Source organism: Lissotriton helveticus, chromosome 9 (genome assembly GCF_964261635.1).
Source record: "Lissotriton helveticus chromosome 9, aLisHel1.1, whole genome shotgun sequence".
Lineage (NCBI taxonomy): Eukaryota > Metazoa > Chordata > Amphibia > Caudata > Salamandridae > Lissotriton > Lissotriton helveticus.
Genome location: NC_136070.1, coordinates 529556367 through 529844724, shown reverse-complemented (window position 1 = coordinate 529844724; position 288358 = coordinate 529556367). Strand labels below are relative to the sequence as shown.

Below are 288358 nucleotides of genomic sequence, written 5' to 3'. Positions count from 1 at the left end.
TCACTGTCCTCAGCCTCCGAAGTTGCACTTGATGCCGGATGCCCTGCTGCAGTACTTGTTGTGGGTGGATTAGCGGGCTTTTAAATTTAATCAGCAGCCATCCATTTTCCAACTTACTCGCTGCCGCAGCTATCCAAGTTTTGTAGAGGGCAACATCCATCTCTGAAAAAGGAATTAATGTCTTCAGTGCCAATTTTGTTTGTGGTTCCAGAATTTTGGCAGAAATGTAATGTTCTTGTGACAAAATCTTATTTTGCACCCTTGTATTGTCAGCCAAGCGACGGGCTAAGCTCTCAATTTCAGCATTTTGTCATACATCGTTAAAGACTGATGAGCAATTATGACCCTGCCTTGGTCCAGCATTTAGCATTGCTCTTTCTAGTAGTGAAATAACAGGGTGGCTCTAGGAGGACCACCAACAGGACCAGCAAATCCTAACTCGGTGTGTCCCTCTTCTGGCCAGACTCGCTCTTGAGCCCTTACCTCGTACAGAAAAAATTACTTATTGGTGAATGAGGACTAGGAAAAAAAAGGTATAACAGGGTGTGATGGAGCTTGTGTGGACATGGTCTTTTTGAGATCACCTAGTTTGATCTGTTTGTATTCAGCCATCAGGATCCTTTGTTCAAGGCGCTGGAAGATAATCTTTAGGTAGGGACCACAGAGAGAATGTGCTAAGCAGATTTGGCAATGCGAGAAGCATCTGGTTTAAGAATAGGAAATATTGAAGGAAAAGAAGAGGATAGGACTCTTGGTTGGATATGACATGACAATTGCTGATGTTGGTTTGATTTATATTAATACTCTCTGCAGATACATTTTGTATTAAATTAAGAGGGTTGATGGAATGAGATTTTAGATGCAGAGAATATTTGATTCCGGCCATTATCTTACAAAGTTCTTCATTTTTGAGGAACATATTTAAACCTATGGAAAGCAATTGTTCTTTTTTGTTGGGGGGGCAAATAAATGAACTTTCTTCAATCTTTGTAATCAGCTTTTAAAGAAGAGACAATGGGTACTGGCACAACCACATTCTTTCTTTTTGCATGCAGTGTCCAGGAGGTGAGAGTACATCAACGCCAAAGATGGAGGTACAGTTCCAAGTATTGTCTGTTTGCTGGTGGCTAAATGTTACAGCTATAATGATCCTCACTGTGAAACTGTCCTGTGTACAAAATGCAAAACATTTTTATTTCATCACTGCTGCTCCATGCTGTATATTGTTGTGTATAAAATATGAATACCCTAAACAGAAAAGAGAGTGAATATCAAACGGTGCTTGTCCTTCTCTCATAAAAACATATTGTAAAAAAGAACACGTTGGGAATCATTTCATTCAGTCTGAATCAAGAGTACATTCAATATTCACTCTAGGAGAAAAATCAGTAGGTTTTTAACCCTTTCGGGGCTGATGGCGAGCTCAGCTTGTCATAAGCGTAACGTGCCGTGCGCTGATGACGAGCTGAGCTCGTCATGTAACGCGGTAATTTGAAAAACGCAGCGCGCAGCGGGAAAACCGCTAGCGCACATGCGGTTAAAAAGAATCCTCACCCACCAACATAGTTGGTGGCATGCTTCATCATTAGATTTCCCCTAGGGTGCCTAGTGCATCCTAGATGTGCTACGATACTTGATTACACGAGGAAAATGAATGCTCACAGTTTGGACTGGTTTTCAAATGGAGAAGCTCACACCAGAAATTTACACATGACCTCTGTAAATAAATGTGGTTAGAAGTTATTTGATCCAGAGATGTGAATCACTATTGATCACATAAACATTTGGCATATTCCCCAAAGACGCCCTCAATTTTAAACAAGTGATGAGGAACTGAGGGCCTTATGTATCAAACGGTAGCAGCCTTTCTGTGCCTATGGGCATTGGGTTGATACATAAAGGCCTACCTGAATGATTAGTTAGAGAAGAATAGTTGGTAAATACACAATGTGTTATTACTTTGCTCTTAGAGAATCTAGACTCATCTTTCCAGAGACAGATTTTTACCAAAGTAAGTCTAAGGCCCACCTTTCTCACAATGTGGTAAGATAGCCAAACTCACACGTTAAAATTACACATGATAATATAGGTATTAAATAATAACATACACAATTCTGCCTCATCTAAAGGTTGAAGACTGTAAAAACCAGGCCGGGAAATTGTTTTAAGATTTATTGATTAGCTACGTCATAGGGCTAAAGAGAAACAGTATTACTTCACAATTGGGGTTTCAGATATTAAATGAAACTTTATTATAAAGCCTCAAAAAATCTATGAAAGTCGGCAAGCTTTGAGGATTAGGTATGAGCTCAGCTTGGATGGTACAAAGGCAATAGAGAAATTACAAGGAGGTGACTAGAGACCAGGGGCGGCCGGTGCAGGAAAATGCTGTGAGGCAGGTGGGGTAGGGTTGGGGAGGGAGTCGACAGACGATGGAACAGGTCAAATTAAATAAATAAATAAAACCTACTCTGTCGTCTGTTGGCTTCCCCGCCACCCTGTCCCCCGCCCTACCGCAATTACTTGCAACGGCCGTGACTGCTAGGGACAAATAAAGGTCCAGCATACACGCCCCGAATCAGGCCATTCAGTTAGAAAGGTATGCATTTCCTGACAGGAGAAGAGAACGTCAGCAGAACCATGAAGCATCATATCGGTGGATCTGATCCCTCAAGAGCAAGGCCCCTCACACACCAAAGGGGTGTCATGCATCATCAATGGGCAGCTCCCCATTGGGCCAGCGCTGCAATGTCCAACGGGCCCCTGGTGGGGACTCTTCGGTGGAGTTCTTTTGTTTTTGCCGATGTGAAGAGTGAGGTGCAGTGTGAGTGTGATAATGTGAGTAGACTGGTATAAATATGAGGTAAAAAATATCTAAGGGGTACCCAAAGCTATTTTAATATATGGGTCCCCTTCTTATCATTACAAATAATGGCTGGCTACCCCATCCACACCAGAACCTCTTAGAGCCCGCTGGGATCACTGGCTTGGTCCTCTAAAGGAAGAAGACTGGAGAGATGCACTGATGAGCCCTAGTACACTCACTATATCAGCCAGGCTCTGCCTCATTCAGATCTACTACCTTCATTGCCCATATCTTACCCCGGTGCAGCTCCACAAATCAGATTTCTTCCCAACCCCACAATGTCCACACTGTAAGGCAGAACCATCCAATTTCTACCGTATGGTTTGGTCCTGGGCCATCCTTTCTAAATATTGGGCGGCTATTGTGTCAGATCTGAGTCGCATCTTGGGGTGGGAGGTCCCACTCAATCCGCTTGCCCTTCTCCTGGGGATGATGGAGGGACTGGATGGCTCCCGGGCTGACAAACTATTTCTAGGAACAGCCATTATGATATCCGAAAGAGACATTGCAGCGGCCTGGAAAGATTCAACACCTCCCTCTATGGCAAAATGGTGCAGGGGTGTAGATATGTGCGCTTTCCAAGAAAAAACTGTATATGAAGCAAGAGGGTGCCTAGCTAAACATGAGCGTGCATGGGACAAATGGATGGGACTGTTGTATTGAGTGTCCGCACCACAGGTGGGCTCATACTTTAAATGAACAGATGGGGAAAACCACTTGTAAATGTATTGAAATTTCTAATATGTCAACGTGGTGCTATGTTTACTTTGTTGTTTAAAATGTCAATAAAATTGATTATAAAAAAATACAATAATGGCTGGCAAGGAGTGGGTACAATGGTCCAAAAGAGCACTCTAGGTAATATTAAAAGAAGGTTGACATGTTTCTTACCTATTTACATTAATTGTGATCATGGCAATTCATCAGGTGCAAGATCCTAATCTACTCGTTGTTGGGTCGATACAGGGTTTATGATATATAGACAGTACCCAACAGCAATATTACTAGTACGTAGAATACCTTTAGGGTTAAAAAATTACCTGGAAAGGTAAAGTGGATCAAAAAACTACATTCAGTGGTATGCTGTGCAGATGAACAGGTGTGGAAGTCCTCTCCACCCTAATGGTGCAGGTGTGGATAGACCTAACGTAAAAATTACCTTAAAAATAAGTGCACACACGGACAGACAGACATATAATACACAACAAAACCCCAGATATGCAGTTAAGGGACAGTGAAAAATGCAAATGCCTGTGTCCCTAACATAAAGGCTTACCATGTCAGGGGAAGTTCTTATCCCCAACAATAAGTGGCAGAGAACGCTCACTGGTGTTAAGTAACCTAAGGGAAAACAATCGTAAGCTTTATATACGTACGAGTAGGTCAGTTGGAATGCCAGGAGTGTTGATCTAAAGGAGTAAATAGTCAAGGTATGTCCAGCGCGTGATTAGTGTGTGACCTACCCTGATCTCTGCCATCACTGAGGTGACTGGTGTGCCGAGCGGGCAGCCTTTAAAAAGCCCAACGTATGTGACACACGTGGGAACTGGTACAGCCAATTACTGGCCACTGGAACATCACGGGAGCGTACGTCCAGGAGCGGATGCCATCTTAGATGTAGCGTGCAGCTGATGGGGGGTGGGCGAGTCTCTCCACGTAATAGACACGGACTCATGTCATGATTCCCTCTGGTTAGTTAACACTAGTGAGCGTTCTTCTCTCCCACTTATTTTTGGGGTTAAGTACTTTCCCTGACATGGTAAGCCTCATTGTTTGGGACATAGGCATTTGCCTTTTTCTTTGTCCCCGAACTGCGTATCTGGGCTTTTTTTTGTGTCTGTCTGTTGGTGTGTGCACTTCTTTTTAGGTAATTTTGACGTTAGGTCAATCCACACCTGCACTATTACGGTGGAGAAGACCTCAACATGCACCTGTCCATCCACACACCATGTAATTGAACATATTTTTGTTGATCCACATTGCCTTATTTTCTCTTTCGAGGTTGTTTATTAACCTATAAGTTATACTACATACTCGTGTGATTGTTGTTGGGTACAGTTTGTGTATCATGCACCCTTTATCGACCCAACCATGGAGCAGATTAGGATCTTGGTCCTGAGGAATTGCCATGTTTACTTTGACAGTAATAGGCAGGAAACATGTCAACCTTCTTTTAAGTATCACCTTTTGTGCTTATTCGGACCAATGTATCCACTCGTAAAAATTGCTTTGGTTATCCCTTAGTCATTTTTAACCTCACATTTACACCAGTCTACTCACATCACACCCACACTGCGCCTCATTCTTCACATCGGCAAAAACAAAAAACTCCGGCAAAGAGCGCCCCGGAGTCAGTTGGTGATTGTAGCGCCGGCCCAACGAGGAGCTGATCGATGGGGTGTGTGAGGGCCCTTGCTTCTGAGGAATCAGATCCAGTGATCCAGTGATCAGTGATTTGATGCCTCAGGCTTCTCCCGACCTCCTCTTCTCCTATCAAGAACTGCATAGCTTTTTGACTCCCGAAGGCACTAGAGTCTGTTTTTTTATTATGGGATGGTCATTACAGCCATAAAAGTAACGGAGTTTATCCTAATGATGTACAGGACCCCAGAGCACTTAAAATATATATATATAAAACCTTGTGCACAAAAGGGGATTTTTAGTGTGAGTACAATCAAGAAGCTTTTCAGCCAATGTCTGGTAAATAAATATTCATATTTAAGTGCCTTGCATAAGTGAACCACCTTACGTCCTTTTTAAATGAATCTTTAAGGAAAATGAGGAAAAGGAAGCCATATAAACATCCATATTGCCAAGCTGCAAACACAACACTTCCCATAAAAAAAGAAGGAGATCCAAGTGGTCCCACAATGCTCGGGATTAGCGGCTGACATCTTCGTTTATTGGATGGCAGAGTCAGGAATACTGTCACATAGGAGCCTATCTCAATACTGTCAAGGATGGGAATGTCTGTGGTGTAGTAAGAGCGCAGTGGGTCCTTAAGCAAGCCAGGATATTGCCCATCCCATCCCTGATTTGGTAGTAAAAAGTAACTATAGGTTTGGTGCAGTGGGCGCTTCATACTCACAGGGGCCGGTGCCACTGCTGCTGTTGCACTATTGATAGCTACAAACCTAGGGAGGGTATTTCTGACTGATTAAAATTCAGATGATGGAGAACAAGGTCTAGAAGTAACTTTTTCTTCTCCATTACGGGATCTTCATTAATAGATGTAATCCTGAATAGCACAACACGCTAATTTCCCCCAAAAAGTATCCCAAAGCTTGCACATATATAGTGGAATCCTGGTACCTGATTTGTGCACAATCCATACCGTAGAAGCTTCATACCAGGAACTGCCATAAAATAAAGCCATCTATATATATATATAGCACCAAGGGGAGTCTAATTATTCACATAACCGAGGCCCAACGTTCCAAGGAATTCTGCATATTATTCCTGGGACACAGTTTCTGACCTGTACAAAGGGACTTTGAAGATAAAGTTCCCTGTCTTACAGTTTCATCTAAAATGCAATATGAACGACAGCACTTCAATCCAGGTATAGTTACACTTCGTTAACACCAGGATGCATGTACTGTAAAGTACTGTGCAGTAACCATCTCTTGCAGACCTCTCAGTGGTCTACTGATTTCTCTACTCCTGCTTAGCAAAGAATTCACTTTACGTACTTCTGTAAGTTTTGCTGTTGCCCTTAAACTTAATGAAAAAGAGAGCCTTTGGTTTCCTGGCATAGCATAAAAAAGGGATAAATATGCAGATGCGGCAGGCACTTTCCCGGCTCCCAAGAAGCTGTATCTTAGAAAAGTTCCTTTATTGACTGAGCGCAGATATAGAAGCTTATGTTCTTGCCAGTGAAGAGATGAAAACTGAAGTGTGGGCACAGACACTCAGTAGAGCAACACAGATGGGAAATGTGATCCCCATTTGGGACAAAAGTTATCATATTAAATAACCACAAAGTTCCTAAACAACGTAAACAAGGTTGGGAGCACACTAGGGGCAGTATAACCCATTTGATTGGTGATATTTCATGTCCTTGGTAGCTAGTAGGGCAAACACATATATATATACCCTCATATAAAAACAGGAATGTGGAGGTAGTTAATTGTGATCAGAATGTTTGTGCAAATGTGTTATGTTGCATTGTGTTGTGATGGTGATGTGTTTGTTGCTTTTCTGCTGTTGTTGTGCTGTGCTGTATTATTGCCACATCATGTTGTTGTGTTGTACTATTGTTGTGTTGATCTCTTTGGACTTTTTTAGAAATGTGCTTTGTTTTGTTTTATTTGTGTTGCTATGTTGCTTTGTGTTATTTTATTGTGTATTTTCTTTTTGATATTTCTGAGATATCAATACATGCTGTTATATTTACAAACAAAAGCAACTGTCTGCTTTAATGTTCAGTTGAACAACAAACATTTTATCACTGTCTAAGGTGGAACAATATTGCTGCTTCAGCTCTTCAACTATGCAAGGCACCGGTTCTGCTCATAAATGAGGCATAGGCCAGTCTGAAATTATCACTTCCAGTGCTCACTTTATGTGATACCAGCCCCCACCTTGTGCTGTTCCAGAGGCTACATCTGGAGAGGATAGAGATAGAATAAAAATAGGTCAATGACCATAAACTAAATGGAGGTGAAACCACACGTCCACTTGGGTGAAAGCCTATATCATAAGCAGGTATCCCAGAGCACATTATATGGGTGAAAGTGACTCATGACATACATGGCCATTTCCACACAAGATTATCCACACAAAGATAAATCAATTTGGGCATATGGTAGGACACTACTCCCTTGCTTGAGCAGCCCTTGGGTAACATATAAACACCTAGATTCATGAAAGGAAAATCGGCTCGCAAAGGGCCAGATTCTCAGAATCTGGCCCTTTGCGAGCGCAATTTTTGCATTTGGGATTCATCATCCCAAATGCAAAAATCGCTATTACAGAATTCGCATTTTAGCGAGGAATTGCATTTAAGGAATCTCTATTTGAGATTCCTTAAATGCAATTCATTAACCAATTTTAAGTTGCTAATTCGCAATCTTTGGCCGCTATTTACCACGAAGTCAGACTTCGTGGTAAATAGCGAAAAAAATAGAAAAAAGCACTTTAGTGCATTATTCTCTGTTGCATGTTACACACACACATGTCCTTTGGACATGTGTGTGCGCAACACCTGTGTAATGTTGCATTTCAGGGGTGTTACAGGGTGTCCTTTGGACACCCCTGGCACCCTTGAAATCGCATCCTTATTTGCGATTAGCAAATTGCTAATCGCAAATAAGGAATAACTCCCCATGCATTCCTATGGGCCTGTGTAGGCCCATAGGAATGCATGGGGAGTTATTCCTTATTTGCGATTAGCAATTTGCTAATCGCAAATAAGGAACATGTAGGAATCGCAATATTTTTTGCAATTCCTACATGAATCCCGTTTTGCAAGTCCTTAATAGCGATTCCTTATGAATCGCTATTAAAGACTCGCAAAACGGGTCTTTGATGAATCTAGCTGCTAGTTCCTTATTTGGACCCTCATTAAGAGTACCCCATAACAATCCCCATTATTACTCTCCCTGGTTTACCTTTTACAGGGGTCCCTGTAAATTTGTGAATGGGTGAAATGGCAAGGATTAAACATTGTTTTCAGAATAACACGGGGGGTCACATTTAACACCCTAATTCCTGAATGTTTTTTTACACACCAATCAGGGCTCCCTTTTTAATGTCAAAGTGCTAGCTGGTCTTTGCTTTTACATCCACTTCACATTTATTTCCATAAAAAGTTATATATACACTCCACTCCCCATCTTTTTAGAAGTTAGTGTGAGGCTTGCGGCCAATGCTTCAAGCGGGTTATTTTCCAATGTTTGCCATGATTGGCTACAAGCACCTGTATCCTAATATTAAAAACATAAATGTACTCCAGGTGAAGAGACCATGTTGGGTCTGGGGCCACCTACCGGTCTGACCACATGAGATGTCTCAATATTGAGACATCTCATTTGACCTTGCAACTTAAAACCTAGAAATAGATTTTGATGAAGGATGGCGATTCCAAGGTTTCCCTGTGACTGGCATGTGATCCCCTTTTGCCTTTTCCTTCTGCCGGTCCTTCATAACCCCCTGTCATATCTATGCAAGTACTAGACATCTGCTCTATGAACAGATAAAGTAACTTCCATAGAGGGAATCCAAGTTCTAAGTGTGTCACTCTGCAGATGTTTTGCGTTTTATACTGTATTTGTTTTCTCAGCCACGCCCCTGGTCTACACACACATGTCATTAGGATAATTTTTCTGTGTACCTTGAACTTAGGTTACATAGAGTAAGCTGATAACACTGTATCTTGCTTTCAAAGGACATGTGAAGAGTGTTAACCTTCAAAACCTGAGTTTCGATGATGGTTTAAGAGATTTATTGATGCAGGAAATCTTTTCATTACAGCATACGTACGTTGACTTTTGTCTTTATATGTTTTCCAGGCGTAAGTCCAGGAACTCAATAGGACCCGAGCCCGTGAACAAACGTACTTGTTCTTGTGACTTTTTTTTAAATAATAAACACAATTTGTTTGTTCATATCATGTTGCATATATTGATAAAAATTGAAGGGAAATAAGAAATTATACCTAGCGGAAGTAAAAGGGCATGTACTGCAGATAAGGACCCTTATGTTCAGAGGTAGGATAGTCCACTGAGCATAAGAGATATGTGAAAACCTTACAAAGAGGACAGAGTTGATATCTGAATGCACTCATTAAAGCACTATAGCCAGCTGAGGAGGGCTGTACCAGCCACTAAAGGCCTGCTCCAGCATTAAAGACCTTAGCCGAAGGAGAGGAAGGGTCTAAAAAAAGAGAGCAGGACATTAATGGCCATGTAGCCCACTACAACAGGCTATACAGCTATTGGAACATTCAGCCCCATGAGAACAGAATGTCCTACATTAAAGCAAATGTCTCCTGGAAGACAGATGAGGTAGAAACCCCCTACAGCTCTGAAGCCTCTGTTTCACGGCTCTTCCTGTGAATGTTCAACATTTACCACAGCGCGCAAAGCCACGGCCGCTATATGTTGAACATGCACAGCAACACCTGTTAAGGAAGGTTGAAGTCAGTTCCTGATTGTCTCTGGGCTCAGGAAAACTGCTTTCCTCATTCAGCCAACCCAGGGAGACCCAGGAGATGATCAAGATGATTCCCTCCCACCTCCCAATGCTCTTGTGACACTGTGAGCTACGAGAAGAGGGGGTAGGGAAGATTCCTATGTGCCCTGGTCCACAGCCTCTCTCTTTCTGCTGCCCAATCTACTTATCCTGGAGAGTCAGGGTAAAGAGAGAGCCAATAGTGGTGGATAAGGAAATTGTAATGTTTTGAAAGCACTGGGTCCATACTAGAGTTTATAGGTTACTGTTGTTCCATTGTCTTCAATAGAGCTCTCAATATTCTAATGTTCTAATATTGGAAATATGATGAGAGAGTTATATTACACTATGAGAAAAGAGAAGGAGCTTCACATGTGTTTTTCAGGTTTCCTTTGGAATGTAGGCCCCCCATTCTGAGTAAAGGGACATAAAAATACCAGGCTGACACATAATAATTACTCCAGGTATCTCCACTCTAATTACTGGTCATTCTGAATTTTCTGGTATGGATTGGGGAATATCATGGAAGACCCTAATATTAAATTAGATTCCCGACTCAGCATACATTTTCTTCCTTCTTCCCACAGGAGGCAAAGGTGTGCAAAAAGGTATTTGTGTTTCCTGGTTGTGTTCCTGCACCCAGAAAAACATATTGTCAGAAGGTGCAATATCTTCCATAGAGATGATAATATGTCAACTTAGAACGAGGGCCATAAGGGTGTTGTGAAACAGAACAGAAGTTAAATGATCGACGTTCTGCAAATTAGTTACCAGTTTCAATGTTATGGCAATATAAGTAGGCTCAATCAACTATTCAAGGTGCACCTTAAAAGGGACATTCTTCTATAAATACATCCACACACCGCACCCTCACATGCCATTGTGTAGACCTTGCTGCTTTGATGGATTGAAGGTTCTGTGCATCGCATGGTTCTATGACAGACACTCTTATGAACCCGGCACCAATATCAGGAGATTCTAAAACCTGCCAAATCCTCTGTAAACTTTTACTACTGATGTGTACTGCTGGCCAGCCCGCCATTAATGGCATGTTGATGCCTGCTTTAAATTGGCTTTAGCAGAATTGTGTCCTGTCTGACCTTACCAGTGGATGGTAGTTTTACTGCTTCACAGTCATTGATCTTGGCTGTGCTAGGTTTCTGTTGGATCTGATCTCTCGGCAGGATCACCCTAAACATTTTGCCTTCACCGCTCCAGTTTTGCTGAACCAGTTTATTAAGTTGAGCCTCGGTAGTGCACAAGCTCTGTCTGCAAGACTAGTTCCCTCCCCGGTGAATACACTAATAAAACATTTTTGGTGGCCATCACACTGTTGTAGCGTGTGATGGCCACTCCTCCCTCCTCCCCCCTGGACATTGCAGCCTTAGTGTTTTTTGGCGATTTCACTGAGAGAACATTTTTGTTGGCCATCACACTGTTACAGCTGTGATGGCCCCTCCTCCCATCTGGGGATTGCAGACTTGGTGTTCTGTTGGTTGTCCATAGTTGGAGTTGAAAACAAAGCAAGCAACAACAAAAAATCAGCCCTCGAACCTCCTTCTACTTGAGGGCTCGAGAGAGCCCTCTCAGGTGCCTCCGTGCTTGCTGCCGCCTGTAACCTAAAGTCCGCCTGTTATCAGAACAAGGGAAGTGCTCAGTTGGGGACTGGGTACTAAATTTAATGATCTTTGTTTTTGCCTGCTCCGCATTGCCCTTCTTAACAGTAGGCAAACAAACTGCCATACCAACTGAGGCCCTTCCCAATAATGTGGCATGGAAAGGGGTGCCTGAGGTGAAACATGTGACATCTCTAAGCCTGTGCTCATTGGGGTTGGGTCAGCAGAGATGTCCCCCTTCACTCTGAACAGTAAGCTTAGCATAACCCAGAATTTTAATAATGGGCGGCTGCAGGAACTTAATAGTAACGACAGAGTTTTAATATGAAACATTTGCCAGCATCTAATATGATTAATTATCCCTCTCAATCTGTCTCTGTCATTCTCTGGTGTTTGTAAATGTCGCTCAGTATCTCTACAATCCATATGTGCCACTCGCCTATGACTATTGCTGAACAGTACTCTTCCTATTTATCTTACAGTCAGTACTGCTGAGTAGCAGTCTGTCTATCTACTCTCTTTCTGTCTGCATCCTTCCATCTGCCTGCTCACTCATCCGCCAACCGATCCCGCTCATCCACTCATCAAACAATTTATCCACCCACCTTTCATCTCCATCCTTATATGCACCAAAATTTGCTGCCAATTTCTATTTGCATGTGCCATAGAGTGGTAATTCCTCATTCTTGGTCCTCTTGACACTGCTGCTAGCTGCTTCCCTGGTCCCAGTGATTAGTCCTGTAGACAGTGCTGCTAACTAATCTCTGGTCCTGTCGGTAATTCCTTATTATACGTCCTCTAGACAGTGCTGCATCTGCTTCTCAGGTCCCAGGGGTAATTCCTCATCCTAAATCCACTACACAGTGTTACTAGCTGCTACTCATTGAGTAAATTTGCGTACACTACACAAATACTATATTTTCATTGAACAACACGCTGGCTAAACACCTATAAGGTCCCGTAGGCGAGACCTATTGGCTATGCTTGTGTTGTCTTTGGGACTCTATGCACTTTACTATGGCTAACCAGTGATAATGAACTTGTGCTCACCTTTAAACGTGATGCAATTGGCTTACACCTAATTGGTATATTTAATTTACTTGTAAGTTGCCTGTAAAGTGGTGGTTCATGTGCCCAGGACTTGTGAGACTTTTGTAGTTCACTCTGACAAGGATTGTGGTTGTTGCTTGAGTAGGGTTTCATCCACCTCCCTCAGGGCCAGATGTAGGTAGGCAAATACCGGTCGGTAACGGCCGAAATTCGGTAATTTTGGCCGTTACCGACCGGTATTTGGAAAATGAGATGTAGGGCCACCTAAAATACAGATTCGGTAATTTTACAGATTCTGTAAAATTACCGAATCTGTATTATGAGATGTAGGTAGCACTGTAATCAGTGCTACAGGGCTTTAAGAATTCGTTATTTACCACCAACTAGAAGTTGATGGTAAATAATAAAAATCCTTGAAAAAGCATTTTTTTTGCTTTTCAAACGTTGCCATGTTGCAGACCTTAGGGCATGTATGTCTGCAACATGTGCACCCATACACGATTGAGGGGTGCAACAGGGTGTCAAAGTGACACCCTGCCACCCTTCAATGTTTCCCCCATTTACCGAATCGGTATTTACCGATTCGGTAATTGACATTCATTCCTATGGGCCTGGAGGCCCATAGGAATAAATGGCAATTACCGAATCGGTAAATACCGATTCGGTAATTACCGAATCTTACCGATTCGGTAATTTAAAAAGAGAAATTACCTACATCCCATTTACCTACTCTTAAATACCGAATCGGTATGATTCGGTATTTAGGAGTAGGTAAATTGAGATTACCTACATCGGGCCCTCATGTCCTAATTTCTCTCAGCTGTCATACCTTCTGTCTGAACAGTACCTCGTTTGAAAGAAATAAATGTTAGCATTTATGTTTTTGTGGAAGGAGAGGGTGGAGCTAAGGATGCTTTTAGGACACTACTCTTGACACTGCTTGGCTTCTCTGTGTGCTTGGAGCATGACACGGTGCACAGAACGGATGTTAGCCATTGCAAAACTGAGACTTGCATCCCCGGCTTGCCTTCCTACTCTGCTATAATTTGCACCCGCTCACTCAAATAGCATCTGAGCTGCCTTGGATTTCGTTGTCCCTCAGGGGGCCTAGAATAGTTTGACAAGTCCAGTGGTCACAGCAACTGTTGTGCAGGATGCTGACGTGCACTGGGAATAGGCTATTTGAATTGTTTGCTGAAAACATCCGCTTGGTGTGTTGAGGCTGCCAGGACAGCACTGGTGCGGCTTGCTCCTGGCAAAGTGTGTTAGCCCTCACCCCCCTAAAAGACAATAGTGAGTTGTTTTTCGTGTTTCTACCCCACAAGCTTACTGATTAGAGCATTATTAGTGCCACAATGTGAACTGAATGAATGAGGGAGCAGCACTAGATTGCACGGTCTTAAGTGGTGCAGGAAAGAGCAAGGCAAGAGCTGGTTCAAGTGGAGTAGGAAAGAGTAAGTCCCTCAAAGTCCTGTTTTTTTTTTTTTACTGTTTAGTTGTTTGGTTGCTTGCTATTTGGATTTAATGGAATTTATGGATGTTATGGCACCAAACCGGTGACTGAAAGTGGTAGTAAGGTCAAGCCTGGTCCCGAAGTGTTCACTTATTTGCACCACCTGACAGTTCTTAGAATGCCAATTTATTTATTTATTTCATTTATTTATTGAGTTTTATTTAGCGCTGGGTAGGCCCAGAGGTATCAGAGCACTTTACATCAGGAAGAAACATTGTTTCAGAACATGGATGCAAAGTTACATCAGTTACTGGAGCTTAGTTACAGGAATTACATGAGTACAAAAGCATAGCATAAACATGAGGAAAGGGAGAGAAGAATAGGGGAGAGAGGGAAGGGATAGAGGAGGTAGAGGAGAATAATGGGGGGAAGTGGAGGGGGAGGATATAGGAGACACAACGGGGAGACGAGGAAAAACAGTGTCTGACGTCCGGCTGGGTAGGTGACGGCCGAGGGGTGAACCAGAGCCAAACTCCTCTATAGCGGCGTGGGAAAGCTCCACTGGTCATTGTCTAAAGGTTCTCGGGCACCACAGTACATACAGAAAGGTTATAGTTTCCGTCTAGAGGGGCACAGTCCAAAATGTTCCATCGAGCGCGCCGGTCACGGTGTACGGTGCTGTGCTCCCAGCGGTAATGGGGTAAAAACCCAGGCCTCCGCTGTGTGAGACTCCCTTGTACCTGCGGACTCTCTCAGAGGGGTCTCTGAGACTCCAGGGCATAAATGCTGGATCCCTCCCCAACAAGGGGAGAAGGAGTGCTTTGGAAAGGGGCCCACTCATGGTGGCCATTATTAGAAAATTGGTGTGTCAGATGTTCCCAGAGGCAGCCATTTCGACCTAATTTTGTTTCAATAGATTGGACTAGCTGGTTCGGCCATTTTGAGTCTTAGTGAGGCCCTCTTTTGTTTCTGCTCTAGGGGTGTTGGTAGAAAGTCCTTTATTTGTTCCTGCTTCAGGGGTGCAGACATCTTTCTATTTCGCTTCAATAGATCGGACTAGCTGGCTCGGCCATTTTGATTCCTAGTAGAAAGCAGGAGCAAAAACAGGAAAAATGGCAGGGCAATAGAAGGCTCGAGCGCAGCAAAACCCTGATGTGCATGGGCATCTAAATTGTAATTACCATGTAATTCTCAACTGCCTAGTCGTTGGCAGACATGGTTCACAAATTGCCACCAAAATTTTCCTGCGCTCTTGACTCAGGAGGCAACTGACCCAGCCTCCAACCGAGACCGGAGCCAAAAGCAGGGGGAAATGGAGGAACTGGCAGGGGAAAACAGTCATGACATTGCCGCTGACTGCGGGACCCGCAGGGGAACATGGGCGGGGCAGCGCCTTAGTCCCACCCGGCTAGCGAGCAAACTATCGGCGCCCCTCCCTGTGTCCCCTCTCACGAACCAAAGGGGAGGGCTCACCTGAGAAGGAGGGGCGCCCCCCCTTGGTACTTAACGCGGCAGCGTCATAGCTCGGCCTCTCTCTTCCCTTTCAGATTCTCCCGCGGCTCTGCGGTTCCGTGCTCGGGTCGCATCGTCGGATCGTGGTAACACGCAAGGTATGTGCACCAACTTGCCTCCCCCCGGCCTCGTCCCTGGGTATGACCAGGTTGTGCGGGGCCCAGTGGTATCGGCCACGGGGGGGTTAGTGGTAGCGGGCCACGAGCGGCTAGGTAGACAATCGGGGGGGTGGGGGGAGCAGCTCCCAGTGCCGCATGGGCCATGCCGCACCTTTTAGATTCCAGCGCGAAGGGAGCAGCTCCCAGTGCCGCATGGGCCATGCCGCTCCTTTTATATTCCAGCGCGAAAGGATCAGGTTAGTGCCGCTCGGGTCATGCCGCACCTTCAATGCAAGCGCGAAGGGCGCGGAGCCTGTATGGCAAGAACATTAGGTGGGAGAATCTAGGTTTATGGAGCCGGAACTTGATGTAAAGGTCATGCTTGCCGGTCCCAGTGCGATTGGGACTGCGTGATCATTTTAAACGAATTAGGAAGGGAGGGGATGTGGTCTTGCGGTTAGCGCGGCTGCCTTTGATGCTGTGAAACCAGGTTCAAGCCTTTCTATTGAGCCATGAACTTTGGTATTCAATAAATAGATGTTTACGGTATCGCGGTTACGTTGGCGAGGTTAGATTAGCGAGGGGACTGGGATGGCGCCTTAATTTACTCGGACTGGCCTTTTAAAGGAGCGATGTAATTGTTTTGTTAGCGTGGTTCGGTTATCTAGGGACTGGGTTGGCGCCATAATTCGACCGCCATTACCAGTCCTTTGTGGGCGGTCATTCAACTAACGAGGGACCGGGTTAGTGCCATATTCCGGCCGCAGTTACCGGTCCTTGTCTTGTGATGAGCGAACTATTTATTGAGTACTGAATTGGTCAAGTTAGTGAAATAATCTGACTCAGTAATTTTAGACTGGGTTGGCGCCATAATTCGGCCGCCATTACCAGTCCTTCGTGGGCGGTCATTCGACTACCGAGGGACCGGGTTGGCGCCATAATCCGGCCGCCATTATCGGTCCTTTGTCTTGTAATGAGCAATAAAATTCCTTGGTAGTGGGGCCATGAGAAAATGTCGGTTCAAAATTGCACCAAAAGGTGATGCAGCTTCTGATGTCCTAAATGCAGCTTCTGATGTCCTAAATGCTTGTCCCAGTACCGATTTCGGGGAAATTCTAGCACCGTGTCTCTGCCTGTGTACGATAACCTTCAGCTGGGTCACGAGTAAATGGACTGTTCCGGCAACGGATAACGTCACTGCCTTCTCTCGTCAAAAGTTCGGTTCTTACACGGTACATGTTATGTTAGTGTTGTAAGCTCAGCACGCTGTGCGCCCCTTCACTTTCGTGCAGGGACAATCACGACCGCTTGTTTGTTTAGATCCCATACTGCTTGCCTCTCTTGAATACCAGACCCCCTTCTTCCTCACGTTTTCGAACTTTGGGTGTGGGCAACCAGTGCCAGAATACCATACAAAGTGAGCCCTGGCATATATGTGCACTCCCTCGTCCCAGGGGTTCTCCAGTACTCAGCAAGGCCGCGGCAGGCCCCTCAGGTGAAGCGACGCGAAGGTCCACCCGGAAGCGAAAGCACACACGCAAAGAATTCCCGGCCGAGCCAGCGCGAAAGGAACGCCCGTCGACGCCACTTCCCCCCGCGGCGAGGCCCGTTGAATTACCTGTGACACCTGCCGTGGTGCATGAATCGGCCACAGGTCTAACAGACTTGGCCCAAATGGGTAAGGCCATGGACGAAATGATGGGACTAATGGCACTGTTTCAAAAACGTTTAGATGATGTGGCGGCGGCGCAGAAAGGGATGGCCCTCCCACCCGCGCCTACAATTTCTGATCCTGTGGCACAAGTGTGGTCTCAGCAGGGAACTACTGCGGGGTCACACGGTCCGGGGACTACAGTAGCTAGCTTGCAGGTTCCCGCAGTTGCGTTGCCAGCACCAGCTGCGCCCCCGGTCACCTTCGCCACCCCTCAGAATGTCGGTCAGGTGCCCGCCACAGGGTCGGCGTGCGCCCCGGAGAGTACAGTGGGGGGCGCTGCAACAAGTACGACCGGCGGCACGGGTGGTGCAGCGGGATTAGCACGACTTGGCTCGGGGGGGGGGGCGCCCCGGCGCACATGGAGGCGGTACAACCAGCCGCTGTGGGGCCGGGCAAGCCAAGCGTTACACAAGCCCCGCCGACATCCAGTCGTTGCTCCCTAGCGCGGCAGGTACCACAGGCTGCCAAGGAAGGGATATGGAGGAGGGAGTATATTGATATTTTGACGCTGTTGATGCATGACAACGCAGGTGCAGACACTAGGAAGATGGGTGGGAAAGATGATGAGAAAAAAGTTAGGTACCAGCGTTGGCCAGTGAAGACAATAGAAAATTGGACTGAGGCTTTTAACATCTTAGCGGCAGTAATAGTGCAGAAGGACCCGGGGCAGAGCGCAGCATTGATGGAATATGCCAACACCATCCAGCAGGGAGCAAGGGAATCCGGGGGGATGGGTTGGTTCGGGTATGACCAGGATTTTAGGAAGACAATGGCTAGCTGCCCTGAACTAGGATGGGACCATAAGGATATCCAGCTCTGGATCAAACACATGTGTAGGACAGGTAGTGGGCAGAGGGACACACCGTACAAAGCGCAGGGTGAGTTGGACACTAAAAAGTGGGAGCAGTTCCCGAGGCGTTCCTTCCAGCAGCCCTTTCGAGGGGGTCGGGGGAGGGGCCAAGGGTCCGGACCGAGACGTTTCAACTCTGGAACGTGCAGAATGTTCAATGGGGGAACATGCACCTGGGGTAGAGCTTGTAAGTTTGCCCACAATTGTAGCAAATGTGGTGCCCAGCATGCAGCAATCACTTGTACCAACGGCCAGAACCCCCCCCCCCTCCCCAGCGCAGGGAACGGACGGAGCATGACAGTAGGGCATTGGGTGGCAAGGGCACCTCTCCCATAGTGTTGCAGAATTTTCTTCCTTTAATCAGATTGTACCCGCATTTGAAGGAGCAAGCTTTACTGGCTGAGGGTTTTGTGGATGGCTTCAGGATACCTTACAAAGGGCCACTGGGTTGCAGGGACGCTTTGAACCTCAAATCAGCTAGGGACCTACCTCAGGTTGTTAGCGAGAAGATTAAGAAGGAAGTTGATCTAGGGAGGGTGGCGGGACCATTTCCTTCCCCCCCCCCTGGAAATTTTTTTAGTTTCACCACTGGGAGTTGTGCCAAAAAAGCAGCCCGGGGCATACCGCTTGATTCATCACCTATCTTACCCGGAGGGCAACTCGGTCAACCACTGGCAGGAGGAGGGGGCGTGTTCTGTGTCCTATTGTTCACTGGACATGGCCTTAGACATGGTTAGGAGAATGGGCATGGGGGCGTGGCTGGCCAAGGCTGACATAGAATCGGCGTTCCACCTCCTGCCTGTCCATCCAGCTAGTCAACACTTGTTAGGCTTCAAGTGGGAGGGCGAATTCTTTTTTGATCGCTGCATGCCAATGGGTTGTGCCGTTTCGTGTGCCTATTTCGAAGCGTTCGGCTCCTTTCTCCAGTGGGTCCTCACCAGTAAGCATGGCATATCCCAAGTTACACACTATCTGGATGACTTCCTATTCTTTGGCAGGGAGGGTTCTCAGGAGTGCACAGAAGCCTTGCGGTCCTTTGAAGTAATGGCAGGTCATCTGGGTTTTCCCCTGGCTCCGGGCAAAACAGAGGGGCCGGCTCAAATACTCACTTTCCTGGGCATCGAACTGGATACCATCAAAGGGGAATCTAGGCTCCCACCTGACAAGATTAGCGATTTGAGGCATGACATTAGGTCACTGATCGGCAGGAGCAAGGCAACATTGGAGGAGGTGCAGAGCCTTCTGCGCAAGTTGAACTTTGCAGCACGAGTTATACCAGCAGGCAAGGTGTTTTCTTGCAGGCTGGCAAAGGCTACGGCTAACATTGGAAAAAAGCATCACCTAGTGCGCCTGGGTCCTGGGTTGAGAGCAGACCTGCAGATCTGGGATGAATTTTTGACGAACTTTAATGGCACCGTGATCTGGAGGGCACCTTGGGAGAGCAGCCAGGAACTTTGCTTGTTTTCAGATGCATCTGGTAGGGAAGGTTTCGGGTGATCTTTGGTGAAGAGTGGTGTGCCATGCGATGGCCAAACGCCTGGCGCAAGAAAGGGGTCACCGCAAACATAATAGTACTGGAACTCTTCCCCATAGTGGTGGCATTACACTTATGGCCGGGTGGACTGGGCGACAAGAAAGTAGTCTTTTGGTCGGATAACATGGCCGTGGTCCAGGCCATCAACGGGATGTCAGCCAACTGCCCTCTGGTTTTGGGGCTGCTCAGGGAATTAGTCAGGGCAGGTTTGAGGAGTAACATTGAGTTCAGGGCAAGGCATATCAAAGGTGTGAAGAATGTGGCTGCTGACGTCCTCTCTCGCTTTCAGTGGCTCCGATTCCGAGAGGCCTGGCCGCAGGCGAGGGAGGCGATGACACCATTCCCGGCGCCACTCTGGCGGCTCCTTCAGTGGGGGAGCGTTTGAAGATGATGGGACAACGTTCATTGGCACAGGCCACCCGGAGAAGATATGCAGCCCAGCTGACCACTTTCCGGGCAGTAATACTGTCGCTGGGAGCTTCCGCCTTAAGTCCCGTAGAACAGGTTGAGATTTTTGTGGTGTGGGCCAAGGAGATGGGAAAGGCGCATTCATGGGTGTACGGACACCTGGCAGCGTTCAAACATGACACCAAGCTTAGCAGAGCCGAAGATCCCACGGGTGCATTCAGGATTAGGGCAGCGCTCAAGGGGTGGGCCCGGGAGGAGGTCAGGTCCTCCGACAAGACGGTGGGAATTGAATTTCCCGCACTGCAGCGCTTGATGCACATTTTGCCAATGGTGACCAATTCAGCATTCGAAGCACAGCTTTTTTCAACAGCCTTCTGCTTGGTGTTCTTTGGCGCCTTTAGAGCAAGCGAGTTAGTGGCCAAATTCAAGTCAGATAGATCTGGGAGAGCTCTGGATATGATTGATGTTTGTGCGAGGGATTCCCTGGCACTGAGGGTTCGGAAATCTAAGACGGACCAGGCCGGGAGGGGAGTAACAATAATATTGCAGGCGTTGGAGGACCCCAGATATTGCCCGGTTGCCACGGTTAGGGAATACTTGAAGATCAGGCCACTGTTGGGAGGGCACTTCCTCATTCATGCTGATGGCACACCACTAACTAAGTTCCAGCTTGAGCGCGTGATGGGTGCAGCCTTGGCAAAGGCGGGTTTGTCTGGGGCGGGTCAAAAATTCTCCAGCCACTCATTCAGGATTGGGCAGCTACAGCTGCATTCAGGGCCGGATTGGGTGAGGAAGGAGTCAAAAGGGTAGGAAGGTGGTCATCCTCTTGCTACCAGCGCTACATCCGCCCTTAAGTGTGCTCGGGCACTATGCGGTACAAAGTGACTAGTAATCTGTAACATGTTTAATCGAATTCTGTGCTTTTGAGGTGATCGGGTAGCTGTAGGTATGTGTCACCACGTCTTTGAGTGAAATTTGCAGTGTGCACTAATAAACAAAGTGTTAACGTGACGGTGTCTAGTCCTCTCCCTCTTTTTAGTTGTTTGAACATTGTCTTGTTTCTTTACAGCCGACTGTTGCGTGTGGGTGATGGGCCATTCTTATGTTCCCAGGCTGGAACAATGGGCTGCATCCAAGAAATGGAACTTGACTTTCGCAAGGACACAAATTCTGTGGTTGGGTGTTCCTGGGATGAAATGGGGTCACCTGAATTACAAGCTTGAACAATGCTTGGCGGTTCGGGGCGGGCCTCCCAACATCCTCATTATTCACTTGGGAGGGAATGATCTGGTCACGTTGGGGAGGAGGGCCTTGATGCAGGCCATGCAGAAGGATGTGGCAGCGGTAACCAACAGGTTGGGGGCCACCGAGCTATTTTGGTCAGAAATTGTTCCTCGAAAATGTGGAGGGGCGCAAGATCAATGGTTGCAATAGAGCAGTCCCGCAGAAGGGTCAACAGGTCCATGCAGAAGTTCATGGCAAAGAGGGGCCTGGGGTTCATTAGACATGCACTCATACAAGATAGAACCGAAGGGTATTACGAGAATGACGGGGTGCACTTGTCTGGGTTGGGTATGGATGTTTTCCTCCTAGACATACAAGAGGCTCTGACAGCAGCAGGTTGTAAGTAGCATGATGGATGGGGGGCTCTGTCATCGACGGGGGCCTCCTCCAGAGCTGTGGCGGAATACAGGGCGATCTGGAAGCAGACGGACAGTAAGGGTACCTCTGCGGCAGAAGGGTACAGTAAGGGTACCTCTGCCTGGCACAGTAAGGGTGCCTGAGCCAAGGACCAGGAGCCGAAAGAGGTTCCGGGAAACCACGTTGGTGCCCCGTTAGTCCTTCGGGCGGTCGGGGGGCCTCAACCAACCGGGGGTGTGCCACACCGCTCAGCCCTGACAGGGTGGGCGGGAGTTTAATGGAATGGTAATGTGCTGCACCGTCAGAGCATCGAATCGCCGTGCAAAATGGCTCCTTAGGCATGCGGGACAGCGAGGGGCTGCCTGCTTTGGATCGCCCGTAAGATGACCCACCATAACGTCATACCTGTGTTGTATGAAATAAACCTGCACAAGTTCTTTCCCACAGATATGTCTCCTGAGTTTCCTTTGATGTGGGAAGTGTAAGTGTGTGTTTGTACAAGCGGGGGGAGCGCGTGGCGGTGTGGGCACTATGCCGCTGACCGTGGGACCCGCAGGGGAACATGGGCAGGGCAGCGCCTTAGTCCCACCCGGCTAGCGAGCAACCTATCGGCGCCCCTCCCTGCGTCCCCTCTCACGAACCAAAGGGGAGGGCTCACCTGGGGAGGAGGGGCGTCCCCCTTGGTACTTAACGTGGCAGCGTCATAGCTTGGCCTCTCTCTTCCCTTGCGGATTCTCCCGCGGCTCTACTCTGTTCCCACCCTGATCCCTGACCCAGCAGCTAGAACGGCGGAGCGAAGTTTTGAATGTTGTAATGGTCTGGTTTTGTGTTGCAGGCGGAGTTACAGGGCGATCTGGAAGCAGACGGACAGTAAGGGTACCTCTGCGGCAGAAGGGTACAGTAAGGGTACCTCTGCCTGGCACAGTAAGGGTGCCTGAGCCAAGGACCAGGAGCCGAAAGAGGTTCCGGGAAACTGCATCGGCGCCCCGTTAGTCCTTCGGGCGGTCGGGGGGCCTGAACCGACCGGGGGTGTGCCACACCGCTCCGCCCTGACAGGGGGGGCGGGACTTTAACGAAATGGTAATGTGCTGCACCGTCAGAGCATCGACTCGCCGTGCAAAATGGCTCCTTAGGCATGCGGGACAGCGAGGGGCTGCCTGCTTTGGATCGCCCGTAAGATGACCCACCATAACGTCGTACCTGTGTTGTATGAAATAAACCTGCAACAGTTCTTTCCCACAGATATGTCTCCTGCGTTTCCTTTGGTGTGGGAAGTGTAAGTGTGTGTTTGTACAAGCGGGGGGAGTGCGTGGCGGTGTGGGCACTATGAGCTCTGCACTTCGCAGCTCTCACCAGCGAGGAGCATTCCACCCTGCCTCGATGTCAGCAAGTGGACTCCAGACTGCCTCTCCGTGATAGAAGAACAGTTTGCGTGCTGACTCGCATTTTGACGCGCCATCACGATTGACAATAGTGCACAAGCGGCGACACCGGGTGCCAGACCGCTCCAAATCAAACTGCGGTCAACATCCCTGTGTGTCGTTGCACAACTGAAGCCGTGAACTCTTCTCTAGCCTCAGCACTGCGTCATGTAATGTAGGTTCAACCGACCCTCTGGAAATCTCCGTGTGGCGTCCTCTTCATGGGGCTCTCCCCAGTGCGCTACAGGGCTGTCTGGAAGCGCGGTGATCAGCAAAGCGTCAGGGCAGCTCGTACTCACCGCAGCTGGATCAAAACTCTCGAGTGCCTCCCTGTCCAGCCTCGACGGTGTCTCGGTAGCAGGCAAGAGGTGAGTTGAGCTCTCCCCAATCCTCTCAGATGTGCAGTTTCATTCAGGTGGGGCTCTTAGCAGTGGCCGGTAGTTGGTAGTGAGAGGGTCCGGGTCCGATGTATGGGACTGAAGGCTAGATGGGGATTTATGTTCGTAGAGCTATCCTCAGCCACGGAGCGCCCTCCTCGGGCTCCTCACTGTCCGGCGGCCATCTTGCTTTTTTGTTTTACAATCATTGTAAGTCTGGCTTGTTAGGCGTACCCTAGGCAGTGGGCCAAGCACTAGCAGTGCACGGAAGACTGGCTTAGGAGTCTGTGCAGTTTGTGCCGAGGGGGCAGTCCTGTCTTTCCACTATTGACAGGAGAATTGTATGTTTGTTCATCATTGTTTATTGAAGCTTACTTAATTGGACTTCAGGCAATCTATTCAACTGGGCCTCAACAGGGCCCAGTGGAGGCCTAGATAGGAGGCTCAGAGGAACCCTAGAGAGTCACAGAAGACATGGTTACTTGGCTCTTAGTTTGTTCATGAAGACCTTACCGCAATTTGTTGGTCATTGCTGGTGGAATTTCTCTTGTAGCTGAAAAACTTAGATCACAGAAAGTAATCTCTGCCAGATAAAAAACAAAATCAAACCCACTAAGGAACACATTTAATCATATTGGAGCATAAAGGGCCTCTCTACTATCCCTGCCTACTTTTTTAATAATCTTGAGATGATATTCCAGCAGGCGAGGATAAGTTCACCCATCAGTGAACTCACAACCTAGCAGATCACCCTTATGGCAGGAGTTATGTCCCCGAGGGAGCTCCAAGAAACTTATCACAAGAACTCCTGTAAGTCGCCTGAGCTGGACTATACGTTGCCGGATATTATTTCAATTAAATCACCTCTCGACATCATACAATTAATGATTCATTGTCTCTTGTACAATTAATGATTCATCATCTCTTGTAGCCCAGACCCCCTAAATTAAGGAAATCCTATGTTTCTATGTCAAAGCTCTCCAAGTATTCTCTCAACCTCTGCTTCAAGTATGGTGTAGTCCACTGCTCTGAACATGAACACTTCATTTCATCTTCCTGGGGAATATGTTCAGTTCTTTGAATCACTTCACTTTCTTTTTTAAGTTTAAAATGCTTTATTAAAAAAGTAAAACAATGTAAAACAACAGTACAGAATCGATGTAAGCAGGAAACAATAATAACAGAAAATATGATAAAAAACAATATTAATAAAAGTATCCTTATGAAATAAAACTATACTTAATACAAGTGCATTTAAAGAGTATTTTTGATAAGGATAGAGGAGAAAGAAAGGAAGAAAAAAGAAGAAAAGGAAAGGAAAAATAAAGGAAAAGGGAGGAAAGAAAGAAGATGAGAAAACTATATAATATGAAGTAACAATCCATCATAATAAATAACAGAAAAAAACAGTTAAGGTAACTTCCTAGATAAAAAATGTGTCAAGGGTAACCACAATAAGTCTCTTTTAATCAACAAGGAAGTGGAGGTAGCATAAGCTCTGTCCATTCTGTGATGGTGACAAAGTAAGTTCCACCATGCTAGAAAGGAAATTTTCGATGATCACTTCACTTTCTTAAGCAAATACTTTCTTCGGTCTTGAATTTGGTTGAAAAAAAACAGCACTTAATCCCGACCACATGCTTGATATTTTGACTATGATTCTTAAAGAGCTGCCCATAAAGGCTGAAGCAGGAAAAGGGATCAGTCACGGTCGGCATAACTCATGGGTGGGGGGGGGGGGGGCTGTTGGCCTGTGGGAAGTGGGGTTGGTTTAATTTTACATTTTAAAAAAAAGGTTAACTTACCTTTGCCGGCCCTGCAGGGTCCCGCTTCGTCTCTGCTGCTCTGCTTCTCTGCTCCACACAGGAAGCAGGCAGCCTCACTCCCCTCTCCTAAGCCAATCACAACGCTGCAATGGCAGCGTTGTGATTGGTTGGGACACCGACTATGGGGAGGCGATTTTCTCCTTGAAGGCTGCATGCAGCCTATATGGAGTAAAGGAAGAATGTGTATGCTTGGTTTGGTCGGCCCTGGGCCGACCAAACAGTCAGCGCCCTCAGAGTGGGAAAGCAACTCCACCCCCACCCTAGAGCAGGACCGTCCACCCCCAACACAACCCTTCTGCTCTCTTACAGTGCGAAAAGCAGAAACATAAAATGGTATTTATAATACCATTTTATGTTTCTGCTTCTTGCACTGCAAGACAGCAGTGGGGTGACGCTCCTCTGCCCACATGGAGGATCTGCCCATGCTTTGAACCATGGTGCAAGTGTGCCTGCATTAGCACTAGGCAGCACATTGTGCGCCAGCACTGGGGAAAGAACAGGATTGCATCATATTGTATTCAATAATGCGTGTTCATGCCCTTTCCCTGTAATGAAGTGCAGCACAGCGCAACCAGGTGACTTGCTGTGCTGTGTTGCCTAACAGTTCAAGATTTGTATGCCTAGAGTGTTTTGCTGCACTGCGCTGCATGACAGTTTGACCCATATGGTCTCTTGGTGTCACTTTTCCCTATAGTTCTTGCTGCTCCTCCGCCACAGCATTGTCATGTCCTTCCACTCTCGCTACCAACTCTGTTTGGATGAGCGATGCCACCCGCTCCTCCAGTGGTCTAACTCCTCCTGGACATCAGGTCCTCCTCCAGTCCTCATGGTTGCCTTAAAGTTCCTGCCCAGTTTTTCTTTGGTCCTGCGTTTGTAGTCGTGCCACTTCTTCTTGCACTCCAGAACTGTTCTTTTTGTTTGGGCGACTCTGTTTTTTTTAAACTTGTTTTTATTGCGTTTTTCAAGAAATTATACAAAGAAAAAAAGAAAATACACCGTTATCATACTGTGGATCACCCGAACCACTCATTTGCAGATGGCAGATAATGACACAAACCTTTGACCACACAAAGCATTGATAGTTCAGTGATCATTAATCATGAAACAACAATACAGGCTCATGTAGCAGAAATATCTTGGCATTGCCGATCCATAGGACCGGATGGCTAATCCAACAATTACAGCATCCTTTGATACATTTCAGTCAGTGAGTTGCGGATGTGATAACAGATTGGAGCAGAGTGACTGTCAGACATTTTTACGGCGGGAGGCAGGTGGAAGTAGGGACGCACATACATCGCTAGTCGTATCACAGTACATCATATCCCTGAGCCATGCCCCAACTTGAGGCGTTGCAGTGCCAGCCCAGTTCAGGGACACCTGTTTTTTAGCCAGTACTAGCACAATTGCAGTGAAGCGTCTTATTCCCCTGCTCAACAGGAACATATACCCCGGCAGGGACAACAAGGGTGTGTGCAGGAGCTCAACATCAACCATTTGTTCAAGATGCCCAAACACCACCTCCCAATAGGTCAGCAACGCAGGGCAATTTCATACCAAATGAATGAAATCGGCATGCGCCTTTGCACATCTCTGCCAGCAACCCAGCTTCATACAGTCCATCTTTGCAAGCAGCACAGGGGTGACATAGATTCTATGTAGGTATTTAAGGTGCAGGAGTTTGTGTTTATAATTATTAGACACTAAGCATGTCTGTTCATAACAGTAGGCCAACACTCTTCTCAGTCATAGGCTGCGCTAGGTCTCTCTCCCATGCTGCGCGTGCTCCACTACCCATCATTGGTCGGAGCGCCTACGCCTGTTGGTATAATCTGAAAACTAAATGCACGCCATCAGGCGCGGTAATATTTGTTGTTAGTAGGGAGAGGTCTCTAGGTTCCTCTGTTTCAGGGTGCAGCGCAGCGATCAGTCCCATTCGAGTTCTATGCACAAGAAAACAGTCCAGCGAGCCCTGCTGGGGAGACAGTCACTAGCGAGGAGGACGCCCGGGGGAGGACCTGCATTACCCTGTTGCCGTGAGGGGAACGGCTGTGGACATAATTTCGCCAGCATACCGACCGCCGCGAGGGCAAGGGAACTACATCCCCCAGGAGCCCCGGCGGTCGGGTGACGTCAGCGGAGCGGCCGGAGCCGAGGGTAAAAGCCAGCAGAGCCGAGCGCTGCTTGCGAGCCCTGCTGGGGAGACAGTCACTAGCGAGGAGGACGCCCGGGGGAGGACCTGCATTACCCTGTTGCCGTGAGGGGAACGGCTGTGGACCTAATTTCGCCAGCATACCGACCGCCGCGAGGGCAAGGGAACTACATCCCCCAGGAGCTCCGGCGGTCGGGTGACGTCAGCGGAGCGGCCGGAGCCGAGGGTAAAAGCCAGCAGAGCCGAGCGCTGCTTGCGAGCCCTGCTGGGGAGGCAGTCACTAGCGAGGAGGACGCCCGGGGGAGGACCTGCATTACCCTGTTGCCGTGAGGGGAACGGCTGTGGACATAATTTCGCCAGCATACCGACCGCCGCGAGGGCAAGGGAACTACATCCCCTAGGAGCCCCGGCGGTCGGGTGACGTCAGCGGAGCGGCCGGAGCCGAGGGTAAAAGCCAGCAGAACCTCTCGCATCGCGAGTCGCGCGCGGGAGCGCCCGGGCGAAGCCCGGGCAAAGGGTGGGCCCTCTTTGGCCCTCTGTGGACCGAGTAGGACGGGACGGGCCACCCCCCTTGTAACTTCTGCAAAAGGAGGTAAAGTGTACACACTTTATTTTAACTTCTGTTTGCAACCTCACCATTTTTATTGTGATCATGCCTTGTAAGGGGAGAACAAGCCCTGCTGCGCAGGGGTGTCATGTGGTGAAAATGCACCAAACGCTTATCACAAACTCCCGGCCTACTGTGCATGTTACAGACATAATCTGTCCCTGTTACTCCCCATCTAGTACGCTATCTCCTCCACTAAACTCCCCAAGAATGCATAACCTGTCCCCGTGGGATGAGCTAAACAGACTTTGCAAAACAAAATATGTCAGTGTGGACTCACCCTTCTTCGCCAAAGGCACCCGCACTACAAACACTAAAGGCAGTTTACAGGAAACCCCCTCATTATTGAACAAAGCCAACACACAAGCCTCTGTACTTTCATGGTTACTACCCGTCAATAGAGAGCATGATGAGGACAATGCCGAAAGGACTCAATCCAAATCTCATACACCAACTGTTACCCCTGTGTCGTCTGTTCATAATCTCCCTACCACCATGGAGACTGAAGTCAAACTGGACGATTCAATATCTTATTCCCAGATCTCTCTTCTGACTCAGATCGAACAACTTGTTAAAACCATCATTTCCCCACTAACAGAAAAAATCAACGCTATAGGGGAAAGGCTCTCGGGTCTCGAGAACAAAATCACGGCTATCCTGAATCCCATCGATAATCCCGTAACTTCGAACCGACCCCAGCCAACCACCACTTTCCCAACAGCTAAGCTACCTGCCATCCTCAAATGCAAGCAAGTCACCCCACAATCCCCTATAACTCCAGGTTTAACTACTTTCAAAACTCCTTTCAAACCAGTTATATCTAGGCCCTCAGAGGCCAAGACAGTACGCAATGCACCATACATACACCTCCCGCCACAAGCCGCGCCATATGTGTCCGTCCTCACAGGAGTACCACCACTTGCGTTGGGAAAAGCTGGAAGTCACCTGGACCTAATGAACAAAGTTATATTCTGGATGGGAAGAAATAGACCCCTACCATCGGACAAAGACGGCGGAATTCTGAGTGTGAGAAGGGTGGGTTGGTTGGGCCCGCTACCAAAAAACATTTCAGGGGACCTGGTACTGGTTAGATTTAGGAATCGGAACATCGCACCATATTTAAGATCTTGTCCAGCCCAAGAAGGGGATGGCCCAATACAGACTTGGGACCTACATGATTTCTATCCCTGTATGCGAAATATCCCCCGGTTAGGAACAACAATAGACTACCACTACCAGCTGGGTGGGGAAGTCCAGGTACCCAGTGGTATTAGTTTCTCTGTTGCCAACAGATTTGATTCATTGCATAATTGTCGTAACTTTTGAGCTCACTCATCTTAAAGGACAAACCCGTGAATTTTTATTCAAGATAGGGATAAACCCCTTGAAAAATATGTCTTACCACCGAATCCTGAAGTTGGGGTTATGTCTTTTTTTAACGTGAAGTTATGTTATTGTTGAATGTATATATTTATTTTTTAATTACTGTCATTTTTGTATGCTTTTATGATTTTAAAAAAACAAAATCGAATAAAGCTTCTATTCATTCATTCATTCAGTCCAGCATGTTTACATCCCGATCCGCTGTCAAGTCTGCCAATGTACGTAATTGACCGTCCTGAACATGCCACCCATGTTTTGTAGTTAACAGCAGATAAGTGCCCACTGCGTCAGTGTTTCAGTTGTTGGTGCCAGCCAGGGATTATTGAGAATCAGCAAATGTGGTGAATACAAGCGCTCAGGCCCCAGGTACCTGCGCAACAACCCCCATGCCCAACCTGTGGATTGTAAGGTATGTATCTCAGCTGGCGTTCTATTAAGCCAGAGCGGAAGAATAGTGGAAAGAGGGTAAGGGCGGGCCTGCATTTGCTCAGGGCTCAGGAACTGTAGGCGTGCGTCCAGATGGTACCAAATGTAAGCATAATTTGCCTGTGCCACTGGGCAGTACAGCTAGAAGTCAGGTACACCCCCCCCCCCTCTGGAAGGGTTGAATGAGGGTTTTCCAGCCCACCCGTGCCTGCCCCCCTGCACTAATCAGCCGGGTCAGCATCCTTCTAAGGGCTTTAAAAAAGGTAACTATGAGTGGGATAGGTATATTCAGAAATAGGTATAAAAACCTGGGCAGCACAACCATCTTAATGATCGCGATGCTTCCCGCTATCGATAAAGGCAGTGTAATCGAGCGATCTATGTGTCCTAAAAGACGATCAAAGGCCGGACCATAATTTAGCCGTACTACCTCTGCGGCTGTGCAATGCATAATTACCCCAAGGTATTTGGGGGGATCGTCAAACCAGGTCAGCAGGAACTCCAGCGTGAATGGTGCAGTGGCATCTGTCAGAGGAAATATTTCTGACTTTTTCCAATTAATGACCAGGCCAGAAAAGACACTAAAACTCACCACCGCTCTAATAATAGGAGGAAGATTTGAAGCCGGCTCACGGACGAACAAAAGGATGTCGTCCCTATATAATGATGCAAGTAAAGGACCTTGATGTAATCCTATTCCCCACTGCAGGTGCCGCTCCTGCATATGCCGCACCAGTAGGTACATTGCGATGATAAAGAAGAGCAGGGTCGAGAGTGGGCATCCTTTCCAGGTGCCCCTTGACATGAATCTATTAGATAATACCCCATTTATACGTAGCTGTGAGACTGGACTAGTATATAGAAGGCAGTAATGACCGAAAATTTTGAGGGAAGCCTAGTTTGTTTAGCGCTGCATGCAAGAAGTCCCACTCTAGGGAATCGAATGCTTTTTCAGCATCTAATAATATCGCTGCGGCAGTAAGCGCAGGGTTGATCTGATTGATGACTGCAAAGAGCATACGTAAATTTACAGAGGTGGACCTGTTCGGCATAAATTCCTATTGAAAGGGGGATATAATCTACCCAATTATAAGCAAACTATGTGTGGCTGTACTTTAGCTAATATTTTATAATCCTGGTTTAGGAGCGACAGTGGCCTATAAGAGGCACAATAATCAGTCGACTTGTCAGGTTTAAGGAGCAAAGGTACTCTCACCACACACATAGTAGGGTGGAGTTCTCCGGATTCTAGCGCTTCTGCGTAAACCTCCAATAATTGTGGGACAAGTTGCTCCTTGTAAGTTTTATAAAACATGCCAGTGAGACCGTCTGTGCCGAGGGCCCGTGAGCCATCCAGGCTTTCTATGGCTTCGATAATCTCATCTGCACCAATAGGCGCAGTAAGGAACTCTTGTTGCCCCCTCTCTATCCACACCATTGCTATTTCATTTAGAAAGGTGGCAAGCACGTTGTGTAGAGGGGAGTGTAATAGGACAAGAAGTTCGATTGAATGCCAGCACTATCGGTGATCAATCAATCAATCAATCACAAACATTTATAGAGCGCACTCCTCACCCGCGAGGGTCTCAAGGCGCTGGGAGGGGGGGGGCGCTGCTGCTCGAAGAGCCAGGTCTTGAGGTGCTTCCTGAAGGCGAGATGGTCCTGGGTCAGTCGTAGGTGGGTGGGTGGGTGATGTGTGTACCATTTGCAGCCTGAAGCTGCGTAATATATGTAGCCTGGTGCTTGGGAGGGAGTAACTTGCCAAGGTGCGTTCCAGCCTCTCTCCCTCCTCGTATAACCGGGCGCAAGCATACCTCCCCAAGTAAGCCATTTCCTGCTGCGCAAGCTCCTGGAATTCTCTCAGTAGTTTAGCGCGGTGATGCAGTGGAAAAGGGCTCACACCGGTCTGCGTCCAGACATCCAAGTCTCAGAGTTCCCGCTCAGTAGCATCAAGCTCTCTGCGAATCGTGCCGTCAGGGGGTAACATACCATTGGTCTATACGGGACCAACTACCATGTGGTGCTAAGTAAAATGAATATCCCTGTGCAGCAGTGAAGCGGTGCTGCCAGGTATGCGCCAGGAGATGTGCGTGTATTAGTGTCTATAGCTACCTCGCGGAACAAGGTTTAGTGTTGTGTCCAGTGCCAATGGTGTCTGACCCGGGTTGTAGCATAAGGTTGAAGTCACCACCAAATATTATAGAGTCAATTGGAATGCCCGTAATGTGTGTTGAAATGCTAGAGAAGAAGCCCCGGGCATCTACGTTAGGGGCGTAAACATTTTTTAATAGCAGGCTCTGTGCACCTATAGATCCCGCCACCAGCAGATAGCGGTCCTACAGGTCCTTGATCACAGTCTGAGTCGTGAAAGGGAGCGATTTGCGAATCAGTATACAGACTCCCTGGGAGTAAGTTCTATACCCAGCAAAAAACGGTTGTCACCCTAGTTAGCTGCAAATCGATTGTCTGATTTTGAGGCGTAGTGTGTCTCCTGCAGCAATGCAACATGTATCTTGTGCCTAGCTAGATATGCAAGCACCTGCCATCCCTTGCGCGGGTATGACAGCCCGCTAACATTCTCCGGGTCGCCCCCCACCTCCACTACAGCAGGCAAGATATTATGCAGTCCGCTGTGGCATTGTGGTCATGCTTGGATAGCCGGCCAATATAGTTTCCCACGGCTTGTGAACAAAAAAATAAACCATATATATTCAACCGGAACTCCCACCCTCCCACCCCCCACCCACATCGGATATCCACCCAACCTATATCCAGTGAATCCCAACACATTTTAACTTAATAAAAGGTAGAAAAACAAGGAAATAGCCCCACACCAAGTGCGAGTAGTAGGAGTTCTAGGGGGGACAGCAACGCCTGAGCATACCACACACTATGATAACAGTGCTACATCATTTGTATATAGCTAAATTGATAAAATAACTATATATTGAGTGTTCCTGAGTTTGCGCCAAGGCTGGTGTTCTCTGAGGATATGGAGAGCGCCCCATTCCAGGAGAGTCAGCCCTGCCCGATTTGCGACATTTGCAGAATCTGCTGCCTCCGTGGGTGTGTCAAAAATGATAGTTTTACCGTTGAGTTGAACTCGTAGGTGTGCCGGGTACAAAATGGCATAGCCGACGTTCTCGTTCCTCAAGGTTCACTTCATATCTTGAAACTTGCGCCGGCCTCCTGCACCATGGGCGTGAAGTCTGTGTAGAGTGATAAGGTAATTCCCTGATATTGCAGATTTTCCATCTCCAAGACCTCAATGCAACATCTATGTCATGGTATTTCAACAATCGCGCAATGACGAGCCGGGGGGCACACCAGGAGCAGATCTGGGAGCCAGGGACCGGTGAGCCCGCTTCAACACATATGTAGTTGAAAAACTCTCTCTGCCAAAGAGATCTGATAACACCCGCTTCACATAAGCCTCCATGGGGCCGGTGTTGGTGGACTCCAAGATACCCACAATAAGCAAGTTATTGCAGCGCGATCATGCTTCAAGGTCCTCCGCCTTTGCGTCTGTTGTTTTCAGAAGGCCTTCAACGTGGTTTAGGCGCTTAGCCATTGCGGCCTGTGTGTCGTCGGTATCAGAAATGCGCTTCTCGGGGGCGTGGCTTGGCAGCCAAGATGGCGGACATGTGCTAGGCAAGCTCCATCCAGCCTGATCATATATAATGCAATTATCCTTCCCTCCGATCCTCCTTGAGACTGTCAGAGTCAGAGTCAGAGTCAAAAACACTTTATTCGATTAAATTAAAATCACACAAGTATGCTATACATTCATAGTTGATTATTGGAGTATATAAAATTTTTTATATATATAACTTAAAAACAAGACACATTATATACAAAACCAGATTTCATATTTACAAATTTCATATTTACAAGAATTATAAAAAAAAAAAAAATATTTGTCCTCATACTGCACTGTCTGTGGTTTACTACAGAGTTTCATTGCACTTGTACGGTTTGTAATATGGAGTATGTTCGATGATCTATTTACAATGATATTTACAAACCTATAATACAATCATTTACAGTGCTACCCCAACTGGGCGTACAGTTTTTAACAAAGGCTAGGACAATTAATCAGTAACTTCACTCTATTTCGACGAGACCTGATGGACATAGTGAGAAAATTTGCTACCCCATACATGATTAGGGGTGTTTCCATTAATTGTAAAAACAGAAAGGCCGGTTTCACTTGGGTAAACTTATGATCATTCAATATGGGCTTAATATATTTCTCTCTTGGAATTCTAAAAAAAGGACAAAAAAAGAGGAAATGAAGAGAATCCTGGTCTGAGAAATCGTCACACTTACAGGGGGCGTTCTCATGTGGTTTACACCATTTACTGTATTCACCCAACAGGAAGTGAGACTGATCAAAGCGAAATTTAGTGAGGAGCCACCGGTGGAAAGGTTTGTTTACTACCGCCAAGTATGGTTCGATAGCTAAAGATGTTATTGTCAAAAAATGTGACCTCACGGTTGGCTTCATAATCTCGCGAGTTTCTCTATCAGCTTCTCTTTTCTTTATATATTCCAGTTTTACCCAACTAATGTCCTCTTTTTGTAGGCCTTCAGGGTTGGTATATAAATCAGGGCGGCCCAGATATTGTGCTATTTTCTTAATATGTGAAAGCCACTCAATCTCAGCCACACGATCCCGCCCCATACAGTCTTTAATGATCGTGTGGTTCAATATTAAATTGGGATTAAGCCAAGTTTTAATCCATGCCCCTAGTGGTGCAAGGGACAACATATCTTCAATGTAACCCATCCCTAATTCCATATGGACTGAGTGAGCAGGTGTGGATTTTGATAAGCCCAGAACAGTTCGCAGAAATATGTTCTCTGCCCTTTGGATTTGGGTTGTGTTCTTATATCCCCAAATGGAGGCTCCATATCTTGCTATTGCTATGGTTTTAGCTTTGTATATGGATAATATAGCCTCTGGTGGTTTGCCGCCAAGACGTTTGGCGAACCCCAATATAGCAGCAGAAGATCTTTTTACTGCTGCGGTCTTGTTCTGGATTTGTGGTGCCCATGTCCCTTTTGCATCGAACACCACGCCTAGATATGTAAAGGTTTTAACCTTACTAAGTGCGGCACCATTACAGGTCAGGGTTCTGGTATTACTTTTAGAATTACCCACAGCCATGACATGCGACTTTCCTGCGTTAATCACTAAATCCAGGTCTTGCATAAAAGCCCCAAAGGTGTTAAGTAGATGTTGAAGACCCCTCGGGGTCCTTGACATCAGCACCGTGTCGTCGGCATATAAAAGTACCGGCGTCACGGCACCACCCATGCAGGGCACATCTGCAGAGGCAGTTTTTAGCGACTCACCAAGGGAGTTAATATAAAGGGAGAAGAGCATAGGCGCCAAGATGCACCCTTGGCGCACTCCCCTTCCCGATTTGAAAAAAGAGGTGCAGTTCCCTTCTTGGGTCATACGGATGGTTGCCTTTAAATCACTGTGGAGTCGTGCTAAAAAATCCACAAGTGCCCGATCCAGTCCCATTTCTAGGAGTATTGTCCACAGCTTTGACCTATTAACTAGATCAAAAGCTGTGGACAAGTCCATAAAGGCCAAGTACATCATTCCCCTTGAAGCTACAGTGTATTTGCTCAGTATAAGGTGCAAATTGAGGCATTGATCTTCTGTACCTCTGGCAGATCTAAACCCATACTGTGCATCACACAAGATGTTTTTGTCGGTAGTCCAGGCTGAGATTCTCTCTAGTATTATTTTACCCAGGATTTTAAATGAGGAATCTAGCAGGGATATGGGTCTGTAGCATCTAGGGTCCCCCCTTTGACCCTTCTTGAATATGGGGATGATGACAGCCTGTGACCAGGTAGTTGGAGGTCTTCTTTTGTCTATACCAACTACATTAAAGACATTTGTAAGAACAACTGACCACATTGCTGAGTTTATTTTGTACATATCAGCGGGTACGCCATCTGGCCCGGGGGCCTTCTGTGATGACATGCCCTCGATAGCACTCTGTACCTCTTTAATAGTAAAACTTAGAAGGGGGGCTTGAGTGTCGATCGGTGTTAGATTAGAGGGTCCAAAATCGATGTTACTGCCATAGATTTTTTGGAAATGGTCCAGCCAATCCTTCTCAGGGATATTTAGCTCCAGTGGCGCATTTTCTTTCCCATTGAACAAAGGTGTGTTAACAATGGTCCAGAACTTTGCGCTGTCCCTCAGGGTAGCTTTTTCATACAGATTATCCCACGCCTGTTTCTTGATTTCCTTTTTCCTAGCTAGGATATCCTGATTGTATTGTTTTCTAAGCCTCGCCACCTCCACTCTATCACGGGGTACCTTTTTCAGTGCTTTATGAAGCGCACGATGTGATTTGGAGCATGCATTATTGAACCACCCCTCAGCCTTTCTCTCTCTATTAGTGGGTTTACATTTTAAGTCATCTGCCACCTGACGACAAATGGTTTCAAAGGACCCAATGATATTCCCTTTGAATCTCAATGGGTCTCTACAAACATTAATATCGCTACCCACTTTCTCGTTAAGGGAGTAAAAGAACTCTTCAGGTATAACTTTGCTCCATTTCACCCGTCTCCCTTGGTCCTTTACGGTGATATCAACAGCGATATCTACTTCTGGGTTTTTATTAAACATTGATAAAATATTATCCTCCATATTCAACACAACCGGGTTGTGATCACTATGTGCGGTATGTATAGCATTGTAAAAAGTAACATTCTGCAACATAACTGGTGAAATAAATATATAATCAATAATACTGTTGCAATCCCTGGCTCTGTAGGTTGGGACCCTTTCTTTACTATCAAAAAACTCTGGTTCGTACAGTTCGTTTTCAAGAAGCAAATCTTCTAGGGTCGACCCTTTAACAGAATGTTCAAAATGTGGGAGTTGGAACATGTCTAGATTCACATTATCTATGAAATGACAGTTTTGTTGACAGAGATGTACATTAAAATCTCCTAACAAAATAAAATATATCGGCGCGGTTTGACTCTCTTTAAAATTACACAGAAAATTATTCAAAGAATTGAGGTTTCCGATATCACTAGTGCCTTGGGTAGCGTTATAGAAGTTAATGTAGACGCATTTGGAGTAATTAGTCAATGTGACTTCCAAGGCTAGAATGTTTTGGGATCGAGTGTTTATTACATTCACAGTTCCATTCATTTTAACTGACATTAAAAATTGTAAACCTCCTTTGTTTCGACCAGAATTTGATGGTTGTGCAGCAAGAAAGTAGGATGTATACCCATCTATCCAAAAATCGCAATCCATATCCCATGTCTCCTGCAACGCTATCACATCAAACTTTTTCAATATATTCAACCAGTTTATATCTTCCCTTTTAGAGCGGAGTCCTGCAATATTCCAACTCATTATGTTAACTATAGAACTCCTTGCATTGCTATCATTAGTTGTAGACAATGGGTCAGTAACACAGTCAACAGGAACTAGTCAATCAGTTTCCTCCAAATTTGATAATGCTGAAAACATATTTGATAGCTCCAAACCATTACTTAATTCACGACCCTGGTTTACATGGGATTTAGGTGACATACCAATTGTTTGTGTTGCCCAAGAGCTAATACGATGAGTTTTGGTTGGGGGAACAATACGACTTGCCCTTTCAGGGAGCTTTTTTGGGAGTACAGGTGGGGGGTAGAAGAAACCTAAGGGTACTGCTCTTATTCTACCCTCTCTAATCTCAGTTGCATCCCAAAATAGGCGGGATGCCTCATGGGGTCGGTTAAAGTTAACAATTAGGCAATCCCCAGAGAATTTCTTCTTTGTATATCCCACCCAATCCACACGCCTGCCTGTTTGGATGTATTCAGAAATATTGTTAGGGCCAGTACAGTTAGCATTGCACCATGTTTTTATATTGTCCAGTACTGAGTCATTTGACTCGGTTTCCCCAGGTTTTAAGACTGGAATGTTCACCAAGATTGCGACAAAAGGTGTTGCTTCTGGTGGAAGGTGAACTGGTGGCCTCGGACGAGGTCTTCTAGACCCTGCTGTGATAAGCCCCTCTTGGTTAGAGGTCAGGGGCAGTATCTGTAGAGGGCAGGGTTTGGGTGCGGAGTGCAGTTTTGTGCTAATTTTGCTGTCCCCTTGCCCCATTCCATGACCAATTAACCCTTGTAATGGTGCAGGTGGAAACTGAGGGTTGACTAGTACGATATTTCCCTGCTCCATAGGGGATTGGGATTGGGATTGCCTCTGTGGGTTAGTAGGGGAGTGTGGGGTAATGTTGGGTGGTGGGCACCGATGATCTTTCTCGAAAGAAGTTACAAATTTATTAATCCTGTCACATTTCTTTAAAATATCGGAAACACATTCCCTTAAAGTATCAATAATATCTGTGGAGATTTGTATAAGTACCCCTTCAAGTTTGTCAACCAGGACCTTCTCCACCATCTCCTTGATTGATGATTCTAGGGCACTCAATGGGGTGTTTTGTTGCTTACATCGCTGTGCACCATGTGTCCATTGTTTGTTAATGAGCTTGCTACTTTGGGGTTCAGGCTCAGGTTCCTGGGTGCAGTCAAGTGAAGAGTGTACAATTTGGCAATCAGTCACTTCTCCCTCCGCACCTTCTTGTACCAGTATATTATCTATGTCTGCGTCTGGTGACCTAGTAATGGGTGCTTTTTCAATCACAATTACCGGATTCAAGGGAATTGGGTGTCTAGACAAATTTGGCAAAATTTGACTATCCGATGATATGGGATCCAAGCTAAGTTCGCGCTCTTTGTCTGCTATTTCCTGGTTCAGCTTACCGACAGCTGTGGTCAGGAACGACATAATGTTAGATGATGCAGGGGTTTTTCGCGCCATTTTAGCCTTGATTGTACCCCCATTAACAGAAGTTTTTAGTTTACGCTTACCCATTGTCCGGTGTGCAAATCAAAGGGGGGATGCCCGACTGATACTTCTCACCGCGCCCGGAGGCGCCACAAAAGCACCGAGAGCCTCCCGTCGGTGCTTTCGTGGCGCCTTGAGACTGTCAATTGGGTCCCTGGTCGGGCGCAACCGAGGGCTGTGTGCTGTGCCCGTTTGGTCCGAATTCCCGCGAGAGGAGCCGTGGAGGTGGCGATCTGGGCAGCGGCCTGGGTGACATGGCGCTGCGGGTAGTGGCAGAGCTCTATTGTAGGGCCTGGTGCGGGCCGGTCAGCGGCACTGTCGGGCCGCGGGAGGGTGTGACACTGTGTGATCAGCGGTCTCATTAGGCCACTTGGGTGCTGCGCGTGGGGCTCTTGACTGCCCCGAGAAGGAGACTGGGCCTGGGCTACACTTGTTCCCTGGAGGTGCCGTGCCATCGCTTCCGTGGCTATTTCGGTTTGCACGAGGTTGTGGTGCGAGGCCAAGAGAAACTGCTGTAGCTGGTGCTGGTGCCAGGCGGTTGCCCTGCACTTCGGTGCACTTACGGCCATGATATCGAGCGCCCTGAGGTACTGAGGTGTCCAGTCGGATCTTGCTTTTTGCGCCAGAGGCGGGTGGCCTACATCCGGTAGTGGAGCAGTACTGTGGTGAGACGGCCCTCCACCCTGGGGGTTGGTCTTTGATGTGGGTGTCCGGACATCGGCCGGCACTGGGGCACCCCCTCCACAGGACGTCTACCCCTTGAATCAGGGGGGATACCGCGGTCGGCAGCCAGGTCGGGTCGCATGGTGCCTGGGGTTGTAGTCCCGGGGCCTCCCCTTTTGCCCTGCACCGCCTTGTATCTGTGGTCTCAGTGCCCCACCTACGAGTGCAGAGAGAAGATGTGATCTGCCTTTTGTACCTGTGTCTCCTAGGGATTGCGGCTGGGCAGGTTGGTGCCGAGCGGCCTGCACAGCGGAGCGCCTGGTGGACACGATGACGAAAGATAGGACGGGCGGTGGTTCCTCCAAACAGGGCATGCTCGATAATTTTTCAGACCCTGGACCCGCTGCTGTGTTGTGGCGGGAGGGGCACAGGGGACTGGACTGGATGTGCCCGATAATGCTGCGCTAATGGCCACTATTACGCAGTCCAGGGACGTCCTCAATGCTAAAATTGGAGCAGTCGGCTCTGATGTTAGGCTCCTTCGTCAGGACCTGCGGAATGCTGTCGCCCGCCTTATGGAAACCGAGACGGGGGTTTCTGGGGTGGAAGATGAGGTGGCCAGCCTGCGGCAGCGAGTGGCCACTCTGGAAACAACTCAGCGGGGCCTAGCGACACGTGTGGAAGACGCAGAAGGTCGGGCCCGGTGAAATAACCTACGCTTCGTTGGCTTTCCGGAGAGATGTGAGGGGGGAGACATGGAACAGTTCCTTACAACATGGCTGGAAAGCTGGCTTCCCCCAGAGTCTCTGTCTCACTGTTTTGTGATAGAGCATGCTCACAGGGCCCTCATGCAAAAACCCCCGCCAGTAGCCTGCCCGATGCCGGTCATTGCACAGCTGTTGAATTACAGTGATCGGGATGTTATGCTCAAGGAAGCCAGGCCAAAGAACCTTTGCTTTTTAACAAAGCACTCATACTGATCATTATTGGATTATATGAAACTGGTCCAACAGGGACGACAGTCTTTCATAGCGGCCAAGGTTCGGCTTCGAGAACTCAAGCTTCCCTATTCCCTGCTGTACCCGGCCCGCCTACGAGTGGTATACCGGAGGAGGTGTTTCTATGGACTGATGAGACAGTATGACTGCGTCCTCATACACCACCTCAGCGGGAGACAGACTCCTCGTCCAGTGAGGCAACTCATAAGCACACCCATCAGAAGCCTAAGGAGCGTAGGCGCTCCAGATCTCACCATCAATCCCGCTCCTGCAGTTCATCCTCCCAGACCGGATCGGCCTCCTGGCAGCCGGCGCCTGGCTCCTGATTGCTGGTGGTGTTTACAGTCCTTGGTGACTTAGACATTTCTGTCTAGATAAGAGGGGACTCTGTTGGTTTCCCAGCAAAGAGGGTGCCTGCCTATTTCGGGCTGTGTTTTGGGAATCCATTGGCTGCGGTGTGCCGGGACTCCCTGTTGGAGTCTGCGGGCAACACCGGCCATGACACATGCTTCATTGCTGTTGAAGTATAGGGTGGGGGGTTTTATGGGTTGTTCTTGGGTTTGTTTTGTTTTGGTCCACAATGCGCGCTGTACTGTCGTACTGTTAGACCTCTATGCTCGCACTGCACATTATCCTCTGCACCCGCCCTGTTCATCAGGGATCTCCATGGCCAATTCACCTAGTGATGCCAGGCTCTCTTCTGAGTCCCTCAGGGTGGTAAGCTGGAACATCAGGGGAGCCCTTGATAAAATTAAGCGTGGGGCTATTCTCCATTATGCCAAATGGGTCCTCGCAGATATACTCATGCTACAGGAAACTCATCTCATCGGGTCTAAGGCTCTCTGTTGCCAGCATTATGGCTACGCCCAGGTTTTCCATTCCGGGTTTGTGCGGGGGTCGCAAGACTGATTCATCGACGAGTCCTCTATACACACATTAAGACATGGACGGACACCCAGGGGCGCTATTTGTTTCTGCAAGGCACAATCAGGGAGGAACTGGTGGTGTTGGGTTGCGTGTATGCTCCTCCTCCGCTATCCTGGGGTCTGGCTGAGCAGCTTATGTCACTGTGGGCAGACAGGCCAGACTGCCTGTCTGTGATAGGGGGGGACTGGAATGTGGTTTTGGATGTGGCCTGGACCGCTGGTGGCCTGGGGAGGGAGAGGTGGCTGGTTAGGCCAGAAAACTGTCCTCGTTAGTGTCTGGACTTGACTGGGTGGACCCATGGCGCAGGTTGCACCGACAGGACCGGGGATATACATACCTATCCGCAGTCCATAATTCTTTCTCTCGACTCAATTACTGGTTTGTTCCTCGGGCAGTGGTTGCTCAGTGGAGGAGGCGGATATACTGCCGAGGGGTCTTTCGGATCACTCGCCGATAATCCTTAAGATGCGGATGGGTTGGGCAAAAAGGCTGTTCCGATGTCATTTATCGATGTGGAACCTCCAAAAGGCAGAGTATCGGGAGGGCCTGGAGGGGGCGCTGGATCAATACTTGTCACTTAATGTGGGGTTGGTGGCCGAGCATGTCTGGGAGGCAATAAAGCCCACTCTGCGGGCTTGGATATCTCCTTCTGTGCAGCTGCTCCTAGGACTCGGAGGGAGGTCCTGCTCCAGGCAGAAGCGAATATCGCGTATCTTGAGCTCTGTAGCTGAGGCGTGGGAGGTAGCCAAACACAGCTAGCAGAATTATGCAGCACTGCTTATGTATGAGGCCCGCCTCGCCTGGTTGGCAATGCGCAGTAGGATCTATCAGTGTGGGGGGGTGGGGGACAAAACTAGTAAGTTGCTTCACAGGCTCTGTCAGGGGTTGTTCCATTCCCAGCCTCTCCCTAGGCTAGTGGGCCCAGCTGGATGGCCTCTTACAGACTCCTTGCGTATTGCTGAGAGTTTCTCTACCTACTACGTGGAGCTCTATGCCCCTAAGGATTGTCTCAGTGAGGATGAGATAGGTCGGTTCCTGGACGACCTCCTGCCTCGGGCACTGTCAGATGAGACGAGCGCGGAGCTGGATCTCCCGCTCACAGAGGAGGAACTAGGTGCAGCTCTGGGTGCCCTCAACTTGGGTAAGGCTCTAGGGCCCAATGGGTTCCCCTGTGAGTTTTTTAAGGCTTTTTTTCTGCAGTTAGGGCCCCATTATCATAGGGTCATGGAGGAGTCCTGACAGCGGGGTAGTCTCACTCGGGATTGGAGACATGCGGAGGTAGTGGTCTTTCATAAACCGGGCAGATCTCCGGATCAGCATGCATCGTATCGTCCCATTTCACTTTTGAACACAGAAGCTAAAATCTTGGCCAACCGCTTACGGGCACATATTACAACCTTGGTTCACCCTGACAGTCCGGGTTCATGGCCCAGAGGGCGACCAAATACAATATTCGCCGGGCGCAGGTGGCCATTGCAGCCGTCAGTGGGCGTAGCGATCGGGCAGCGCTCCTATTGGCCAATATGGACAGGGCATTTGATTTCCTCAGCTGGGTGTATCTCTTCACTCTACTGTATAGATTGAATCTGGGACCGCGATTTTTGTCCTATCTGTCCCTATTATACACTGATCTTACCGCATCGGTCCCCCTATCTGTTCGCGTTGGCGGTTGAACCTCTGGCTGCCTGGGTTCGCATGGACGCGCTGGTGGCGGGGTTTGAGTGGGAGCACAGATTGTCCGATCGAATTGCACTCTACGCAGATGATGTATTATTCTTTCTCACGAAGGTCGACCGGACTGGCCCGTGGTTGCTACCTATTATGCAGATATTTGGGGAATCGGCTGGACTATATTTGAATCCGAGCAAATCTTTGCTTTGGCTCTTGGGGAACGTGCCGGTTTGTGTTGTTACGGATGGTATGAAATATCTTGGTGTCTTTCTGTCAGAGTCCCTTACGGTGGCGTGGGAGAGGAATTTGGCTCCGGTCTGGGACCGCTTACGGGAGGATATGAAAATATGGCCTCGTATGTAGTTGTCTATATATGGACGGTCGGCCATCTTCAAGATGGTAGCGCTCCCCCACATGCTCTATCAACTCCAGAGTCACCCCTACCTGGTCTCCCCCAGATGGTTCCGGCAGGTCAATGCAGCGCTGGGTCAATTTCTATGGTGGGAGGTACGGTGAGGGTCGCACTGCGTACGTGCTTCCTATCTACGTACCATGGAGGCCTGGCGACCTCAGACGTATTGTCCTATTATATGGCTTCACACCTGCTTGTCCTGAATGAATGGTGGTATGGGGGCAGGAATGATCCGGCCTATGCAGTGGAGAGGCGCCTTATGGGGGACTTCTCCCTCCATACTGTTCTATAACCCGCACCAACGCGTCGAGCCCTGCTGCCAGCGACTAGGGTGTTTTTTTTTTTATTCGGTGACAGGCCCTGCGGCGTATGGGGTGTTGCAGCATGCTAACCAGGGAAACCCCCTTGTGGAATAATGGCCGCCTGCCACAGCTAGCGACCCTATCGGCGTTTAGTGGGTGGGACAATATCGGAATATCTACCTTGGGGGATGTGATGAGGAGGCTCACGCAGAAGTCTTTTCAGGACCTACAAAAAGAATTTCAAATGCCTAGATCCCAGTTTTGCAGGTACCTTCAGTTTTGTTATGCCCTCTCCCCTAGTTTAGTGGGCCTGGAGTCGCTGCCGGAGTTCAGCCCGGTGGAAGGAAAGGTATTTATGGGGGACCTACAGGACCACAAAATATCTAAGATAAATCAGTCCCTGGTTACTCACTGCTCCCCCACGCTGCAGAAGCTCAGGGATCCCTGGGAGGGGGAGGTTGGATCACTGGATGAGGAGGACTGGACAGAGGCCCTAGCCTCGCGCTGGGGGGGCAGCAATTGCGGTGCACCTCCGTCTCATCCAATTTAAATATCTGCACTAGGTTTACTTTACGCGGGTCCAGTTGAGGAGGGCAGGTCTGGAGGCCTCCCCGTTATGCCTTTGCTGTGAAAGGGACGAGGGGACCCTGATGCATACAATATGGCACTGTCAGTCTTTGGCCCGGTTCTGGAGGGGAGTGGTCTCCTGCCTCTCTGAGGAGTTGGGCTGGGATCTGTCACTGTCACTGAAGCTGATGCTACTGCATATTATGGAGGGGATCGGGGCAATGAACGACACCTGATGCTGTTGGGGTTTACCTTGGCAAAGAGGGATATAGCTTAGGCATGGAAGGCTCCGATGCCACCTTTGGTGTCAGTCTGGAAAAGGAGCTTGCACTTTTTCATGGGCATGGAACTTCCGATCTTTATGGCGAGGGGCTGCCCTAAAAAAAAAATTACAATTTGGAAGCGGTGGGCGGATTATCGGGGTCTGCTGCTGGAGCCGATCGATGCAGTGGGGCCCCTCGATCCAGTCTAATGTCATTAAAAGTGTGTGTGATGGGCTTACAATCGTTATTTGTACAGGTCAATGGGGTAGGGTCACGACTAGGTCGTGGCAGGGGGGCAGTTAGTGCTACTGGGGGGGAGGCTGTTTGGGGGGGTTTCTTGGAGGTACATTTTCATTTGTATTACCCTTTCCTCATCCTTGTACTTTTATTGTAAAAAAAAAGAAAATCAAAGTAAGGATGTTGTGTATTGATTATGCAGATGTCTCTGGGGTTCAGAGCCCTGCTCTATATGTGTCTTATGATTAATAAAATGAGTTAAAAAAAAGCACTTCTCTGTAGCCTCAATGGGGGCCTCATGTTGCTCCAGGCGTCCATGCATGCACTCCAACCGTGCGAACAGCTCATCAAAGCGTGCATCTATGGCCTTAAATCCAGCACGCAGCTCAGACATAATGGCGACGGCTCCCTCTGCCACTACACCAACAGCTCCCGGGGGATCAGCACTGCCAGGGGGATCATCATTGCTTGAGCACTGAGCATGTGGCCGTACCCTGGTGCAGGACGTGTGTGTGTATCTTCTGATTTTAATAGCACTTTGCACTTTGACTATTTTAATTCCTTACCTCAAGACCTAAGCCTCTGCGCCGTACGCATCCCGCTCCGACCCCGTTCCACCACAGCCTAGAGCTGTTGTTGTGGAGGGCGGACCGGGAAGAGAGCGAGACACACCCCCTGACGCAGCCGCCCTACATTAGGCTCTGAGCTTCGTGCCGCGCTTCAGATTGCTTGAGCGCTGAGCGTGTGGCCGTACCCTGGTGCAGGACGTGTGTGTGTATCTTCTGATTTTAATAGCACTTTGCACTTTGACTATTTTAATTCCTTACCTCTAGACCTAAGCCTCTGCGCCGTACGCCTCCCGCTCCGACCCCGTTCCACCACAGCCTAGAGCTGTTTGTTGTGGAGGGAGGACCGGGGAGAGAGCGAGACACACCCCCTGATGCAGCCGCCCTACATTAGGCTCTGAGCTTCGCGCCGCGCTTCAGATTGCTTGAGCGCTGAGCGTGTGGCCGTACCCTGGTGCAGGACGTGTGTGTGTATCTTCTGATTTTAATAGCACTTTGCACTTTGACTATTTTAATTCCTTACCTCTAGACCTAAGCCTCTGCGCCATACGCCTCCCGCTCCGACCCCGTTCCACCACAGCCTAGAGCAGTTTGTTGTGGAGGGAGGACCGGGGAGAGAGCGAGACACACCCCCTGACCCCTCCCCTTCGGTGTACTTATGCAGCCCTTGCCCAGACCGCGCAGTGGGAGCGCCGCAGGCACGCCGAAGACGCGTCGAAGACTCGCCAAAGAGAAGCCTGTCTGCGCCCGTCTGCGGCCGGACGGGGCCAGGGGCCATATTCCCTGTACCCCGGGCTCCTGAAAGGAGGAGTTATGGCGCTAGCGAGCTTAAGGCATTGAGGGTTGACCCCCCCATTTCATGTGTTCACTCTTGGCATCCGGACGAGCTTCAATCTACCTGTCCTACGTGCGGCTTTCAACCTAAGCCTTCCCCCGTTAACACCAACTCCATGGATAGATATAACATGCTCCTTCTAAATTGTAGATCCCTCGTGAAGCATGCCTTAGAAATCTGTCTCCTCATTCAGGATCTTGATTTAGATGTCGTTTTTCTTACCGAAACGTGGCTCACTGACGAGTGAGAACCAGATCTGGTTCGAGCCATACCACAGGGATATCAAGTGACCTATGAAAATCGCAAGATAGGGAAGGGGGGATAGGCCATTATTTTTAGAGATTCCTACCAATGTCGGATCTCCCATCCTCTTATCCCGAGTTGTGAAAGCTTATCATTTGTACTAGATCTTTCTCCCACCCATTCCTTTTCTGGAATTCTTGCCTATCGCCCACCGGGAACGGCGACAGCTTTTATAGAAAATCTTCCCCCATTAGTCGCTAGTCTAGCGACTACGCCATCGAATTTCACCTTACTGGGGGATTTTAACATCCATCTGGATGATTCCTCTAGTTCACATGCTTTACATCTTATTGCCAGCTTAGCAGCGCTACAACTTATTCAGCGAGTTGATAGCCCTACCCATTCAAAGGGACATCTTCTTGACCCGATTTTCAGCAATTGCTTGGGCCTAGAAGTCTGTCCACCTATACCCGTCCCGTGGTCTGATCATTACTTCATTCCTTTCACTTGGACAATTTCCAACTCCCTCCCTCAGTATCAACCAACCCTCTCCCTTCGGAGGAACTGGTCCAAACTCCCTGTGACTGAATGGCAATCCATTTTGGATCAGACCAGACCCCCCAGCAACCCTGACCCTAAGGTGGCAAATAGGGACTTTAACAGGTGGATCACTAGCTCTCTCGACTCGGTTCTCCCTTTGGGGAAGATGGAGGCAAAGCGGGCATTTAAAACCGCCCCCTGGTACACCCCTGAACTGCGCGAATCTAAAAATAAGTGCAGACGTCTAGAAAGAAAGTGGAGAATGGATTTCTCTTTGAGCAGTAAGGCCGTCTATAGAGACTCGTTCAGGGCCTATAAAAGAGAAATCAAAACTGCTCAATCAACTTTCTTTGCGGAAGAAATTACCCTAGCAGCCTCCAAACCTAAAGAAATTTATAGGATTGCAAAGACTCTCCTAAAACGGCGAGAACCACCTCCCAATCCCCAAGATGCACAAATTTGGTGTAATAACCTAGCTAACTACTTTCTAGAAAAAATTCAATTGATATACTCTTCCTTTAAAATAAACTGTTCTTCTCCCCAGACAGAGACCTCTTCTGTCCCAGAGACCCATCCAATCCATTCCCTGCAGTTCTTTCCTCTGATGCCCCTCGCCACACTTGATCGCATAGCTTCACAGATAAAATCAGGGTTGCCTAATGATCCGGTACCATCACGAACCATAGAGCTGGCACGCAGTAACATTCTTCCAACTGTATTGAATCTACCCAATTCCTCTATAACCTCAGGCTCAGTCCCCCCACTCTGGAAACGAGCGATGGTCAAGGGTCTTCTAAAAAAACCTAACCTTGACCAAGCCGATCCTAAGAACTATCGGCCAATATCGCTCCTCCCCTGGGTGAGCAAAGTACTCGAAAAATATGTTAATACCATATTAATGGAGTACTTTGAGGCAAGCCAGCTGCTCGACCAGTCACAGACAGGTTTCCGGCCCAAACACGGAACCGAGACAGCATTATTGGCAGTGACGGAGGAGGCACGGATGATCTTGGACGGGGGGGCTCAGCAGCCATAATCCTCCTGGACCTAAGTGCCGCTTTCGACACTGTCAATCACAACACCTTACTTCTACGACTTTCGAAAATGGGGATAGCGGGCAAAGCCAAGTCCTGGATAAAATCTTTTCTCTCTGACCGCTCTTTTCAAGTATTCGAAGGCGATACCATCTCACCGAGTAAACCACTTGTGTGCGGCGTACCCCAGGGCTCGTCGTTAAGCCCTACGCTGTTTAACGTTTATATGGAGCCACTAGCAGGGGTAGTTCGTCCGTTCGGGGTTCGAATTATCACGTATGCGGACGACACCCAGCTGGTGGTGTCCCTCAGCCAACTGGAATCCAATCCCGGAAATCTGACAACCTGTCTAGAGGAGGTTTCCAGTTGGATGACACGGTCACATCTAAAATTAAACAGCGATAAAACCGAGCTAATGCTCTTGGGCAATCCTTCCCCTCTGGCCCTTAACCTGCTCTGGCCCCCTCTACTAGGCTCTCCCCCTGTACCTAAAGACAAAATTAAGAGTTTGGGCATTTGGCTCGATAAATCTCTTAATTTCAATGCCCAAGCCTCTAAATTGTCAGCAATCTGTTTCGGACTGCTTAGGTTATTACGGAAGATCTTCCCTGTGCTACCTTTTGAGGCTAGGAAGATAATGATACAGGGACTTATCCTTTCTAGATTAGACTTTGGAAATGCACTATATTTGGGTGTTCCACAGTCTACTCTGAATATGTTGCAGATCGTGCAGAACTGTGCAGCTCGCACACTGCTTCAAATTCCCCGCCGTACTTCGATCAAAGTAGGAATGAAGAGTCTTCACTGGCTACCAGTCAGACGAAGAATCGAATTTAAGTCCCTTTGCAACATCCACCGAGCACTCCGGGGAACGGGTCCATCTATCAATCATTCCCTGGCGACTCCATACCTCCCTGCAAGGCAACTCAGATCATCAACGCAGTTCCTGTTGATGGTGCCTAAGATTAAAAAGTCTAGATGTGGAGGCCGTGCCTTTTCGTACAATGCACCTAGGCTATGGAACTCCCTGCCCCTCTATCTACGCACGGAATCGAATCTATCGATTTTCCGTAAGCACTTAAAGACCCTGCTCTTCGCACAACCTGATTAGGAAGTCGGTTTATCCTTATAGCTCATGATATCTGCTTAGCGCGCTTTATAAATCGTCTTTCCATTCCATTCCATCATGCGGCACTTCATCTCCACCCTCCCACCTTGGGATCTTGGAGGCCTCGAAGGTTAGCAGCCTCTGTTTAGGGTCACCCGAGCCATGTAGACCAGTTGTACACTGCGACGAGGTGGCGCTACAGATCCTCTCACCCAGTCAATAGTGTGAGGCGCACTGCACAGGGAAGGAAGACAACTACAGCCAAGCCCCCCACTGATCAAGATTCGGGGTACGAGCAAGCTGTAGATTTCGACATCACCTCTCCGCTTTGCAGCTCCGTGCATAAGCTTATCTGCTCCTCTTAAGTATTCTGCTGCGTTCTGCATTTTGATCTGCCATTGAAGGAAAGCATGGGAGCTCACACGCACAAACAGCTCCCGAGGTGACTCTTCTGATATTCATTGTTCAACCCAATGATGGCAGATAGGTGTTCTCGGTCACCAATCATGCGGGACACTTCTCTCCCCTCCCGTGCACAGTTAAACTACAGGGAAGGGGGGAGGCCTTGCATCCCAGCGCTGAACTCACGCCACCTCCCGGGTCAGGATCGGAGGAGTGCTGGTTCCTCATGGCTGCATTGGCGGAGGTCGAGGCTCCCTAGGCTAGATTGATTCCTGATGCCAATCTCGGTGATCGCGGCCCCGCCCTCAAGCTCGCCCGTGACCCATGACGTTATGGGGCCAGCATCAGGCCGCAACCACGAGGCACTCCCACTGCTTCGGTGCACTCTCACTGCCCCCGCAGTTCTACCCGCTCGCCTGCAGGTCTCAGGCCACTGACGCTTCTCTTGGGGTCATAGCTCTTCACGTTGATGCGCCTTTATGCAGCGTTAGCAGCGTGGTTGCTCGGGGACTTCTCTGTCGTGGCCCGGTCTTGGTGCTCGACCGGGCCACGCGCCCTTGTTTGGGCGACACTGTTAATCTTATCCACTAAGTTTTGCAAAATGGCTTCCTTCTTTCCCAATGGCAATTTTGAGGTGACAAAGATGAGGTGTTCATTCTTTATCATCTCACTGATTAGTATCTTAATCTCCTCCTTAGTGAAATTTGTCTTACTCTTTCCCAGGGCTGCCGTAGGGTCATCTTGGTTTGGGTTGTGGTCCTCCTGGTTTGTAGTTGCTCCCTCCATTTTTTTCTGTAGTGAAGTTCTGTGGTTTGAGATACATTGCTTTTCAAGAATGCCACCATGCAACGCACGCCTGAGTGACGCAATGCTGATTTGCGGCATGTAAAAGTGCTTTACGACACATAAATCAGCTTTGCGTCACATACGGAGTACTTGCGTTGCAGCACCTTGCGCCATTCCCGATACCGGTGTGTCAGAATTTGTGACATATCTTTGAGCCTTGCACCATACTATAAATATGGCGCCCCCATGGGGCATATATCTGCCTCAACGAATCGCAGCATTTTCTGACACAATACACAATTCAGAACTCATAAACCTGCCCCTAAATGTCAGCACATATATTTGGTATTACACATTAAAGCACAAAGCTGATGATTAGAGCAAAGCAATAGTGAGAAGTTAAGTGTTGTATATTTATTTACTTGATTTGAAAACTTGTATTTGGCGCAAACAAGACCCTTGCGGGTATTAGAACATTTTAGATATGATAGGGAAGGCGTATAGAACCCATAGGGTCATAAACATGATCATGATAAGACAACAACCCAGAAGAGGAAGTTGACCCTGTTGACAGATAGGTCAACAGACAATAACAGGTCAAGCAAGTAATGATAATAATTACAAAAACTAGCACAGTACAGGTTAAGGCAACACCTCAGATGAGGGTGGAGACATCAAATTGTCAATGCATATAGATCAAAAAAGGCTATAACCTAACAATCAAGCAGTAATCATGATGTCATAATTTAGAACCAAACCAGATCAGGCTACACCCCATATAGGAGCAGTGTGACCATAATGTAGAGACAGGTAGCATGGGCCAGATAGCAGTAATCCTGAGTGTAGATAACGAGTCAAAAAATGCTAAGCGAGAGGAGTTCTTAGGGTCTAGGACCAAAATCTGGTCATGAATAGAAGTTTAACTTCTTTCTTGAAAGAAGTAGGTGAGAAGTTCAGTCTTATTTCAGGGAGGAAGAAGTTCCAAATTCTCGGGGTGATGCCAGAGAAGTCTTGCCGTAGCTTTTCTTTTTGGAGATTATCTGTAGTTTAAGCAATACAGTGCTGGCTCTTTTAGAGGGTCTGGAGCATCCCTTGCAGCAGCATCAAGGAAAGCCCTTGAGAGGCCTGTTTCGGATCTGGACAAGCCACTGAGTGTGACCCTTCCATAGTCCAAGCTGGATGTTGGTTGAACTTAGAATGTCTGCTAGTGGCTCCATGACTAAATTTAGGAGCGTAGGTGAGAGTAAGAAACCCTGTTGGATCCCTAGTGTGAGCTGATCGGTCTTGGAGACTGAATGAGAAAGAAGCAGAATTTACTGTGTTTTAGAACCATTCCTGAAAAGGGATGTGGGAGAGGGTACTTAAGGGATTCCAAAATGTTAATGGAGAGTATATTTACAAGAAAAGTTAAAGGAATTTGCATGAGTATGAATCTCTAAGAAATGGTGGCATATGTAATAATATTGACCTTACAGATGCATACAAATCAATTATGCACTAAAATCCATTGGGATAATGTAAGAAACGTTGTTACATATGGAGGAGCAAATACTGCTTGCCTAGTCTAGTCTAGGTTGAAACAAACTATTTGTATTATAGATTTATAAGACTTTTTATTTTCTTACAGGTCACCACAGTCTGATGCCAGAATTGTGTCCATCGAGAATAATATTGGGAATGACTCGATCCTTCAATTGAAAGATCCATCATCAAGGATCTGCAAGACTGCAGTTTAGTGTATATATCATAGATTATATTTATTTTATATATTTTAACTGAAAATTCTGAATAAACGTAATTGATTGACAGTGATTGACAGTGCCTCACCATATAATAATCCTATAATCCTATTTGTCCATAAGTAACATTAATTTATTTTTTAAAGTTTCGTAAGGTTGTGTTTGTTTAAAATCCTAATGTAATGGACAAGTTTGGTTCCTATTTTCAACCTACCTTAAAATGGACTATAAAGTGAGCCAACCCTTGCCACAAATTAAACAGGTAAGTTAATTAATTTATTCAGTAGTTTTGTAAAGCACCAACATGGCATCTTTTACGCACTTGAGAGTCTGCGTGTGCTCATCATGTAGTTCATCAGCAGGTGGACGGGTCTGGTGAAGCTCATTGGCTCAGAAATTTGTTGCATCTGGTCACAACAAAATATGATTTATTTGTTATTGCTGTACTTTCTTTAGTCAATATGCATTGTGAAAGCAGGAACAGTTTCTTACCTGTAACTCTAGTTCTATCATAGGGGTATTTCCATGATAAGTCATAAGTACTTGAATAGTCCCGCCCATGTGCAGGAACCCTGGAGCACTTCCTCTAGATATATCTTCTTAAGTGGATATTCTTTGCCTTTCTTCAGGAAGGTCTGTAAAGAAACTTAAGAAATAGAGAGACAAATAATGCAGCCTAAGTACATAAGCTACACTGGCGAAAGTCTGCATCAGGAAGTGTAAAAGGGCCCAGTACATTGCATTTTCTTTTTACAACCAGATTTTATTAGGTTTTTAAAACAACATTGACATACATGAATAGTATTCTCGTCAGATCCTGTACATATTACTAAACATACCTGCTCCCTGGCGTGCTCTACTTAACGTCCCCTGTAACAAAACTGTCTCCCCCACCCCCAGGGCCCAGTAATTTACATTTGAGAAGAATATGAGATGTTTTAGACACAGAATGAATCTCTGCCACAAAACCCTTTTTTATGATAGAGATGAATGAGAGTAGGACAAAGTGGCCCAATAGGTTGCCATTATATGTCTTACCCCAAAGAATACAAATCTTCTCTCTCCCTATGTATTGCTTTCTTTTGCTCTCTCTCTCTCTTTCCTTCCATTCAACACTGTCAATGATGTAAACATAGGTGAACTATAACCTACAGCACTGCATACACAGGAGTGTTTGATTCGTACGTCAAATAGGTTTTTGTGCCGATTAGTATAAGTCACTGTGGCATAGTGGTTAAGGTCTCTGACTCTTCCACCAAAGGTTATGCTTTCAAATACAGGATGTGAAATAGTTATGGTTTCCGAGGTAACATTTTAGGCAATGGTACTTTGTCTGATAAACATTGGAAAATAATTTTCCTTCTTTGAATATCTCTCTTTACAAGTATGTCTTAACCCAAAGAATAGAAATCTTCTCTCTCCCACTGTATTGCTTTCTTTTTCTCTCTCTTTCCTTTCATTCAACACTATCAATGATGTCAACATAGGTGAACTCTAACCTACAGCACTGCTTGATTTGAATGTCATATATGCGTTTTTGTACATGTTACTTATGAGTCATTGTGTCCTAGTGCTTGAGAAATCAAATACCAGTAGTTGTAAAGCACACAGCTACCTCCGAAGTGCCATCCCGGCGTTGGGGGCACTCGGGAAGATTAAGCAAGCTATTGCCCAGAGTCACATGGTCCTGGGCTAACCTGCCACCGGCAATCGAACCATGAACCCCATAGTCCAGAGTCAGGCACCCTGGCCGCTGCACCACACCTCTTCCACAAGGGCTGTGCCGCTCGCTCCAAACGATATGTGTTCAGATCCTGCTGTTTCAATGGTTGTGGTTTCTGAGGTAAAATCATAGACAACGGCACGTTGTCTGATAAACTTTGGAGAATATTTTTCCTTGTTTGAATATCTATCTTCACAAGTATGTCTTACACCAAAGAGTACAAACCTTCTCTCTCACTATGTATTGCTTTCTTTTTCTCTTTCTCTCCCTCTTTCCTTCCACTCCATACTGTCAATGATGTCAAAATAGGTGATCTCTAACATACAGCACTAAATACACTAGTGTGTTGGATTTGTCATATACACGTTTTCGTGAAGAATACTTATGAGTCACTGTGGCCTAGTGGTTAAGGTCTCTGACTCTTTCGCCAAAGGTTATGTGTTCAAATTCTGGTGTTTCAATGCTTGTAATTTCTGAGGTAAAATTATAGGCAGTTATACATTCTCTGATAAATGTTAAGAAACATTTTTCATTCCTCCTTGTTTGAATGTCTCTCTTTACAAGTATGTCTTACCACAAAGAATACAAATCTTCTCTCTCCCTATGTATTCCTTTATTTGCTTTATTTTTCTCTCTCTCTTTCCTACTATTACGCACTGTCAATGCTGTCAACATAAGTGAACTCTAACCTACAGCACCGTATACACTTGAGTGTCTGATTTGAATGTTATATATACGTTTTCGTGCAGATGACTTATGGGTCACTGTGTCCTAGTGGGTAGGATCTCTGACGCTTACTCCAAAGCTTATGCTTTCAAATCATGGTATTTGGTATGGTCGTGGTTTCTGAGGTAAAATTATAGGCAATGGTACTTTGTCTGATAAATGTTGGAAAATATTTTTCATTTCTCCTTGTTTAAATATCTCTCTTCACAGGTATGTCTTACTCCAAAGAATACAAATCTTCTCTCTCCCTCAGTTTGGCTTTCTTTTTCTCTCTCCATCTTTCTTTCCATTAAACCATGTCAATGATGTCAATGTAGGAAAGTAGTATCTGCTTCTTATGGTTACCCCCACTTTTTGCTGATGTCACACTGTTTTTGGCCTGACTGGGATCCTGATACCTAGAACCCCAATCTATCTGCTTTCTCCTGTAAATTGTTATGCATGTACTTTAGGTACACTACAGATTGGATTCTGGGTACCCTTATCAGTCCCTGGTAAATGGTACACCATGTACCCAGGGCATAGGTAACACAAAGGCCTCCCATGGGCTGAAGCATGTATTATGCCACCCCTGAGACGTCATCCAAATTGACACAACCAGCCTGCTACAGCAGACTGTGTAAGCTGGTGCTTGCACCACTTACTTAAGATATAGTTTCACTATATATGTTTAAATCACTACACTTAAATACCTATCAGTCAACCCTATTGCAGGCCTTAACCATTCTGAAGGCAGGGTGATGGGTTTTATGTGATAGGGTGCCCCTGCATGAGCAGAGCCCCTCTGCAGCCTTTGGAGACCATTCTACGGGGTTGTCTGTGATGCAGCCAGACATATATGTTTAAGTGCATTATAACCTCGCAGTAAATGCTAACTTTAAAACGGCTGCTAAGAAACATGTTGTGTTTGGTGTCAAACACCTTGGAGTCATACCTCCACGCCAGTATAAGTCCACCCTTCCAAAGGGACATATCCTGTATATCCTGCACAAGCTTTCTCGACCTGGGCAGCACAAAATGGATACTTCCAGCCACAGACACAATTCTGGTCTCCTGCTGCTGAGCCAAGCTTGTCCAGAGGAAGGCATGACAATAGGCATCCTGTCAAAGGGAGGTGTAACCACCTTTAATTTAATTTAAAGGAGTTTGTAGAGCGCCTGGTGACGCCTCCCGGCGTGTCCCCGCGCTGTGGAGAGAGTGTGAGATAGTGTAGAGGAACCAATCACAAGGTAAAGAGGCAGGTTTTCAACTTCTTCCTAAACATAATTTCATTATTCTCCATCCTAATATCCAAAGGAAGAAGGTTCCACTTCCTAGCAGCTAAAGTACGGAATGATCTGCCTCCCATTCTAGCTTTTTTGGGGCATGTAGTTCTGAGCAGACCCATTCCTTTAGATCTAAGCGACCTGCTAGGTTCATAAACAGATGCCAAGTCCGACATATAAGCCGGTGCTCTGTTATGAATTATTTTATGGCACCATAGCATAGCTTTGAAATCAATCCTCTTCCTGATTGGTAGCCAGTGGAGGGCTTCCAGAGAGGGGCGTGATGGAGCTCTGCGGGGAAGCCTTAAGACCAGGCGAGCTGCCGAATTTTGTAGAACCTGTAGCTTTTTGATGTTTTTCTCAGTTGACCCCATGAGCAGCACGTTTCCGTAATCAATACGGGACGTTATCAGTGCTTGCGTCATGGTACGCCTAGAATTGATGGGTAACAGGTCAAGGGTTCGGGTCAGAGTTTTCATCACCCCAAAGCATTTGCCTACAGTTTTTCTTATGTGGCTATCAAAGGACAGTTTATTGTCCACCCACACTCCCAAATTCTTCGCCTCTTGAGAGGGGGAGGGCAGAGGACCAAGGCAGCTGGGCCACCACTCAGTAGTCCATTTGACCTCATTGCCACCAATAATGAGGACCTCCGTCTTTGTCCCATTGAGTTTTAGACAATGGTCATTCATCCATGTGGCAAGTTTGGTCATGCAGGCATTGAAGTTGTCAGCTTCCTTAGAGGGGGCTTGGGTCAGAGATATCAGAAGTTGCGTGTCGTCGGCGTAGGAGACAAGCTCCACGCCGAACGACTGCACTACCTCTGCCAAAGGGGCCATGTATAGATTAAACAGGGTGGGACTCAGGGCAGAGCCCTGAGGAACCCCCTGCTCAAGCATCACCCTATCAGAGAGAGAAGTCCCCCTTTGGACTTGAAAGCTCCTGTTGAGCAAGAAAGCTTTCAGCCATCCCAGTGCCTTATTGGTGACTCCCGCTTTATTTAGACACTGTAGCAAGATGGAGTGTGCTACAGTGTCAAAAGCGGCACTGAGATCAAGCATGATGAGGGCCATTGTCTTTCCCTCATCTGCTCCCTCCCGTAGGGTTTCTGTGGCCCTCAGAAGAGCTGTCTCCGTAGAGAAACCAGATCTGAAACCCGACTGAGATTTATGGAAAGCATTGTGGGTCTCCAGATGTTCCATCAGTTGACTGTTAGCAATTTTCTCTGCTAACTTGGCCACATAAGGTAGCAGGGATATAGGTCGTAAATTATCCATTATGTCCACACTGATGTTGGGTTTTTTCTTAATGGGTAGCACTATTGCCTGTTTCCATTCCTCCGGGAGACAAGAGGTTGAAAAGGAGGTTTGAAGTATGTGCCTCAGATGAGGTTCCAATACTGAGAAGGCTTCCGCTAAAATTTTTGGTGGTGCCGGGTCCCGGGGCGATCCTGATTTGATTTTATTACACATTTTGGACAGAATCTCATAGGGGGGAACTACAAAAGACTTAAGGCACACAGGAGTAATTACAGTTTTATCGTTTTCAGTAAAGTCCGTGGCCGGGGCTCCCTGTTTAGAAAAACTCGTGTAAATTTTACTAATTTTGCCAGCAAAATACTGAGCAATCTTATTACACGATTCCACAGAATCATTTTGGGTGGGGGATGACATCTCCACTATGGATATCTCTTTGTATATTTGAAACAGTTCCCTTGAGGAATTGCCTGCTTCCGTGATGCGAGTGTGATAATGCTCGGCTTTGGCCAGGCGAACTGATTTGTAATATTCTTTCTGTGCTATTTTATATTGTATTTTAGCATCTGCACAGAAGTTATGGCGCCAGGCTCTCTCAAGTTTCTTGCAAGCCGTTTTCAAGGTCTGTAGTTCTTGGCTGAACCATGGGGCAGTTTTCTGAGGCCTCCTAACATTGGACATGGTGCGGCTAGGGGCTGTAATGTCCAGGGCCTTAGTGACGATATTGTTTAGATTTTCATTAGCTACCTCACAGTCAGCTCCTTTGGGAGGACCTTCGTCTAGAACAATTTGAATGAAGGACTCTAAAGTAAAATTCTTCCATTTCCTGCGTTTATATCTCAGGGATTGATGACGAAAGAACTCCGCTTTGTCAAGTTGAATTGAAATGGGAATAATGTAATGATCCGACCAGGGTATAGGTATAGGATCAGAGGTATATACTCCTAGCCAATTTCCAAAGACGGGGTCTAACAAATGTCCTAGTTGGTGTGACGGATCTTTATTTTTTAGGTCAAGTTGAACCGATTGCAGTTCCATTCGAATATCATCCGCATCTTTATCTAAAGGATCTTCGAAATGGGCATTAAGATCTCCTAGAACTAACAATTTAGATTTCCTTAGTGCTAGATGGGTGACCGCCTCCATTAGGGTGGATGTGAAGTCATATAGTCTACCCGGTGGTCGATATATCAAGATACCAGATATCGAGTGATTGGGACCAGTGTTGATTGTAAAGGTGCCAGCTTCACTATGATCAACCTGTGTGTGTGCAAGGGAGCAGACGAGAGGATCTCTAGTAACAATGGCAATGCCACCTCCTCTACCGTCCTTTCTATCTAGCCTAGATATGGAATATCCGTTAGGCAAGGCCTGGATAATGTCCGGATCTGAATGTTCATCAAGCCAGGTTTCCGTTAAGAAGAGGATGTTAAGATTCTGGTCTTCAAGCAAGTGATAGATTTCCAGAGCATGTTTGCGAAGAGATCTGCAATTCAGTAATGCTGCTTTGATGGTAGGCCCAGTGCTAATATCTGGGACTTGAGGGAGGGGATCAAAGCGGCACCTCCAGCATTTTGTGAGTGACTGGGCTAGCATGGTGTGCTTGCAAATGGCAGGCGTGTCGGGTTGTAGTGCCAGTAATGTATGTCTGTCATACCTTATGGATGTTTGTGTCAGGCTACCAGGGTCTGTGGCCCCGCGCCCCGTCCGGCCGCGGACGGGCGCAGACGGGCTGGACTTTGGCTCGACTTCGGCGCGCTTCCGGCGCGCCCGCTGCACGCGTCCGCTGCGCGGTCGCTGTCCTAAGCACATTTATACTGAAAGGGAGGGGTCGCTAGAGCGCAGACCTCAGCTCCCAGAGCCCGGATGTACAAGGCTCCTTCTCGCCCTCCGCATCAATCGTCCATGATTGGACGCGGCGGACCGGGGCGGGAGAGGGAGAGTAACTAAGCAGGAAAGTAAATATACAGTGATTCACCCGCACTGCGCGTTTTAAAAGTAATAGCCTAATCGCTACTTAAAAACATTCGCTGTTACAACAGCGCGCACAGTGTGTCCCACAAAACTGCAATTATTAGCGCAAAGTGAAGGGGGCTGCCTCTGCCACCGGCAACACACTACTCCACAGCGAGCGCGGTATCACAGCTGTTTTAAATACCCTCGTTACCTTCAGCGTCGCTAGAGCGCTGACCTCAGCTCCCAGAGCCCGGATGTACAAGGCTCCTCCTCGCCCTCCGCATCAATCGTCCATGATTGGACGCGGCGGACCGGGGCGGGAGAGGGAGAGTAACTAAGCAGGAAAGTAAATATACAGTGATTCACCCGCACTGAGCGTTTTAAAAGTAATAGCCTAATCGCTACTTAAAAACATTCGCTGTTACAACAGCGCGCACAGTGTGTCCCACAAAACTGCAATTATTAGCGCAAAGTGAAGGGGGCTGCCTCTGCCACCGGCAACACACTACTCCACAGCGAGCGCGGTATCACAGCTGTTTTAAATACCCTCGTTACCTTCAGCGTCGCTAGAGCGCTGACCTCAGCTCCCAGAGCCCGGATGTACAAGGCTCCTCCTCGCCCTCCGCATCAATCGTCCATGATTGGACGCGGCGGACCGGGGCGGGAGAGGGAGAGTAACTAAGCAGGAAAGTAAATATACAGTGATTCACCCGCACTGAGCGTTTTAAAAGTAATAGCCTAATCGCTACTTAAAAACATTCGCTGTTACAACAGCGCGCACAGTGTGTCCCACAAAACTGCAATTATTAGCGCAAAGTGAAGGGGGCTGCCTCTGCCACCGGCAACACACTACTCCACCTACCTTCCAGACAGGATTTAGTGTATTGGGGCTGTGTGGGTGCACGGGAGCACATTTGGTGTACCTGTGCATAGTCCAGCTCAAACCAGTTCTGGGAGCCAATTGCTCCTGCTCTGGCGTGAAACTAGACAAAGGACCTGGGTGTAGCCATCCCTCTGTCCTGCCCCTCCCCTTAGAGGGTCCACAGAATCATTGAAACCCCTTCCCATGGGTATAAAGTGGGTTACCTGACTACAGGGCTTTAGATTTTACCTGGACAAGATTCTGCTAAGAAGAAACCAAGTACTTCGACTGCCTGCATGACGCTGGATGACTGAAGAATCTCCCTTGGAGTAAAGGAGTTACTCCCCCACTTGGATTCCACTGGACATTCTTTGCCCTCCTGTCAGGAGGACTTCTTTGCAGCTCCCCATTGAAAACGATGAAGATTTCTGACACCACTTGACCCCTATGCACCCGGCTCCTCTGGGATAGGTAACACTGGTACTTCGGAACTCACTAGTGGGTTGGCTTTAGAACCTCCTAAGTTCCAAAGGGTTTGCTAAAAGTCCTCTTAGAAGTGTCCTTAACTTGTACATTTCGAACTGCAACTTTCCCTTAGAGTTATACGGAGCACAGGTCTGTGTTCCTCACTGTACCCATCCTCCGTGGGTTCCCTGGGGCACTCCTCTGGGTGGTTCCTTGGAGTCCCAGTAAATCTACGTGCACTAGGCACTGTGTCTAGTTAAGTTGTTGTTGTTATACCATTTTTTAGTTTATGGTTCTATCTCCCCCTGGAGCCCGCTGTGTATTTTGCTATTTACAAATGTTCTATTGATTTAGTATTGTGTGCTTTGTGCCCTTGTCTCTACTAGAGATTAGTAGAGAGTGTTATATTAATAAATAAATTTTTTATATAAACACTGTGTGGTTTTCCTTTCATTTAATCATTTAGGAGGTGATCTTCTAGTAAAACAAGCTGCTTTACATTCCTTCAAGATAAAGCCTGAAGGCTGCGCTCCATAGCTACCACTAGGACAGCTTTCAATAAGGTTATCTTTGACCTGAGACATCATAAGGGTTGTGTGGCCTGGTACAAGGTGCCCACTTAAATTAGTGGACAGCATATACCAACCCACCTTCTCACAGTCAACATAGGTGAACTCTAACCTGCTGCAGTGCATGCACTGGAGTGTTTCATTCAAATGTCATATATAAGTTTTTGTGCTGGCTATGTGTGAGTAACCGTGGCCAAGTGGTTAAGGTCTCTGACTCTTACTCCAAAAGTTATATGTTCAAATCCTGGTGTTTCAAAGATTGTGGTTTCTGAGGTAAAATTATAGGCAATTGTACTTTCTCTGATAAATGTTGGGAAATACTTTTCATTTTTCCTTGCTTGAATATCTCTCTTTACAAATATGTCTTACCCCAAAGTATACAAATCTTCTCTCTCCCTATATATTGTTTTATTCTTCTCTTTCCCTTCCCTCTTTCTGTCCATTCCATACTGTCAATGATGTCAACATAGGTGAACTCTAACCTACAGCACTGCCAGCCTAACCACTACGAGGAGGGTTTGGGGGGTTATCCCCCAAGAAAATCTGGGCAAAAATGCTGCATTCTACAACACATATTTAATTACACATTCAATTGTATTAGCTTTTAAAGCATAGTAAATGGTGACCTTACAATTAACCAAGACAGGACAATATTTGTTGGGGCCTTTCAATGATTCCTTCACTCTCACCTTTCAATAGTGCCCCACATCTGTCTATAGCCCCTCTATCACATGTATTTAATTTATTTTATATCACCTCTCATACTAGTGTAAACTGTTGGATCACTTTACATCACACACAAATACAGAGACAATGAATGTGGAAATCAGTGTATAGAAAATGTTACATAAGACAGAGGGGACTACAAGGTGTATGATTCATGTAATCGATACAGGCAGGCATTTTTTAAGAGTGGTTGGTCTGGAGAAGCACAAACTCAAGATTCAGTATGTAACACAGTGGTTGGGGTGTGCTTTACTAATAAGAATGTAATTCTACCCAAACAAGCCCTTTTCAGCAACATGAGGATAATGAAAGACTCTGGAAAACAAATAACTTGCGAACCTGTACCATGTAAATTGCATGCAGCTCTTTGATGACACTTCATGGCTCACTGTGCTAGATAAAGATTGTAACTTATGAACTGCATAGTAACTAAAGGGTTTCCGTGACAAAAGTAGTAACCCACTAAGCTATGCACATAAAACAGGTATACGTCCTTTGCATCAGGCATATTAACCCTCTGTGCTACCTTAGATGAGTTAAAACTGCCTCTAGACAAAAATTAAATCTCTCTCCAGCAGGTACATTAATCACCAGAGTTATTGTGACACTTGTATTGTTGCCTGAAAACAACTGGACATACAAGGAACTCTACAGCGGATGCTTTCAAAACTGCTGCACTGCTACAAAAACGGCTCCCAGTAACAAACCTGCCCTCCACCATTACAGCCTCCCAGGGAAACGCTGGATTATCAGTACAACCATTCCTGTCATACAGGAGATGGTATCTGATAAACAATGAATGTGCATCAGAAGTGCCCTGCTATCACATCAGGCTCTAAGCACAAACAGTAATGTAATTATAAAGTAAAAGCAAAAATGTTGGGACTGAAGGGAACTAGCTTGAGTATGTGCTATTTGAGAGAGAGCAAAATGCCATCACTCAAAGTGAAGTTAACCAGTGGTGTAAGTAGGCTGACCCACTGCCCCATGCTTTATGTTGTAGTGGGCGGAAGCAAAATTCGAAGGACACAACAACAGACCAATTGATGTGATGGAGCAAGGACTCGTATAAAAGAGACTTGCTCGTAAGCAATCCTCTCATAGAAACCTGTGGATGAAGTATTAACAATGTATTTGATACTAATATGCACCACATATAATACATCTCTAGATAGGGAAAGCTTGCATATGTGTTTCACTAACAAGTAACCCGAGTGTGATTAAAGATGGCTACTAACGCGCAAAACTGTATTGCGCATGTGTGAACTGCATCTATGCAAAATTATGTCTTTACGCTTCTGCGCAATAGCATCTAAAATGGCTGCTTGGAAACTCACATGCTAAGCATCTGCTTTGCTGAAACTAAAATGAGTTATATAGTAAATGCTAATGCTTGAAGAGTCTTTATAAGTAAATGCGATTAGAATAGAGATAGGTGGTATACAGTGAAATCATTTTATTTTTAAATGAACACTTTTTCTTTTGACTTCTCTATTAGTTTGTATTTGTGTCTCTGAACGATGCTAAAGCCCGCCACTCAGGTGGTTTCTCCCGCATGCGCAAAGATGACACGTGCGAGACAGTAACGACAAGTGTTGAAACTCGTCCAAGGACAGTCTCAGTACATATCCTGGGAACCAGCTGAACATCCTGACGATTCAATGAACAACTGTGAAATGTATACAATGTTGTTGATAAAATGTGTAAATACGGGTGGGAAATAAAGCATGGGAGAACAAATTAATGGGCAGGAACTTAAAACAATGAACTAAAGAAAATAATAAAAAACTTAGCATGGTGTGGTGATCATCCCCTTAGCTTGTCCAATCAGAAATGGGAGTTTCATAAAGTTGAAACATTTAGGGGTGGTACATGCAATTTAGAAAAGTATAATTGGGGTAGTTAGTTGGATTAGTTGCCGTCAATTGCAGCCAGAATGCTGAGATTCCGAGATGCTGTCCGAATGCTGATTGAATACCCGAAGAGCAGACTTAGAATTTCAGAGCAAAATAGAAATTAGAAGAAGATCATGGAAGAATCGAGGAGGTAATAGAATTAGGAGAAGATCGCGGAAGAATCGAGGAGGAAGTTAGTGTCAGAGAGGGGTGAGACGCAGGTGTTGAATCCAGAAGAGGTCATTTATCCTGTCCTGAAGTCCTTGTCACCTGAACTTTCAAAGTGGCCCATTAATTGTTGGCCAGAGGGGTCTGATTTCACACCATCCTAGGTAAATATAATCTGTGTTTGTGCCAATGTACTTCTCTCGCTCTCTCTATCTTCTCCTTTCCTGAGGCACATGTCTGTGTGAAATCTCATTTAAGAAATACTAAAATTGATGATAATGATCTTACTTCTTCGGATAAGCAGGAGTTGACACTTTCATTTGTTTTGCTGATATGATTAATTAGATAAACATTTTAAAACATTCCTGAATCTGTTAATATTTAATAAATAATAGGGTAAATTAATTTAGGTCATATCATCAATCACTATTCAACTAAAATAGATCCATTGTTTAAAGAGAGGGATTCGGATCAGTAATAGGATAGAGAATAGATAAGCAACTGAATATACAATTTAAGCCCTTATCAAAATTGACCCCTAGCGGTTTTGACTAGCCTATATGAGTGAATGTGTTTATGATCCCAGATGAATATATGGTATTAGATTTTCGCAGGTTGTTAACCCGCTGGATCAGATGAAGAGAGGTGGCTGAAACCCCTGTATATAAAATATAAGTATATCAAACATATTTTAGTAAAATCATAAGGTCTTGGCTACCGCCAGGTCTCAAAAGAAAGTGCAGTCCTCAAGCAAAAAAATCTTTCAGCCAGACTACTCACAAAATCTAAATCCTGCCAAAACAAAATTTCTTCCAAGAGCTTTTTTTGTTAAAATCTAGGCTGATGCCAGATTGCTCCCGCTAAACTGAAGGTGACTGCGATTAACTAATTTAGAAACAGCAGTAAAGACTTCCTCGCAGAAACACTGTGCTTACAAACGATCTCTCCACCGCGCCTGCTCAGAGTGTGAAATACTAATCACAATAACATGCGTACAAATGTTCACCAGAGCGCCTGCTCACAACAGGGAAATTGATCACAACAATATGCATGCTGTTTCTATTAATATGTAGACTTATATATATGTAGTTGTTCATAGCGCGAAAACGGCCCTTTGGCCTTTGTTTTTTCGTTCCATTCGCCCGCAGCTTTTTTATTCTTCGATTCCAGAATATGTTTCCCCAAAACGATGTCTTGGAAACGAACAAACGTGTGGCTCTTGTTAAGCCACAGGGAGAGTAGTGTTCTTTTTAACATGGTGTTCAATGGAATATTCGAGGTTTGCACGAATACATTGAACGTACCCCAGCACTGAGTGTGAGCAGCCTGGGGGCGCGTGCGAGTGCGCTCGTCATCAGGGGGCATAGTTAGAATCCTAATGGTATCAGAACGCGATTGGCTAATCAAACTGACCAGTGTTGTTCATGTGCGCGCGCTCCGTGATGTGTCTCAGTCTGTATTCCTATTGCGCGTTAAAAAAGATGCTTTGACACACCGCGCACATGTTGGAGGAAGCTGCTTGCATCCATAATAGTCAGCATTATTGTACATCTTCTTGTGCAGAACCTGAACTTTCGTGGAGAAGGCATCTTTGTATAGAAATGTCCGTGAAAGATTCAGAAGAGGTAAGTCAATCTCATGTGAAGCATCAACGAGTTGAACTATGGGCGATGGCTGTACAATCCATCCCCAACCGATATTGCATTCACTAATTTGTTTTCATAAATATTAGTGAAAGATCAGACGTTTTCGTCTGTTCATGTGCGGTGGTTTCCCATTCATGGACTGTTTGCATTGTCTTCTGCCTGTGACACTTTGCGTGCCCATGTTCTCCCTGAGCAGATGCGTTTTAACTGTGCGATTGTTAATTCTGCACGTTACACTATCTTGCACCGTGTGTTAACCGAGAGGTGGGAAAACAGATTGTCGGGGACTGGGCTAGCATGACGTTCAAGTACTTGATTTATATAACATGGAGCTTATCTGGTGAGAACATGTCACAAAGAACGAGCCTCATATCCTTGGTTTTCTTATCTTTTCTTGTAGTGTTTTTATATTTTTTTACTAACCAGAGAGATGAGTGACACATGAATCACACAAACTAACATGTTCATAGTTTTACTGTTAGAGGCTCACTCATCTCTGTGAAAAAAGTCAATGTGGTATTAACCTGTTTAATTCATCAGTAAAGGTATCTTCGTATGAACAAAGCACTGTTGCGCCTTTAATTTGACTAGTGTCAATCATACTCTTCAAATGTAGGAGAATAACCTAATGTGGTGCACATTCTTCTATAATGATTTTCAACTAATGAGAAAGTTAAATCCCTGGTCAAACTTATATTAATGTTTACATTTGGTTAAACAGCGACTGGTAGTGTTACACGTATGTGTCAGGGGAGTTTTCTGGGGCCTGTGGAACTCTGGGGCAACAAAGCAATCCTTGTACAAAATGTGTCTATTGTCCCTGAAAGCAGAGAAACCAACTCGACTCTAAGCTCATTGAATTTCAAATTATTTTCTCATTGAGCATTGGCTTTCAGGGAATAGTAAGGACGAATAGTTAAGGGAAGAGGTGACCTGAGGTGGAGAATGGAAACAATATCCAGGATCAGGTCAAATTTAGGCATAAAGATGATTATATTTAAGAGAATAGTCAAGGACTAGCCCTTCTGCAAGTAATATTCGGTATAGTGCTTTATAGTGATGAAACCCCACTTCAGCCAGGCAGTGGGTGGACATTAGTACCATGAAGGACAGAGCTTTAGGTAAAAGACCTTATTGCTAATTCCTCGAGTAGTTAAATCAGGGAACCTTCAGTTCTGTTATGATCAGGGTAAGGGAAACCTACACAACACAAATGTAAATGAAAACATCAAAGAAAGTGATAAGTACATGGTTTCACAGAGCAACTTTTTTTCCATACCCTCCAGGGAGTACTGAAATCCTTAACATCAGCAAGATGGACCCTGAAGACAGAGAGGAGCAAACAAAAAACACAGCCTATAATATTCCAAATTTTCAGGGGTCCACATTATGGGGGAAGATACTTACCATTGCAGCAGTTAGAGAATAGTCCCATGAGGGGGAAGTAGAACCGGATTTTGAAGGTCATCTTGAGAGGTGATATGTCTTCTGAGATTGCACTACATAGCCAGGAGTCAGACGGAAGTTTTATAAAAATGTAGCAGTCTCCTTAATATTGACGTGATCATAGTAGCAGTACTACTCTCTCTTATCTACTATATTGAATTTCACGTGTGTCCCCTGTTTATCCATGATAATCCTTGATTGACTCGGTGATGCTTAACCTTTTTATTAAAAATACGTCCAACCCTCACCCCATCACATGGCATTCCTCTTTATTGGGGTTGCTCCTGTGTGGAAATAGATTCACTAGCAAGTTTCAGTAGTGCACTAAAGGTGTCAGGCTATTGCAATAAGGTTGACAGAAGATACTCAGATACCTTTAGTGCACCACTGATACTTGCTGGTTGATGCCTATTTCCACAAAAGAGCAAAGCCAGCGATGAAGCATGCCACAAGATGAGGGTAAGGATGTGACATATTTTCAATTAATGTTTCGCATCACCTCTTTTATATTTTCTGAGCTACTGTGTCTCTGTTGGGCAAGCCATTGATCTGCATTTGAATGACAGTCTTGAGGTGGAGTTGGTAAGAGCTATCACTGAAGAGAAGTCAGAGGAAAAACAGTCTTCCAAGTGGAGTAGGATGAGGTACTAAGATTCAAAGGAGTCTTCCTGAAGACTTCCTGGAGTTAGTAGGCATATTTACTTAAGTATAGCCATATTCATTTTTCAAAAAGAAGATCCTTGCTTGGCTATTATATTTAGTGTTTGCCGTTCTGCATTTTAACCTTTTTAGTCTTCAGAAAATACCGACTTCAGAATCAGAGGAAAGATAAAACACAGAGAATCCTAGGGAACAGGCCTTGAAAAATCATAAAAGTGTTACCAGACCTGCAGGCTTAGTTACTTGAATAATCTGCTCGACCTAACTGTAATGCGTTTGACCAATAATCTGGTCTCAGATATTATTTCATCGTCACCTTTTTTTTAGTCAAATATGCGAGCACCTTCAAATATGTGAGTTCAGCATGTCTGCTGTACAAAAACTATTCTTATTTAATAGACTACAATTTTGCTTCATGTATATTACAAATCTAGCCCACATAAAGGGTACACCTGACCCTCACTTGCCTCTTGGTTCATCAGTAGCATTGTCATCAGGGCAGGGGCAGGAATGTTTCGTCAGGTTTAAAAACGTTCTCTTTTCTTAGAGACTGCCCTCCACACGTTCAACTCGTAAGCCAATTAAGTAAACTTTTCCAATGTTCTAGAGCAGCGTTTCCCAAAGTGTGGTCCGCGGACCCCCAGGGGTCCGTGACACATTCCCAGGGGGTCCGCAGGACTTGAGTGCCTAACGTCGGTATAAAAACGAAACGCTCATGAGGTGTGAATGTACTTGCCGCCTGGGCGGCAAGACTGCAATACAATCTGGCCCCCAGGCGCACAGCACATGAGAGGTGTGAATGTTGCTGGCGCCTGGGGCCTGGGCGGCAAGACTGCAGTGAAATCATGCCAATCACAGTTCAGCTATAGGTGCAAGCTGAAGGGTGATTGCCCTTAAATTGTGTTCTTTACTTCTGCCCATCACCTGACGTCGAGCTCGCACAGCAGTGCGTGCGTTTCCTGTTATGTTTGTGACCAGGCCCAGGGCATTTTGCTATCTGCCCCCATGTGTCCTGAAAGCAGCTGCGTGGCGAGATTGAAGAGCATTGAAGGCTGGAACTGCATGTAATTATTTAATTTGTCTGTGCGGGTTTGAGTGTGTATATTTAAAAACAGTCCAAAATCTGTGATGCATCCACTTAGGACTACAGCATACAAGATGAGTAAATATATTTGTAAATACGTGCGCTTGTCACAACTGCCCTGAAGTTAAAATGATTCACTGATTTTAATCTTTTCCTTTCGCTGACTGCAAAAGCTTCTTAAACCATACCCATTAGTGACTGTATATTTCAAGGTACAATCTCATTTACTGATGACCCTTCCCCTTTACGTCTTGTCTTTTCATCTGCTGCACACTTGACTATAAATTAATATAACGAAGGCCTACGATTTCATGGCTTCAGGATTGATGCACTGTAGCAGTTTCCACAGACAACCACTTTCTTCACATTCAGGCCTTGCTCAGTTTGATCCAGCTGAGAGTCAGAGGTTAAGAATAGCACTTTTGTAAATGTTGTGGTGGGGACTTCCCTGTGGCCTAATTTTATTTTAATTTTAAAAGTGTTATATAGCGCTAGCTTTACCTGTAGGTATCAGAGCGCTTCACATACCTTCTCTCTCCCTTTAAAAAGTGCAACAGTCAGTAATAGGACTGAGAGCAACCTGTGGAACAAGATGCTCACACCACACGTGGGAAAGCGTGACATCTCCCAAGTGTCCCCGGTGTTAATGAGTTAATGATCATTATTGCACATTTACACGTGGGTTTATCATGAAGAAAATACACGAGCGCGGTGAGAAGCATCAAGTCTACATTGAGAGCTCATTATAGCAAGCGCTCTAAAGCCAGCAGACACCTGTTTGTAAATCTGCCCCTTAATGTTTAGCCTGCACAATAAGGCCCATATTTATGAAGTATCTGAGTGTTCCTTGGGTCACGCAAGGGCAATGCAAAGGTTTCATTAAAATTTGCAAAGCCACACAAGGCCTGATTTGCGTGGACATGCGTGGCTTTGTAAAGATATGTGATGCAAGATAGCTGCTTGCTCTTCGTTATGTTACATTTCCATACATGCTATTTTCTATGCATCCACCAAGAGATTTTGGAGTATTTCCAGATTTACAAAGGTTTGTAAACCTGGGGATGGACCAAAATGCTGCAACAAGGAGGGATATCTCTATTTCTCCTCGTTATTTCTCAAATGCTTCTAAGGATTGTGTTGTGCAGGAAGCAAAGGTGGCTACTCCATCTCGGCAGAGGAGCGTCGCCCCCTCCCTGGTGCGGGCACAGCAAAAGTGAAATATAAAATGGTAATAAAGTGGCTATATTACTTTTTTATTTTCTGCTCTGCTAGCTGCCTCAGTACCACACCTCCCCACCCGCAAACCAAAACCCCTTTCCACGCTGCTCGCTGTCCGATACCGCTCTCATGAGGCGGTTCTCCAGCCGCTGTTCCGTGGCCCCTTCAAGGTACATTCACAAACCTCATGCCCCGCTTACCTGGGAGCGTGCATGCGACCCATGATGGTGGCGGGAGTAATACCTCTTACTCACCGAACCCAAACTGGCCAGATGAATCCAAGTCATAACAGCAGAGCACCCCATATCAACAATCTGCAAAACGTTGGTGCTGTTCAGAAAATGGAAACACACAGCTGCGTCGTAATGCAAAACAGTGCCCTTGTACTGCACTCAGCGGAATGTAATAGGGGCAGAGGAGTCTCCCGTGTGATGCCCAGATATCAACTGGCCATAGATGCCAAGGTTTCAAATTGCTAATGTGTGACATTTTCATAATTTCGCTGTAATTAGGAGTGACATTCAACAACTATGAGCACAGTTCTGTCTCTCTATCTGCGGGTTTCCCTACAGGCCAGTCTGACACACGCAGCATAACAATAATTTAAAAGACGCAAAGGCGCTTCTGAACTACTGCCATTCACACTCTCATTCGGGAGCCCAATATGAAATCACTGCCACCCATTTTTTTAAAACAAATACATTGGCAGTCAGTTTATATGAATGAAGTTGCGGATTATCTTGCCCAAAGAGCACTGAAGAGAGTGCAAAACCAATGTGTCGATGGTCAGATCTTCGCATTACCAAATTAATACACACTGTACACACTTGGCTGGTTGCAGCACTCACTTGCGAGTCCCCCCGAGCCACTGCAATGGTACACTTCTGATGCGTGATACTAGGCTGCTGTTCCTGGCCTTGAGCAGGGGGGCAGGGGAAGCATGGATCTTCGGAAGGTTTGGGACTCCCTTGCCCAGAAGGGCTTTAGGGGCTTGTGTTACGCCCGTGATGGGGACTGAGTATGGGTCATGTTAGTAGGTTGTTGCTACATATGAATATGTGCAATATTGTGCAATATTGTCGTTCGTAGACAAAGATTTCTACGGTCAGGATTTTCAAAAATAGTCAAATATTGCAATTAGAAGAACCTACATTTTATTTCTAAGGAAGGTCTCATTGACAAATTGTGAACTTTGTGTTTTCCAATACAGTTTGTGGAAAAATGGTACAGAGAGAGTTTGTGTTTATTATAATCGTCTTTAAGCACATGAGCACAAGGAACATAAAGAAGCTGCGACAATGAAAGAATCGCCATTTCTCATACTACGCATCCAAGACCCGGGTCGCAAATGTGTAATTTGAAATTTCCCATATTTGTACCACGGTCTTTTATTTGTCAGTAAGCGCTCTCTCGCCTCCGTTAGCCTCGTGCTTCTCCATTTATTTTTGGGTTCACAGAAATTGATTCCATAACCTGTTGTGAAATAGACTTGTCATTTATATCCCAAACATAAGAAAAATGGATCGCTGGCTTAACCTTAAGCGGAAAGCCACTGAAGAAATCAATGATGGGCCATCCTGGTCAAAACAAAGTGATTTAAGTGAAAAGAAAAGGAAGTGTCGCAGATACGATGGTGAATATTTACTAATGGGTTTCACATGTTCAGGTTGCATATGGCCATGTTTGAACTGGGGTGGCTTGGTGAGCAAAATAACGATGGATTAAACCCAGATCTGTGACTGGGGGTGAATGTTTTGCCATTGTGCAACATTCCGTCCATCATCTTGTTTGTTTTGCTGTTCACTCTATGTGGGAAGGGTATGCCCAAACGTGGGTCCCATGCTCACTGCGCCACTGGAGTCAAGCTATCCTGGCTGAAGACGGCTGATAGCCAGAAACCGGTCCTAGGATGCTTGATTCCGGTCCAGGAAAGACATGGCTTGGCAGTTCGGGCTGGACTGTTCCCATGAGGCACAGGGTCAAGATTGATTTGCATATGGTCATGTTTGAACTGGGGTGGCTTGGTGAGCAAAATAACGATGGATTAAACCCAGATCTGTGACTGGGGGTGAATGTTTTGCCATAGTGCAACATTCCATCCATCATCTTGTTTGTTTTGCAGGTTCAGAACATGAACTGCAACCACAATGCGTGCTATGTTATGAAATGTTGTCAAATGAGGCCATGAAACCTTCTAAATTACGAAGACACTTGGAAACTAAGCATAAAGAACATGCAACTAAATCCATAGAATTCTTCAAGAATAAAGAGCAAGAGCTCCTAAAAAGTAGAAACATAATCAAGAAAACTGCAACAGGATCTGTTAATGAAAAGGCTCTGAAAGCTTCATATGAAGTGTCCAGGCTCATAGCAAAAGCTGGAAAACCTCATACAATTGCTGAAGAACTAATAAAGATGGCTGTCTCGTGGTAGAGTTTTGTCTCAGCTTTTTAAATTAAGAGATGAAATCAGAGTTTTCTGCACTGAACTGGAATCTCCATTTCCACTTCATGAGCGTTTACATGACTATACTTGGCTAGCTATGCTGGCATATATGGCAGACATCTTCACCCATTTAAATGCACTCAATTTGAGTATGCAAGGAGTAGGTATCACAATTTTTAATGTTGAAGACAAGATTGAGGCAATGATAAAAAAGTTAGACTTATGGACTCGTCGCTTATCACAAATACATTTTGATTATTTTCAGAACCTGAAGACTTGGAATCTGCTGATGACGAATTATCGAACAAAGTCTTAGAACTTTTCATCCAGCATATCCAAGATATGCGGTGTAGTTTTCGCCAGTACTTTCCACTTCCCGATGAAAGCAAAAACTGGATTAAAGATCCTTTTAATGTAGATATTGACAATTTAATGGGGCTGACCCCATCTGAAAAAAACGGTTTGATTGAAATCTCTACAGATAGTGCACTTAAACTTCAATTCAAGGAAAAGTCTCTGAGTCTGACAAATTTTTGGCTGCATGTACGAACAGATTACCCTGAATTATCGTACAAGGCCACTTAAGGTTTTACTTCCTTTCCCCACCACATATTTATGTGAGAAGGCTTTCTCAAATCTTATGTACCTTAAAAATAAGTGCAGAAATCGCTTGCAAAATGTTGAAGCTGACCTAAGGATTCAACTTTCTGAAATAAAACCAAACATTGAAAAGTTTGTAGCTGAGATGCAGCAGCATCCTTCCCATTAAAATGTTTTGATTTTTGCATATTTTTCAATCTAAAATAATAAAAGCTTTAGTAATGCAAATATTTCTTTGGTGTGTACTTGTTTGTGTATTTTTTACAAATTACTGTTTTACATTTTTTTTATTGAAATTGTACAAATTGCTTGGGGGTCCCCGGCCTCCAGTAGTGATTCAGTGGGGGTCCTCAGGAGTCAAAAGTTTGGGAACCACTGTTCTAGAGTATTTACTAGAGCCACATCTCTCCTGTGCGTCCGTTGTCACTCGAGGACAGACTCACAAGACCATTTACAATGACTGAATGTAACCAGTGCATGCCCATTCATCGCGCACCTGTTACTCATGGAAGCATCCTATATAGCATTTACTGTGGCTGCCTGTACTAGTTAGCCCATGGGGAGTTCCAAAAGAGCACGTCTGTGACTTCCCTGCTGTATTGCAAGCCTGTGGGTTACTCCTCCTCACTCACCAAAGCTGCTTGCCTCCATACCATGACCTTGTGTCAGTCTGCTGTCCCCCATGGATGGACCCAACAGAGCTTTGCCTTGGTTGCTGCAACCTGTGTACTGAAGTGGGTAGCACCTCTTTTGTTCCTGGATAATATCTTAAGAAAATGTACTATGGCTTTAATTACATGGTGGCTTATATATGGAGCATACCTGCAGGGTTTTCGACTGCTTTTGCCAAGGGGAGTGTACAAAGAATCTACAATGACTACTTGTGCCCTTTGTACGATTATTGCCACTGTGTGAACTCCATGGAGAACTGCTAAATTAATAAATTAATGTAAAATGCAAAACAAAAAAAGAAATGAAAACTTTCTCTTTGATAGATATATTACTAGCACATGATGTGGTAGTGCACAGTCATTTGTAGATGTCCCATTTCCATTGAAATGGTCACAAACTTTCCCACTGACATGCAATTTTACTATACAAACGATAATGTGAAAATTGAGTTCAAGCAAATATTTTGCATTTGTATATCACCAAGTAAAGTGTTCTGATTTGTTTTAACCCATTGTGTGCTTCGGACGGCCCCCGGCTGTCCGACGCCACGGTGGGCATGTGCTGACGACGGCCGGGGGGGGGCACCCGAATCCCGCTCACGCAATAAACCCCCGCACAGCGTGAAAATTCACGCAGCGCGGAAGGGTTTAATTCTATTAAAATATTTATTTCCATCACACATCAGAACTAAAACAAAGTGGTTTCCCATCTAGTGAAATATTTTGAAATCTTTGTACAGTTCATTTACAAGCTATTTAAATGTGTGTTAGAAAACCACTGACATCCTATTGCCTTTCGTTTCACACAGCTTGATTGTCAGACAGTTCACTTTACTTTTCTTTCTCTAACTGCAAAGTTAGAGGATTTTGTAATGTGATCTCCAAAATAAAACAGGGAACAATTTGTAAGAAGAACCCACAGCAAACGGAACAAGATTTAACGCCCTCTTTATTGCTCTCTCACTTTCTGAATTAAAATACCTCTTCTTTGTCAGATGCAGTCTCTCGCAAGACAGAGCCAGTAGTCCCTAAAAAATAGATCGCCCTGATAACAACTGACTTCAGAATCAAGCATGCAAATTGAGAAGTCTGGAAAAATAAGGAATGAGTGGAGCATTGCATGAGGACACAAAAGAGTCTAGCATTTGGGGCTCCAATCTCCTTCAGATTGTGGCAAAGACATTGAGAGATCGGAATGAACTTAGGAAAGAGGTATCCTTATGCCCCCAATGGTTGACATATGCTTTGCCGATATGGGTGTCTGTTTGGATCAATAGGGACTCAATATTCAAGGCAGGGGGAAGCATGAATGGCAATGAGGATTGCTGACTGTGCAGATATGATGAGCTTGTGGCATCCACTAACCAGGGATAATGAGGAACCAAAATCCTACCTCATTAGGTCTCGTCTAGACAGCGTATGCTCTGTTGCCGAAAAGACATGTTGTGTTTACTCTGTGGGCTTCAGCCCACCCAAAGGCTTCCCATTTCTCACTCCATCATCTGTCCCATATTCTTTCTCACCATTTTCCCTGGCATGCATGGTCATGCCTCTTCTTGTGTTTAGCCCTCCCCCCCAGAGCATGGACCAAGTACTTGTAAACATCCACTGCTCCCGTTTTTATGAACATTTTAGGACCTACTTTTTTCTTTCTTTTTCAGCATACTAAACTATACTTGTGCTTTTACCAGCTCCCGCCCTCAGCCCCGTGCACAGATCACCCCCTCCCCGGTCACTGCTTTCCCCTTCATTGCTGCATTCTGTTTCCTCCACCTCCTCCCTCCCATCCCTGCTTGCTCACTTGCTCCTCGCGGTGCTTGCCTCGGCCACAAATCACCCCCTGCCCAAGCTGGTCACTGCTTTAAACCCCACTGTAGTTTGTTTTGTTCTAGTGAGTGGCGGTGTTCTGCCTTTTAATGTCCTGTTAGTGTATTGCTGACGTGCTGATTGAAGCATGTGCACAGGGCTGCGATTACTTGGCACACGTGTATTGTCTGTTTATTTTCTGCGCCTGTGGGTACTAAGTGTGTGTTTGTTTATACCATGTATGGTTGTTCAACAATAGTGTTTATAGCTGGAAAATCAGACCTCAAGTGAATCAGGTATGCTTTATCACAAGGCATGTCAGAGTTTCTAAAGTACCTGTGTCTTCTGCTGTAATTGCATAGCCACCTTTCTCCTGTTTGTGTCTATCCTTGTTACTTCTAATTTTATAGGGTGGGACTCCTCCCTCTGGGACACTTTCTTTCATTTTCCACATTCACTGGTGAAGTGTTTCCGTGCGCCATTGTTGCTTAATTTGAATTCTCTTCAGAGGAGTCAGGCTGAGTCTTGATGTCATCAAGGTCTGCCTGCCCCTCAGTGTTCATGGCAAAAGTAGTTATTTTAATGTTTTTGCCGATGCAATGTATTTCCTCATGTTCACTACTGTAAACAAGCCTAACACTGTGATTCTTTCCGGGTTTTTATGTGCAGTTTTATATAGCGCCCAAACCATCTTGAAACCGCTTTACGTTAGCCCCAGTTCCTTTACACAGGGACACATTAATTTTTGTAGGCACAGAAAAATTAAGTGATTTGCCCAGAATCAAGGATAGTAAGCCGATGCTGAAACTCAAATCTGGTTTCACAGCTACAGAGTTGGCAGCTGAGGCGTTTACACCACATCGTCTCCCTAGCCTTGGCCTCCGTTCCACATTTTGTGATTACGGCCAAATCATTTAATCTCCCAGTGTCAGCCTGCATTTGCTGTTGCCCTTCCATCTCCCGCCCGTCGCTGCTTGCCCCTCTTAACTCAGTTGCACCGATCCTCTCCTCCCGACTCTGCTTTTCACCTTGTGTTGTGCAGTTTTATATAGCGCCAACATCACCCAAAGGTATTGGAGTGCTGTAGATAAGCACCAGCTACTAACTTTTTTGTACAGTTGTATATAGCGCCAACATCATCCAATGGTATTGGAGTGCTTTACAGTAGCACCAGTTACTTATTTTTTGTGCACTTTTATATAGCGCCAACACAACCTGAGGGTATTGGAGCACTTTACATTAGCACCCGTTACTTTACACAAGAACACATTCATTTTTGTAGGCACGGCGAAATTAAGTGATATGTCCAAAATGAAGGATGTTAAGCTAAGCCAAAACTCGAACGTGGTTTACCAGCCCCATATTCGGCAGCTCTGGACCTTACACCACTTCCTCTCCCGAAAGAATGCCATATCATCTCCCTTACCTTGGCATCAGTTCCACATTTTGTGATTACAGATAAATCACTTAATCTCCCTGTTTCTGAACACAACAAGCATTGGCAAAGGTAGTGGATTTCGCCTGTATGAAATCTATTGTATATAGGTCTCGTCTCGAAGAGACATGTTGTCTTCTATCTGGGGACCTACAGGCCACCCATCTCCTACCATTGGTACACTTCAGTGTCACTCTAATTTTCCTTGTGCCATTCGTCATTGCATGTGGGCGTCATGCTCTCTTCTCGTGTTTGGCCCTCCCATAGCTTATGGAACTAGTACATGTCTCCCTACACTGCTCATGATTTGCGCAGCTAGTGTCTCTTTGTTTTCAAGCACTCCATAGGAGTACTTGTGTTTTCAGGCTGTCTCCCTTAGACACATACACACAAACCACTAAAATGCATCCATGTGTACATAAACAAATGGATTTTAAAAAAAAGTTGTTAAAACATGAACAGCACTTGTTTATATTAACTTTTTTGTACAATCCAATGGTATTGGAGCATTCGCCCCGTCCTCCGTCTTGCCATAGCATGAACACGAGCCACAGCTATTGGAACACTTTAAGTGCTCACCAGTTACATTCCACAGTGACTCATTAATTTTTGGCGCTGATCGTGCTTCAATTAAGGTATTTGGTTTTACCTCTTCATTGTTGCTTCCTCCCCCCTTCACCTGTCACTGCTTGTCCATCTCCTCATCCCTTCCTGCTTGACCCTTCACCCCACTACCTCCCTCGTCACTGTTGTTTTAAATTTTGTTTTTGTTTTGTACGATTTGATCGTATTGGTGCGCTCGTTCCATCCTTCACCTTGCCATAGTCTCCTTTGTTCACGTACACACATACAACTAAAATGCATGTGCATGTTCATAAACTAAAACAATTCTTAAACACTTGTTGGAACACAAACAGAACTTGTTTATTTTTTTGCACAATCCAATAATATTAGAGTGCTTGCTTCTTCCTCCGTCTTGCCATAGAACAAACATGAAACAATGGTATTGGAGCGGTTTAAGTGCTCACCAGTTACATTTCACAATGAAACTTTAATTTTTGTCTCTGATCCTACTTCAATTAAGGTATTTTTTTACCCCTTCCTTGCTGCTTCCTCCCACCCTCTACCATCATTGCTTGCCTATCTCTCTATTCCCTCCTGCTTCCCTGCTTGACCCGTACCCCCACCACCTCTGTCGTTGCTGCTGCTTTTATTTGTATTTTTTCTGCAGGATCTGATGGTGTTGGAGCTCTTGTTCCATCCTCAATCTTTCCATACTGCTAACACCAGCCGATGCTATTGGAACACTTTAAGTGTTCACCAGTTACATTACACAATGACACATTCATTTGTCGTATGCAGGGGGAAGCGTAAGTGATCTGCCCAGAGTCACAAACGGTTCAGCGATCCCAAGATTCGAACCTGGTTCAAATGTCAGCAGTTCTGGCTGTCACACTACATCCTCATTTCATTTCAAAGCCCCTCAACTGTTTCTCACAATCCATTCCACATTTGTTCAGCAAGACCCCGTCAACACCGAACAAGCATTGGCAAAGCCAATAGTTCTCAGTAATGCCCAAGCTATTGGCCTTGTCAATGTGAATGTCTTTTACCCCTGTTGTCTAGCACATATGCTGTTTAACATGGCTGAAAGTCACTGAAAAAAAGTGCTATGATGCGGCCAGCCCAGGCCATGACATAGCAATTTTTCGTGTTGGGAGGGGCAGACAATAAACTCAAAATGGGGGGGTGAAGGGACTCAGCGTCGGCTCAACATCCTGTGGTCCTGAGCTTTCAGTTGCTTTCAGCTATGCTGACCAGGAGATGTGCTGCTCGATAACATGGTTAAAAGACATTGACATTGGCAAGACCAATAGCTCAGGCATTGCTGAGACCTTTTGGCTTTGCCAATGCTTGTTTTTCATGCTGGCATCTATTGGCATCATTATGGGTGTAGAGGTATTAAGATATACATGCAGGTATAAGTTTCTCCCTGCTTTTCACTAGTCCAGTTCATGAAAGACAGATGAAATCATGAGGATCATCTGTTCATAGACCAATAAGCCTGACTGGTACTTGCAGAGGACACTTCAGACCAGGCTCTGAAGCCACTGCCCTCTTCAAGCTGTTTTTTGTTTTTAACCCCTTCCATGTGCTGCAAATTCCGCCACGGCGCAGGGAGGGGCTAGGGGGTGGGCTTGGCGCTTCAGTCTCATGTTATGTTATGTTATGTTATTTGAATTTGTAGAGCGCACAGCTACTCGGAAGTGTCCCGGCGCTTACTTCAAAAAGGAGAAAATGCACACTTATTCAATTAAAATGTTTCAATTTTTAATGTTTTCTTGAACAACAGTGGATCTTGGATGGCCCGCACGGCCAAGGGCAGCGTATTCCAGGACAAACTTGCTTTGCGCACAAAGGAATTTCCCTCCAGTCGCTGGCGCTTAAACTTCGGAGTCTGCATCAGCAGCTGAGCAGAAGAGCGCAACTGTCTCCCTGGTATATAGAAAGCGAATCTCTTCTGCAAATAGATAGGGCCTGAACCATAAAGGGCCCACTGAGCAATTGACAACATTTTAAATTTCAGGCGAGGTTCAACAGGAAGCCAGTGTAACGAACGTAAATGAGTCCGAACACTGTGCCTAGATGACAACCCCACAAGAAGTCTGGCCTCCGAGTTTTGTACCACTTGCAATTTCTTCACAAGGATGGCTCCACGCCATCATGAGTCACGGGCGGCGTGTGCTCATGACAGCGTGGTGCCGTCATGACCCCGCCCGCTCATTAATTCGCCGGCACAGGCGGGGAATTACTGCCACGTGGGTGGAGCGGAAGCGGCATGACGGTTCCACGCCGTCATGAGCACACGCCTACCATGACTCATGACGGCGTTGAGCTGTCATGAGCACCCAAGGGGTTAATACTTCAGTTTTTGCTTTCTTGTTTTTTAGAACAAACAAACAGTCCAACCAATATAGAACTACAAGGCAGCACATCTCAATAATGTTGAACAACAATGGCATACATCGTGGCATCTGTGCCCACTCAGCAATATACAATAGTAAGTTACGAAGAAAAAGTTTCAACCTCCAACAATTATAGAACGTGAAAGCTGCGGTCCTCAGATCTTGTGATGTTTGCAGGTGGATCCTCTCCATTTGTAGATTTCTTTTTCTGTGCTCTCCAACATCTGGCTACGTCCCTTTTGGCTACCAGATATCCGATTTCTGCCAGCAATCTTTTATATCTAGTACTACCTCCGCTATCCATTATCCCCACTAAGGCCACTCTCTGATCCAACCCCTTTGTGGTCTGTGCGAGGCGTGCAAGTTGATTGTGAATTGCATTCTAGTAAGTGGTTATGACTGGGTTGGCCATCAGCACTGCGCCTCAACCCCCTCCATTTTCCAGAACTGGTGTGGGCTGTAGTATGTGCGGTGGAAGTAATTATACTGTTTGAATCTAAGAGTAGCCAGGATAGTCAATAGCCACAAGGCCTTCTTATGTTCCCACCAATCATCATCCAGTTCCCCAACATTGTCTACCCACCTCCGACATGGTGTGTGTAGGGGTTCAGGGGCATCGAGCTGCAGGGATGTGTAGAGACACAAAATGCCTTTGTTGCCCAGTGGCCCATTATTAGCTTAGCCTTCAGGCTACTGTAATCTGGGACTGCTCCTAAGCTTCCCTGTGGGCCTCCAGGGCATGTTGTACATGCAGATGCTTAAAGAACTGAGAGCCCAAATTGAGCCCTAAGGTGATTAAAAGCTTCCCATACAATCTTAGCACACACACAATCAGCAAAGAAGACAATAATGATTTGTGGTTATTTCTCCATTAATTTACCAATTTTAAGTCTCGACTAGACATCTTGTATATACTTTGTAGTCTTCAGCCTGTACATAGGCTTCCTTTAGCTGTCTCCATTGTTGCTCTACTGTTCTTTCTCCCCATTTTTCCATTGCATGCATTTCTCATGCCTCGTCCTGTCTTTATGTATGAGAGCAATGGAGTAACCTAGTATCCCTCTGAACCTGGGCATATATATCATCGAAAACAAATGATTCTGTCAGGTAAGAACATTTCTTTACAAATCAGAACATTTGTAATGTCAACCAATCTTTGTAATATCAACAAATCGTTGATACACAAGGAACACAAGAAACAACTTCTGACAATATCACCCACCGTTTTTTTACCTTTTCTTTTCATCAAAAATAGTGAAAATAGTCAAAATTGCATGTAAGGGATGTCTAATTATTCAAACTGCGAAACAACGCATGTGACATCAATATACAGTGAATTAAGTGCCCAAGTGAAGGAGAGTGACTGGGTGTATATACATATTGAGTGAAGAGATTTTACAGGGAAAACAGAATGAATTATGTAGGTCCAAACTATATATATTACACAAGGTTGCTTAATCATTTGAGGACTATGAGACCTAAGAAACATTGGACAAAAAAGCTGTTGACGTTTCGACCCTAACAAATGCAACAATAAGGATTGTCATAGCAGGTCTTCTTCAGGACAGGGGGTGAGAGGAGACAGCCTGGAGGAGAACATTTTTTGTTTTACAAATTGTGTTCCATGTGGCGCTGAATATAAGAGAGTCGGCCAATTGAGCCGATTCATCCACCGATCCATGAATGTTAATGAATTCAGATGGCCAGAGTTTCAAAACGTCATTCTATTCATAAGGACGTGGTTTCAATACATTGTTCTATTCAGGAGTACGCAGATCCTTAAAATAAGGTGGAAAAGAGTGGGAGCAGGTCGTGTTATTCTAACCTCAATCAGGTTCAGACATAATTGTAACAGCAAATACATTTTTAATCATACCTGGAAAGGGAGATTTCCAGATGATGGAGTAGAAGGAGAACGCCGTGGTCGTCAGTAACCTGAAGTTAAACAATTAACCTTAAATGAGCACAACACTCACATTCGCACTGGTGAGAAAATTGTGTCGCTTGCAATGGAGACATACCTTGATAGGCAGGGTATCGTCCCAGAATGTTGTCTTGGAACTGGTTGTGAAAATCACTAGAAGCTGCTAATGTGGAGCGTCAATCATGGTGGAAACATCTCCAGGAACACAGTCAATTTCTGTGAATAAATTGAAGCCATCAATTATATGGCAATTCGGAGGAGTAAAAAATGATGTGTGATATTGTCAGAAATTGTTTCTTGTGTTCCTTGTGTATCAAAGATTTGTTGATATTACAAAGATTGGTAGACATTATAAATGTTCTGATTTGTAAAGAAATGTACTTACCCGACAGAACCAATTGTTTTCTACGATCTTCCTGTGTTTAGCCATTCCCGAGAGCATGGACTAATTACACTATCCCTCCACTGCTTCCAATTAGGATCTGTTTCAGGAACTACTTTTTTGTTTGTTAAAGAACACTTAACATGAGCACTCGTGTTTTCCCTCGCTCCTCCAAGCTCCTCTGTAAACAGGCCTGTAAATCTTGTTTTTATCTCGTCACATTTGCTGTGCATCCACAGACTGAAGTCAAATGGCAGGCGCTGTTTTCTGAGGGTTCCTGTTTAGCTATTTTACACATGATTGGGGTATGTTAACACTCAGGTCCGGCATCAGTATAAAATACTTGTATTTCTGCGTGCTCGTGAATGACTTTCAAAACATGTGGCTAAATCACAGTTCTATCACGTCAATTTAAAGACTATTTTGGTGCATGTTTACAAACAAAATCAAGTGATGCAAAGCCTTTGTTAAGCACATGGTGTAAAAGTAATTCACACCCATTCTACTCATGATTGGTGTATGTCAACACTCAGCTCCAGCATTGGCATAATACACTTGTAATTCTAAGTGCCTGAGATTAGTTTCAAAATACGTGCTAAATCTCACTTCAAATTAAACACTTTATTTGTGTGCGTGTCTTCAGACAGAATCAAGCGATGCAAAGTCTTTGTTTAGTTGCATGTTGTAAAAGTAATTCACACACATTCATAATTAAATGTAATGTTGCACTGACAAATAAAAGTTAAATACTTTCAACATACTGTGTTCCTTATTTGTTTTGTTTTCCCAGTGCAACATGAGTTTAAAATCTGAATGCATCTGATTTAATTGTAAAACATATGCTTAAACGAAGACTTTTAATAGTTTCTGTAAACAGACTCGTAAATCTTTTTCTTATCTTGTCACATTTGCTGTGCACTCTAATACCAAAGATAAATGCCTGATGCCGTCTTCCAAGGCCGCCTGTTTAGCTATTTTACACATATTGGTGTACGTCCACACTCAGGTCTGGCTTTGGCACTATATACATGTAATTCTGAATGCCCGTAATTGACTTTCAAAACACGTGGCTAAATCACGCTTCTATCACTTCAATTTAAATATTCGATTTGGGTGTGTGTCTACAAGCAAAATCAAGCGAATCAAAGCCTTTGTTTAAGTGCATGTTGTAAAAGTAATTCACATGCATTCATAATTAAGTATAATGTTGCACCGGGAAATGTAAGTTAAATACTTTCAAAATACTGCGATTATTTTTTATTTTGATTTGCCATTGCAACATTACTTTTAATTCTGAGTGCATCTGATTTAATTGCAAAACATACACCTAAATAAAGGCTTTTAATTGCATAATTTTCTTTTTAAATACACACCTAAATAAACTCTTTCTATTATAGTGATAAAAGCGCAATTTAAGTGTGTGCTTTGGACGCAATCACTATTAAAAATGTTTCAACAGCAAATCCGAGTACAAATAAACACAATGGTTTGCCAGTGCAACATTACTTTTAAATCTGATTTACTTACTAAATAGTCGCTTAAAAAGGCTTTACAGCTGTTTCAGGTTTCAGGTTTCAGACATGCACTCACATAAAGCCACTATGAAATACACAGTAAAAAGACATCTCTCCTTGACGTATTATTTTATCATGCCTGTGAGCCTGATTTTCAATTGTCATAGCCATCAAATTAAAGGCTGACCTTCGCATGGAAACAACAGTGACTATGTTATATTTACCAACAAACATTTTCTTTATATACCCTTTATTAATTTCTTTCATTTGATGGAACAAGATTTATATAGTGGAAACAAACATACTCAGTAGGAACATATACATTGTTCCATGCATGTAGGGAGAAAGCAATAACAAACAAGCCTTGGCATAGCCACTAGGTCTCACCTTTGAGACCTTATAAATGTTTAGCCAGATTTATTGGCTTTGCCAATGTCTTTAACAGTGGATTGTATTCTGGACATCCACAAAGTGGGCAATAACCATTTTACCCATAGCCTGTGGTAAAAACTTAAATGTGCCAAATGCCTCTGATCAACCCTCGGTTAGTTTGCACAGGAATAATTTTATTTGACGGGATAAATGGTGGCTGACCCTTCCTTCAACTGATGAACAATGGATTATAGTGGAAAAAGACTTTCTTGTTAAAGCAACATGTGCTGGAAAACTGGTGTTTCCTAATGCGATCTATAGGGTACCAGGTTGGTAACCTACCGACTGCAAAAAAGAAGATCCAGTAGGGAGAAAGGTACACAAGCAGTGAGCAGGCTTAGATGTAGGGAAAGGGCGGCACATGTAGTTTGAAAGGCATACAAGACTATGCACGGAAAAAAATGCCAGAGACAGAGGGACGGGGAGGGAATTGTTAGAGTGAGCTCAGTCAATGTACAGAAAGGGAAAATAGGGAGGTGGAAGAGATGCATGCAGCAGAATAAATCCTATTTTGTGGGGGGTGTTGGATGGGGATTTTGGAGGTCGCGGGGTGAGCCTTTGCAATAATTTTGTTTTTGTCAATTGAAAACCTAATAAAATGTATTCAACCTAAACATCAGCATTTTGGAACGAAAAAGAAAGCATATTTAGTAGGTGTGTTTCTTGGGTAAAAATAAAACATATTTTTAAAAGTCAGCATGCGAGGTTGAGAAAAGGGCTCAGCACAAGCGTTTTAAATGGGATGCCATCCAACGAGAAGCTGAAGACATCACAAGTGCTCCAGCGCTTTAACTGACTTTAGCCTTTGGATCCTTTTAGAGTAGCTTGTACCTTGGAAACCTAGCAGTTATGAAAACACTTCCAACATAGGATCATAAATCACTATATAAATGTTGAAATAAAAATATAACAACCTAACCAGTTAGGGAGTTTAAATTACTACAAACATGGGTAAGAAGTGTGGGCGTAACTAACGTTTTCTGTACCTTGCTCATCACCCGGTCAAAGCCGGTCAAAGCCGGAAGATCAACACATGGTATTGATTGCCTGTTGCAAGGCATTGGAGCTCAATGTGCCGCTCATGGTCTCCAGCTGATCCTCAATACCACTTGCTGAAAGGCTTGTGCAAAGACTAGTAAGGTTATAAATCGTCTTTGAGAAGGGTTATGTTACAAGACTGCAACCTAAGCCTCACCAACGCTTAGTCCTAACGCACACCGAGCCCCCATCTTGAAGTGGTGATACTTTCTATTCATTACGATAGAAACCGATGCGGTCATTAACATTTGCTAAGAAAAACAAATCTGCATTTAAAACTGCACAATTTTAGAAACAGCAAACACCAAAAGGGTGTACTGGTACTGGTTTCCTTTTAAAAAAAAAGACAAGTAGATTTCAGAAGCATCCTGTCCCTTTAACAAGTAAATAATTTTAAAAATTCCATACCCCTTTCAGAAGCACTTGCTTGAAGATCCCTAAGCTCAGAACCTCCACTGTCAGTCAATTCTTCTCTGGTGCAGCTATATCAGCCTGGAAGTTGTTTTCTACTAAACTCCCGAAGCCAGCCCCTTTTTGGTCATCAGGAAACAACTGAAAGCTCACCTGATCAAACAGTTCATCTCTTCTTGACTATAATTCTTATTAAAATCTAATGTATTCTTTCTGAACTGTTACTGACCTCTTGTTTCATCTGTTATGCATCCTCCAAGTTCTAGTACCCCAAAATAAAACCATGCTTTCCAACTGATATATCCCATTGCTTCACTGTCACATTCTATACATCTATACCTCAACTGTTCTGATGATGCTATATAAATGTTTGAATACATTAATAAACGGCAAGGAATCGGACTGCTGTTGCTCAGCTGGGATTGAAAAGGGTCTGAGGATCTAACTACAATGACCTATTTAGACTAAGAATAAAAGACTATAATATTTGTTGTTTCAGGTGCCCCAAATATTGTATGGCGTTGTAGTGAAAAAGGAGCCGGAACCTGCAGAAGAACATCAGCTTTACGAACATTCTAGATTTTCTGTGGCACAGGGTAAATATGTTATTTCTTGACTTTAGATTTTTATTACATGTTGTAATACCCATTACTGCACTAAAGGACAAAACAAAAATTAGATACTTTTTAGAACATACAAGTTCCTTCTTCATGCATAAGCAAATGCACCAACAGAACCTAAATAGATATCTTAATTTTTAGATTGTTTGCATTGATTTAGTTTTTGGTGTTAAAATCTTACGTTTGAGCCTGAGCACTAAATACAATTTGTAATGAGAGCAGAGCTGTAAATTCTGTTTGATTAAACACTTTTACTAGATGGTGGAGTACCGAGGCAAATTTTGAACCTACTGAAGGTATATGAGACTAAGGTACTTCCAACTCTTCTGAATGCAGTTGAATGTTTGACAAATTACTTTTTGTAAATCAAATTGAAATGTCGCTCTAACAAGACTGACAACACTACAGATTTCCTGTGTAAGTATTCTACCTAGAAGCTGGTCTATTAAGTGTCTAGAATTGGGCTCACTGGGCAATTGCCAGCATGTGCCACTGGCCAACAACCTTCTCCTTAAGAGATTATGTTAGACATGAACTTTCAACTGGCTCAGTGGATCTGTTTACATACACATTTTGTATTGGCAGGGCTGAATATCACCTATTTAAATATGATTAATTGGAGTGCGTTCTCACAATCTATCTATCTGACTTTGTACATTGTATACATCTTAAATTGTGCAAAATAATAGTTGAATCTGCATGATTGAAAAGAAAACAGTAGTATTTCCCTCTTTGCAAGGACAACCTTTGCAATGTTTTTTCTTGATGTTTAGAAAGTGGAGATCTGCCACTGAAGTGTTTCACAGATGGATGGAAGGAGAAGCAACCATACTGATGTATGTGTTCTCTCTATTACTGTAAAATGCAAGTCACAAGTCATACTTTGTATGTCTGTATCATGTTACAAAATGCATGATTACAGTTTTAAAGAACAGGTTTCTCCATAACAAAGTCAGGATTGCATAATAAGCTTTGGACTTTATGGCTCTGCCAACTTTCACTGAGGGTTACTGCATTTTTAAATTATTTTGAATGTTATATTAATTATTTTTATCCTCTGGACTATTGTTGATGACTAATGTAGTATTTGTTGACCTTCAGTGGAGGTCTTGAGCAAGTAATAAACATATTATTATTACTAAACTATGCTTCTGGTAAGCTTAATGCAAAATAAGTGATATATGTGTCCATTGGACAATTTAGCCTCCCTCTCATGACCTTGTTACAGCTTCATGCATAGGTATATTCATAGCTGCTGCAATTGGAATTGCCTGTCATCCTTCACATATAGTTTTACATCTTTTGTGGTCTTCTATAGGGAATGGAAGTTAATTTTGCCTTGTTGTCATTGACAGGGAAGTTCTTTCTGCAGTCCTTTAGGAATGACGAGACACTTGGTGCTGGTGCCATCGGGCAGAGAAGTACAGTGTCCTGATTTTTAAAACACTGCACTGTTTAAAGCCCATCCACTTAACTCAGAACTTCTTGAGCTTCAGTACATGAGCTGCAGATAGAAGAGCTAGGAAAAAAGAATGATAGTTGCCTGAATGGTGAAGTCTGTAGCTCTTGCACTAACTCAGAGAATGTATATGTTAAATGTATGCACTTCAGACTGAGCAATGTTTTAAAAACAAAATACACTTACAGCAGCTGAAGGAGACTTTCACACACTGGATGTTAGGAGGGCAGTTATTTATTAGTGTGGTAATTCAAGGCACATTAAACAAGCACATCATTTGTTTGTATCCTGTGCTGTGCACCTTAATGGTAAAGAAGTAACAAAGGGAACAATTGCTTTTTGGAATGTACATACTATTGAATTTTGTTGTCCAACTGCAGCCATCTTTGTAAATGATACCAAGGCCAGATTTCACTGAGGGGAAAAAAGGTGCTCCATTGATTTATATAGGTAATGTACCACTGATTGATATTCTTGCCGCACAAAAGGGTCTTCTCTATGTACTTTTAGAAGACATTACTATTTAGATATTAAATCATGAAGGAGACTGAAGAGTTTGAAACTCTTCTGAACCAGTTGTCGTCTTGTTTCACACCCTCCTTCTGTATAATTGATTAACAGTGTGTGAATCCTCTATAAGCTAGCCCTACAAAAGAAACCTATAACTTACCTGTAACAATAAGTTTAGTGCTTCAGGCTCATCTTGATTCATGTGTGGCTCTCTTGCCTTTACAGTGAAAGGAAGTTTTGCAAAAACAGGAACATATTTGCAGTTGCACATGCCATAGAGTACATCCACCATACATAACCTAATTGGCGAACATTTCTGAAGATGATGGTCACAAACTGTGGTATTGTGGGCCTGCAGTCAATATTATCATGTATCACACAGACTCCTATAGTCAAGGACCAAAAACAAGATCCTTTTTTTGAGGATCTTTCTGAATCCAACCACTAAATGGTGATATAATGAATATTATGACGTGGACACGCCAGATAATTAATTTGAAGAGCTGAGTCAGAATGGAGATAGGGTTTTTTTCTGGCTTTAAGGGCAGAGCCAGAAAATAAATCATCATGAAAATCCTTTAAAAATAATTATTTGCTTTTCCTGATGTATCGGATCCCACAATCTGCACAGGTCCCTCTAAGCGGAGCCTCCTCCAATGGGAAAACCAACAACTTGCTCATAAAACTCTCCCCCTTAAGACCCCTAGCTTTATTAAGAGGTAAGGCAGTGTTAATCTCCACTGCACAAACAACAGTTCAATTATTTGAGATGTAGGGTTCTTTGTATGACGTGCAACTGCCAACAGTTTCCAAAATTCCCAAACAACAGTTTAGATAAATTAATGCACCAGTGTTGGAATCCTTTTTGCATCCCACCAGTTACCAAGTCACAGATTACAATTGCAATAGCATAATCCATAAGGTTTATGCATTTTTCTTTAGCTATTTCTGTGTAATCTTTTTTTTTCCTGGTGACACAGTAAAATAGTTTATGTGGGTGGTACTGCATCTATAGCCTACAGGTAAGTTGTTAGACCTTGCCGTTTCTGCAGGGTCACCCCAAATATTTATCTTTACCTGCCTTCCTTTGCTAAATCAGTTTTTGTTGTTTTTTTTTGGACACTGCTCCTTTTACCTGCTAGCCAGTGTAAAGTGTGTGTTCTCTTTCCAAAAAACATGTACAATTGGCATAAACCTGAGTGGCACATTTAATAAGTCCCTAGTAAATGGCACTGCAAAGCCTGTAAACCAAATGCTCCACAGCATCCACAATAACTCCAGAAGTACTAAGTTATAACTAACAAACTGATTTATTCTGGGAGTTCAAGCAGAACCTGCCATACAGGGAAATGAGTATTGGAAAGAAAATATTGATGAGAAAAGTATTTGGGGAACCAAATATTGGCAAGTTCAAGGTAAAGAAGCCATATTCGGAAATGCATTATACCACACGAAATTATATTTCCAAATGAAACCATCATGCAGAATACCTGAGATTTCGAACCATGAAGGACCTTAAAAACACCTTTACACCAAAGGTCATTTCAACACTATTTGCTAATTGCCAATCACAAATAAACATTTCTGTCTCTGAAATAAATTATATGATCTAGAATGGAATTTACAATTCCTCCCAATTCCTGCCTGAAGATTTAGCCATATGGCCCTATGATTCCAATACAGGCATGCATCATTTACTTTTCAGCACCTATGGCCCTAAAGCCAATTGCCCTGGTCCATAATACACACGCATACCTGTAGTCGTTACTATATATAGTGTGGGTAAGCTGTGTCAACATTAGTTATCACATTCCAGTCTTCGGCTTTTGTCTCTAGCCAAGGAAATATGGCTCTGCAAGTGAAACCTGCCTTTTGATGCGTGAACTGTACAATTGAACTGTACAGCTGAAAAGAATCGGCCCCAGTGACCTTGATAAACACATATGGCGACATAAGCCTGATACTAATTCCCTAATATGTATGTTTCAAGGTCAGACAGTAAATGCATAAATTAAACATATAGCTTGAATTGATGTTCTTTTGTCGTACTGGCTCATACTGGTTATGTCATGTACTATCATACCCATGATGTTTGGAACAAAGTGGAAGTCCACAATGAAGGGTAAAGGTCAGTGGTCATTCCTATAAGAACCCCATGGAATGAATACCAATTTAGAGAGGTCTTCACAACAGGTTTTCACAAGAGGTCCTGTGAGACTACCGTACTGCTGCAGCTTCCATCCCTATGCTGAGAGCTGATACTGAGCCAGTGCTGAGAGAAGAGGTGAGCCCAGCTGGTCTGTGTTTTCCTTTTAAGGGAACTTTTTCTCCTGGCCGAAGTCTGATGACCACAGCTTTCCCCCTAAGGTAGGACCTGGGTAGCCCAGGGCAGGGTAAATTATAATTAAAAGGTTGGACATGTACTTTTAGTTTGTACATGTTGGAAAGGCGATCCCAGGGGAGACAGAAGATGTCTGACTGTCCACCCCGAGACCCACCTCTCTTTATGGAATAGGCCGAGCGCCGTAGGGAGGCCTCCTTGGCGAGGCTCCTCTCCTACAATCGTAACAGCTGAGCAATCACACTACCACAGACGGACACCACACAAAGGAATATTCTCAAGAATCTTTATGTAAGAAATGAAGGCACGTTCTCGTAAGGTGATCACACAGGGATCGAGGGATCCGTAAAGTCTTGGTTTCGGGAAAAGGGGGTAGCGGGACAGTCTTGGTACCAACTGGTGCGCAGAAGGTTCGAGGGGTCAGGCCGTGACAGCGTCGGCAGGGCCTCGATATTGTTCAGCGTTGATCCGGCCGCGACAGCGTCAGCAGGGCCTCGAAGGTGGTTCAGCTCGGTCAGGCCGTGACAGCGTCAGCAGGGCCTCGATATTGTTCAGCGTTGATCAGGCCGCGACAGCGTCAGCAGGGCCTCGAAGGTGGTTCAGCTCGGTCAGGCCGCGACAGCGTCAGCAGGGCCTCGAAGGTGGTTCAGCTCGGTCAGGCCGCGACAGCGTCAGCAGGGCCTCGGAGGTGGTTCAGCTTGGTTAGGCCGCGTCAGCATCAGCAGGGCCTCGAAGGTGGGTCAGCTTGATTAGGCCGCGTCAGCGTCAGCAGGGCCTCGAAGGTGGTTCAGCTTGATTAGGCCGCGACAGCGTCAGCAGGGCCTCGAAGGTGGTTCAGCTTGATTAGGCCGCGACAGCGTCAGCAGGGCCTCGAAGGTTCCAGGTGCATGAGTTCGGATCGGGATCAGCCGCGACAAGGTCAGCAGGGCTTCGACTCCAAGATACAACTGGAGTCCCAATCCAGGGCTGGCCCAGATATAGGACTGGAGTCCTTTGATGTCCGGACCCTCGTGGCTGGGGGTCAGAGGGGCCGGGATGAAGGTGTCCAGACACCCAGCAGGGGGGTGGAGCCAGCGCCCAGGGAGGCTGGAGGGCGATCGATACCAGGCGTCCGGGGACGGCTGGAGGGCCATCGAAACTCCCCTCCTCCGGGATCCCCCAAGTGGCCACTCTACCACCCGGGAGGATCTTGGTGCCTCGATGTCGGGGCTTCGCTGGGGCCGGGGCCAGGGGTGGCTGCGGCCACGTGCTCGGGACGTGATGGGCCCAAGATGGAGTCGGGCCGGAAAGGGTGGCCTGGCATGGTCGCCAGACCGGCAGAGTTGGCGAGCAGGGTCCGCCGGGGTCCCAGGGTGGAGAGCCGTGGGTTGCCAGGGGGGCTGCTCTCGTCAATGGTTCGTGTTCAGAGGGGTCGACAGCGGGTCGATGGAGGGCCGATGTCGTCCCGGGCCCGCCATGCGGGAGGGGTAGGACCACGCCATGAGGCCAGGTCCAACACACGTCCCCTCCAGTTGAAGGCGGGGGGAGTCACCCATCTTCCTGGGGACTCTCCTCGTCGAGGCGGAAGAAGCGGGACAGGCCATCAGCGTTGGCGTGGTCGTTGCCAGGGCGATGCTCCACAGTGAAGTCCATCCCTTGCAGGGAGATGGACCATCGTAGCAGCTTTGGGTTTTCGCTACGCATCTGCATCAGCCACTGCAGGGGCCGGTGGTCAGTCTGGACCCAGAAGTGGGTGCCGAAGAGGTAGGGCCTGAGTTTCTTGAGGGCCCATACGACGGCAAAGGCCTCTCTCTCGATGGTGCTCCATCGCTGCTCTCTGGCCAGCAGCCGCCGGCTGATGAAGACCACAGGATGGTCAATTCCCTCGGAGTCAATTTGAGATAGGACCGCCCCGATGCCGTGCTCCGAGGCGTCGGTCTGGACTACGAACTCCCGGCTGTAGTCAGGGGCTTGGAGCACAGGGGCGGTACACATGGCTGTTTTCAAAGTCTCGAAGGCCACCTGACACTCGGGTGTCCATTGTACCTTCTGTGGCCGGTTCTTCGAGGTCAGCTCAGTGAGTGGTCCCACAATGCTCCCATAGTTCTTTATGAAGCGCCGATAATATCCCGTGGGCCCCAGAAAGGCTTGGACGGCGGTCTGGGTGACCGGGGGCTCCCATGCCCGGATGGCGTCAATCTTGGGTCCGAGGGGAGCCACGTGGCCGCTCCCCACTTGGTGTCCCAGGTAGGTCACGGACCCTTGACCTATCTGGCACTTGCTGGCTTTCACCGTTAGTCCGGCCCGTCGGAGGGCCGTCAGGACCTCCCAGAGGTGTTTCAGGTGCTCGGCCCAGTGGAGGCTGTACACTGCAATGTCGTCTAGATAGGCGGCACTGAACTCTTCTAGCCCCGCCAGCACTTTGTTCACCAGTCTTTGGAAGGTCGCCGGGGCGTTTTTCATACCGAAGGGCATCACCTTGAAATGGAGGTGGCCATCGGGGGTTGAGAAGGCCGATCGCTCCTGGGCGCCAGGGGTGAGGCCGATCTGCCAGTACCCGGCTGTGAGGTCGAAGGTGCTGAGGTACTTGGCGGCTCCCAGGCGGTCGATTAGTTCATCGGCCCGGGAAATGGGATGTGCGTCGGTTCTGGTGACGGCATTCAATCCCCGGTAGTCGACACAAAACCTGAGTTCCGGAGGGGTACCAGGTGCGGCGGCTTTGGGGACCAGGACGACTGGGCTGGCCCAGGGACTGTCGGAGGGTTCGACCACCCCCAGGGCCAGCATCTTGGTAACTTCTGTCTGGATGCAGGCCCGAACTCGGTCGGGAACTCGGTAGGCCCGGTGTCGCACTGGCTGGCTGTCCCCGGTGTCGACATCGTGGACACACCACTGGGTAACCCCGGGGGTGAGTGAGAACAGGTCCGTAAACTGCCCCAACAGCTCTTGGCAGTCCCGGCGCTGTGCGGGGGTCAGGTCGGAGGAGAGGGAGATTCCCTCGACTGAGCCGTCTTTCTCAGAGCACTTTAGGAGGTCGGGCAGGGGCTCGGAGTCGTCTTCGGCCCCATCATCTGTAGCTAGCAGCAGGCTCAGTTCCGTGCGGGCAAAATGAGGCTTGAGCCGGTTGGTGTTGAGAACCCGGAGGGGGTTTCGGGGTGACTCCATGTCCACTAGATAGGTGACGGGGCTCTTGCGCTCGATCACTTTGAAGGGCCCTGACCATTTGTCCTGGAGGGCACACGGTTCGACCGGGGACATGACCCAGACCTGCTGGCCCGGCTCGAACTCGATGGATGAAGAGTTCTGGTCATACCAGCGTTTCATTTCCTCCTGGCTGGCCTCAAGGTTGGCCTCGGCAAGGGCCCGGAACTTCCGCGTCTGGCTTCGGAGGGTCAGGAGGTACCGGTAGACATCCGGTGGTGCGTCTTGGACTATAGTCTCCCAGCCTTCTTTGACCAGGCTGAGGGGACCTCGGACAGGGTGCCCGTACAAGAGTTCGAAGGGGCTGAAACCCAGGGATTTCTGTGGTACCTCCCGATAGGCGAACAGGAGGCAGGGCAGCAGGACGTCCCATTTGCGGCGGAGGGGCCCTTCTAAGCCTTGGATCATCCCCTTGAGTGTTCGGTTAAACCGCTCCACAAGTCCATTCCCTTAGGGGTGATACGGGGTGGTGAACTTATACGTGACCCCGCACTGTTGCCACAGGGACCGCATATACTTTGATATAAAGTTGGTGCCCCGATCACTCACGACTTCTCGGGGGAACCCCACTCTGGAGAAGATCCACATCAGCGCTCGGCCCACCACGGGAGCCGTTATGGTTCGGAGGGGGATGGCTTCGGGATAGCGGGTGGCATGGTCCACCAGGACGAGGATGAAGCGATGCCCTTGCGAGGTTCGGGGGTCCAGGGGCCCCACGATGTCGATCCCCACTCGCTCGAAGGGGGTGGTCACTACTGGAAAAGGTTGGAGCGGGGCCTTCACCTTCCCCCCGCTCTTTCCGCTGGCTTGGCATGTCGGGCAGGTGCGGCAGTGGTTGTGCACATCGTTGTGCATTTTCGGCCAGTAGAAATGGGTCACCAGGCGGCTGTACGTTTTGTCCTGCCCCAGGTGCCCGGCGAGGGGCACATCGTGTGCCAGGTTCAAGAGGAAGTCTCTGAATCGCAGGGGGACCACCAACACTCGGCTGGCCCCCAGCTCGGCGATTTTCTGTTCGCTGTACAGGAGGCAGTGGTCCCAGTAGACCCAGTGGGGCCCCGAGGTGTCCCCGGCAGCTTGGGTTGCTGCTTGCTGCCGGGTCCCCTCGAGGGAGGGGCAGGCCTTCTGCTCCTGCCGGAATTGTTCTCGGTGGGACCACCTTCCTGGCGCCATTGGGCTAGTTCGGGGATGCCGCTGAGTTCGGCGCTGCTTTCTTGGTCGGACTCCGATGGCTCGGGCTCAGGACCGGATCCTTCGTTGATTGCTGGCGGTGGTGGCGCGGGCCACTCTGGCTCTTCAGTCGGGGCGACCTCGGTCGTCGCCGGGGCCCGGGCAGCCATAGATCGGGTCGTCGCGCAGACCCACTCGGGTAGTCCCATCATTCCTAGATGTTCTCTCCGCTCGACTTGGGCCCAGGGAGAGCTCTCGAGGTCGTTTCCGAGGAGGCAGTCCATGGGGGCGTCGTCCCGGACGGTCACCTTGAGGGTGCCCGACACCCCCCCTCCATTTGAAGGGGATTCGGGCCATCTGACACAGGGTCTCGGAGTTGTCGGCGGCCCTCACGGGGCATCGCATGTTTGGTATGATCTGTTCGGGGGTCACCAAGTGGCAGCGGACGGCCGTCACACTGGCTCCCGTGTCCCGGAGGGCTTCGGTCCGTCGTTCATTGATGTGGACCCACTGACGGTATTTTTGAGTGTTGCTCGGTAGCGGGGCCTGGGGGACCATGTCTCTTCCGCCCAGGCAGGCTAGGGCCATGGCGGCCGGCTCCCACTCGGTCTGATCCTCATTGCAGACCTCTTCGTCTTCTTCTCCACCTTCCCCCAGGGCTGCAGCCGCGAACTGGCGGGTCGGAGGCCCGGTGGTGCCGGGACGCTGGTTCATGGGGCAGAGGGGGTCACTGGCATAGTGACCGGGCCGCTGGCACCTGTGGCAAGTAATGTTCGGGCGGCGCCCTGGCCGTGCTGGAGGGGGCCCTCTTCTGGTCAGGGATGGCGAAGTGGTATTCTGGGGGGACCCCCGAGGCGGACTCCGGCCCGGGGCCGACGGGGAGTCTCAGCTCCTGTTCTGGCCTCCTCCGCCGCCACGCTGGCGGGGGTGCCCCTGGCCGTTCCGCCCCGTTTCTCCTATCGGGGTCCGGGGGACGCGGGTGCTCACCCATCGATCGGCCTCGACGGCCAGTTTCCGGGGCTCGGTCAGCTTGCTGTCGAGTAGATGCTGCCTGAGCTCGACAAAACAGTTGTTTGAGAGGTGTTCCCAAATGATGATGTCGAACAGCTGTTCGTAGGTGGACACCTTGCTGCCCTTGATCCATCCTTCCAGGGCCCGGCTATAAAAGTTTACGTATTCCACCCACGTGGTACCGGGGATCTTTTTGCAGTCTCTGAACCTCTGTCGGTACATCTCGTGGGTGAGGCCATACCGGGTGAGCAGGGCGTCCTTCATGTGATCATAGGAGGACATCACGTCCTCGGCCAGCTCCAGCAGGGTGTCTCTTCCTTCGCTGACAAACCTCCCCCATAAGCCGGCACCCCAATCTTTCCGTGGGATGCGGTGCGCGGACATGGCAACTTCATACGCCTTGAACCATTGCTGGATATCGTCATTCTTGTAGTATTCCTTGACGATATCCTTGGGGATGTGGACCTTCGGGTCGGCAGGCGGTGTGGGGTCCCGGGTTACCGCGGCGCCAGCCTCTTCGATCTTGGCTTTGATTTCTAGTTCTTTGAGGCCACGCTCGTGCTCGTACATGAGTTTTTTTCCATCCAATTCGCTTTGCCTCCGCCTCTCTTCTAGATCTCCTTGTAATCGTAGTTGCTCAATGGCCATTTTTTTTCCGCCCAATTGGAGTTCTCCATCCAGCCGGAGTCGGGTGAGCTCTAGTTCATGGAGCCGATTTCTCTCTCGCTCCCGGGCGTCTTCGTGGGAGAGGCCCGGTTCTCTGTTGGCGGTTCTTTCTTCCACTGGTGCTATGACTGTACTCGGGGGAGCTTCTAGGACAATGTCATCGTTAGCTTGGGGTGGAGTCACTCCGGTCTCCACCCACGTTCGCAGCGCTTCTTTAAAATCTTCTTTGGTGCTTAGTCCGGTGGTAGCGATACCCAGGGCTTTGCAAAATTGTTTGAGTTCTTTATGGGTGTACTCCTCTAATAGTTCTTTCTGGAATTCTGTGGTCGTTCCGGCTTCCTTAGTAGTCATCGTGGATGTGGGTCTCTGTTAGTAGTGGCGGGTTACTCGCTGTACGATTTGCGCGGGCTCGGATCCCGTCGCTTGCCACCAATGTTGGAAAGGCGATCCCAGGGGAGACAGAAGATGTCTGACTGTCCACCCCGAGACCCAACTCTCTTTATGGAATAGGCCGAGCGCCGTAGGGAGGCCTCCTTGGCGAGGCTCCTCTCCTACAATCGTAACAGCTGAGCAATCACACTACCACAGACGGACACCACACGAAGGAATATTCTCAAGAATCTTTATGTAAGAAATGAAGGCACGTTCTCGTAAGGTGATCACACAGGGATCGAGGGATCCGTAAAGTCTTGGTTTCGGGAAAAGGGGGTAGCGGGACAGTCTTGGTACCAACTGGTACGCAGAAGGTTCGAGGGGTCAGGCCGTGACAGCGTCAGCAGGGCCTCGATATTGTTCAGCGTTGATCCGGCCGCGACAGCGTCAGCAGGGCCTCGAAGGTGGTTCAGCTCGGTCAGGCCGCGACAGCGTCAGCAGGGCCTCGATATTGTTTAGCGTTGATCAGGCCGCGACAGCGTCAGCAGGGCCTCGAAGGTGGTTCAGCTCGGTCAGGCCGCGACAGCGTCAGCAGGGCCTCGAAGGTGTTTCAGCTCGGTCAGGCCGCGACAGCGTCAGCAGGGCCTCGAAGGTGGTTCAGCTTGGTTAGGCCGCGACAGCGTCAGCAGGGCCTCGAAGGTGGGTCAGCTTGATTAGGCCGCGACAGCGTCAGCAGGGCCTCGAAGGTGGTTCAGCTTGATTAGGCCGCGACAGCGTCAGCAGGGCCTCGAAGGTGGTTCAGCTTGATTAGGCCGCGACAGCGTCAGCAGGGCCTCGAAGGTTCCAGGTGCATGAGTTCGGATCGGGATCAGCCGCGACAAGGTCAGCAGGGCTTCGACTCCAAGATACAACTGGAGTCCCAATCCAGGGCTGGCCCAGATATAGGACTGGAGTCCTTTGATGTCCGGACCCTCGCGCCTGGGGGTCAAAGGGGCCGGGATGAAGGTGTCCAGGCACCCAGCAGGGGGGTGGAGCCAGCGCCCAGGGAGGCTGGAGGGCGATCGATACCAGGCGTCCGGGGGCGGCTGGAGGGCCATCGAAACTCCCCTCCTCCGGGATCCGCCAAGTGGCCACTCTACCACCCGGGAGGATCTTGGTGCCTCGATGTCGGGGCTTCGCTGGGGCCGGGGCCAGGGGTGGCTGCGGCCACGTGCTCAGGACGTGATGGGCCCAAGATGGAGTCGGGCCGGAAAGGGTGGCCTGGCATGGTCGCCAGACCGGCAGAGTTGGCGAGCAGGGTCCGCCGGGGTCCCGGGGGGGAGAGCCGTGGGTTGCCAGGGGGGCTGCTCTCGTCGATGGTTCGTGTTCAGGGGGGTCGACAGCGGGTCGATGGAGGGCCGATGTCGTCCAGGGGCCGCCATGCGGGAGGGGTAGGACCACGCCATGAGGCCGGGTCCAACAGTACATGTCCTGGTAGTGAAAAACTCCTAAATGTATTTGTCAGTACTGTGAGGCCTACCCGTTCCATAGGTAACATTTGGTTTCCTTATTACATGTAATAAGTGCTAACATTTGATTGGGGACAGATAGGCATTTCATGTTTGTCATCTGTGAAATTATAATAAAAAATCCTCTTTAATATTAGAGTCAGATTGTAAATCATAATTTTGAAAATGACACACTTTTATAAAGTTGCAATTTTCCTGCCCTTAGTCTTTTGGTGCCTGCAGCCTGTCTTAGGTCATATGACTGGGTGTACCTGGCAGTTGGACTTTGAGAATTCATCCCAGACAGTCACACCATAAAGGGATTAATTGTGCCTGAATAGGCCATCTGCTGGCAGGAAGGGGGCGGAGCTGGGCACAGCCCACTTGCAACTGAATAGGCTTGCCCTGCCTTCACACAAAGGACTTGTCACCACTGGATTGTTCCTGGAGGCAACTGGGGGCCAGGGTAAGGGAGTCAGGAAATCCCAAGCACTTCAAAGAGGAAGCTCTTGAACGTTCTCCCAACTTCAAAGAAGGCATCAGGTGTAAAAATCGGGCATTCAGATCCACACTTCAGTTCAATTTCTGGACCTCCAGATGGACTCTCAGAGGATTGCCTGCTGCTGTGTCCTGCTGTGTACTCCACAAGACTGCTTTACTGCACCTGAAAGGACTGCTTTGCTGTTTTGAGCCTGCCTTGGACCCTCAGAGGCCAGCCCTGCTTCTTTACCAGAACCCTGGATTACCAGAGTGATTTCTAGGGCTAGTTTGCTGGCCTCCTGTGTCACTTAGGCACTGGACCCTTAGTGTGGCCTTAGTTGAGCTATCCTGAAGTGTTTTGGCTCTTTGCAAAAGCAAACAGGCCAGTTTGTGCCAAGCCCCGCACCCTGCGCCACCTGCCAATTCGTAGTTCTAGCAACTGACTCTTCACGATAAAGCATCAACAGCTCGGGGTGACCACCAATTCGAACCACCAGCAATGACCGTCCGCTACACTGACAGGATCTTCATGCTCCAGCGACAACCGTCCACAACGACTGGTCGCTCTTCGTGCTACTTTGACAGCCATCTGCGATGCTCCTCCTGCTTTTGCGGCGCCTTCCACCATAAACAGGACTCTTTGAGCTGGACTGTGAAGGTAACTCTTTCAGCTTGACTAACCTGGTCCCTGTATCCAGCCACGTTCCATCGCGGTCAGTCTGAACTTGTGAGTTTCACCCGGACTCACATGGCCAGATAGCCGCAAGTGGGACTTAGTGCATTTTGGCAGTATTTTCACTTAAATCATAAAAAAATCAGAACTCCAGTTCCACTGATTTTTGTCATTTTGGGGTCAAATGCAGTTTTTAATTTAGCGTATGTTTCTAAGTTGGTGTAGAAATGTTATTGTGTCGTGTTCTCACTTTATTACTATTTGTGTGCTGCGTAAATCATTTACACATTACCCCTAAGTTTAGCCTGACTGCTTTATGTGCCTAGCTACCCAGGGTTAAGCACAGGTTAATTTAGTGACTTTTTGTGGTTCTCCCGGCCAGGGATTGTGGCTGTTACTTGACCAGGTTTCACACCCCAGTCAAACTACAACCCAATTTCTCACATGCTTTTTTACGTTTATTCTGCGTGGTTATTACTCATGTACTAAGCAACAGGATGCGACTATTAAAATAAACACTTTTAAATGTATAGTGTTGTCTCTTTGTGCAGTATGTCTGTGTGATGTGTTCTAAAGAACACAATTGGGTTTGAATTAACACTGGGTCCTGGACCCCTTTATGGGACTGTTAGTAACCCTGAGAGCATGGAAGCATGGACATCACACCGACAAGTGTATTAAATGGGGTTGTTCGGGGAACCTGAACTTTCATGTTTAAGCGTTGATGCACTGAACTAACTTCGGATAACCTTAGGTTGGAAAGCCAAACCTTGTAGAACTTGGCCAGAGGCATATTTCACAAAACTCTCTCAATCTCTCTCTCTCTCTCTCTCTCTCTCTCTCTCTCTCTCTCTCTCTCTCTCTCTCTCTCTCTCTCTCTCTCTCTCTCTCTGATAGAATTAATTGTCTCTGGTGCCACCTGTCCACTTTATCATTGCCTAAATTAAACACATAATAGGTCCTATCTTTCTGTCCTGAGAAAGGCCTGAATATTGTGTGGTGTCTAGAAGCATTAACTGCATGGAGGCAACATTAAACAAATACCTGAATTAGATTTAGATTTAGATTTAGTTTATTGTACAGTTAATAAAAACTCACAATTTTTAAAAACATACAGTTCTAAAAAACAATCAGTGGCAAGAATATTTCACTTAAAATAGCGGGTGGATTCCCCTTATTAGTTAATAAAAGCACAATTTGGTTTAGTACTGTCCTTAAGGGCGGCTGGATGCTAGCAGTTTTTTTGTTTTAGCTAGTGCTTCCGGTAGACCCTTCGGCTGTTTCTTTTAGTCTTTTGGCCACAATGTCAATAAATCTCGTTATTCTGCAATTTAACTGAGTTTCTCCGGGATTAAAGCAGAGCATCACAGCCTGTCTACAGCTTGTTATTCCCTTCTGATTCCATAGGGGCCGAAGCAGGGAGCGTCTTATGTCCAAGAGAGTTTTGCAGATGCAGATAATGTGCGTCAGGTCCTCTTTTCCAGAGCAGCAAAGTCTGCAGCTATTTGCTGCGTTTTCTCTTTTCCAGGGTGCTAAGTGAGGCCTTATGGGTATATTGCCAAGGCGCATATTGAGGAACTTATTTTTTATTGTATGAGTAAGGCCCGTCGTTAAGTACTGTTGTGGTTTAAGAGCTGTGTAGCCTTCCAACACCACCCATCCATGTGCTCTCTTGGCAAGAGTTGCTTTGTCCTCAATGGATGAGACCATCTTGGTGACTTTCAATACCGTTTTTTTGAAAGTCTTGGGGTCAGTTGCTGACTCCCATAAGTTTGTTAGTCCTAGGGTCTCCAGTGATTCCATTAGATAGTTCCTTGCTGGTGAATTATCTCTAATGGACAGTTCGGTCCAGAGGTGGGCGTTTAAGGATCCATGCTCAGCGTCTCTGATTTTCCGCCAGCTTTTAATATAAGCGCCTCTTCTCTCCACCGTTTGTTTCTGCAACCCGAATTCAAGACGAATTTGAGCGAGCGATGCATCGGTAGGCAGGTGGAATATTGCCCTGTAGACTCGACTGATGATATTGTCTAGTGTCGTTGCATCTTTGCCACACATGGGTTCGCTGCCATAGGTGAGCATTGGATGTAATCGAGCTCTTATTACCTGTAGTAGAGGGCCCAATGTCCGGTCGGGAAGAGCTTTCTGCAGCGACTTTATTGACAAGTGGAATGTCGTGCCCTTTCGTCGGATGGCCTCTAGTTGTTGTTTGAATGAGCCGTTGCGATCTAGTATGACACCCAGGTACTTGTAGGAGGTTACCTGCTCTAGCTTCTGTCCGTTCAGTAGCCATGTGAAGTTCCGTTTTCTGTGGTGATTTATTGTCATAATTTTAGTTTTATTTAGGTTGATTGTCAATTAATTTTTGGGGGAAAACGTATTGGTTTTGTCCAGCAGGTGTTGGAGGCCGATAGGGGACCGGCTAATAAGGACTAAATCATCTGCGTAGAGGAGATTTGACAGTGTGGTATTGCCCAGCCGTGGTGCAGGAGATTGAACTACCCGTAGCTCACCGGGGAGGTCTGCGAGGAAGAGGTTAAACAGCGTTGGGGCTAAGACGCAGCCTTGTTTTAATCCTTTGCTGGTCCCGATTTCCCGTGAGAGGTGCGTGCCAGGTCCCAGTTTTATCCTGACCCAGGTGTTACTGTGTAGCAGTATTAGCTGCTGTAGAAGTGGGCCTGGAATTCTCCAATCGCTCAGTTTCTGCCGGAGTTTGCAGCGGTCTACATGATCGAATGCAGCGCTGTAGTCGATAAAACACAGGAACAGAGAGGTCTTAGTGACTTTTACCGCGTCTGCCAGGAGAGTTAGCGCCATGATGTTTGTCGTGGTGCCCTGGCCACTACGAAATCCGGTTTGGGTTGCTGGGATGATATTCTTAGCGGTTGCCCAGGATGTCAGGTCTTCCAAAATGAGGCCCGCGTAATACTTTGCCTCGGTGTCGATCAAAGCTATGAGCCGATAGCTGCTTGGGTCGTTCCTGGGGCCCTTTTTATAAATCGGGCTTATTATCGAGCCTCTCCAGGATGTTGGTGTTGTTGTTAATTCCCTTATTTTATAAAAGACCGGTGACAAAATCTTGCTCCAGTAATCAGCGTCTTTTTTATATAGTATTGGCGGGATCCCATTTGGGCCAGGGGCCCCGTCTGGTTTGCCTTTTAAGATTTTTTTCCTTATCCTATCTGCTGTTTCTAGATGTATATTGTCCTCTGTATTTGCTGTTGAGTTGGTGGTTAATTCTGAGTCTATGCCCGCAGTTGGATTGTTGAGCAAGGAAGATTTCCCTTTCTTAGCTAAGGTCTCTTCGTTGTTGGGTGTACTGAAATTGTTGAGATTCTGGACAGCGTCGTCCGGCCAGTCTCCCCCTCTAGAACTGGCCGTTATTGGGTCGGCTGTATTGAAAGGTGCAGATAGGTATTTGGCCCAGTCAGGTTCAGATATGTTGGAGTCGATTCCCTTATGGCCTGGCTGTTGAAGGGAACGGATTATTTTCCAGAAGCTGGAGCTATTCTTCTGTTTTGAGCTGTGGACGATTTCTATCCATTGTTCTTAGCTTTGTTGTCTTTTCCTTTCCCAGGTCATCTTTTTTAGTTGTCTTTTTAGGATACGAAGCTCCTTTTGAGGGCTGTCATTTTTTGGTTCTTTTCGGAGCTTTTTCAAGGTCTTTTTTATATCGCGTTTTATATTTTTTATCTCAGGTGTTGTGCCTTTTCCATGTGAAGACCAAGTGGTGTTCCCTTTTTGGGTTTTCAGCTCAGTGGCATGTTTAGCTCCCAGTTCTGTTGTGAAGTATGCCCAGGCATCTAGCGGATTTGTGTTTAAGCAGGATGCCTGGTGCATGATTATTTTGGCACTAGTTGATAATTCCTCGATCTCTGTGGTCTTGCACCTTATTCGTTTGTAATTGGCAGTGTGTTCTGTGCCTATGTATCGTTTTTCCGTGGCTTTGTTCTCGCAGGACACACCTAGTTTGACTTCTAGGGGTAGATGATCGCTTGATGCGCTTTCTCCAATCTTGAATGAGCTGATTTTTCCATACAATGAGAGTGTCATTAACATGTAATCAAGATGTGAGGTCGTGCTCGTAGAGAAGTGTGTTGGAGGTGGTGGGGTGTCATCTTTAAAACGTCCGTTTAGTACTCTGAGGTTTAGCTGCTCGAGATCTCTCAATAGCTCAATTGAGGTTTTTGTATGTTTATTGGGAAACGGGTTTGTTTGGCTTGGAATGGCCCAGGCTGTGTCCATTTCCTTGGTCATGTCGTCTGATGGTTTTACTTCGAAGAGATGAAGGTTAAAGTCTCCTGCCACAAGTATGTTTTCCATTTCCCTTTCCTCCATGAGTCTTGTCAGTTCTTTGACGAGTTCCCTAGACCCCGAGTGTCTGTGCTTCGGGTGTAAATATATGTTGATGATGTACAGCTGTTGGGTTGCCTGGTTGTTTGTAATTGTTGCTGATAGCGCCTGTATTGCGTTTGGAGGTGTTAGGCTTACTTTTATCGTTTCCGTTGCCCCGATTGTTGATATCGAGGCAAATATCGCCAGGCCGCCAGAACTGTGACCATATTGAGAGCCTCTTGTTGCCGGGAGCATTTGGGTTGTGAAGCCTTGTAGTGGGATGTCGTTTGTTTCCCACGTTTCCTGAAGGAGGATCAGATCAAAAGATTTTAAATAATTTGAAATTTCAGGGTCCTCCAGTTTGTCTAAGAGGCCGTTGATGTTCCAAATACCTGAATTAATAAAAGCAATACTTTGTATAACTTAAATTAAAGCATGTACTGATTTCTGTTATCAAGCCTCCTACAGTGAGATTTCAAAGCACACCAAAAGAAATAGAGTTCATTTCTTAATAATGTGTTAATGGCCTTAAAAAAGGTGAAATATGTTGATATGATCTAATGCATTGATGAAGTGCCTATAAGTTTCTTGAAATTTCACTGGGGTGCACTGAATCCCTGAACTGTGCCATATGGATTTTCTTAAAAGCACAAGCATTGAAAACATAGTTTCAAAACTCAAGGAAAGATGTAAACAAAAAGGCTTATTTGGGTCTGTTGAATGATGTGCAGTAATACTTAAAGTATATAGATATATACAAATAACTTTTCAAAGGAAAATGCTGTCGTTTGTAAAGACTTACCCAAACAGCTCTTTAAACAATTCCATTCTTTTGTCTCTATTAATTACACCATTGTCCCACTGCTCATACTCCTTTTTGCTCATGGCGGGTCCCTTGCCTTACATACATTTACCATCCCTGGTTGCCACCAAGGAGCGGTACTTCTGAGCACGTTGTTGATCGTGTATAGGCACCGCCTTTGCATGGATATGGGGGAGCGAGGGTATAAGTCCAATGAGGAAAATAGCAGTTATTAGGATACTGTATTTAGGCTTGGGGCTCACCTTGATACTATTTCCACATTTTGCCTGACTAATTTGTTCCATGTTTTCTTTACTATTTACCTTTGCTGGATTGTTTACTGCAGCTAACTATTGAAAATGTTAATGTGCAAAGTTCAGGTTTCTCCTTACTTGCAGGTGCCATACCAGATCCCATCCTCTGCTATCCATTCACTTACTTCATAAACTGATTATACAGGTGTGTAACCCTCGCCTACAACCATCCACACCCCAGAGTTGTGAGCTCTGCACAGTCCACTGGCAGCTCTTTACAACTCTCACTTTTGCTCTATTTGATCAGTGACCTCCTCTACTCAACAATCTAGTCGTATGTAGAAAGGATGGTGAGCAGGAATCTCCTGATTACCCCATAGCTCAGCCAGGGATTGCCAAGCACCTACTCCAATCTTCTCTACTGTGTTACTGCAGAAAACACTCCCCTGCACGTTTAGAAAGACTTCTTTTAATCCCAGGGATGTAGTACACCTCACTCCTGTCTCCATTCCAGTACACAGTTAATATTTCACAGCAATGCAGTTGACAGTTTTGCATCTTTCTTTAAGTGTTGATTTCTTGACCCTACGTTGTTTACTGTGATTGCACTCTCATGCATGGTACATTCCCTTTCAGGCTGTCCGGTTATTACATCTGTATTTTCACTGAGAATAAAGCAGGAGAATGAAGACTGTCTAGAAAAGAAGACCGAACCTGAGAGAAAAGTTTCAGGTGAGTTTGTCATATGTGACTGGTTGTTATTAGGAGCAGATGAGGGGGTGAGCGCTCAGCAGCTGGGGAGATTCTGTTTAATTGTTTATAGATCTATGGCATGAACTATGGGGATTCTGCAAAAATACTGGCTTTAGGAGGACTCCAGGGCTACATCAGGTTTCTAAATACCTTTGGAACGTGTGAAAGTCTGAGACAGAAGCGGTACCCTGTATCATCTATTTGAATTTGTAACTTGTTTTCCATTAATCAGATCCAGCCCTCTCTAGAGAACCTCTAGAACTTGATGAAAAAGTTACACAAGGTACCGCTTTATACAATTCACCTCTGCCTCAAAGTACACCCTCATACAGTTCAGATTAATTAGCACAGTGTGTGATAAGGTCAATACCCAGTTTTGAAAGAGTTTCAATCAGTGCTTTAAATGGGGAAAAATAAGTGCAGGTACTCATTAAAATAGAGGTGTGGCAAGGGGGCGGGGATAGGGGCGGGGCTAAGGCCTAAATATATTCATACATGACTTCAGTACCAGTTGCAGCACATATTAAAACACACGAGAAATGCTTTTATGTAAAAAAAAAACCAGATTAACTCATTACACAAAATTAAAGTCATGATGACACTTTCACCTGAATGGTCGCTGCGCACCTGATTGACAGTGCAGGGTCTGTCTAGAGCCCCCATCCTGTTAATCACAGCGTGACATAAGCCCTGTCAACCCCCTGCAGTTTGGGGCTTTTCAAATGGGTGCTGCCGGAATCTTTACCAGCAACTCTGCAAATGGGTACTTCAGCCGAGTTAATTACAAGCACCTCGGAAGCAGAGCGGTCTCTGCCCTGGACTGGAGGAGAAAAGTAACCTGCGCCTGCCATGGATCAGGGTACCGGTACTCTCCCTGGCTACAGAGAAGTGCCGGTACTGACGGCAAAAAAAATCGGAAGTGCCGGTACTCAGTACCAGTGAGTACCGGCCCATTTAATGCACTGGTTTCAATCCATCTTTTTTTGGTGACTTTACTTTTTTTTTGTGTTTAAAGAGCTTTATTGAATCACATTAGAGAGATACATAGTAGTCGTAGTTAAGTAATGGAATACAAAGTATAACCAGCATTAAGAACAAATAGGAAAGCTATTTATATTTTATAACAACAATACGGGCAAGAAAATAAAAGAGAATAAAGGGAATAGGGAGGGATGGGGAGGGGCATACTCTTAATAAATTAAGAATGTGTTATATTGCATAATATTAAATGATTATAAAAACATGCTTATACTAATTAGAACAACGAACCAACAAGAATTAGTAAGAAAAGAACAGAGAAATTAAAACAATTATGGAGGTTTGAAATGTTCCGCACAAATGCAATAACTTTTTATATTCTTATCTAAATATGTTGTAACTGGTGACTTTACTTTTGTTACCTCCAGGCTGTCTAATTTGAACTTGCTAACAACCAAGCTGTCTGGTTTCTTGGGTGGGTGTTTAAGGCATATTAATTCTTATTGTGTAGTTAGATAGTAGTTCTTTGTCAACTGATTCAGTCAAAAACAAGTATCTGGATTTTTCTGCAGTTCTGAGTCTGGCAAATGTCTGGATTCTAATTGGTGATTCTGTTTGATGTTCATAAGGGACAGATGAAGCCTCTCAAGACCTGGCTTCATGCTCTATAGACAGAGTGGTTGTGGACGGTCGCTACAGCGCCTTGATGCCTTCGGGTAAATGTTGTACTCTAGAAATCTAAAATCAAATCAAATTGAAATCAAGTCAAATTGCTTGCTGTGTAAACAAGGATTCCAAAAGTTCAGAGCGTTTCCTGCATATTAATATTAATGAAAAATATGTGTTAATTCTGAAGCTGCTAAAAAACTATAATTAGATGTACCTCTGCTGCTAGCTCTTAAATAGCACAAAATACTTTTTTCTTCCTCCAGCAAACAGGTGGGCAGTAGCTGCAGAAAACTGCCTACTACTTGCAAGTTACAACATATATCTGCTCCGGACGCTTGAAATGGTGAGCCCCACATGTATCAAATTTGGAAATAGCGATGACCTAATTGCGAATTTCTATGGATCGCTATTAGGTAATCACTATTCCCAATGTCTGAAACTCTGAGTTTCATATAGTAATTCCTAGTGGGTCACAAATCAACCAACCTCATGAATATTAATGGGGTAGGTCGCAATTTGTGACCCATTGGGAATCGCTAAAATCACTGGGATGGTGGCCTGTTGGAATCAGCAGATCACCATGCTCTTGATTGCTTTTAAATAAAGCAAGCAGTTTCTTTAAGTGCAGCAGGCACTGGTCCGTGGGACCATTGCCTGCTCTCAAACAACATTTTCACCATCATTTCCAAAGGGAAAGGGGTCCCTTGAAGTTGGTGGTAAAATGTGAATGTTTTGCAACCACATGCACCGTCACAAAACATTCATACATACTGCTGGGATTCGGCATTTGAAGGGATGCCCTAAACACGCAACTTCCAAATACCGAATCACAAACCCATTTTGCGATTTGGTAACAGGTTACAGAATCGCAAAACAGGTTTTGATACATGGGAAAAGCCTTTTTTGCTTTCGCAAATGGGCGAATTCTGCGAATCGCAAAATTGCTTGATTCATGTGGGCCTGAGTCTCTAATTCCCGGAAACACTCATCTGTAGGAAGTGCATGCTCCTCTGGCTTCTTCTCTCTGGGATTGGAGTCGCTAATCTGCAGGATACACTTATAATGTCTACGCTGTCACATTAACCAATTGAGCTGTCTTGATAGCAGCTGGCTCAAAACACAGGAGAGGAAGACAAATGTCTAAACGAGCCCTACTCATGTTTCGGAGGTTTCAATTTATTGGAGAATGGGCTATTTCCTGTACACCAATGCTACAGAGAAAATTTAGGGCTAGGATAGAGTTAACTACTTGTATGACATTTACTAGACAGCCATGAAATGTCCCCCTTTATTTTATCCATAGTATAAATGGCGACTTAGTCAAGCATACCTCTTACGTGACAGGCATTCCCTCTCTAATAGTCACCCTTCCTTTGGAGGTTCTGGTCTGAGATTAAACATCTTCTTTGTAATACTAACCACTTTTGTTTTACAATACTTACTGCAGAAGGATGATTGCCCATTAAATCCTTGTTTAGCTCTCCTCTTCAGCATCATCCCCAATGCTCCCTTACAGATATACCTTCATGTTCACTGCTGCTCTTTCTCGCTTTGAAGTTAAGATCTGTAGTAAGGAATTAAAAATAAATTATTGCCATGTACCTGCACTTCATTTGAAAATTCAAGGTCTCTGGGGATTTATTTTTATGTTACCCCAATCTTTTCTGGTGGTCAAAATGGTTAACCAAGACCAGTAAATCAGCAAATATTTGGAGAAGGACATGTGTGTTTACTAGGAACTCAACAAAATCAACCGTGGGTAGACATAGAAACACCTATAAATAGGCTTTCCTGTTTTCAGTTTCTATTTTAGGTAAATTCTGGTGGGGTTTTTTCAGTTTTTTCAATACCTTAAAAAACAGTGGTTTTCATTGGTTACACATTTTGGCGCCATTAAAAACAACAGAAACAGTGTTTTTCCGGTGTTTATGGAATTTTAATTTAATTTTAAATATTGCTTACTTTCTGCACTGATAGTGCATGTGTATAGGTGGCGTGTGCACAGGGTATATGAGGACCAAATACATTTTTACTGCACCAGAATGGACTACAAAGTCAATAGCATTCGTCATTAACTCTGAAGATTGTAAAGATGCTTTCAGCATACTATCTAGCAAATGACAAGGATCCCTCACATGGAAGCACTTTAGCTCAGGTATCGATTTTGACAGGCCATCATACAACGCTTTTATATACGTAGCTGAATTACTGCAAATACAAACAATATCGCTCCAATCTTTATTGAGCTTAGTAGGAACTTTTTTCAGCAGCATTGCAAGTGATACTGTGTTCCATGTTTACCAAACGCCTGGTGTCATGGTGAAACACTATCTCATATGCTTGGTGACAACATTCTTTTCACATATACCTGTCACTACATCTTGCATTGAATGTTAAAGACTGGAGTGTTTGGTAATTCACTTACAATCAATACTGACTCACTAGAAAAAGGGGGCTAATGTATCAAAGGATTTCACCCATTCTCTGTCTGTGGGTAAATGTGATGCTACATATTAGGAAAGATTCTTATGAAACCAGCCATTTTATCTATCAGTGAAATCAAATGTAGCCAAATGTTCAAATATGATTTTGATATTTCCCGATTCTCTACAGTTTATAAAATAACTAAATAAGACCTAAAACATGCTTCTAAACACTGCATCTTTAGACCAAAGACCCCAAAACTGAAAAAAGCAGACAGAATAAGAGACAATGTTTTAGTGACATCCCTAGACAACAAAACTCAGGCAAAATAATGCTAGCCCAGTCTTTCTTTTTTTTTTTTAATTTCTTTTTATTAAAGTGAAAAACATGTAAACATAAAAGAAAAAACAGCACAAGGCAGTACATTCATAAATGTGTCACATCAATGCGAGGATAAGGACATACAAATGCAATACAGATGGCAGAAGCACGGGAGAGGCAGGGGAGAGGAAGTCTGGAACAGGAGAAATGCTTAAATGATTGCGGAGGAAACATCAGGTTGGGAGGGAAGCAGTTCAGTCTCTAAATCCGCGTGGGGGGGAGCACATATCTAGCCCAGTCTTTCTTGATGCTACCTTGTATAGCAAAGTTACATTGGATTGGCCCCTTCAGGAAGAAATACAAATGTCTTTCACTCATCTTTTACTTTCTTTGAATGGCATTTACTTTGTGGTTGCAAAGGTGTTTTTTCAGTGTTTATATGTTTACCCCGGTGATGGCTATTTTCCTTTTGGTGGGGTTTTATCAGTTATAATAGGTTTAAACCTAAAACTAGATAGCCTACCTATATAATATCTACACATGTCCCTTGTTTTACAGATTTACTCAGTACGGCAAACGGTCTACCTGGGGTGGGAGACAGAGATAGAAACTAGTTACCTGAAAACTGCATTGGTCTTTGTGTAACATATTATGTAGTCTAATGCTTTTTTGTCCAAAGGTTTCTCATATGTGTTAGTTAATGTGTGTAAAATATTTTGTAGTCTAAAGCTTTTTTGTGCAAAGTTTTCACTAATGTGTTAATGTTATTTTCTTTAAAGCCACTTATGTTCCAGTTATTACATCGGTGTTGCCCCTAAATCTAAAGATAAATCAAGAAACACGTTTGCAGAAGGAGACAGAGCCTTTGAGAAAAAGCACAGGTAAGAACATGGAGGACATTTTTCCCCAGGCATACTTATTACAGCTCTAGGTCCGAATGTCTGCTAACCACTGTGTGAAGGTGGAGAATGAACAAATTACATTCTACCCATCTCTCTCTGCAATTCGATCCAGTAGCTCCATCAAGGGGGATTCTGGTGACATAAACCACGGGGACGAAGATGGCATTATGCACCATATTACACATTACGTACTGAGTATCTTTTATATCACTGTTTCTTTTGGAGTAGTTTTCTAACTTGAAAGTGCTGTTCTATCAAACTGGAAAATGTTTATCGAAAATAGCGTTTGGTTATTTCTAAGGTGTGAGAAAGTGCCCTCTTTTATGCATGGTATGCCCCCACTTTTTGCTGAATTGCTGATGGTCTTTTACTGAGTGCGACCTGGCCTCCTGCTAATCAGGTACCTAGGGCCTATGATCCTTCCCTAAAATTGCATTGAAGCCTAAACCCAATTGGAATCTCTGGCCACATGTCAGCCCCTGGTAAATAGTACCCAGGGCACTGTCACCAGAGAAGGCCTCTAAGGGCTGCAGCACTTATTGTGCCACCCTTGGAGGTCCTGTACCCTGACACACACACACTGCCTTTGCAGGCTGCGTGTCTTGGTGCAGAACAAAGTGAAGAGTCGAATGGCACACATCTCTGTGTGCCATGCCTACAAATCACTGCCCTGGCATAGACCAGTAACCCCTCTGGCAGGGTGCACTATAACAGTGGTGAGGGTACAGGTGCATAAGCCCTGTACCCCTACAGTGCCCAAGCTCATACTTGGGCATTGTAAGTGCAGTGCTGCCATTAAGAGTGTATGGTGCTGGGAGTTTGTCATTACGAACTCCACAACACCATAATGGCTACACTGAAGACTGGAAAGTTTGGTATCAAACTTCTCAGCACATTAAACCCACACTGATGCCAGTGTGGGATTTAATGTAAAATGCACAACAGATGGCATCTTGAATGTGCCCCCTAAAACTCGACCAACTTCTAGTGACCCGACTGAGTGGCTGCTTAGGCTGCCACCAACAGACATGTTTCTGGACCCCTGGGTCGAGAGCCTGCTGCTCTCGGGCCTGAAATAATGCACATCCTGGGACGAGGTGCCAAGCCTACTCCCCCAGGATGGGCAGGGTTCACGAAGGGGAAGCTTCAAAGGCATGCCGCCTTTGTAAGCCTCTCTAGACCATTTGCTTCTTTCACACTGCACCCGCCGAACCCGGCCCGAGCTCGAGTGGAAAAACACCACGAGGAGGTCCGGCGATCCCTGACCTGCCTCAAGCCTCCAGCCGACGCCTGCAGCCTAAATCAGATAGCCCCCCTGACCGCCAGAGCGGGTAAGAAGATCCGACCCCAAAAGGCACCCCTGCACTGGACTACCCACGGCCATGTGCCCCAAAACCGAAGGTGCCTAACCAACCCTTACCTTCCCAACTTACCTCTCGAAGTGATGGTCGCACCCAGAAGTCCTTTGTCTCCCTGCCTGCAGTGCTTTTGCAAACTTGAGGTTCTTGTAGTATCTCACAGATGACTCAAGTCCAGTAGAGTAGATTTAGGTAGGATTCTTTATTTCCAGCCACCGCATACAGGAACACCCAACACGAACAGTCTCCCAGCAGTAATGACAACCAAGAGAATTCTAACCACATAAGTCTGTTTTATAATTGTAGAATGTTAATACAATTCTGATATTGGCTTGTAACTTATCCATTAAGCACAATACTACACAATACCCCCTTAAAAAGGAAAACAAAAAAACACATTTAACTGCAATCGAACATTTCTAGACATTTGGGTTCTTAGCAATCCTCCCACTAAAAGTTTTCATAACACTCTTATCACAGACTTTGGAGAATATTGTACATTTTCATCTAATACAGGATCGAGATTGGAAAAAATATCTTGCGTGTCAGCAAGTTCAGCAACAACATCAGTAAAATCTGAATTTTTAATATTCTGGGTGGTGTCTAAGGTATCCAACCACAAAAATGTTTTATTCTCATACACATTTTCTATTTTACTATTAGATGTAACTGATGCCAGGCGGCTAAAGTGCCAAACTTCACCATTCTGTAACAAAGAAGTGTTATTCATGACCTTTACAACAAGTTTGGGCTTGCTAAATTTACTTTCTCCTTTGGGAACTTTTTTAGCATTTTTTACACGGGCCCATTGACCCTCACACAAATTTAGTTGCTTGGTGCCATGATTTTGGTCATAGTAGATTTTGTTTTTCAATTGAGATTCTTTCAGCCGCGGCCGGTAGTGGGAGTACCGGCCGGGCGGTGACGTGGGGAGGGGGAGGGGCAGGGTGGGGGGTAGTAATGCATGGATTACGGAGTTTAACAGGTAAGTAAACATATAAATAAATCAAACGAATTTTGTTGCGTGCACTGCATCGCATTGGGTGATGCAGTGCTTGCAACGAAATTCGTTTTATTTATTTATATGTTTAGTTACCTGTTAAACTCCATAATCCATACATTACTACCCCCCACCCTGCCCCTCCCCACGTCACCGCCCAGCCGGTACTCCCACTACCGGCCGCAGCTGGATTCCTTGATATATTCTCTCACCGCCGGTATATCACACTGAATCATTCCATTCCTATGCAACCAACCAGGATTAATTTTAGAATGCGAAATCCTGCCTCTCATTAAGGAGAAAGGACTTTTGCCAATAGTACTATGGATAGTGCTTCTGTAGGCCCAAAGCAACTTCTTTAACTCCTCCTCCCAAGATTAATTACTTCTATTGGCAAGTTGAAGAACCCCTTTAATACTGCGGTTGGCCCTTGCAAAAAATACAATTTCCGTTGGGATGATATATAGCAGTGAACTGTTGTTGAATACCAGAAGCTGTAAAATAATTCTTCATTTCCAAAGATTTATATTGTACACCATTATCAGATAATATAAACTTAGGAAACCCTTCCCTCAAGAAAATATCATCTAAGAATGAGATTACAGTTTTGGTATTTATAACATTCACTACACATACTTCTAACCACCTGGAAAAGGTGTCTACAAGAACTAAAATGTACATCTGAGAACCATCTTGCCATGAGACTGGTCCCATGAAGTCTATAGCAACTACTTCCCAGGGACATTTCGGGCAATGAGGAGATGCCAATGGTGAATTGAAAGTTTTAATAGTTTTATCAGACATTTCACATTTGATGCATTGATGACGCGCGGGACCACTAGCTCAATTTTACCATATTCACTTTGAGCCCATAAAACATTCACACTTTGAACTAGTAGTCCTGCGTTTCTATTACTACTGACAGCCTATCAGTACTTTGAGTCCTTTTAGGACTTATACCTGTAAACCATGACTTACCAATCCTTGTCACCTTTGCTATAAGTCCTAGGGATCGAAAAAGGGAGTTAGCATAATAGGTAGCATTAACAATTTTACCTTTCCTGTAATAACCACAGACTCGGCAGAAGTTATAAACACTTTATCTATGCAAGTTTCGGTGAGTCGTTAACCAAATTACAGAGACCATAAATTTCATAATTAAGAATATGATTAATAAAATATAAAGTTTGCAAGAAATCACAGTAACACCTTTAAACATTGGTACCTGGGAAGGGTGAGAAAGGGAAATAGCACAAGGACATTCCACATGGATTATATTTACCTAGAATGGTGCAAGACCAATCCTGGCCACGGACTGGGACAAAGACAGAGCTCCCGACTAATCAGGTGCCCACGGGACAAGATCGGTGCAGATCAGGACAAGGGACCGCCGCTAAGTGCAATACCAGCGTCACACCCCTCTCTAGCCAAATTTGGCACCTCGACTGGGTAATCGATAATCTCCCTCAGCAACACCTCGATTCTTCTCACTGAGTGCTCTGCCAGATTTTGTTGTAAGCAGTTGGCAGGGGCTGGACCATCAGTCGTCGCCAAAACAATGTAGTATCTCACAGATGACTCAAGTCCAGTAAAGTAGATTTAGGTAGGACTCTTTATTTCCAGCCCCCACATAAAGGAACATCCAACGCGAACAGTCGCCCAGCAGTAATGACAGCCAGGAGAATTCTAACGACATAAGACTATTGTATAATTCTAGAATGTTAATACAATTCTAATATTGGCTTGTAACTTACCCATTAAGCACACTACTATAGTTCTCCATTTAAAACAACAGGGCATCCGACCTCGAAACAACACCCTGCACCCTGTCGCCCTAGTGCCGCTGAGGGTGCACCTTTTGTTCTACTTTGTTTCCCCATTTGCCATGACCTAAACCCTCGGAGCTTTGCTCCTACAACCCAGTGTCCTGCTTGCCAGCAGCCACCATCCGGAGGCCCCCTATCGTATAACATTGGGCCTCAACACTCTGCACCCGGCTGCCCTAGTGCCGCTGAGGGTATAACAAGAGTGCATCACTGACCCTGGGGGACCCCTGAGTCTAACCCCAGAACCTTAACTCCCACAGTCGATAACTTACCTGTGAACCGATAACCTATTTTTCCTCCATCGGATAACATTGACAATTTTCTTCCAAAAAGTTGCCAAGTGTGGAATATGGAAATCTATAAACATTCTTTAAAAATCGCACAAATAGCCAAAACTTATTTACTTACCTGTTTGCAGGAAATGACCCAGTGCTGAATCTAGGTATCCAAGAAAACGGCGATGGGCCTTGGCTCGAACTCAGCAATGCTGAGCCAAATAACTATAGTACAGCACAAATGCCAATACTGAGCTTTACTCCTAGAACATTTTCAACCGGCTTTATGAATAAAACATAAGAGTCTACTTTTCAAATTGCACCAATCCAATGGTTTATTCTACTTTTTTGCCTTCATTATTTTTGCAAAAATGTGATTCTTTGTGCATAACAATACGTTGAAAATATATACAGAGAAAATATATATGTACACAATCCAATCCAAATTCCTCACTCTACAGACTGACACACCATCCCTTTGTCCACACATTTGGCCAAAACATACAATCCACATTCAAACTTCAAACATCCATCCTACAAAATGGTCCCAATGTCAACAACACCAGAGAATGAAGCACATTTTTAAATACAACAATTTCCTCAGGTTTGTGTATTTTCTAACATGATACAAATTCAAAAATGTGCCCTCCTATTTACAACAATGTATTCTATGTGACCTGGGACCAGGTCGGTCGACGCGTTTCGAACCCGAGTATTAATGGGGTTCTCCTCAGGACCAACCGACTCGTAGAGTCTGTTGGTCCTGAGGAGAACCCCATTAATGTGTATAGAACAGCACAAATGCCAATACTGAGGTTTTCTAGGAGTAAAGCTCAGTATTGGCATTTTTGCTGTTCTAAAGAATCTAGGTATCCAGCATTGCGTTAGAAAAGTAACGTAAAAAGTAACTTACCTGTAACTTACTGAAAAAACCTATTCATTTCAATGTACTGTATTTGCTAAGTGTTGCAACCTATTGCATCCCCTGTAAATAAAACAAAGTACAAATTCTATTGTATTTTCAAACTCTTCTATATTGAGCAACTTTTTACTGAAAAGTATTTAACGCTTACCTGTGCCAGGCTTGCTTGGTTCTAAAAATAAAACCATATATATTTTTATGCAAAAACAATTGGCCTAAAGTTCAGTTCTTGAGTGTGTGAATTCATTTGCTGACTGAGTGTGTATCTCAAATGCTTAACACTGTCCTCTGATACTGCCTTACTGCTAGAGCACTCTACCACAAATATAGAGTAAGGTTCTATCTAACTTTAACCTCTGCCTACCTCTGGGGTCACCTGGACTCTATACACACTATACCTCTTTTTGGTGTAGTTTATACAGAGCCAGTTTCCTACATAAGGGTACATATTTCATTGTGTAGTTAAAAAGATAATTTTTGTGAAAACATCAGGGTCCAGTTGAAATGTTCAACCTGGACTATATGCTGTGTGTGCTTGAGGGGAGGTACTGTCCGAGTTTCTGACTGTTACAAGGACACAGCAATAGAAGATTGGGGCAGCAAAATGAGTTTTCAATTTAGAATCCTCTTGTCTTTTCGGCTGTGTTTGGGATTTGTATCTGAGCAAATAGTTTACTGCTTTTTTGATAAATTCCTCTCAAAATTAGACCGACAATGTATTCTCTATTAGGATATTTAATGGCAGCAAGTGTTAGATAAATCCCTCAGTTTGTAAATAGGTGAATACTTTGTAGTGATATGACAGTCCTTCACTTCGAGATCCATGAACTTTATCTTGACATTGTATGTACCATACCCAATGGTTTAATCTGTATGTTTGTATATATATGTGACACAAATATAGTATCATTTGTCTGTAGGCTTCACACAATGTAAAGAGTGTGCACTTTGTAGGCAGCAGGGACAGGCCTGCAGGGATTGCCCTGAGTGCAAGAGTTGCAGCAGGGACAGACATCGTCTCAGAAAGCTGAAACTGGCCACATATTTGTTTATTCAGGGGTTCATTATAGTGCACACTGCAAAGCGAATCATTACTAGGAGCTCCATTTTGAAGAGCACAGACAAATGTCTTCAAAAACTGCCTCCGCATTGTAGTCTTCAGTGAGACTGAATAAGTAAGTCTCTGAGCTAGAAGGAGAACTGAGATAGGATAGAATGCTCCTGGAGTTTTAAGAGTAAGACTGAACAATGGACATCTCTGAGTTGCAGTAGAGCAAAGAAGTTTAGGTAAAAGAGGGGAGATAATAACCTTTTTCTATACATCTGTTTATAGTTTTTTTGCGTTTGAAATTTAACAAAACATCGCAACAGCAAGGCAGTGTATCCATTGTCAATGAACAACCATTGTTCATAACCAGCCCAGTACCAGCCACAGTACAATATCCGACATTAAGTTTCAGAAAGGTCTCAGGCTCCATTAAGTGTAGATTCCAAAAGGTGATTGGCGGCACAGCCTCTCCATTTAATACATTTCCTGTTCTGTCTTACAGCAGTAATCCAGTCCTCTCCACCAGACTGTTACACTGGTGTAGGAGACGGAGGTGGGGGGAGGGGGTGGAGACCGCCAACATCTGTCAATGTCTCTCTTGGCTACCAAATACCTGATTCCTGCCAGCAGGTGCTGGTGTCTCGTGATCACCCAGCCGTCAGTTATCCCCAACAGGACCCCCTTTGGTTCCAGGCTCTCTAGCCTGAATGAGGTGTGTGATTCTAGTGTGGATTGTGTTCCGTTATACAGTTATGACCGGGGAGGTCGATATGAGGTAGAAAAAGGGCTATTCAGGGTCCCAACAACGCCTGCTGTGCGGTGACTCGGCTCGCCCCATTTTCCAAAGCCGGTCTGGACTGTAATATGTAGGGTGAAAGTAATTGAATTGAATTCATCTGAGAGTATAGGATAGTCAGTTAAGACAAAAACATTTTAGCCTTGCGCCAGTCATCCCTTTCCAGTTCCCCAACATCCCCCACCCACCTCTCATGGAGAGTATTGATGGGGTTTCCAGAGGTCACCCAATGTTGAAATCCTAATTATGTCCCACCCACGAAAGCCCGTCATTTGGGTGACAAGTTTTAGCCAGTGTAGTAGGGGAGAGGAGTAGTTTTTCCCTGTCATTTGATAGAGGGTAGGGCTTCTATCGAGCATAGAAAGGGGATCCTGGAAACCTGGGTAAGGGACGTGGGGAGACGGTTGCCATACATCAATCTGTGCACTCCCCAATAAGCAAAGGTTGATAGCTTTATGTGCCAGGCGGACTGATGGTGGTCGCCAAAGAGCCAGGTTCACCGGGGGGATCATCTGCATCGCCCAGTAGTATAAACGGAGAACCGGTGCACTGAGGCGGCCCCTGTAACCTAGAGCTGTACACTTAGCGTACGCTACTCTTGGGGGTCTTCTCTGCCCAATAGAACCTTGTCGCCATAAATTGGACCTCATAGGAAGTATGTATGGATGGTTTTTTAACACATACAGATAGTTGGCAAGCACCATCATCTTATAGAGCACCACTGGGCCTGGTAGGTACTGGGAAAGGTTCAAATCACTTCACACCCACATTGAGATAAGGACTAGGTTGTGGTCTCAGGCAACATGTGGGTCTTGGGCAATATTTATACATTGACATCCTGCTTGTGGTCGATTGCCCAATGAAAGCCTTGTAGCTGTGATTTGACGCTAATTGATGCTGCCAGGGGCTCCATCAACTGTCTAAAGAGTAAAGGCATGATAGGGCAGCCCTGCCTCATGCTTCGTTGAATCAGGAAGGAGGATGAAAACACTATTGAATCATGTCCACATGCATTGGGAATCCTAAAGAGCCCCAATCAAGGCCAGGAACTTCAATCTAAAGTATGCGGAGGAAAAAAGGCCAGTGAACTATATTTAATGGTTTTCGTAGTCAACAAGAAGCATCACTGCCGGGCCCTGCATCCTGTCAATCTGCAAAAGGGCTACCTGAATCCTACGCAGGCAGTATCTTGTACCTCTGGCAGGCATAAAGCCGTTTTGGTCTGATCCAGCAGGACACCAACCTGCGGACAAATATCACTAAAATACACACATTCGGGCCCATAAACCTCACTCACTTACAATGTCCGGTTGATGAAACCTCGCTGGAGATCAATTTTTATGGCTTTTCTATATGTCCGATTTGTCTGACAGCTTGAGCCTATTTAATTACTAAGCCTTTTCTTATACATGGATCTATTTTAGTTGATTAGTGTAGGAAATTTATCACAGAGGTATTTACCTGTTTTATTCATTAATTGACCACAGACCCAGTTTAGATTTTAAGTTTTATCTTAATTTTAGTAATCAAATACAAATTACAGTGTTAACTCCATTATTCTGAAGAGGTAAGGTTCGGCTACCTAAATTAAACTATAATTTTAATGACGAGTACCTCAGGAAAAGAAGATAGAGAGAAAAGGCACATTGACAAAATACACAGATTATATTTACCTAGGATGGTGGAAGATCAGACTCCTCTGGCTAAGAGTTTGTGCCCCTTGGAAAAGTAACAGGTGACAAGTTCAGGACAGGATTAGGACAGGGCAGATCAACTCTTCTGGATTTAACGCCAGCGTCAAACCCCTCTCTGATGCTAACTTCCTCCTCGATTCTTCCACAAAAACTCCTTCCTAGTTCTATCACCTCCTTGATTCTTTGCGCAAAACTCCTTCCTAATTTATTATTTTAAAATTCTAAGTCTGCCTTCAGGTATTTCGATCAGCATTCAGATAGCATCTCTATCTCTCAGCGTTCGGGCAGCGATCAAGCTTCCTCATCTAACTAACTACTTCAATTATACGTTTTGTTGACATGTTCCATCCCCAAATGTTTCAAACTTGTGAAGACTCCTAATTCTAATTTGACAAGCCAAAGGGGATGATCATCACACCATGCTAAGTTTATGACTTTTTCTTAAGAGCATTGTTTTATGTTCCCGCCCATTAATTTGTTTCTCCCAAGCATTATTTCCCACCCGTTTTTATAATGACTTTATAACATTGTAATACATTTGTCCATTTAGTCTTCAGGATGTTCCGTCATCTCTCAGGACATGGGAAAGGGTTGTCCTTGATCGCGTTCCAAGACTTGAGATCATGACTCCAGAGTTGCTTCCAATGCGCCTGGGCGCACGGACCACATGGTTATTAGCCTCATCTCTTTTTTAGGCCCAAATACGAACTAACAGAGCAGTCAAAAAGACAAGATGTTAGATTCAAATAAAATGGTTTCACTGTATACCACTTATCTCTACTCTAATCCCATTTAATAAAAATAATTCTTTATGCATTAGGACTTAGTATAACATACAGTTCTGTTTCAAGCAGAGCAGATGCTTAGCATGTGAGTTCTGAAGCGGCCATATTTAGTATTACCGCACAGAAGCAAAGCTTACCCTCCAAGCGTTATGACATCATGCAGTTGGTGCATGCGCAGTTTATTTCCCGCGTTTTAGCAGCCATTTTAGTTCCATTTGGGTTACTTGCTAGTAGACACATAGGCAAGCTTCCCCTTATTCTAATATGTGTACGAAATCCATGTAAACTTAGTACCACAAACAATTATTAGTAATTTATTATGATTTTATGAGAGGATTTATCCAGCAAGTTGCTTATATGCAAATCCTTTCTCCATCAGGTCTTTGTGTACTACTTACGTGATAATGCCTAAACGTCTGGTAGCCAGTATTTTCGCCAGGAGTTTACATTCCACATCAAACAGGGAAATGGGTCTATAAGAAGAACAAAGCTCTAGCAGCTTGCAGACTTAAGTATGCAGGTGATGGTGGCGATCCTGAGGTCTGCTCGGAGCGAGCCTGTGCGGTCTATGTCAGCAAAGAGGCTTAGAAGATGTGGGGATAAGAGGGACGAGAACTTCTTGTAAAATGTAATAGGGGACCGTTAAGTCTTGGTGTTTTTACCTGACGGAGAGGCGACAATGGCGGCCTGGAGTTCTTCAGTGGTCAGTGGGGAATTTAGGTGTCTCTGCTTTGCACAGGTAAGAGAGCAAATGGGCAAATCTTCTGCTTTCGGGTGGGACCGTTCTAGCAGTAGTGGGGATCCATGGCCTTAGAGGGTACAATAGTTGATTGCAAAGGTTTCTGCTGTTTCCGCCGAGGCACAGACAAAATGACCCTCTGAGCTACAGATTGCCAGAACCACACGTGATCGCTTCTGCGTCTGGTAAGCCAATAAATCAGCTTTCCTGCTTTATTGTCTTGTTCATATAAGTAGAATTGAGCAAACACTCCGACTACACCTAAGGTGTCTAGATGTTTCTGTTGTGGTCTCTCACAGAGCTTGTCAAACTGACAGGCAAAGGATGGAGGGGAGCCTCACATTACGGAGCATTCTAAGTCAAGTTTTTAACATTCAAGTTGGGCTATCTCTATCTCTCTCTAGTGATCCCGGGTCTGTACTGCTGGAAATGACCTGCCCCAGTCCTCTGCTTTAAAGAGCTCCCACAGACTGAAGGAAGTTCACTACGCAATCCTCTCTAAGCCAGCTGGCATTTAACCCAGGGCACATTCGCCACCGGTGCATGGTCCGAGAGACTGTGGGGCAAAAGATGAACACCACAGATCAAACGTAGAGAGTCCAAAGGCATAAAGAAATGGCCTTGTCTAGAATGGCTTTTGTGTGAGTCTGTGTTGGTTCAGCGACCGCCCAATGCCAGGAGAGGGACACTATGGACTGAACCGTGAGATAACCCTATGCAGGACTTGCCAAACATGTACAGCCGCTCTGCAGTGACCCCGTCTGCCAGGAGGGGCCACCTTTAATGTTGCTACTGTGAGCACGCTGAGACTGCTGTGGTGGTGGCGTATGCATCAGAGGAATCTGTGCCCATGGTGTTAGTTACAGTAGCAACCCCATATGTCAGGAGTGTCTGCCGGTATGAACGTTACTAGGAAGTTTTGGGCCGTTGCCGTCACGTGGGTTGCAAGCAGTCTGACTTCTTGTGCATATTCAGAACTCACAGATGCTCGCTCTGAGGGCACTTGCTATCCTGCTGAACGCTTCCATACTGCACAAGCAGGTAAGACTTGAACTGAGCCTGTTGGTCCTTAGGGGACTGGCTGCTAATGGTGCAGCAGCACTATCTACACTTTTAACTAAACCCTGCAGAGTCAAAGGGGAACTCTTGAGTACGGCCTAATAGTAAACATTTCCTGGATGCGGCCACCAGTGAATGGGAACGCTAGAATGTGGGTTTATAACAACATACCTGTTCTAAGTAATTTAAGGCCCATCTCTCCCTCTTGCACCCTATACCTCTTTCATAGACCACCCACTCACTCTTTCACCTTCTCTCCTTCTCTAGCTCTTCTTTCAATAAAATATCTAACAGCTTCATGGCTAGCCAAATTCAATCTCTTGCCTAGTGTAAATATAGGAATGTGTGCCTATTTGTACTCTTGTTTCAACAAGCCTATTTTATTGTGACCAGATTTATTTTTACAGACATGACATAAATATGTATATATTCTCATACAAATACAGTTGGTTGAAATTAAGTTGTATTGAAATCAAACCGACCCTCCCCCGAAATAGACCACTTTTGGGTACTCACAGTATAACTCAAACTCCTGCCATTAAAACCAAAATTGTCCTTCTAAATGGACTGCTCCTGACTTCACTCATGATGTGACAGATACAATTACATATGACATTAGTCAATCAAGCAACTTTATTCGAACAATAAATATGATCATAAAAGCAAATATATAAAAAACATACGATTTTAAAAACAGTAAAAGAGTGCATTAAAATCCTGTCCTTAGTACATAATAAAATCAAAAGATCATATGGCTCCTAATACGGAGAGCGCTTTTAACCCCTTGCATGCTCATGACGAGCTCAGCTCGTCATGAGCCACGGTGCTCCGGTGCTCATGACGAGCTGAGCCCGTCATGGCCTTTAGAACGCTCGCATGCTGGGCTAATTCCCCTGCTGTGCGAGCGTCCAAAGAAACGGGTGTGGTCATGACGAGCTCAGCTCGTCATGAGCATACGAGCACTGTGCTGCATGACGAGCTCAGCTCGTCATGAGCACCGGGCGCTGCGCGTGCCCCCCCAGCACAGTAGGGGAATGTGCCCAGCAGGGAAGGGGTTAAGAAATGAATTGACACTAAAGCAAATCAATGCTGAGCTCAGTGACTGTGGGTGTAGAAGGGAGGTTCTACATCTGGCTATCCCTGCTGGTGATTCCCAAACCTTTTCAACATGTGGCTCCCTTTACCAATTAGCCGTTGGTCACGCCTCCCCATTACAATACTAATTGAGGCAGCACATTTTTCCACAACCATCCTTTGTGAATTGGTGATGGTTACAATGCGTGTGGAAGACTGGAAAGCTAAGTCGGCCACGTCAGGACTCAAATTCGTCACCATACATTTCAAGGGTGGCCACTGAATTCAATAAACAATCCCGCCTCTGATACATTATCACTGCCTGGCAGTATGTTATAAAACACATACAGTAAAGATTAAATGAATACATTTTGGGCAAGCTTTCAGTGGAGGTTGAAAAAATGCACCAGAGAAAGTGTGTGAATTATGATCAAACAAGGATACAAAATAGTTTGTAAAGTGAAACAGATATGAAATATACAAGAAGGAAATGATAAACAAGTCAGCCTTAAGCTGCTTTACCATATTTGCATGTTTGACGTTTGCAATGTTCCCTGCAATGCTTTCGTAAAACATATAAATATATTCCACAGCCATAAATCACATTCTTAGAAAAACCCTGAATCTTTCTCTTTGTAGTCCGTGTTTTAGGTCTCGCCTGAGCTAGCGCATACGGTGCTCTGGCGAGACATTTAGTAGCTGCTTTAAAAAGCGCTACCTTGCCGGCCACCAGCTTGCTAGAACACGCACAAGCGCGCGCGACATGCACAGCACTTTTTCCCGTCGCCTGCGCATGCGCACAACTCGCGTCACCACTTGTGTTTTTTGTTTTTTAATGCTTGTTTTTACGTGCCTTTTCAGCACATAATCCGCCATGTCTTTGTGTCTTTTGCTTGATTTTTGACACTCACCAGCACATAATCCGCTCCCGAAACGGAGCTTGTTCCTTCCTGCGTTTTTTTTTTTGCTTTGCGTGAAGTCGCCAGCACATTATCCGCCGTGTCTTCGTGTCTTTGGCTTTATTATTGCCATTTTATTTGTTGTGTAAACTCGCCAGCACATAATCCGCTTTCGAATCGGAACTTTTTCCTTCCAGCGCATTTTTTTAATTATTGATTTGCATACCAGATCGGGCTTGATTACTGCACAGCATTTCTTGATCCACCGGGTGCCGGTGTGATTCTCTTTGTTATTTTAATTATAAAACAAAATACAGCTGTTGCCTCTCTTGAGCGGGAGAATGGAGGCTTCCGCGCTGCACCTAATACCGATGACACACAAAAACCTCTTTGAAGTCGGTCCAAGGCTGTTGTAAACAGCGCCATCTTTTTAGAAGGTTCCCTTCTGTAAACAGGTCTGTAATTATTGTTGTTATGTCGCCTGAATGCGTATTTTATCCACATTTATCAAAGCCCATAAAGCTTGATGTATTCCAAAATGGAGCCAACCCCTTTGTTAGGAACTTATGCAAAATTGCTTATCTATACATTTTATTGTGAATGAATCACGCCGCATGCTGTCATCAGTGTTATTCGTGGCGTGTTTTTTGGTTTGCTCAATTGTATACATTTTATCGCTTTGCAGATGTGCTCTATTGACTCCCCTTCCGCTTTTTCGATTTCGCTCGTCTTTTTTGTACATTTTTATTGGCATGACATAGTTTTTGGAAGGCGCCAGTTCTGTCCTCCGTCTCCCAACACACTCCTGCTTTGCAGCTTGACTCCCTCCCCATAAGCACTGCTCAACCTTTCTGGGTTTCAGGCGATTGCTATGACACACCAAGGCACTCTAGCAGCTCAGTTGCCTTGCTGCATGATAACAAGCAGGCTGTGCACACTACTAAAAAGCCGGTGTTCACAGACTAATTTGGACATTACGAAAATGCATACTCTCATAACTGAATGTCAGGGCACAGCACCTCGGGATATGTTATTAACTGCACTGACACTGTACATGTATGTTTACTTTTTACCAAATCTCAAAGAGCTTAGCTAGTGAATTAAAAGTTGTATTAGCTAATCTTAGCTGTAGCTTAAGGTTCGTAGTTCTCAAAGTGAGTTTCAAAACATAAAACCTCCATCTCAGGAGGACGGGCAATGAATTGTACAAGCATTATCGTCTTTTTTTTATTTTTTATCAATGGGTTAAAGTAATGTTTTGGAGTTTTTGTGGTGGCTTTATTAACGTGTTTTTTTCAAAACTTGTTGAACCCTAAATCACGTATCGAATGTCCGGCAGAGATATGTCAAATTTAAAACAATCTCTGCGTAAGTACGTATTCTAAATTTGGCCCTTTTCTGAGAGCTTCAGCAATAATCACTCAAACACTTTTGCTGGTGCACCCTGGAGATGCCTGCAGCAGTCTGAGCATGCTCGAGTGACTTCAACATACAGGCGATCTACTCAAGTGTTCTCTAAAGAAGCTCCACTCCTGAAACGCTTCGGACATCTCTTCCTTTGTTCGGATGTGAAACGTTACCGGAGTCCAAGAGAGTTTTTGTCCCATTATAATGCCATAGACTACCGTGAAATAACTTGCAGTAAATCTAAAGTAAACTGGTCATTCAGGTCCGAGTGGTATTTTCTCTGTCAGGGTAGCTCAGTGGCTGCATGCATTAACAAAACCCAATTACTAGTCATGTGGCACAATGTTCAAAGCATGTGAGCTTATTGTACGTATTTTAAGCCATACCCTTTGATTGGGGAACATCCTTTACAACGCGGATGTTACACTGCAGTTCCCTTATGGCGCAACTATTACAACGCAAGTTGTAACAACGAAATGCGCTGGGTGGCGCTCCAGGATAGTAAATAGTTTAATTTACTATCCAACTCCTTCCCTACTATCCATGGGGACTGGAGTTGGAATAGTAAATTAAACTATTCACTATCCAGCCCCCAACAACACAAGTTGTGGTAACGACTTGCGTTGTAAAACATGCGTCGTAAAGTACTGCGATGTAAAAAATTTAAGATTTAGAACCCAGCCCAGCTTTTCTCATTTCACTTAAAGCACTGCTCTCATGCCCTAGGATCCCTTTTATCCTTTTTCCTCCCTTACTCTTCCGGACAACGCCTCCATGGCCATCTGACTATCTGCAAGCAACAAAACAGAGCACGCAAATAAAAAACAAGCATAGGTCTCGCTTTTGGGACCTTATAAGTATTTAGTTATACAGCACAATATCCTTGGTGCAATAACATCAACTGTTGCATGGCTAAAAACTTATAAAGTCCCAAAAGCGAGACTTATTGGCTATGCCAATGCTTGTTAATTATTATTGACCTTTTGTTGCCAAAAGCATAAAATGTAAGCTCTCTAACCTAAGCGTGTGCTTATACTGGCATCTAGTGGCTATATTTAGAACTTCAGTTTGTTTAAACGATCTTCTAAAGCTTCACTGCTGAATAGTAAGGTGTGCATCATTGATAGGTTTGTGACCTTGTGCGCCCCTGGGTGGTTTTGGCGGCACACGAGGGTGCCACGGCGCACAGTTTATTAACTACTGACTGAGCCTCTCAAAACTGGGATTAGATAGCGGCTTGTAAAACAAGAGTAAAATGTACAGTAAAACACAAAATGCAACAAACTCTGAAATGGCACCATCAGTCATGATGTTAAACTTACTATTCCACTGCATTTTACTGTTCACATTGTTGAATATGTGGTTGTTTTTTGTATTGTAAAGCGCACTAATACTTGTCAGTACAGCTGCGCTATAAACAGTCAAATAGCTTTAAAAGGGGTATCAGTGTGGATCCAGTATCATTTGTTTGGAAATGATTAGTTAGTTAATTGATGTGTTGTTAAGTTGTGTTGTGTATTGGTATAAATATTGTGAAATCATGAAGAGTTATTTTGGGGAGTGTGTTACGATTTTCATGACACGTTGCTAGTCATAGCTGACAATTTGAAGGTGTTTTTCACTTTTATTTCGTAATCATAACTTCATTTTAACTGTGTTTTGCTTGAAAGAAAATGCTTATTTAAAACATATTTTAATGTGCTATGACCTGAAGTGATAACTTAGCCTTGACGAAGAATTTTCAATTATTCGTTTTAATGAAATACTACATCCACCTTCTACACAACCAGCTGCCACTTCGAGTGACCTTTTGCCATAGATGACAAGGTTTTGCCACAGTTATTGCTTGGCTCACCTCTGCGATGCGTCCAACCTCTTGTATGTTCATTACCTACTTTGTACTACATTCGGCACTGCACACCGAGGTTTTCCATAGGACGTGCGCTTTGGTCTGGCTCTACACCCAGCTTCCAGCATGCGAAACAGCCTTACACCAACCGTTAGTTTATCCAATCTCGTATGCGTCCAACCCCAGTAGTGCATGGCTGTTGGCCATCTGCAGTGGATGGTAGGTCCTGGCTTCACCCAAAGTAGACTGTATGCCATCTTTATGCCTCTGGACGATCTGCCAAGGCTCACACAATTCCAGTACCTTTTGGTATTGATGGGGGACCCAGAGGGATAATGCCATTCCAAGAAATAATAAAAGCCCCTATTTTTCTGCGGGATTCACAAATTCAGGTTTGTGAATCTGCAAGAATGCTGGCAAATCAGTGAGTGGATGGAGAAAAATTGATTTAAATTTCATTTTTGATTGAAACAAAGGTAAACAAAAATATAGAGTGCATTTTTGCATGGGAAAGCCTTTTAACTGCGTGTATAGGGTTCAGATGTGGAATTTTGGTTTAGCTGGCCTAACCTACAGGTCCTCTAGCAACAGCATATATAACATGTAGCCATTTATAGGCTAAGCTATTTTGCATGTTTTCTAAGAGTTTCATGAATTACCTGAATGGTTAACAAAGCAAGCGTGCTGCCAAAGTGCTCTATGTACAGCCAATTTGTGAAATGTTCCCAGCGGTTCATAAACCAACCATTCTGTCAAGCTGTTTTTTTAGACAGACAGTTCTTGCACAGTTCACAAACGACCTGTGCTGTTAGTTTCATGTACCAGTAGTTCGCGAACGGTTCATGAACTGCCCCCATTTTCCAGCACCCAGTAACATCACCAGCAGTTTTTGAACCTTTTTTTTATTTTTTTTTTATTCTTTTCCGATTTGGTAATCTTTTGTTTTGGAAATTACATGTTCTATCTCTCTTGTTTATCCTGCACCCCTTGGGGCTGTGGTTTATTTATGAGGCCATAATATATGCCTCTGTGCCTCAATGTTTTCTCGAAGCTGTTTGAGAGTGGCACATATCAATTAATGGCAAGACTCAATCAATGCCAGTCATTTCATTGACACTAAGACACATGCACAGTAGACGCTCACTTGCCCTCACTTTCCTTTCCTGCACAGATAAGGAAAAAGGAAAAAAGCAACACATTGAGAAACAAGGTCCTAAAGAATGTATCAATGGATCTCCTTAATACCACTCTCGCAAATCTCTCTCCGGTTGTGAGAAATTGGGGTTTTGGTTGAGGGGGAGGTGGGAACCCTTCTCAAACAACAACCACAATCCCTGTCGGGATGAATCACAAAAAGTCAATACTCATTTCATTTCATAAATCTTTATTTCGGTAAATTATCACCATAAAAGATATTAAAACAACATTTCATTAAAATTTTTAAAACATTAAAAGTTATAACATTGTGACATCCTACGAAGGCCATGAAAGTATTTCAATAGTGCAAAGTATCATTCTTTTACTACAGTAAAATTCAGAAACTGGCCTTGAGGCATTGTCTTCTCAGAGACCACATTGTGCCTAGATATTTAGCCACTGCAAAGACAATGTGGTCCGTCAGGTCAGTTTTAAGCACTCTGAATGCGGCCAGACACTCCACAAACCCCAAATTCCTGCATACAGGAACAATCCATTTCTTACGGGTTGCACTGTAAGCCGGGCAGAAAAAAATTATGTGCAGCTCGGATTTATCGGAAACTCTACAAGCCGGGCATAAGCTAACGGCGGGTTTGCTCCACTTACTAGTAAAGGCTCGAAGTGGGAGAGTCCCGTGTCTCCATTGCAAGTAGAGTTTCCTTAGTAAAGCAGGGTATAGTTTGTCCAGGACTGGTTCAAAGCTATAAATGTCCTTGATACATAGAAATGACTCCGTGAGTGACCCAAGGTTTGATTGGCGACGGAGTGCCGCTATTTTACTATCATGGTAAACCTTAGCCAGCCTCTTTTTGGAAATTGATGGACAGGTGGATAGGGGGTCAGACCATAGAGTCAGTAGGCCTAGACCCTCCAGCTCACTTTTAATGAATTTAAGCCATTTAATTTTCCCTACATTGGGCATAGCAAGCACCTCCTGGAGCCCCTGCCTATAGCTAATCAATTCTGGAACCGCCCACAGCCTACGCCAATAACCCAAGGGACGCAGTGCCAGATCTTCATCGAGAGGTCTCATCCCCAGGTCTAACCTTAATGGGACAAGAGGCGTACTGGGGGGAAGTGCTACCACCCGCCTGATAAACTTATTCTCCTCTTTCACTAGGTCTGGAGAGACTGCATAACCCCAGAGCTCACTGCCATACATGACAGCGCCTCTTGCCTGTGCCCTGTAGATCTGAAGAGGTGGGCCGACGGGTCGGATAGATGACCTATTTTTCCCCATGAGCTTCATAATCCCACCCGAGTACTGTGCCAGTTTGAGTAAAGCTTTGTCTTGGTGTAAGCTCCAAGACATTTTCTCGTTTAGCGTTACTCCAAGGTACTCGAAGGTTCGGACCCTTTCGAGTCTGCTTGGCCCAATATGTGGGCTAGAGCGGAATTTTGGTGGGGGATTGAAGGCCATAAATTTGGTCTTTAGAGTGTTGATTTCTAGACCATGTTCCCCACAAAAGTCCACAAAACCATTAAAAACACGTTGGATCCCCATCGGAGACTTTGAAAGCAGCAGGGTGTCGTCAGCGAACATAATCGCCGGCACCCTGCTGCCTGCCAGCTTAGGGGCGTCAGAGTTGTCAACCCCATTCAGATGGGAGATTACCCCGTTGACGTAGAGGCAAAACAGGGTGGGTGCAAGCACACAGCCCTGCCTTACCCCCCTGTCAACGGGGAACCTATTCGATAAGGACCCCTCCTTACCGCACCTTACCTGTGCAAAATTGGCAGTGTGGAGACGGATAATCAGCTCAAGCAAGCCCCTAGGGACCCCCAGTTTGGCCAACACCTCCCAGAGTTTTCTGCGGGGAACCAGGTCGAAGGCCGCCCTTAGGTCTACGAATACAGTGTAGAGGCTGCCACCCTCCAACTGTACCGTTTTCCAAAATATAAGGGCCAGCCGAAAGACCTGGTCTATCTACGAGACCTTCCTTCTGAACCCTGCTTGAAAAGTCAATACATTAATCTGCGCTTAACCCTGTGGTAGCTTGGCACTAAAGAAGTCGGGCTTAATTTAGACGCAATCGGTAAAGAATTTATGCAGCACTCAAACAGTAATAAAGTGGAAATATATCTCAGGAAAAATGGCACTTCTATTTAGAACAAGCATTTGCAATGCAGTAGGTATTGCATTTGCGAGAGATAGAGCTATTGACGCTGTAAATTACAGTGTCTTTTTACCGATATGTTTTGGTTTGGAGTGTAGTGGATGTTCGTGTTGTGGTGTGGAATTATGTGGGTTGTCTAGGGATTGTTGGTTGTGGAATTGTGTGGGGTGGAGTGGATTAGTGTAGTGGAATTATGTGGCATGGCGGATAGGGGTGAGAGCTGCACAGGATTGACAACTAGTGGGATGTGGAGTGGATTTGTGTGGATAGTAATTATGTGGTATTGATTGTGGAGTGTACTTATGTGGATTGGTATTTTGTTGTGGAGTGGTATGTAGTGGAGTTTAATTATGTGGTCTGTTGAATTTAGTGGCATCATGTGGCATTCCCTGGAGTGGTATGGATATTGCAAAACGGCTAAAAAAACACAAGCAAAGGAGCTGAAGGCACGGCGCAGGGATCAGCACTAAAACAACTTTGGCATTATGAGGCTGTGGGAGGGAGCGCTGTCTACGCTCGACCTAAAAAACGATTGAACGAAATACTAGCATTTACAGCTTTGTTTACAGAGAAGCAAAGATGCTGGGACTACACAATCGAAAGCTTGAAATTGTAACCTTAATGACACAATCTGTGATAATTGTGATTTCTTCTTTGCATATCTGAACATTTTACACCTGTTTTGCTGCTTTAAAGTGCGCTTTATTATTTCTTGTCCTGGACTATGAAGCTGAAAATGTGCACCAAAGACTGCTGTTGCTCTCACGTAGCAATTAACTTGGCTGGTTCTCCAGACAAATCACTCTCAAGCACCTAATCTTTGTAATGACTGATTTTTTAATAACAAATACCCAGCTTTACACCTATCAGCCTTGTTGAAACCTGGTTCCAGAAACGCATGCGATGCATAGTAGGTTCGGCATTATTTGCATTAATGTTTGTAACACAAACCATTTTGTACATCAAGAGGGCGGTGGAGGAGAGCAAAGAGATAAACCTAGATAAAAGCAAAAAAAGAGCCCAGTCGAACATCAGCACCTGTTCGTTGGGACAAAATGGCATGTTCACTATTAGGCATTCGAGTTATTTCCAGATAAATAATACGAAGGCTCCTTAAGTAGTGTGGGTGCCTGACATGTCTGCTTTATCTTTTATCTGACCTCCTAGTATTGTTCATATAGTGTCTGCTCTCATCGACTTGTACCTTTGCAGCACTGCTGCTGTCACTGTGCTTGTTTTATCTCCTCCGGAGGGTGCAAGGCTGAGTTGTCCATGCCCACATTTAAACATGTGATCATCAGGCTGCCCAAGATAGCTAAAGCAGATGCTTTAACCCACGAGCTGCCTTCCTGGATGGTGATGTTCCTTTCTTGCCGTGCATGAAAGATGCAGCAGAAATGTATACACAGAGAGCAGCTCTTTAAAAGGAGGGATAAAGAGTAACCCCGGGCGTCGTACTCCGCTCCACCAATGGAGTTTGCGGATTTTTACCAACTCCGCGCTCCCCTGGGAACGCGCAGTTCACGCAAGACATAATACGTAAGGGGATGCGAGGAGGAGGACGACGGAAGAAGGGAGACACCGCTGCGAGGAGGAGGGCAGGCAGAAGACAATGTAAGTGGGTTTTTATTTTATTTTGTAATGCTTTTGTGGTCCCGGGGCGGAGCGGAGCTCTGCGTAGTTCCACAGAGTTTTTTTTTTAACTTCATGGAACTACACGGCGCACCACTATGCATACTCTGCCCAGGGTTAACAAAGAGAGGACTGAACACCAGCACACAAGCATTTTTAAAGGACACTGACATTGACAAATGAAAAGCAAAGGCAAGAAATGGGTGGAGTTGGAACTCCACCAAGCATATACAACAGGTCGCTAAGCGACAGTGCAAGTGCGGTCTACTCTCGACCTAAAAAAAGAGTAAAATGTAATACATTCTTTGAAACAAAATGACAAAAATCCAATCAGTGGAACTGTAGATATGCAAATTGAGAAATTTATGGTCGGTATAGCAACTAAAAGCACAAGACGCTACTCGCGGTAATCTGGTCGTGCAAGACCAAGCATAAGTCACAAGTTGAGGCCGACTGCGAAGGAGCATGGCACAGATACAGGGACCAGCGTAGTGTACTTCCTATATTCCCAATAGGCTCTGCACATTTTAATAATATATCCTATAGATTTGACGTACGACTTAGGTCAGTAGGTCTCTATCGAATATACTAAACTTAATTGTGTGTGTGCCAGCTAACTCAGAGGCCACTAGAAACTTTCAAGAATACACAAGAAGGGATTAGTTTCTGATAACCGCATAAAATGACAACTTTGTTTCCCACGAATAAGAATATATCTCTCAGAGTCGCGGAAACAATAGATAACTAGTTCACTTAGTCAATCGTGCATGCTTCATTTCTATAGAGTTGCAGAAAAATAGTGAGACAGGCATTTTCAATAAAAGGATTTATTGAACAGTCTTCTTTCTCATGCAAGAGAAGTGTACTGCTACAATCATTAGACAGAATGCAAAGTATAATGCGTACAGCGAGAATAGTATTATGAAATAAGACTGTAATAGCATTGTATGGTTTCTAAGCCATATAAAAATACATACATAAATAACATAGACTAAAATACTCAATTGGTGCTTCTAAAATACGCCTACCCCAATGTACCTAACCTAAGTCTAGCACCACGGAAGAAGTTAGTATTGTTTAGCATAGGTTTAGTTTTTGCCAAGAATCTACCAAAGGTTTCTCTGGGGTCTAATCAGCTCCATACCTTAGAATGAAGGAGATCTGGTATCTCTGTCTTGGGACTCGATTTCCCAACACCCCGCAAGGGGAGCCAGAAACACTGGAGCTGGATTCCCGGCAGGAGAAAAGCAGCTTCCTGATCAGTGCGTCAGCTGGAGAGCCGGCTTCCTTCGGCACTTGCTGTAGCTAGCTGCATCAGGCAAGTAGGTCTTTTAACTGCTTCGAACCACCATATCTTGCTATAGCAAGTGAAGGTATATTTATAACTTGAAGGTGTTTAGGAATGCCATAGTTTGACATAAAGTTGGACATAGGAACGTCATAAATGAACCCCTGGGGAATAGTTGTTCATTGTAAAGTAACTGAGTTCTTGGGGAAATCAATATTCAAGCAAGGGGAAGTTCCCTAATGGCTCAAGCTGGTTTTCCAAGAAATGGTTGTGACGTTTGGTGAACGGATGGAAGTAGCCATGCTTGTATTTGGGTAGCATGGGCTATGTCTAAATAAGGGCTGGATTTCTATGCCTATATAAGGGCAACGTGAATTGTACCTATAAAAGGGCATGAATCGGGAAAATTCAATCGGAGCCTAAAACGCCACACAACAGTAGTCCCACTGAAAACATTACCTTCTAAAGTCCAGCCTGAAGAGTCCAGTTTGCATAGAAATAAGCCATGAGGAGCAGGCAGAGCATGGTAGATGTTTGTCGCTGTAGTGCACAGAGCAGGCCTTGCATTGCGGACTGTCATTGCTGTTGCATGAAGATCGTGTCACGCTTTGCTGACAATCGTTGCTGGAGCTTGGTGTTGGCAGTCACCGTGGGCTGTCAATGCTGTAGCGGGCAATGTACTGAAGAGGGGGTCTGGGGGTCCTCTGTTTAGGGCGCAGCCTAGTCTAGTTTGCCATCTTAGGAGCTTTAAGAAAGTTGACCTAGGAATGCATTACACCTATTAATTACCATCGTCTTTGTGGTTTGTAACTCACATTTTCTGGTTATCTATTTGCTGGCTTTATTTGTGTTAAGCTCTCCAGGTTCAGTTTGTCCCTCCCGTTGCCTAAACCAAGTTTACTGTATTCTTCCACAAACTCGCCTTCTGTTCTTATCACATTTGCTGTGCATTCAAAGCCATAGGTCAAATGTCAAGCTGTGTCTTCCAGGGTGGTTGGTGTTTATTTTTATTTTTCCAACTTCAAAGTGAGAGGATTTATGTAACAATGATGCTCGCTCTGGAGAAGTGCTTGAGGAAGGATTTACGGTGTTATTTTTTTTTTCTAGTACAAATCATATTTAAATGTCTGTATATGAACTGTGCTGACGATCAAATCACTACACTAGGTGATTACATTTCCAGACATTTTTTCTGCACTGTATACGTTTTTTCAGTAAAACTGTATGTGAGTGCAAATGTAAAGGTCATTTCAATTGAAGATGTGTTGTCTGTAATGGCAGTACGCTACCATACTATGCATACTTCATGTTACCCCGCTCCATTCCATGCCACTGCCCTCTACTTTTCACAACTCCACACTAAGCCACTCCATTCCCAATTGTATCACTGCACACTTCTCTGCACCATTTCACTCTGCGCCTCTCTACAACATTCAACTCTACTCTATGCATTCTACCTGACACTACTTTACCAAGCATTACTTATCTCTTCACAACTTCACTCTACACCCCTCTGCGCCACTCCACTGTATGCCACCCTACCCTGCAACACTGCACTCTATGCTACTGCACTCTACACCAATGGACTCTACTCAGTACCACTCCACTCTATGCCAGTACATTCTATGCCAATCCCCTCCATGCCACTGTACACTTCTCCACTGCAATCTACTCTGAAACAATATACTCTTTGCCGCTGCACTCTGTGCCACTGCACTCTGCGCCACTCCACTAACTCAACACCACTCTACGCCACTTTACTCACAACCAATGCACTCAATCGCAATCTACTCTGCACCACTGCACTCTACACCACTATACTCTATGCCACTGCACTTCACCCTAGTACTCTGTCACTGAACAGCACCAGTGTATTCTACACCACTGCTCTCTATGGCACTCTATTCTGCGCCACTGCATTCTACACCACTCTACTCTGCGCCACTGCACTCTACACCGATGCCCTTCACGCCACTCTGCTAGACTACTGTACTCTGACAATATACTCTGCAACATTGCGCTCCGCCACTCTACTTTATGCCACTCTACTTTGTGCCACTCTACTCTGCATCACTTCACTTTATGCCACTGCACTCGACACCAATCCATTCTAATCTACTCTGCACCACTGCACACTACAACACTCTAGTCTATACCACTGCACTTTATGCCATTTTACTCTACTCTGAAACAATCTATTCAATGCCACTAGTCTGTGCCACCCAATTCCACTCTGTGCCACTCCACTCTCCCCGTCCACACTACGCCACTCCATGCCACTGCATCTGCGCCAATGCACTCTACAACACTTTACTTAAAACCAATACACTCTACATCACTGCACTCTATGCCAATCTACTCTGCACCACTGCACTGTCCGCCACTATACTCTACACCATTGCACTCTATGTCACTTTACTCTGCACCACTGTACACCACTGCACTCTACACCAATGCACTCTACACCACTGCACTCTGTGACACTCTGCTCTGCACAACTGCACTCTCTGCTACTGAAATCTATACCATCCAACTGTCATTCTACTCTGTTCCACTCTACTCTATGCCACTGCACTCTATGCTATTCTAGTGCACTCTACTCCAATTCACTCTATGCAACTCTACTCTGCACCACTCTACTCTATGCCAGTGCACTCAACCCCACTGTACTATGCACCACTACACTCTACACCACTCCAGTCTAGGCCACTCCACTCTGCACCACTCCACTCTGTAACACTGCACTCTATGCCAGTGCACTCTACGCCACTACTGTATACCACTCCACTCTACCCTGCACAACTCAATACCACTGCACTCTACTCCGAAACAATTTACTCTATGCCACTGCACTCTATTCCCCTGCACTTTATGCCACTCTACTCTGTGCCGCTTTATTCTGCACCACTCCACTCTACATCACTGCAATCAATGCTGTGCCAGTCCACTCGATGCCGCAGCACTCTACACCACTACTCTATGCCACTGCACTCTACCCTGCACCACTGTGCTCTACCCTGCATCACTCCACTTCACTTTACTCTGAAACAATCTACTCTACGTGAGTGCACTCTATGCTACTGCACTCTGCGGCACTCCACCCAACGCCCTGCATTCTACGCTGGGCCACACTATGCCACTGCATTCTACGCTACGCCACTCTACTCTAAACCACTGTAATCAATGTTAATTCACTGTACGCCACCTTACTCAAAACCAATGCACCCTACGCCACTGTACCTATGCCAACTACTTTACACTTCTGCACTTTATACCATTCTACTCTATGCCACTGCATGCTACATCATTGTACACAATTCACTCGTATGGCGTGTTTTCCCCTGGGTTTTCTCAAAGCAGGAACTGCTTTATAATACCCCTGTTATGTATGTAAGCTTGAATATTAAGCTTTGTATTTCATATGTTGTTCTATGTACCAGGTATTCCTAGACTCAGGATGGGAGGAGTCAAGAATATGGGCGGTCCTTATGTCTGTGGTATATTTTCACTATTGCTGGTCCTAGTCAATGCCATGGAATCAAACTACGAGATCTAGCATATCATGGACTGTGTTAGTAGCCATCTGTGTGACCATGACAATTTGTATTGCAAGATTTTAAAGACAGCAGGAGAAGTACCCAAGAATAGTATTCAGACAACCAGGTTTTAGCATGGTGTCCGTCTCTAACGATCTGACTCAAACTGAAGTTGTATATCACACACTCAGTCATTAGGTAGGTAGATAGGTATCTAGTTTTAGGTGATTTGAACCTACATCTGGACACTCTATCAGATAAGACAGCTATGGACCTCTGTCTTACAATGGCGAATTTACAATTTGAGCAGAAGGTGCAGCATCCTACCCACAACCTGGGTCATCTTCTTGACCCAATTTTTGCTAATTGGAGTCAAGTGGAAGCATGCACACCGGTCCCCATTCCATGGACTGACCACCATCTTGTCCCCTTTACCATAGGGAATCAAGAACCTGCACTGATTGACCCTCCAGCTGATAAACATCCTAGGCGGAGATGGGCAGCATTCTCCCAATCCGCATTCAATTTGGCTCTTACGGCCAAAGGTCACCCTGGCGGAATAGGTGTGGCAGAGATCAACTCCAACCTAGACCAACGCCTTACAGAGGCCTTGGATCTGGTTGCTCCACTTGGTGCGGCCAAATCGGGGGGCCGAGCAAAGAGATCTGCCCTCTGGTTCAATGCTGATATGCGGGTGGCAAAAGCAGCATGCAAAAGGGCTGAAAGGCTATGGAGAGTAGCATACTCCGCCTCCGCTAAAGCAGAATACACCAACCGCAGGCGTAGTTACCATAAACTACTACGGAAGGGCAAATCGGCGTACTTTTGCACTAGGATTGAAGGAGCTGAGCAGTCCACCAAAGAACTCTTCTCAATCTATAAATCCATCACCATAAGCAAGTCTGCTGTATGCCCCTCGAAACTCTGCACGGTGGAGGGCTGTGACCGTGTTGCAGAGTTTTTTACTAACAAGGTCACTCACCTCTACAATTCCTTTCCTCGACAGGCAACTAACGTTCCTACATGGGGGAAGGGTGTGGAAAAGACGGGAGTACAGCAGCTTACCTCCTTCCTTACCCCGCCCACAGAAGAGCTGATTCGCATCTGCGGGTCAATTAAATCTGGCTCCCCAAGAGACCCGACGACCCCCAGTCGGCTTAAGGGCAGCTTGCAGGTTCTCGAACCTTATGTTCGTAACCTTTTGGATTCCTCTTTCCTGTCCCAGAATGTCCCCAAGGCCTGGAAACGGGCGGTTGTCCTCCCCCTGCAAAAAAAGGCCAATGTGAGTTTCGAGAAATTCGACAATCTCCGCCCCATCTCCCTTCTACCTTACATGGCCAAAATAGCGGAGAAAATTGCTAATATGCAATTGATGCAGTTCGTGGAGGAGGCCTCGCTACTCCACGACTCACAATTTGGCTTCCGTCCCCGCCACTCAACGGAATCTGCACTTTTGGTGGCGGTGGAGGCACTCCGACAGGGTGTGGATGAGGGCCAGACTATGGCCCTGATCCTACTCGACTTGAGTGCAGCATTCGACACTGTAGCACATACCATCTTGCTACAGTGTCTGAGTGAAGGAGGGGTCACAGGTGCTGCGCTTGGTTGGATTAAGTCCTTCCTGTCTGATAGGTGCTTCCAGGTCAGGATGGGAGAATGCTACTCGAGGGAGATCGAGTTGGACCAGGGCGTACCACAGGGTTCGTCCCTGAGCCCGACTTTATTCAATATCTACGTCTCCCCGTTAGCAGCCATCGCGGAGGGCCACGGTATTCACCTGGTGTCCTACGCCGACGACACGTAGTTGGTCGTCTCCCTATCTCGCTCCCCCGGCCTTGCGGCGGACATCTTCAGGAATTGCATGCAAGATCTTGCAGCATGGATGTCCGCACACTGTTTAAAATTGAACGGCAGCAAGACCGAGGTGATCGTGGTGGGGGGCGGGCCTTCTGCGTGGTCGCCTGCGTGGTGGCCATCCTGCCTAGGTGAGGCCCCCACGCCCAGCCTGGAGGCCAAGAATCTTGGCATGTGGCTTGATAATGACCTTGCCTTTGGCCCGCAGGTTGGCCGGGTGACGGGGGTGTGTTTCGGTGTCTTGAGAACTCTGAGGAAGGTTTTAGATCTACTTCCCATCTCGGCTCGTAGGACGCTGGTGCACGCCCTGGTCACCTCGCGCCTGGACTATGGTAACCTGCTTTATCTGGGGGCTTCAGGCAAGGTCATGGGGCGCCTTCAGGTGCTCCAAAATGCCGCAGCCCGGCTCGTGCTAAAACTCCCGAGAAGGTCTCCCTCTAAACCCGCTCTCCAAGCTCTCCATTGGCTTCCGGTGGAGAAGAGAGTTGAGTTTAAGGCCCTCTCTACGTGCCATCGCATTCTGAGCGGCAAAGCCCCTGTGCCACTTCAGAGTCTGGTGTCCCACTATGAGCCTACCCGCAATTTACGGTCCTCTCAGACGGGACTACTTGTGGTGCCCAGAGTTAGGAAGGCACGGATGGGTGGGAGGTCTTTCAGATACCTTGCTCCCAAGTGCTGGAACGTCCTGCCCCTAGACCTCCGTCTTGAGCCATCAGAGGCCCTGTTCAGAAAAAAATTAAAAACTTACCTTTTTAGCAGGTAGATCCTCGGGAAGGGGGGGATGGCAACTGATCACTTACCATAGCGCGGGGACACGCCTTCTGGCGTCACCAGGCGCTTTAAAAATGTCCAAATAAATAAATAAATTATATACATCGTCGGATTGGTAACGAGGGCACTCGGCCAATGCCTGAGGAGCCAGTAACCGAATTCCAGCTGTGGGCTGCTTTTTTTAGCAGCCTGGGGAGGCCGATTTTGGCGGTTTCTGCGTTGTTTGATGCCGCCAGCGGCCCAGTGGGTGCCTGAGTGGCCTTTCTGAAGGCAGATGGACGTTCATTACCTCCCTTTTATCAATGTCAGAGGTGTCACTTCCTTTTTTCTCGCTGGCCCGGCCCATTAATATATGCATATTGAGCAGGGCAAAACCTCTCCCACCCCCCCCTTTTTTTTAAAATAAAATTTCGCCGAAGTAGTGTTTTGCGGAAAGGCACTATGCAAATGTGGGCCTCTTATTTTAGTGTGCCCGTTGCGATTTTGTACAGAGATGGGCCTACAACCGCACGGGCTGGCCGCTAAGATCGGAGCATGACGCGGTATAAAACAGTGGTCGCCACTCTGGCGGTCAGGCACAATCCGGATACAAAATGTCGCCCACAATATGGAACAGGATAAGACAATTTTCTTATTTTAAAGCACACCAAAAACAACAAACATCAAAAACAAGGCGAAGGAGTAATACACAGAGAGTCAGCCCTGGAGGGGGGGGAAACTCACTAAGCAGGAATACAAAGTCACAATCAGTAGGATAAGTCAAGGCGGGGGGACAGCGAGGGGGTCAATCAAACCAAAGGACAGTAAACGAAATTTCAGGAACGCCAACCTAGGGTGACAAGGGAACATCAGGGGCCTCTGCCAGGGGAGGAGCACAAATATCTCCGCGATAGGCATTCCACTGACACCAGATCTTCGTCCATGCCCTAGGTCTGCCCCTGGCTGTGTAGACAGTCTTTTCGCGGAACATAGACCAGTCCATGTTTTCTTCCCACACAGAGACAGTGGGGGGCCTGTGGGAGCCCCAAAGTTGCGCTATGTCCTGCTTCGCAACCATATACCCCAGGGTCGCCCATCTGGTTTGGGCCACCGAACAATCGGTAGGTTCCCAAACGTTCAACAAGCATCTCCTTGCCTCCGGCACCAGGGCAATTCCAGTCACATCAGCCATCACCGCAAGCACCCCCGTCCAATAGGCAGCCACCCTCGGACACTCCCAAAGAATATGAAGAAACGTAGCACTCATCCCACACCCACGCTTGCAGAGGCCATACGGGGAAAAACCCATCACAACCAAACGAGGACCAGTAACATACACCCGGTGGAGGATCTTGAGCTGAACCAGACGGAGACGGGCCGGAATGGCGACCTCTTTCGGAGAAGATAGCGCCGATTGCCAATCCTCGTCATCCAATTCCAGCCCGTCGCCGACCCATGCCTCTCGAAGTCGAACGAGCAAGTCAGTGCGATTGTGAATCAGCTTCTTATAAATCAAGGAGATAGTGCTGTCAGGAAGATGACCATCCAGGATACGATCTTTGAGGGGGGAGGACTCGGGGACAGCGGTACCGGAAGTCAGAACAGAAGTGAGGGCATGACGGACCTGTAAATATCTAAAAAATTCCCTATCACTCAGGTCATAATCATTCCGAAGGGCCTTGAAGGACTTCACCGCTCCATTCGCACACACGTCACCCACTCTACAGATCCCAATCATGTCCCAGCGGTCAAACCCCTTCGATGTCCAAAGACATCCCAAAAGCTCAGATGCAAAAAGCGGAGTCGCCAGCGTCACTCGTTCATCCCACCCTAAGCTCACATTCGCAGCGCGCCACACACGAACCGCAATCCTAGTCGGTCCCGTAAGGTGGAGCCCAGCCGACCTAGAGTAAAGCGCTCTATTAAAGTCACCACCCGGTAGTTGGAGTCTGTCCATTTCAAAGGCCGGATCCGGACCGGGGAATACATCGAATGGTTAATGGCAGACAGTTGCGTAGCCCAATAATATCTCCTGATATCAGGAAGTGCTATGCCCCCGTCATACCAAGGGATGGTGAGCTTCGCAAGTGCAATACGTGGGCGCCCGTCCCAAATCAGTTGCCTTTGTAGACTCTCGACCTCTCGGAAATAAGTAGCGGGGATATCATCATAGCAATTCTGGAGTGCGTAAAGGAATCGCGGCAAGGACATCATCTTGAAAAGGGCGGCGAGAGTCGTCTACATCCCTTACCGACACTGGGGAGTAAACCGCACGAAAATAGTCCGCAAAACATTCCACTATTTCAACCGGGTCCGTTACTCTCACACCATTCAAAGTCTGAATCACAGGCACTACTCGATTCGCCCTCTCCTTCTTGTCCAACCAGGCAAGCAATTTACCTGCTTTGTCCCCAACATCATACAGACGACCCTGTTGTTCCCTGAACATCATTTTGGCCGCATCCGTGACCAGAGACTTATAGGCAAATTGCTTCAGACCCAGGGCATGGAGTTTGTCACGAGTGACACCCGATTCCAGGTCAGGCTCCATCTCAAGTATTTCCATCTCAAGATCCACCACCTCCCGATTCCTTGCCTTTTTGGTTTCAGCAATAAGGGACAGGGCCTGCCCACGAATTACTGTCTTAAAAGCCTCCCATAGGGACACCGCAGAAGAGACAGACCCCTCGTTCTCCAGAAAGTAATTGTCCAGGGACGTAATCAATTGACCACGGGTCTCAGGGGAGGCCAGGTACCAAGGGTTGATAGGGGCCACCCGGCCCGCCGCCTCCACCCCCACATCAAAACAGAGCCAGAGCGGAGAATGGTCCGAGATGCCCCGGGGGAGGTGCCTAATCTCCCGGACAGCCTACGACTGTTCAGCTGGCATGAGGAAGTAATCTAATCTAGACAAACTCCCATGGGCCCCAGAGTGGAAAGTATACTGAAGTTGAGTGGGGTGCATAAGTCTCCAGCAGTCCACCAAACCAAAAGTATCCAAAAAGCCACCCAGCCATAAATGGGTCGAAGGAGTATCCCTAGGGGGGTAACGATCACTCAGACCAGAGAGAACAGAATTAAAGTCACCAGCCATGAAAAGAGCACCATCAGGGAGTCCCAACAAAACTCGGCCCAAATCAGAGAAGGTAGAGGTCTGCAGGCCGGGGGGCACATAGACGGTGAACAGGGAAAGGGTCTTGCCCTCATAGCGTCCCACGAGGACGGCATAACGCCCCCGATCATCGAGGATTACATCATCTATCGCAAGGGGAAGGGAAGCCCGGACAAGGATGCCCACCCCCCTAGAACCCGTTGTAAACCCTGAGTGCGCAACAAGACGATAGCCCCACCTATTCATCGCGCGACAAGTATTGCAAACTAGGTGTGTCTCCTGCAGAAAGACAATATCGGGAGACAAACGTCGCAGGCATCGCGAAACACCACCCCTCGCTTTATACGATCCCCTAGACCATTGACATTCCATGAAATAAACCTCAACCTGCTACCCCCATCCCACGAAGTAATGCAGAAACCATCCCCCAATGAGCATGACACTGAAAGTACAATTATCAAATTAGAATCGCCTTGAGAAAACAAAACACAAACTACAAACGCCCCAACAACCCCCCCCCCCCAACACCCAAGGAAACACCCCCCACCCTGCACCCCTGCAGTAGACAAAAAAGCCACCCCAACATGCAGTGTGCCTGTCGCCCAAGAACCCCCATTCTACAAAAAGACCCCGGAGGAGGAAAAGGCCCTGTCCCACCGCCACCCCGACAGAGATAAAGGGAGAAGAGAGTACACACAGAAAACAGATCACTCAAGTACAGAACCCAGGAAGAAATTACATGATACGGAAACAGGGGCCCAGATAACAAGTTCAGCTCTCCACGCCACCCTCGGCACCACCCGGGTGCTCGGTGGGATCAGTCAAATTAGGCCGGTCCGGCAGAGAGTCCAGCCAGTCATTTACCGAATCAGGTCGATCAAAGAAAAGGGTCCGTTCATTGTACTCCACTCGTAGCCTGGTAGGAAAAAACATGGCGTATCGCAGACCCAGGTCCCGAAGACGCTTCTTGACTCCACGGAAGCCCATTCGCTGTCTCTGCACAAGCTGTGAGAAGTCCGGATAGAAGTTCACCGTGGCATTTTCGAAGGCCACCGGGCCCTTAGCTCTCGAGGCCTGCAGGATAGCGTCTCGGTCCCTATAATAGAAAAGTTTTGCGACAATGGGCCGTGGCGGGGCGCCCGGCTTGCCCTGGCCACCGGGAACACGATGGGCACGTTCCACCGCAAAGAATTTGCTCAATCCGGATGGAGAAAGGTAGTTTTGTATCAAGTCCTCAACCAGGAGATCAACAGAATGCGGATCAGGATTTTCCGGGACACCAATCACACGCACGTTACAACGCCGTGCCGTTTTCAAAATCCTCCAAGCGCTGAGTCATGAAATCGTTCACCTTTCTGAGGTTGCCGATCTCCGTCTGCATCTCCGAGACGTCGGCCGTGAGGCTAGATGACTTGAGGTCCAATGACTTCACCTTCTCATTGGTTTTAGATAAGTCGGCCCGAATCAGGTTCACATCAATAGCCACAGTATCAATTTTGTGGGCCAGAGCTTCATACTGCTGGCCGATGGTTTCTCTCATGCCAGAGATGGCGCCCATGATGTCCTGCAGGGACGGCTCCGCCGAAGCCTCCAAAGGGTGCCCCACTGCACTCGGGCCAGGCAAGGCGGCACTGGGGGACACCTTCGATTGTGTGTACCGGTCCATGATATTAGACTGGACCGGGCCCCCGCGAAGGGGCGTCTTGGTCTTCCGCCGCTCTTGGTCCCCTCTGCCAGTCATAGCGGAGACCGCGTCCCCAAGGGACCCACGCGACTTGGTGAAAATGGCCGTTGGGAGACAGGGCGCCGGAGTCAAAAGTCAGCAGCGAGGGCAAGTCGAGGAGTGAACCGGCCCGGAAGGACACGAAGCAGACAAAAGGTGCAACTGCAATCTCGTGCCGCTGGATTCAGCACCGGCCAGACACCTCCGTTGGAAGACGTAGTCTGAGTCAGAATCGAAACCGAAAGTTAAGAGGGGGACCCATGAGTCGAGTCCCCCTGCCGCTGTTGTTCAACTCAGACACGGCAACAGAGCCTCACCAAGACCCGGGCGCGCCACCAAGGCGGGCCCCGAAAGTTTGAGTCGATGTAGCTTCGGTGCCCCTGGTCCAAATCAAAATCCGAAAACAATATTAAGATCAGCCCAGGTTCCTCTTCATTAATCCTTGCGAGAAATCAGGATATGTTCAGGATATCATGCCGGGAGTGGCGGGGGTCCGGAGAGCGCTGTGCTCACGCGGCCATCACGGATGCCCGCCAAGCTCCTCCTCCCCCCGTTGCGATTTTTAATCCCAATCCAACCATTATTATATATATTAGATTATCTAATGTGACTGTCTGCACTATTACTTTGCATGTTGTACCCCTGGACCCATGTATTCTTGTCATATACCAGGGATGCTGAACAGGTTTCTGGAAGATCATCCTCTGAGGATTTCACGGGACTCCACAGGATGCATATCAGGTTGCTAAGGTGGTTGCCAAATATTACATACCCAGGTTGCCTAACAGTGCACACTTGCAGGTGGGTGTTTGTCACTTCTGGGTGGACTCCGAAGGAAGCGTTGCGTGGTTGCTTCACAGCAAATACTGGGTTTGGGCATCGGTTGCTTCAGGATGGACTCCAAATGGTATGCACTGCGGTGCATCCATTGATCCAAAGAGTAAACGTCCCATGATGGCTTTTATTAGAAGATAGTGATCAAACATGAAAGTGGTAGGTTTCTCACTTTTTGCACACTTTATACCTATGAGCGGCATTGTTCACCTCTTCATGTTTGAAGTATGTCTGTGAACCTCACACACATCACCCAACACTTCCAGCTTAAGACATACTGCATCCATCTCCTGTTCAAACACGCAGTCTGTAATGTCTCTCATAAAACCGAAGTAAACCAGATCACTTTGTCGTCTCGTTAGGGCTATGGTGCTCCATATTATTATTATTATTATTATTATTATATTTAATTTTATACAGCGCACAGCTACCCGGAGGTTTCCCGGCGCTAACCAAACAAGAGGGGACAGTTAATTGGGGAAAAAGGTTTCTAAAGAAACTAGATGGTCTAAAGGTTGAATAACCAGGTCTTGAGGTCTCTACGGAACCTAAGATAGCAGGGTTCAGAACGTAGGGAGAAAGGTAATGCGTTCCACAGGGAGGGAGCCAAATAAGCGAATGAGCGACCGCCCATTCTGGCTCTCCTGATGCGAGGGACCTGATATCTTTCTTGGGTTGACGAACGGAGAGTACGGGGGGCGACAGTATTGATGAACCAGAGTACTTAAGTAGGAAGGGGCAGTGCCTGACTTAATACGATGCATGAAACAAAGGGCCTTAAATTTAGAACGGTTTTCAATGCGGAGCCAATGAAGGCTGCGCAGCGAAGCCGAGGTAGAAGAGGTTCTAGGAAGATTACATAGTAATCGAACGGCCATATTTTGAACTGTCTGGAGTTTGCGCGTTACCTCCTTGCATGCACCCAGAAAAAGGATATTCCCATAGTCCAGACGAGAAGTAATTAACGCCTGGACCACAGTTCTCTGGGTGTCATGGGGAAGCATCCATATGATTTTTCTCAGCCACCTGATGATGGTAATGCAGGTGGCCGAGACCTTGATCACATGTTGCCTCATCGACAGCTGATCATCAAATACGATGCCTAGGTTGCGAGCTGTCTTGGAGGGAACAGGTGGGGAGCCCAATTGCTGTGGCCAATGGTGGGGACCCCAGAGTGTGGTGTTGAGGCCAAACAAAAGAAGCTCGGTCTTGTCCCCGTTTAGTTTTAATTTGTTGTCATGCATCCAACTCGCTATGTTATTAAGACCAGAGTGCAGAGATGAAGTAGAGGAATTTTGACCTGTGGATAATGACAAGATGATTTAAGTATCATCAGCGAAGGAATAAATAACGAGTCCGGCTTGCTCTGCAATGGTGGCAATGGGTCTGGCATATAAGTTAAAGAATAGAGGGCTCAAGATAGAGCCCTGAGGGACACCGCGGGTGGAGTGATGAAGGGGAGAAAACTTGGAACGTACGGTCAGAAAGATAGCTGGCCACCCAACCGAGCGTGGAGCCACTGATGCCGATGGATTTTATGGCAGTAAGAAGGATGGCATCGAATGGTCTCAGAAACCCCGAGAAGAGTCGACTCGGTCGAGAAGCCAGCCCTAAAGCCAGACTGGGACGGATGAAGGAAGTTGCCAGCTTCAATGTAAGTGGTGAGCTGTTTATTAATGAGCTTTTCCAGGATTTTAGACCAGACCGGAAGGAGGGAAATGGGACGAAAATTAGCTGGATTGTTGGGATCGGCATTGGCTTTCTTAAGTAGGGGCACAATCATCGCGTGTTTCCACGTACTCGGGACCTTAGCTTCTCTGAGTGAGGCATTGAGGAGTTCTAAAATTAGAGTGAGTGTAGAGAGGTCAAGAGTTAGAAGGATTTGGGGAGGCATAGGATCCAAGGGGGAACCAGATTTAATGCAACTCAGGATTTGCTGTAAAGAAGTGATAGTGAGCGGGTCCCAAGCAGTCAACTGGGGCGACGAAAGCGGACACGTATGCGTATTGGTTTCAGGTTCATCCAAGGGTTTAGACATGTCCAACTCAGGGGAGGGTGCAGTGTGTGTGTGAACTCCAAAGTTAGCATAGATGGTTTCGATTTTGGTCGTAAAGAATTCTGCCAGGGAGTTGCATTGCGTTTCGTCCAGGCATGGGGCTTTGGGCAGGCAAGACATGCCCGATAGTTCTTGCACAGCTTTAAATAAGGCTTTAGGTCGATTCTGAGCATTTAAAATAGTACGATTAACATGCTCCGCCCTAGCTATTTTGCAAAGAGAATGGTATTTGGTAAGAGCATCTTTGTAGGTTTGTTTGGCCCCAAGATCTTAGTGCGCACGCCATTTACGCTCCAACTTTTTACATGTAGATTTCTCAGCTTTTAGTTGTTCAGTAAACCATAGGGCAGGGGGTGATGAAGGTTATGTTTAATTTTGCGTAGGGGGAGACAGGTATTGACCGCGGAGGCTAGCCAATTATGCAGAGCAGCCGCCTCCTCAGTGTTGGCCATATTGGTAGGAGGTCTGGTGTTCTCAAGACAGGAGTTTAGTTTTTTAGGATCTAAATTCTTCCAGTTTCTGCTAGCCCTAGGGAGCGTGGAATTACCAGGGATGTTCGGTGCCCCGTCAGATTTTATAGAAAAACTAATTATATAGTGATCTGACCAAGGAATGGGCCTGGGAGTATTACAAAATATGGTGTCTAAGTTGGAGAAAATGGGATCGAATAAATTTCCTGCCTTGTGAGTGGGGCCAGAGTTATGAAGAGAAATATTAAGTGCTGCTAAATCATGCATGAGATGTGTGCTGGTGGGACAGGATGCATCGTTAAGATGTAAGTTCAGGTCTCCAAGGACCAGGAAATTAGTTGAGTGCAAGAGTAGTGGGGCAATGTAATCCGGAAGTGAAGAGGCCCAAGTACTGGCTGTACCGGGTGGGCGGTAAATGAGAATGCCAGAAAGGGTGCTATAAATGCTACTATACAATAAATTAGAATATTATTTATCTAATCAGTCAACAAGCGTACAGCTTACATACAGAATAGGCATACAGTGGTTCACACTAATATGAGTTACAGTCTGTTGCGAGATCTGCTGTGCCCCATGGAAAGCAATGCTGCTTGGTACCTTGACGGTGCACACAAAAGCCAATACTATTGTAAGATTTACAGTACATTTTATTTTTGTCTCTAGTTGTGACAAAATCCCTCTTTTCTGCTAGTTTTCTTTCCAGGACCCAGAGGAGTAAATCAACTCGGAGGAAGTTTTGTGAATGGCCGCCCACTCCCCGACGGTGTCCGGCAAAGGATTGTGGAACTGTCCCATGAAGGCATAAGACCATGTGAAATTTCCAGGCAGTTACGGGTCAGCCACGGTTGTGTCAGCAAGATTCTTGGCAGGTATAATGATGCCAATTATTTTTAACAGGTTTAAAAAAGTAAATGAGTGTTGTGAAACATGACGTGAACCTGATAAAACCGGAAACGAGGAATAAAAATGTGAACAGGATTATAGGGCACTCTCCAGTGTGTATGTATACTTAAATATACATTGCATCTCACCATATCAAACTCTGAAGAAGTCACTGGCAGAGCAGAGGTGGAAGAGGTACCTGAAGCTTAACAAGTGCTAAGTTATGATTGTGAGGTCACATTTAAGATTTCCTTTCTCCCACTCCCCAATTACAAAAACCCAAGTTAATCTCAACACCCCAGGACAATTCCATTGCCTGAATGATTCACTTTCATTCATATGGCTAACTGTGGTGTCACGAGAGGGGTGTGATCCAAATAAGCGCCAATACAAGCACAGGGAGGCACCCTTTAAGAAGTCCTATAAGTATCAGCGTGAGCAAACCTGTACTGCCCTTTGACAAATCCTTTTAATTCGTCTGCCCTTCTCTACTGATACCTATTAACCCCGTCCATGCTGATGACGAGCTCAGCTCATCATCAGCGTTACCAGCCGTGTGCTGATGACGAGCTGAGCTCGTCATGAATCGCGGTAATTTGAAAAATGCCGCATACAGCGGGAAAATCGGCCGCAGCATGCGGTTAATATAATTACAGAAATCCCTTGACATGTAAAATCCAGAATATCTTCATGGTAACTAAACATTTAATCCAACATAATTTACTTTTTATTTCAACAAAATGGAGGATATGTATTAGTTCTGCATCAAGAAACAAAACGGAGGATATGCATTAGTTCTGCTTCAATAACAAAAAACCTAAGTTCTGCCTAGAGCCAGTAAACTAGACGTGCTCCCCATTCCCTAATGTGTTTAATCAATATTCTGTAACATGTCGTCATCACTAAGGAAATTTTGGGACTGTTTGAAAAATAGATCAGCTATTTCAACAGTGCATAACTCAGTAAACATATTCAAAAGATGCAATCAAATTGTGCACACATTATATATATTGAAATAGTGAACACTGAAAACAGTGCACGGAAACGGTTCTCTCTGTAAAGGATGCACATGGTTATTTTTGAAGGAGGTGGAACAGCTACATTTGTTACTGGTAGAGGAACTCCACACAAAGGGGTCGATTAGGATGGCGGACGGACTTGCGTCCGTCCGCCACCCTTGAGGAGGAGGGAACGTCCGCAGGGGCTGCGGCGTTCCCTCCGTGCTGATTAGGATGTGACCGCCAGGGTGGCGGTCACATCCTCTATATTTAACATTGCGGCGGGTGCAGCTTCAAGCTGCACCCGCCGCAATGTTAAAAAAGCATGTTTTACATTTACATGCACAAAGCGGCCGGCACCGCACGGTGCCTGCTGCTTTGTGCACGCAAATGCAGGGGGGTACCATAGGTACCCCCCATGTGCACCCCCCACCCCCCATTCACCCAGGGGGCCCGCAACGGGCCCCCAAAGTGAATGTCCGTATGCTTTTCCATGGCGGAAAAGCCGCCGTGGAAAAGCATGTATTCACGAACATCCTAATATGGCGGACGGTGTCTCATAGACACCGCCTGCCATGTTATAGCTTTTCCGCCACGGTCGGAAGCCGACCGCGGCGGAAAAGCGGCGGACGGAATTCCAGACCCACCAGCCATCCTAATTTGGCGGTGGGTCTTTGGAGGCTCCGCAGCGGTTTTTCCGCATCCTCCAGGCCAGCGGACACTTCCGCCGGCCCGGAGGATGCGGAAAAACCGCCATCCTAATCGATCCCAAAGTCTTTACTCCGTCAGAAATCGATCAATTTATATTGATTGATTTATAGGAATAAATATATTAGTCTTTGCTTATTCTTCTCGTTGGAAAGGTGAATAAATATGCACATTGACCACAGACTTCAGCTTTTAACAGCAGCACCCTGTGTTGGTGTAAATAATATGAAATCCAAAATGCGAATATTTCTTGTATTTTTGCCTTAACGACCCTTATACTCTTGTGAGATTGTTTAGCAATACATTCAGTTTTGATATTTCCCTACTGCAAGGGACCAATTATTAGCTAAAGACGTAACTTTGTTCTTTTTCACCAAATCACTTCAATGTAATAGGCACGCAGCAATAACAGTAAACAAAGAAAAGTCTTTATTTTCTGCTATTCTTTTAATCAGGCACTAGTCTAAGCAGATAGAGAACGCAGCCTGACCCTGACATGGCCATTGTGAAGACAGTGTTCTTTGAGCATAATCCTCCAATGGCATTAACAAATGCCTCATGCGAACTGTGGTACATCGAAACTGGATTCCTTGCAACTCCCTCCAAGCTAGAGTGAGAAGCAATGGAAAATTGTATTGTATTGTAATCAGTTGGTGAAAATTCCTTGTGTATTTTCTCACCGACAATAGATTTGGCGCCCATGTTGTTTCAGTTCCACTAGGGTCAGAGAGTTGTGATGACATTTCTTGTTGTATCTGAATATTTTTATTACGTAAACAAAGCCATGCCTGTCAAAGGCATAAACTATGTCACCAACACCCAATCCCTATATTTCACTACTTGTCGCAAGCTGGAGTACATCAGAAACGTCAATCACGACCTCAACAGTCCTTTTGGTGATTTACAAATAAAGTTTGTATCATTAACTCTACATGACTCCCATAGATGTATTGAATGAAAAGGGAGAGCAGAGTAGCACAAGAATGTGTGTAGCACAGGCATCAATAGAAAAAACAATCTCTCCTTCCCAGGAGAAGTTGCGCTATAGCCCACACATTGGGAATTGTCATGTCTTCTCCCCCTCCCCAGTGCTTGTCCCCCGTCTCTATCTCAACCCCTACTCCCAGAGTGTAATGAGCCTGAGGAAGCGCCCAAACTTTTAAGGAAGGCCCTCACAGAATACAAATAAGAAAATAAGAATCTCTTCCACTAGTGCCTCACCCTCAGTTTAACTGGGTGAACTCTCATGGAGCAATATATCTGTTTATGAGATCCAAATGGACGCCCATCAGTCTATTTTCCTAGCAAATGTTTGACCTCTCAGATCAGGAAGTAGCAGTGACATCACCTGCCCCCTTTTCACATCTTTCTTTCGCATTGGTACCCTCTGAAGTTGATCTCTCCACTTAGCTGATTCAACCACAGACTTAACTATGCTATGCCACCAGCACTCTCCTTCTGTTGACCCATTTTCTTGGAGAGTGTAGAGGCCTTCACTCCAGCATCATGCCATAAGTCTGCAATACTTCCAATAATTCAGCCAGAATCTCAGCAATCGTCAGAAAGGGTATAGGAGATAATCTCAGCAGTAACCCAAGAATCCTAAAGTGGTTGCCCCTGTGCAGATTATCCAACACCTTAATCTTCTCCTCCATGGCTGTAAAGACTAGTACTGGATTAGTTTCAAAGGCTGATACATCTTTCAGTTTTAAGCCTGCCACTTGTCCCTCCCCAATACCTGAATTCAACTATCAATATTCTTTATTCTTTGCTCCCTGGTCAATAACCCGCTCTCAACAGTGTTACTTTAATGGTGCCCATCACCTCATTGTAGTCACTGTGGATGATGTTGATGGATCGGAGAAAAGCTCTCTCCCATCGCGACATGGTGCCTGCTCTACAATCTTAGCGGCCGAGTCAGTTCTGATGACATTAGATAATGCCCCTTGAGTCGTAAAAATACCTTCCTTCCCATTGCGCTTCCCAGACATATCTAAACAACAAACCTCTGGCACTGCTGTGTAGGGTGGAGAACCAAACACACAGTTCTGTTCCCAAATGTAAGGAAAGTACGAAACAAGAGAGAACCCCAATATTTCTCCTAGCATGGGTAATGTACATAGAAGTAAACAAACAGTTTTTTTAGGGGTTTTCAAGTATAAAGTAAGAAGCTATCATATGGAATGACAGAGGCTACATTATATGGAAATTGAATTTGCAGAATGGCAATTTCAGACCAGTACTCTAGCAGTCATGAAGAAGAATGAATATTTTATTTGGACTAAAGCGGAGAAGACGATCATAAGTAGGTATACACAAGCATAGTATAAAAAGTTATTACATGAATTAGGAGAGGGTGCTACATAATCAAACATGGGTGATACAGTGCAGGGCATGTGTGAAAGTGTGCACCAAATGAAAAAAACTCTAGAAGCAACCCTTCTATGTGGAAGATAATATCGTTGGTTGAGTATTTTCCCCTACTTCTGTACTTATTTACAGCTAATTTTAGATGTTCCTTGAATGTAATGTTTTTTCAGGTTTGTGACTTGGGTCATTAAAAAAATTCTGGGGGAATTAAATCTGAAAATGTTTCCAAGAAGGAATTATAAATGAGTTTTAATCTCAAAGACCATAATATGTGATATAGTGCTCCAGATACATAAGTGTGCCAGGTTTGGCAGGATTATTGAAATGAAGGGAACGTTCAGAAATAACATTTCCTTTTTATTTTGGTATCAAACAGATGTATTCAAATGACCATGTTAACGAAGGACATGCTTGTTGTTTTGCAGGTACTATGAGACTGGAAGTATTAAACCTGGAGTGATCGGAGGTTCAAAGCCAAAGGTCGCCACACCCGGAGTCATTGATAAAATTGCAGATTACAAATGCCAGAGTCCCGCAATGTTTGCCCGGGAAATCAGAGCCAGGCTTCTAGCTGAACGTGTGTGCGACAATGATGGTGTGCCCAGTGTGAGCTCAATAAACAGGTAAAAATCACAAAAGTAAATAGTTCAGGACACATTAACCAGGACTTTCTGAATGGGCTGCCTAAAGTTTAGGGAGTTTTTACCTTTCCCAGATTTATTGATTTTTTGCAGGCTTTGAATGTTGGTAGTAAGTGTTTCAAAGCGATCCGTTTTAGTCACATAATTCAAGCTCCTCGCTGTACATCAACAAATTCACAGGTGCGTTTTCCAGGCCTTGTGAACAATTCTTTGACCTTTCAATTAATTACCCACATCTTTCATGCATAGGATGAAGAGTATAGGAACCAGGACACATCCCTACTTAGGGGGCTATTTGTCTTGACCCCTTTTGACAAGGGACCCCTGCTGTCAGATTTCACCTAAGTTTTTCAGTGTGTAGTACTGTAGTTTGACTATAAACTGTGGCTGCTCCGGGTCCATGCCTCAGGTTTTAACTTTAACATTTGCATGTCTATTGAATTGAAGCCTTGTAGACAAAAAGACACACATACACATTTGGTTCATTATATACAGTGTTGAATTATGACTTTTATTTCCAGCTCCTATTTATTTTAACAAGTAGTATGCTCCACTTTTCTCTGGATAGATAAGCCTTTATGTCCTAAATCTCACAAGCCACCGATACAAGAGCTAAAAACTATTCACAACTAACGTGAATTGGAGTGGTGAACCGCCAGATCAGGGAGGACCTGACCTTGGAGTTCGGGGTGGTCTTTTCCTATTTGAGCAGAGTCAGTACCATTTCTGCATGTTTTTTCAGTAGTACTGTATACATGATGGACTGGGTACATTTCTGCACACCTCTTCTGCAGTACTCTATACATGATTTACTTGGTATACTTCTACACAGCATACTTTTAATACTCTGTACTAGAGTAGACAAAGCACATCTGTGTAAACATTACTCAAAAAAGTGAAACCAATCGCAATTGTTCTCTTAATTCCTAGAGACAATTCAAATAGTAGAACAGCTCATGCTTAACTTCAGTGTTGCCACTATGACAACCAAATTTCCAATGGTGGCATATTCTACAAAACAAAAAAATAAAACATATTTTAGCCAGTGATGTAGAATTTGAATTTTTTTTAATAAAAGTTAAACATGAATATCTTTGTATTGTAGCATTTATACAGTGCTTCATACCTCTGATGGGTTTGTGAAGCGCTCCGATTTGCATTGGCGTTCCTAAGGAATGCATGGAAGAAATCCATGACCTCTCGAAATGACAAATAACATAGGCATAGATGCATAAAGCGATATTGCGATCGCAATCGCTGCGAAACAGCGATTGCAAATGCAATTTCCGCTCCCGCAATGCATCAAGTACAAAAGCAGCAAATAGCGAATTCGCAAAACAAAGAATCGCAAAACCATTTGGTAACCCCCATTTCGATTCCTTAACAGCGATTACCCCCACATTTAGCGAAATCAATAGCGAATTTGCAAACAAATTGCGAATTCGCTAATAAATCGCTATTCCCATTCATCATAAATTGCGAAAATACCATTAATCGCTAAATACGAGTCGCAATTTAAGGAGAAGCAAAACCAGGTGGTAACGATGAAGTCCAATTGGTGGAAAAAAAAATGGCAAACAAGAAACAGATGTTGGGTAAATCAAACACACTTAAGGAGACTCAGTAGGAGCATGAGGAAAGTCACAATGCCAGGTCTCTACATCGTGGCAAGGCGGCTGAGGCTCCTGGCTGCAGCCCAGAACCGATGAAGGATCCAGGAGCACATCTTCCGGCTGCGGATTACACTCCTGGGCCAGACTGAAGAGGAGATCTACTCCAAATACAGGCTCAATGGGGCAATGATAAAGAAGCTCATCAGAGATCCTGACCCCCTGATGCAGCACCCAACACGGAGGACCAATGCTGTGCCCACCCATGTCCAGGTCTTGTGCTGCCTGCACCTCCTGGCATCCGGCAATTCAGGGGATAGAAGCTATTGCAGGGGGTATATCACAGAGCACAATGTCACACTGCCTACAGACTTTCCTGGACGCCATGCTGAGCCTGACACACCACTACATCACCTTCCCAACAACCCAACAGGCCTTAATGCAAACAAAACTGGACTTTTATCGCACCGCTCATTTCCCCCATGTAATTGGCTGCATCGACTGCATCCACATTCACATCTGTCCACCCGCAGAGACCGAATACATGTACCGGAACCGCAAGTCATACCACTCCCTCAACATCTAGATGGTCTGTAATGCGAAGACCATCATCACAGACATTGTGGCACAATACCCGGGGAGCACGCATGATTCGTTCATCTTCCGGCACAGCAGCATACACACCCGCTTGGCCAGGGGGGAATTTGTCGAGGGACATCTCCTAGGTAAGTACACATGCCCACATACAGTATGGGAAGACCATGTTGCTGCGCATAACAGGCACTGACCCTCTACTCCTCCCTTCAGGTGACAGCGCTTACGGCCTCTGTGTATACCTCCTCACCCCATACCTCAACCCTGCTACACCACAGGAACGGCGGTACAATATACATACCAGAAATGTGATAAAGCGGACACTTGGCATGTTAAAGAGTCGATTCCTCATTCTCTACAAGACTGGCGGGGCCCTCAAATACCGGCCTGAGGTCTGCTGCCGCATCGTGGCCAAGTGTGCCATACTCTACAATATTGCCACCAAGCGGAGGATACCTGTGGAGGTGTCTGGTAGTGAGTCGGAGGGGGACAACCTGCCACCTGCACATGTGCATCATGCACACGGGGAGAATCCTGCTGAAGGACACAGGCACTGCGCCAACATCACACTGAACTATTTCTAGTGCACTCATACCCCTCACACAACACTGCACTCATGCATGCCACATGAAAGAATGACATGAGGAAGATTTGTGTTCAAAATAAATCTTTTGTTTAATTAACAAGCTCTCGATGTGCTTTAAATCTGCAAAGATGTGTGCTACTGTATTGAGACATGCAGGCTCTTGTATGCTGAGCAGGCGTGCGTGGTTACCTCACCATGGCACTGCCGGAAATGTACAGTCACTGGTGCCTCCTGCCGGACGCACCCTGTCGCCTCTCAACCTCTACGTTGGGAGTGTCCTGCCGTGATGCAGCGTTGGGCCGGGAACTGCGGCGCCTTTCTGGTTGCACCGGCACACACAGGCTGCTGAGGCTAGATGACCCCTCACTGGCATCATTCCCCCCCCTTGCATGGCCATGGCCATGGCTGGCCGCCTGTAGGTTCTCCACAGCAGTGGTGACCTGCTCCAGGGCCCTTGCAACATCTGCGCAGCATTGTACTATCTGTATCTGCATAGCCAGTGACCTGCGTGACAGCTGGGAAGTGGCGTTCCCAATCAGGTGGTTTGAGCGCGTGTAGGCTAATAGCCGTGTCAGTAGCTGCGTGTGATGTCCTGCTGCGTCACCATCAATTGGTTGCTCTCCTTGATGGCTGCGGTCAGCTCCTGCACACTCTCAGTGAGTTGATTAATATTGCATGCAGTTTTGTAGCGCTGCAGCTGCATTGCTGCCATGTTCTGTGCCTGCTTGCGGTGCACAGCAAGCATTTGAGCCTCAATACCAAGGCCTAGGTTATGTGCCTGTTGCCCCATGTCTGCTGGGGTGGCCACAGATCGCTGCTGCCTCAGCCTGCTGCTTGCCTGGGACCGCACAGTTGCTGTGCGTCGTGTCTGCCTCCTGGGTGGGGGTGGGATCTGCTCCACTGCCATGCTTGCCGACTGATGAGGCTGTGCTCCTCCTACAGCTGCAGGGGTGGCCCTGTGTCTTTGGGAATGTGCTGGTCCAGGTGCTGGTGCTGGATGGCTCTCTCCCTCCGTCTCATCAGGTGTCTCCACAATGTGGAGTGTCTCGCTGTCAGACGTCTCAGCATCTGCAGCACCTGTGATGTGAATGAGTGCATGATTAATGATGTGATTCAGGCACCTGGGATGTAGCAACATGCATGCAGGCTAGCATTCCCTGACTGGCTTTAGGGGTATGTTTCACTTGACTATTCTGCCTGTGTGTGGCTATCAGGGCACATTGTCACACTACAGGTCCCACAATGCATTTGGGCGTTTGGAAGGGGCTGGGACTGGATTACTGGGGTTACAAATATAGCTGGCTCTGGGGATTTGGGCATTGTTAGGGGACGGGGTCGCAGTTGCATGGCTCTTACCTTGTGATTGGTGTGTGGCGCGAGAGGTGTCCAGTTGAGTGACCCCGACGCAGGCTGCAGGGTTGTTGGTGTCCTCCACTAGGTCCTCCATTGGTGTGTTCTCGGAGACTGTGGAGTCTCCTCCTCCCGTGGCCAGTCTCTTCCCCAGTCTCTCCGCAATGCGCTCCTTGGCACGGCCTCTGAGGTCGTACCACATCTTTTTTAGGTCATCGATGGACCGGTGCATGGCTCCCACCGCGTTGACCTTGGCCTAAATGCGCAGCCAGATGCGCCTTTTGGTAGCCTCGGGCACCTTCCGGGACAGCTTCCCAAACAACTGGTCATGGTCCCTGCTGACTCTCTCTATCAAGTACTCCAGTTCTTTTTCAGAGAACTTGATTTTGCGCTTCCTGGCTGTTTCACTGGGTCCTGCAGCTTCCTGGGACATTGTGATGTCAATATGTATCCTGTATTGGGACTGCAGGGTGTGTCTCTTGGAGCTCAGTGCTCTGCCTCCTCCTCTATCCAGCTCTGTGATCCAAATGAAGCATGGAGCAGGCTACTTCCTTGTAGTGATGTCATCATTGTGCTCGAAATGCGACTTCCCGTTTTTCAGCGAGATCGCAATTTGGGGTTGGGAAACAGCTGATACTGCGATTTTATAGCGATTTGGCAAAATCTCATATGGCGATTGAGGCCGGTTGCGATTCGCAGATTTTTACCGCTTTTGGTGATGCATCCCATTCTGCGAATTCTGGATTGCGATTCAGTATTTTTCGCAATTTAGGATTCGCACAGTGGGTGCTTCATGCATCTGGGGGATAGAGCACAATTTAACTGCAGGACTGAGGCAAAGATGACAAACAGCAAAGTTTACTAAGAGTTTCTCGGTACCTGGACAGACCAGAATTTCGTTTAAGAATGCTGAGGCTGGTTGTGCTTATTTACACGTAGGCCATTTTAACTGAGAAATGCTTAAATAACACCAAATAGCATCAATCAATACTTTGTAAGATATGCTCAAGAGACATAAGGCTATATTAGCTGATAGTTTCAACTTTACAACATATTCCTTCCTTAAAAGGTTAGCTATTGCAATCCTGGCTACCATCTTGGTAGGATTAAAAGGAATGTTCAGACACATCACATCCCGTAACACTATATTTATGCAACAGTGTGTGTCACAACATATTTATGGTTTTGCATCAACAGGCAAAGTCGTGACTCCTGTTTTATATCCAAATTGCCACATTCCAGGACCTGCGGCCATTATGAACTTTCACATTTGGCTGTATATGTATATAGTAAGTAAATCAAAACAGACTCAGTACAATACGCTTCTTGTTATTTTACACTGCACTAATCTACTTCTATGACAATATTTTAGGTTTGGGGAAGCCCACTTTCAAACTAGCATTATAATGCACCTACAACACCATCTAATCTACATATTTTTAGTACGGTACACATGAATATATGGGATAAAGTGCCCTTGCTGTACATTATAAGGTTATTGCAAGTCACCGAGGAGTTCTGTGACAATATAGCAGAATTAAGCTGAATGGAGAGCTCCTTTATAAGGTCATGGAATTACGAGGTGATTTGAAATATCCTCTTAATACACATCAGAGGGTGTTTTATTACTTAAAATACATGGTCACACCATCACCCTTCCCACAAACTGTTTCATTTCTTGGGGTTTTGTTCCTTCATATGAAAGAGATGGTATGGTTGGAGACATGAAAAATTAAAGCAGAATCTGTAGGGCGACATAAAGAACACCAAAAAGCTGTTAGTAATTTGTTCCAAAGTTATGTTATATTCAGCTTAATCTTATAGCTCAGAATGTGTAGAAACCCGAAAATTCTGCATTTACTTTCCTGTAATGACCTATAGCATGCAAAAAGTAAACTTTGACATAATTATTTTCTTTTTGACGATCACTGTTTATTTCACAAATACAGATCAAAAGAATGAAAGTCAGTTCTTGCTTCATTGTGCAAACTGCAACTGGATAGATGTTCTGGGACCTCTTTCACTTTGGCTGCTTGTTCTTGCTGGAGGCATTATAATGTCAAAATTCAACAGTAATAGGGTATTACAATTGTATTGCTATGCCACTTCACAAGTGACTAGAGATGTCACTACTTAACTGTAATAAACAACAAAATGAGCCTTGCATTTGTGAAAGTTAGAGCTATTGGTGTTGTAAATGACAATGTTTTTTACTTATTTTTTTTGTTTGCGGTGGAGTGATCATGTAGAAAAAAGTGCAGGCTATAACAAATTATAGTTAAAAAAAAGATGCACAAACTTCACGAAAACAGTGTCAATAACAGAGGGTTGACTTTCCTCTTTATAATGCTCAGTTGGGAAATCTAACCAGGGATTGAAGAGCTATACAGTAGCTACACACTAGGTTATGGCTGTGCTGACGTAAGCCATTATTCAGAGTTCACCAAATGTGAAAGGTAAACTTTAAATTTGCTGAGCCATCTTACCGCTTAACTGGCTGCGCCACCATGTGGCTTAACTGGCTGTATGGGCTGCAGTTTTTACCCTGATCATGGCAGAAACATTTGAAGAAATCTTAAGCATTTGCAAAAAGATTTATCCAAGGCGTAAAGATTTTCAGAGCCAGAAAAACAGATTTTGCCACTCCAGTGCTCCCTTCACATTGCAAACATATCCTGATAAATACAACTAAGAACTACAGGGACAGGGCTATTCAGACACCTACATTTTCTGTCTGTGGAAGTGGAGTTTTTTTGGTACCTATACTATGCATCCTAAAATACAGACTGATATGAAATCCAAAGCGATTTACTTGTATATGACGGGCGGGGGAGGGTGGGGTGGGCGAAACTCAACCTGGGTCACCTTGGTGGGGACAAGGTGTTGGCTAATGTCTGCATTTTTGTGCCTACGAATAGAGGCTCTCTGGTGCAGTTGTGGGGACAGGTGAACATTTGGAACATAGAGTGGGGTGTCAAAGGAAGGGCACACACTTCAGTGGGAGAAAGCCTTGTAGATTTGGAAGTGGGCATGGCCGGGTCAATGGCGCGAGACGCTGTCATAGCGCACCCTTTATGCCTATGAATATTCTCACTGTCAATAACCCTTGATAGCCACTAACTCTCTGCTTAGTGCTCCCTACAGCTCTTAAGGTGAGCACCCGCGGTATTACTCACTCCATGTCATTCCGACTGTACAGTGTAAATTACTTTTATTGCAGACGGAATACCTTTAAACATGATCACACTGAGGAAATCTCAGGGGCCGATCTGAGTATGTTTCAGAGAATGTGTAATCATAAAATGCTGTGCTCAGAGTGAATCATTTTCGCTAACTGAATGTCTGTCTCTCAGTGACCTGTCTCTCTGCACAGCCTGGAGAGCTCAAGGTGCCCTGCTGATCTATCTGAAAGTAGAAATTGGTCATGTACCTCGGGTGGGCTCAGAACTGCAGGTATAATGACCTTGTAGCGCATGGTCTGTAGTGCTTTCACTCCTCTTCTCCTAAGCCCCCCAACTCCCTTTCCAGTGTGGGACAGCAGCACGTGGCACTGGTTCTTACCAGAGATGTACTGCCGCCTGCCTTCGTCTAGGTGAGTCGAAATCACATCCCCCATGGTGACTCGTGAGGGCCGAGCCAGGAGCAGAGACAAGGGTTTAAGTCCTCTGGTGGGCGGGACACACAGATTCACAAACTGAGAGAGGCAGCAAAGCAAGTGACCCTCCAACAGGTAGATCTACTGGGAGAAGAGACACACTATCCTGCGGTTTGCCCAGTAAAATCACATTGCAAATGAGCAGCATTGCAGCCCATCCCTAGTCCCCAGCTCCCACCCAACCCTTTAGTAAGGCAAGAGAGAACGGGTCGTCCTGTTTCATGCACGACAACATCCTGCCCTCACTCGCCCAAGGGCACCGGCCACCTCACACACATTTACTATCTACTTAAAGCTGGTGGCTAATATGTATGTTACACTACACAGAATTGGGAATTCCATTCAGAATTCTGTCCGGTAAATTTGGGTTTGCACAGCTAAGCTCTAACCTGTGGGCTTTTACTTGTATGAGGCGTACATGTGTGCAGAGATATCAGTCGGAAATGGTAATTCCGTCTACCTGGTATATGCCAATCTCTCTTGTTATTAGGCCATAGTTTCCATTCCCGCAAAAGAGTCTTAGTTCCTATGCCTTCTCTTGCACACACAAGCACTACTGCTGTAATACTGTCCTCTATTCATGTTTCATTTTATTTCCTTGCCTCTAACATGTTGTACTACACAGTGTGAAAATGGAGCGATATGAAGTGAAAGAACATGATATGCAAGAAAAAGCAACTTCCTTATTTCCATGCTGTCTCATCTGATTCTGACTTTCTTTACCACAGCACAGTCCATGTAACCCTTACAGAGAAAACAAATAGACAGACGTGAACAACATGACAAAGTAGCGTCCTGAGAAGTGGAGGATATTGTGAAACACATGTCGGCTATTCATTAAGGATATATAATTTTCATTGAGAATTGTACAGAAATTGATTAATTGGAGGAACAAATTGAATTTTGATTAATTGAAAATAAACAATTACCTTGTCCAAAAGTTGAAAGTTGTGACTCTTTATCAACTTTATTTAGGTTCAGTCAACCATAAAAGTACACAGTGCAAAAGCGTTAAGAATACATAAAAACATAAAAGATTTAAATCACAAATCATCCAGTACAAATGTATAAAACCAAATTATAGTTATAATCATCGATTGACAGTGAGTTACCACAATTCTAAGACTAAAAACAGAGGAACAAAAACCTCAAAAGAAGTCCTTAAAAGTGGACTCATAAAGGGACGGTTGTCACCTGGTTTGTCTAGGCTATTTAATGGGTTGGGTAACTCAATAAACACTTACTAGGATAAGTAGAGTTAAAATGTGCACTGCAGTAGTTAAGAGAAAAAAATTGTAAAACAGTGAAACATAAATGGGTGTCATTATAATACTGTATTTCTCCCAACAATGTGTGTCCTAATATGCTAGATCAAACGTAGATAGTTGGAAATCGAATATACTATACAGGTCCTATTAACTTACTTTCATATTCTTAGGGCGTTATGCTGATCTGTGAGCCCAAGAATCCGGGAAAGAGGGGCTATCCAGCATGCTCGCTGCTTTTGTAGGCACAGTAAAAAAAAAAAATTGTTCCTTACTTTCAACTACGTGGAAGCCCATGGGCCAAGATTAGAGGATTTATCTTTTTTTTTCCAGGAGTTTGTAACAAAAGCTAATGGCAAAACCACAAGCCTAAATTTAATACACAAAGTTCTCACCAATGGAACATTAACATTATCCAAAAAATCTTTAAAATCATGACCGCATTTAAAAGACAGATGTGCATCTGTAAGGCTGCCCGCGGCAACTATCGAAATTCTTGTACTAGTAACAACTTCCCAGTAGCCTACTTTAATAGTTTCTCTGGCATTAGCCGGAATTGATGCAGGATGCAGACAATATTCAGTCAAGTCAAGTTTGAAAAAACTGGTTTTTTCATTGTGTAGCTAAGGGGTTGTTAGTGCCAACTGATTCATCAGTATCTCATCAAGAGAATCTCTATGTGGGGCCAAATCCTCAGTTGTCCACAATCTAATAGAATAAAAGATAGGTTTTAAGCAGGCTATATCTGAAATTTGTCTTAGGTTTAAATCAAACCTTAACGGTAAAAGCGAGGCACTTTTCGAAAGTCTCAATAGGGTTTTAAAAGTTGTAATTCACAGTGAGAGGTGTAACTTTTAGTTTTTATATGCCGTCTCCCTCAAATAGATTTTCAGTTGTAAGATGAAACTGAAAATCTATTTGAAGGAAAAGAATGGGAACATGAAAGAAAAAAAAAGGGTGTAAAGAAGCTGTATACTCTTTTCAGTACACTAGGCGATTATTTCTAATTGTGTAGGCAGTTTATTTGAAATGCCAGTAAAATATATATCCCTTTAGTAAATATTTAGGAAAACTGGACTGAAACGATTCAATGTTTTGCCTTTTTGCCCGAGTTTACTTGTCATTTTATATAATGCCTATTCTTAGAAGTTATTAATAACATGGAAATCTTCCTCCATAAATACTCTGTATGCAATAAATATGTTGATAGAATTAGGTGCAGCAGTCTTTAAATGTGAACAAGTATTCCTTTATCTTTCTAAATAATGGAAAATACTTATTTTGTCAATTATCTGCATAATTATGGGAAAGGTGTGTTGTTCTACTCCCATTTTACTTGTAGTAAACTGTAGATCCAACCATGAATGCAGTACATGGGCTGGTCAATGGCAGAGTCTGATGGGTATGTCATGTATATATTAGAAACCTGAGCATGGTTGGAAACCAGTCCCAGTTTTAGGGCAAGGGTGTAGATGTACCCTAAGGAACCTCACCACTGAGGCACCACACTGCCCTTTACAAGCACCAACTCTTACCCCAGTTCCCCTTCTCTGCTGGTCAAACTACAGCTGTGGTTTTTAACAATTCAAATAAGAAGCTGAGCTCTTTCTGAATTGTTTTGCTTCATTATTTAATTCTAATAATTAATTGTTTTGGTTGTTTTGGTTGTAATATGTGTATCATGCTGAACAACCGAATGTCTTTCTCCTGTGCAGGGTCATCAGGACAAAGTTGCAGCGGTCTCGCACCCAACAAGTTCCATCTTCTGCCTACAGCACTGGTGAGATAAACCTATTTTAATTATACTGTTAAACATATCTGTATATGCTGAATTAATCTCATGAATCCATGCACATATAGGGGCCATTTCGATCTCGGTGGCTTCCCGATCGCTAGTTGCAAGCTTTCTGACCGTGATCGGAGGCTTTGCGACCGACATGGTCGGTTTGCGGTCAACTGCCATTTTACGATGTCGGCGGTTGGAGCGTGAACCTGTCGATCATTCCAACGCAATTCTGACCGGCTCTCTGAGTTCTCCGGACGGTCGGAACCACACAGTTATCCCCTATGGACAGCATTTCTGCCGTCGGGATTACGATGTCAGTTTCCCACAGCCTTTCCTTGGCAGCCTTTCTTACACTGCAAGGCTGTTCGAAAAAGACTTTAGGGGTCCCCTAGCAGTGCCCCCTTGCCTCCGCTGCCTACGGTTGGTGGTCGAGGGGTATCTAGGGTGCCCCCTGTAAATCCATGCACTGTGTGACAGGCACCATGGGGTGCCTGCCACATGATGCAGAGTTTTACACATACACCCATTTCTTAATGGGAGCCTGTATTACGGGCGGTTTACGGCCGTAACACAGGCTCCCATAGAGAAATGGGAGTATCTGACCAAACAGTGTCTGGTCGGATAATAATCAGGCAGTCGAAACCACCGACCGGAGGTCAGTCGGTCCCGAGATGGTGTTGCTTGGAGGCAACTCCGACCAACATCGTAATAAGCCCCATAAAGTCTTGTATCATCTTGCAATGGCATAATATATTAACTAGTATTTCGCATTACTTTTGAAAGGTTTGTATGTCACTGATTTTGATTTTAAAAAGCTTTCACCGTGTTAAAAAATAGAAGTCATACCTCCAAATAGCACAGTTATGGAACCAGAGCACTTTCCTGGAGCAACAAATGAAATGAATTAGGCTACCACAAGCTCTAATAGTTTATTTCCGCTAATTTACATAGAAAACTCGTAACCCACTCATATTCATCTACTTTGCATAGGCCCGCTTCCCTCTGCAAGGAATAAGTATTCACTGAATTGCAGTCCTTGAAATTTGTGAAGCCAAAAACACAGGCTCTTAAATACAATTTTGTACTTTGTTGGCATCCAATGCAAGATGTTACACCCCTGAAATATGCTTAGGGTGATTCAGAAGTAGCGGAGCAGCACTGTTTTGAATAATTAGACGTTGGATTGTGTAAAACAGAAAACCTAAATACAAGGCATCACAATAATCCAATCAAGTTCCAAGTAAGCAATGGAAATAGGAAAGTGAACACGCGCTGGGAGAAAAAGAAGAATGTTCCTTAAGAGTTTCAACTGAACAATAACTCATATAAATTTAATCAGCTGCTTTTGAAATAAGAGGAGAATAGAAATTTGCCTAGCCTACGAGAAGGTAAGTTTCAATTCTATTAAGGATGCGGAGGCGAGGATTATGCTCATTCTTCCTTCGCTTTTATTAACAATTTCCAAACAGCAGCTCATCATCATTATGCAACAAAACTACATTTCCCATAACACTAGGGAAAGAAAACAGTCTGTAATGAAGTCCTTCTATAGTGTCCAAGCATGTCAGCCCATAAATCCTTGTGTTACTTCCTGCACTCGGCAGCTTGAGTTAATTGCTTTTCTATTCCTTGCGCAAATCCCGCACTGACACCACTGGCAGGCAGCTGTCCCTGTGAATCTTTTGGGAGTGTGTGGTGTCACAGGGCTGTATGCCCATTAAAACCTGTGCCTTTGGCCTCACAAATACTCTGAGGGATCCTCAGCCCTAAACTTCCCATGCTACGTGTGAGTGTGATTCCTGGGTTTTGCCCAGTGCCTGTCCCAGATGCTTGTGGGTGTGCTAATTATTTGAGAGATGGAGGAATACTATGAGGAGGAGGACTCCTTGGCCTATTTGCAATGGGACGACGATTTCTATAATAAGGTAGACAGCTCCATTTATAAAGCGGTCACGGAGCTCATGACACCCATGGAGCAGCGGCTAGCCAATAAGATTGAACAGTTGTTTGCAAAGGTGGGGCAGCCCCCCCCCCCCGTGGCCCCGGTACCCTCAGGTGACGCTGCCAAGCCCAATCAGACGGACAGAGACCCCCTCCCCCCAAGAAAAGATGCGACAAGGCGGTTGACTCTGACCCTTTTGAGCGCCTTAAACAGGCCTTTTTAGAACACACAGCCCCAATAGTTCTGCCTCAGGGCCGGCCCTCTTCGGGCGAAGACCCGCAGCCAGCTTTCCCCGAAACGCAGCAGGGAGACACACCGGATGCTTCTGATGATGAAGCGGGCTCTTCCAGATCGTGGCGGCCGTCAGGGTCTACTGACCCTCCGAAGGCCGGCATTGCAGACATGTTAGACCCAGACGATATAGTCCATCCTAGATCGGCGGAATGGGTCCCCGCAGAGAAGGCTGCGTTGTACGTGGCTTCTTGCCTCAGGAAATCATCAAAGATCATCCCAAGGTTTCCCACCAAACTTACTGGCTCTGGGACAGGACCTAGAGAATCAGGCCACCAATTGAATGTCTAAGGAGAGGAGAGACACCCTAAGATCATAACCTCTGTTTTATCTTAGTTTAACGGGAAACATCCTTTACGACGCAACTTTTACCACGCAGTGCCTTTACAACGCAGGTTTTTCAACGCAAGTCATTACAACGAAATGCGCTGGGTGGCGCTCTAGGATAGGTAATAGTTTAATTTACTATCCAACACCTTCCCTACTATCCTCGGGGACTGGAGTTGGAATAGTAAATTAAACTATTCACTATCCAGCACCCTGCGTTGTAAAGGCATGCATAGTAAAAGCATGCGTTGTAACAATGTACATCCTAGTTTAACCTCAGACATTTGCTTGCTAGTCTGTCTGCCACAGTTTTTGGTCAGGTATGATAATCGTAAGCAGAGACGCTCCTGACCATCCATGCATGAGTAGGGGGTTTTCAATTTTGGTGCTTGGAATAGGAGTGACCAGTGTAGGATTATTTAAAAATAAGGGGCCACAGAAGCTTGTTTTGTTTTCATTCCTCAGGAGCCATTCCTGTTTCTAAAGAAGTAATGACAAAGCGGCCCATAATTGGACTAATTTTTAGAAGTTACTAAGTAAAATACATATGCCTGGTGGGGGGGGGCGTCACAGAGCCCAATTTCATAGAAATATTTACCTTGGAAATTGATTCTGGGTCTATCCTTGCACATATCAAGAAATACGTACTGACACAGAAATTCTCAGTCATTAGGGGAGACATCAAATCACCGGGCTGGGAAAAGGAAGAATAAATACCCTGAATTTTATCCACAAAATTTTAGATAGTACTTGAAACAATTCTCTCAATGAGGTGTTGCTCGACACTGTTCAATTACAGTAATAGTACACATTTACTTAAATTGGGGCACATGCATCAACCTATTTAGGAAGTGCAAACGGTGCGAATCGGTAAATTCGGCCGTTTGCACTTCCTAAATACGTATTTGGGATGCATCAAACACCTTTTCAATATTCGCATTTTTTTGCATTTCTTAAAAATGCGAATGCATTTAAGGAATCGCATTTGTGCGATTCCTTAAATGCAATGCATCAATTTAAAAAAAAATGCGAATTTTGAAATTGGAAGTGCAAATTAACACGAGGTTGACCCTCGTGTTAATTTGCGAAAATCTTTCAAAATGCAAAAAAATTCATTTTTTACACTGTCATGTTACAGACACACATGTCCTTAGGACATGTGTGTTTGAAACATGCACTTTCAAATACATTTCAGGGGTGCAGGGGGGGTCCTTTGGACCCCCCCTTGCACCCTTGGAATGCATCAACAAATTGCGAATTCGTAAATGCCTTCCCATTGACTCCTATGGGCCTTTCGGCCCATAGGAATCAATGGGATTTGTGAAAAAGCAGTTAGGAATTCGGTATTTATTTGCGATTCGGTAAAAATTGCGATTTTTACCGAATCACAAATAAATACCGAAAAAAATGATGCATAGCATTTTGCAATTCTTAATTTGCGATTCGGTAATTTTCGCAAATTAAGAAATGCAAAATGTATGAATGATGCATGTGCCCCATTGCGTTTTATAGGTCTTTAAAGCCTCCTTGTATTTCACTTTATCTTTAACCAGGTAATTTATCCTCCAAGCTCTCTCCAACAGCATGCAGGTTCATTTAGCTCTCTATTATATTAGGGGGCAGAAGGTACGCGTAATCTGCATTTTATAATCTCCTCAACCAAACACTGCCATGATGTAACCTACCCAAGTTCATCTCACCATAACTTTACCACAAAATAAACTATATTTAATTAAATATCCGTTACTAATTTAACTCTGCTACAAAAACCTCCCAAAACCTTCACATGTTCATGGTTTAACTATTTTTTATTGAATTTGCCAACAAAATTATTCCAACAAAAAGAAATCAGCTTTTTATTTTTACATGGAATCACTTATATAACACCATACCAAACAGAGTGATAGAAGGAACAAAAATTGGAAAAACCTTAAATATGAACCCAACAACTCACAACTTGAAAACTTATCATATCGTTGAGTATACTCCTGTATCCTTACAATACAAAAGAGCAATACCAGCCCACCCCAGCGTGTAAAGGAAGTGTATTCTTTATGGCTAGCTCCTTGTAAGGGTAAAGAGATAAATTGCACAAATTAGCACTATGCCCCAATAGGTTCAAATTCCAGTGGGTGATGAATGTTCACTCCGTCTTGCTAATAGAAAAGATTTTGTGCCATCAACCTGCAAGACTATATGATGGATGTCATTTTATTATAGCGGACTTTTAATTTCAAGGTGTGCCACTGGAATGCTGTAATTAATGTAATCTGCAAACTGTATTCTGACTGCAGTAAGGGAAGATTAGGATCCTCTACATCAGTGTGACTCAATTTGTCAGCTTGTCAGCTTCACATACAATCATCTCTCTCTCAAGTGGCTGCCCAGCTCAGAAATCCTGGTCCCCTTGGATTCCCAGGTCACTTTCAGGGTTCTGATTTGAAGTCTGTAAGCATTGTGAACCATGAGATTCGTTTGTCAAAATCTCCCTCTCAAGGATGCCTTGGAGCACTGCTAAAAAAGACTTTCCTCTTCATAATTGTCAGGGACGCCCAGGTGAGCATTTGCAGCCCTCATTGTGTCCTCCAAAAATTCCACCTCTGCCTCCATATGAACTAGTCTTGGCAACACACTGATCCTGAGGTCCTGTTGCACTGCATTTCCGATTTCAGCTGAGGGACTGAAGACTTTACTTGGGAAGCTCAAGTCCGCCATCACCCCTTGTATCCACCCTCCATGATTTTCTCCAATCTCTTGCCCAAGGATTTCACTCTGGCATCTGTTGAGATCACTTTTTTCTTATGATTTGATTTAGACTTTAGCAGTGTACAAACGTGACACAGTATCCTGCCCACCAAACCCTCAGTCCGCCCACCTCTTTTAGAGACAGGTGAACCTTAAGTATTCCATCAACTGAGCCCCAGTTGGCTTTGACCTTGCAATACTTCCAGCGGAGCAAGGGCCGTCAGAGGGAGGTCATTACACCACCTGCCCAATTTAGAGTGGACAGTGTAATGTCTTTTTCTCCTGTGCATCATCACTAGGAAAAATCTGGCGGTGAGGGACTGAAAGAAAACTATAATGACCCCCACCCCCTGGGAGAAAATCGCCAGCATGTGAGGGGTCATTAATTTATTGTTTTTCTCAAACAAACTCTCGCTGTGACAGCTGTTCCTTTCAGTGTACATACATGTCTGCTGGGCATCCTCTTTAAATTTGGATGGGAGTCTGCCACCCTGACGGACTGTGCTACTCTAAATCAAGCTCCTGGTAGCCATTGCGGAATTCTGCAGGTGACATTAAGCTGGTAAAACGAGTAAGTCATTGTCTGTAATGCAAAAATCATGTTCTCCGACTTTCACTACGTCAAGCCTTTCTTCTTCTATGGTTGCTTTGACCTCACAGAAAGCCTCCCTGCTATGTGCCAAGCAAGCGTTGCCCGCATCTTACATTTCACATTTCTAAATGTATTTCAAAATAAATCTGTGTTTCTAATATTTATTCCAAAGTTCAATAATACCTTTTTTAATATAACCCTGAAACAGAGGGAGGGAGGGAGTTTGAGTAAAAAAAAGTTGGTATATCCACAGACTTTATACATGTTATTTTGTTGGGCGCATCTATATAGTGCAGACCTAACCTATGATAGTTAGGTGCTTTACATAGGACAAAAATATGTGCTGAAACATACTTGTTAGAGATACATTTACTGTGAGCAGGATTCCTTGAGTCCTGTTCAATGTGTCATCGCCACCTTGCTTATTTTCCATAACTATTGATGATGTGTTACAGGAGTTACTATTTCCTGGGTTGTTGCATGCATTTTAGATTGGGGTTTGTATCTTTTTTCCTCGAAAATTGGAAATAGTATTGAGAAAGCTGCAGTGTTGTGTGAGTTTACAATGATGGAACGCTTGTGGTTCCAGAGGGAGTCCGTAGAACTGTGACGTTAGCATTAGAGCAGAGTGAAGTGAATGCAGGTTTAGAATGTGGGGTTTGCGGTTATATGCAGAACTAAGCTCCGTGCCTGTGGCGTAGTAATTTGTGTGTACCTGGGCTGTGGAGGACGCTACAACTGGTGACCAGATAGAGGATAAGTAACCCGAAGATCAACAGGGCTCTCTCAGAGACTGCTGTGGTCCAGCAAACTGCTCGTGCCTGCGATGTTTGCCTCTGTCGAAGTGCAGAAATCACTTTTGGCATACGTGGAGTCAAGTTGCAACTCCTGACAATGTGAAGCATTTAATGATAACAAAAGCTTTGCTGAGAAGTCCGCATATCGTTGGCCGAAAACTTGCTGGGAAAGCCTCAAAGAGAGCTACCAGGCTACTGAGCAAACTTAAATCCTACCTCATATGGAGTGATAACACTACGAGCAGAAACACTGCGAGGCAGAGATCAACCAAATGTCAGGCAGTTCAAGGAGACGCTACAAGCTACGCAATTCAAATACAAGTAACAGAACTGAATAAAAAGAGCCATCAAAGCACAGAGCTGTGTGGAGTTGCCCCAGAGGAAGCACCCCAGGATTGTGCTTGCAGAGCTGTGCATACCCAAAGCAGCACACCACCAAAGCTGCCGGGTGGCAACTCAGAACAACTCCAAAGGTCTCCTGAAAACAAAGGGCGCCCATGGAGACCAAGTGAGAGGTCAAGGTTCCACAGAATCTCCCAGAGGCCCGCACAGCACACAGCCTTAGAGATAGTATGGATGGAGCAGGTCAGCGGACAGCATACAGTGTCTGACTGAACTCCACCCTCAGTGTTAGCCAATCTTGTAAATGGTTACAATGCCGCCACCTTCTTCAAACCACGACCGATATCCAATACTGCCAAAAAGCAGAATGTTGGCAACAGATGGACTGCCTGGATAGAGACCGTTGATGATTTCTTTGATGCAATAGAGGAAGCAGATACAGACTATCAAGTACCTTAAGAATTTTGATGGCGGAGGTGTAAAAGAAGTCATAAAGAAAATGCTGCGAGTTGGCGAATCTACATACAGTCAAATCAAAGCAGCCTTGAATCTCAAGTTCAATCCAGTACTGAATGTAGATTGCGAAACGTACATCTTCAGGAAAGAACGACAGAAAACTGGTGAGACCATTGACAATTTTGTTGAGAGACTGGATACGCACATCAAACACTTTAAGTTCAATTAATTTAATAATGGGTCCCAGACGAGTCAATCCCTTGCAGCTGCGATAACTTTTCAGAGCAGTCCCTCATGCATTTTGTAATGTTCTGTGATCACTTCAAGAAGAGCAGAAAGCAGTTTCTCGCCCCTATCTTAAGGGAAGCAGGTTTTGTACAAGTACGCCCAGCCCTACTCTACTTACAGCTACTAGGTAGCTCTAGGATAGTCTTCGGGGTTGCTAGCTTTCTGGTCGCAGCCATGCGCACGAAGGCCAGGAAGCTATCCCCGAGGTACTTGGAAGGGTGACCTCACTATACTGTAGTTTCTGTTAACGTTTTTAAGTTAATTATTCTCCTATTTATTACATTGTGATTGAATTGCTTTTGTACCTACTTTTAACTACTTGAATGCACTAGATACTGCTACCGGGTTTGACTTATTAATGATTTTAATTATATGAACTATGTGACATGTTAAATTTTCTAAATATGTATTGTCTTGTTGCTTTTATGATTTTAAGTAATCGAATAAAGCTTGCTTTTGACTTTGACTTTGACTAATGATGAGCCTCAGCGTGATTCATGGATGCTTGTCTGATTTGTTCAGATGACTAATGCTGAGAGAGACTCTTAGTCTGGCATGAGTTCTTATAGCTGCCAGAGTTGAAGAGCATACTGATTGACAAGCTGCTCACATGGAGGCCGGAGGTGCCCAGAGTGAGTCAGTCATGAACGTGAAAAGTAAGCCAAGGCACACGGCCAAGGGACACAGAAAAATAAGTTGTGCTTCAGGTGTGGATTTTCATTTTCACACAAAGGTAAATGTTCCACCTTTGTGCATATCTGCAAAGGCTGTGGAAAGGAGAACCATTTTGTAACGGTCAGCAATGCGAAGGAAAAAGTAAGTGTGCAACAGAGGGAAGACAAAATGGCTGCCCAAACGTTCCAGAAGCAATGTTTTATGCACGCCCGTAAGGCCAAGTGACCACATCAGCTGAGGCAAATCGACACCAAATGAAGTCAATCAGCATCCAAATCTTAATCAAACTGTTCTTTAGTGTCAATGTCAAGTATAAGCAAAGAAAATGGTTGTGCTATGCCGATGTTTACCTAGAGAAATGTGCACATGTTGGACTGGCCACATGTGAGAATAAATATCGGCCCAAGAAAAGTCGACATGACAAAGCACCACCGTCATTCAAACATTGTCAGAAAATCACACTAAAAGTCAATAGTTGTTCAATACCTTTCATTATCGATAGTGGGACATTAATAAATATTATGCCTGAGGAGAAATATAATGAACTGTCTCCTCTGCCCCGACTTATATCACCTACGTTGGTGATGGAGGAACAATAGCAGTCAGGGAGCTTCACTTGTCCTTTCAGAACCAGTCTCTACATTGACATCAGTGCCTGACGAACAATGAGCCACATGTCAGAAATGCGAGGAATCTCTCATACTGGACTTCCCAGGACATTGGGCAGTCACCATGTGTCTTTTGCTGGTCACAAGGAGCATCACATTTTAGTTTTCTATGCTGAGGAACGAGCACTAGATCTCCTATAGTGAACACAACTTCTTTTGCATGTCGACGCTAGGCCTTCATTCTCATTTTACGATCCAAGGGCATGATTTCCAAAGGCCCTCCGCACTCGTGGCGGAGGCTGTGCGTGCAGTCATGGGTGAGTCTCCCCACTGTAGTTCATGAAAATAATGTAGATGCATGGCTGGCCGCCCCCTGGGCCAATCCCTGTCCCTGTCCTCGGCAACCTGACCCGAGAACCTCATGCAGGTCCGGTAAAAATTGCACAGAGCGCTCCATGTGATCCAGAGCAGATTGCTGACCTGTGCAACAGTCACAATTTTATTGCAGCTTCTTGTGTATTTCAGGGAAAGGGCCCAAGTGAATGTGGCACTTTCTTTTTGATAGGTATTTGGGTTTCAAGAAATAAACATAAATTCAATAAAAAAAAAATACTGGATAAAACAGCCTTGAAGATTGATGTATAGATTATTTAGGCATCTGTGTAACCATTAGTTTGAGATTCCGTTTGGACCAACCCTGCATTTCATCCTTCCAATGCAGGAAAAAAACAGTATCATACACCTTTCTTTACTGGGAGTTTAGCTCCGCAGGACTGCGGCAGTGTGTTCTACATAAGCAACCAGTAGGTGAACATACCTACCAGCAGTACGACCTAAGTGGGTAAATTACAAATTTTATCTTTAACTACAAAAATATTTTCAAATCCCCTATTTCAAGTGTTATTTAGAAGGGAAATAAAAAATGCCCTGATTTTTTCACAATCTCCCTTTTACTTATTCCCAAGAGTTGCAATGTTTTCATTCAATATAAATTGCTTTTAAGAATCTTTTAACTACCATAGTGTTCACAATGTACCCCCCACTCCCCCCGTAAGGGGATCTTCTCTAACAACAAAAATACAAGATTTATTATAACTAACAAAGAACTTAAAATTTTCCCCCAAAACCTTTTTTTCTTCCAAATGTAATTGTACTGTAGTGTTTTATAATTTTGTATAGGAGTGTCATAAAACAGTATTTTTAATATATTTCTGTTTTACCTGTTACCTGTAATACAATAACTGTAAATCGCCCATTGATAGTTTAATAGTAGGTACAGCTGAAATTTTGTTTTGAAATACGGTATAGTTTTAAAAGCACCTGCTGCAAAATTCCTTGTGTATGTACAGCAGTTTTCTCTGACAACAAAATTGTCAAAATAGCTCTGGTGATTAATCTTCCCGCTGGAATGAGCTGGAGTTTTGTCTAGTGGCAGTTTTGACTAATCTATGGTAGTGCAAAAGGGTTAATATGACTGCTGCAAAGAATGTGTACCACGCTGATCACAAAAGTGTATTGTATGTGCATAGCTTTGTTGGTTACTGCTTTTGTCACAGAGATCCTTTTGTTACTGTGCAGTTCATAATTCGCAATAGTAATCTAGCACAGTCCATCAAAAAGCTGCATGCACACACACTCCTGCATGCAGTCAGGTATTCAAACACTTAGGGCAGGATTACCAAAGCTGCAACTGGGTCATACTCATACAGCTAGATGCATCAAACAAAAATCCGCTCGCAAAGGGGCAGATTCTCAGAATCTGCCCCTTTGCGACCAGTATTTTTGCATTTGGGATGCATCATCCAAAATACAAAAATCGCAAATTGAGAAATCGCTAAATTGCGATTATTTGCATTTAAGAAATCTCAAATTGAGATTCCTTAAATGCAATGCATGAAAGTTTTAAAAATAGCGAATTCGCTAATAGGGCACGCAAATTACCATGAAGTACAACTTCATGGTAATTTGCAAAAACTTTGAAAAATGCACTAAAGTTTCATGTTGCGCACACACATGCCCTAAGGGCATGTGTGTGCACAACATATGTGCACAGATCAATTTCAGGGGTGCAACAGGGTGTCCTTTGGACACCCTTGCACCCTTGAAATCGCAATCTCAATTTGCGATTCGCTAATTGCGATTCGCAAATTGAGATTGTCTTCCCATTCATTCCTATGGCAATGAACGGGGAGGTATTCCTTAATTGCGACTCGCAATTTGCGAGTCGCAATTAAGGAATTCTAAGAAATTGCTATTTTTTTTGTGATTTCTTGATGCATTCTATTTTGCTATTCCTTAATAGCGAATTGGTATTTTTCGCTATTAAGGAATCGCAAAATGGGTTGTTGCTGCATCTGGGGTTAAAGTATTACAGACTTACTCCCGAAATGCAAGAGTAATCCAGGACTTAGCGCAGCATGGCTAAACACTTATAAGGCCCCCAATGGCGAGACCTATTTGTAACGCTCTAGTGTTTCGCGGGTCTCGGCTGAGACCCGGAAACACATCCACACATTGTAGCACCTTCTGGCCAGGCGTGGCCAGAAGGCTTTAAATAAAGGGACCGGAGTCGCTCGAGACTTCCGGTCCGTACCTGCCAAGCTGTGTGTAGTGTCCCCTCCTTGTGCGTGTGTGACCGGTGGTCCGTGGCCCGTGAGTCTGGTGGGCCACGAGTAGCTAGCTCCCTTACACTGGCGACGAGGGCGGACACTGGTGTGGTGAGCCCTACGGCGGAGCAGCGTATCTTGAAGCGCGTCGCGCCTACCTTCATCGTGACGGCCTGCGCCGGCGGCGGAGGCCCTGCTGTGCCGGGACAGTGAAGGCGGCGCGGAACTGGGCCGGTAAGCAGCGTGAGGGGAGCTGCGTCAGGGACCGGCGCTGTCCGTGTGGCAGAGTCTGGAGCGAGTGTCGGGCCTGGGAAGGCCTGCGGCGGCCTCGTGTGGTGCGCGCATGCGCAGTGGAGTAACCCTGTGCGTGTACCGGGCCTAGGAAGGCCTGCGCCAGCATCGTGCGAGGCGCGCATGCGCAGGAGAGACGGCTGGAGCGGCCCGGCGCCTGTGTGGCGCGAAAATATCCCCGAAGGCTGCGAGTGCAGCGTGTGTCCTCGCGGAGAGGACTGAAGCGTCTGGATCGCTGGGGGAAGCCCGGTGGAGAAGGAAAAGAATTGTTCATCAAGCACTGGCACATCCAATCTGGAAAAAAAAAAAAATAACATTTTGTCAAAAGTCTCAACAACTGAATCGGTGCAATAATTATAAGCAAGGAGTAAGGCAATACGTAAAAGACAGTCAACCTGCCAAACACAAACATGTCAGGACAAGAAGGGGGAGCGACAGGGGGGACACAACAGGCTGCGCAACCAGCGGCAGTGGCAGGAACAGTGGCACAGCAAGCTGTGGGGACAGTCATCCAACATTCCCCACACTCACAAATCAACCCTTGCCGCCATTTAGTGCCCACATTGAGCCAAATACCGCTGCACCGAGATGGGCGATGTGGCTGCGCCGTCTGAACAATTACTTCACGGCAACACGTGAGAAGGACGAGGAGGTGAAACGCTCCCTCCTGCTGCATTTTGGAGGAGATGAACTCCACAAGTTGTTCACACACCTACCAAATACAGGTGCAGCAACAGACTACAACGCAGCAGTACAAGCGCTGAATGACCATTTCGACCCTCAGTTAAATCCCCATTATGAACGATTCAAATTTAGACAGTCCAAACAACGAGAAGGTGAGACCCTGGATGTGTTCCATGCAAGACTCCGGGAAATGATAAGCACCTGCCCGGACGACGATCAAACGAAGGAAGTGACGGCCCAACTGATCCAGGGCTGTAGAAGTAAGCATTTGAGGACACTAATTCTGCGACAGTCGCGCATTACGCTGGACGAAATACTGATGCTCGCCAGGTCACACGAACTGTCTGATGCTCGTGCCACCGCGATGGAGGAAGCTATAAACCCATCCACCAGCCATGAAGTGACAGTGAAGACAGAAAGAGTGGACGCAATGAAAAGCAGCAACAACAGGGGCAGAGGAAGATGGCCTACCCGGACGCAGCGACAAGCCCCGTGTGGAGCATGTGGATATGAGGAACACAGCCAAAATGGCTGTCCGGCACGTGGGAAGGCATGCGCCAAGTGTGGCGGAATGAACCATTTCGCAAGCGTCTGCAGAGGGGGCGCCAGAGGAACTTTCAGAGGTCGAGAGTCGGCAGGGAAGAAAACTCCAAACAGAGCAGTCAGACAACTGACGCTAGAAGATACCCGTGAGAAATCGGCTGCAACGGGAAACAGACCACAACCCCGATATTCACAGTACCCAGATGAATCGTCAACGGATGAAGATGATGAGTGTTATTATGTCTCATTTGTCAGTGAGTTGAAGAGAAGACGGAGACCACAACCCAAGTGTGAAATACAGATCGATGGATCAACAGTAACAGGTGTAATAGACACTGGGGCAACGATCAATGTGATGGGGTGTCAGCACTACAACGCTTTGAGACCAAGACCGGAACTGTTGCCATCGAAAGCACGCATCCTCACATACGGGAGCACGAAACCATTACCCCTCAAAGGAAGGATGACTGTGCAAGTAAGAGCAGAGGGACAGGAGATCACTACAACGTTTCACGTAATAGATCGAGAAGCGGATCTACTCATAGGAAGCCACACCGCAGAAGACCTCAAATTGATAGTGTTCGCAAATATAGTGAAGGCGCTACACACAGAAGAGCTCCTACAAAGATTCCCCTCGCTATTCAAGGGTCTGGGCACCATCAAACGACCGCCTGTCAGGCTACACATAGACAAAGCAATACAACCGGTAGCTCTGCGCCATAGGAGGATTCCATTCCACCTGCGGTCGGCGGTGGAACAGGAGCTGAAAAATCTTGAAGAACAAGGCGTGATTGAAAAAGTGACGGGGCCAACCCCGTGGGTATCACCTATGGTAATCGCACAGAAGCCCCGACAACCTGGTAAAATCAGGATTTGCATAGACATGAGGATGCCGAATAGAGCTATAAAACGAGAGAGACATCTCACGCCTACAGTGGATGACATTTTGACCGATTTAAATGGAGCACAATGGTTTTCTAAATTGGATCTTAATGCGGGATATCATCAGCTCAGGCTGGCGGAAGAGAGTCGATACATCACGACATTTTCTACACACTTGGGGCTGCGACGTTACAAGAGACTCAACTTTGGAATAACATCAGCAGCTGAGATCTTTCAGAACACCATCAGAGAGATCCTGTCCGGGTTGAGCGGAGTATTGAACATAAGTGATGATATCCTGATACATGCAAAGTCGAGTGAGGAGCATCATAAACGACTAAAGTTGACACTCCGAAGGTTAGCGGAGTTTGGAATCACCTTGAACAAGGAGAAATGCCAGTTCTTCAAACGGTCAATTGAGTTTTTTGGTTATGTCTTCGATGCGGAAGGTGTCAAGGTGGACCCCAGGAAGTCATCAGCAATCAAAAACGCCCCCGCTCCGATGACGGCGTCAGAGGTGAGGAGTTTCCTGGGGATGGCACAATACTGTGCCAGGTTCATTCCGCAATTAGCCACAATTGCCGAACCGCTAAGAAACCTGACGAAGAAAGAAACGGCGTGGAGATGGTCGAGAGTAGAGGCGGAGGCATTCGAGAAAGTCAAGAAAGCACTACTGGACAGCACGACGATGGCCTACTTCGACGTTGCCAGGGCAACTGAAATTCTGGTGGACGCCAGCCCCGTAGGGTTGGGCGCACTCCTCACCCAAGAATCAGAACCGGGGGTGTGGGTCCCGTTGGCATTCGCAAGCAAGGCCCTCACGGCAACCGAAGCAAGATACTCTCAGATAGAGAGGGAGGCGTTAGCAGTTAAGTGGGCCTGCAATCATTTTCATCTCTACATTGCTGGACAGCCTTTCAGGATGGTCACCGATCATCAACCGCTTCTATCGCTATTCAGAGGGACCGCTCCACACCCCCCGCCACGGATTGAGAGGTGGGCCATTCAAACGCAACATTACCAAATGGAGCTGGTGTATTGTCCGGGAGCCAAGAACCCGGCCGACTTTCTGTCGCGACATCCCTCTGAGAAGGAAGAAAATGGGAGTGAACAGGAATCGCAGACGGAGGAGTTTGTAGACATGATATCACAGCTGGCGTGTCCCCGTGCACTGGTGGCCGAAGATATTGTGAGTCAATATGAACATGACGCCACGATGGTAAAAGTTACAGCGGCCCTAGACTCAGGATCCTGGGAGAGTTTCCTGCGCAACGTAAGCGACTGGAGTGAAGCCGACCGAAATCGACTATCCCAAATTTGGCGAGTGCACAACGAACTGAGCAAAGCCAGCAATGGACTAATCCTGAGAGGGTCGCGGATAGTCATCCCCGTAACGCTCCAAGACCACGCAACCCTGCTAGCACATGAGGGACACCAAGGGACCAGAAGAATGAAGGCGAGAATGAGGGAAAAGGTATGGTTCCCTTACATGGACGAAAAGGTAGACGGCGTGGTGAAAAACTGCCGGGCGTGTCAGCTCACGAGCACACCAGAGTCGCCAGCCCTGATCATTACGGAGGAGCCATCACCATCTCCGTGGAGCTGGATCAGCTTCGACTTTGGTAATTTCCCGGATGGGAGAGTGACAGTAGTGATGGTGGACAGTTACACCAAGTACCCAGTGGTGGAGTTAGCAGCATCTACCAGTTTCGCAAACATCCACCCGCTGCTTAGTAAGACTTTTGCGCTGTTTGGCATTCCCCGAAGAATTAAAACGGACAATGGCCTGCCATTCCAAGGAGCTGAATTTAAGGAATTTGTAAAGGAACTGGGAATAAAACATCACAGAATCACTCCGCAATGGCCACAGGCGAATGGGGAGGCCGAGCGTTTTATGAGGACAGTCAACAAAACCCTACGAATCGCCATGGTCGAGGGCAAAGACCCCGAGTTAGCACTGCAACTGTTTCTGAGAGAATATCGGAGCACCCCACACAGCACAACCCAAAGGTCCCCGTGGTCACTGATGTTCGCCGGACCAAGGAGGGATCGACTGCCCATGGCTGACAATTGGAAAGTGGCGCCATACCGACCGGCGGCCACCCAAGAACGACGGCGACAGACCAATGAAAGGGCCAGTTACCGGAGGAGGGCTCAAGACAAAGAACTCTGCCCAGGAGACATGGCGCTGATGCGAGCCAGAAGACCGGGAGGCAAATTCCGTACACCCTACGAAGTTGACCCGTGGGTCGTCAAGACGACGAAGGGTACGGCAGTGACAGCACAGAGAAATGACGAAGTAGTAACCAGAAATATATCATGGTTCAAGCGCATCCCAGCGAGCCAGGACACCCGACAAGGTGGTGAAACACAGGAAACGGAGAGGTCGGAGCAAGATGATGGCAACATCCATGCAACGGACAGAGAGAGAGCACCTGAACCGATGAGAGGAACACAGCCTGGGTTACAAGCGACCAGGGGAGGTGAGAGCTACCATCTAAGACCCAACCCTCGACCCAGTGTAAAACTTGCTGATTTTGTGTGTTGACTTTTGACAGTCCTGTCCCAAGGATAAACAAAGGACCAAGTTGGAATGGGATGTAACGCTCTAGTGTTTCGCGGGTCTCGGCTGAGACCCGGAAACACATCCACACATTGTAGCACCTTCTGGCCAGGCGTGGCCAGAAGGCTTTAAATAAAGGGACCGGAGTCGCTCGAGACTTCCGGTCCGTACCTGCCAAGCTGTGTGTAGTGTCCCCTCCTTGTGCGTGTGTGACCGGTGGTCCGTGGCCCGTGAGTCTGGTGGGCCACGAGTAGCTAGCTCCCTTACACTATTGGCTATGCCAATGCTTGTTAAGTTATGCTGGATCTCTGAGGTCTGTAATAAGTAACATTAAGATATTGTCTACAGTTTCACCTCAGTGTGCCTTTTCCGATTACGTGTTACATGAGGTGTTTGCATTTTTAAACCATTACAATGGCCTTGTTGCTGCATTTTACATATAGCATGATGATGGTTATTTTGTGCCAAGGTTGTAGTCACAAGGATTCTGACCGAGCAGCATATGTGCATATGGCACAGTGCTCCCCTGGTGGTTTAGCGGTGTGTAGTAATTTACACTAGTATACGTTTCTTCAAGGATACCCTTATGAATAAATGTAGCCACTTCAGTCACAAGCGTATGTACGTTTAACCAGTAGTGGGGTTGCATCAAATGTTTTGATCAGTCACGGAGTTCACTTTTGGTACGCTATATTTCTTTATTGGTGGCATCTTGTTCGATATGAAGTTTTTCCTGTTACATATTATCCTCTGTAAATGTGAACAGAGTCTGCCTTCAGACTTGCTAAAATCAGGCCTCGCCCTTTTCTAAATTTCAGACGTCTATGCTTATGAAAGTGAGCTATCTTATTTAAACCTAAACTCAGAGTACCGTATTTTCTGGCGTATAAGACAACTTTTTAACCCTTGAAAATATTTTCAAAAGTCGGTGGTCGTCTTATTCGCCGGGGGTCATTTTATAAGCTGACGAATATAGCCCAAACCCTATATTTTAACAGGAAAAGTATGGGGTCGTCTTATACGCCCAGTCGTATTATATGCCAGAAAATACGGTAATAAGAAGAGCACATTGCATTTTTAATAGCCACAAGAGCTGAAAGTTGTAATAGTTCCTCTAACGGCTCCAGTGAAAGGGAACTGACTTCATTTCAGACATTTCATCAGACAGTTTCAATAATGCAAAAAGTATTTTCATTTCCTCATGAACTAATTTGTGTTATCCTCTCAATCCAACAGGGCATGGACGCAGAAATAAATCTAATACAAGTAACCAGGAGGCTATTTTGAGACACTGGGAGCATGTAATGTGTTCTCAGAAGATCGTGGTCCCCATTCTTGTGGGCAAAAATGAGCCTACAGATGAAAAGACAAATCACAAAGAAATTAATCAAATTGTACCAGAAACAACAAAAAAACAATAGATGTGAACGAAAGAAGATTCAGACAATCAGCAAACTTCTACCAACAATAACAACACTTCAATCAACAATAACAATCTGATACAGTATGCAAAGAACATTCATATTGTGAATATGGTCAAATTTCATAAAATCCAGTGTCCTCAAAGAGTCTAAACATCAACGCCTTCTTATGACTATGGGAAGTTCAGTTCTCCTTGTTAACGTTTATACTCCAACAAATCTTCATAGGGGAGAAGAGACAATTGCGTTCTGAGTTGCAGACTCATCTTACGAATTCATCAGTATTGCGTGAACTCACCAATAAATAATAGAGAGTGTGCAAAGAGTTTTAAACAACCGCCACATCTAATCGATCATCATATAAATCAAATTACTGAGAAACCACGTACCAGTTGCATGCCCGGGAGTCACTTCAGGCAACTGTCACATTAAAACCAGTAATGCACATACACAAGTCAGAATCTTTTCAGTCAACTGTTCTAGGTAACCCTTAAAAGCACTGATGAGAATGTATTCACCTTTACTGCAAGAGCTAGTCCCACCTAAATGACAGTACACATGTGCAAACACACTGTTAGAGTAAATCTATGGTTTTGAACTGAATCTAGAAAAACTGCTGTGATTAGCCCCGCAATCCATAGGTCAAAAAAACAGCCATGCAGATCATAACTGGCTCACCAAATGTGAAGCTCTGCACCCAAAGTGCCACATATGGTGGTGAACAGTAAGGGTTGCCAAAGGTCAAGCCTCGCGGTCACTGCCTGGGGGACGGTCAACCTCCGCTGCACACGGCTGAAAACCATATGCTGCAAGTGTTGGTCAAGCCCAGCTTGTACCAAATTCTTTAAAAAAAAAAATATCTGGCTTGGAACTGTGACACCCGAGGAAAGTCTACAGGACCCAGGAAGGGTCTAGGACTCACAAATCCAGCACAGGACTTGCAAATCATGTGATAGAATTTTTTTTTAAATATTTAGTTTAATGCCAAGGGGACTCTTTTGACCACCTCAGAATGGGCCTGGAGGTCAGGGTATGCTCACCTTCCGCTGGTATGCTATTTATTTTGGCCCAGCGCTATGCTCAGTGCATCATATTGGGTAATGGCGGCCGCAACATTATTTTTTTGTGATGGGCAGAGAGCAGCCAGTTAGTTTTTTTTCCCCTCTCTTTTTTAGATCTCTGCACTCTGCTTAATCACCATCTTGCCATTTACCTGAACCCCTCTCCTGATATATAAGTCCTGTAATACTCTGTCCCTTCTCAATATATCAGCACTGTGTTTCTCACTCCTAGTACACTACATGCAAGCTAAATGATAACCCCTCTCTGATTCACAATAATTATACCGTTTCCCCCTTTCCTTTCTCCTACCTTTTTTTGCATCACTAGGCACTGTGTTCCCATGCACTACAAATGCTGCTATACTTTAATACACTTGCTAAGAGTGTTTGCCCAGGTCCCTTTTTTATTGACCCCTATGCTATGCTTACTATAATTTTTTTTGCATTTCTTTGTATTATTTTTAGAGTCTTGTGTAGGGTTATAAGAAGGGGGTGGTGCAGAGGTGGCATTATTCGCCGGCCTCAGTGCTTTTTAATTTCACTGGGACAACACTGCAAAGGATATTTGTAAACTTTGAAACAAACTGGCCCTGTTTATTAACCATGAGACATCCACCATGACTATAACACTAGATTGATCCAGTTACAGGAATTGCCATGTTTTCTCTTGCTGGGCAAATTACTTTTTAACTTAGAGGTGCGCATGCAATGTATGTCCTGGCTACACAAAAAACTTCAGACATGTCTGGTCTTTTGTACATTGGTTTGGTTATGTCTGGGAGTTTTATTCACAATACATAAACACTAAAATAGGTTAAATTAATAACAATTGTTAAAAATGGCAATTATCCACCAGATGGAAGACAGGTCTTCTGTGTTGTGGAAATTGTAATACCTCAGAAGTGAATCCAGGAGAATTTGAAGAGTGCTCCCTATCCTGATACAGGACATGTGTGATACAATGCCATTCTGTACAGATGTACCATGAATTAAAGACTCCAGTTAACCATTTAACATGCTACTCAATTGCAAGAAGAATGATTTACCAAACTCTGTTTACTCAAGGAAAAAGTAGAAACACCTTTCAATTATAACGCCTGAGGAAGACACTATTAGTAAGGCAATCAATTATGAAAGACGAATATTACTACACATTTTTGACTTTTGACTAGTAGCAGCGATGCATCCCTGAGATTAAGAGTGTCAAGGCCAAGGAGTTATTCCCTTAAGATTTGTCTGATCACATGTTGGGGTCCTTATAAGAAAGATGAATGACTGGTGTAACACAAGCAGAGACCCCAGGTGATGATAAAACTGAAGGAAAGTACCAGTTGCAAGCATTCTGAAAAACCAAGCAAGAGGATGTAAACCGGTCTTCACCGTACATGCGGGAAACGCAAACTGAGTAGCTGCATGTGTTAGTGTAAAGGTTGCTGACAAGGTGCCCAGTCTGATGAGTAGATTGTAGGAGGCTATGGTTTTGTCTTACTAGACCTTTCCTATTTAATTGCTGATAGTGGCAGGAAGTTCATCAAAGTGTACCTCTTACATTGTCACTGAATAATGTAGGCACTTCCGCTGGATGAATATGTTGCATACCAAAGCCCCCAGGGAGGAAGCAGAAACTGCCTTGCTCATGGCCACAGGGAAAGCCATACTCCTGAGGCAACACTTAGATGGTGTTTGCGATGCTGAGGGTGGACTTGAAGAAACCTGTTCAGACCTACTCCAGAACCCTCAGCAGTTCTCCTGCTGATCCTTTTGGTGCGCCAAGAGACCTAAGAGGAGCTTCAGACTCTGTCAAGCAGATATCTCTTTGTATGGATGTTGAATTATCTATCATGAACTTATCTTCAAGAGGAACATTGTACAAGATGAGGGCGCTAAACTGGGTGCAAAGGTAAAGAGCTATGAGAGGGAATATTTAAAAAGATGGGAAGTATGATTTAGAGTAGAACAGGACAGACAAGAAAGAAGGGAGTCTGTAATTGAGAGTTTTCTCCATCAGATGGTAGTCTAGCACAGGCCAATGATGGGTTATTTGAAGAGAAAGGAGTTGAGTTTCTTGCAGGCATGTATAAAAAGTCTACAATGAAGTTGAAAACACTCCGTTCATTGCAGAAGAAGGCTTGACCTTGTGTCTTCCTCTGTCTGCTCTTTCTTGTCTTGAGCATAGCAATGTTACTGTTGCAGGAGCTGCACAATGTACCAGAGATCCCATGTCCTCCACTTCCTTCATTGAAAGCGGGTTTTGTGTTACAGTTTGCAAGGAACCAGCCCATCACACCCCAGTACCTCAGTGAGTACCTCAACTGAGCTCCCTCCTTCTAATGACAGAGTTCACCAAGTTGCCGGAACAATACTCTTGCATCACTTGGCGACCTAGCATCATGGGCTAATCAGTGATCATGAACCAGTTCTTTGTTGCTCTCCTTGATGGAAAACAATTTGAAGAAGCTTGGCATCTCCTGGATCCTCTACAACACCAGTCCTTATTCTGAATTCCCAAGCCTAATTGGGCAGCGACCCCCTGATTATTTGATCATCTGTTTTCATTGAGAAGAAGTTTATGCGATGGACTAAATCGCTCCATCAATTTGCAAACGTGTTCTGTTTGAAACCTTCTCCACATTCCAGTGTCTGAAGGTGGAACTTACTTTCAATGAACAATGTGTATAACAGTTTACCACCCAGATGATCCAGTCCAACATTAATACCTTTCTAGGAGATGTAAGTATACAGTGGGTTATTTCAAATCATCCCCATAGCTTTCTTCTCTACTCTTTTTGTATTACTGATGTGATGCTGCATTGTAAAAGCCCTACTCATGTCAAATGGGCCATTCTCAAAACTCAATAGTGCATATAAAGAAAGCCATCTTCTCAATGACCCTCTTCCTATTGTCTGGTTGGACCACTCATAATTCCATTTTTGTACTTCTGAAGATGCACAAACTATAGGTCAGAATAAAAGACTGAAGTCCTAGCTCCATAATTCCAGGAGCCTTGATCTCCCCAAGCTAGTCTCATGCATCTCGTCTACTTTTCCTCTTGACTTAGAGGAACAGGAGCTGAATGATGTTGCTGCCCTTTATGATGAAATTACAAGTAGCTTCACATTACTCAAGGTAAAATACAAGACATCTGTTCTATAATACCCCAAGAAGCTAGATCAAGAGAAGCAAGATCTTAAACCAATGGAGAAAATATGACAGCAAAGCCCATTTCTACCTATCCTAGAAAATCTACTTACCAACTTAAATCCAATTACAAGAAAGACATATTTGCAACCAAAGTGATCTCTTTCAAATCAAATATTCATCATACTAAAACTGAACAAAAAGCACAGTTTTGAGATCATAAAAACTGCATCTGCACCTTCCATCACAGTTGTAGTTCCAGACAACCTTTTGAAAGTTTTGCCCTATTTTGGGTTGGGGTTCCTTTTTGTGTCCAAGGTACTCAAAAAATGTGTTATGATCAATTGATCATAGACAAGCTCATTATGGATGACTTTTTACCAGGTTTAACTCTTTCTCTGTCAAGGTGTTAGTGCACCTCTGTACAAGATCTGTGTTAGGATACCCAATCACATACATTTTGTGTTTCCTTGCACATCTGTGCAATCTACATTTTTTTCATCACATTCAGGGCTATGTTTAAGTGCAACCTCTACATCAGTATATCATTGCACTCTGAAGATATAACATGGATTTTCTCGATTTTTTAACAAAAATAAATTACAGATTACACAGATTGTCTATAGTCTGGAAAGGGGGTTTCTAGATGATGTGGTCTACATTATCAATTGTGAAAGATTTGAGCAGATCAGTGAATTGTGGAAGAGTCAGTGTTTATTTTGCACTGCTTATATGATCGGAGATGTGAAACCCAAGACTATAGGAAAAGTATAATACCTATAAGCATTCTAATTCTGTAAAACCTAAGGTATCCACTGGCGTAAGCCATATCTCCCTTGCCCTGATTTGTTAATTGGGAGAGCACGTTGAACTTGAGGTTTGTCAGATTTTCTGCAGTTTTTCCCCAAATAGGGTAATTACCTTCAGTCTTCTTCACACAGGTACTGAACACAGCTGTGCGTGGCCCACATCTATGTTGCACTTAGTCTCTTGAGTGTGAGGGATTTACACATAGGTTGCTTTTCAATAGGTATTGGGGTGACCACAGGCAATAAAGTGGGTGCATTGCATTAATAACATTTCCAAGGCAGCTGAAAGGGAAGTGCTGGTGGATAGTGGCTTCCTGTGTTTTGGTTGCAGCTATCACCCCTAGGTCATATGGAAACTTACCAGAACCATATATACATGCATGGTATGATTTATTTTTCATATTACAGTAAATAATACGCTACTCATCCAGCTCTTCCACTGTAGTGTTTTTTCCCAAGACGTCACCATTTTTATGTTATTTACAGTTTGTTAGAATAATTGTCTATATCTACTACCTCATATTACTATGTTACCATGAACTGGCTTACGAGACAACCATTTGTACTGCAAGCTATCTCTTTTTATGTACAGAATGTAAATATGAAGTCATTTCATTTTCTGTCCCTTATGCTGTAATGTTACATTTGATGTGCAATGTAAACTGCTAAATTCCCCTCTGGGCCTTGTATGTGCTGTATAAAACTGAAAAAAGCTAAAAATACTTTTGATACATCCTTCCCCACTGGAGTTTAGGAACCACAAGAACATAGAGATCTCCTTTCGCGACTCATGCACTTGTACTCTCTCCTCCGGCTTCTAAATCAATCCGTTAGTCCAGGCAGCTGCCCAGGCTGCATGGCTCAGCTCAGAAGTGTACATGATAAGAAGTATGTTATTTAGGAGACAGTATAGCAACTGGGGATTCCCAGCAAGGACACTGCCTTGTATCCAATGTCAAGAGTCATAAATGTACATTTTACAAGAATGAAATATCCAATTAATTTTTCAATTACACTATATTAACCACTCAAAAACTATCTTCATGTGTAGCTGATGTGGCTGCAGTCATAAATCAATGAAGTGTTCAAAAAGCTATTAGAAAACCACTTCCTGAGTTTAAGAAGCCGTGAGTCTCATTGTTAAGGACTCTCGTAGAGTTAAGAATTTCGCTAGAAGACTGACAAAGGGGTAATGTGTAACGAATAAGACATAGAACTTTTTCTATGACATTTATACACCATTTAGGAACTTGTTTATGAGGCATGAGCACCATTTAACAAAAAATTATTTTATTATTAAAATTGAATTATTTTAAGTATAAGAGGTTTGAAACTACTGCAGATAACATTTGTAGTTATTGTTTGTTTTTAAGTTCAGGTTAGCTGTCAATGTCATATTCACTGCACAGTATGGTTTCTCTACTGTGTGTGTTCACTGGTGGTGTTTTAGCTCAGGTGAGTGTAAGAATGTGTCATTCTTGGTGTGATCACACCCATTTATTTCTTGACTAATGCTGCTGGGTTTTTTACTCTGCCACTGGGATACTGCTAAACAGGGTCCCAGTGTATATGCTCTAAAATCTCAAGTTTGATAACATTGGCCAACTCCAAATGGGCAATCTTAACTTTTCAATAAGGCCATAGTATATGGTGCAGAAATCCACAGATGACATGAAAAGTTAAATATGCCTCTGGACTGCACCACTTATTATGCCATCCACTATTATAATAAAGGAAAACATGGTTGCAGGCCGACCATTGTAACCTGAGTGCTATTTTGTAAAACCTGCAGTGCGACCTGTTAAAGTTTCAAGGGGGGACTTGCAGCAAAAGGTATCCAACCAGCAGTACCACAGTGTCAAATTGATTTCAGGGTTTTCCCATTTGGAGATCTCCGCCCCTCTCAAAAAACAACAAAGTCCCTCTCTGAATTTTTCAACCAATAACCCCAAAAGCTTTTGAGGTTCAGTGGGACCGATCGGCTTAGTGTATTCGATCTTTAGTTCCTCTGCTGCGGCTACAATTTCAGGGTTGTCACACGTGAAAAGAAGAGTGTATCTTCTAAAAAACAAAAAGTTCCCTTTTTTTGGTCTGAGAGTTTGATTTTATTTTACTTTTCAACATACAGGCTTCAGAAGGACCAATCTACATTAGCCCCATCGCGGTCAGCCTCATGCCCAAGTCCCGGTCTACCACGGCCATTGTCTATTATTGGAGCTTTACACTTTTTAGCGATATGTTACTTCAAACTTGTCCAGTCTCCATTATTGGATTTGTAGTTTTAGTTGCATTTTGTTAATTAAATTTTACTCCAAAATGCAGTGGGATTTTTTTTGTGTTGTTTTGGTACCTCTAAATGTTTTATATATTTTTGTTAAGTTAAGCCTTTCTGCTATGTAACATAGCTACATGGGGTTGAGCTTAAGTTTAAGTTACTGAAACCTTTGGATGGTCCTAACAGAATAGTGACTTTATAACTTGTGGTGGACCTCAATTCTCTCAACTAACAAACCATTTTCTCAGTGAGGCCATTGATTTTCTTACATTCCACACACATTTGTTTTTCTTTAGAGGATAATGTGGTTGATGGACAATTATGGCTGATGAAAAATAAAGTCATTTTCACAATAACTGAATAACCTATTCAGATGATTTTTTAAATAAAATGTAACAGTAAGTTGCAATGGTCAATTAAATTCTTGCCACACATGTAATTTTAAAACTAAATGGGTTCGGATTTGAAATATGAGCGAGTAAAGAATTAACTATTACTTGGCCAGAGCAAAAGGGTTGTGCTTTTCAATGTGAGTGGTAGAACCCCTTACTAGCTCCATTGTGGTCGCTCCCCCACTCTCCCAGCCACGATCTCCTGGCTGATTGCTCCACTCCTCCTGCTCCGTTTGCTGGTTCTGACGACTGCCTGCCCCAGCTGCTGCTCCTAACACCCTTTGCCTGCCTGGGTGATCGCGCTCCGACGTAGCCTGCATTCCCTGAGTGCCTAGAGGGGAACATAGCACCTGGTATCGTTTTTCTATGTGAAGCATCTCATTGTATATTGCGCTGCATTGAATGTGTATTTATTTACTTTATTGACGCTCTGATTGGAGTCCCTGTTTCGTTTCCGCCCGTCCATTTTGGGTTTGGTCACTCGTGGACCGTGTCTCCTCCCCGCTCCCCGCCTCCCAGCAGCCCCTCCCACCCACAAGCAAAGCAGCCCGACCCTGCCCACACCCCTCTGTGACCACCTGGACTAGCTCCATTGTGGTCGCTCCCCCACGCTCCCAGCCACGATCTCCTGGCTGATTGCTCCACTCCTCCTGCTCCATTTGCTGGTTCTGACGACTGCCTGCCCCAGCTGCTGCTCCTAACACCCTTTGCCTGCCTGGGTGATCGCGCTCCGACGTAGCCTGCATTCCCTGAGTGCCTAGAGGGGAACATAGCGCCTGGTATCGTTTTTCTATGTGAAGCATCTCATTGTATATTGCGCTGCATTGAATGGGTATTTATTTACTTTATTGACGCTCTGATTGGAGTCCCTGTTTCGTTTCCGCCCGTCCATTTTGGGTTTGGTCACTCGTGGACCGTGTCTCCTCCCCACTCCCCGCCTCCCAGCAGCCCCTCCCACCCACAAGCAAAGCAGCCCGACCCTGCCCACACCCCTCTGTGACCACCTGGACTAGCTCCATTGTGGTCACTCCCCCACGCTCCCAGCCACGATCTCCTGGCTGATTGCTCCACTCCTCCTGCTCCGTTTGCTGGTTCTGACGACTGCCTGCCCCAGCTGCTGCTCCTAACACCCTTTGCCTGCCTGGGTGATCGCGCTCCGACGTAGCCTGCATTCCCTGAGTGCCTAGAGGGGAACATAGCGCCTGGTATCGTTTTTCTATGTGAAGCATCTCATTGTATATTGCGCTGCATTGAATGTGTATTTATTTACTTTATTGACGCTCTGATTGGAGTCCCTGTTTCGTTTCCGCCCGTCCATTTTGGGTTTGGTCACTCGTGGACCGTGTCTCCTCCCCGCTCCCCGCCTCCCAGCAGCCCCTCCCACCCACAAGCAAAGCAGCCCGACCCTGCCCACACCCCTCTGTGACCACCTGGACTAGCTCCATTGTGGTCGCTCCCCCACGCTCCCAGCCACGATCTCCTGGCTGATTGCTCCACTCCTCCTGCTCCGTTTGCTGGTTCTGACGACTGCCTGCCCCAGCTGCTGCTCCTAACACCCTTTGCCTGCCTGGGTGATCGCGCTCCGACGTAGCCTGCATTCCCTGAGTGCCTAGAGGGGAACATAGCGCCTGGTATCGTTTTTCTATGTGAAGCATCTCATTGTATATTGCGCTGCATTGAATGGGTATTTATTTACTTTATTGACGCTCTGATTGGAGTCCCTGTTTCGTTTCCGCCCGTCCATTTTGGGTTTGGTCACTCGTGGACCGTGTCTCCTCCCCGCTCCCCGCCTCCCAGCAGCCCCTCCCACGCTCCGCCCCCCTCCACTATCTATATATGACAGAAGCTTTCACGCGCAGCGTTCGCGCCCCAGTCGCGCCGAAGGTGCGCCAAAGGTAAGCCCGTCTACGCCCGTCCGCGCCCAGCGCCAGAGCCCCTGGTCCTCGTAATGCCCACCCCTCCCGCATTACTTACGATGCCACCACCCTCCTAGCCCTTAACCCTGGCCGCTCCCCCATCTGCGTCCAAGCCGCTCCTGGACACACCCACGGACCCTTTTCCTGCTACTCCTGCAAGTTCGACGGCACCAAGAACAACTCCTCATCTACGAACACACAATAGATATCCGACCCCAACCACCTTCAATGCATCCTGCTCAACACCCGCTCGGTCCACAGACACGCCATTGACCTCTGGAATCTACTCGACACCATCTCTCCGGACGTCGCCTTCCTAACAGAAACATGGATGAATGCCTCTTCAGCCCCAGACATCACCATTGCCATCCCGGAAGGCTATAAGATCATTCGCAAGGACCGTACCGGCCACACAGGAGGAGGCATCGCTATCGTCCATAAGAAATCCATCCGCATCTCAATCAGCTCAGACGTCAATCTCGCCAACTCTGAACACCTTCACTTCCAGATCCACATCGACCCCAAGACCACACTCAGAGGCACCCTCCTTTACAGGCCACCAGGACCCCGCGCACAATTTAGTGAAGACATCACGGACTTCATCACTCCACACGCGCTCCCCTCCGAGGACTACATCCTTTTGGGAGACCTCAACTTCCACCTCGAAAAGAACAACGACCGCAACACCACCACCCTTTTGGACAACCTCGCAAACCTCGGACTTAAACAACTTGTCACTACCCCCACCCACTTCGCAGGTCACACACTCGACCCTATCTTCACCTCCAGCAAGCATGTTTCCTTCAGCCACACCACAGCTCTCCTTTGGACTGACCACAGCAGCGTTCACTTCACCTACAACAAGCCCACACCCAACAACCACCCCCAACCCACTCTGCAAAGAAACTGGAACAAAATCACCATCGACCAGATCTCCTCATCGCTTCTTCAAAAGCCCCCCGCCCACTCCTCAAACCCAGACCAAGCAGCCACCAACCTCACCCAATGGTTATCCAATAGCGCCGACACCCTAGCACCACTGAAAAAACGACAAATCAAACTAGGCAGCAAGAAGGCCTCCTGGTTCAACGATGATCTCAAGAAATCCAAGAAACTCTGTCGCTCCCTCGAGAAGGCCTGGAAAAAAGACCCAACCACCAGCACCAAGGACACCTTCAAAAACGCCACCCGCATACACCACCAACTAATCCGAAATGCCAAGAAAGCAGCCTTCAAGGACCGTCTAGATAACAACGCCCACAACAGCAAGGAATTATTCAACATCGTTAAGGAATTTACCAACCCCTCAGCCAACTCCAACGACATCACCCCCTCCCAAGCCCTCTGCGACTCCCTAGCCTCATTCTTCCACAACAAAATTGCAGACATCCACAACAGCTTCGACAACCAACCTGAAGACCAACCCACCCAATCCCCCGCAGGACCCCCACCCCCCCTGAACATCCTCAATGACTGGAAGCCAATCTCCACTGTGGACACCATCCGTCTGATGAACTCTATCCACTCAGGATCCCCCACAGACCCTTGCCCTCACCACATCTTTAACAAAGCAGACTCCATTATTGCACCGCACCTCCGAGACGTCATCAACTGCTCCCTCAACTCCGCAACCTTCCCGGAAAGCTGGAAACATGCCGAACTCAGCGCCCTCCTGAAGAAACCCACAGCTGACCCCACCGAACTCAAAAACTATCGCCCTATCTCACTCCTTCCATTCCCGGCCAAAGTCATAGAGAAAGCTGTCAACAACCAGCTCGCCACATTCCTCGAAACCAACAAATCCCTCGACTCCTCACACTCCGTCTTCCGAGCCAAGCACAGCACCGAAACCGCCCTCATCGCAGCAACAGACGACATTCGAACTCTACTGGACAATGGAGACACAGTCGCCCTCATCCTCCTCGACCTCTCCGCTGCCTTCGACACAGTCTGCCATAGCACCCTTCTACAGCGCCTCAAAAACATCGGAATCCAAGGAAAAGCACTGGAATGGATCACCTCGTTCCTTTCCGGAAGAACCCAGAGAGTCCGCCTTCCACCATTCAAGTCAGAGGCCACTGAAGTCATCTGCGGCGTACCTCAAGGGTCCTCACTCAGTCCCACCCTCTTCAACGTTTACATGAGCCCCCTCGCGGCCATCGCACGCCAACATAACCTCAACATCATCTCCTACGCCGACGACACTCAACTGATCCTATCACTCACCAAAGACCCTAACACGGCCAAAACCAACCTACACGAAGGAATGAAAGAAGTAGCCGAATGGATGAAGCACAGCCGTCTGAAACTGAACTCAGACAAAACAGAAGTCCTCATCTTAGGTACCTCCCCCTCCGCCTGGGACGACTCTTGGTGGCCAGAGGCCCTTGGAAAAGCACCCATCCCGACGGACCATGCACGAAACCTGGGCGTCATCCTGGATTCCTCACTCTCGATGAACAGACAAGCCAACGCCGTTTCTTCATCTTGCTTCAACATTCTTCGCATGCTCAAAAAAACATTTCGCTGGATCCCTACCGAAACTAGAAAAACAGTCACCCACGCCCTGGTCACGAGCCGACTGGACTACGGAAACACCCTCTACGCCGGCACCACCGCAAAACTCCAGAAAAAACTACAACGCATCCAGAACGCCTCAGCCAGGCTCATATTAGACATCCCGCGTAAAGAACACTTCTCTGATCACCTGAAAAACCTCCACTGGCTCCCCGTCAATAAGAGGATCACTTTCCGGCTCCTAACCCACGCACACAAAGCACTCTACGAAATCGGACCCGAATGCCTCAACACACGACTATCCTTCTACACCCCCTCCCGCCAGCTACGATCCTCCAACCAAGCCCTTGCCACTGTACCTCGCATCAACAAAACCACCATGGGAGGTAGATCCTTCTCTTACCTAGCAGCTAAAACTTGAAACTCACTTCCCACTCACCTTCGCCTTACTCAGAACCACCTAGCATTCAGAAAGCAACTCAAAACGTGGATATTCGACAAGTAACTCCCCACCCTTCTACAAGCGCCTTGAGACCCTCTGGGTATGTAGCGCACTATATAAATCTTTTGACTTGACTTGACTTATTCCTTTAACCTACAACTATCTGGTGCATGTCTCATGTTTTTTGCAACTTTCGACGGAACGAGTATAATTTTAGAAGATTAAATAGCTCATGTTACCTTTCTAAATGTAAATGTGTGTAGGCACAAGTGCAGTACAGTGGACTAACACAGTTTTAAAACTGTCATTTTAAATGTAAAAAATGGGCTCAGTTTTTGCTTTTGTCACACCATGCTTTGTCTGCATTGTTACATGGCAGTTCGTTGTAGTTTTGCTCCAGATGTGAGTGTGAATGCTTGAAATGTTATCTGTTAGCAGTTGGCACTGTCTGCACACGTATTGGAGTTCGTGTAGGGAAAGGTGAAATTTTCCAAATTACGTATTAAAATAGTTCCCATGTTTAGGGAGAGGTACAAGCAGTTGAGAGCTATTTAACCGTCCCTTACAACTAATAAATGTCCAAATAGCGTCTATTCAGTCCAGGACACAAGGGCAACTACAGAAGAGGATGGATTTCCAATAATGGAGGATTGACGTTGATTTGTATATGTGTCAGATTAGAAAATATTGACCTAGTATAATTAATAGACCATCTAAAAGATAGTGGATAGCTAAACACAATTGCATATATTTGAAAAGGATTCAGTTGGATTTAAATCTCTTAGCAGAGTACAGTTTGTTGTGACCTTGGAACCCAAAGACTTAGGGAAAAAGGCCCACAATGGCTAGATGTTTTAAGCCCACACGAATAGAAGGCCCTACAATATCTACACTAATAAGGACATTTATATAGGTGTATTTTCTCCTGCTGCCACTTATATGAATCATTACATAGCAATGGGGTAACCAGACGATAAGGACTTGGGTGAAGTGTGATACCCAACAACAGTGGTCCAAGCAGAGAGACCAACAGAAAGGACAAAATTAAACTAATTAACTTATCCTGAATCGTATACGTCCAAACCATCCTCCTCAACCCAGAGGTAAGGGGTAAGATCTTACCTTTAACAATATGGAAGAGTAATTTAAATTATATCAATACTTATCACACACGGCCGCACCAGACAGAGAAATAAAAGAAAGAAAGTGCTCAAAGAGAGTGCCCGGGTGTGAAATTTAGGTTAATGTAAAGAGGAAACGAACCTCATGAATTTAACATAGCAATTACAGGAAAGCCTGTCTGTTACCTTTGACCAAAAAGGGACCCTTGCATCTAGTCAAGGTAAGGGGCTACACTCCTTATTTATTTATTTATTTAAAGAGTTTTACATAGCGCTGGCTAGACCCGAAGGTATCAGAGCGCTTTACATGTGAATCAACAATGTAACAGAAAAAGTTCAACAATTACACAATGCATCAAAAAAATAGGCAATACAATTAGGAGAGGAGCGAAAGGATAGAAAAGTAGTGGAGGGGGCAGGGGAGGTGAGAAAGGGATGATAAGGGAAGAGACAACAAGGAGAGACGAAAGGAAGTCTGTCTAAAGACTGACTGGGTAGGTGACGACCAAGGAGGGAATCCACGGCCCTTCTCCCCTATAGCTAAACCAGGTAGCTCCATCGGGCATCAGACAAAATAGTTCAGTCTCAATACATTGAGAGAGGAGAGAAGGAGAGACATAAATAGAGGGAGGATGCGGGAGGAGACGACAGGAGAGACGAAAGGAAGTGCAACAATGTGGTTCAACAATATAACAGAAAAAGATCAACAATCAGCAATACATTAGGAGAGGAGAGAAAGGAGAGAGAAAAGTAGTGGGGGGTAGGGAAGGTGAGAAAGAGAGGATAAGGGAAGAGACAACAGTAGAGACGAAAGGAAGTCTGTCTAAAGACAGGCTGGGTAGGTGACGACCAAGGAGGGAATCCACGGCCCATCTCCCCTATAGCTAAACCAGGTAGCTCCATAGGGCATCAGACAAAATAGTTCGGTCTTAAGTGGCGAGGGAAGAGGTTCACAGAACAACAGGGTGGGGACAAAGGGCAAGGGCAGGTGAGGGCAGAGGACAAAAGCTGGAAAGAGTAGGAGCGGAGAGGGGTGAGGGTTGGGGGAAAGGAGAAGATAAGGTCAGGAGAGACGCGGGTGAGTTTGCCCGAAGTCCGGTTGGGTAGGTGATAGTCAAAGGAGGGAGTCCAAAGTCTATCTCCCCTATAGCTTGCGAGGTAGTTCCACCGGGCATCATAAAAAAGTAGCTAGGTCTCAGCTGTCTAGGGAAGTAAGCAGGGAAAAGGACCAGGTGGGTGGGCGGGGACAGGGATGAGCGAAGGCTGGTTGAGGTCCTAGGGAGATCAATGTTTAAAGACCAGGGGAGGAACGAAAACATCACAGAGGGTCTCACTGAGTCAGCCATCTAGAACTCAGGCAGGGGGTATGCGACATTGTAAGTTCAGATACAGTCAGTCAGAGGGGATGAAAAATGGCCTCAGAAAGAAGCGCTCCTCACAGGCAACTGGCAGCATCAGCGCAACTGTCCAAAGTCGCCCAGCCTTCAGCGACAGAACAGTGGAAGCGCGCCCGTCCCTCCCCCCCCCCCGATACCGGGGGAAACGTCACGTATTTTAAGACCCCATCCGGCGATGTTACGGCTCCTTTAGGGTCCTCTGGGGGCCTGCCGAGGGCCCACTCCCTCTCCTCAGCTCGTGGGACGGGTGCTGGCTCAGCAATACACGCAGGAGTTCTTCGCAAGGGAGAGGTGACACGAATGGCGGCCGGAACCCACCCACCCCTCCTCCACCGCCGGGGCTGCAAAAGTCGCCAGCGTGGGATGTTCTGTGATTGATTGATTGATTGATTGATTGATGTTTCAGACGAGATGAGTTTGCAGCATTGGATCTCCCAGCGGGGGTGGTGTACCGCAGGGCCACATCAAAGCGTCTAATTTAACAAAGAGATCTTCACATGCTACACCTCCAAGCCTTTTCATCTTTTATTACACGCATAAAACGGGAGTATCGGTGATCGCCGCCATTTAAGTAAACGTGGCCGCCATATTAGTGTCAGGCAGAGGCAAAGGGAGAAATGTCCTGCCGAGCCCGAGAGCCAGTTTTGCCGCCGATAGCACCCTTTTGCCAAGCGGTACCTTAGAACGGGTCCGGTGTGTCACTAAGGGGAAACGGCATCCTCTCTGCAGCGGGAATCCGCGAAGGGGGCCGGTCACCGCGGGTCTCGCGCCGCAATCTTAATGCGGTGTGCTTCCACCTTCTGAGGCAGCCAGGTCAAATGTAATACTACTCGCGGCGGTCGGGAATCACAGCCGACCTCCACAGGTGCCTCACGTATTCGGACGTCGGTAGGATATTTTTGTGGCTTTCCCAGATGGCTGTAGCCGCATTTCTCCGCACCAAGACCACATGTGTACCGGGAGCCGAAAAAGACGGGGAGCCTCAGATGCCGGAATCACTTGTCAAGAGGGGATCTGACCGGTGTTAGGACCCATTGATTTTCACAAGGTTAAACTTTTTTATTAGCTCACATCTTTATGCAGATCATCTCAGAACAAAGTGGGGTGTGTACCATATTTTCACATCTTTCAGGGTGATGTCCTCCGTGGAAAGAGGAAACATATGGCTGGCACAAGAAGGTAGCACTAATACTCCTTTCTTAGAAGGGGAGCACTAACAGATTTGTTTCTTTTTCCAGAAGCAAACAAACCTTTACTTCAGCCATTCTTCCAAGTCCTGTCCCTTGTCTGCGTCAGTCAGTGCAAGACTCTCCAGCCGGCCAGGTAAGGGAGAGACAGAGGAAGCTATGATCTCCAAGGACAAACACATATCACTAGCTTGTGAAGGCAGTAAAGAATGCAGCACTGGGGTGCTGAAGGTAGTGCAGGGGTTTGAGGCAACATCGGGGCCTGAGATTGCGCTGGGAATGTCCTATAGCAGTTGAGCGTTAACTAATCTTTCATGCCATATGCTCACCCCCTTGGTAGCTTGACACGAGCATGCAGGCTTATCTCAGAGGCAGTGTGTAAAGCATTTGTGAACACATACAGTAACCCAGTATCTGAAAGAGACACGTTAGTATTAGATTCTTACCTTAGAATATCCCCAGGCATCAGACTGGATCCGGAAATTTTTGCGTAGCAGTACCCTTGCGCGTCGGTAGGCGTCGTCTGCGGCTCCGCGTCCGTAGTCGGCGTCGTGGGCGCCGTGATGACGTCGTCGGAGTACTTAGACGCCGCCTCCGCGTGCTGACGTCAGTTCTTCTTTTTTCCGCGCCAGCAAGCGCAGATCTGGAAAAAGCAGTAACCCTAGTCAATTTTGACTAAACTTTTTGATTACTATTTCGAGTCTCTCGACTCCGAAACGGTGCCGATAGGGATGCCCGGCTTCAAGCATTGCGACGATTGCGACCGGCTGATGTCGGTCACGGATCCTCACCACGTGTGTTTGTCATGTTTGGGCGTCGACCACGACGACAAGGCCTGCTCCGACTGCCGGGCCCTCTCTTCGAAAGCCAGGCGGGAGCGGTCCCGTAGGCGACTCGAACTCCGGCAGTCGGTCCCGCGCCGCGAGAGGTCCCGATCCCATGGGAGGTCGAGGGACAGGTCGCGGGCCCGGAGCCTCCACAGCTCCGAGAGTAGGCCGCACTCCTCCGGGTCGAAGTCGTCGTCAGGTAAGCGGCACAAGAAGTCCAAGCGGCGTCATCGCTCCTCGGACTCCCCCCGACGCTCGCGCGATGCGGCCGGGGGTTCGGGTGACACCGCCCACGCGGCTCCGTCGGAGTCGCGGGCGCCCCGTCCAGCCCCATACCCTACGGTCCCTGGGCTCGACGCGACGCCGGAGGAGGTCGAGCGCTTACTCATGGCCATGAGGAAACTCTCTCCTCCGACGGGCTCCGCGGCGCCTCCGGGCCCAGCGGACCCGTCTGGGGGCCCTAGCGGGTCGGCGGCTCCGGCCCCGACGCCGTCGGGTGCTTCGGCCCTGACGCCGCCGATGCCTTCGGGCCCGGCGCCGCAGGCCCCTGTTATCCCGACGCCGCCGGCGCCTTCGGGCCCGGCGCCGCAGGACGCCGCTGGTCCTCCTTCGGGATCTGGTTCGTCGCCGGTGGATCTGACGACCTCCCCGGCGTCGGACCCTCAGGTGTCGCCTCCGGCGCCGTCCTCGGGCGACGCCGACCCCGGTTCTACTTCCGTTCCTGTTCGGCCGTCGGGGCGGCCCCGTTGGGCGCCGCTCCAGACGCCGTTGGGTGACTTTCACTTTTATGAACAGGCCCCATTGGTTGAGGACCCTGAATTTCAGGAGATGGGTGAAGGAGAGGACTGGGAGGGGTCTGAGGACCCTCTGACCAGGGAGTGTCGGTCTCATGAGGACTGGACAGAAGACCTTGGGGAGGCCAGTGGCCTGGACACCTCTCCAGACCCTGGGTGTGTCTCCCTTCCTACCGTGGCTTCGGAGGAGGGGGCAACATATAGTGTGGTGCTGATGAGGGCTGCCAAGGCCTTAAACCTTGAGCTCCCCGTCGCGGCCGTGAGGACTAACCTCCTCACTGAGGTCCTTAAACCGCAGTCAAGCTCGGCCGAGCCTCTGCTGCCCTTTAATGAGGCCTTGACTGACGTTCTTCTGGGCACTTGGTCCAAGCCCGCTACAGGTTCGCCCGTAGATAGGAACGTGGCCAGACGCCACCGCCCCGCCCCGGGCGACCCATGTTTTCTGTCCTCCCACCCTACCCCCGAGAGCCTGGTTATCCAGGCCTCCAATTCCCAAACTGCATTCCCGTCGGCCCCGCCGGATCGGGAATCCAAGAGGTATGACCAGTATGGGAAGAAGATCTTCTCATCCATTAGTTTGGGCCTGCGGTCTTCCAACACCGCCTGCCTCTTGGGACGTTACACCCACTCTGTGTGGGATAAGGTCGCGGAAGTGCTGCCAGAGTGTCCGTTGGAGGTACGGGCCAAACTCGGCCAAGCCCTTGTGGAGGGCCGGGATGCAGCCAAGTATTCCATCCGGTGTGGGCTGGATACCACTGACTCGCTGGGTAGAGCGATGGCAACTACGGTGGCGGTCAGACGCCACGCCTGGCTGAGATCCGCCAACTTCTCGGCAGATGTCCAGAGCACGCTCATGGACATGCCGTTCGATGGCCGTCGCCTCTTTGGCGACAAGGCAGACCATGCGCTTGAGCGTTTTAAGGACTCCAGGGCTACGGCCAAGTCCTTAGGCCTCTCGGGCCAATGCCAGCAACCGGCTGCCTATCACTCCTTTCGTGGCCACGGAAGGGGTGCGCCCGCACGTGCCGCCAGCCACGCGCCGCAGGGCAATACCCAACGCGGTGGCGGCCGTGGGAACCGCCGTCCGGGCGGTCGTGGGCAGCGGCGAGGTCAGTCCACACCTTCCCCCGCAGCATCCGCCTCAAAACCCTCCTAGTCCGTGCTTTCAGGCCCATGTGACGCCAGTGGGCGGCAGAGTTCGCCATCACCACCTCCACTGGCGCACTGTCACGTCGGACAGGTGGGTGCTGCAGATCGTCCGAAGGGGCTACTCCCTCCCCTTCGAGGCGACTCCTCCAACCATGCCACCGCAGAACCACCGTGTATCGGGGGATCACTTGCGACTTCTGCAGGGTGAAGTTACGGCCCTCTTGGCCAAAGGGGCCATCGAGCGTGTTCCTGGGCCAGAAGTAGGGTGTGGTTGCTACTCCCACTACTTTCTGGTACCCAAGAAGGGCAAAGGGGGCCTGCGCCCTATCTTTGACCTACGGAACGTCAACGGCTTCCTCCGGAAGGAGAAGTTCAAGATGCTGACACTGGCTCAGGTCTTAGCTGCCCTGGATCCAGGAGACTGGATGGTGGCGTTGGACTTGCAGGACGCTTATTTCCACATCCCCGTCCTGCCGGCCCACCAGCGCTACCTGCGGTTCACGGTTGGCCACGAGCACTTTCAGTTTACCGTGCTCCCCTTCGGCCTTACCAGCGCCCCACGGGTGTTCACAAAGGTGATGGCGGTGGTCGCAGCTCATCTGCGCAGGTTGGGGATTTCAGTCTTCCCCTACCTCGACGACTGGCTGTTGAAGGCGGGCTCGCCCCTGACAGTCGTCAGCCACCTCCAGACTACGGCAGACCTCCTGCATCAGCTGGGGTTCTCGATCAATGTGCCAAAGTCACACCTGTGCCCCTCTCAGAAGCTCCTCTTCATCGGAGCGGTTCTAGACTCGGCGCAGTTTCGGGTTTATCCACCCGAGCAGCGGGTCCGGGATATTCAGGCTCTGATTCCCATCTTTCAGCCGTTATCCCGGGTTTCGGTCAGGTTGACGCTGCGGCTTCTGGGGCTGATGGCCTCCTGCATCCTGCTGGTGCATCACGCCAGATGGCGGATGCGGGCTCTGCAGTGGGACCTGAAGTTTCAGTGGGCCCAGCATCAAGGCAACCTATCCGACCATGTCCTGATCTCGGAGGGCACTGCGAGACAGTTGCAGTGGTGGCTCACGGACCGCGATTGGGTCTGCGGCAGATCCCTCTCCCTTCCCCAACCGGAGCACGTAGTTGTGACGGACGCGTCCCTCCAGGGCTGGGGAGGCCACATGGGAGAGGCAGAGATCAGAGGCCTCTGGTCTCCGGCGGAGACTCGACTCCACATCAACATGTTGGAGCTTCGGGCGATTCGTCTAGCACTGAAGGCATTCCTCCCCTCTGTCCCGGGGAGTGTAGTGCAGGTGTTCACGGACAACACCACCGCCATGTGGTACTGCAACAAACAGGGCGGGGTGGGGTCGTGGACCCTTTGCCAGGAGGCTCTGCGCCTTTGGCAATGGCTGGAACATCAGGGTGTGACCCTGGTGGTTCAACACCTGGCAGGTTCTCTGAACGCCAGGGCGGACGAACTCAGCCGCAGGTGCATGATGGATCACGAATGGCGTCTGAACTCGGACGTGGCGCAAGGCCTCTTTCAGCAATGGGGAGAGCCTTGGTTAGATCTATTCGCCACCGAAGAGAACGCGCAATGTCATCAGTTCTGCGCGTTGGAATTTCCAAGGCGGCACTCGCTCGGAGACGCTTTTCGTCGCGAGTGGAGCTGCGGTCTATTGTACGCCTTTCTGTGTTGAAGAAGATCAGGCGCGACCGGGCCCAAGTCATCCTTGTGGCTCCGGACTGGGCTCGAAGGTACTGGTATCCCGAGCTACTCAGTATGTCAGTCGATCCCCCGGTTCGTCTGCCTCTTCAGGAGGACCTTCTGTCGCAGCAGCAGGGGACGGTCCTCCACCCGAACCTGTCCAGTCTCCACCTCCATGCTTGGAGATTGAGCGGCGACAGTTGAGGCCATTTGACTTGCCTCCTGAAGTCTGTAATGTCATTCTGGCAGCCAGGCGTCCCTCCACAAAGTCGGTATACGCCTGCAGGTGGAACAGATTCGTGGCATGGTGCACAGCAAAGGCTGTGGATCCTCTTGCTGCCCCTCTTTCAGAGGTTCTTCTCTTCCTTCTTTCTCTTGCCCAGCAGGGCTCTGCTCTGGGCACTATCAAGGGCTACCTTTCTGCCCTTTCAGCCTTTCTCAGGCTACCTGATCAGCCTTCTTTGTTCAAGTCCCCTATTGTGAACAGATTTCTTAAAGGCATCACTCACACTTTTCCTCCTGTTCCGTTTGTGATGCCTCAGTGGGACTTGAACCTGGTTCTGACTTTTCTGATGTGCGCTCCCTTTGAGCCACTTCACAATTGCCCTCTTCGCCTTCTGACTCTGAAGACTGCTTTCCTGGTTGCCATCACCTCAGCCAGGAGAGTGAGTGAGCTCCAGGCTCTTTCGTGTACTCCACCTTTCCTTTCTGTCCATCCGGACAAAGTGGTGCTACGTACCAAACCTTCTTTCCTGCCCAAGGTCGTCACGGCCTTCCACATCGGGCAGTCTATCACCTTGCCTACCTTCTTTCCGCCACCGCATCCCTCTAAAGAGGAAGAGCGGCTCCATCGTCTGGACCCAAAACGTGCGCTCTCGTTTTATCTGGATCGCACACGCCAGTTCCGGGTGGATGACCAACTCTTTGTTGGTTACGTGGGCGCTAAGAAGGGGAAAGCGGTGCACAAGCGGACCATCTCCCGGTGGATCATCTTGTGTATCCAGGCATGCTACTCCTTGGCTAGGAAGGAGCCCCCTGCTGGATTGCGGGCTCATTCAACCCGAGCCACGGCGACTACCACTGCCCTGGGCAGGGGTGTGCCCTTACAAGACATCTGTCAGGCAGCTACGTGGGCATCGCTGCACACGTTTGCGAGACACTACTGCCTGGACAGCCAAGTCCGGAGGGATGGCTTCTTTGGCCGTTCCGTCCTCCAGGACTTTCTGGTGTGAGTATTGGTTCGCAGACCCACCACCGGGGTTGGTATTGCTGGGGTATCTATTCTAAGGTAAGGAATCTAATACTAATGTGTCTCTTTCAGATGCACAAGTTACTACTTGTGTAACGATATATCTGTAAGAGACATTAGTTAGTATTAGATTCCTTACCGACCCGCCCATCCTCCCCGTTCTGCGAACCAATATCTAGGGTTAGGGTTGTCCCCTTTCAGGGCCCTAGTTTCAATGGCACCAGTGTTGGTTTTTAACATGGCTCTGCGTTTCTGGCGCGGAAAAGCTGTGTCTAAGAACTGACGTCAGCACGCGGAGGCGGCGTCTAAGTACTCCGACGACGTCATCACGGCGCCCACGACGCCGACGACGGACGCGGAGCCGCAGACGACGCCTACCGACGCGCAAGGGTACTGCTACGCAAAAATGTCCGGATCCAGTCTGACGCCTGGGGATATTCTAAGGTAAGGAATCTAATACTAACTAATGTCTCTTACAGATATATCGTTACACAAGTAGTAACTTGTGCGACAACACCACTTATAGACACCTCACAAGTTGTAGTATAAAAATAAGTATTTCTATATAGACTTAACACAAGACCACAAACAACTAAAATCCACAATACTGTACTTAAAAATGGTAGAAATAGCTTAGTTCTCTTTAGGTGTAAAATGCAAACACTAAGTTCAACGTACCTTTGGATGCTTAAATGCTATACAACGAAAGTGTTGCAGGGAAGGTGATGTGTCGGTTCCTTACACGCAAGAACGGTGATGCGTCTGTTCCCTACTGCTGCGTAGGGGATGGTGATGCATCGGTTTCTTACTGGACTTCTGTGGCGATGCGACCAGCAGCGCCGTGATGCAATGAAGATCCGGTGCAATGAAACAAAATGGTGTCTTCTTCTCGATGCGACAACGATGCCTGCACGCCCGACGGCTATGCGGTGACTCAACGAATCTTCTGAGCCGCGACAGGCCCTGCGATGCGTTTCTCCAATGATGCAACGGTGTCTGCTGCGACGGCGAGACACTTCTCTGGTGATGCGAGGTGCTTTGGTTGATGCAATGGCGATAGCGGCAGCAGCGGTACGATTCTCTGGTGAAGCGATGGCGTCTGCTGCGACACTCTTCTCCAGTGATGCGACGACAACGGCTGCGGCGGCGACACGCTTCTTCATATTGAGTCGCGCTTCCAGCTCCCAGAGACACGCTGTCTCTCGGAAGGCCCAGCTCAACAGCAGGCAGTTCAATTCTCAGCGAGGGAAGTCAGGGGAGCTGGTTGATGAAGTCTGTTGTCCCTGAGACTTCAGCAGGAGGCCACCTCTATCTAAAGCCCTTGGAGATCCTTTACAAGTTGATTTGAAAGTAGCACAAAGTCCTTTCTTCTTTCTTTGGCAGTCAGGCAACGACTGCATGCCAATCCCCCAAACAGCACTCCGCTTAGGGATAGTCTCCTCTGTTTCTCTGGTTCCTCTCCTCAGCAAAGGTTCTTCTTGTTTCCCAAAAGTGATCTAAAGTTCTGGGGTTTGGGGCCCTCTTTTATATTCATTTTCCCTTTGTTCTCTGAAGGCAGAGAGGCCTTTGCCTAGTCCAAACCAGTTCTGGTCAGTCGTGGAGCACTTTGTTGACAAGATTCCTTCTTTCCTTTCACAGTGTAGGCCTGGGACATCAGATGCACCACAGGAGGTGAAGCCAGCATTGTGGAGGTAAGGCACAGCCCTAGTCAGGTCCCAGGTGCAACTCCTCCCACCCATCTACATGCAGATAGCTCTATTCACCCCTGTCCTAACTCACCCTATCTCCTGGAATCCCTCAGCTCCTGTCACTCAAACTCCAGACAAGGAATACACAGCCTAGCAGAGGCAGGCTTGGATAGTTTAAGCAAGAAAATACCTACATACTAAAAGTGGTATTTTCAAACACAGAATGTCAAAACCAACTTCACCAAAATATGTATTTCATCATTCTGAGTTCAGGCATACTAAACTAAAATTTCTACCTAGTTCCCTGAGTCAGTTGGGATTATAAGATGTTATAATCAAACTGCCCATTCTGGCCAATGGGGAACAGGTAGCCTTACAATATTGAAACATGAAAATGGCTGTAATTCACTATCAGGACATGCCACATACATCAGGGCATGTCCTACTTTTTACCTACAATGCATCCTGCCCTTGGGCCTACCATAGGGATGACTAATATGCAGAACAGGGAAGGTTTAGGGACTGGCAAGTGGGTGCACTTGCCCAGTCAACATGACAGTACCAGACTGCACACAGGCTCTGCAATGGCAGACCTGAGACACACTTTACAGGCTGCTTCTGTGGGTGACACAACCAGTGCTGAAAGCCCACCAGCAGCATTTGATTTACAAGCCCTGGGCACGCGCAATGCATTGTACTAGGGTCTGACAAGTAAACCAAACCAGCCAATCATGGATTCACTAATCCATACATCAATGTACAATAGGGACGGCCTATGCACTTTAGCACTGATCAGCAGTGGTAATGTGCCCAGAGTCATAAAACCAACAAAAACAGGTCAGACAAAATACAGGAGGTAGACAAAAGGTTTCAGGAATGACCCTGCAAAAAGGGCCAAGTCCAACAGCCACTTATAAGAAAGCAGGTCATTTTGAACAAACATTTGCAATACCTGCCTAACACACCCATATGTTGTGACTCAATAATAGCAAAAAAATAGCAAAACATGCATAATATCAGTGTCTAGTAGGAATAATATGTACTATTTGTAACATCATTTGATGAATTAGAATAATGATAAACATACGCATTCCAGCCAATATCGAAGCAAATAATATAAAGAATAGGAGTGAGGACATTGATTTTGTCATAAAACAGATTCAAAACCTTTTAATGTTTTGTTTGATTACAACACACTCCATCCTAATCTAACTAGACCCTCGCCAAGGTTATTGTTAGTAATTCAAGTAAAGGCAGAATGCTAACAGACACAGACTTATGCATACATTTTAGTAACAGTGGTAGAAAAAGCAGGTATGCCGTGCACAGTTCTTTCAAGATCGCTCCTATATGCGAGACAGCATTACTGTCCTAAGGTATGCAGCTGACTTTCATGCCCAAAGTGGGACATCTAGACTGTTGTTTGATGCAAGCTACAAACTGCAGGCTTCTCTGGCTTCAGTCCAGCAGCATTCCATTCAGCTTCAGTTCATCTGATCACAAGCCTCGAAAGATATGGGTCTTTATAGGGCTTTTGTCCCCTCTCTGTGAATGGACGGACACTCCTTAGATATTCTCATTGATTCAAGTCCAGTTACAGTGATCTTATCTTAAAATCAGAGCAAATCAGATTTACTGTGATATCACTTCTGACTTCTGCACAGGTTTGAAAAGCATCATTCTCACTGTGATTCATAACAGACCTCAATGTGACAAAGCGCAGTTCAAATTAAAGACATGAACTAATCATGTTATCCTTTTCTGTCAAGATGTTTCATTTCAACTGTCAGTTGCGCCGGCACTATACCAATAATTGGAGATCATCCCAGTATGTCAAATGTTCCTGCCACGTTCTCTAGTCCAAAAACATTGGCAGGCATTCATGGATCTTGTTGAATAAGTGTCATTCAATCTTGGATGGCCACCATAACACCAAGCAAGACTGTGTTGCTCAATAAGGAGTGAGAGATGTACAATGAGTTACTCTGAAATTGTTAGTCAAGGCAAAGTCATGCACAAAAACATCAATTCAAGCGTGGCAATTACTGAATTACTTCTTGGTCTAACAAATTACCTCCTATTCATAGTTTAGTCACACAGCTAAGTAGGTTAGTACAACACACATCCCTTGATTAGCACAAGATTAAAACTTAGCAGGTAATAGTTTGCTGACAAAACCAGCTTCACCAAGATACAAACAATTGTCACTAGAGTGCTAATTTTTTCACCACACCCCTCTAGAATGGAAGTTAACAAGTACGTTAGGATACAGCCTCCTCTACTACCTATGAGTTTGTATGTACGTATTAGTGAACCTGAATCCATGCATGTATGCAGGAATGGGTACAAAATCTGAAATTTTCTTCATTGAATAAAGCAGCCTGGCAGTGATGATAACAAAGTCTTTCCCAAAGTGGCAGGTGGCAGTGTAACGATGATTTGCTGGAGAATGTTAGAATTATCTTCATCCAGAATTGGTGAAAGGATACTTATCATTTCCAGATCAATATGCAGTTTGAGTAGAGTTTCATCATCTTGAGTAGCAGTGACCAAAGACGTTTCACTCACGGTTTATGTTGATGCTGCAAACCAGCTGTTGACTTATCAGTTTCTAAAAACGACGGCATTCTTCATAGTCATGAGGTGATGAGGCTTTCGGTACTTCAGCTGAGCTTGAAGCAAACACATTGTTGATCATGTCAGACTGTGCCAATCATGTTAGTAATCTGCATTGGCAGCACCTTGTTGAGTTGCACCTCCTGGGCCAGTTCTTATTGAAGTAATTGGCACAATGCTTATGGGTTGCATAGCACGGGAACCAGTGGCCTATCCAGCTTTTTCTATTGATGTTCTGGTTTGTTCACTGGTTTAAATTCCCTCCTTCAAGTTCAAGATCAGCCTTCCCTAAGGCAGGGAGTTTCACTTATGTGTAACACTCTCAATGCTCAAGGAGCAGTTTAAGAGTTAACAACAGATTGATGGCGATTCTTAATCTCAAATCCAGCTTTACATTCTGAATTATCATCATAGCTCATCTCAAATAGCTGAAAACAGGTTTCACCTGTCTTGGTTCGATTTGCTGCATAGTCAGACCATAGACTTGCAGGTGATATTCAAGCCAAGGAAAGGTTGGCAACCTTCCAACCATGTCTCACCATTCCTGCCAACCTTGTCTCCAGTCATCTACTGATGGAAATTGGTCAGTTTTGTATCACTGATACAATTATTATAATCATGCCAGCGAGGGCCAAACATTGTAAAATTCCAGAGAGGGGATCTCCAACTACACCTGAAACCCTTAGGAATCAGTCCTATTTTGTTGTGGAAACATCTGACAAAGCCTGATGTAAAAGTTCCCAGATATGATCCTAGTCTGGTGTTGCTTGATGTGTGAATGAGATTGTGCATTTCTTCTGCAAAGCCAGTTAGATAACTTTTTTCTAGCAAATAGCTTATTCTTGATGCACTTTTCATTGTTGCTTGAACAAATGTATTCTCTGAGATTGTGTGGGAAACATTTCTCAAGTGTTGACATTGTCAGCTTAACTGTGCCTGCCTCCCAGAAAGGAACTTCAATAATGGCATTTTGTATTGGATAATATGTTTGTTTAAACATGCTATAATCTCATTCTCAATGTATGGTACTCCTTGTTTCACTTTCGAATTCCCTTCAAATCTTACTAGATGTGGCCCATTCGCCAAAATATTTATTTTAAATATTGATGCCTTATGTGTAGCAGTTAGAATACATTGCTGTGGTAGTAGCTGATACATAAGCAAAGTACTTAAGACATCCAAACATTGTCCTATATTGATACAGGTTTATCTTCAGATACACAATACATGCCTTATTAAAACATTCCATCATTATGCAGTCTTATTTCAAGAAACTTGGAACAAACCAGGATTTTTCAATTCCATGCATTATTTATTTATTTGGGAGTTGTATACAGAACAAACTCAACCCAAAGGTATCAGAGTGCTTTACATGAGCACCAGTTGTGTTACAGACGGACACATTCATTTGGTAGGCACAGGAGATTAAGTGATTTGCCCAGAATTTACAGGATGTTGAGCGTCCTGGCCAAGACTCAAACTTGCTTCCCCAGCTTTGAGGTCCACCACTCTAGCCATTCGACCACATCCTCTCCCTACAACACATTAGTTGTACTGTCTAGAGATTAACCTTAATTTATTTAGATCATTAATCAGATAAGAAACATTTGAAATTCACTATGTGATTTCTCTGGATAAATAATTTTTGAAAAATAATTAAGGTTGTTTACTGTGTCCCTGTTCCACATAGCATGCTATTAAGCTTTGAGGTCAGACCCTTCAAACAAGCTTTTCATTTATTATACTCTAAGACGCATGTTTGCATTTGAGCATTTCAATTATAGTTTGCAAGAGTGAGACTCTAAAGGCCCGCTCCACAATACTGCTCTTTGTTCAGCATTTTGTAGTACTACAATAGTACAACTAAAGAGCTATAAAATTCTTTTCGAAAACCTTCAAGTATAAATATTCCCTGCTCCTATCTTTTCTATGAGGTGATCCTCAAATATGTAAGTTTACTACTTAGTAATAAATGCAGGATGACCAGGGTAGTGGTTAGAAAACGGGGCGCACTTACTACAAAAGGAGGTGGGCATTAGGGAGTTTTGTAGAGGGGTTAGGTAGGGACACATACCCTGACACAAAAGAGTAAGCCAATTCCAATTCACAAAAGGCTCTTTTAAAGTTACTAGAGCCAAAAAGGGCACAAAACAATAGTAAATGCACTCTGATCAGAACCACACATGGCTGCTCATACTTAATGCACCATCCTCCCATAGAAAATAATGGAGTTAGGCACTTGCATCATACCCCTTAGGAAATAAAATTAAATTGAAAAAAGTGCAAACAAATATATACAAATGATCTAAAAAAAAAATTTAAAAATGTGTTTGACCGTATTTTAATAACCTCTTTGGATTAAAAAATTAACCTAACATATAATTACTCTAGTTTCAATTAATTGTATACATCACTAGTTTTTAATACATAAAATATATATATATATATATATATATATATATATATATATATATATATATATATATATATATATATATATATATATATTCACTGAAAAAACCATAGGTTTCACACCAGTTATAGTTAGCTGAACATTTTACTCATACAAAACCATTGAAATTCCCACGTTATAGTTAGTTGGACTCACTATAACTCGCGCGCCCGCAATCCACTGCTGATGATGTCACATATTACATCATTCATGACGTGGTCAGTGATATCACTGATGACATCACTGATGACATCATCCAGTGTCTGTGTGTTTCTGTAAAGTTTAAATATGTTTTACATATTGAAGAATGAGTGGATGTATAAGTGTCTGGATGAAGGATTTAGTAGGTGCGTGACTGACTGTATGAGTGAGTGATTAAATGTGTCTTACTGAATGCATGGGTTAGTGACTAAACTGTCTGAATGTGTGCATCATTATGTCTGTTGTTGTATAAGCTGCTGCATGTGTTGATCAGTAGCTATATGAGTGGCTATATGAGTTATTGATTGGTTGCCCAGGTATTTGTAAGTGAGGCTGCGTGTGTGTGTGGGTGGCTAGGAGGTGTGTGACTCTGTAAAATACATGTGTGAGCAGTTGATTCACTTGGTGTATGGGTTCAAGAGTACATGTGAAAACAACTGTATGGGCGGTTGACTGTGTGCATGGGTGTGTTGGTTAGTGAATGGATATCTCAGTGCTACATGTCCAAGTAAGTACATATGTAAAATACAGTGCATATGAGAGTTGGCATATATAAATGACTATACATGAGAGCCTGTGATTGCATAAGTGACTGTATAGATCAATGTGTACTTGTATCAGTGATTGTAAAAGAGAGTAAGTATGTGTTAGTCTATGTTTGAATAAGTAAGGTTTTGTGTGTATAACTGTATAGATGAGGAAATGGGAGTGTGATTGATTCTTTGCATGACTGACTAGGTGTGTGAGTAACTCCATGGATGAGTGGCAGTGTGTGAGTGTCTGTATAGGTGTACGAGTGCATATGATAGTGTTGTATTGATGAGTGACTGTATGTATGAGTGATTGTATGGGTGAATGAGTGGATGTGTGTGTAGACTTAGGAATCAGTGAGTGCGTATGTAGTAACTGGTATTGGTGTGTCAATGGTTTCAGGAATGGTAGTCTGTATTCAACACTGGATGTATCAAAGGTTAGATTACAGTGTGAGGAGGTGCATCATATTATCACATGAATGATGTCATCAGTGATGTCATCAGTGATGTCATTTGAGATGTCATCAGTGATGTCATTTGAGATGTCATCAGTGATGTCACTGACCATGTCATGAATGATGTAATATGTGACATCATCAGCAGTGGATTGCGGGCGCGCGAGTTATAGTGAGTCCAACTAACTATAACGTGGGAATTTCAATGGTTTTGTATGAGTAAAATGTTCAGCTAACTATAATTGGGGTGAAACCTATGGTTGTTTCAGTGAATTTCAAAGGTTTTTTAAATGCTAATTCCTAACTATAACGATTGTTAAACCTATGGTTTTTTCAGTGAATTTCAGAGGTTTTTTAAAAGCTAATTCCTTACTATAACGAGTTTGTAACCTACGATTTTTAAAGTGAATTATTACGTTTTTTAATAGCTGTTTTTTATAACTATTAATTATTATATTTTTTATAAAATTATTTAAATAATGTATATTTTTCTAAAATTAATTTTTCAATGTATTTTTCCTGTGTTTTTTTTTAAATCATTTTACCTCAGAGCGCTCAGGGTACGCGCACCTGTAAACGCACCCGTAAATGTAGCGTAAGCGCTATTCCCGCGTGCGGAAAAAAATATAAGTATGTATTTAAAGTAAATATTAATGCAAGACATTCAGTGGCATACTTATAATGGTAGTATTTTTGATTTTAAATAACCGTATTTTAACTTTAAACGCATTTCCGAAAATCTAGCAAAACGTTTGTCAGACGCGCCGCGTAAGCGCCCCCGGAAGCGCCTACGTACGTGCCGCCTAAGCGCACCCGGAAGCGCTCCGGAGCACGTAGCGTAGGCGCATCAAGTCATGTGACCTTAAAATAACAATTTTCATTGGTTGTTAACAGTTTTTTTACAACTAATGAAAACCCCACCCATTTCCTTCACTACCTCTTTCACTTTGGAGAGAGCAAGACCTGTTCCCTGTTTCTCCTCTTGAATTCTTTGAAAAGAATGGCTGGAAGAGCACCAAGCAGCAGTGACTCTGATGAGTTTCTACATGAGGACCCTCCTCAGCCAAAAATTAAGGATCACTTCATCTGGAAGTTTTTCACCATTCCAGAAGGTGAGAAAAAAGTCAATGCACCAAAGGTGGAATGCAAAATATGTCACACAATTCTATCACGTGGTGACCCAAGAAAGAAATACAGTTTTGGCAACGCCACTATGATTCGACATGTACAAAGAAGGCACCCCCAGAACTATGCCCGGGAGAGTGTCAGGGACCTGGCACCCAATCCCCCAAGAGATGGCGGCAGTACCTCGACTGGTGGTCCAACACCTTCTGGAAGTCAAGCTGCAAGATTAATATCTGTTGTGCAGCCGGTCTTTGCAGACCTGAAATTTGTGTGCAATTATCAGGAAGAAAAAGGATCACCGCTGCGCCCCTCATCCCTAATTTTTCCCTTTTTTTTGCTCCTGTTGAGCAATTTTGCATTCCCTAGTTTTGTTTTTGTTCTGTAAAAAAAAACAAAAAAATATAAAAACGTTCAGAAAATGTACAAAAAAAATTAGAAACTAAAAAAGAAGAAAAAAAGAGTTCTTTTCAGAACTACCTCCAATTCTCCAAAAAGACCTATATTCCTTACATATTGTGTTTTTTTTTTCAATTAATGTGTACTGCATAATTGTTTGGATGAAATGACTAAATGAAGGGGAGAAAGTGACTCATGGAACAAATGATAGAAGGGGAGTGAGTAAAGGTGAGTTGATGACAGTGAGGAATGCAAGGTGAGAGAGGGTGAGTGAAGGGGGAGTGACAGAGTGAGGGGATGGAGAGAGTGAGGGTAAGACAGAGGGAGTGAGGGAAGGGGAGTGAGGAAGTGAAAGGACAGAGAGAGTGAGAGAAGGAGTGAGTGAAGTGGAGTAAGGTGAGTAAGGGAAGGGGAATTACTGACGGAGCAAAAGATAGAAGGAAGGGGACTGAAGTCGAGTGACTGAGAGCTGGTAAGTGGTGGAGGGGAGAGAGGGGAAGGGGAGTGAAGGAATGGGGAATGAGAGGTAGTGGAGTAAGGAAACGGGGGGAAGGAGAGTGGGAGAAGGGCAGTGAGGGTGAGTAAAGAGGGGTGATAGAGGGTGGATAATGGCAAGTGAGCATGAGACAAGGGGAGTGAGGGAGTGAGGAGACAGAGGGACTGAAGGAAAGAGTAAGAGACGGGGACTGAGTGAGGGAGCATAGAAAGCTAAGTGAGGGAGTGTAGGAGAGTTATAGGGAGTGAGGGTGACGGAAGAGGAGTGAGAGAGTGAGGGGACGGAGGTAGTAAAGCTAAGAGAGAGGGAGTGAGGGAAGGAGAATGAGGATGTGACAGGACAGAGGGAGTGAGAGAAAGAGTGAGTAAAGTGGAGTAAGGTGAGTGAGGGAAGGGGAATGAGTGAGTGAGCGAAGGAAGAGAATAGAGGGGAAGAGGACTGAAGCATAGGTACTGAGAGAAGGTGAGTGGGGAATGAAAGGAAAGGGAAAGGAAGAGAAAGATAGGGAATGAGGGGTAGTGAGGGAACCAGACTAACGGAACGGGGGTGAAGGAGGGTGAAAGAACGGCAGAGAGCATGAGTAAAGAGGGATGAAAGAGGGTGGATAAAAGTGAGTGAAGGTAAGACAAGGGGAGTGAGGAAGTGAGGGGATAGAGGTAGTGAAGGAAAGAGTGACAGAAAGGGACTGAGTGAGGGAGCAAAGAAAGATAAGTGAGGGAGTGTGGCTGAGTTATAGGGAGTGAGCGTGACAGAAGAGGAGTGAGAGACTAAGAGGACGGAGAGAATGAGGCTAAGAGAGAGAAAGTGAGGGAAGGGGAGTGAGGAAGTAAGAGGACAGAGGGAGTGAGAGAAGGAGTTAGTGAAGTGGAGTAAGGAGAGTAAGGGAAGGGAAAAGAGTGAAGGAGCGAAGGAAGGGAAGAGAGAGGAAGGAAAGTAAAGCAGGAGGTCTGAAAGAAGGTGAGTGTGGGAGGGGAGTGAGGGAAAGGGGGGTAAACATGGGGATTGAGAATAAGTGAGGGAAGCGCAGTAAGGGAACGGGGGTGTGGGTGGGTGAGAGAAGAGTAGTGAGGTTAAGGAAAAGAGTGATGAGAAAGTACATTTTGTATGTCAAACTTACTTTATAAGTAATGTAAACTTAATTACATATTTTTACTAAATTTAATATCTGTGGAAGAGAAAAAAAAGTAAGTTATAATATTTACAATATATATTTCACAATACAAGAGACAAGGCAGGAGATTAAAAGTCATAAAAGGGTAGTAAGAGAAAGTAGGAGTGAAGGACACAGAAAGGAAAACAAAGGAATGGTGAAGGTTAGAGAGAGTGAAAAAGGAATAGAGGGAGAGCAAATTACTAAGAGGATAATGAGATGGATACATTCAGTGACAGAGAGGAAGAGCAGGAGAGAGAAATGAAGTGAATGTGAGTAAGATACTAAAGGAATGTGAATTAGGAAAACTAAAGGAAGAAAGGGGAGTAAATAAAGGGGAGTGAGTGACAGGGAAGCAGGAGTGAGTGAGGGTGGATTCATGACAATGAGGGATGGAAGGTGAGTGAGGTGAGTGTAGAAGCGTAAGACAGTGAGGGGACAATGGGAGTGAGGGTAACAGAGAGGGAGTAAGGGAAGTGGAGTGAGAATATGAAAGAACAGAGGGAGTGAGAGAAGGAGTGAGTAAATGGGAGTAAGGTGAGTGAGGGAAGGGGAATGACTGAGGGAGCAAAGGAAGAAAAGAAGGGGAAGGGAAGTGAAGCAAAGGGACTGGGAAAAGTGCGTGAGGAGAGAAGGGGGAAGGGGAGTTAAGGATGGGGAATGAGGATAAGTGAGGGAACCGGAGTAAGGGAACAGGAGTAAAGGAGGGTGATAGAAGGGCAGTGAGGTTGAGGAAAGAGGGATGATAGAGGGTGGATAAAGGCGAGTGAGTGTAAGACAAGGGGACTGAGGGAGTGAGGACATAGAGGTAGTCAAGGAAAGACTAAGAGAAAAAGACTGAGTAAGGGAGCAAAGAAAGGTAAGTGAAATAGTGTGGGTGAGTTATAGGGAGTGAGCGTGACAGAAGAGGAGTGAGAGACTGAAGGGACGGAGAGAGTGAGGCTAAGAAAAAGGGAGTGAGGGAAGGGGAGTGAGGAAGTAGGAGGACAGAGGGAGTGAGAGAAGGAGTTAGTGAAGTGGAGTAAGGAGAGTAAGGGAAGGGAAAAGAGTGAAGGAGCGAAGGAAGGGAAGAGAGAGGAAGGGAAGTAAAGCAGGAGGTCTGAAAGAAGGTGAGTGTGGGAGGGGAGTGAGGGAAAGGGGAGTAAACATGCGGATTGAGAATAAGTGAGGGAAGCGCAGTAAGGGAACAGGGGTGAGGGTGGGTGAGAGAAGAGTAGTGAGGTTAAGGAAAAGAGTGATGAGAAAGTACATTTTGTATGTCAAACTTACCTTATAAGTAATGTAAACTTAATTACATATTTTTACTAAATTTAATATCTGTGGAAGAGAAAAAAAAGTAAGTTATAATATTTACAATATATATTTCACAATACAAGAGACAAGCCAGGAGATTAAAAGTCATAAAAGGGTAGTAAGAGATAAAGTAGGAGTGAAGGACACAGAACGGAAAACAAAGGAATGGTGAAGGTTAGAGAGAGTGAAAAAGAAATAGAGGGAGAGCAAATTACTAAGAGGATAATGAGATGGATACATTCAGTGACAGAGAGGAAGAGAAGGAGAGAGAAATGAAGTGAAGGTGAGTAAAATACTATAGGAATGTGAGTTAGGAAAACTAAAGGAAGAAAGGGGACTAAGGAAAAGGGAGTGAGTGACAGGGAAGGAGGAGTGAGTGAGGGTGGATTCATGACAATGAGGGATGGATGGTGAGTGAGGGTGAATGTAGGGGCGTAAGACAGTGACGGGACAATGGGAGTGAAGGTAACAGAGAGGGAATGAGGGAAGAGGAGTGAGGATGTGACAGGACAGAGGGAGTGAGAGAAGGAGTGAGTAAAGTGGAGTAATTTGAGTAAGGGAAGGAGAATGACTAAGGGAGTAAAGGAAGGAAAGAAGGGGAAGGGGAGTGAAGCAGAGGGACTGTGAAAAGGTGACTGTGGGAGCAGAGTGAGGGGAAGGGCAGTTTAGGATGGGGAATGAGGATAAGTGAGGGCAGTAGAGTAAGGGAACGGGGTTGAGGGAGGGTGAGAGAAGGGCAGTGAGGTTGAGGAAAGAGGGATGATAGAGGGTGGAAAAAGGTGAGTGAGCGTGAGACAAGGGGAGTATAATATTTATTTCATAATACAAACAACTAAATAACTTGTACAACATGTTATATGGTTTATTTTTGCTGTTCTCAGAATATATTGAATTTCACTTAAAACAGTGAGTTCAATACTACTCATCATATGACAGCGGGCAAAAAAAAACACAATCAAAAAGATTGTGTTTAAAAAACCCATACAACGTTTCAATAAATAATGTAAAACTTAGAAAAAACATATCTTAACTCACTTATGATCCACATACTTTTCCACGAGGCCAAATGGTATATGGAAAGTCATTTTCTTTGGAAATTACTCAATAGTATTCTTAAACGTCCATTAACCCGAGTTTCTGAAAGAAAAGCTTCAACATCTTTTACATCATGAAACAATAGTTATATTTCCACCTCTGACTCACTCATGATTAACATTTCCTATAAAACTGATATCACTCACTATGTCATACATTTACACTACCTCTATGACAACTACACGTTTTTTAATATCTTAATCAATCTCACTCACAAAGTAATTTTGAACAGCAAACTAAGTTTTATTAACTGCTCCAATCTTCATAGGCCAATTACATTTCCTAAAATTTTGGTTGTAAGAATACTAGGTAAGAATTTTGTAAGTCAGAAGGCAAACGTTGTTTGAAAGTCAATTGAGTATCATTAGAATTATTCCAGCCTTTTTTACATTTTAAATAAGCTGTGTAATGTCCTGATGTTGTCGAAGAACCATCATGGTAAATAATTGCTGCAGTTGCAAAGGTTCTTCCTAAAATTGATAATTGAGAAGCCACAACATTTTTAATTAAAGTTGTCAATTTAGTTCCATCAGGTCTATATCGTTGGAACATTAAAATTACATACTGTCCATATCTTTGTATAAATAATGTTGATAGCATTGCAGATTTACATTGAGTACAGACCATGTTTTGATTTGCTTCTCTAACTAGATTATTAAAAGACACTGATTTGCAGTCTGGCAAAGTCAAATATATAAATCTTTCAGTGTCTATTGTAGTAGTACTTGAAAAAGAACAATTTTCACAGTTATGCTGCCATTTATAAGAAAGGCCAAAAAGATGTTCTACATCTACACCTTCATCTTGCAATACAACAAGCATATACATTAGAAATTCCTGACAATCTTGCTGAATATTCTGTGAAAATTGATTTAGACCAGAAAATATGTCTGAAACATTTCGAATTTCAGAAACACTTTGTATTTTTGTTCTATCACTGCTACATTTCTCAAACACAGAATTCAACAAACAACAAAATCTTTGATCCCGATTTTCAACAATCTGTTCTTGTACAGTTTGGAGAAAAAAAACAACATTATCCACTACATTAGCATAGCAGTTGACACCAGAACTGTTTTCAAACTGAAATCCAACAACATCTTTAACTGAATCCTTTTCCTTTCTGCTTACAATTACTGGTTCATCTACTTTTTTTCTTTTTGCTACAACTTCACTACAATTTTTCTAATTTTTTCTTTTTCGGCCTACTACACGCTTTTCAAATAGAGGATATTGAGGTAAATTTGGAGCATACTCTCTTCTTAACCTATTATATTCTTTTACACAATTTACATCTGCACTAATCTTTGTCTCATTAAAATCAATCAAATACAATCCAGATAAAGTTCCGACTCGAGATAAAGCAACATATGCCATACCCTCCTTGAACACAGAACTTCCGATATTCACCAAAGCACTATCTACACTTAAACCTTGATATTTATGAATAGTCACTGCATATGCCAAAGAAACAGGAAACTGTTTTCGGCGGACATATAAATCTTCACAAGCAAAAATCGAGCAGAACAACGACTGATTTGTTGTACTTCTTCAATACCATCAAATTTAATTTTTATAAATTCAATTCCATCTCTATTTCGGTAATTCACAAAATCAACAACATGCCCCATTGCTCCATTTACTAAACCTCTTTCCACATGTAAATTACGTCGTAAAATTATACGACAATTTAAAGATGCATACAGAGTCTTTTCCAAGCCAGCAGTTTTAGATATTGTCTTCTCTAAAGAATCCAAGTTTGATTTAAACTTTTCTGACAAAATAATAGTTGCTCCTTCATACTCTATTTTATCTATAGCTTCCAGTTTCACAATCTCTTGATTTTCTAACTTTAACATTTTGTTGTAGAAGATTGAACATTCTTGCAGAGTTGGCATCAAGCATATGACAGATTTGTTTTCAGGAATTTTCTTAAAAATATTCTCTGGGAGAAGGTTTTCGTTTGGAAACAAATTTGAAATTAATCGTGCATGTAAAGCTTCTTTGCCATGATCACTTACTTTTCCAATTCTTACATCTTGTAGAATATTTTTATAATCTTCATCCTTTGCCTGTCACATATTTTGAAGCAGTTCTGCATATTTGAAATTTAACCATATGTTAACATTTCCAATGCTTCCTAGGCACTTCCTTGTATCTTCATGCATTTTAAACACTGGTTGTCCTTTCACTGGAGTTAGCTGCAGTAGATCTCCAAAAACAATGATGTGTTTGCCTCCAAATAACACATCATACTCTGTTTTAAGAATTTCTTGCATTCTTAAATGCACAAAAGCCAGCATTACATTTGATACCATGCTTACCTTATCAATGATAAGAAGTTTCATTTTCTTTAGGACTCTTGAAACTTCACAACAAGCTTCTCCAGATAGCTTGTGGTATTGTAATTTATTATCATGCTCTACTGGCAGCATCAATAAACGATGTAAAGTAATCCCTCTAATGTTATGTGCTGCCAACCCAGTTGGAGCGGTAACAACACAAGATAGCGATGACTCCGTTCTTTTCTGCAGATAAGTTGCAATTGCTTTAATCAGAAAACTTTTTCCAGTTCCTGCTTCTCCACTCACGTACAATCGGACAGGTATAAATGATGTACATGAGCACTCTTTTTTTCTCATGACATAAACCATGCTCAATCTGTTCTGTGACTTCGTCATATATTTGTCTCTGCTAAACGTTTAGTTCTTTTTCCAAATCTTCTAAGTTAACTACATCCTCCTGAGCTTGTTCCATGGCTCTTTCCACTTCATCCATGGCAGTGGCAGCTTCATTTTGGATAATTGGTCCTCCTAGTGGATCCTGACTCGAATGAAGCAGAACTCTGACTGTCTTGAGAACTGTCTCTAGCAATCTTTGCTGCAACTGTAGCTTCTTGCTGTATTTCCTCCTTCAACATTTGCAGATAATTTGAAAAAACAGGACATTCTATGGTATCCTTGGTTGCATTGAACGAATCTTCATAAGTAAGAAAATCTCCAAGTAGTTCTTCTTCTGTACGCCATGGCTTAAAGAGTTGTAAAAGAGCTAAATAGTAAAATTCCCTTTATTCTGGAGATTCACAACTCAATTTTTGATGATTAATCAAATGGACTTTTCTTTATTTCACCAGACAGCCTTCACATCCAATTACAGCATATACACCTTTATTGATATCTTCTGTGATGTTCCTCTTAAAAGTATAGGTTTGCAGAACTTCATAGAGACAAACGTTCTCAAGATGACTACTTCTATTTGGATAGTATGTATCCAACATGTTTGTCTTCAAAATATCTGTACTGGTTGGTTCTTTCTCCGCCAAATACTCAATTTCTTGTACAGATTTCAAAACTCAGTTTCCTGTTGCAGCAAGACCTAGACTCGCCCAAATGATTGTTCTAGATTTGGCATATAGACTTGCTGATGATAACCGATCAGAACATTCATATGCTCCAATTTCTCGATGCGACAACATCTTCAGACTGTAACTGTATAATTTCTTACTTAGACTCTTTTCATGTGAAATTTCCTCCCACATTTCCTTCAGTTCCGTCATTTCTGATTTTGTGATGTTAGACGTCACATATCGAGCTACAGCAATAGAGTTGTCGGCAACATATTGAATATCCATGGTAGCATTCCACATGGACAAAATGACTGGGTGGTAGTCATTTATGTATTTGGACTCTTCATTTCTTCTTAGGTTGTATGTATTTTTCTGTGATTTTCTTGTCACAGTATGTCGCAGAGAAGACATAAAATTGTTCACTCTTCCTTTCGATGTTACTGGACGTGGAAATGCAAAATGACATTTTGTGTAGAACTTGTCCTTGGATTTGTATTTTCGATGACAGTATTTTCCACAACGATGGGTTTGAAAGCGTAAAACTTGATGTATTCAATTGTTTTCTTCTGTACTTTTCGGAACAGCACATGTAGAATACTGTTCAATGAAACTCATCACTTTCTCATCAGAATCTGTTCCAAATTTGGGTGCATCTTTAATCCATAGCAGCATATGTATGTGAGGAGCACCTCTTGCTTGATACTCCTTTCTCCAAAAGAAATCCAAAACCTCTCCAAGCGGAGGATTTTTTTTGTTTGTAATAAAAGACATCATAGCTTCAAACCTATGATTGAAATACCTGCATACATTAACTGGATCCAAAGAGCACAGTTCTCCAGGTGTCTTGTATTCAATATTGTCAATGTTTTTATTTGCCTCTCGTAGAAATTGAAGTAAGTCTTCCCAAGCATACTCAGCACAGCTGAGTGAGGAACCATGTAGGAGTTCCTAAGTTTCTTAGCATACATTTTAATTCTCCATGACGACGGTACCAGTACTCGTTAGTTCCACGCTGACATGCCATGAGATTAATTAGCTGAGATTCCAAAGCACTGTCTTACAGTATGACTTTATCCATAAAGTCCCTTGCCGAAACATTTTGTATATGTACTCCACTTTTCAGCATATGGTTCACTGCTTAAGAAAGTCCAGACAAGTCACTCTCAAACAGTAGATGCAACAAATATGGAATGCATTGACGAAACCTTGGATCTTCTGCATATGATCTTAAAGTCCGGTATTCAGTTGCAGGAATTTGAACAGGTCGATCATCATATCGTCCACCTTGACCTGTTGGAAATAACTTTTCAAAACAACGAGCTTCCAAACTTTCTTCCCATACACTAATGGGACTTCCTTTTGCTTCTTTCATTTGAAACAAGTCAATAGCATTCCCCATTACTTCTTTGGAATGCAATGGATGAACACTATAATGTTCATAAATTTCTTCACTTCTAGAGACATCAACTTTTTCAATTTGCCCAGCTGAGAAATCACTGTCCTCTTCTACAGTTGTTTCCTCTTCTACAGCATATACATTTTTGTAGTAGTGATTATTTTTTACCAAATACAACGGTGCCTTTTTGACTTACCTAACATCCACTAATTCTTGCCAGATTTTTTTACTCTTTGTTGGAACACCATTAACTAGAATAACCAGAGGTTCCTCTTCTACTTTTTCTACACCAATTGTATCAATATTTTTCTTAAAATCTAGAGGCAAATAAACAACTCTTCCCTTTAATCCTCTCTGTAAATCTGAAGGAGGCAATTTCCCTGTCTTAGGCTCCATGCGAACAATAGCCTGAAAAGGATGCACACATTGAATCAGAATAGACTCATAGGTATTTAAATCCATCAATTCAGAAGGAATGTCTACCAACTCCAGATTATTATGAACAGCTGTAGCAGGCATTCTGTTTTCATTTCATTTATTATAATAATATTTACAAATACGTTGATCAGAACCCAAATCAAAACAATTTTCTATCAACAAATAAGTTGCAAAATCCTTCCACTCATCATTATTTTCCATTTCGCTTTTTACATATAAATCAACTAATCTAGTCTGATTCTTATAAGGAGTTCGTCGACAACACACACAAGTAAAATTAGGCCTTTCACTTGAATTGACCTTAAACTTTGTAATTTCATGTTCAAATGTTTCTGTACTTGAAATCTCTACATTCTCTTCCACATTACCTTCTATTACTGTATCAGTTTCTGCACTGTCCTCTTTTTCACCAAAGTAACAAAACTCAATTTCTTCACAAATGTTCTTCACATCTAATTCAGTTCCATGCAAAAGAGCACTGTTTAACTGTTTTAGCTTAAGTGCTGGACTTTTTGCATAATACAACCTTCTCACTAATTTCCTCACTTTATTATGATGCACTGCTAACATCCTAAAATGGTGAAAAATACTCTGACATACTTTTCTTGAAAGACAAGCCAGTGAATGCCCATGCAAACCTGTTTTTTCTCTCACTCTACAAGGATCTAACTCTTGCAAAATCTTCATCTTTTGTTTTAGACTTTTCTTAGTATATGTCCGTAAGAAATTGAGAAACAAATCAATTGAATCCTGTCGCACACTACAAATACTACTACAATTCCAAGTATACACTGGAGCCTTAGGACATCTCCCTAAAACTTCATCAGCTACCACCTCTTCTGCATTTCTAGGCACATTTTTTTCTTTTTCAACCGGACAACCGTCCTTCACCTCATATGCTCCACCACTGGTGTCAACTGCATGCACCAAATCATTATCCTGAAAGTAACTTTCTTCATTAAAAAATGGCTCACAACTTGAACTATGCTTCCATTCTCTAGAAAAAACATCACAAAAATGAGTCCGATTAATTACTCTTTTCCACTTACATTTTGATTTGAACACATTGATTACCTTATCCAGTGTACGAATTATATTGATTACTAAACCATATAATTTATTTTTCACTTTAAATGCCTGATCCACAATCTTCACTATGCTTTTTTTCTTGTAAAAAGCACTCTTCTTTTGATACATCTTTACATTTTTTAATACATTTGAAACTATTCTGTTATAAAACATTCGTCTACGAATGTCAATAAATTGATTTCTCCTTCTATTGCTATAGAGAATATCATCTCCTTCTACAGGTCTAACATTTTTTGAGGGGCACAGTTTTTTCTTTGTATTTAGAGATGTGTTTTTTTTTCTTTGAAAGAACATCTTTTTTTTTTTTACATTTCATTAATTTCATTAAAAAGTCCTTTGTTTGCTTACCAGGAGCATTCTTTTTTTTTCACTGAAGATTGTGTTTTGGATAAATCTTCTATTTGTGTTTTCTTGGACCATAAATCATGTTTATATATTTTTTGTCGTCTTTCCTTCGTCGGCATAATCTTTTATCTTTCTATAGATGATTACAATCAGTGGTAAAGAAAAAATAACATATTATAGACCACTACAAACATACTACATAGCAATTACAATAAGTAAACGATATAAACACTAGTTTACAACATAAGTAAGGTAAGTTTATACCACAGCAACTATGTCACAGCAACAGTGCAGTGCAGTTTCATTATTAATCTCACTCTCTGTCTGCACCATCTCACTCTGTGCCTGTGTCTCATGTCACTCTGTGCCTGTGTCTCATCTCACTCTATGCCTGTGTCTTATCTCCCTCTATGCCTGTGTCTCATCTCAGTCTGTGCGTGCCCCATCTCTCTCTTTGTGTGTGTCATTTCTCTCTTTGCGTTTCTCATCTCACTCTATGCCTGTGCCTCATCTCACTCTGTGCCTGTGTCTCATCTCACTCTGAGCCTGTGTGTCATCTAAATCTGTGCCTGTGTATCATCTCACTCTGTGCCTGCCCCATCTCTCTCTTTGTGTGTGTCATTTGTCTGTTTGCGTGTGTCTCATCTCACTCTGGTAAATGTTTTATGGTAAAATGTATGGCTTTATTTTTTTTGACAAGGATCACACTGAGTGTCTGTGTGAAATAGGGAATTATATTTTCACATTTTTCAATAATGTCACCTGTGTCTGCTGACAGTTTGCCTCTCTTAGCTTAAAGGGTACTCTGTGCTTGTGTCTCACCTCACTCTGTGCCTGTGTGTCATCTTACTCTGTGCCTGCCCCATCTCTCTCTTTGTGTGTGTCATTTGGTATAATGTATGGCTTTAACATTTTTGACAACGATCACACTGAGTGTCTGTATGAAATAAGGAATTATATTTTCACATTTTTCTATGATGTCACCTGTGTCTGCTGACAGTTTGCCTATCTTAGCTTAAAGGGTACTCTGTGCCTGTGTCCCATGTCAGTTTGTACCTGTCCCATCTCTCTCTTTGTGTGTGTCATTTCTCTCTTTGCGTGTGTCTCATGTCACTCTGGTAAATGTTTTATGGTAAAAGGTATGTCTTTAACATTTTTGACAAGGATCACACTGAGTGTCTGTGTGAAATAAGGAATAATATTTTCACATTTGTCAATAAATATAATTCCTTATTTCACACAGTCACTCAGTGTGATCCTTGTCAAAAATGTTAAAGCCATACATTTTACCAAAAAACATTTACCAGGGTGAGATGAGACACACGCAAACAGACAAATGACACACACAAAAAGAGAGATAGGGCAGGCACAGAGTGAGATAACACACAGGCACAGAGTGAGGTGAGACACAAGCACAGAGTACCCTTTAGGCTAAGAGAGGCAAACTGTCAGCAGACCCAGGTGACATCATTAAAAAATGTAAAAATATAATTCCTTATTTCACACAGACACTCAGTATGATCCTGGTAAAAAATGTTAAAGCCATTCTTTTTACCATAAAACATTTACCAGAGAGAGATGAGACACGCGCAAACAGACAAATGACACACACAAAGAGAGAAAGATGGGGCAGGCACAGAGTGAGATAACGCACAGGCACAGAGTGAGGTGAGACACAGGCACAGAGTACCCTTTAAGCTTAGAGATGCAAACTGTCAGCAGACACAGGTGACATTATTGAAAAATGTGAGAATATAATTCCTTATTTCACACAGACACTCAGTGTGATCCTTGACCAAAATTTAAAAGCCAGACATTTTACCAGAAAACATTTACCAGAGTGACATGAGACACACACAAAGAGAGAAATGACATACAGAAAGAGAGAGATTGGGCAGGTGCAAAGTGACATGAGACACAGGCACAGAGTACCCTTTAGGCTAAGAGAGGCAAACTGTCAGCAGACACAGGTGACATTATTGAAAAATGTGAGAATATAATTCCTTATTTCACACAGACACTCAGTGTGATCCTTGACCAAAATTTAAAAGCCAGACATTTTACCAGAAAAACATTTACCAGAGTGACATGAGACACACACAAAGAGAGAAATGACACACAGAAAGAGAGGGATTGGGCAGGTGCAAAGTGACATGAGACACAGGCACAGAGTACCCTTTAAGCTAAGAGAGGCAAACTGTCAGCAGACACAGGTGACATTATTGAAAAATATGAGAATATAATTCCTTATTTCACACAGAAACTCAGTGCGATCCTTGACCAAAATTTAAAAGCCAGACATTTTACCAGAAAACATTTACCAGAGTGACATGAGACACACACAAAGAGAGAAATGACACACAGAAAGAGAGAGATTGGGCAGGTGCAACGTGACATGAGACACAGGCACAGAGTACCCTTTAAGCTAAGAGAGGCAAACTGTCAGCAGACACAGGTGACATTATTGAAAAATTTGAGAATGTAATTCCTTATTTCACACAGACACTCAGTGTGATCCTTGACCAAAATTTAAAAGCCAGACATTTTACCAGAAAACATTTACCAGAGTGACATGAGACACACACAAAAAGAGAAATCTCTCTCTTTCTGTGTGTCATTTCTCTCTTTGTGTGTGTGTCTCATGTCACTCTGGTAAATGTTTTCCGGTAAAATGTCTGGCTTTTAAATTTTGGTCAAGGATCACACTGAGTGTCTGTGTGAAATAAGGAATTACATTCTCACATTTTTCAATAATGTCACCTGTGTCTGCTGACAGTTTGCCTCTCTTAGCTTAAAGGGTACTCTGTGCCTGTGTCTCATGTCACTTTGCACCTGCCCAATCTCTCTCTTTCTGTGTGTCATTTCTCTCTTTGTGTGTGTCTCATGTCACTCTGGTAAATGTTTTCTGGTAAAATGTCTGGCTTTTAAATTTTGGTCAAGGATCACACTGAGTGTCTGTGTGAAATAAGGAATTATGGGCCAGATGTAGGTAGCCCTTTACCGGTCGGAATCGGCGGAAAATACCGATTTTCGGCCGTTTCCAACCGGTAAAGGGCTATGGAGATGTAGGGGCACAAAAAACTGACATTTTCGGTAATTTTACCGAATCGGTAATTTTACAGATTCTGTAAATTTACCATTCGGTAAAAATACCGAAAATGTATTTTGTGATGTAGGTAGCACTTCTAACAGTGCTACAGGGCCTTTAGAATTCGGTATTTACCATGCAATACAATTGCATGGTAAATTACGAATTTTTGTGTACATGCACATCTGTGCATGTACACCTGTGCCATGTGGCACACAGACATGCCCTAAGGGCATGTCTGTGTGCCACATGGCGCAAAAGCCAGTTACAGGGGTGCAACAGGGTATCAAAGTGACACCCTGTCCCCCTTAGCAATTCGGTATTTTTACCGATTCGGTAAATACCGAATCGGTATTTGCTATTGAATCCTATGGGCTTCAAGGCCCATAGGATTCAATAGCAAATACCGATTCGGTATTTACCGAATTGGTGAATACCGAATCTTACCGATTCGGTAAAAAATACCGAATTTTTACCTACATCTCATTTACAGATTCATAAATACTGAATCGGTAAAATTTGGTATTTATGAATCGGTAAATGAGATTTACCTACATCTGGCCCTATATTCTCACATTTTTCAATAATGTCACTTGTGTCTGCAAATGTGAGAATATAATTCCTTATTTCACACAGACACTCAGGGGCCGATTCCGATCCGGTAAAATGCGCTCCGAATCGTCGTACGGAGCGTTTTTTCCCCGTACGAATCGTACCCGTAAACGTCCCGTACGTACGACGAAGTACGATCCGTACCAGGAGCCGAACTCCGTACGAGTCGTACAGGACTCCGTACGAATCAAATCTCCGTACGAGTCTCACTCGGAACCCGCTGTACGCGACATCACTACGGTTCGCGGCTGGTTATTACGACCCAGCAAGTACGATTCGTGTCGGGTACGCACCGTACGACCCTTTTCCTACGGGAGCTGAAAACAGTCGTAAACGCAGAGTTCGCGCCGAAAAAGGTACGGAACGCCCCCCCCTGGGTACGGCACGTACCCCCATGATCGCAGGGGTACGCGCTGTACCCCTGTGATCATGCGGGGTACGTGCCGTACACCCAGCGTACATGGGGTACGCACCGTACCCCATGTACGGTGGGTGTACGGCACGTACCCCATGTACGCTGGGTGTACGGCACGTACCCCGCATGATCACAGGGGTACGGCGCGTACCCCTGCGATCATGGGGGGTACGCGCCGTACGGTGTGTAGGTGATCGTGCGCTTTTCCGTACGAATCGACGTGTACCGTACGAATCGCGTCCTGGTCGGCCGATCGGAATCGTCCGGTCGTACGGCGTCCGTACGAGTCGTACGGAAACGGCTCCGGATACGATTCGTACGGACGGGGATTTTACCGGATCGGAATCGGCCCCTCAGTGTGATTCTAGACCAAAATTTAAAAGCCAGACATTTTACCAGAAAACATTTACCAGAGTGACATGAGACACAAACAAAGAAAGAAATGACACACAGGAAAAGAGAGATTGGGCAGGTGCAAAGTGACATGAGACACAGGCACAGAGTACCCTTTAAGCTAAGAGAGGCAAACTGTCAGCAGACAGAGGTGACATTATTGAAAAATGTGAGAATATAATTCCTTATTTCACACAGACACTCAGTGTGATCCTTGACTAAAATTTAAAAGCCAGACATTTTACCAGAAAACATTTACCAGAGTGAGATTAGACACACGCAAACAGACAAATGACACACACAAAAAGAGAGATAGGGCAGGCACAGAGTGAGATAACACACAGGCACAGAGTGAGGTGAGACACAAGCACAGAGTACCCTTTAAGCTAAGAGAGGCAAACTGTCAGCAGACACAGGTGACATCATTGAAAAATGTAAAAATATAATTCCTTATTTCACACAGACACTCAGTATGATCCTGGTAAAAAATGTTAAAGCCATACTTTTTACCATAAAACATTTACCAGAGAGAGATGAGACACACGCAAACAAACAAATGACACACACAAAGAGAGAGAGATGGGGCAGGCACAGAGTGAGATGACACACAGGCACAGAGTGAGGTGAGACACAGGCACAGAGTACCCTTTATGCTTAGAGATGCAAACTGTCAGCAGACACAGGTGACATTACTGAAAAATGTGAGAATATAATTCCTTATTTCACACAGACACTCAGTGTGATCCTTGACCAAAATTTAAATGCCAGACATTTTACCAGAAAACATTTACCAGAGTGACATGAGACACACACAAAGAGAGAAATGACACACAGAGAGAGATTGGGCAGGTGCAAAGTGACATGAGACCCAGGCACAGAGTACCCTTTAAGCTAAGAGAGGCAAACTGTCAGCAGACACAGGTGACATTATTGAAAAATGTGAGAATATAATTCCTTATTTCACACAGACACTCAGTGTGATCCTTGACCAAAATTTAAAAGCCAGAGATTTTTCCAGAAAACATTTACCAGAGTGACATGAGACACACACAAAGAGAGAAATGACACACAGAAAGAGAGAGATTGGGCTGGTGCAAAGTGACATGCGACACAGGCACAGAGTACCCTTTACGCTAAGAGAGGCAAACTGTCAGCAGACACAGGTGACATTATTGACAAATGTGAGTATATAATTCCTTATTTCACACAGACACTCAGTGTGATCCTTGACCAAAATTTAAAAGCCAAACATTTTACCAGAAAACATTTACCAGAGTGACATGAGACACACACAAAGAGAGAAATGACACACAGAAAGAGAGAGATTGGGCAGGTGCAAAGTGGCATGAGACACAGGCACAGAGTACCCTTTAACCTAAGAGAGGCAAACTGTCAGCAGACATAGGTGACATTATTGAAAAATGTGAGAATATAATTCCTTATTTCACACAGACACTCAGTGTGATCCTTGACCAAAATTTAAAAGCCAGACATTTTACCAGAAAACATTTACCAGAGTGACATGAGACACACACAAAGAAAGAAATGACACACAGAAAAAGAGAGATTAGGCCGGGACAAATTGACGTGAGACACAGGCACAGAGTTCCCCTTAAGCTAAGAGAGGCAAACTGTCAGCAGACAGAGGTGACATTATTGAAAAATGTGAGAATATAATTCCTTATTTCACACAGAAACTCAGTGTGATACTTGACTAAAATTTAAAAGCCAGACATTTTACCAGAAAACATTTACCAGAGTGAGATTAGACACACGCAAACAGACAAATGACACACACAAAAAGAGAGATAGGGCAGGCACAGAGTGAGATAACGCACAGGCACAGAGTGAGGTGAGACACAAGCACAGAGTACCCTTTAGGCTAAGAGAGGCAAACTGTCAGCAGACACAGGTGACATCATTGAAAAATGTAAAAATATAATTCCTTATTTCACACAGACACTCAGTATGATCCTGGTAAAAAATGTTAAAGCCATACTTTTTACCATAAAACATTTACCAGAGAGAGATGAGACACACGCAAACAGACAAATGACACACACAAAGAGAGAGAGATGGGGCAGGCACAGAGTGAGATGACACACAGGCACAGAGTGAGGTGAGACACAGGCACAGAGTACCCTTTAAGCTTAGAGATGCAAACTGTCAGCAGACACAGGTGACATTATTGAAAAATGTGAGAATATAATTCCTTATTTCACACAGACACTCAGTGTGATCCTTGACCAACATTTAAAAGCCAGACATTTTACCAGAAAACATTTACCAGAGTGACATGAGACACACACAAAGAGAGAAATGACACACAGAAAGAGAGAGATTGGGCAGGTGCAAAGTGACATGAGACACAGGCACATAGTACCCTTTAAGCTAAGAGAGGCAAACTGTCAGCAGACACAGGTGACATTATTGAAAAATGTGAGAATATAATTCCTTATTTCACACAGACACTCAGTGTGATCCTTGACCAAAATTTAAAAGCCAGACAATTTACCAGAAAACATTTACCAGAGTGACATGAGACACACACAAAAAGAGAAATGACACACAGAAAGAGAGAGATTGGGCAGGTGCAAAGTGACATGAGACACAGGCACAGAGTACCTTTTAAGCTAAGAGAGGCAAACTGTCAGCAGACACAGGTGACATTATTGAAAAATGTGAGAATATAATTCCTTATTTCACACAGACACTCAGTGTGATCCTTGACTAAAATTTAAAAGCCAGACATTTTACCAGAAAACATTTACCAGAGTGAGATTAGACACACGCAAACAGACAAATGACACACACAAAAAGAGAGATAGGGCAGGCACAGAGTGAGATAACACACAGGCACAGAGTGAGGTGTGACACAAGCACAGAGTACCCTTTAAGCTAAGAGAAGCAAACTGTCAGCAGACACAGGTGACATCATTGAAAAATGTAAAAATATAATTCCTTATTTCACACAGACACTCAGTATGATCCTGGTAAAAAATGTTAAAGCCATACTTTTTACCATAAAACATTTACCAGAGAGAGATGAGACACACGCAAACAAACAAATGACACACACAAAGAGAGAGAGATGGGGAAGGCACAGAGTGAGATGACACACAGGCACAGAGTGAGGTGAGACACAGGCACAGAGTACCCTTTAAGCTTAGAGATGCAAACTGTCAGCAGACACAGGTGACATTACTGAAAAATGTGAGAATATAATTCCTTATTTCACACAGACACTCAGTGTGATCCTTGACCAAAATTTAAAAGCCAGACATTTTACCAGAAAACATTTACCAGAGTGACATGAGACACACACAAAGAGAGAAATGACACACAGAGAGAGATTGGGCAGGTGCAAAGTGACATGAGACACAGGCACAGAGTACCCTTTAAGCTAAGAGAGGCAAACTGTCAGCAGACACCGGTGACATTATTGAAAAATGTGAGAATATAATTCCTTATTTCACACAGACACTCAGTGTGATCCTTGACCAAAATTTAAAAGCCAGAGATTTTTCCAGAAAACATTTACCAGAGTGACATGAGACACACACAAAGAGAGAAATGACACACCGAAAGAGAGAGATTGGGCAGGTGCAAAGTGACATGAGACACAGGCACAAAGTACCCTTTAAGCTAAGAGAGGCAAACTGTCAGCAGACACAGGTGACATTATTGAAAAATGTGAGTATATAATTCCTTATTTCACACAGACACTCAGTGTGATCCTTGACCAAAATTTTAAAGCCAAACATTTTACCAGAAAACATTTACCAGAGTGACATGAGACACACACAAAGAGAGAAATGACACACAGAAAGAGAGAGATTGGGCAGGTGCAAAGTGGCATGAGACACGGGCACAGAGTACCCTTTAACCTAAGAGAGGCAAACTGTCAGCAGACACAGGTGACATTATTGAAAAATGTGAGAATATAATTCCTTATTTCACACAGACACTCAGTGTGATCCTTGACCAAAACTTAAAAGCCAGACATTTTACCAGAAAACATTTTCCATAGTAAATCGTTTTTGACACAGAGCACAGCCCATTTAAATGACCACTACAAAACAAGGCAGAAACCTAACTCATTTCCAAAATACATTTCCAATATGCACCATTAAATTTTTTTAACAGCATTACAAAAAAACATGACACACAATGCAAGAATAAAGAAGCACAATATGCTTCTTAATCTTCCCCATAGTGCATACAGCAGTCTATCTTTATTAAATGAATCATTACTCACCTTTAAAAATCCTTTAGAAGATTTAGAACAGTGTCAGTCACACACACCAGATTTTCTTAAGCAGAATCTCTGAAATGCACCTCAAACACTGCAACCACAAATGGCCCTGATTCCCTGTAATTCTTCACACATATCCCTGGACCTAACCAATTAAAATTCTTCCCACACTATTTCAAAACCAAAATTACATTTTAATTGGTTCTACATTTCACGCTTTCAAACTCACATAATATTTACCCATCCCCCCAGTGCTCATTCACCCTGCTACCATGGTAACTCCCACCTAACTCAGCACACAGTTGAAACGTTCATCATACAATTTTGCAAAAGAATCCAGCAAGGGTGTTTGACCTCTCAATGTAGAAGCTAATCATGTCCAATGTTTCTTTCAATGACTTTTTCTCAACCATTAGAATTACTTCTTTCAAAAAACAAAAGCATGCACCCTAATTTTCAGTGGTGAATTTTAAGAAACCACCAATCATTTCTTGTTTTTCAAGTGCACTGAATCTCAACCTCTTTTTTTTCATAACTCCTACTTTCAAACTGCCATTTCATTTCCACAACTCGTCTGAATACAACCACATCTACCTTGAAGATGCCAAAAGTCTGGATTGTGGGTCATAGCTTTGTTCACTGGAGTGAAAAATATGCAGCTACCAGAGGTATTCACAACCTTAATTTACCAAATGTGGATATTATGTGGATTGGACAGAGAGGATTGAGAAGTCACCAATTGATACCATTGGTAAAATCCTTTATGCATCTACCACACCCTGACCTCATAATTGTGCACTGTGGTGGCAATGACCTGGGCACTTTGACTGGGGTAGGTCTGGAAATGCTTTTAAAGGACATCTTTGGGCAATTGATGTCACTATTTCCAAAAACTGCCTTGGGATTTTATAATATATGCCAAAGGCAAAAATGGAACTGGTCCAACCAATTTTGTCCACAGATTGAGAAAGCAAGGAAACATGTGAATAAATCTGTTTCTGCTTTCCTCAGAGACTATGGTATGGGTTCCATATACCACAACAACTTGCGTTACAACATGCAAGGCATCTATAGGAGAGATGGTGTACATTTTACAGATGAGGGGAATAGAGTCTTCCTCTTGAATTTTAGACTCTGCATCGGTACCTACTTGTAGGTACAAAAAACACCCACATAACACAACAGCTCTTTTCAGAGCTACACTACCTCTGAGCACTCTAAATTATTTTTTTACTCTAATTTTTTACACTGTTTTTCCCCGTGGTGTGCTCAGGGTACGCGTACCGGGAAGCATATATGGGAACGCACCCAGCGCTTAGCCCGCGAAAATTTCAAACATTTTATTTCAGTTTTTTTGACCTTCAGGGTCCTTCTATGCCCCCCTCAGAAAACCTAGGGGGTCAGGGGATGTCTACCCTGCTCCCTTTTAATCATTTCCCCCTTTCTTTTTACACCTCTTGTGTCTCGATTCTACCGAGACACAAGATGGCGGACTCTCCGGACTGTTTAGAATGCTGACAGACACCCGAGAGCCAATCAGCTTTCCGCTCGCGCACTTCCGTGGCGCGCTGGGTGCGCTCCCTGGTACGCGTACCGGTAAGCGCTGGAAGCGCGCATATAGATATGTATGTGTTTTTGAAGTTAATTTTCGAAAAAACCACTGGAGCAATTTTCACCAAATATAGAAAAGGCACTTCTGCGTACCAGTCCCTACAATTTTGCAAAGTTTGGTGTAATTCCATTCAGCGGTTCGGGCTGTAGCCTTGTCTATTCGTCCTATGGAAATTAACGTGGGGAAAACACGTTTTGGGACCCCCCTTTTGTCTCGGCCCCCACTTCACGATTTCCCCCGAAACCTTCAGAGAAAGAGCAGAGCGGAGCTGGCCTAAATTTTGGAAAATTACACGCAAATTCCTCAACCGGCGCCAAAGTTATTCCCAATAGAATGTTGCGGATTTCATATATATATATATATATATATATATATATATATTTTTTTTTTTACTTTAGGCCAGATTTTGTTTCATTCATGCTTTAGATAAATAATTCTATTATATTCAAAATAATTATTTTATACATTTACAGGAAGTTATTAATGTTGTATTCTTTTGTTTTGTTCCACCTTTAAAATATATATAAAAATAATAAACATTTATATTTAACATCAAAATATTTTTGCAATTTTTATTCATGCTTAATATACCTTTTTACAATTACCTATACTTTACTCCGCTACTGGAGGTCTTCCTATAGTAATAAATTAGTAATTATAATTTATATAAATAAATCATATAATATTTTAAATAATTTATTTATATTTTTAAATATTTCAAATAATATAACTTATTTTAACATTATTTTTACTGAGGTTTTATTTTAAGTCCCTGCCATCATTATTTGTTATGCAATGGTGGTGCAGTTTTAGTGTTTTCCCATGTGTGGTGTTAGACTTACTAATGCTCCTTTTTTACAGTAGTAACTTTATACTCGTAAATTTGTATCAGGTGTGGGAAACATGTAAGTATACATTTTTGAGTAATTTTTGACTGCCCCATGGATGTACCCTTAATCTGCTGATAGAATTGGTAATTAAACAGAAAGAAATTCCTGGTCAGACATAGGGTTAGTAGTTGCAATATAAAGAAGGTGCGAACGGCTTGTGGGCGTCCTCCACTGATGAGTATACTCTCCATGACTTTTAGCCCTTCCGTTTGGGAGATGTTGGTGTAGAGTGATCTACGTCCAAGGTGCAAAAGATGTGTGTATGTAGATTAAACTGATGGTGTTCTAATTGGTTTATGAACTCCAAACTGTACCCAACACTCATTGTTACATTATGAAGAAATTGACATACTGACATAGGGTTCCAAAATGGAGCCACAACCAGAGACGATCAGGCGTCCTGGGGGGGGGGTCTCAATGCTCTTGTGTATTTTAGGGAGGGTGTAGGTGACAGGTGTCCTAGGGGATTGAGTGTTGAGGAACATGGATTCATTGTGGGTGCGAAAACCTGCAATTTTGCCTTCTTATTTAATGTTATGAATGATTTCACAAATTGTGTTAGTTGGATCTCTTGTGAGTTTCAATCCCTCAATCAATCAGACATTTGTAGAGCCCACTACTCACCCGTGGGGGTCTCAAGATGCTGGGGGGGGGGGAAGCTGCTACTGTTCGAACAACCAGGTCTTGAGAAGTCTCCTGAAGGTCAGAAGGTCCTGGGTCCGAGCAGGTGGGTGGGGAGGGTGTTCCATGTTTTGGTGGCGAGGTGGGAGAAGGATCTGCCGCCGGTGGTTGTTCGGTGGATGTTTTGAACGGTAGCGAGGGCGGGGTCAGTGGAGTGAAGCTGGCGGTTGGGAGTGTAGAAGGTGAGTCGTTTGTTGAGGTATGCTGGTCCAACGTCATGGAGTGCTTTTGAGCGTGGGTGAGGAGCTTGAAGGTGATCCTCTTGTTGACGGGGAGCCAGTGCAGGTCCCTCAGGTGGGCAGTGATGTGGTTGTGGCGGGTAATGTCGAGGATGAGGCATGCAGAGGCGTTCGGTATGCGTTGAAGTCTCTTCTGGAGTTTGGCCGTGGTTCCCGCGTAGAGGGCGTGCCATAGTCCAGCCTGCTGGTGACGAGGGCCTTGGTGATCCCCAGTTTCAGGTAGTGATCCGTATTGGGTAGTTGTCTATGTATCTCAGTTTTGTACGGGTCTATATCTTGGATCACAATTCCACCCCCTTTATCCGCTGGTTTGATAACCACGGTGTGGTTGGCTTTAAGCATGTCCAAGGCCTGCTTTTCTAGCAGAGGTAACTTGTGTGGGATGAAAGTTTGTGTGTTTCCCAGTGTGTTAATATCTTTGCGAACCAATTTCTCAAAGTTGTGGATCTCTGCGGGTAAACATCTGTGTGGGGGGTGAAGGTGGAGGGAGGGTGTAATAAGGTGTTGGCCGTATTCTGAATGTTCGGTGTATCCTGAAAAAAGAATAGCCTGATTTTACGGAAAAAATCATGGTAAGTCAGGTTGAAGTTCTGAGAAAATTGAGATGTAGTGTTGGGACAAATGACAGGCCCTTACTGAGTAATGATATCTCATTTTCTGAGAGAAGCTGTGTTGATAGGTTAAAAATAGGTAGTATTTGTGCAGTGTTCATAGTCATGTTTCTGTTGGAGGATATTACCATTGGTAATATTTATGTTGTATTTGTCTGTCCCCTGGTGCGCGTACCATCTTGGTGGTCGACTTCTCCCTTGTGGAGGTTGTTGTGTCTGATCTATCCCTAAAGATTTGGGGTGAATCGTGTTGGAGGAAGTGCTCAGGCCGTCACACTGGTCTGAATCATCTGATGAGTACCCTGTTAACTGGTTGCGCTGGTTCCACTCTATCGGTAAAGAGGGAGTGGCCCTCTAGAATCTTTTTTATGTATTCATCTGAATACAGTGGAGCTGGGTGGGTCATCTTGTGTGGGGTATGGGTATAGGAGGAAAGAGAGGACGGAAGAAAACGAGAAGAGGGGGAAAAAAGGAAGGGGGGCCACACTTGGAGAGGTAGGTAAAGGAATAATTGTCACCCTTGCGATCCGGCAATTGCGTTAAACATATTTTATACAAACAAGAGAACCCAATAATGGTTGGGGACCTTAGTTATGAACTGTTTTAAGGAACAATGGTCCCTAACAAGAGGCAATAAAGTCAGAGCATATGAAAATAGAGATACAATTATGTCTTTTTATGTCCAATTGGACTTGATCATTTAATGTACATGGTAAGAAAAGAGAAACATACATGTGGGAACGTAGGTATGCAAAGAAATTTAGGCAAACAAAGAAGTGTGGCCAAACAATTTCCAACATACAAATCACCAATGGATAAATGGTGCAACCTAGCACATATTAATACATTTATACAGTTCTGTCAAGGTGTGAGAAGTCAACGATGTTTCAAACCCTCTACAAGAAAGCAGGGATGATCTTCAGGACCAAAGAAAAGATGCCTGTGGCAATTGCCTACTGGAGAAAAACCAGAGAAGGAAGAGAAAGGGGAAAGGAAGAAAGGAAGAAAAGAAGAAAAGAAAAAGGGGAGGTGGTGAGGAAACAAACAATTAGCCTGGGGATGTAAAACTGTACAGCACTTCTACTTGTGGAAAACGGTGGGGGATGCATGCCAACATGCCCGCAGGAATGGTGATAATATACTATAGGCCTGAGCCGTGGGGCATGGTGATTTAGCCTATTGTGGATCAGAAGGGGTGACTGTGATCACGGTGATTGTGGGCAGCAGGGAGTGTCTAGGTAACTATAATAATGAACATGGGTAGCCTGAGTATCTGGAATTCAATGATAGTGGTGCGAGGGTTGAGGTGCCATGATCCTGGCATCAATTTCCGTAGAGGATGGTTACTGGGGTGCTGTGCACGGGTCATCAAGAGGCATGGAGTCCTAAAATCACATGGAGAACATAGTGGTTATGCTAGGGAGGAATACCACCTCACTCAAATTGAATAGGTAATTAACTTACATATTTATTATGTATTTAATTAATAAATTTGTAAGGCGCGGCAGCTACCCAAAAGGGTTTCCCGGCGCCGGAGCAGACCAATGGAATGTATAGCAGCTATAGTGAGATTACTGGTTACCACAAGGTTGTGGGAGTCCTGCCCGGGGGTGAAGGTTAGAAGATGCAGAATTGCGTGTTATCAGAACCCGGGTCAACCAAGACAGATGTGGCTGCGGAAAATCAGAATTGAATAATTTAGAATCAAAATTTCAGAGGAGGCTACCTAGCTAGATGTGAAATGGTGATATACTTGCATACCACAGAGTTGTGGGGGTCTGGCCCGGGGGGCGTTGGTATGGAGACATAGAGTGCGTGTTGTAGGATCCAGGGGCAGCCAGGACAGCTGTCACTACGGAAAATAGGAATGGAATAATTTAGAATCTAAAATTAAGGAGAGGGGCGGCCAGCTGTGAATGGGAGCTGTGACCCTCGTAGCAATCTCACCTGATGGAACGAAGTGGCTACACGGGACCAGAGTTCCGTTCCGTGACTGGTACTCAGAGTGAATACAGCGCAAGGGAGTTGGTGTCCTGGAGGACTAAGAAGGAACAGAATGACGCTTGGCACTACTTTCCAAAAATGTATGTGGTAACAACATTGTCAGTAAATCTAGTCTCTCCGACTCGCTAGTGGGCTGTCCGTGCCTTTAGCAAACTGAAAATAACACTGATTACCAAGTGTGGTCAATATGCAAATACACTTAGAAGCATATGATGCACTTTTAAATATGTAATTGTTCTGTAGCATACCATCACAGCTTCAGATAACTCTCTACCCCACTTCCAATCTGTCATAATTTCTGCTTGGTATTTACGCTACACAAAATTCATCATCAATCAATCAATCAATCAATCAAAGCATTTATATAGCGCACTACTCACCCAGAGGGTCTCAAGGCGCTCGGGGAGGGGGAGCCACTACTGCTCGAACAGCCAGGTCTTGAGCTGCTTCCTGAAGGCGAGGTGGTCCTGGGTCAGGCGGAGGTGAGTCGGGAGGGAGTTCCATGTCTTGCGGCGAGGTAGGAGAAGGACCGTCCCCCGGTGGTGGATCTTCGAATGCGGGGGACGGCGGCGAAGGCGTGGCCGGTCGATCGAAGCTGGCGTTTGGGAGCGTAGAAGATGAGGCGGCTGTTGAGGTATCCTGGTCCTTGGTTGTGTAGGGCTTTGTGAGCGTGGGTGAGGAGACGGAAGGTGATTCTCTTGTTGACCGGGAGCCAGTGCAGGTCTCTCAGGTGTTGGGAGATGTGGCTGCGACAGGGGATGTCCAGGATGAGTCGTGCTGAGGCGTTCTGGATCCGTTGAAGTCTTTTCTGGAGTTTGGCGGTGGTTCCTGCGTAGAGGGAGTTGCCGTAGTCCAGACGGCTGGTGACGAGGGCCTGGGTGACCATCTTCCTGGTCTCGGTGGGGATCCACCGGAAGATCTTACGTAGCATGCGCAGGATGTTGAAGCACGACGAGGAGACGGCGTTGACTTGTCTGGTCATGGAGAGGGAGGAGTCCAGGATGAAGCCTAGGTTGCGTGCGTGGTCTGTTGGTTTGGGTGCGCTGCCTAGGGCGGGGGGCCACCAGGAGTCGTCCCAGGCGGAAGGTGAGGATCCCAGGATGAGGACTTCCGTCTTGTCTGAGTTCAGTTTCAGGCGACTGTTCTTCATCCATTCGGCTACCTCTTTCATCCCTTCGTGAAGGTTGGCTCTGGCGGTGGCGGGGTCGTTGGTGAGGGAGAGGATCAGCTGGGTGTCGTCGGCGTATGAGATGATGTTGAGGTTGTGCTGGCGTGCGATGTCTGCGAGGGGGCTCATGTAGACGTTGAAGAGGGTTGGACTGAGCGAGGAGCCTTGCGGAACGCCGCAGATGACTTCGGTAGCTTCAGATCTGAACGGGGGGAGGCGAACTCTCTGTGTCCTTCCGGCGAGGAAGGAGATGGTCCACTCCAGTGCCTTCTCCTGGAATCCGACGTTGCTGAGTCGCTGCACTAGTGTACGGTGGCAGACAGTGTCGAAGGCCGCAGAGAGGTCTAGGAGGATGAGGGCTGCTGTTTCTCCGTTGTCAAGCAGTGCTCGGATGTCATCGGTGGCTGCGATCAGGGCGGTCTCGGTGCTTTGGTTGGCTCGGAAGCCAGACTGCGAGGGGTCGAGGGATCCGTTCGTCTCGAGGAAGGCAGCCAGCTGCTTGTTGACGGTCTTCTCGATGACTTTTGCAGGGAACGGGAGCAGCGAGATGGGGCGGTAGTTCTTGAGGTCGGTGGGGTCGGCTGATGGCTTCTTTAGTAGTGCGCTGAGTTCGGCGTGCTTCCAGCTCTCCGGGAAGGTAGCGGTGTCAAAGGAGGTGTTGATGATGTCCCGCAGGTGGGGTGCGATGACAGCATCGGCCTTGTTGAAGACGTGGTGAGGGCAGGGGTCGGTCGGAGATCCGGAGTGGATGGAGTTCATCGTGCGGACGGTGTCTTCGGTGCTGATCGGGGTCCAGGTGCGGAGGGTGGTGGTGGGGGGCGGTGGTTCGGTCGTGGCGTGCGTCGGTTGAGTGCTGAAGCTGTTGTGTATGTCCGCGATCTTGTTGTGGAAGTAGGAGGCGAGGGAGTTGCAGAGGTCTTGCGAAGGGGTGATGTCGTTGTTTCCGGCGTTGGGGTTGGAGAGCTCTTTAATGATGTTGAAGAGTTCCTTGCTGTTGTGTGCGTTCTTGTCCAGTCGTTCCTTGAATGCAGTTTTCTTGGTTGCGTGGATGAGTTGGTGGTGTTTTCGGGTGGCGAGCTTGAGGGCAGTCATGTTGTCCGGTGTTGGGTCTCTGCGCCAGGTTCTCTTGAGTTCGTCGGTGAACCATGGGGCTTTCTTGCTGCCGGGTCAGCTGGGCGGGGTCCTCAGGGGGGCGAGGTCATCAGCGCAGTCGCTGATCCACTTCGTGAGGTTGGTGGCCGCTTGGCTGGGGTTCGTTGCGCTGGTGGGTGGGTTCTTGCTCAGGGAAGTCGCGAGCTGTTCGGCTGTGATCTTGTTCCAGCTTCTGCGTGCAACTTGTTGTTGGTGGTGGTGGGTCGTGGTCCTGCTGAAGCTGAAGTGGACGCAGCTGTGGTCCGTCCAGTGGAGTCCGGTGGCGTGGCTGAAGGCGATGTCCTTGCTGGATGAGAAGACGGGGTCGAGTGTGTGTCCGGCGTAGTGGGTGGGGGTGGTTACCAGCTGCTTGAGTCCGAGGTTAGCGAGGCTGTCCAGCAGGGTGGTGGTGTTGCGGTCGTTGTTGTTCTCCAGGTGGAAGTTGAGGTCCCCGAGGAGGATGTAGTCAGCGGAGGGGAGGGCGTGCGGGCTGATGAAGCCGGCGATGTCTTCGCTGAATTGTGTGCGTGGTCCTGGGGGTCTGTAGATGAGGGTGCCTCTGAGGGTGGTCTTGGGGTTGATGTGGACCTTGAAGTGAAGGTGTTCGGTGGTTGTCAGGGTGTTGTCGGTGTTGGTCGTGATGCGGATGGTGTTCCTGTGGATGATGGCGATGCCTCCTCCGGTCTGGTTGATGCGGTCCCTTCGGATGATCTTGTAGCCGTCTGGGATGGCAATGGCGATGTCGGGTGCTGAGGAGGCGTTCATCCAGGTTTCCGTGAGGAAGGCGACGTCTGGTGAAGTAGTGTCGAGCAGGTTCCAGAGCTCGACGGCGTGTCTGTGGACGGAGCGGGTGTTGAGCAGGTTGCACTTCAGGTGGCTGCTGCTGTTGCTCGTCTTGGTCTTGGTGGGTGCGGGTGTAGTGCAGGTCCGGATGCAGGTGAACTCGCAGGAGCGGCAGCTGAAGGGTCCGTGGGTGCGTCTCGGGGTGGCTCGGTAGCATCCCGGGAATCGGCCGGTGTTGAGTGCGTTGAGGGTGGCGGCGTCGTACGTCCGGCGGGTGGGCTGGGGTCTGCGAGGGCCAGGGGTTCGGGCGCTGGGCGCGGTCCAGGCGCGGACGGGCGCAGACGGGCTTACCTTTGGCGCACCTTCGGCGCGCTTGGGGCGCGCCCGCTGCGCGTCAACGCTGCGCGTTGGCCACTCTGCCATATGAGGAGAGTGGGGGGGCGGAGCGTGGGAGGAGCAGCTGGGAGGCGGGAGCGGGGCGGAGAATGGGTGGGCGACCCAGGGGAGTGGGCGGGGCCGCAGGGGGGCAGCGGCGGGGAGGTGGCGGGAAAACGCGGCAGGGGCTGGCCTCAGCAAGGGGGCCAGGGGACAACGGTGGGCAGAGGCGGGAAAAAAGCTGGCAACGTCGGGCCAACACAGGCACAGGCAACACAGGCAGAGAAGACAAAAACACACGGACACACGGCGGAGCTCAGAAGCAGGGTGCGGAAGGAGCAGGCAGCGCAGGCGGGGCTCAACCAGGAGCAGCGGCCGGGGACCAGGGGCACCGCTGCGGGCAGCGGCCGCACACGCCTGGAACCAGGGGCACAGCAACGGGCAGTGGCGGCACTTGGCGGCAGCGGGGGCACACTCTACTCACACCAGGAGGAGTGAGCTTGGTGCGTGGGGTGACCGGCCCAAATCCAAATTAAGTACTTTGAAAAATTGTCTTATTCAAGAAAACAAGCAAATTCTTGGAATGAGACAAACAGGAAACAATATTTCCACACTTTTTACGTGCCTCCACTCTGACCTTCAAATACTTCTGAGTGCTATTGGGCTATTACTTAACTCAAAAGCCAAATTTACATATACAGTTACAGACTCACAGGAATATACACAGCTATGCAAGTAATTAAGGCAGTTGTTAATTCATCATTGTACATATATGTTTCAAGATTAGAGATGTTTGCATCTCTGAAATATTGAAACTTTATCTTAAAACGTATTTCACTTTCTGTTTCAGGAATGGCACACTAATGCCATTGAGCCATCTTTGAGAGAGCTCCATTGGTTCTGGGCCAATGCAAAAACATTTCAGAGTACCTGTCATAGCCAACGTAGTACCGGTAATTGTCAGCATTTACATTTGAATCCACTTCAGACAATGTTATGTATGACTGAAGATCCTTAAACAATCTCTCGAATATATCAATGTATCAGTCACTAGCATACGGTCTTGGTAATTTGATGTCATGTAGATTATTCCTAAATGTAGGGGGGATTTCAATAATCACCTTGGGTCCCGGCATTGTATACAGAAACGTTTCCCAGCAGACTCCATTAGAAGCAGAAACTATGTAAAATTCACTGTGAACATGGAAAGAACGATGTACGGTTGGTGAATAGTATAGTTCAAGTTCACCCACACGTACCTCCCCTCCAAGGTAGTTGTGTCTACAGGTAAAACAATCTCTTTGATGCTTTGCATTCGCTGTTCACAAGTAGTCTTTTATTTCTATTGACCGCTCATTCCCCTTCTTCAGAGGAGGCAGAATTGTTGTGTGCTGCTAGGATGCTGTTTGTAGTATTTCTAGTGCAAGTTTCAGGACTCAGTGGTGATGCTATTAGATAGTGAATATATTCACCTGGTTGTACATCAATATTCACTTCCAAATCTCTTTCCACCACTTGATCCAAGGAGTAGACTGCTCACAGACTGGAGATGGTTCTCTACCTGTTATCTGGAGTTGCTGCACCAGTGAGGTGTGCCAGAGCTGTCTCATTAAGGAACCTGTGCTGCACGGGCAGCGCTGACCAGATAATAAGGCTTTACTTTGTCAATAGAGACTATACTTTTTTTGTTCTGGCTGGATAGGGGATCTGTAATTACATTTCTTGTTCCTATACACTGTTTGGTGATAACTGCCCCGGATAGACCAGAAACTTCATTTTCTGCAGTCCTTTTGCAGTTTAGGGGCTGATTACGATATGGCCCGTAAAGACCCGACCTGCAGTCAGAGCTTTAGGGCCGCATCGTAATAGGCCAGTCAGTTTACTTTCTGACCGCCTCGTTATGTTGAAGGTGGTCAGAAAGTAAACCTGCCTGTCATGCTAGCTGGCTTCCGTCGGGCTCGGAGAGCCGGTCCGCCAGTGAGAAGCCGGCAAGTGATCTCAAGAGCGGGTCTTTCTGCCCTTGAGATTACAATCACGGTTTCCGGCATGGTTTCCATGGCGGTGTGTCCCACATGGAAACCATGTCAGAAAGCGTGTTTGGGGGCCCCCAGCAGGGCCCCCATTGGTGCACGGCCTCTGGTTGGAGGCAGAGGGGGCACCTATGGTGCTCCCCTGTTGATCCCTGCACCTTGTGGTAGGCACCTTGAGGAGTCTGCCACGGAGTGCAGGGATGAATCGCAACTCCCATTTCACTATGGGAGCATGCATTACTGCCGGTTTACGGACATAATGCATGCTCCCATCGTGAAATAGAGGGGACAGTGACCGAACAGTGTTCCCTTGCATCCAAATGAGGTTGTCGGGACCGCCGACTGGGTGTCAGTTGGTCCCATGACTAAGTCGCTGTCAGGTATAAGCGATTTCGCCCGATAACATAATAACCCCCATAGTTGTCACCTTTTGGTAGGTATCCAGTAACCCCGCTTAAGTCTAGCATGGTAGAGTCCTTCAGAAAATCAAAGCATATTGGTTCAGAAAGATCTTAGCGTGTGAAAGATATGGAATTAATATTTTAATGCCAAACAGCGTTTCAAATGTTGTATGTTCTAACAGCATCCATATTGGTAAATGATAAATAATTCACTGTGCACAATATAGGTTTTTAGGCCTGTTGGTGCCATGCCATACGATCCTAGAAGTCAAGATTTGTTTAAGTCCACTATTGCTCCTTTTTTCTCCTTTTTTAACTTCATAGAAGGGTGGTACATGCATACCTGGGTTTAAAAAAACTGTTCTCATGCGATTGTGTAAATTCAAGCAGGTAATACGTGCAAATCGGGTATCGCTCACTGATCCTTGAGCGTTGATGAAATATTTTGTTAGCGCCACCCCAGGGGTAGCGTCCCCTAAATGCACAGCGTGTAGTCCAATGTTTGGACTAATCCATTTATTCAAGTGTGAGACAAACTAATTCATTTTCAATACTTGAATTTATTAGATTCTCATAAATTCCTTTTCATCCATGTGGTATTTTTGTTATGATACTTCAGATGAAACAAAATGGCACACTTTATCCCCCTGAGGAAACTGCCAACATCACTTGACCTAAGTCAGGCATTAATAAATATTATATTACAATTGAATGGCCTACAATCCAAAATTCTCTCTGACCGGGAACCCCAATTTACCTTAAAATTCTGTAAGGCACTTTGCAACAAACTAGGCATAGAAGTGGCCCTGTCTTTTGCCTTCCACCCCCAAACTTATGGCCAGACAGAATGAGTCAATAAGTCCCTAGAGATCACACTTCAATGTCTTCTATTCCCTTTCACCGGGCAATGGGATCAAGCCTTACCGTTGGTAGAATTTGCTCATAATAATCGTACACACTCAGCCACTGGACTCGCACCCTTTTTTTGTCACCGGCCATCACCCTAGAATCCTACCTATAGAGACTCCGAGCCTTTTTGAGCCCAGTACCCTCTATGACTGAACATCTAGAGAAATTATGCAAAATTCAGAAACACACCAGGAATACATTGACTAGGACTAAGTCCACCATTAAGGCATCTGCTGGCAAGAAGACAACCCCAGCTCCAATACACAAAGAAGGAGATTTGGTTTGGTTATCCACACAACACCTACAATTAGAAAATCCACAAAAATTACAACCACGATTAATTGGCCCATATGATAGCATTAAAGAAATCAATCCAGTTACTGTGACATTTTGGCTACCTCCAGAATAAACGATTCACCCTTGTTTCCTTCCTTAAATCTTATCATCCTAACACTCACAAAGACACCTCTCCCCCACCCGTCATGGTAAAGGGACAACATGAATATGAAGTGCGGCAGATTCTGGATTCCAGACGCTCTTGTGGTGCATTATATAATCTAATAGATTGGATGGGCAATGAGCCCTCTGAGCGTTCATGGAACCTCATTGGGAGGGGCGACTGTCACAGTCCTAGCAACAGCCAGACCTTCCATGTGATAATCACCCTACCACCTGCTAGGCATATTTATTCTCAAGTATGGGTTGATGTGTGTTCTTTCCCATTGGGTGCTATAGTGACAGTCATTGGCCTTCTCAAAATTGATGCTTAACTCAGATAAGCTCCAGACTGCTGAGAGATGAACGGCTGACGCGGACCCACCCGCGCCGCCGCTGTGCTTCCTATTTCCTCCCTTTGGATACGCCCATGCCTGCCGCAGTGCTGCTGCTGCCGATGCCGCTCCCGCCTACCGCTCTTGCTGCTCTTGCCGCTCTCGCCGCTCTGGACCTGCTGCTTGTACCCGCTAGCTAGCTAGCTGCCCTGCTAGCTGGCTGCCTATCACTGTGCGGAGCCGACGGGGGGTCCGGCACCTCGAGCTGCCGGGCTGCTGGGCTGATGTTGTGCGGCGCTGACTATCCTCATTGTTTGGGGAGGTGCTTGGTCTTCCGCCGCTCTCACTGAGACTGCAGGGAGGCCGCTGGTCTCCGGGCTCCGGGCTCCAGGCTGGAATTTGGAATCCGGGCCGGAATCCACGGAGAGAGAGCGCACGGACCAGGACTTCCAAGGGACATGAGAGGGAAGAGCTCCACCTGCTGGGCTGCAGCGCAGCGACAGGAGTAGCGCTGATTTTTTTTTTTTTTTTTTTTTCCCCTATCAGTTGGAGGGGTGCTTGATCCTCCCCTGTTCTCTCTGCTCCTCCGGGCTGGAATTTATGGAGGGTGAAGCATTTGGCAGCACTTGGCAGCATTTGGAAGCGAGCCAGAGTGACAGGAGAACGCTAGGGACCTGTAGGCGAAGGTGAGGCACCTGTGTCGGGGGAGATTGCTGGTTTGACCTGTTCTACGAGGTAAGGCGCGCTGGGCTCTCCTCAGCTCGCACTCGCTTGTCTGTACCCCACCCCCCCTGCAATCTTTTCATCAACCTCCGCACAGCTGTCTTCTGAACTTTTGGCGGTGCAGGGAGAGCAAAGGAGCCCTTCTGTACCATTTAAACTTCGCTACGCAATTACATCTGCTTTGAGGGGAGCCAATCCTCACAACCTCCTCACTGCCAACGAGTTCCCCGTTTAAATGTTCTAAATCCCCTGAGCATACGTTGCGATACGTTTGCGATCTGTGTCCTACGAATCCTGATGGCGGCAAGAGCAAGGGGCAAACAGCTCAAGCAAGAGCTTAGAAAGGAAGTGAAGCTCCCCACTCCGATTAGCTCTCCAGCAACTAAGAGGGGGGAGAGAAAAAGTAGAAGGAAAAAGCAACAACAAGAAGCTCTAAAACAGAAAGTAATGGAGCTTAATGATCAAAATATAAAAAACAAATACAACGTATTAAGGAAGTACATGGAGGAAGATAATGATATCAATGAGAACAATGGACTTGTAGAGGGTGAAGAAGATGAAGAGGCAGAGAGCCTGACTCTATCGGAGCTGTCAGCAGAGCTAAGCTTGCACGCTGCCGGTGACAGGGGGGATAAGGGGGAGGAAAAGGAGAGAGATAAAGGTAAAAAAACGGACCAGGGGGGGTCCAGCGTAAGTGCGGATGGAACCAAAAACAGGACATTGGATATTCATTTTTCACGAACTCCGGGTGGCGGAGACGGGGAGAAAGACTGCTCCTTAGCCGAGCGTAGGGCAGAGCGACGACGCTCCATTGAAATCCTCAAAAACAGGCCCCTGTCTGAAACTCCTTACTCCCAAGTGGGTGAGCCTCACAGCTTCAATGTGGACCAACCGGTTAAGGCCGTTAATACGTCCCCTTCTTCATGTCCTGTGAGTCGATCTACCCCCAAACAATACCCTCTCTTCTCAAAACCCCTTCTTCAGCAGGGCCAGCAGGGTCATCTTTCAAGTACTCCTTCACGAGGGGAGAGAGGGGAGAGAGATCAAGGGGGTACAAGAGTCACTATAGAACGGGTATCGACCAACACTGTAGGGGGACCAGGCAGCCCCATAATGCAAAAATCGCCACAGAAGACTCCGGTGCCTAACATCGCAGGGGCGGCAAGGCTGGAAGGAGTAGCAGCGCTGCCTATGCCTATGCCTATACCAACGGTCTCCGCCTCGGAGGTGGTTCCCCCCCTGTCGTTTTCCACAAGTACAGCCTCCAGTCTATCCCCCGGCAATAAGCAAACTACGACAGCTCCGAATCAAGCCCTAAGTTAAGAGAAGTCTTTGACCTCCCAGGATGTCTTGCCCGTTCTCCCGAACGCTTCAAAAGTAAATAAGATGGAAGATATCTTAATTACGATTCTCCAGGAACTAAGAGACTTCAAGCTATCCCAGGCCCAGGAAATCTCTCTTCTATACAGCAGGCTCACGAACATGGAAGAGTGCCTTGGAAATATTCCTCTAAGGGTCTCTGAAGCCGAAGTTCGAATATCATCTCTAGAAGACTCTCTGTCTACAATCCAGAAAAATCTTACGGAGGCCAACAGAGAGAAAACCCATCTAGAGGAAAAACTCCAGGACCTGGAGAATTACAATAGGAGATCGAATCTACGACTAGTAGGCATACCAGAGGGCCTTGAAGACAAGGACGTAGTTAGCTGGTCAAATTCATTATTAAAAAAAGCGATCCCTGAGCTACAAGGTGATTTGACTATAACAAGAGCTCACAGAGTCCCTGCACACAAACCCAGTAACTTAAAATTCCCCCGTACTATCCTTCTCAACTTTGCAGACTTTAGGGTAAAAGAAAAAATCCTAAATACCGCATTTTCTAAAAGAACTTTTAATGCAGAGGGGGTGGATAATTTCCGGATCTTTGGTGATATGTCGGTTGCATCTGCCCACAGACGCAGAGACTTTGTGAAGCTCATTGACCCCTTTAAGAGCAAAGGAGCCCAGGCTATGATAGTGCAGCAATCAAAACTCAAAGTTTTGGTTAAAGGAAAATTCTTTATATTCACGGCCCTACGTGAAGCCCAGATACTACTTGACGGCCTTGAGGGTTAATAAATCAAGCAGACGTATTTTGCTGAATCTATTACTAGTCACGAATGTACGGCGGTCACTCGGTGGAAACAGGAAGCACACAAGGATGCAAAGAGATGGCATCCAAAAGGAAGAGACAACAGAGCAGGACGGAAGTGGGACTCTGGGGTCTCCGTCCACTCAGGGGGGGAGGGAAGGGGGGGTGAAGGGGGGTGTCGCATGGGGGAAAAAATAGAGAGTTCAAATACAATATGTCTTTCCACATTTTTATGTTTACGGTACGAAGATTATTCAGCACATGTCACTTTGGCTATAATTGACAAGATCCTACAAACATAGGTACATATTTTTCATTCTGGGAGGAGTCTCAAACTTATTGCATATTTATTTATTTATTCCATTTACTTGCACTTTAGCTAGGGGCTATGCCGAATGGCTTGTATATCTAAATGTTCAAAACCAAGCTGCTATCTCTTCTATCTCCATGTCCTGCGCACTTTACATTATTGCTGCTCGCTTGCATATTTTGCACATTGAATTCCAGATTTTTCATGGTTCCTCCCACGAATATCTGTTATTTTTTTTTTCATTGTTATATATTAGTATCATTTATCAGTTATTCATGCTGTCGCTGATGTTTGCATATTGGTTAATTCTGCACTCTTGCACTTTATTTGAGGGCTACGATGGGTCCCTTCAGATAAGCACTTTATATTATTGCTGCTCGTTTGCATATTTGCACACTGAATTTCAGATTTTTCATGATCTTTCCCATGACTACCTGTTACTTTTGTACTTTATTTTTATATATTAGTACTACTTATCAGTTTTTCATGCTCTTGCTGATGTTTGCATATTTTCTAATTGTGCACCTGTGCACTTTATTTGAGGGCTATGATCAATATTTAGAACATCAATGACATGGTGAAATTCATTTCATTAAATGTTAACAGGTTGAACAACGCCCGCAAGAGGAACGCTATTGAAAGCTGGTTAAAAAATCTACTACCTGATGTCATCTATTTGCAGGAAACCCATCACAAAAATCAGGCAGAGTCAGCTAAACTCTTCAAAAACTGGACGGGCTATAACATATCTGCTCCGGCAGGACTGGCCCAGAGAGGAGTTTCTATTCTAATAGGAAGACATGTAGGTTTTTATCTAGAAGGGTCGTCCATAGATCCTAGAGGCAGATGGGCTGTCGTACATGGTAAAGTAAATAATGTCAACATTATCCTTGCCACAATCTACGCACCTATTCTGGACGACCTGCAACCTATTTTACAGGTTAAGCAGGCTTTAACCGGCCTCTCTGGACCAATAATTTGGGGGGGTGATTTTAACCTTTTACAAAACCCTCGATTGGACTCTTCTAAGAAAGACCGTCGACAGAATAAATCCCAAGTCTCATTAGCTGTTCAAAGTTGCAAGATAGATCTTGACGTCATTGATCTTTGGCGCAATTTGAATCCCACCAAGCGCGAGTACACATGCCACTCAGCAAAATATAATTCTGCGTCAAGGCTGGATTTTTTCTTGTCCTCCCACTACCTAGAATTATATAATTACAATTTCCTACCCAATGCCTTTTCGGATCACGCGGCTCTTTGTATGGAGGTCAAACTGGGGAATCACGAAGCAAGACCTTTAAATAGATGGTTTTTTAACAAACTCAACCTCCTTGACCAACAATGGTGCTCTGACATTAATGATCAGGTCGAGCTATTTTTTTTTAGAGAATAGAGGTACAGCTCCTTTAAACATTATCTGGGATGCATTTAAAGCTACTATACGTGGAATAATCACATCTAAAGAGATCCCCAAGACTAAGGCAAAACGGGAGGAGAAAATCAAACTCCAAACCGAACTGTCCCAGGCTTCCCAAGATCATTATAGGGCTGGATCCCAGATTTCCAGCCACAATTTGCTCGAGGCGAAGCGCAAGATGAAGGAATTTTATTATGATCTAGGTGAGACAAATAGTAATTTTCAGGCACAAAAAATTTATGAGGAGAGTGAGTACACAGGAAAGCTTCTGGCCTGGCAATCTAAAGAAAAGCAGGCTCGCAACAGAATAGATCAGTTAACTGACTCCATCACTAAAAATCAAGCTAAGACCACCACTGCCATTGGCGAGCTGTTTTTAAAACATTACGAGGGGATATATCAAGCTTCTGCGGGGACCTCACTTGAATCTATCACAGATTTTCTTCAGCCTCTGGAAATACCTAAAATGGATGCTGAGGGCAAGATCTACCTCACACAGGATTTCTCAGCATCAGAACTAGATGAAGTGATAGAGTCCTTCCCCAATGGCAAAGCCAATGGTGAGGATGGTCTTCCCATTGAATTCTTTAAAAAATTTAAGGGAATATTGCGTAAAGAATTCTTGGAAGTAATTAATAGTTTGCTTCATGGAGGTCCTCCACCAGACTCTTTTCATACAGCGGTGGTGGTTAGTATTTTAAAAAAGGGAAAGGACAAGGAAAATATAAATTCTTACCGACCGATTAGCCTCCTGAACACAGATTATAAAATTTTTAACTAAACTTTTAGCAAACCGATTAAATAAACTAGTAGGATCACTAATAGCTTCTGATCAGTGCGGCTTTATTGCAGGCAGGCATCTCCATTCCAATACTACATTTCTACTGGAGGCCATAGACTATTTCAAAACTAACAAGGTTAAGGCTCAAATTTGGTTTTTAGATGCGGAGAAAGCCTTCGATCTAGTCTCCTGGGATTGCCTGTTTGCAGTTTTACATAGTTTTAATTTCCCGAATGCTTTTATCTCTCTTTTACGACATTTGTACACGAAGTCTAGGGCACAAATTATCATCAATAATACCAACATTGGGTCCTGTGAGGTCACTAGAGGCACACGACAAGGCTGCCCCCTATCCCCAATTTTATTTGCACTTTTTCTAGAACCTCTAGCGATCGCTATTAGGAATATCAAAGCTGCCACAGCCCCAATTTCAGGAATGACAAATATAAAACTATATGCGGATGATATTGCCCTTTTTTAGACTCTAAACCCTCAAGTCAATTGAAGATTTAAAAAATCTTCTCGGACTTCCAAAAGCTAGGGGGTTATAAAATTAATGTAAACAAAACAGAAATTATTCTACTTAACTGCACTACAGACACTTTAGTTCCTGAATTCAGACAGATATACAACACGGATCCAAAGAGATATCTTGGTATATTTATATCGGATAGCCTAGACGATCTTTATTCCTTAAATTTTCTACCTCTTTTAAAAAAGGTGGGCTCACTTTCAGATCGGTGGAATCTATTACCCCTGTCTCTCATAGGGCGGGCATCGCTAATTCGAATGTCGGTATTACCTCTTTTTAATTTCCTTTTTAGTGCGATTCCCTGCGCAATCCAGGCCTCATATTTAAAAAAAATAGAAGCTCTGTTTTCCTCTTTCTTATGGGCAAAAAAATCCCCTAGACTTGCACTGAGCACTTTATATTTATCCTCCACACAAGGAGGGTTATCCCTTCCAAATATTAAAGAATATTATTTTGCGTCTTTTGCACATTACAGTCATAGGTTTTTTTTCTCCTTGGATTGCCATGAGACAGACAATTTTTTTATGAAAAGGATGCTGCTAGAATTGAAAATTTTTGATCCGGTAAGAACCACGAAAGACCCAAAAAAGGTACGATATAAAACTTTGCAGTGGACTTTCAAGGTAAAAACTCAGTTTTTAAAATTTTATGATTTACCCAAAGTAAGTAATAAGACGAACTTAATGAATTTCAGCCTGGGAGAAGCAGGTTGTATGGACAAAAATATATTAACTCTCTGGAAGCAAAATGGCTTTGAAAAAATTGAAGACTTCCTATTGGGAAATAGGTGGAAATCTTGGGATGAAATTCACAGCCAGTTAATCCACTCACACACAATTCTGAATTGGTCATTTATCACGTTATGTCCAAAACTTAGGGAACTTAATATAGGAAATTTATCCCACAAAGAAAATATCTCCACGACTTTTAATAACATAACACAAAAGAAAATGTGTATTTGGATTAAAATATTAATAGAAAGTAAGGAACTGGACTTCTACAGCAAGATAATCGAACGTTGGAAAAAAAGGGAAGATATAATAATTAATCAACAGGTTTGGGACAAAATAAACAAATTCAATAAAACCATCTTTCGAGGAGCAAACTTTAAACGTATGCAATTCTACAATAAATGGCTAATATATAGAACCCCCTCCTTTCTACATGATATCTTCCCCCTCGTAGCCGACAAATGCTTCCGATGTGAAGAAAAAGGCACTTGGAAACACATTATTTGGGAGTGCCCAAAAATCCAGGTTTTATGGAAGGAAATAGAAAAATATCTTTCAATTGTCCTTAAAACAAACATCATATTTAATGACCTAATTCCCCTCATAGGCTGCTCTCCTTTCCACACCCAATATGATGAGCCCCTTTTTATAGCTTCTCTAATAGCTAAATCTCTTATATTACAGTCCTGGAGAACAGATTCCGTTCCATCCTTCCAGGCATGGAAGGCAAAACTACAGCGAATCCAGGGTAGGGAGAAAAAATATGCCCTTAGGTCAGGGGCTCTCAAAAAATATGATAAATATTGGAGTGTGTTCGATGTTTAGTTTTTTCCTGTTATTACTTAACCTTATTTATGCTCTATCGAAAATATTTATTAGTCTAGTTCGATGGTTCTATCTCCGCACACTGCACTTTTGAACTTAGCTTTGGAATAATAAATGTGAAAACATGAAAACATGAGAACATTTACTGTATATGTATGTTATGTATTCTTTCAATTCTAAACAAAATCTTTTGGCTATTTGAACCAGTTTTTTAATTGTCTGCTCTTACACAAATGTGCACTTTATAACTTAAAAGGTTACAATGACAATTTGTATGAATGTTTTTCAGCTTTTTTCCTCCGCGTACTGTGTTAATTGGATTTCTATTGTATTGTATTGCTATAATTGAACTCTCAATAAAAAAAAATAAAAAAAAAAATTTGATGCTTAACTGTGTGGAAACTTAATGAGCAGCAGAACCCTCTAGAAGGCTCCGACCTTCTAATAACTCAGTGGGTACACCTGTTTTCAAATAAAGTTAATTGCTTTTGCCCTTATGGCAGTTGTTGGAAATTCTTGTCAATTAGCCTCAAACATTGTCTGGAACTGTTCCATGACCCCAACAGTGTTTACTGCCAATTAAAACCACCACTTACAAACATGATTCAGCTGCTAGACAATTCTAGTAGTTTCCTTGTCACATGCTTTAATAGACAGAGGGCAGTTTTTATGAACAGACCGCTTTAGCTCATTAGCTTTGCTTGGTCTCACCTGTTTCCTGTAACTGACTCCTCTTCAGCTCTTCTCCAGGACACTTCTCCAGCGTCCCGCAGCAGCTTCTGGTTGAATAGGGAATTCTGAAAAGACAAGAAGAGAAGAGATTAAAGAAAACTAACCCTGGGGGAGTTCGCTGAGTTGCACTACGCGAAACTAAGCGAAGTGCAAAAAAAAAAAAAATGTCGCACTACGCGGAGCTCCACAAGCGGCGGAGTCCGGTAGGAAAATGCTGTTTGCGGTGATTGCACAGTGCGGGATGCTTGTCCACACTGTGCAATCATTGCGAAAAGCACCATGCAAAGCGCAAGCTTACCTTTTCTGCAGCTTGAGTAGATTTTGACTTGAGCAGCAGCTTTCTCAATGCGAACGGGCAGGTTCTAAACGCGAGCGGTCACAAGCATACGTGACCACTCGCAATGAGAAACCTGACCCCCCACATTGAGAAATCTCGCCGGTAGGTTTATTTTCCACACTCGCCAACTTGAAGTTGGGGATCGCAAACAAGGAAAAATCTTGCTGGGAGGTGGATTTTCCTCGCTTTTGCTCGCCAACTTGACGTTGGTGAACGCGAGCGAGGAAAAAAACTCCACTCTGCTGCGCGAAGCGGAGTTTTTCCGAAATCCACAAGCTCCGCATAACGCGGAGTGCGGAAAAACTCCGCAAGCGGAGCAGAGTTCACTGCCCAGGGTTAAAGAAAACAAGTTTACAGTTCCAGCGTCAAGGTACCTGTGTTATAATTGATATATACATATATGCTCTGCGCTCAGTAGCCTTCTTGAATAAATTCTTTTCTTGAGACAAAATTGTGTACGCACTCATTAACCTCACCTGAAAGGTCTCTGTCAGACTCCAGTTATTCCTGGGCTCTCCTTAAGTCCTTTTCCTCTAGTTTTTAAGCCAGCTGTTCTCAAGAATTGAACTTGCCAAGAGTACTACTGCTTGTGACAGCAAATCACAGAACAATTTCAGAACCCTGTGTTAGGACATCTTGAGTGTTCAACTGTACCATCCTCCGCTAACCTTGGTGAGATTCCAATCCCCAGTCAAAAGAGAGTTAAGAAGACTCCGTCATCAGAAAGACAGGACCTTGTAGGTGCCAGTGTAAGGTATGGGTTACTACTAATGAGCTATATAATATGAAGAAAGAACAACAACCTCAGAATTGTGTACTTACCTATACCCTATGACTTGCAGGTACTTCCTGACTGACTACCATAATGAGATATTAGGCGGGTTCTTGTGATGTTCACTTCAGTCACTGCGGGACGAACCACAGCATCTTGGGTCCTTCAAAACCCCAACCCCATTTCCCCGTGGGGCCTGTGATCGATACATTGTTACACCCTGGTGTCGAGCACAGACCCCTAGGAGGAATCCGGGAATACAGCATCACCCCCATCGAAACCACCTGGGATTCAGGTGAGTGGCTTGTTACTGTGCAGGTCAGGCCTTCTGAGTATCCTCCACAGGTCCAGCAGTAAAGTAAAGAATGGGGCTGAGGGTCCTATTTTTATACCCTGTGCCAGCTTTTAAGTGGAAGAAACTTTTGGATTTTCCTTCCTCCCTGCTCAGGCTCCAAGGGGTCTGAGGTGACAAAATGCTAGTGTAAAGTTATTTGTGATTATGGTGAGGCAGCTCCTTTAAAATGTAAGTGGAGCAGGAAACAGCTCTGCCCCACACATCCTGGGAGGATGGTCCATCCTGCCAACATCTACTCCCTTTATCTCTCACTGTCTGAGAGGAATACACAAAGGCCAACTGCCATCTTTACCAACCAGCTACCAGATGGTGAAGCCTCGGACAGGGTTTATTGGGGGATCCTCCTACACACCCAGAAACTTCAGCTGAGGTCCACCACTCCAGACACTGGGGGTGATGGCCTGCCCCGAACCACTCTCACCATCCTGAGGGATCACAAGCGAGTGCTCTTGCCACGAAGGGGAACTTCCAGCAGAATATGGCCCTGTTCAAGTCCGAGATCGGGTCTCCTGTGACAGGACTTTATTAAATCGCTCACAGACTTAGATCATGTTGTCCAAAAGCTGGACACAAGAGTGGACCACTTGGAGGTGGTGGCCACAGACGGGGTCCATGAAAGGTACAGGCTGGGAATATGTAAGGATGGACTTTAAAAACTGTTCCAGTGACTCATCGACAAAGTTGGGGATGAGGAAACCACTCCAGAAGAAATAATGTATGTATTAGAGGCATCCCAGACTCCATATCTGATCTTAATATGTTCAAGACCTGTTTAAGTCTATCCTGCAAGGCCGAATGATATGGAAATTGAACTTGATAAACTCTTAGGGTCTTCAATACGTATCAAAGCAAGATAAACCTGACCCCAGATGTCTTAACCAGTGTCCATCACTTCTAGCAGAAGGGCGAGAAAATTAAAAAGCCATCAGACAATCTGACTTTATAGAGTTTTGCAGCTCAACCCTAACACTATAACAGGACAGCGCTGAAAGAAACCAGGTAAGCAGAAATCTCTCAATTTGGCAACAAACTAACTAAAAGATCAAAAAATACTGTTCCTGTGGGGCTCTGTAGTTTCACTGCAAAGAGAAACTGGCTATGATTTCCACACATGAAGAGCCAATCGGGTCTGTTTCATCTAGAAGTCCAACACTCTATGGAGGAACAAATCAATTAAAAATGCCTGGAATGGAGAAGGCGCCAGATGAAAAAAGCAATATGTTGTGAGGCACTCAGAAACTGATGGTAGTCCCAATCTCCTATTAGAGACAATCCACATTCCCAGAATGCCTGAATCACAGTCCTATAGAAGAATGTACTGACTATGTCCAGGAGCCTGCTATTGAGTCCTGGCATCCTTAGATGCTGTTTGAGATAGTACTATTTCTCTTTGGGGAACATGATGAGTTCAGTAGCTATTCCCACCTCGATAAGGGTCACAGAGTTCGTGGGGGACCAACCCTCTGACCCAAAAGAGCTAGCCCCATTCTAGAAGGTGGTAGGATGACTGCCACTTCTACCTCTTTTGTTGTCCCCCGCTCTCTGCCGAATCACTCATAAAGGCACGGGTGATTCCTTACAGGGCGCTCAATATTTCTATATTCTACTATTTTGTTTCATGTTTGTAGTTATGTTGTGTTTCTTCCTAGCCAAGAAACAACCAAGGGCCTGGACTCTGTACTCAGCAAGGCTGAGCCAATAATACAAAAACCAACACAAAAGCCAGTACTGAGTTTGTTTAACAATTATTTTACAAAAGGCTCCAATGTAAATGTATCACTGGTCCCAACGAAAAGTCAATTCCTCCACAGTCTTTTATTTTCAAAATTGTTTTTTTCATGAACAATAAATATTATGACACAAATTTTTTTAACACAAGAACAACAGTAATACAAAAATACCACCCTGGCATATATTGTTAGAAAAAAGATCCTTTACAACTTATCAGACAACCCACGCCAAAGCAACCTGCTCACATACAATCACCATTCACAACCTCTCAATCATCCATTCAAGGCAATCATACGAAACAAGCCCAAAGGAGCTCCCACATAAGAGTTATAATTTTCACAAAGGGGGGCTCCCCCCGAAGGAGGGCTACAAACGCACCCCGTACCCGTATCCAATAGATGTAGAACTTTCAGATAGTGCACTATGCATTGATCTACACAATAAAACACTAGTTTATATGTGCACTATCAACAACCACTAGGATTAAATTCTGTTTGCTTGACTTTAGGGGGGCGCCAGGTTGACACGTTTCAAACCCTGTAATTATCAGGGTTCTCCTCTGGACCATCCAAATCTTATTGCGCTACGAAATTACTCTTGCCATGCATATGGTAGAATAGGACAACTTTATTTGTATACCGTGGGCGATGATCAGGCTAGTGACCAGTTCAGAAAGCTTGATCGTGTATATGTGCATGTGTCCAACTACGCCGCTAATTAAGGGGGAACCGCTGACTCCGTTTATGCTGCCGGTCCTCGATGTCAGGTGGATTCTTAATCACAGGGGAAAAACAATGCCCAGGCTAGCGTGCGGCGTCCTAACAAATCTCATAACTTCTGGAAATCGGAATCTCGCGGGATAATCCGGATTATCCCGCGATATTCAGATTTCCGGAAGTTTCACGCTAGCCTGGGCATTGTTTTTTCCCCTGTGATTAGGAATCCACCTGACATCGAGGACCGGCAGCATAAACGGATGCAAGAAACCCCACAGTAACAAAATATTATTACCCTAAATGTGCAGGGCCTTGACTTCCTGGTCAGGAGGAAGTCCTTGCTCCACTGGCTCCACTTGAAGAGGGTAGACATTCTCTTGCAGTAGACTCATCTCCTGGCTGACAATGTAAAATGTTGGTTTTCCAGATACGTCCCACAAAATTTCAACTCGACTGCTACAACTAAAGCCAAAGGGGTGGTGATCCTGGTGGGGTCAGCAGTCTCCTTCAACTCACAGAGACTGTGATTGGAGAGCTGTCTTGGTAGTGGGGACCAGGAGGGGCGGGAGGATGTCAGCAACTTAGGTTTATGGCACAAATGTCGGTAGGTTAGGTTTATGGCACAAATGTCAGTAGCCTAGGTCTATGGCACAAACAACAAGAATAACAGTTTTTTTTCCTGGGTCTTCCCCTTCTTAACACATCACTCTGGTGACAACCTAGTGGTGGATAGAGACTTTAACATGGCTCTAGAACCCAGTAGGGACAGGTCACAACCCTTGTGTCAAACACTGAAGCCTCGTCCTCCCTGACACTAGGCCTAGATGCCTTGAAACTGATAGCTGTTTGGTACCACAACACAAGGGTGAATCTGACTTCACTTTTTATTCCAATGCACACAAATCTCACTTGGATTCTCGGGTTGACTCCTCAGAGACTGATATCCAGGTTCTGTCAGACCATGCACTGGTTATAGCATTCGTCTGTATAACCCCCTGGCAGACCCACCCTTTTGGGCATGGAAGATGGGTGAGATAGCATTCCAAGACCCAGTCCTTAGGAATAATTTTAGAGAGGCAGTGGATGATTATTTTAAAGAGAAATTGACTGACGAATTTCAATGATCGACAATATGGGATGTCGTAAAAGCAGTAATTGAGAGTAAATGTATTAATCACACAACTACTGGACAGACTTAAAAACCAGACCCTGTCTAAGTACCCAAAAGTCACTGCGACAAACCTGGCGAGAGCCGGAGGCTGTCCTAACTAAAGACGTTGTCCATATATTGCTAGAGACTAAATAATTATATTATGCGAGAGGGGCAGAGCTGATCACTTGCTGGCCCATAAGATACAAGCAGGTTGACTTAAGAACCACATATGTTGCAACTGACAGATCGTGAGATCCTTAGGACCTTTTCACATTATTATACAGTCCTCTGTAGTCAGGAACATTGCCCCACCGATCTACAGGATTATTATCTAGCAGGGGTCTCGTTTCCAGAGCTCGACTCAAAGGTACGAGACGAACTAGAACAACCCATAACTTTAGAAGAAATACTGCAGACCATTAAAACACTTCTGGCTTCCTAAACTCTTTCTATAAGGCCTTTGCCTGACTCCTTCTCCCTTATCTGATGAAGGTGTACAACATGTTTCTGGATTCCAGAGAGGTAACTCAAACTATGATGGTGTCCTTCCTCATACAGATTGCCAAACCAGACTGGAACCCCCAACAGCGTGGATTGTACCATCCAATCACGCTCCTTAATAGTGATGAGAAGATTTTTACTAAAACCGTGGTCTGTCGGCTGAGAGGGGTTTGGCCACGGCTAATATCACGTTATCAGTTGGGCTACATCAGGAATAGACATATGGGTGACAATATTCAACTGGCTCTTAACGTGGTTGATAAAGCTACTGAAATTAATACACTGGTTCTAATTCTCTCACTCGATGCACAGAAGGGTTATGACAGCATAGACTGGTCGTTCCTGACCAAAACATTAGACAAGACCCACTTAGGCCCCCAAATGAAATCGTTCATCCTAGAAAACTATGTTAGGCCTTCAGCAAAACTATGGATCCTCTCCTGCCTCTCTGAGCCCATACCCTTGATCCAGGATATGAGATATGGGTGTCCTCTCCCCCTCTGATTTTTTTCCTTCCCATGGAACCCCTTTTCCATCAGGTGATAACCAATCTGCTGATCACAGGCCTGGATACCAAGGGAGGACGGATAAAAATGACTTTGCCAATTACGTTTTCTGCTTCTGGACTAATTCTTCCAGCTTTATCCAAGCACTACGGACTGAACTTGGGCACTTCCTCTTAGCAGTGGGATCTAAATTTAACTGTAAGAAATTCAAGGTTATATGGGGGAGGGTGCCTTGGATAGCTAGGTCTCTTTTGATGAGCAGCCCAGAAGAAGGAGACATTTGTGTCTTCGAAATAGATAGGTATAATCTGGTGACCCCAATGCACCAACGACTTTCTATTGGGTCCCAAAGATTTATATCGTATCACACAGCTCCTGCACTGGGCCTCACAGCCTGAAGAACGGGCACAAGAAGCAAGAGATAGCACAATAGTTAAAGACGTTTTTAGAGGGAGATACTGCAAGAATGTTAGGGGAGAGAATGTGGCCTCAGGCTAGGGCGGTCGACCTCAAATCTGTCTAGCCGAGTAGAGAATGTGGACTCACCGCTAGGGCAGTCGACCTCAAATCTGTCTAGCCGAGTAGAGAATGTGGACTCACTGCTAGGGCAGTCGACCTCAAATCTGTCTAGCCGAGTAGAGAATGTGGACTCACCGCTAGGGCAGTGGACCTCAAGTCTGTGGAGCCGGGTTTGAGTGCCGTCAACGATACTCAATATCCTGTGATTCTGGGCAAATCACTTCATCTCCCTATGTCCCTGTTCCTAACAAAGAAAAAAGGAATGTGACCATCTGTAACGCAACTGGTGCTCATGTAAAGCGTTCTGATACCTTTGGGTCAAGTTCGCCCAATATAATACTCAGGAATTCATTTTTAAATCTCGCCTTTACAAAGCATTGGACAGAACTGTCCGTGCGACATGACTCTCATATGCCTGAAATAGACAGCAGACTTTCACCTAGAGTAGGTGAAAGTCTGGATTCAGACGTGGAATCGATCGGCATGGTCATTCCTCTGTCTGCTGCATAGGGCCAATGCATTCAAAATTGAGCTACAGTGGCACATGACTCCTGTACCTCTAAAGACGCTTACTAATGGCCCGACGTTTGCTGAAGAGGCTATAGCGTGAGAGGGACATATTTACACATGTGGTGGCAGTGTCTGCAGACACAGGACTTCTGGGCCCAGGTTTTGGGTGTAACAAAAGGCAGTACCAATGTAGCCTTACTGATTAGACCTGTAATGGCCCTATTGAGACTGCTGGGGGCTGAGAAGCTGCCCCCCTCTCCCTGCCCATGACTAAAATTATTTTCCTCTCTGATTTTAGCGACCCACCTTGCTGTGGTAAAGAAGTGCCAGAACCCTATGCCACCAACACTGGGTATGTGGGGGACTAAAGTATGGAATATCCACGCAAAGAAACGACTCAACGCAGTAATACGAGACACCCTGCCTAGATATGTTAAGATATGGAATTATTTTGGTAACTTTGTCAACCGGGATAGGAGGGTTGCAAGGCCCACATACTTAGTGTGCTTGGCTAAGGAACTGGACTTGGAACCTACACTTGGATTAGAACATTGCTTAATATGTTAGGGGATTGATTAAAGGGTTGTTGGTGATGAAGTATCTGCCATGGCCCTTATGAGAATTCTTTAACTGACTGTGCCTTAAAAACTGTATGCTTGATGTTCGCTGTATCTACATATTTGGTATGTATACTTATCCCGCCCTCGCCTTAGGGACAAACATTTTTAAATAAAGTTGTTATTCATAAAGTTCATGTCCACTCTTTAAATACAATGCCTTCTCACCTATAGATGACTTATATTTTTTAAAGGGAGGCTTAAGCCTGGCAAAAGAGTTATTGTGCCAGATCAAATTGGAAGCTTAAAACTTCATTCAGGCTGTAGTGGAAGGCCCAAGACATGTCTTAAAATGCTACTTAAGTGGGTAGCATAATACATTCTGCAAGCCACTAGTATCATTTAATTTACAGACTCTGGGTACATGCTATTCCACTTTACTTGGGACTTAAGGGTAAATTGAATGTGCCAATCAGATGTAAGTTAATTTTACAATTTTTTTTTTTGTAAAAGATATTTTTATTGCATTTAAGGAAGAACAAAAGTAAAAACAAACACAAGCGGCATCAATGCTGCAGTATAACCCAAGCCCCGCTGGAGCAGCCAACCTAGCCATCAATAGGCCCGAGCATTAGCTTGTCATATTAAGCGGAGTTTGTAAGGAGAGCATCGGGTAATTGTTCTAGTGAGTACATGCACTTTAGCATTCGTGCAAAGAGTACCAAAGCCAACAAAAACGAATTTCAACAAAAAGGAGGAGTGAATGCAAAATGTTTGGGGATCACCATGCTGAGAGGGCCCCGTTCAACAAAAGTGATCACCAAAACCAGTAATATTTATCATGGGCCTTCCTTCAGTTCCTAGTGAATTTTTATTGGAAAACCCATAGGAAATATCTTACGTTATTCAGAAGCTGACACTTCAATTACTAGTGTTATGGCCAGATCTATTTTATTTTGAGACTTAGGGCCAGATATATATATTGACCGACGGCATGCTATTCCACCATGGAGGCGGAGTAAATTACTTCATCCTCATGACAGAGGGACCGTCCCGTCAAATTTATAAATGACCCCCAAGCAAGCGGTCCCTTAGAATGCACTGGCAGGAACCATCGTCATCAGCCAGGTATAGCTTGATTAAAGTGAAACAGTGTCCATAGGACCCACATCTAAGCATAACCACCACACTTAGGGCGACTACAGTATACTAAAAAAGATAATGGCCCTAGGTGGGACAGGTATGCCCAGACGTAGGTCCCTTGCACACTGTATCATGGGAACCAAGCTAAACCTGTCTGAAGAACCCTAACTAGGGCGGAATTGGACCTGGATTGCTTGTGTTCCAGGTCAGAGAAGACCTGGCTTGGAAGTTCGGGCTGGACTGTCCCCATTGGAGCAGGGTCAAGACTCCTTTGTATATAGCTGGGTCCAATCTGAGGTGGCATGGTGTGCACAATAGCGATGGACTAGGATGCGGCCCAGAGTAATTATCAGTGGCTGAGATTAATTCATATACTTTAGTGATTCCTCTAGAGAGCAGGAGCCAGTTGTTATCCCTACTTTTTTTTATATGAGTATCTCTAAGTGGTTGTGAGATAAAGAGTAGAGAAGGCATTTGTAATTGCTCTTAGTCCTTTAGGAGCTTACACCACTTTTAATAGAGGCCAGTCACCTTCAGCAAGTATGATATCAAGCATTTGAACGATGAGCCCGAAGTATCTCCCTAATAGTACTATCCTTATTTCCCTCAATCCAAAGATCAGTTTCAAAAACTTGATCTGGTTCATTCAAACATTCATCAGGTGTTCCAACCTGGACATATTCTTTAGTTGCTACTGGCCTCAGCAGATGATTGAGATCTTCTCAGACTATTGTTACCTTGGCTGCACTGCTAGCAGAGTTAAGTCCATGCCCTCTTTGAAAAATAAAATCTTGGTGAGGCCTTCTTTGCCTTGTTCGTCTACTTTCATGTCAGGATATCCTGTCTTTCCTGAATCCTTTTTTGTGCTGCTATGATGCCTTTGAAGTTCCAGATTCTGAACGTTTTTGAGAGTCTTGATGATCTTGTATTGACATACTTGATTGTCTCTGATCTCATTGGCTCTGTGGAGAGTACGATTTTCACCAATCAGAGTGATGCCTTTAGGAGACTTTATTTTTCTGATACTTCTAAAGCTATACTCACTTTGAGTATAATCATCTCTATTTGAACACGTCTTTACTTTCTAGTGGTCAGTAGTATTTGCCTGTAAATTTAGATGTCTCCTTTTTCAGAAGAATTTGTATACTCTTTCTAAAACTTTGAATTATCCCCACCCTATGTTTAAGATTTCCATTGAGGTTTATAAGCCTTCTACCCTAAAATATCTCAGCCCTTAGTAGCATATACTTGTGAAGTATTTTTTATAATTCAAGAGCAACTTCAGCATATCTATGTCTCACAGGTAGAATTGCTACAACTTCCTTGCTATTATTTAGATGGAACTTCATTCCAAGATCTACTACAGTGAGGTTAAGTGCCATGCTCTTCCTGTGATGAATGTTTCAGCACTTCAGGAATTAGTGAAAATGATGGGGTGCCATGCGTGGCAGTTTATGGGTTGTTAAATATCTTTCTCCATGTTCTGCATCGTTCTTCCTCTGGTGCCATAAACAGAGGTAAATACGTCATCATTGTGTGTTTATCTACAGGGATAAATTGCACCTATTGGGTGCATTATCCACACTACCCAAAAGGGAATTAGTTCCCAAACCGTCAGTCAGGTTCCTACAATAAATTGTATACTCTGCTGGTTTATGACACCATTAGTGAGCTTATGTACAATAGGCAATACAGCAGTACTTTTAATTTGCAAGAAATTTTATTAGCTGTATCTATCTATCTATCTATCCATCTATCTATCTATCTATCTCTCTCGTTCTCTCTCTCTCTCTCTCTCTCTCTCTCTCTCTCTCTCTATATATATATATATATATATATATATATATATCTCAGCCAAAACACGTAGATGTTGCCTGTTTTTTGCTTTGTGTTTAATAAATTAATATTTGTGTCCACAGAGTGCCGTTTCCTACCTGATATTGCTGGAGCTGTGCTATATATATATATATATATATATATGTATATATATATACAGAAGGTACTATTTACAATGTCAACTGGTACGGACACATTATATCAGGATAGTCCCACCAGATAGCAGTCTCGAACCCTGCTCGCATCCGGCGGGGAAACTACAGTACCCAGCCGCATTGCGACCAGTTACGAGTAATGTGATGTTAGGCTCAGACACGTCACAACAGCGTCCTGCTCTCGAGGGGGAACTACATTACCCGGCATCACCCGGCGGCCTTGAGTAAGTGCTTACGATGTCAGGCCAACAAATGGCAGACCCTCGTTAATAATGCAAACTCAATGGTTCTAATTGTGAAACTGCAAAATTTGTAAATTGTAAATATGTAGAATACGAGATCTTATCAACACTGTTTCAATATATGTATTGTAATTATATTGTTCGATGTCTGAAATCGATAGTGTGTTTTCAGTCTCCATGAAATCGTCATGAAAGACGGACTTAAATATGTTGGTAAACAAAATGGTGGTAACTTGATAAAGGCAAATGCCGAAACGCGTCGTCCTTGTTCCATAAGTGCACAATAAAAGGTTTTGTGCTGGATTTTCCTGGTGTGCCGTTTTCTGTGTCCAGCTATCGGAGGTGGATGAGAAGCAGGTTTTGAATAAAGTGTGGCGGCTGCTGCCACCAACGGCGCCAGCGTTGTTTGGCTGAGGATCGTTTCTGCAGCAATCTTGGTGGTAATATATATATATATATATATATATCGACGAGTACTCCACAACACCTCTAGCAAGCAAGCAAGCCTGCAATGACTGCGAGAAAGGAGACGGACCACAGGATCAGGTGCAATGATGATTTAATTACACAAGCAGAAACAGCTACGCGTTTCAGGCTACACGAGCCCTTGTTCACACTGCAAGTCAGTAAAGTTTAGTTGCTTTTTTTATATGCATTGAAGTGCTCGCCCTCACCATTGACATCATACATCACATGATCATAGAAAGAGACAAAATACTATAATTTGTCATCTCGCATATAAAAAGACACATTTTTGTAAATATATCTTTTTAAAAAAAATATATATATAAAAAAAATCTTTCTGCAAAAATGCAATTTGATATATAACTGAATTAATCAGGAATATTGCAGCAATATGTTGATTTTCTAAGCCAATTTGTATTCTTATTTACTCACATTATGTCCGTATAAATACGTATAATGGAACCCAATTCAGTAGAAAAATAAATGAACATATATATATCTATCTCTATATAGTCTTATGTATATTTCCTCAAAAATCCCTAATACAAAGATAATAAATATATCTTATATATACATTGTATTATATGATCAAACAAAGTGCAAAACTGAGCAAAGCAGCAACCCATTTTAAAGTGCAGAAAACTGTGCAAATTTATGCAAATTTAGTGCAAAGAAGAAGTTATATAAATAACTGTTTGATTCAAGAAGTGCATCGATATTTATAACAATAATCTATATCAGAGCCCTGTAATAGATTTGCTGAAATCATATAAATGACTTTCCAAAATTCATCTAAACAGCAATATTAGTGGAAAACGATTTAATAAAAAGTGAGAATATTTACACACTATTATGTTGTATAAAAAAGTGAAAAACAATAACATTTCCATAAAATTTCATAAAATTTCATTTCATATTATATACAAGTTAGTATCAAAACAGAGACATTATGGTTGCATGAACGTGGTACACAGATATATATATATATATATATATATATATATATATATATATATATATATATATATATATATATTACCTACTGGCGGTCGCCAGTAGGTATATATAGTTAGGATTTTTTTCCTATGGGATTTTTGAAAATTCTATGTTGAATAACTTTGGCGTTTGAGGACGGAATTGGCTGAAATTTTCTGGAAAATGGAACATTTTGTTTCTGAGCAGCCCCTGAAAATTTGGGGGGGTTTCGTCAAGCGGGGGCCGAGAAAAAAGGGGGGTCCCAAAACGTGTTTTTAACATTGAGTTTTCCATAGGGCGGTTGGACTCACTTTTAGCTCGAACGGCTGAATGGATTTCCACGAAACTTGGCAAAATTGTAGGGACTGGTAGCCCGATGTGCCTTTGCTATGTCTCAAGATATATGCTCCAGTGGTTTTTACGAAAATTAACTTTGAAAAATATATATTGGGCTACATTGGGCAATATATATGTTGGAGCCCAAATGTAGCCCAATGTAGCCCAATGAAGCCCAATGAAGCCCAATGTAGCCCAAAGATGGCCGCCAGAGACAAAAAAAAACAAATGTAGCCCAAATATCAGCCAGATGTAGCCCAACTATAGCCCAGTGACAGAATGTCCCAGAGTGTTTTAAACAACAACTAGAACGCTAACAGTCTTACTTATGACAAAAGTATGGCACACCTGATGTCATCTTGATTGGAATAAAGTGGTAACACTTAATACATTTAATTTGAAAAGGAACAAAATAAGGGGTTTCATTTTGCCATAGAAATGTTATATATATATATATATATATATAATATATATATATATATATTACCTACTGGCGGTCGCCAGTAGGTATATATAGTTAGGATTTTTTCTCTATGGGATTTTTGAAAATTCTATGTCTAATAACTTTGGAGTTTGTGGACGGAATTGGCTGAAATTTTCAGGAAAATGGCACATTTTGTTTCTGAGCAGCCCTTGAAAATTTGGGGGGGGTTCGTCAAGGGGGGGCCGAGAAAAAAGGGGGGTCCCAAAACGTGTTTTTAACATTGAGTTTTCCATAGGGCGGTTGGCCTCACTTTTAGCCCGAACGGCTGAATGGATTTGCACGAAACTTGGCAAAATTGTAGGGACTGGTAGCCCGATGTGCCTTTTGTAGGTCTCAATATATGTGCTCCAGTGGATTTTGAGAAATTAACGTTTAAAAAAAGATATATATCTGTAAGCGCGCTCTGGGCAGCGCTCCAGGACGCGTACTTTTCGCGCAACGGAGCTTTGTGAAGCGAAGCTGATTGGTTCTCCGGCGTCTGTCAACATTCCAAACAGTCCGTAGCGGACGCCATCTTGTCTCTCGGTAGGATCGAGAGACAAGAGGAGGCCAAAGCGAAGGGGCAAATGACCATAAGGGGGAATAGTAGATCCTCGCTGACCCCCTAGGTTTGATGTGGAGGTTTTAAAAGGGCCCCGCGGGGCAACAAAAAAAAAAAATAATAATAATCGAACGGCTGAATGGATTTTCCGAAACTTGGTAAAATATTAGGGACTGGTAGCCCGATGTGCCTTTGCTAGGTCTCAATATATGTGCTCTAGTGGATTTTGAGAAATTAACGTTCAAAAAAAGATATATATCTGTAACAGCGCTCCGCTTCGCGTAACGGAGGTTTGCGAAGCTGATTGGTCATTCTGTCACTGGGCTATAGTTGGGCTACATCTGGCTGATATTTGGGCTAAATTTGTTTTTTTTGTCTCTGGCGGCCATCTTTGGGCTTCATTGGGCTACATTGGGCTACATTTGGGCTCCAACATATATATAGGCCAATGTAGCCCAATATATATTTTTCAAAGTTAATTTTCGGAAAAACCACTGGAGCATATATCTTGAGACATAGCAAAGGCACATCGGGCTACCAGTCCCTACAATTTTGCCAAGTTTCGTGGAAATCCATTCAGCCGTTCGAGCTAAAAGTGAGTCCAACCGCCCTATGGAAATGAAGGAAATGAATGGGTAATTTGTAATTAGCAAATAGCTAATCGCAAACTAGGAATGGTAAAGAATCGCTATTTATTCCTTAAAGTTCGCTATTTAGGAAATGCAAAAAACTTTGATGATACATATGGCGGTTCATCTCGAACAAGATAAGAAGCATAGGGATAGATTTATGATGACTGGCGCATCACCAGGGATGTGTTAGTCATTCTGTGCCGCTGTTCCGTCACCTATGGTGTGCTGCATTTACAATGGGGCGCATCATGGGGCAAAAACAGCACAGATGCGTGATGTAACTGTGCCGTAAAGGTGGCGCATTGCTGGAGTTGTATCGCAAGTGTGATGAAGCTCCAGGAAGGGTCGGGGGTGCCCCTGTTGCAGGGTTTCTGTTCTCACACAGAACTGTGGACAGAGGATTGGAACCTCGGCGAATTAGGGTGCCCCAAAACTCACCTTAGTACTCAAAAACCCCTTAGCAAGCTAGGTACAGTGTCACATTGGATATAACAAACTCTCAATGTTTAGACAATCCAGAATATGAACTTATAGTACCTCAGGATACGTGGAACTCATGAACAGTCGGTCGTTATATATTTCTTAGAAACCAGAACATGGAGTTAAGAAGAACACATGTGTATTTGAAATGTTTATTTACTAATGCCGTCTTCTCAGGCGTAGTATCTTAGATAATACAAGTACACATATTATCAGTAGCAAAATTACCAGCATAGTTACTAGTACATAAAAAGCGAATGGTGACAGTATGTTAACATGCTGTAAATGAATAAGAGTTATCAACACTTATAAGCAGCCACGGGCCGTGGAGGGAGTTACGGTGGGGCAGGGAGGCGGGGAGGGGGAGGGGCAGGGTGGAGAGGGCTCCACCCTGCCCCTCCCCCTCCCCGCCTCCCTGCCCCATCGTAACTCCCTCCACGGCCCGCGGCTGCTTATATCTCACCCTCCCTAATACACATATTATATTATTTGCTAAGAAGGTCTCTTTGTGTTGGTTTAGGGCGTGCCCATACTTTAGTGTCTTAGATTTGAAGGAATCACATCAGCATACACCAGCTCTCTCTTCATGTGAACCGCATCAAGTGTTGTGTATGTGTGTTCGGCAAAGCAATATAAAACCCGCCTCATGCCCAGAATTGGTAGAAGCTGCACTTATGTTATGAGTATGAAGTCGTGGAGATCAGACCTCATAACAATTCTGTATCGTGTTGTTCTTGAAACTTCAGCAGTCGCTGTACAGATATAGTTTAACAAGTAAAGCAGATAGTAGAAATGGCGTTTAAACCGGTAATGAGCCCATGCTAACTTAACACGGTGTAAAGATATCCAGGACCTAGATGACACCTACCCATGATCCGGAAACGAACTGAATAAGATAATAGAAGTGCCATCTCATGAGAGCAGATTGCAACTTTATATGTGGACGGTCCGCAAGGTAAAATATTAAAAACTAGGAAAATTTAATGCTAAAGAAAAATAAAACAGCCAAGTACTTTATCGAGTCTTAAGCCAATAGGCAAGCTAAATAATAAAAACTTGACAAATAAGTCAATGAATTGTCAATGAAATGCTAGTACTCAGCATATCAAAAATGAAAAAGGTCTATGACATAACTGTGTATGCAAAATAAGCTGCAACAGCCTCCAATAGGAAGTCACCGTCTTCATCCGAAAAGAGTTCAGCCATCCAATTTAAAAGCGGAAAAGAACATACGTGCTCTCCTAGCACCGGATCCTCTATCACCATCAGAGGACAGCTCGGTGGGTTTTCAAGAAAGCTCTGTTCCAAGAAAGACTGTGTTGCCGCCAGTAAATTCCAGGGACCAATTAGTCCATGCATCAATGCCACAGCCATAATCCTTTCGCCAGGACAAACCAACTCGTGAGTAATGATAGGAGTCATCAGCTGATTAAAGTCGACGTCAGGAGAAACCGGTCCGCAGAGACACAAATCAATGGCCCAATCGAAATCACAGGTCAGGCAGTGAAATACAGGCTGGACACAGGTGAAGTAGGAGAATCGAAAAGATAATCCATATGCCGTGCTTAATATCGCCAACGGCATTGTGCCATAATATTCTAGCATGCGATTGCGGAACAGTGTCAGCAGCTGCAGGGCGGGAGGATGCATAGGAGGGACATCCATATTTAAAAATGTAAAAAAGCACAAGAGCGTCCGCTGGTAATGCAAGTAAAAATGGCAATCCACGAAGCAGAGTGGAAAAAATAGAATGAAAGAAAGCAGGGATGACTCCAAAGATTTTCTCAAATGAAGTCACGAGACCACTGGTAACAACTTTAAAAAAGTGCGCCAAGGCCTTTGTGGAGGATGCGTTAAAGATAGTCCGAACCATCTTGCTGAAATGGAAAGGCAAATCTGAATTGAAAAGGGTCTGCACCTCTGTACGGGTGTTCGCTATGTGAAGCACGAAAGTTTCACGGGCCGAACTCAAGGCCACCTCTCTCTGAGACAAAAGAGCTCTTATTCTTGCCATGCCGTTGAAATCTGCTCCCAAGGTTGGTATTTGTGGCGAGATTGAAAACTCCCTATGTTCATGTGTGGGAGGAAATAGAACATTTCTGCAGCAAATAACCCGTTCACTTACTGTTACGATAAAAGGAATACTTTTAATTAACCCAGAACAATCTTCATTATTGAGCATCAAATAACTACCATTTTCCAACAACTTGAACGTGGGGATGATAGCAGGAACTGGCGTGCCTTGCAACACGCAAGCCATATTTGGTCGGTGTTTGTTGCATGAACCGTGTAACTGTATGTGCCTACACATTAGTGAATGATCTGGCGTCTCAGTGCATTCCTCTCCATTCAGATAAACTTCTTGATCATCTTTGAAACATCTGTATGTGTATGGAAGCGACCAGACCTCATGAAGAAAAGCACTACCTAAAGGTTCATAACGACCTATTGGTATATATTTCATACAATTTGAAAACTTATATAAAGAAAAAGGCAGCGTTATTAAACCGTGGATAAGGCACGTTGCCAAAAAACCCGCAATCCTCTGCTGATGATGTCACTGAGCATGTCATGAATGATGTAATATGTGACATCATCAGCAGTGGATTACGGGTAATAGTATCTCTAGTTTACTCCCCTATAGCTGTCTTTCTTTTAACATAAGTGTCTGTTTCCTTCCCTTATACTTACTGTTTTTGGTTCGCTTCCGGTTCGCGTACCGGCGAGCGAACTGGGAAGCGAACTAAGAGAAATAGAGGTTGGCACAGTTCCAAATATTGTACCAATTTTTTAATAACGGGGAGGTAGTTCTGAAAAGAACTTTTTTTTTTTATTGTTTTTGTTGTTTTATATTTTTTTTATTTTTTTTGGAACATTTTTTTACTTTTTTTGAAATTTTCTGAACAGTTTTATATTTTTTTGGGTTTTTCTTGGAGGGGGCAATGAAAACGATTCATTGTAAAGGGCTCAACAGGAGCAACAAAACAAAAAAAAAGTATTTATTATTTTGGGCGTTTCGTACAAACTTGCATATGATAGTCAATAGCTCTGTTGATCAGAGTGATGCTTCTTTCTCCGTAGCAAATGAATCCATCGCAATATACGCAGATGTGTTTTACTTCACCAAATCTCATTTGTATATTTGGCACCATCTCCCTGCCCTCTGGTCCCGTGACTTCCGGTACAACAGATCTTCTGGCCATAATAGGGAGATTATCTAGGTCGTTCCGAAACTGTGCAGCACTGTAGTTGTTAGGATGCCACCTAGTCATATGGCGATGCATTGTGTAGTTTCCGAAACTGTATTTTTTCTCGGTTCCTCTGGACAGTCTATCTTGACATATAAGGCAAGTTACGTATCTTGCATTTACTTTTTTCTGACCTTTGGGAATTTAACAAAATTGCCAAATGAAGTTTTCTTTCCGGTGAGACGTCCTGGGCTCCTCAGGCAAAAACTGCCTCTCTTCGTGCTCGTCGTTCTGTTCCTCTTCTTCCTCTTCTTGTTGAATTATAACTTGAGCAGGTGGTCCACTCTTCCTTGGAGGTGGTGGAGGTGGTGGGGAAGCACCAGCTGAAGCTACTAAAGAAGCCATTGCTCAGTGATCACAAAGGGTCTTTCTCTCACAATGATGAAAGTCAGAGTGAGGAAAGAAGGAGGGATTTTCATCATTTGGGAAAAACAAGAGTTCTCAACCAATGGAAAGGGTTCATTTTAGATTATATGACCTAGTCTTACATCATTAGGAAACCAAAAGTGAAATGAACCAATGAAAAGTGTTATTACCAAGTCACATGACCTGCTGTGTTTACGTTAAGCGCTTTGCAGGGCCTCCCGGTTTGCTTCCAGAAACCTGCGCTTTGCGACTCGCTTCGCGTACCAGTTCGCTAACGTAGCACGTCATATGACGTATCACGCGACAACGTGAAACGTCATGCGGACGGGAGGCGTCACGATGTTGTTTTCTAACGCGGCAGTTGCGGTAAAGAAACGTTTACTGGCTCGCGGTCTATTTCGCGGCATCAAGGTCAGCTAACGGGAAGCTTCCCGATTCGCGAAGCGGGAACGAAGAAAAAAAAATATTTTAAAAAAAAATTATTCATAAACATATCAAATATATTTTTGGATTTAAAGAAGAATACATTTTACAGCTACAGATATTAGCTGTTAAAAAACCAATGAAATTCACTGAAAAAACCATAGGTTATAGACCATATATAGTTAGGAATTAGCATTTACAAAACCTTGAAAATTCACTGAAAAAACCATAGGTTATAGACCATATATAGTTAGGAATTAGCATTTACAAAACCTTATTTTACTCACACAAAACCATTGAAATTCCATATATAGTTAGTTGCACTAACTATATATCGCGCACCCGCAATCCACTGCTGATGATGTCACATATTACATCATTCATGACATGGTCAGTGACATCACTGATGACATCACTGATGACATCTCAAATGACATCACTGATGACATCTGATTTGTCATCAATGACCACATCACTGATGATATCATTCATGTGACAATACAATGCATCTCCTCACATTTTAATATAACCTCTGTTTCACCCAGTGTTAAATACAGAGTATAATTTTTGAAACCATTGACACACCAATACTAGTTACTACATACGCACTCACTGATTGCTATGTCTACACACACATTCACTCATTCACCCATACAATCATTCATACATACAATCACTCATCTTTACAACACTATCATATGCAATCATACACCTATACAGACACTCACAGTCTGCCACTCATCCATGGAGTTACTCACACACGTAGTCAGTCCTGTTAAAGAATCAATGACACTTCCATTTTCTTGTCTATACAGTTAAACATAGAGCACCTTACATTTTCAAACATATACTAACACATACTTACCTTCTTATAGAATCATTGATACAAGTACACATTGATCTGCACAGAGTCACACACCTCCCAGCCAGCCAGCCACACACACACTCAGTCTCCCATACAAATACTTGGACAATCAATCAGTAACCCATATAGTTAATCATATAGCTGCTGATCAACACATGCAGCAGTTTACAGAACAACAGACATAATGATGCACAAATTAAGACAGTTTAGTCACTAACCCATGCACTCAGTGAGACACATTTAATCACTCACTCATACATTCAGTCATGCACCTACTAAATCCTTTGTCCAGACACTTATACTTCCACTCATTCTTCAATATGTAAGACACATTTTAACTTTACAGAAACACACAGTCACTAGATGATGTCATCAGTGATGTCATTTGAGATGTCATCAGTGATGTCATCAGTGATGTCATTTGAGATGTTATCAGTGATGTCATTTGAGATGTCGTCAGTGATGTCATCAGTGATGTCATTTGAGATGTCATCAGTGATGTCATCAGTGATGTCACTGACCATGTCATGAATGATGTAATATGTGACATCATCAGCAGTGGATTGCGGGTGCGCGATATATAGTTAGTGCAACTAACTATATATGGAATTTCAATGGTTTTGTGTGAGTAAAATAAGGTTTTGTAAATGCTAATTCCTAACTATATATGGTCTATAACCTATGGTTTTTTCAGTGAATTTTCAAGGTTTTGTAAATGCTAATTCCTAACTATATATGGTCTATAACCTATGGTTTTTTCAGTGAATATATATATATATATATATATATATATATATATATATATATATATATATATATACATATATGTGTATATATATATAAATAAATAAATAAATACATATATATACATTTATAAAAGTTAAAAAGGTTATAATAATCACATTAATACTGTATTGTAATGTCCCCCTGTTGTCTTATCTACATTTTATTTACCTCAATATTAGGGAACCTATTTATTGGGATATCATATATTTGTAAAATGTAGTATGTAGGGCCAATACAGCAAATACATAAACGTATAAATCTATTGTGTGGCTAGATATTTACAGATCAGCTAGGAGTTAATTCTTTTGCATAGCTTAAAATATTATAAAATATTTATACAATATGATAAAATATTATAAGAAGCTATGCATTTCCTCTGTATTATTCAATCCATTTGGCCATTTGCTGTCGAACTCTAAAATCATTTTGGTCTCAAGTTGTCTTAATAAACACTCATGGTTACCGCCTCTTTTGAGTTTGGGAATAGCCCCTACCACATAGTATTTTAGACAAGTCACATCTTTGTTATGAAAATCTTTAAAGTGACGAGCCACCGGGTAATTAGGATCACTATGGAGTATGGCTCTTAGATGTTGTAAAATTCTCACAAGCACCTGTAGCTTTGTACTTCCGACATAATTTAAGCCACAGGTGCATGTGAGAACATATACTGCAAATTCTGTTTTGCAGTTGAAGTTGCCTCTAATGGGTACCTCGCATGAATTAAATGGAGTGGAGTAGCGAGTCACATTGAGACCAAATTTACAAGCACGACAACTAGTACATTTTCTAAAACCATTAATAGATTGTAACCAAGATCATTTTTGTTTAGTTTCTGGTGCTGCCTTATCCAAAGCAGACCCCATATTCCTGGCTCGTGTAAAGGTAATGGCCGGGTTTTCCTGGAAGTTTATCATTCAGTACTGTGTCAGATAAAACAATAGGCCAGTTTTTCAATGATATTTTTCAATTTTCTTTCCTCACTGCTAAAAGTTGTTATTAGTCGTGGACATTCTTTAGCAGTATTGGATTTGGATATTATATCAGAGATATCTGTTTCAATGTGTGCCACATTAGTCTTTTTGAATAAGCTGTCCCTAGGTCTAAGTTCAGCTTTTTTAATAGCATTTTGTAAAATTATATCTGTGTAACCTCTTGTCTTGAACCGAGCAACCATGTCATCAAGACAGAGATCAAAATCATGAGATGAACAGCAGATCCTTTTTAATCTTACAATCTCACCGTAAGGGATGCTAGAAATAAGGTGCGTGGGATGCATGCTGGTAGCATGCAACGTAGCATTCCCAGCGGTGGATCTTCTATGTAGGGTAGACTTGATGGTTTCCTTTTACACATATATTTCTACATCCAGAAATTCTATTCTGTTTTTATTTATGTGGGATGTGAAATGTAGATTAAGGGAGTTTTGATTAAGATCTTTCACAAAGTTTAGAGCCTGCTGTTCTTCTCCCCTCCATAGACTAAAAATGTCATCTATATATCAGAGATAACAGCAGATATTGTTATCTACCCAACTTTTGTGTGTAATGGACAGGACCTGTTCCTCCCACCAGCCTACGTGTAAACACACATAGCTGGGGGAGAAACAGGATCCCATCGCAACTCCTCTAAGTTGTCTAAACAAATCCTTCCCAATGCAAAGAAATTGTTGTTCAGGCACCAATCAATTAAGTGGACAATCATTTTGTTGTGTTCATAGTATTCAATACTCCTGCTTGATAGGAAATGTTTAACAGCCTCAAGCCCTTGGGAGTGATTGATACTTGTGTAGAGTGATTCTACATCTAATGTTATTAAAAGCATGTTGGAATTCCATTTTAGATTTGGAATTTTACTTAAAAAATCACTTGTATCACGTACATAGCTAGGTAAGGTCTTGACAAGATCCTGAAGAAAGTAATCTATATATTCTCCCACATGTTCTCCCATACTGTTAATGGCAGAAATGATGGGTCTGCCGGGAGTAGGGCTTACCAACTTATGTACTTTTGGAATTAGGTACAGAGAAGGCAAAATATATATATATATTCACAAAAAAAACATAGGTTTCAGGGACGTTATAGTTAGTTGAACATTTGACTCATATAAAACCAAAGAAATTCGCCTGTTATAGTTAGTTGAGCTAACTATAACTCGCCGCCCACAATGCACTGTTGATGATGTCACATATTACATCCCTCATGGCATGGTCAGTGACATCACTGATGACATCACTGATGACATCTCTAATGACTTCACTGATGACATCACTCATGACATCATCCAGTGAATGTGTGTTTCTGTAAAGTTTAAATATGTTTTATATATATATGCCAAGGTGTATTGAAGAATGAATACATTTACAAGTGCCTAAAGGAAATATTTCGTAGGTGCATGACTGACTGTATAAGTGAATGATTCAACATGTCTTACTGAATGCATGGGTTAGTGACTAAACTGTGTGAAAGTCGTGTATGAGTCTCTCCATTGGTTTGTAAGCAACTGCATGGGTTGCTGAATAGCTACAAGAGTGTCTATATAGGTTATTGATTTATTGTCTGAGTATCTGTATGGGATCCTGAGTGTCTGTGTGGGTGGGTGGGTATATGAGTCTGTGCATAGATGTCTAAGTGGGTGATTCAGTGGTTGTATGGATTAAAAAGTGCATCTGGGAAGGGCTGTATGGGTGAGTTATTGTGTCTATGGGTGTGTTGGTGAGTGAATAAATGTCTCAGTGGTATATCTGTAACTAACTACATATGTTTTAAGCCACTATATGTGAGTTTGGAGTATATAAATGAGTATACGTGAGACTAAGTTATTTGAAGAGTGGGTGTATAAATAAGTGTCTGCTTCTATCAGTGATTGTATAAGACAGCAAATATGTGTTAGTATCTATATAAATAAGTGATGTGGTATCTCTAAAAATAACAAAGTTGGTGTGTATAACTGTATACATGATTAAATGGGTATATGATTGATTCTTGGCATTACTGACTAGGTGTGTGAGTAACTCTATGTATGAGTGGCAGAGTGTGACTGCATGTATAGATGTATGAGTGCATATTATAGTCCTGTATTGATGAGTAACTACATGTATAAGTGACTGGATGTGTGTGTAGACATAGGAAATAATGAGTGCTATGTAGTATATGACATTCTTCTGTGTATGGTTTCAAAAATAGTAGTCAGCATTTTAGAATGGGTGTATCAAAGTTTATATTAGAGCATCAGTATGTGCATCAGATTGTCATGTGGATGATGTCATGAGTGATGTCATCAGTGATGTCATTTGAGATGTCATCAGTGATGTCACTGACCATGTCATGAGTGGTGTATTATGTGGTTGGTAAACATCCCCTTGGACCCTCCTCTCTGTTTTGTCTATGTAATATGTGACATCATCAGCAGTGCATTGCGTGTGCACAAGTTATAGTTAGCTCAACTAACTATAACGGCAGAATTTCTATGGTTTTGTATGAGTCAAATGTTCAACTTACTATAACCTATGGTTTTTGTGTGAATTTCTAAGGATTTTTAAATGTTAATTTCATATTTTAATTTTTCTAAAACCTATTCAAATATTCTTTTACATATTTTGGAACTCTATTATACTTCTTTTTTTTACTTTAAAAATTATGTAATGTTTTATATCTAACCAAACAAAATATGTATATATTTTTGGGGGGGAGAAAACTGCACTCTCATACCGGTAGCGTACCAAGCTCCATCACCACGCGAATCCTATCCACCATATTGCTAAACTCGTAAATGATGCGCATTTTGTATCCGACGACTTCGTGGCACCGCGTCCCGCGTAACATCATATACGCATGAAGTCACCCCAGCTGCTACTTTGGTAGTCGACGGGTACGCAGTACCAAGCCACATCATGTACGTATGGGGTCGCGCCCACGTGTTGCGTATGCGACGAGTACACACTGCCACTGTGTTATGTCGCAGACGTATTGTGTTGCGTCGGGTATGCCATTCCCTTGGTTTTTTTTTTTTGTCCCAAAAGTATATCTAAATAACTTTAAACAGTATATGAGAGCAAGCGATAATCTAAAATATTTTAAACATGTATATATTTCTAACTGTAATAAACCTTTATTATGATAAATATTTTTTGTCAAAATCGCGTCGGGTGCGGCCTCCTTGCGCGCTCGGTGCGCGATTGCCATGTGACTTTAAAAAAAGCATTTGATTGCTTCCTAACATTTCCCATAACATTTCCCATTGTAACAGGTGGACGACCCCACCCATTTTACTCATTCTCTGTACAGCGTTTGATGAGACACATCTTCTGCTTAGAAAGCTTTTTTGAAAAGTGTTTTCCTGTATACACATATCTTATACTACACACAACATGCAACGATCATCTTGATCAATATTCATGGTCTGTACATTAGCCTTCCACGTATGATTGACAAGCATCTCAAACGTTCCATCAAAAAACAAATGAGTGTTACACGATGCCCCTGGTGTGTGTGTGTGCACATCATTGTGCTCCCTTTTGGCCTGGGTATTCTATGTGAACCTTCGTATAACGTATTATTATTTAACCTTGTGAATTCTCATGCACTCCAACTCCTCTTTGAACCACGATTACCACTAACAGTTGGTAGATCGTACTTCAAAAACGAAGGATGCACTCAACTCCTGTTTTCTATCAAGCTTGAAATAAACCTTCATTTACCTCCAGACGTTTGCACCATTAAATTATTTCTCCCTTTTCAGACACTGAATTGATTGGCTCAAGATAGACGGAGCGGGAGCACACCCCGCGATGATGCACTGGGCATTCTGACGCTTTCCATCGTACTATCAAGACACCGTCCACGACCGGAGACCTGCTCTCCTACCCTACAAACGTACCTCGGACTTGCAGCTTGCACCAACACGTCATGGGACGGTGTGTCCCATGATGTGTTGGTGCAAGCTGCAAGTCCGGTGGTGGCAGGTGAGCAGTGAAACCTCGGTGTGCAGGACCTACAATTGAGCGCAGTGCGGGGGAAGGGGCTGGGGTGCAGCACCCTGGGTGCACTGGTGCATGCAAGCGATGTTCCTGTAGCTAATAATGTAGGACTATATTATCAAAGAACGCCGATATCATTATCGCCGCTTTAGCGGCAGGAAACTGACTCTAAGGCCGCGATAATGGGTTTGATAATATGCCCTTGTGAATTTCCATAGAAACCCAGATTCACACCAGAAACTGGGCTTCCATGGGAATTCACAAGGGCATATTATCAAGCCTCTTATCAACGCTTTAGCAGCAGTTTCCTGCCTCTAAAGCGGCGATAATGTTATCGCTGTTCCTTGATAATATGGCCCCTAATCTCTAGCCTCATATGTTTCATTTTAAGGACTTGCTGGACCACACTCTTTCTCGCGAACCCCAGCGCCCTAGACAAACGGGTGACGGGAGGGTAAACACTAAGGGCTGGGTGCAGTAGGCCGACGCTCTGTCTCCTCCTCCCTCTCTTCTTTTGACTCTCCCTCCGCTTCTCCCTTCCACCCACTCCCCTTCCTCCCATTCCCCCTTCCTCCCATTCTCACTATCGTCCTTTCATTCTGCTTCCACATGGCACACATACTTATGTTTAATTTTTGTCTTGCAGGTTTGCTACGCTGCTTCCACTGGAGCCCAACCCACGTTTTTAGGTTTCGCCCTGGGCGTTGCAACTGCGTAGCAGTTGCTCCGCCCACGGCGAAATCTAATGTTATCTCAATAGTGGGGACTTGAAACCGCCCCTTCTTCCATTGGCTAGCTCCATAAATGGAGGCTAGCCATTGGAAGACACGGTTGTCCATCACTCTTTCCCGGTCAGAACGCGAATCGTGGGCGTTTCTGACTCTTTTTTTAAGTCCCGCCCCTTGTTGCCGTGTGTCCCGGGCCGCGCTGTGATTGGCTGCCGGCCCGGGACACCCCCGTGACGTCATTCCCCGGGCCGCGCTGTGATTGGCTGCCGGCCCGGGACACCCCCGTGACGTCATTTCCCGAGCCGCGCTGTGATTGGCTGCCGGCGCGGGACCTGACTTGTTTTTTATTTTTAACATGCTCTTCCGTTGCTGTCCTGCTCCTCCCTGTTAGCAGTTCCTCTGCCGGTCAATGCTCTGTTGCTCCGCATGCATTCCGCCCACTTCGACCACACTGCACGGCATGAGTCCATGGTACTGCGCACCGTGCACGGCACACTCCTGTGCCTCTTTGTGTACTGCACACAACGAGCTGCATTTTGCATCACTGCACAAGACACCTGTCTACATCTCCGCACACTGCCAAGGACGTGTTTATCTGGGCACTCTGCAAAGAACAGTTACCGTATCTCACTGCTACTACCTAGTTGCCCTCTCTTTCCAAGACTCGGTCGCACACGCCCCTGTACCTTCTTCCCACGCTGCACACGGCTCTTTGCTGTGCCGTCACACAACAAACAGCACACTTCTGTGGATGTCCTGCTGAAGCGTGTGAAACTGCAATTTCATATGGACGTAAGTGTCTCCATTGTGTATCAACCTAATCTGCCATCCCACCCTGTGAGAATATTAGCTTGTGTTCCACATATAGCCTCCTTTCCCAGGAGAGCGTTAAACTCTTACTTTCCTGCCCGAGCAGACAGGTATGTTCCCATACACGAAAAAGAACTGTGGACACATTTACATTTGTCTGAGTGCAAAGAGCATATGTTATCTTTCCCATGGTACATTGCTAGTAGGTCAGAGTGCAGAGGCAAATGAGAGGATGGATTTATCCTTACTTCCCGGCTATAATTAACTCATGCCAGCTGAAGCGAGAGGATTGCTGAAGTTCATGTTTACTTTGCAGAAACCAGACGTCCCATATATGATTCACTGCCCGATTCTGTAACCACAGGCCGATTAGCCTTCATGTTATGCTTCACATGGCATGCGGCCAGACTATCTCGAGATGGAGTGGTGACTCCGGTCCGCATCTATTTTGGAGCTATTAATCACCCCCCACTATTGGTAATTCATAATATCTATGTACACATACGACTGTCGGGTTCCCAGCCGCTTGTGATGTAAATAACCTGCTGCTTTCTTATGTCTGGCACTCTCCAGGACTGTGCAGCTGGGGCCCGCTCACGGGCGTCCTGAATAAATAACTTAAATATATATCCTGCACCGATTCCGGACTCTTTCATCAGATACAGAAGGCTGAGAGGTGGTCCTAGGGGGTGCTCCCTTCAAGCGCACGGACACCTCCCTTCACCTGCGCCGCTGCACAGACATTGCACTGTCGTTGCTGTCATTCCACATATAACGCCAGCGCAGAGGCGGTATGTGCGCTTCTTTTGGGCGTCTTGAGCACATATGGTCAATCGAAGTATTTTTTCAAGTAAATATATATATTTTCGGACAAAAATGCTGAGAAACAGGACAAACCAGGGAGGGGGTAACTGCCTCTGTGTTTCGGACTACTGTTGTCAGAAAAAAAATGCATAAACTCGGAAATATTTCCAGTTAGTGAGTGTGAAAGACGGCAAAAAGAAGCGCCCAGACCACTTCTGCGCTAGCGCAGCGCAGAATACTTCACCATCATTCGTCCCCGGAATGCCAGCACGTGAGTCCACGCCGCACCCGGCCGAGGGCACTGGACTACTCGCACTTTACCAAAAAATAATAACAATCCTTCACCGCCTCACCCACCGCGTGTGCACCCCCTCACTCCACTAGATCCCGCCTCCCCTCACGTGCTGCACACGACGCATTGGTATCTGAGATGCACACTTGTGCACCTCGGAAGGCACTCTACTGCACGTCTGCAGAGTACACACACCGGCTCTACACGGGCGCTCCTGGCCTGTGCGACGCCCACCACCGCCTGTACCCCGTGGCCCATTACCTCCGCCGTGTGCGGCACACGGCCACCACCTCACAGGTGGCACCGATCACCGCGCACATCTTTAAGGCGGTCGATTCCTTTGTTTAGCGCCTCTCTCCCCCTTCCAGGCGGACGGATGTGTGCACACCGACGTGCACACGCCCCCGCAGCATCCTGTTCTGCGCCAGGGTGGCCTCCCGAGCAAGCTTTAACTAGCTGGTTCCCTGAGCGGCGTCTAGTCGCAGCTCCCACCGGACTCATGCCTCCAGTCCCCCCGCCCTCTGCCCGCCGTGTGCATGCCGCCCAGAGAGCGGCGGGGGCTGTGCTAGGGTGCCCGGGGGGGCAGGCCTCCGTCTGTGCCAGGGTAACCCGATCCGACACAGGAGGCGCCGCAAATAGCACGCACGGTGCCCCCGGAGGGGCTGGGCCCGCCAGGGCCCTCCGACCTGCTGCGCCCCCTCCCCCGTAGAACACCTACAACTCCGCACACACTGCACACCAACACTACACGTGTCCTCAGAGCCGGGATCGCGCCACTCGTGAAGAGCAGAATTGAGGAAGTGATTCACCCGCAGTGCCAGGCTGTTGTGCATGGAGTTGCTTATGTGTATATAGGTCGTGTGCAGGAGGGGCGCGTCCTGTTCACAGCTGTGCCACAACACACTACACCCCATGCGCCTGCTTCCCAAGGCAGGAGGGGGTCTACAGGGCAAAAGCAAGGCAGGCGCTGAGACCCCCCTGTTCCAGCCCCAGGCGCACTCAACGAGGGCAGTGCCACACTGCGGCAATGACCCGCCTGCTTTCAGGGTCAGCAGCATTTCCACACGTGTTGGTAACACGGAGGGTTCGCAGGCAGCAGCAGATTTTAAACCGGAGACATTTCTGCGCACGACGAGGTCTTTACAAAAATGCAACCCCACTTAATTGTAAGTCAGCAGAAGGTGATGGATAGAAAGGTAAGGAGAGCACAGGAGGTGCAGAATGGTGGGCCACGGATACAAGAACTGTGAGGGAGAGGGAGCAAGTGTGAAAGAGGCACAAGCGATGGGGGTGGAGAGAGAGGGAAGGGATTGCAACGGAGAAGAGAAGTGGAAGACAGGATGAGAGGGAGAGTGTGGCTGAGTAACATCTGGGCACACACCTAGCACCTCGAAGCCAGCAGCAGCGCAGGGCTGCACTCCCATGAGAGGAGGGAACGGAGGCTGCAATGTCTTCTAGCTACTTAGCCAGCTCTGCAAGTTTGCACTCCTGCTGAGGAGATCTGTATACAGTTGAATTAACTTTGATTCCCCACTCTCTGACATGCTGTTATTTAACCAACACATCGGAGTCGTGAAACAATTTGCGGCATCACCCCTCCAGTCTCCAGCCCGCCCCCTCCCAGCACAAACACACACAATGCTTTTAGTGCTGTCACTGGTGATTGTTATCTGAGCGGCGCCGGCACGGAGCTCTGTTCTCTGTGACAAATTACAGGCTGCTGTGATAATATCAGGGCGCTCGTGTGTGAGGGGTTGTGGCGTTGCCCCTCCCTGCGGCAGGAGACCGGTACACTGCAGGGGGGTCGGGGGTGGGGTTGGCAGGCTTGCAGACTCACTGTGGCTCATTCGAAAGGGGGATGAGGGAGGGGGGTTTCATCATTAGAGGGAGGCGGGCCCAGTCTGAAGAGATGGCAGAGAGGGGCTGTTTATGTAACACTGAGACATCCCTGACACCAATCACAGTATCTGCTTAGCTGGCTGGTGAGGCTGTTGAAGATCCACTCCTATGTCAGGAAGGCCTGACATGCAACTACGTCCTCTGCACACGTCAACGTTAGAGCCAGCTACCTGTCAAGCATTATCTCCGTTTCTCCACAGGCAGTCCATTTCTAGTCTCACCCTCTTATTTGTTTCGGACATCGTTCGGACGTGGCTGAGCATGCCTCCCAATGTGGTGCTAATGGTATCCGAGCAAAATCCTTTGGGACATGGAAAAGGTGTCATGCGTCATACGGAATGGAAGTTTGTGCGAGAGCACGCTGTGTCCCATTGATTCTTCCATTGCTTGCCTGTCCGTGTCAGGTGTGCCTGCTGCATTGTTAGTGACTGCAGAGGCTATTGGCAATGTAAATGACAATGCCATTTATTTATCTGTTTTCAAAACCAACACATAAATACAAATTTTGTCATTTACAATGCCAATAGCTCTAACTTTTCCATAAGGCGAAACCATTGCATTGTAAATGCTTGTTTATATTATACTGTTAGTTCTATTAAACTTAAGCTTCTATTTATTTGTGTTTTAATAAAGGTTACTTTTTTTTCAAATAAATAACTTAGTGTATAGGTCATCTTTTTCTGACAACACTTGTCTATAGTTTATTGTGAAAATCATCTGTTTATAGAAGATTATGAGTGCAAACCTTTGTAATATTACAGTGCACCTACCAAACATAATCTAACTGACTATTACACAATTGAAGCCTGGGTAATTCTGACAGTTTCAGTGATGTTCAATATCTATGTGGAAGAGAGCGGACGGTGTCAGGGCCATTGGGGATAAGGTGGAGCAACCTAAAACGAAACGCCCACAGTTAATCAACCTTCAGCCTTTCTTCCAACTCTTTATGCTTCCTCAGATTGCATCCTACCTCAATATTCTGAAACCCTACATGAAAATAACCTGATTTATGACTAGGGACAATTCTCTCTTCTACCTTTAAATCAGAATGATGCTCACCTTACACTCCATTCTCTGCATGTCTTAGTGACTCTAAGTATGCCCTACCCTTCTACATGCCTGCTGCCTTACTAGCTCATATATTTAACTATTTTTGCAGCACCAAAACCTGTCTAATCTATCTACTTTCCCATGCGCATAACTCACAATGGTTCATTCTGTTTAACCTCTCCTTATCTCACAAACTTTAACCTTTTAAGTGCAAGCATTGGAGACTGCCCAATGCCAACACTCCCACCCAAGTCCATCTGTCAGCCATTGGCTGATGCTGGAGAGGGCTTTAAAATATACTCTTGTGCTTGCAGTAGAGGGTTTGCCTTTAACATTGTAGAGGTTGGGCAGCTTTAGAAGAGATTCCTCAGCAGCCAGTCTTTTTTTTGGTGAAATGACGATCAGCATGCATGACACGCTGACGTCATTCCACTGAAAATGAAATGAGCTGATCAGCTCATTGGTACGCAGGGAATAGCTCAGCCCTAGCACTAATTTGTTTAGGGGAGGTATTATTGGAAAGGGTAGAATCTCCTCTGCTTTAGGGGTGCTGCTGGAGGGTGATCCCAAAGGAGGGATCCAATCACTGGACATTAGAGACCATGATTGCGTGGGGCGCCCTCATGGGCCTATGCTCTCCCTTTCCCTGTGCTCCATAAGTCTTTCTGCCCCCCTGTGGGGAGCAAGAGTGTTTTCACTCCCAATATTTCCCATGGGGGCAGAAAGCCCTGTAGACACCTGGGGCCCTAATACACATAGGGTGCCCTTTCACTGTTTGTGCCACGCGCACCTGTTTTAAGGTGTGCCGGGCGCCAACAGGGAAATTGCCCTCAATTAAATTAAAGGTGCCGCTCCCAGGGCAGCCGCGAAGACGTGCTGCCCTAGGGGCAGTGCATTCAAGTGAAAAACTGAGCAGCTTTTGAAGTAGCCACTCCGTGTTTCACTGTGCAGGTGGCTGAGAGGAGATAAATCCCCTTGCAGGTGGTTGCAGTGAAGGTCTGCACTTGCCTGCAAGGGGATGTCTGGGGGGGTCCATATGAGTCCCTTTTACCCCTCTAGAGGGCTGCCATCAGGGGGCGCACTGTCAGCACACCTCCTGGCAGCTTCTTTGCCTCTGCTATAACATGGCGCAGAGGCAAATTCTCTTATATGCATGGTGCCCCACCCCATGCAAATGAGGTACCTCCCCCTGGTGATAGCGCTGGCACTATATCTGTGCCAAGCGCTATCTGTATCACAGAAAAAGCCGCACAAGCCTCTGTGACCCTTTCTGTAACACCAAAGTGCCCCGGGGTATCCAAAGCAGGCTCATATGCCTATTGTGCCCCCAGGGCACTTTCGATAATACCGCTCCAGGGTTTGTTTGTTTTTTTAGTACAGTGCGTTGTTTGGGGAGAGCAACCCCCAGGGCATGGGCCTGTGCTCCCCTACAGGGTTGGATGGCAGAATTTATCACCAATGTGCCCCCTGCCCCCGGGGAAGAGCCGAAAGCCCACTAGACATCAGGGCTTACTTTTCGGCATTTTTTTGGGGGGAGGGTAGCTTCCCCAATGGCATGAGCCTGTGCATGAGCCTGTGATCCCCAAGTCCCAGGGCCCATTAGTCTTTCTGACCCATACCCATGGGTGAATAGCGGTGTTCATTACGGATTTGCCCCCTGGGGGTGAAAAAATTCAATACACAACAGGGATATATTTTATTATTGTAGAAAATATAGTGTGTGTGTGGACCACCCTGGGGTTGGACCT

At 45.1% G+C, this 288358-nt stretch overlaps 1 protein-coding gene across 1 annotated transcript; it reads left to right on the top strand.

Annotated features, from left to right (window-relative positions):
* Positions 1 to 64923: 64923 nt before the first annotated feature.
* LOC144781504 (uncharacterized) lies at positions 64924 to 184856 on the top strand. The gene is made up of 8 exons (XM_078660389.1): positions 64924 to 65529; positions 86082 to 86178; positions 105573 to 105668; positions 110861 to 110962; positions 148975 to 149152; positions 153667 to 153864; positions 164658 to 164722; positions 182597 to 184856. The coding sequence occupies exons 1-8, from the start codon at positions 65407 to 65409 to the stop codon at positions 182779 to 182781; spliced, it is 1044 nt and encodes a 347-aa protein (XP_078516515.1). The 5' UTR covers positions 64924 to 65406; the 3' UTR covers positions 182782 to 184856.
* The last annotated feature ends 103502 nt before the right edge of the window (positions 184857 to 288358 follow it).

Bases quoted from the DNA above. Each gene is read 5' to 3' on its own strand.
- LOC144781504 (XM_078660389.1), top strand. From the start codon at position 65,407: ATGTTGGAGGAAGCTGCTTGCATCCATAATAGTCAGCATTATTGTACA. The intron at 105,669-110,860 runs GTGAGTTTGTCA...TTTTCTTTAAAG, and splicing joins ACCTGAGAGAAAAGTTTCAG to CCACTTATGTTCCAGTTATT. The intron at 110,963-148,974 runs GTAAGAACATGG...CTTTTCTGCTAG, and splicing joins GCCTTTGAGAAAAAGCACAG to TTTTCTTTCCAGGACCCAGA.